The sequence below is a fragment of the Camellia sinensis genome, chromosome 13 (genome assembly GCF_055761805.1).
Source record: "Camellia sinensis isolate YWXY chromosome 13, ASM5576180v1, whole genome shotgun sequence".
Classification (NCBI taxonomy): domain Eukaryota; kingdom Viridiplantae; phylum Streptophyta; class Magnoliopsida; order Ericales; family Theaceae; genus Camellia; species Camellia sinensis.
The window spans coordinates 99684298-99937500 of record NC_138973.1 but is presented as its reverse complement, the minus strand read 5'-3'; the positions used below and the strand labels follow the sequence as shown (position 1 = coordinate 99937500).

Here is a 253203-nt window from a genome sequence, read left to right as displayed (position 1 = left end):
CCAAATGAGAAGGCAAGATGTGCACTCGAGATGGCTTGTGTCTTGAGTTCTGATGGACGAGATTTGTGGACTGGTGCAGAGACGGTATTGATTCAGCTTGGAGATATACCTGATCGAGGTGAAGATGAAATAGCTATCTTATTCTTGTTGCGTTCGTTGGATATCCAAGCAAAAGCTAATGGTGGAGCTGTTTTCCAGGTCAATGGAAACCATGAGACCATGAATGTAGAGGGGGATTTTAGATATGTTGATTCTGGGGGATTTGATGAGTGTTTGGACTTCTTGGAGTACTTAAATGACTGTGAACATAACTGGGAAGAAGCTTTTGTTGGTTGGGTTGGTGTGTCTGAGAGGATAAAAGATCAGAAAATATCCCAAAATTGTTAGGGGCCTTGGAATCTAGTGAAGGACAGCGGCAACAGGGGGTGATTGCCAGATTAACTCTGCTAAGACCTGGGGTCCTCTGGCATGTGAGTTGGCACGACATGTTGTTGTTCTTAAAGTTGATGTTTGGCTCTTCTGTCATGGTGGTCTTCTCCTTCATCATGTTGCCTATGGTATAGAGAGGATGTTTGTGTAGGCAGAGAGCAAAGAAACGATCCACAATCTGTCTTTCCACTCACCCGTGTCTTAACTTGTCTTCTATTTGAGTTGCCATTGACCTCGGTCATCCTTGTCGCCAGTACTTTGTGAAACTCATTACCGTAGTTGGTTGCGCTTGGCTCAACTACATATTGTTCACCGGCGATGTTGTTGCTACTTGAAGGTCGGCGAGATCTACTTGCGCGCAGCAGCGGCTTCCACTAAATTTACTTATATTTGTGGACCCAAACGGTAAACTACTCTCTTCCTCCTATTTCTATATTAAAAAAGAAAAAAAGGGCATGTACAAATAAATTTTAGTAATAAATTGCAAAGTTACTCTGCCGTTTTTCATAACCCCAATAAAAAAATTGAAGTGAGAGACTGCCGTTTTGCGTAAACCCCATCAAATTTTTCTCTTGTTGTTCAATCTGATGATTATACACACTAGGGGTGTACATGGGTCGAGTCGGCTCGGTTTTACCACTGAGCCGTCACTCGAGCCGATCTACTTCGGGTGGAGAAGAGTTCATCCGATTTCGACTCATATGATGATCGAAACCGTGCATGTCGGTTGTTCGATTTGGCGGATGGTTTTCGGTCGAGTGATTTTCTTCACCATTTTAGTTTAATGGCTTTTGTCTCCCTTACAAAATCACAGAACCAAGCACATACACAAAATCACAATAACATACTATACATATCTACTTTCCTCACATACTATATATGAAAGGAACAATGGATAAAATTTGAAAACAGAGAGGAGATATTTGCGATACAGCACCGCCATTCATGTCTTCAACCAACACGCAGTGAACTCCTCTTTCTGATGATTGCCACCTGTGCTCCTTGATTTGCAACAATCAGTGTCCCGTTCATTACTTGAGCCAAGTTTCCGTGAATGCGATTAGATCTGAGAACTCTGTGTATGAGAGTGAAAGACTTTGAGATGAGAGGGGTGATGAGAGTATAAAGGAAGTTAAAGAGATGGAGGAACTTTAGGGTTTCTGAGAGAGAGGGAGAAAGAGGGAGAGAGAGTCGATGGTTTCTAAAAGAGTGAGGGAGAGAGGGTCGGTGGCGTTTGACTGATAGAGAGAGAAAGAGGGACATATGGTGATACTGTTGTATGACACAGAAAAAGAGTGAGAGAAAAAGCTGAAGAGGCGTGAGGCAGATACAGAAAAACAGGGAGAGCGAAGCAGGTGTGAGAGACAAAGGAGAAAAGAGAGAGAGGGGGGGTGAATGCGTGTATGTGAGAGTGAGAGAGCTGAAGAGGCGTGTGAAGGAGGAAGATAAAAATAAAAAATAAAAAGAGAGAGAGAGAGAGAGTCAGAGAACACGTGAAGGGAAGAGACACAAAAAGAAAGAGGGGAGAGAAAAGGACATCAATGTCAGGCACAATTTTTAAGAATCCTTATCACTTGTAACCCACTCCTTGTAGTCTATTACAATCAAGTGTTAAAAGTCAATATCACTCTGTCAGGTTATGATGTTTGGAGATAAAAAACACAATATAAAGAGCCAATAGCCCACGTACACGAGTAAAATTATATAATATAATAAATATCGGTCGGATCGGTTTTTCGGTTATCAAGTGTAGGAAACCGTGGCCCGTTCGAAAAAATTAATTTTTTCATTAAAAACACCCGCCACCGACCGTTGGTTATGGAAAAACCGTCCGTGGGTTGATTTTTCGGTTCGGGTTGGTCGGTTTCGTCGGATGGTTCGGATTTTTGTACAGCCCTAATACACACACACACACAATAAGTAACCATTAAATTTATTTATTTAATCTTCCAATTATATTTGGGAGTTTTGGCTTCTTGTAGAAGTTCTTGTTTTTTTTTTTTTGTGTGTGTGTGTGTGTGTGTGTGTGTGAAGATTAGCATGTAAATTAATTGTGTCCAATTCACTGTACCCTAGTTCCTGAGGACAAAGTGAAGAGCTTGGTGAGAGCAACATTTTGATCGGTGGGGATCAGAATTCGACAAAATCGAAAATTTGGATTTTTTGCTTGTTTCCTCTTCTAGCTTGAGGTACGAATTTTTCCTACACTTCTTTATGCACTTTTACTTGATTATATGGAGTTCAGAGTTGTATATAATTTAATTAGAATTTTTAGTAAATTTGTGATTTATTTGTTTAAAAGGGAAATTTTGAGAAAAATAAAGAGTTGTTGCCCAAATTGCGAAAGTGTAACTTGGAATATGTTCGTAAGGTTATGAAAGAGCTATGTTTTAAATTTCAACAAAAATGGACTTCGACTCAATTGGTTTTGAAATTTTTATCGGTTTGTGACCAAAAGAGTATTTTTAAAGAAAACAAAGGAATTAGATTTAATTTTGGGGGCTTTTGATCAAAATATGATGTCATAGTTGAATAATGCTTGGAGAATGAGTTTGGAAAGAAAATGATTTTTTTTCTTGGCATTAACGATATTATTTTGCTTAATGTATCTGTTGGAATAAAACCGACACGGTTAGAAATGGACCTTGAGAGGTTACCGGACGTGATTGTGATATGAAAACTAGTGTAGTTGTTCATATTTGATGAAATGTGGAATAGATTGTATTTATCGAAATTTTTGGAATTTAATTGTTTAAATATCTGTTTTGGGCTATCGGTGGATGATAGGTATGATTGTTGTAGAAATGCATGAGACTTAGGTAAATTGAACCACATTCCTCATTTGTTGCATTGGACATTGCATTGCATTCAATTGAACCACATTCCTCATTTGTTGCATTGGACATTGCATTGCATTCATTTCATTGGAAATGTATCTGTTTTTGAGAAATGTTTGGAAATGTATTTGTTTGCGAAAGATGAATACTTCGTGAATCTGGGTAGGGGGTGTAGAACCGCGCGGTTAGGTGTCGAGCCTTCTAGTGTACTGGTAAAAATGACAGTGGTAGTGCATTAGGGCCTGCTTGCAGACACTCACCTAGAGATTTACAAAACCTGTATTCATGTAACAGATATGTTTTAAAATAGAAATGGTTTTATATCTGTTGTTGCATCTCAGCATGTAACGCCCTCAAAATAACAACATTAAACCCATCCTTATAGAGACATGCATTGATACATAAAAGTCCACATTCATCTATTCATCAGAGTATTTCATTACAAAAGTATTACATGGTTACAACAAAAGCAAATGCCTTACGGGCTTACAGCTTTCCAAGTTAACACTTGGATACAAAAGAGGGTACTAACTCAATTACACAATAAGCCCTTGGTTTGAATTTACACGTAACACATCCAAAAGGAGAATAAGACAACAAAAGTTTGTCCGTCTCTAGCCTCCCAAGCTATGTGCTTGGAGGTGGCATGCTACCTGTACCTGAAAATGATGTTCCCATATAGGGTGAGCCACAGCCCAGTAGAAATATACTAAACCAACTATGAACAATGCCTAAACGATTAGCAACTGATAGATGGTCAATACTTACACTTCCATTTTCATCTTATTACAATTCCACACTGGCCAAAACATTTGATGAGATTATAGTTCATCACTAGAACACTTTCAAAATTCAAGGTGGATACACATTATGGTGTTGTATCAATAACACATAAAATACTTCCATACTTCGCAAACAATGATGATATACATTTTAGTGCTATATCAAATCAAACAAACTTTTCAATAGATAAGCATATGAGCTATATCACTACCACAATAGATAAGCATATGAGCCATATCAATACTTCAACAGATAAGCATATGAGCTGTATCAACATTCCAAATAGATAAGCATATGAGCTGTATCAACATTCCAATAGATAAGCATATGAGCTGTATCAACATTCCAACAGATAAGCATATGAGCTGTATCAACATTCCAACAGATAAGCATATGAACTGTATCAACACTTCAACAGATAAGCATATGAGCTGTATCAACATTCCAATAGATAAGCATATGAGCTGTATCAACACTTCAACAGATAAGCATATGAGCTGTATCAACATTCCAATAACCGGTTTAGAGGTACATCCCCCATCTTCCCCTAAACCATTAACCGGTTTAGAGGTACATCCCCCATCTTCCCCTAAACCGTGGAGTACATCCCCCATCTCCTCCCATACACAAGTAAGGCATATAAACACAGAATCACATACACAATCAATCAATACATAAAGTTAATGTATTCTATCAATTGTTCACACATAATGCATATAAACACATTGATCATATGCCCAATCAACCAATACATAAAGTTAATGTATTCTATCAACTGTCATACTCTATGACACATCCAATTGATTAGTTTTAGTTTGCCTAATCATCATGCATTGTCTACAACAATCAACACTACCCTCCACCGGTAGCCCAAACAATTATTTCTAAGCAGGAAATAAATGCACAAATGGATAATATATCAACATTTCAACTAGATGAGCAATAAAAGATTCAACTACACTCTTTAGTCCCATACATTCCCAATTTCAACATTTTCAACACAATTCCTCATTTCCAACAATTAATTATACAAATTAATTAACCAATGTAATTAGGGCATATTCCATAATTAACATCACAACCCTTAGGTTCCATTTTCATTAACGTTTTAACATTAATTTCACTTTTCCATGCCAAACATGCATTTAGGTTTCATATGATTAAAACCCCAACTTTTGTAAAACTGCACAAAGGCCCAAACTTTCTCAAAATTACCCAACAACCCCCCCAACATATCAAAATGCTAAAATTCAAAGACAAAGCTCATAAGATGGAGTAGGTTATCCCTACCTCGAATAATGGGACCCAACGAATGAGGTGAAGAAACAGAAATGCTCCAAATCTCGAAATTTTCAGATTAAAAGGTAGCCCTCGACGATCAACACAACTTTTGTAAAGGCCCAAGGTGAGAAAACAACTCCTACTAGATCAATCCCAAGAGAGAAGTTAGGGTTTTAGTGAGAGGAACTCTCAAAATAGCTTTTTGGAAAAGTAGGAGAGAGAAAGGATGTTGAAAAGCGAAACAAAAAGTCGGATCTCGGCTTTATATAAAAGTCGGATCTCGGCTTTATATAAAAGTCGCCCCGCTCGAGCGTCAAACTCCCCGCTCGAGCGTCATTCACAGACTCCCGCTCGAGCGTCAACCATCCCGCTCGAGCGGCGGATGCACACTCCCAGAACTTTTGCAGACAGGTCTCCCGCTCGAGCTTCCAACTCCCCGCTCGAGCGGAACTCACACAATCCCGCTCGAGCGGCCAATCCCACGCTCGAGCGTCGAACACTGCACAGGAAATACTGGATGGGTGAAACTCCCGCTCGAGCGCCAAAACCCCCGCTCGAGCGGACAGGTCAAAATCTGGGCAACTAGTTTTGGTTTCTAATCTCAACCAACCTGTAACAAACCTGCCCAACACATCCTATAACTCAAATACAAGGTAAGAAAGGATGCACACCAGGTAATAATCAACTACTATCATCCATGGACATATGTCCGGATCACTGTACAACAAGGGTAAACCCGGGATCGCTATACAGCATTACATGCATTATAAAAAGAGAGATAAACTGTTTTATCATGTGCATGACATGAGCATACTCCTCTTTAGTCTTGTCATTGTTCATATGTTGTGTAGTATATCTCTACTGGCTGTGGCTCACCCTATAAGGGAAACCATTTCAGGTACATATGCTATGACTCCGCCAAGGCATTGACTTGGGAGGACTCGGAGCTGAGGGTTCATTTTTGTTTTATTGTTATTTGTTGACTATAAGCCCATGACTATATTTGCGTTGAGTTGAAACTCCATTTTGTGTAACCAAGAATGTTCTTGGATAAATTTGTAAGCCTGTAGGGCACTTATTATCTGTTTGGCTTCCATTTCATATTTGTTGTAAAATGTATGCTTGGGATTGGAACTGGGGCATTGAGATATGAATAGCATGTATTTGGCATTTGAAATTTAATGAAAATGGATATATGGAATAGTTAAATTTACATATAAATTATTAGCCATTAAATGATATTAAAATAATTTAGATCGTTAAATCATATTGAATATACACAAATAATACAATATAAAATTTTACTTATATATTTTTTTGCACTCATAACTTGTAAATACCATCATAATGGCATATTTCTTATATTATATAAATTATATGTTTTGATGTTATTAATAATTTTATAAAAACAAAAATATAAATAGTCTAATGTTAACAAATTAATTAACTTAACTGCACTAAAAAGGAAGAAAGAAAGAAAAAAAAAATTGAAATTTATGTGCAATTCTGGCAACTCTAGTAATTCAAGTTTAGCTCGGGTCGGCCTTAGGCAAACAATCTCACAATTCAAGCTTGAGTGAGCCTGGACACTCTCAACACAACTCGAGTTGAACTTAGACAACCTCTTAACCCATCCAAACTAGCCCGAGTTGCACCCTCCAATGTAGGGGTGATCATGAATCCATCCAACCTGATAGAACCGATCCAACCTAGCTAATTGATTTTATACAGATGTGTGTCTTTCAGCTCACAGATGCAGATAAAATATTTCAAAATTCACAGATATGGTTTAGGTGGCGGATCAACCATCTACCACCCGCATGAACCTGATTCGCCTGTAGGTTCAAAAAAAAAACAAAGAAAGAAAGAAAGAAAGAAAGAAAGAAGTAAATAAATAAATTGCTAACAAGTAACAATATAGAGTATAAATAATAAAATCTATATTTTTGTAAAAATAGAAAACAATACCTTAAAAATATCCATGTGTAGTGCCATGGCTTATTATAGACAAATAATACATATTTTTTAAAATATCCATGCAAGGGAGGATGCAAAAATTATGAATTACAATTCAAAAAAATACCTAAAATTTGTAAAGTTCAAACCGTTAGATCGATCGTATCCATCAACCAGCCTGCACGGCTCGTTCAATTTGCATCTGCCAAACCAGTGGAAGGATGCAGATTAACTTTTTACAATCCATCTATTTTTAGACGGATGGTGAGTGGGATGTCACTAGACCCAACCCGAACTTCATTCACCCCCTGCTCCAACGTATTCTCACCTCTAATGTAGATGAGTTACATTACTTTTGTATATTTTATTGAGAAAATTATCATTTAAAGGGGATTTTTAAAATTATTATATATTAGTGAAAATGTTTATCACTTTAATTATTAATAATGTTTATTATTATTTTGTAAATAATTTTTCATACTATCACTGGCGAATAATTTTCCTTGCTTTATAATTAATAAAATATTGACGCATTAAATAATAAACTGACGAACTCAAAATACGTTTCTAAAAATAAATTTTTTTTTTTAGAGATAAATAAGATAAAATAATAACACTACGATTATTAAATTAATTTAATTTTTTTAATAGATGATATAAATGAAAGACCTTACAAAATGAAACTCGGATAATCGAAAAAGAACTTGTGGTTGGCCCTACAAGTCCCTTAAGTATTCTAAAGTCCTAATTTAAACTTGAGAAAAGCCAAACCTTAAACAAAATAAAATTTGAACTTGATGTTAGGTCTAGTTTTGATTTTGATGATCCGAACCATTCATTTGGTATGATTTTCTATATATATCATCCCTTGTAAAAATTAAGTCAATCTAATGATTATAACATTTTAATTTTATTGCGTTTGTCTCCAAAAGAATAAATCATCTATTTTCAAAAGGTTAATGCTATGTGTATTATATACAAGTTATGACATTTGTGAGTTTGATTATTACAAATATTAACTCAATCGTATGGGAGTCATAGTTAAAAACAAAAAGAATTATAATCAAACACCATATAATTGAAGAGTTTTTAGATCATAACCAAAATAATGTTACAATCAACATCGTATTTAGTCATAACTAATATCACAATATGTATAACAAACTCATAATCAGTGGCGTAGCCAGGAATTCAGTGCAGAGGGGGCACAAATTAATGATAATTTGGTTCTATTTTTTCTAAAAGCACTTTTCAAAAAATTCTACCTTTTTGTTTTCTGTGTTTTTTTGTTTTTATTGATTTTTTTTAATATTTTAAGGAACTTTTTTTACTTTTTAGATATACCTACATAAATATACCTAAAAAGTAAAAAGTAAAAAAAAAAAAAAAAAATTGTGAAAAAACCCTTTTAAAAATTCACTAAATAACAAAAATACTAAAAAAATACGAGAATTCATTACATTTTTTGTATTTTTATATATTTATTAATTTTTTAAAATATTTTTTCACAAATTTTTTACTTTTTAGACACATCTAAATAAGGTGCATCTAAAAAAGTAAAAAAAAAATGTTTAAAATTTTAAAAATATTCACTAAAAACAAAAAAATACGAAAATCAAAAAACGCAATTTTCAAAAAACTTAATCCAAAAAACTCAAATCAAACACATTGATTAATTTTTATTTTTTTTTCATAATAAACAACAATGAGATATTACTAAACTTAAATGTTAAGAGTTCATTTGGATAATTGTGAATTTTAAATTAAAGGATTTGAGATTAAATTTTATACAAATTTTGGAGGGTAACTATTTTATAGGTGGATTGGAAAATTAAAAAAGAAGATACGTTGAGACAGAAATGATATATTTTAGTAGAAAAATTTTATAAAACATACCGCAAAAAAAGCGTCTATCATATGTCGTAATTATGATCTTCATGGTCTTTAGTTATAACACATTATAGTGTTAGATATAATTTAGTTATAACTTCTTCTGGTTGTTATTTTAGTTATGACTATATATCAAGTAATAGTTAGTTATGACTCATTCTGATATTAGTTATGACCTATTGTAATTTTTTTTATTTTTTTATTTTTATAATTAAAGATGTGTTGTTTGATTATAATTTATATAGCGGTCATTTTAGTTATGAATGGAAAGAAACAGATGAAGGATAAACTCCACATGTCAAATGTAACTAACAATTCAATAAATTCTATATCTTCATTGAAATTTATTACATTTGCATGTCAATAATGATAGATATCACCAGTATATTAAAATTTATAGATAATAATATGACTTATTATAGCCTCTTTATTTTCAATCAAAATAACCATTATTGTTCTCATAATTTTAAAAATGTCATTGACATTTCACTTTAAATAATATTTTTATAATTTTTTTATTTAATATATTTTCTTTATGTTTTTTTAAAAAAAAAAATTCCCAAAACTCAAGGGTGACCCCCCTGAGCCCAACATGGCCCCGCCCCTGCTCATATTCAAGTCTTAATAACACATCTCATAATCAAGTCTTAACTAACACCTCTATATGTCATAATCAAAGTCATAACTATTATCTTTTGAAAAATAAATTTGTCGTTTATTTTATCAAAAAAAAAAATGAGATAAAAAAAAATTACGATTATCAAATAGACTTAATTTTTTTTTTTTAAATAATATAAAAAAACACACTTTATGAAATCAATTATTCAAATAATCAAAACGGAACAGCTCGCTCTACAAAGTCAGTCAAGTTTTGTCTCTTTAGCCATTGACTCGACTCTGGCTGGTTGACCTGATCACATTATAAAACCAACTAGCACTCAAGTTATGAAACACCTACCACCAGCACTTCCCACGCAACGTTCCACCCAAAAAAGCCCGCGAAACCGGCCTATATAATGTCTAAAATAACCTCAACAACAGCTTTTCAAATCCTTCTCTCCATATTCTCCGTACCACTCCTCATCATGGCCTTGCAAGGAAACTCCCAATCTACTGATTCAGAACAAACAATCCTACTCGGACTCAAACGACACTAGTCCAATCCACCCTCCATCAACCACTGGACACCATCACCACGAAGCTCCAACTCCACCACCCACTGTAATTGGCCTGAGATCACCTGCTTCAATGGCTCCGTCACCGGACTTTCCCTCATTGACAAAACCATCACCGGGCAAATCCCACCGTTCATTTGTGACCTCAAAAACCTCACCGCGATTGATCTCCAGTACAATTACATTCCCGGACCATTCCCTACGGCTCTCTACAACTGTACCAAGCTTGAACATTTAGGTCTTGTTTGATTCACAAAACTAATAGTGAAGTATTAATAATCCTATTAAATTAGTGTGGTATTCACTATCCAATTGAATTAATAACCATTGGATTAATAATCCCACCCCTATCCCATTACTAATAATCCTACAAATTTGTTGGATTAGTTATCCATTGGATTAATTATCCTAAACCAAAATGTTAAAACAAACATAGGATAATTGGGCCCACGGATTAATAATTCCAATCCCATGCTCTGATCCACCCAATCAAACATGCCCTTAGACCTCTCCCAAAACTTGTTCGTGGGCTACATTCCAGGCGATGTTGACCGGTTCTCGACTCATCTCCGGACCTTCAACCTCAGCGGCAACAACTTCACCTGCGATATTCCAGCAGCCATCGGGCGGTTCCCCGAGCTCACAACCCTTTGGCTTTTTCTAAATTTGTTTAACGGCTCTTTCCTGCCAGAAATTGGTAACCTGTCAAGGCTCGAATGGCTGGAGCTGTCGGACAATGAATTTGCACCGATGGCAATACCATCCACCTTTACCCAGTTGAGGAAACTTAAACAACTATTGATCAAACATTCAAGTTTGATTGGTGAAATCCCGGAATCAATTGGGAATTTAGCAGAGCTCGAGGAATTGGACTTGTCAAACAATAACTTGACTGGTACAATTCCGAGTGGTTTGTTTCTGCTGAAGAATTTAAGAATAGTAGATCTCTCCAAAAATCACTTTTTCGGGCCAATTACTCAGCCCATTGAAGCTTTGAAGATGGAGGTAATTGATTTATCCGAAAATAACTTGACAGGAACAATTCCGGATGATTTTGGTGCACTAACAGAGTTGTCGCGTTTGTCTCTATTTTCCAATCAACTCTCGGGGGAGATACTGGAAAGCATTAGTCGCCTTCCGTCGCTGACATATGTAAGATTGTCCAGCAACAATCTCTCTAGAACATTGCCACCGGACTTGGGGCAATATTCCATTCTTCAGGGGTCTGAAGTTGACCAGAACCATTTCACCGGTAAGCTGCCGGAGTACTTGTGCGCTAATGGTGGACTAATAGGAATTGTGGCATTTGATAACAATTTGAGTGGTGAATTGCCTAATTCACTTGGCAATTGTTCGAGTTTGTTGATTGTTCGGGTTAATTGGGAGAATGTATGAATGAATGGTGTAGTTGGATTTGTTTAATCACTCACCTATGGAAATTTGATGAATTATCTGTTATAAAGATTGTATATCTGTTTAGAAGTAATGTGAAATTGGGAGAATGTATGAATGAATTGTGGCATTTGATAACAATTTGAGTGGTGAATTGCCTAATTCACTTGGCAATTGTTCGAGTTTGTTGATTGTTCGGGTTAATGGTAATCGCCTTTCTGGCAGTATTTCAGCTGGTCTGTGGACATCAATCAATCTGATATTGTTGATGCTTAGTGACAACTCCTTTACCGGTCAGCTTCCAAGAACACTAGCACCACATTTATCGCAACTCGAGATCAGTAATAACAAGCTTTCAGGTGAAATCCCAACTGGGTTGTCTTCTTCGAAGACTTATAACAGTGTTGTGTGCAAGTAACAACCTCTTTGTTGGTACAATTCCCCAAGAATTTGTAGGACAATCTTCACTATATTTAAAATATTTAATTCTATTGTGTACAAAACAACAACTAGAATTTAAAGAAATAAAGAAAATGAGAGAATTTGTTTGATTACAAAAATCAAACTCAAAATAATAAATAAATAAATAAAAACAAATTTTATTTTGTTACAAAAACAAAATTAAAATCTGATTTAAATAAATAACAATAACGCAAAAATTAATTAAATAACTTACTTGATTTAATTTCTTCGAATTATAATCTGATCAAGTCCAGTGTTTGACACTGTGTCCTTAAGACAGATTCGTCCTCTCCATGGTGCTTTCAGAATGTGGACGTCTATCTCCCAGGATAAAATGATCTACTACAAACAATAGCAGCACTACAAATTGTTTGTCTAACGAACACACAAAGTGTTTATACTCTCTCTGACAAGAAAATAATGCAGCAAAATGAAGAGGATGTTTGCAGAATGATGAAGGACAAAAATTAGAGTTCTCTCAATCCAAATGAGGGCTGTCCTATTTATAGATGGAATGGTGGCTCTAGGTTTTGAATTGAACAACTATGATACCTGTTGGTTTTGAATTCAAACAGATTTGAATCTGTTAATAATTCAAATAGATAGCAAAAAACGGGAAGGCCCTGTTTGGGTGTGCACTAATTCACAGGCACCCGCGCCCAAGCCCAAGCCCAGCCTAGCCCAGCCTGCCCGGACGGCGGCAGGGCGCGCGCGCGCGTGTGTGGTGATTTTTGGGTCCAATGGGTCTAGCCCATTTTGCCCATAACCTCTCCCTCTAAAACACTTGGGTACCCCTTGGGCACACCCCAAGTACCAAAACCCATGCCTTATAAACCCTTTCAAAACTTCCCATCAAATCAATGTGGGACAAGCCATTTTACAACCTTAAGGAATTTCCACCAAAACTCCATTTCCATGGAGCACACTTTGGCTTCAATTTCCCATTCACTCAGTAATGGTTTTGAGCAACCAAATATACCACGTGAATCACAACGCGGCATAGAACGCGTTACCACTTTGACCCGAGTAAATCGACGCACGGGGCCCACCTAAAAAATAGACCAAACTTGAGACCCAGAATTTTTCTACCATTTCCAACAGAATTGACAACACTTTCTCAATTGAAAACTCTGCTGCTCGATGGGATTCTATGTTCTGGTCATTTTCCATCAGATATTGTCTCATGGAAGTCGCTGACAACTCTGAATCTCAGTCGAAACCAACTCTCAGGTTCAATTTCTGCAAAACTTGGTGTTTTACCAAGCCTCACTGTTTTGGACTTGTCAAGGATGAGTTCTCAGGTCAAATTCCGACTCAGATTGGCCTTTTAAAGCTAATTTCCCTCAATTTGTCTTCCAACTATCTCACTGGAAGAATCCCAGCTGAGTTTGAAAATACTTTTTTCAATGCCAGCTTCTTGAACAACACCAGTCTTTGTGCCAGTAATCCGTCAGTCGGCCTTGAGATCTGCTCTTCTGGATTTGAATACTCGAGCAAAATATCCTCCATCCTCCTCGCTATAATGATAGATATAGCTGTGAGAATTAAAACTGTATAAATTAATATACATGTAACCATAAATATCGGCCGGTAGACTCATACCGGAAAATACCGGTGAGATGTAGCGTCCGATTCCTGATATGTTTCAGCCTAAATCCATAAATGCAGCGATATAGTTCCGATACATCCGTATGCTTTGTTTCTATTTCTGTTTGTTGTTCTGTGGTGACTAGCTTCTCGACAAAGAAAGTGGTGTAGCTTTTCTCCACCACAAGATACAACTAATAGTAGCTCCATTGGGCTTTGAAGATGACCAAATAGATTGGGCTTTATTTATATCCTTTGTTTGGATCTAATGCTAATAGCCCTCCTTTTTTCATTACACATTTTGTGCTCAGCCTATGCATCTCCTACATATATATATATTTTTTTTAAATAATTTTTTTTTTGTTTGTTTGTTTTTTTCTAATCGTAAAACCAACTCTAGCCTATACGCTGTTCATGAATAGATTGATACTATTCTTCTTTTGAGCTCCCCAACCCACCCAACAAAAAAATGAGAGATAAACAGAGACTTATTGAGTTGTGTTGTTTGCCCCAATTTAGACGGATAATACAAGTCAACACCAGCAATTATAGGGTAAATGACATTTGGTCCTTTTATTTTTCATTTAAAATATTAACAATATATGACAAGTAATTGAATGCGTGAGATATAAATTGATGAAATTAAAATTATAGACACAAAGGTAAAATCTATTGAAAAAATAATAATTTTTTGATGACTTTAATACAATATTGAAGTGGGTGTCAATGTTCAATCGAGGTGGAATAAAGTGGGTTTAGATTCTTTGTAATAAAATATTTACACCACAAAAAGAATGACTAAAAACCATTCAGGTTTGAACGAGGAATTGACTCATTAAGTTGGCTTCATAAAAGAGGTGTTGAGAAAAGTGTAAAACCTTATATCCCACATTGATTATAGAGGAGAACATTGATCGATATTTAAATCCCATTTTTTGCACAAGGGTGTAAGCCCTTTGGGGCATCCAAATTTTCCGAAGGAAGGGAATTATGGATGCTTCAAGGATGGACTTCGACCAAGACTATGGTCCAAGCTGGTTATGCAAAAAGTTGCCACACGCGCGCGTACTGCCGGGTCCCGGTCCGTGGACCTTGGGCTTGAGGTTTATTGGAATGGATTGAGTATGGGGGTTGGGCTTCGCCCACCCATCTTAATCTTTTTGGGCCAAGCTAGAATTGTGCTGGAATGGATTGAGTGTGGGGGTTAGGCTTGGCCCACTCATCTTAATATTTTTAGGCCAAGCTAGAATTTTAGGCCACTAACATTTTATATGTGTATGTAGTGGGGGGATTATATTCGAATCCAAAATATGTCTCAATACGTCCAATTTAAATTTAAATTCTTATTATATCCTAATATGAATTTATTAATAAGGACAACACATATTAAATCCTAAAATATTTTTTTTTCCCTCATGGTGCACCATAATCAGTTATTCCTATTCAAATCTTTGTGTCTTCTTCCTCAAGAGATCAAAATTATTTCTTCTTTTTCTTCTTCTTCTTCATCTTCCCTCCAAAACTCCAATCCACCTTATCAAAACTCACCATCATTGTAGCACCTGTATCCTTCAAAGCTTATGGGAAAGTGTACTTAAATCATTTATTTTTATTTTGGAAATCGTTGGTGTTGTTATGGGTTTTTGGAGGAGTACAATCCGATTTAAACTTGTTGGGTTTGGTTGCTCGCACTTATTCTTGTCAAAAGTTCCTTGGAGACTTAGAAATTCTATTCTAGGGTCGACACTAGCCTTCCTAAGGGTCGACCCTTACTTGTTGATGAAGTTTCTAGAAGTGTTGCTGGAAAATAGGGTAGACACCAGACTGGGGAGGGTTGACCCTTTTATGTCTGTGTGTTAGTTGCTGGAAAATAGGGTAGACACCAGATTGGGGAGGGTCGACCCTCTTATGTCTGTGTGTTAGTTGTTGGAAAATATGGTCGACCCCCTTTGCTTGTGCAGATTGTCTTTTCTACCTAAAGGGTCGACCCCCATGCCCAAAGGGTCAACCCCTGTGTGTTTTTTTTTTTTTTTTTTCCAGATTTTTGAGGTCCGAATAGGCCCTATCTAAGGGGGTTTTTGGGCCTATTATTTTATTTGACTTTAGGGCTATTTCTTACTACTATAAATAGTCCCAAACCATTTTTCTTTCATGATTTTCCTCCACTTTTTTCTCTTAAACCGTGATTTCTCTCTTCTCTCTCTAAAACTCAAACTTTTTCACTTAAATCTCTAGATCTACTTACCTAGAGTGATCTTTTCACCTTGCTCCTTTGAGATTAAGTGTAGAGCTTATCTAGGGCTTCATTTTCATCGGAGCAAAACGTGGTTTCATCACCACTGACTCTTGAGCTTTCTCTCTTCTCTCTCATCTAAGCTTAAGGTAGGGATGTTCAACTCTTTAATATGGGTTTTAACCTAGATATGTGTCATTTTTGCATAAATGGTGGAGTTGGGAAGTTTGGGTGAAGTTAGGGTTTGGGTTTGGGTTTGAATTTTGAAAGAGGGGTTTTCTATTTGGGGCTCCATACGTGTACGTGAGGTCTCGAAAATGGTTATTTGTATATAAATGATGAAATTGAGTCTTGGGGGGTTGATGTTTGAAAATGGGGAGATTTGCCCTAATATGAGTTAAATAAATTATTGGTACAAATAATGAAATTGTTATGAGAAATATGAAATTTGAAGAATGCACGAGTGAGTTGTGTAATTGGATTTGATAAATCACTCATCTATGGAAAATATGATAAATTATCTGTTTGTTAGATTTATTTATCTGTTTAGAAATATCTACTTTGGGCTATCAGTGGAGGATAGCTATGATTGTTATAGAAATTGCATGAAGATTAAGTGAATTGAAACTAATCAATTGGATTATGTCATTGAATATGACAGTTGGATTAAGCCATTGAATTTGTGATTTGATTGGTCATTATATATGACAACGTGTTTAAATACATTGTATATGTATCTTTGTTTGGAGGAGATAGGGGATGTACTCCATTGTTTGGGAGGAGATAGAGGATGGACTCCATTGATAATTACGTTGGCCGGAGTGTCCAAGGTGAAAGTCCCGAAATGTTATATATTTGTGGGTGTCGGTTCCCTCAGCCGTGGTTCCGTAAAATGGCAAGAAATAGAAGTATTGGATTTGATGAATGTATCAAATTGTGAACCATTGAGTTGTAGTCTCATATTGGTTGCTTGATAATAATGAATTTGGCTAATTGATTTACCTGAAATGGTAGAATGGAAATGAATTAAGATATTGGTTATCTATATTGAATGACTTTGAAAAGAATATGTGTTGGTTAAGAATGTTGCACATTTATCTGATGCTAATATTTTAGTTAATTCTCATATATGGTTTAGCATATCTCTACTGGGCTTTAACTCACCCTACTTGGGAAACTATTTTCAGGTACAAGTGACATGTCACCTCCAAGGACATAGCTTGGGAGGCTTAGGGGCTGAAGGCTCCACTTTTGTGATTTTGTTTTGAGTTAAATGTTTATTCAAGTCAAGGGCTTTATTTGTATAGAGACTAGACTCTTCTTTTGTTGTAACCAAGCGAAGTCTTGGAAAGATGTAAGCCCTTAGGGCATTTATTTTGTTGTTCTAAACTAGAGTTACATGCTATATTTTCAAGTTGAACATTTATGAAAGTGTAATGCATGTGACATCTTTTGTAATATTAACTCTGATGAATGAAAATATAACATTTCTATTATGTCTCCAGATCTTATGAATGGTTGATTTGTATAATATTTTGAGAGTGTTACAATCATCATCAACATCATTGTTTTTTTATTATTTTGAAACCCTAGACCTTAGAAGAAAGATTTTACAAGAAACTTATATTTTTGTTACCTAGATCTATAAAATAATATTAAAAAAAGACCAATAAAAATAAAACAAAAACATAAAACTGGTGGATTTGAACACACTACCCAAAAATTAAAAAATAAAATAAATCATATCAAACCCACTAAAAATAATAACATAATGGTCCTGAAAATCAGTTAAAAATGGTTTGTTAAGATGATTCATTCATCAATATACAAATAAAAACACCATTTTAGCGTTCTTTCACAAATATTAGTTTAAATATATATATATATATATATATCAAGTTAAAATAAATTAAAAGTAAACTGCTACAAGTATGAAAACAAGAATTAGTAATTTAAAAACTTCTCCACCCCCCCCCCCCCAATGTTGCTTGTTTACATGAGGTTTTTATATAGGAAAAATGTCTAATATGAGTTGGAAAACAAAAATGTGAAAAAGGCAGAGAGAAGAGGAAGCAAAGGAATGCAAAGTTAACAAGTAGGAGGGAAAATCAGAGAGAAGGGGAAGCATTGAAGCATTAACAAACAAGTATGAAAGAAAACGGAGACCATGAAGAATAAAAAGAAGAAGAAGATCATATAGTACATTATTTGAGAATTATTCATTTTTGTTAGTGCTTCATACTTATGTGCTTATAAGCTTGGTTTTTACTTTTCCATGAGCATTCTTGTGGATAATTTATAATTTAAAAGTTTTTTCTTTTTTGTATTGAAAAGTTTTATAATGCTTCTGTAGAAGTTTGATTTTTTTTTTTTGTATTTATAATGCTTATGTGCTTATAAGTTTTTTTCCCCTTGTATTTGAGAATTATTTTTTGTATTGAAAAGTTTTTGAAATAATTTAGCTTTTTTAGTTTGTTTATTATTTATTATTTGGGTTTACCTTGAGGGTAATTTGGAAAAAATAATAGGGTGTAATAAGAGTAAAATAAAATTTTAAATAATTAAATAGGGTGTACTTAGAAATTGGGTGTACTTAATGATTTTTTGGATGTAAATAGAATCCCCCGTATATAGTGTTTCTCATTCAAGGACCACCAACCTTTGGTATCTATTTTAATTTCAATCGGGTCAAACCACACTTATAAACAAATATGGGCTCAAAAGAATATTTGTTGGTCCTTTAGATTGGTCCTAAAAGAACAAAAATAATTTGGGCCTATTTATATTTGTAATATGCTATAATACTTTTCTAAATTTTGGGCCAAATTTTTGGGGCCTAAAGTACAGGCCTTAATGGCCTTAGCCTAGGGCTAGTTGTGATAGAACCTTATAGGATCTTGAATTCAATACATCTTAAAAATAAAACGAATATACCTTTGTCAGCCATTGAATTAGAGAAGTTGAGAAAATACCCCTAATAGTTGAACCTTAAATTCTTGGCTCACCTTTTTCTCTCGGTCTCTCTTAATTAGGATGACTATAAAACTTTGAGTGATGGAAAAATACTCATATTATGAAAGGGTAGTCACTCATCCTTATGTAGAGAAGAGAAGAGGGCCAGATAAACTATATCAGAAGAATTCGTGTCTATCAAGGTTTCCTTCTTATCTTAAAAGAGTAATTATGTCATATTTAAAATTCTAATTACTGAACTTTATCTCAAATATTGGCTTTATCTAATTGTGGAGTCCAAATAAAACAATACATGTCAAAGATATGTAGGCGATTGGGCCACACCAGAGAATAAATTGAACATTCTCCCACTTGGCCCATGAAGCCGATTATGATTCAATTATAAGTTTTTTTTTTTTCAAAAATATGCAATTGATAAAAAATTTGACTCACTGGATTCCACACTAAAAAGTTTGACACGTGATCATGAAATTTTAAAAATAGCCAATAAGTTCAGATATATTAGAGACTATAATACTGTGATTACTTCAGATCACCAATGTGAGTCATAGCGGTTATATAACATTTATGTCATATTTCTTTCTATGCACCACACCATCGATAACCTTCACTAACCCAGTCCATTATCGGGATATGTAATTATTTGCCTGAAAGGCCTCTATAATTTGTCTTGTTAAGACATTTCCTGTTTATCAATATTCAAATTAATGTGTATACACACATTTAGAAACAAGAAAAATAGAAACAAAATTATTATTGCGCAAATAGTGTCAAATAAAAATAAGCACTCAAGATCAACCATACACATCATGGGTTGCTTAAAAGACCCATCCTAATAACATGTTCTTTGTATGTCTTTGGTAGCAATCCCTTTGTGAATGGATTAGCAATCATAAGAGAGGTGCTTAAGTTTTCAATTAACACTTGTTGTTTATGGACTCTTTCTATAACAATTAAGTACTTTACTTCCATGTGTTCAGAACCACTGGAGTACTTTCCATTCTTAGAGAAGAAAACTAATGCGGCATAGTCACAATATATCTTTAGCGGCCTGGCAATTGAGTCAACAACACCAAGTCCTGAGATGAAATTTTGCAACCATAAAGCATGATTTGTAGCCTCAAAGCATGCCACAAACTCAACCTCTATAGTAGATGAAGCAATAGTGGACTGCTTCACACTCTTCCATGAAATTGCACCACTAGCTACAAGAAAAACAAAATCTAATCTAGATTTTCTACTGTCAAGGCAACCAGCAAAATATGAGTCTAAGTATCCGGTCACTTCTAACTATTCTGACCTCCTATAGGTGAGTATATAGTCCTTTGTTCCTTGAAGATATCTCATAACTTTCTTCACTGTTTTCCAATGTTTCATTCCAGGATTACTTTGGAATCTTCCCAACATTCCAACTGCACAACTAATATCTGGTCTGGTACATGCATGGGCATACATCAAGCTCCCTACTGCTGATCCATATGGAATGTCCTTCATTTGTTTTCTTTCCAAGTCATTCCTTGGACACTGTTTTTTACTTAATTTATCACCCTTCATGATAGGTGCATTACTGGCTGAACAAAACTGCATATTGAATCTCTCCAAAACACGATCAATATATCTATAGCGATCCCAGTTTTCCTCTCATTGTTTATTGTATTCCGGACTCGGTTCCGTGGATGATTGTTGTTGTTTGTATTACATTTCCGTCATTTAACTCTTTGAAGTTGAGTTTAGAAATGTCTTGGGCGTGTTCCGAACAGGTTGGGTGAGCTTTGGTCTCTATTCTTGTTGCCCAGATTTTTGATGATCCGCTTGAGCGGGTCCCTTTGCACTCGAGCGGAGTTTACATCCTTTCAGCATTTTGTGCGTCTGCAAAAATACTGTAGGTCTGTTTTTCGCGCTCGAGCGAATTTAATTACGCTCGAGCGGGTCGCGCTCGAGCGGGTATCTGACACTCGAGCGGGTGTTCGAAGTCTGTAAAAGTACTAGAGGAGTGTAATCTACTCTCGAGCGGGTACTGTTTTGCTGTTGTGCCTTGGCGCTTGAGCGGGTTAAGTTTTTGTGTCTGACGCTCGAGCGTCTTATTCTCCACTCGAGCGGGTCATACGTATATCAGATTGCAGCTGGGTCATTTTAAATCACTTTTTTAACTTTCTCTCCCTCTCTAACTTTTCAAAACCCTAATTTCGGCAGTCTCTCTCTCTTCACTCTCTCACTCTCTCTAAGAATCCATCTAGTTCTAGAGTATTTCTACCTTGGTTCCTTTGTATAAAAGGTAGAGTTTGGCTTGGGCTATCTTTGGATCTGAAAAAGTGTTGATTTGGAACATCTTTGGGTTTCTTCATCTTTCCCTGGGGTTTTAAACTTTTAGGTTAACTACTCATATTTATGATCTTTGGCATAAACTTGTAGTCATTTTGATTTAATGTTGTAGTCGGGAAAGTTTGGGAGTTAGGGTTTTGAAACCTTAAAATGTGTAAAGAGGGGTTTTGTTCCATTGTACTATATATGTGTATTTGAGCCTTAAAATGAAGTTATTGAGGTCCATTGATGATATTTGGACCTTTAGGTCAATATTGTGGGAAAAGGGAAAAATACCTTAGTTGGGATTAATTGGGTCATTTGTGAAATTAATGACATTTATTATGAGGTAATGAAATTGATTTTGAAATAACGAAATTGAGAAGTTATGAGAATGAATGGTGGAGTTGGATTGATTAATCACTCGCCTTTGAAATTGTTGATAATTTATCTGTTGACGCATTTATTATCTATTTAGAAATAATTGCTTTGGGCTATCGGTGGAGGATAGTCTTGATTGTTGTAGACACTGCATGATGATTAGGTGAATTAAAACTAATCAATTGGTTATGTCATTGAATATAAGGGATGTAATAACACATTGAATATGTGCTTTGCTTGATCATTGTATATGATAAGTGTTTAAATATATTGTATATGTATATTGTTTGGGAGGAGAATGGGGATGTACTTCATGGTTTGAAAAGAGATAGGGGATGAACTCTCAAACCTGTTTGGGAGGAGATGGGGGATGGACTCCATTAATACAGCAAATATGTGTATTTAATTGAAGTATTGGAAGTGTTTTAATATGAGTTATAGTCTCATTGAATTGTTTGGCCAAGTTTTGAGCCATGATTATGAATTGAACTGTTTGGCCAGGTTCTGAGCCATGACTTTGAATTGAATTGTTTGGCCAGGTTCTGAGCCGTGTTTATGAATTGAATTGGTTAAGTAAAGGAAAGTGGAATGAAACATGGGCATATTTGTCATGGAACTGGAATATGTAATAAGTTGGTTTATACGAGTTAAACATTTATCAAATGCTAATATCTTAGTTATTGCTCATATTATGTTTAGCATATCTCTACTGGGCGTTGGCTCACCCTATATGGGACATCATTTTTAGGTGCAGGTGATATGCCACCTCCAAGGATGTAGCTTGGGAGGTTGTAGAAGCTGAATGCTTACTTTTGTGATTATTTTGTGTATTACATGTATATCAAGCCAAGGGCTTATTTTGTGTAAAGAGTTAGAACTCTATTTTTGTTGAACCCAAGTGTTGACTTGGAAAGTTGTAAGCCTATACGGCATTTACTTTTGTTGTCAACATGTAATATCTCTTGTAAGAATACCTTGATGTTGGGAATATGATATCTCTCTCTTGTATCATGAATGTATGATTATGAGTTTATTTTGAGGGCATTACAACTTGGTATCAAAGCGTACCGGGTTTGAATACTTTGGGTACGTGGGAAGTGGTTAGTACCACAATGGGTTTGTCTCGCTTGTTAGAGGCTTATGTATGATGTTATGTGCTTATGTGATAACATGTTTACTTGACTAAGTGGGTATGGAATTTAGTTTCTAGGATGTTGATTGGATCCTTGGGTTTCTGGGAGTCCTGTTCAAAAAGCACTTGAACAATGCTGTTTCTAACTAGAACTCTAGCAACGCCTTGGGACTGTCATTATCCGAAAACGAAATTCGTAAGTGCTTATGTGATTATGTGCTTACGCGGAATAAATTACTATTGTCCAATGTATTAGGACGCGAGTGAAATAGCTTCGGCACTTTTGTGAATGTGCTAATGTTCTTCGTTACCTTTATTAGGATGTTAGGACGGGGACGTGGTGGTAGGTGAGGTAGGCCTAGGAGGCATGAGATGCCTATACTGGATGAGATTCCGACACAGCAGGAGGGTGTTGGTCAGGCCAATGTGGCCGAGCCAGTAGGTCAGTAGGCCATGGGTGCCTTAGCTTGCGAGATGGCAGGAGCTTTGAGGGAATCTATGGACATTCTCAGAGTTGAGAATCAGGTCCAGGCCCATGTTGCTGAGGCAGGGCCTTCTTTTTTGAAGAGAGAGTTCTTCCGGTCGAATCCGGACGAGTTTGTGGGTGATCCTAAAGAGCCACTGAAGGTTGATGAGTGGCTTGAGCAGATGACAAAGACGTTTGAGATGCTTGGCATCGAAGACGGGGCATTGAAGGTGACCCTGGCGTCTTTCCAGTTGAAGGGAGATGCGGGTCAGTGGTGGAAGTTCATGCGGGGCCGTATTGGAGGGACTTGGGAGGCTTTCGTTGATGCCTTTCAGGAGAAGTTTTTATCTCCCGCTGTCAGGGAGAAGCTGAGGGATCAGTTCTATTAGCTCAAGCAGCTGAGTACACCAGTGGCCGAGTTTGAGGCCGCATTTACTAGCTTATTGAGGTTTGCTCCTGAGCTAGTAGCATCTGAGGAACGTCATTGTCTTGAATTTGAGAAAAAGTTAAGGACCAGGCTCAAGATGAGAGTTGCAGGGTCCATGACCTGGGAGTGTGGATGCCTTGTGGATGCTGCGACCCATATGGAGATTATTATGCAGGAGGAGGAGGAGGAGGAGAGGATGAGGGGCTCCAAGAGGAGTCAGGATGGCCAGGGGGATGGTAGAAGGCAGAGGGGTTCTAACCCTCAGCTGTCCCAGGGTGCTTTTCTGAGATCTACCTTTCCAGTGCCGAGTTCAGGTTCTGGGAGAGGCAGTCAGGGAGACTTTACCTGTTATAAGTGTGGTCAGTTGGGCCACAAGTCTCCAGCTTGCCCGCAGAGGGGAGGAGGTCAAAGAGCAGCTTCATCTTCGGCTAGACCTCAGAGCCAGAGTCAGGGTAGAGGCCAGCTGCTCTCTTATTACCAGTGTGGTCAGGCGGGGCACCTGAAGAGGTTTTGCTCGCAGTTGAGTGGCACATCTGGTGCATCTGGGTCGAGGTAGAGTTATCAGCCAGCTCAGTCTGTTCAGGCCTCGAGGGCCAATCAGGGAGCCTCATCATTTTAATCCTTGCAGCAACCTTTTGCTCCGAGAGGTGAGCAGGTAGATTAGAGACCTTCAGGCGCGTGTATGCTGTTACCACGTAGGATCTTGTACAGGCTCCATCAGTTGTGAGAGGTACCTTTTTGTTTTGCAACTCGGTTGCCAATGTGTTGATTGATACGGATGCATCCCATTCCTTTATATCTGTTGCATTTGCATCTGTTTTGGGGTTGGAGTTGGCACAGTTAGCTTCTCCTATTTGTGTTGTATCACCTGTTGAGAGTGAGTTGATTTTGAAACAAGGGTGTAGAGGTTACGATATTGAGGTCGCCGACCGCCAGCTTCCATTTTCTTTTGTAGTTATGGCTATGTCGGGTTTTGATGTGATTTTGGGTATGGACTGGCTATCGTCATACCGGGCTATTATTGATTGCTACAGCCAGAGGGTTACTGTATGTACCTTGAGCGGGGATTGTTTCCATTTCTTGGGGGATCGGGTTGGTAGAGTGTTGCCACCAGTGTATGATTCGTGAGGGCGGAGTGAGCTTAGTGGTCTCCTCGCTAGCTTTATGAGTAGTGAGTGTGATGAGATCCAGATTGAGTTACCCAGAGTGGTTTGTGAGTACTCAGACGTCTTTCCCCGAGGACCTTGTTAGTTTGCCACCCCAGCGAGAGGTGGAGTTTTCTATTGATTTAGTGCCCGGCACGATGCCAATTTCTATGGCACCGTATCATTTTGCCCTAGCCGAGTTGAGTGAGTTGAAGATTCAGCTCCAAGAGTTGCTAGATAAGGGCTTTATCTGCCCTAGTACTTTGCCGTTGGGAGCATCGACCCTCTTTGCTAAAAAGAAAGATGGTGTCTAGAGACTTTGTATTGATTACCAGAAATTGAATCGGGCTACGGTTAAGAACAAGTACCCTATGCCCCGTATAGATGATCTGTTTGACCAGTTGAAAGGGTCCCGTTGTTTCTCCAAAATAGATTTGAGATTTTTTAGATTGTTTTGTGGTCGTTTTCGTGAACGACATTCTGATTTATTCACCTTCTGAGGAGGAGCACGAGGAACACTTGAAAGTGGTGCTTGAGTTGCTTAGAGCCCATAAACTGTATGCTAAGTTTGGGAAGTGTGAGTTCTGGCTAAGAGAGGTTAAGTTCTTAGGCCATGTAGTCTCCGGGGAAGGATTGGGCACAGCCTAAGAGTATTTTTTAGATTCGCAGTTTTTTGGGATTAGCTGGGCATTACCGCTGGTTTGTGAAAGATTTCTCCAGGCTAGCTTCGCCGTTGACTAAATTGACGCGGAAATGGGTCAAGTTTGTATGGAGTGAGACTTATAACAAGTCGTTCCAAGAGCTTAAAGTTAGACTTACCACCGCTCTAGTGTTGATTATTCCAGAGAGAGGTTTGAGTTATGCGATTTATTGTGATGCCTCACGAGAGGGATTAGGTTGTGTGTTAATGCAAGAGGGGAAAGTGGTAGCCTATGGCTCGCAGCAGTTGAAAATACACGAAAGGAATTACCCTACAAATGATCTAGAGTTAGCAGCTGTGATTTTTTCCTTAAAGATTTGGAGGCACTACCTGTTCGGTAAGAGATTTGTGGTGTTCTCGGATCATAAGAGTCTGAAATATCTGTTTACACAGAAAGACTTGAACTTGAGCCAGAGGAGGTGGATGGAGTTTATTGAGGATTACGACTTCGCGTTGCATTACCACCCAGAGAAGGCCAATGTTGTGACCGATGCCCTTAGTAGGAAATCCTTTAGTGATGTACCTTGTGTAGCCATCCGGGAATGGGAAATGTTGGGTGCACTAGGCGAGTTTGATTTGCTTTTGGGCGAATCTGTTAAGTCTACGGCCTTGTTTTCTGTGGTTGCGTAGCCTACACTTGTGAATCGAGTGGTAGAGGCGCAGGGGAGTGACCTTGAGGTGGAATCCCTCCGGGAGAAGATCTCCAGTGGAAAGGTTGAGAAGGGTTTGATTGTGTATCTCGACTTGAGTGTGAGATACCGAGACCGTTTGTTTGTGTCGGAGTCTTGCAGAGAGGACGTACTCCGAGAGTTTCACCATTCACGCCTTGCGGTGCATCCGGGAGGCACTAAGATGTATCGTGATTTGGGTCACCGATTTTGGTGGCGGGGTATGAAGAAGGATGTGGCAGTTTTCGTATTGAAGTGCCTTACTTGTCAGCAAGTGAAGGCCGAGTATTAGAGGCCAGCGGGTTTGCTACAACCCTTGCCTATAGCCGAGTGGAAGTGGGAGCATGTCACAATGGACTTCGTTGTAGGTCTACCGAGGACTCACCGGGGTAGTGATGCTATTTGGGTGGTTGTAGATCGGTTGACTAAGTCAGCGCACTTCATTCCTATGTGCGTGGGAGATTCAGTAGATCATCTTGCCGACTTGTATATTTGGGACATAGTGAGGTTGCACGGGGTCCCAGTGTCGATCGTCTCAGATAGAGATCCGCGTTTTACCGCTAGGTTATGGCAGAGTTTTGTAGAGTGCCTTGGGCACTAGGTTGACCTTTAGCACGGCTTACCATCCTCAGACTGATTGGCAGTCCGGGCGTACTATTCAGATCCTTGAGGATATGTTTCGAGGTTGTGTCCTTGACTTTAGTGGGTCATGGGAGAGGCACTTGCCCTCAGTAAAGTTTGCCTACAGCAATAGTTTCCAATCGAGTATTGACATGGCACCGTTTGAGGCCTTGTATGGCCGACCGTGTAGGTCTCCAGTGTGTTGGGCCGAGGTGGGTGATGCATCTTTCTTGGGCCCGAAGTTGGTGAGGGAGACGACGGAGAAAGTTGAGCTTATCCGTAGGAGGCTTGTTATAGCCCAAAGTCGCCAAAAGAGTTATGCCGACCGTAGGAGGAGGCCTTTGGCATTTGAGGCGGGTGATCATGTCCTTTTGAAAATATCCCCTAGGTGGGGTTTGATGAGGTTTGGGAAGAGTGGGAAGTTGTCCCCTCGATTTATTGGCCCTTTTGAGATCCTTGAGAGGATTGGCGAAGTTGCCTACCGTTTAGCTTTGCCGCCGTAGTTGTTCGGAGTGCTTGACGTGTTTCATGTTAGTATGCTTCGGAAGTACAAGCCGGATCTGTCGCATGTATTGGATTGGACCGACTTAGAGGTAGATGAGGATGCCTCTGTAGACACCCCATTATTGACCGATCTTGAGACTCAGACATCACCAGTTGAGCGCTCGGTGATACTACATATTGTGCTCGTTCAGAAGTCTCAGAGTCGCGGCCGTGAGCCCTGCCTCCGGACTTCCGAACCCTCTTCTGTGCCTTGCCTCGGTTTGCGAACCAGACTCGATTTTCTATGTTTCTTTTCCCGAGGGGAGGGAGAGGTCCCGTAGACCATCTCTCAGTGGCCGCGGGCTACATTTTGTGGCCGCAGGCCATTTTGCCCATTTCGGAGTCCGGTTTCCGGTTTTTCGGGACCGTTGGCCGTGTGCCTCGATTTGGGACCGCCTAACCATCTCCGTTTGTTCTGATTTTTGGCATACTTCCTTTCTACTCCCTTTTGAGGGACACTGGGGTCTGAGAAACCCACTTCGTGGCCGAATGCCACTTTCGGTGCTTAACAGCCCGTTTTCGGGACCCCAAACTGCGTGTTTTGGCCCCCAAGCATTCGTTCTGCATCAGTTTTCGTTCATTTTTGGCAGGTGCCTCTGTTTCATTACCAGGAAGGTCACTGGAGGGTGGGAGGCCAGCAATTATCTTGGCAACCAGTTATATTCCATTTTCGCCCTCCGACACCCGTTTTTCTCACTTCCGAGCCAATGTTGAACACCTTGGGGCCACTTTCTTCAACCCCAAACCACATATTTGTGTTGTACACACATGGGAGGACCCTAAAAGTCTATGGCCGGCCAGAAATTCCATTTGACCCTTTTGAACCCCTCCTTCCGAGCCAATGTTGAACACCCTCGGGCCACTTTCTTCAACCCCAAACCACATATTTGTGATGTACACACTTGGGAGGATCCTAAAAGTTGGTGGCCGGCCACTAATGTAACCTGACCCTTTTGACCCCCCCTAGAAGTGGCTTGTTCTCTCTCCTGTTTTAGAGTTTCCAAATTCGAACCACAGGGTTGTGCAGAGGAGACCTGGGAGGCCACCCTTTTGTGGTGGCCGGCCACTAAAGCAAGTTGACCCTTTTGACCCCTAGCCGGCCGGCTAGGGGTGGTGGCCGGCCGGCCACCTCAAGTCCAAAAACCAGCCGGCCATGATCCTCACAAATCACACTTTACAGCTGTATAGCTGTATCCCCCAGAAAATATCTGTATCCGGGGGATATTTTTTGAGGGAAAACTTGCCTCCTTTTCCCCCACCTTTTCCCCACCTTTACACTCTCTTTTTGTTCCTTATAACCAGCTGCAAGCCTTTGTATTAGGGGTTAGAAAAATTGGTCTTCAAGCTTGATATTCAAAATCCTCCTCCATCTCTCTCATTTCCTTGAAAACCTCCAAGTCCAACACCACCATTTATTCTACAACACCAACCCCAACCCTTCCATCCTCTATTCCAGAAGTTTGAAGGTGTTCTCCAGAGGCTAAAGGTGCTGCAACTCAAGCCAAAAGGCAACCAAAGTCAAGCCTTCAAGGGTAAGTAGTATTTTTCCTTTTTTGAGCTTATTTTGGTATATTTTCTTAGCCATACATGCTTATTGATTTGAGCTCCGGCCCTAACTAAAAGTGGCCTTATTTTGAGCTCTTTTTTACTTTTTCTTAAGGGCTCAACCCTGTTTGAGCCCCCCATCTTGCACTTGCTTCAAAATCTTCCTTGAATGCTATTTTCTTGCATGCTTTGGCAGCCCATTATGCTTCCGTTTTTGGGTGTTTTACAGAACTAAAAATAGGCTTATTTTGAGTCCCTCTTCAACATTTAATAAGGGCTCAACACTGTTTGGGACCTCCATGTGCCACTTCATGTTATATCCCCTCTTTGGTCCCCATTTTTGCATGTTTTGGAAACCCATTATGCTTTCATTTTTGGTCATTTTACAGAACTTAAAATAGTCTTATTTTGGCCCATTCTTCAAGTTTCATTAAGGGTCTTTGGCCGTTTGTGGAATATTTTGTAGACTTTGTGTTATAGCCACTTTTGAGCCTCCTTTTGCATTGCATTTCTAGCATGTTTTTATACTGTTTTGGTCATTTTACAGTTCTGTAAATATGCATATTTTTGGTCCCTATTCAATGTTGTAGAAGGGAATTTTTCAGTTTGGGCTTTGCATATGCCACTTGCCTCTTTGGCCACCTTTTGGCCCTTTTTCTTGCATAAGAGCTTAGCCATATCCATGTTTGTTTTTAGGGTTTTTACAGTTCTGTAAAGTGGCTTATTTTTGGCCCCTCTTCAATGTTGTTGAAGGGCCCTAACCTGTTTAGAGTTAGCAGCTATGAGTTGCTTCATAATCTCATGTTTAGGGCCATTTTTGCATGCCATTGTTGCCCTATCTTTGCTTGCTGTTTGGCCATGATTTGTACTGTAAAAATTCTTATTTTGAGGCTGCCTTGCTTCTGTCTTTTCATCTCGTGTACCAATTATGCATGCTTTGTATAGCTGTAGTTCATTCTATGCGCCTAATTTGCATTTCGGGAGAGGTTCCATGCATCGGGTGTCATTTCGCCTCGTTTCGGGGCTGTTTTACCCCTCATTTTGCTACTGAAAATTGCGTGTTTGCATATCATTTTCCATGTCTTTGCCATGTCTCATTAGAGTGGCATTTCGGCGCCTGAGGGTCGGTCCTCGGTTTGCATGCACGCGTGCACGCATTTCGAGTTGTCTCATTTTCATCCATCGGCCTCTTATGTGAGTGTGGCTGAGGCTCTCTCATGTTAGTATAAGTCCATGTTGCATTTTATATGCCATTTTAGCCATTTGCATTGCGTATGCCATTGGCTCGGTTTGCGTGCCCGTGTGCACGCATTTCGAGGTACTTCATTTTCATCCATCGGCATCCTATGTGAGTGTGGCTGAGGCTCTCTCATGTTAGTGTAAGCCCATATCATATTTCCATGTCATTTGCATTGCGTATGCCATTGCCTCGGATTGCGTGCCCGTGTGCACGCATTTCGAGGCACTTCATTTTCATCCATCGGCCTCTTATGTGAGTGTGACTGAGGCTCCCTCATGTTAGTGTAAGCCCATATCATATTTCCATGTCATTTGCATTGCGTATGCCATTGCCTCGGTTTGCGTGCCCATGTGCACGCATTTCGAGGCACTTCGTTTTCATCCATCGGCATCCTATGTGAGTGTGGCTGAGGCTCTCTCATGTTGGTATAAGCCCATATCATATTTCCATGTCATTTGCATTGCGAATGCCATTGTCTCAGTTTGCGTGCCCTTGTGCACGCATTTCGAGGCACTTCATTTTCATTCATCGGCCTCTTATGTGAGTGTGGCTGAGCCTCTCTCATGTTAGTGTAAGCCCATATCATATTTCCATGTCATTTGCATTGCGTATGCCATTGCCTCGGTTTGCGTGCCCGTGTGCACGCATTTCGAGGCACTTCATTTTCATCCATCGGCATCCTATGTGAGTGTGGCTGAGGCTCTCTCATGTTGGTATAAGCCCATATCATATTTCCATGTCATTTGCATTGCGTATGCCATTGCCTCAGTTTGCGTGCCCGTGTGCACGCATTTTGAGGCACTTCATTTTCATTCATCGGCATCCTATGTGAGTGTGGCTGAGGCTCTCTAATGTTGGTATAAGCCCATATCATATCTCCATGTCATTTGCATTGCGTATGCCATTGCCTCGGTTTGCGTGCCTGTGTGCACGCATTTCGTGGCACTTCATTTTCATCCATCCGCATCCTATGTGAGTGTCGCTGAGGCTCTCTCATGTTGGTATAAGCCCATATCATATTTCCATGTCATTTGCATTGCGTATGTCATTTTCTTGATTTGCGTGCCCGTGTGCACGCACTTCGAGGCATCTCATTTTGACAGCATAGTGCATACTAGGTTGTATCTTAGATCGCATTTATGCCATTCCTCGGTTTGCGTGCCCGTGTGCACGCATTTCGAGACATCTCATTTTCATAGCATTGTGCATGCTAGGCTGTATCTTAGTTGCATTCCATGCGTGTCATGCATATTGCATCGTGTTCGGGATGGGAGTTAGCCCGGGCACGGGAAACGAGGTACGTTCCGTACTCCGAGTGACGGAACGCGTCTCAATTCCCCAGTCACCGACACTCCGGATTATCCATGATGAAGTTAGGTTCTTGTTATGTTTACACGTGCATTCATTCTATATTAAGTTGCACATTTCGACTCCTCTGCCATCATGCATCGATATGCGTGATTGGTGGCACGAGGATCAAGGCATGCATATATCTGTGAAAATACATTGCCATGCCCCTTTCCTGCTCTCTGTTGCAGCAAAATGAAGAATCAGCAAATTTTTGGAGTTTGGCGCGCATTTCGAGAAAAGGTGTAAACAGAGGCTAATTGGGGCATCCCGGTGGATTTCCGCGCAAGGCAGCCCAGACATGCATCATTAATCTGGAGCAAGGCAGTCCCTGGCTTGCACGCCAGTTTTACAGTTTTTCTTAGTTAATTTGTTAATTAATTAGGAATTTGTATATTATTTGGACTGTATTATTTGGACTGTAATATTCTTTTATTCGGGACTGTATATTTATTCGGACCCTCTGCGCGAGGGCAATGTTGTAATAAGTGTGCGTGAGTGTGATGTATGTCTTCCAACCCCACGTCTTTCTTCCCTTTTATTTACCTGCTTATGATGGTTAGATTAGGGCATATTTCAATTAGCATACAGTATGACAGCATGTTTGCATCATTCATCTGTTTTGCATGCACCGAGCTCGGCGCACCATACTAACTGCATTGTACTTTTAATTCCAAATTGAATACATGTTAGCTGTAGCATTTCATATGCCATGTTTAGAATAGCCGAGCCTGCTATAGTTTACATTTTTGCATGTGTTGCATTAGACATTTCTGTATATTTAGGATCATGCATGATTTCTAATAAACTTCTTGTTTTGGCTTGGAGTACTCAGTGAGTTTTATGCTTTAGCATCCTTGCATGCGTGTGAGTGACTGCCATAAATAGCATGCTTACCATGAGGCTATATGCTTATGTGATATATCTGCCTGAATGCCTGTGGGTGAAGGTTGGGTTATTTGGATTGGAACAATTCATTCACTGTGTGTTTTAAGCCCACTAGATAGTGGCAAAACCATCTTTTCTAAGCCCACCTGCGGGTGGTAAAATCTGCATTTTAAGCCTACTTGCGAGTAGCAAACAATCTTTCAAAAACAAACATGAAATGTTTTGTTCCAATTCAGGCGACCCAGTCTATACTTGTATGTTGTGCGCATCACATAGTAACCTAGGCTAATAAACCGGAATAAGAACGCACAATGTTTTCAAAAATAGATATCATGGTTAGTAGAGGCCGATCTTTGATCGGGCGAGCGGGGGTGCTCACGAAGTGACCTTCCCCAATCGTACCCAAGTTCCCGAGCCGAGGCAACTTTGGTGATGACGGACACGTGGCCTTTGGCACCGAGTCAGGGTTTCCTAAATTTCCCATTAAAAAAATATTTAGGTGGCGACTCTGTATCTGGCAAAGCAGTCCATGTTTGGCACTTCTTTCAAAAATCAGTTTTCTCAAAACGATTTGCCGGATTTGGACTCTTTGGTTCAGACTTAGAACCGTGACACAAATCGAGTCCGAGCTGTAGCAAGGTCCCCCGCGGGCTTGTTACAGTTTCTGGCGACTCTGCTGGGGATTTAGAGAACTTGACTCGAACTCGTGATATCTGTTTTTGACTACACTTTTCTGATTCTTTGCATTGCATTTGCATTGGTGCGCGTAGGACACCGTGTTTGCCATATGCTATTCCTGAACGGTTTGCCGGAGGCTTGTCTTGTCAAGGCATGACCATAAGGCTGACCGGTTGTGGGCTCTGCCAGTATGGGAACACAAACCCCGGTTTTACCGGGGCACCCTCTTTGACCATTCGACCTAGTGCATATTCGGATCCATAGTGACCATTCCAAACTAGGACAAGTTGCTTACCCGTTTATAGGTTGTTTGAAACCGCTGTGTGCGTAGTGAAACCCTACCCCAACATAGGGATGTTTTGGCTCTCACTTATCTGTTATGTGCTTTAGAGTGCGTCTCTACAGGAATGCATGTATCAGTATATGAGTTTGGGCATCAGGCCTGCGGGCATCAGTTCAGTATTGTCAGTACCAGGCCTGCGGGCATCAGTTCAGTATTATGGGTATCAGGCCTGCGGGCATCAGCCAGTCTTCGAGAATTAGTTATCTGCGGGTATCAGATTCTGTTTTAGGGGACAGTGATACAAGGATAATAATCAGTGTTTGAGGACAGTGTGTATTCAGCTTATTGACTGTGTGTTGTTATGCCCGGTTGTGTGTCATGCATTTTATTTTAAGCTGTTATGCTGTCCGTTTATCTGTTTATTTATTTCCTTTTCGCTTTATTTATCTTTTGCTAGGTCAGTTCTAGCACAATTGCTTCCAACCCAGCAGGCATTCCCCAAGCACTTTGGACACGAGGTCGTCGACTCAATCGATCTGAGGATCTAATCGATGGACAACCAGTGTTCCATTCTCTACCCCCCGTTACCAAAAGAAAGCCGAAAAAGCGCAGTGTGTCAGAACAGAGGTTGTCAGAGCAGTGGGTTACTTCATCAGAGGACTATAGGACTGAGGTCTCAATTACTGCTGTAGAAATAGGCATACCAGTTAGATAGATGGATCAACAAAATACATCAGGGATAGAGGCTCTAATGCGCCAGATGTAGGAGAGCATGAGACAGATGCATGATGATGCCGCCCGTCAAACGGAGTTCTCCAAACAGCAGGCCGCGATCATGGCCCAACAGGCCGAACTAATCACCAGACTGCAACAGCAGAATGCAGCATCTACTTCACACCAAATTTCTCCTCCGGCAGGGGCTCCATTACCTGAGCAAACGCCTACTGTTCAGAACGCTCCGCCAAACACCCAGAACACTGTGCCAAATCTCCAAAACTTACAAGAGGACACGAATCTTCCAACGGGGCCAGCTCCGCCCCCGCTTCCGCCACAACTGTCCAAGGTCCATACACCCAATCACCCGGACTCTCCCTTCGAGTTCGAGGTTGATCATACAGCTCTGAAATTGAGCAAGCTTGAGAAGCTCTTCAAGAAATCCCAGGGGGTCAAGGCTATCCCGGATATCGAGGATGGATATACCGACGTGGCCGTAACATTGCCCGATAGGTTCAAAATGCCTCAAATTGACCGCTTTGACGGGTCCGGGGACCCCATGGTCCATCTCCGACTGTTCTCAGACATCTTGCGGCCAATGGGCCTAACGCGACCACAGAAGCTTTCATTATTCGGTCGAACCCTGTCGGGTGTAGCCGCCCACTGGTACGCAAAGTTAGAGGATGAAGTGAAGAAGAATTGGGATGAAATGGCTGAGGCCTTTGTCGCGCAATATTCGTACAACACTCAGATCGAGATTACAACTCGTGATCTCGAAACGACAAGGCAAGAGCCCAAGGAAACTTTCTCGGACTTTGTAATCCGATGGAGGGCAAAGGCATCAATGATGACTCTAAGGCCCACGGATAAGGACCAAATCCGGATGATTGTGTGCAATCTCCACCCAAAGTTGATGCAGAGAATGATTGTAATCCCCTTTCCTACTTTCTCAGATTTACACGAGATGGGGGTACAAATCGAAGATGCAATGAAACAAGGTCTGTTTGACCACGATAGGGAACAATCGAGGAGGGCCTTCAACCGTAACAACAATGCGGGCCCGAGTGGCGCTGCAAATACAAGAGCCTCGGAAGTCAGTATGGTCACCACCACTCCCCCTCCCCCTCCAAGGCCCATGGCTGCACACCCTTCTCCGGCGCGTCCGGAAGCAACACACAAACCACCAGATTCCAACCTCGAGGCCAAAGAACCTTCACCCCATTATATATGCCCCTGTCCAAAGCTCTAGGGGTATTGATCAGGAAAAAGCATTTGAAACCCCTGGAGCCGAAGCCACTACCGAATCCACTCCCTCCCTCTCATGACCCAGCAAAGTACTGCGTGTATCACCAACAACACGGTCACGACACCGACCGTTGTTTCAGATTGCGTCATGAGATCCAAGATCTTATCAACAAATAGGTGATCGCGTCTCCCGATAAACCCAATGTCACAACCAACCCTCTCCCACCACATAACCAAGCTCCCCCTCCCAACAAAATCAATTTTATCCAAACTGGGGTCGCATCTTACGATCCCAGTATCTATATCACCCCATCCCACCTACCCAAGCCAGAGGTGTTCCTCCCCGATTGCACTGACTTCTTGTGCATGGTGGACATCTCCAAAACCCAACTAGAACCGACGGTGGTGACCGTCGAAGATGGGGCAGGGCAGATTTCAGGAGAGAATGAGATTGTTGAATCTGGGACTGGACAAAGTTTTGCTGGGGGAGCCTATGATCCAAGCGAGTACATCCTATCAACGAGCCGAATTGGGCCAGGTATAGAATTGCCAGAGACAGGAGAGCTGTGCATGATCCGGGGAGATGGATCTGGGCTAGGGGCAGATGATCCAACAGCCGTAGAGGAGGACTTTGCCAACCTGCAATTTTTCGATGACCAGGAACCAGGGGATGCGTCAATCAACTGGTTCGACTATGAGGAATCGGCGGAGGCCACTGGATGGCTTGAGGATCAACCAGATGAAGTGGGGGAAGCCCAACCAGAACAGAGCCCGGCAGGGGCAGGAGTATCAGCTGTGGCCAGAATGGCCGGAAGTCAAGTTGTATCGCCGGAGAGCGCCGGTGTTAAGAATTCCGCTCGAGGCTTGGGCATTATGGATACAGGAATTGTTGAACAACTAGTTGTACTGACGCAGCTGGAACAAGAAAATTTTGAGGAGGCTGAGAGAATTAGGAAAGCTAAAGGCCCTGAGGGGACTGAAAGTGCTGTGTGCACGAAGATAGAGAATGTTGCGAGCATGTGGACAGGGAGTATTGCGAGTGCAACTAAACCAGAGCTAGACAGGTGTCTGTTGGCTGCCGACGGAATGTGGTGGGAAGACGATGACTTATGTCTCGCCCACACGGATGAAGACTGGGGAAATAATCAACCGGATGACACTTGGTACCTCGATGAGGTTGACCATATGATGAGAAGTGGGCGGTACTTCAAACCCCCACACCTGGACCAACCTGAGGCATCCGGGGAGGATAGAGAAGCGGAGAAACAGAAGGAAAAGCAGATTGAAGAGGAAGCTGTGCTGAAACAGTTAAAAAAGATACAAGCAGACATCTCCATCTGGGGACTGCTAATGGCATCACGAGTACATAGGGAAGCTGTCCTGTCTGCTATGGACAAGTCCAAACTCTCCATAGACACCACGCCTGAACAGCTGGTTGGGCTGGTTTTTCCGGGAGGAGGTTCCCCGGCATTAACCTTTTCGGACAAGGAACTACCGCCTGAGGGCACAAATCATAACAAACCTCTTTATATTTCTGTGGAATGTAGAGATAAGTGGATACCGGTGGTACTTGTTAATACCGGGTCTGCGATTAATCTATGCCCGACCAGAACGGCATATGCAATCGGGTTGAAGCCCGTGGACTTCGTCCCAACTACTCAAGTGATCAGAGCATACGACAATACCAGCAGAGAAGTGATGGGGACTGTTAAAATTCAAACCAAGGTTGGTCCAAGACAACACAGCATTGAATTTCATATCTTGGACGTTCCCACAACCTTTAACCTACTTTTAGGGCGACCGTGGTTGCACCAGGTCAAGGCTGTCTCTTCCACTCTACATCAGATGCTAAAGTACCCTCACGGGAAAGGGGTAGCGATCGTTTTTGGGAATTCATCAATCCATCCGCCGCCGGAAGTGTCCACACCTGTCTTGGAGATCGAGCACGGCACGGAGGATGTGTTTTTATCGGGGTTCACTTTGGCCGAGGCTCAAGTGGTGCAGAATGTCATGGCTGTGAATGAGGGTATGTACGTCAGTGCTCAATCTATCTACCTCATGAACAAGCTGCAACATATCCCTGGAATGGGATTTGGAAGAAGCGGCCGGAAGGGCGTCGCGGTATCGGCCGAAGTGCCACACAACCCTCACACCTTTGGATTGGGTTATCTGCCCACCAAAGAGGACTGGGTGAGGAAAGGGAAAGAAATGGCCGGAAGGGCCAGAGCAAAGAAGGCTAGGAAGCCATTTGAGTTAATGCATAGGCCCATCTGGGGCACCCTAAACGGACGCTTCGTCCGGGAGGGGGAAGACTTTCCACTCTGCGGCTTCCCAGAACCATGGCTGAACGCGGAGAGGAAGCGCGTGCCTGGTTTCGAAATCTTCTTCGACTTACAATTATCTGGGGATGACGTTGCCGAAGCGCAGACAGACCCACCAACTGAGGTTGAGCAGTGTAAAGTAGTGGATCCTGAGAGCACCGAGCTTGAAATGGGGGTAGCACTGGCTTGTCTACTTTCAGATCCTCCGATCGACCAAGAGTGCTTGGGGGATAACTCTTCGGTTTCTATGATTGGGGATGAAATAGCTGCGGGCTTTCCAGCGCCGATCTTGGATGCATCTATCGCACCTTCTCTCATCTGGCAATATGAAGAAGGCTTTTTATCTAGCAGCTCCGGGTCAGGTAGTGAGCCGGAATCTGATTCCACCGAATCTTGTGCGTCGGAATCAGGTTCCAGCTCGACTGAGTCTGAGTCCGGTATTCCTGGGGGTGATAACCCGGATGCCACAGTCCTATCTAGGTCATCATTTTCATTTTCTTTTGAGTCTGTTGTAACAGAGGAATCCGACGGCTTGGAAATATTTAATGAGAATGATGTGGATGTGGTTTCTGAGTATTTTTCTGTGCCTTAGATTTATTGCTTAAATCAGGATTTTCAAAATTTTGATGAAAACAACGAGGGAGAAATTCCTCCGGTTTTGCAACGGTTAATTGATCAAGAGCAGGAAAGATTTGTTAAACCTTTAATGGATGAAATCACTACTGTGAATGTTGGTACTGAGAAGGACCCGCGGCTGGTCCAGATCGGGTCCACGTTGTCTTCGGAGGAACGCGAGCGCTTAGTCGCTTTATTAAAAGATTTCAAAGATGTTTTCGCGTGGTCCTACGAAGACATGCCTGGAATCGATCCTGAGATTGTACAGCACCGGATCCCTCTTGATCCCAAGGCCCGCCCTGTCAAACAGAAACTCAGAAGGATCCGCCCGGACTGGGCTCTCAAAATTAAGGAAGAAGTCACCAAGCAAATTGATGCAGGGTTCCTGTTGGTATCCGAATACCCAACTTGGTTGTCCAACATTGTTCCGGTGCCAAAGAAGGATGGCAGAATTCGGGTTTGTGTAGACTTCAGAGATTTGAACAGGGCCAGTCTGAAGGACGACTTTCCCTTGCCACACAATGATGAATTGGTGGATTTCACGGCAGGACACGCCTTGCTCACATTTATGGATGGTTTCTCAGGCTATAATCAAATAGTAATGGCACCCGAAGACCGGGAGAAGACTGCATTCACTACCCCGTGGGGTACATATTGTTATAGAGTGATGCCATTCGGGTTGAAAAACGCTGGAGCTACTTATCAACGGGCAGCAACTACAATATTGCATGATATGATCCATAAAGAGGTCGAGGTGTATGTGGACGACATGATTGTCAAGTCCAAAGAAAGAGAGGGCCACTGCACCGCCTTACAAAAATTCTTTCAAAGGATCAGAGAGTTTCGGCTGCAGTTGAATCCCCAGAAGTGCACGTTTGGTGTTACAGCAGGGAAAATGCTAGGGTTTCTGATTACACAAAGGGGCATCGAGGTCGACCCTTCCAAAATCAAGGCCATCTTAGAAATGCCACCACCAAGGACTGAAAAGGAGGTGCGAGGCTTTCTAGGTAAAGTGCAATTCATAAGACGGTTTATTTCTAAATTAACCTTGACTTGTGAACCACTTTTTGGTCTCCTGAAGAAAGGAAAGAAATTCCAATGGGACGGCTGATGTTAAGCAGCTTTTGAACAGATCAAAGAATATCGACAAAACCCGCCCGTGTTGTCACCACCAGAGCCGGGGAGACCGTTGATATTGTATCTTTCGGTAACTGAGACTACGATGGGCTGCATGCTCGCGCAGGAGTCAGAAGACAAAGTGGAAAGGGCCATCTACTATCTGAGCAAAAAGATGCTGGATTACGAGACCCGCTATACACCGCTGGAGAAGGCTTGTTTGGCCTTGGTATGGGCTACCAGGAAGCTGCGGCACTACCTGTTAGCTCACTCTGTAATGTTGGTTTCGTGTTTGGATCCCATCAAATATCTTTTCGAGAAACCAGCACTTACGGGTAGGCTAGCTCGTTGGCTGCTGTTGCTCTCCGAATTTGATTTGAAGTATGTAACGCGCAAGTTAGTAAAAGGAAGAGCGGTAGCAGAGTTCCTTGCCGACCACCCGGTTGAGGGGGATGAAGCGGTTGAGTACCTATTCCCAGATGAAGCCATTCTGCACATCGAAGATGAAACTTGGACGATGTACTTTGACGGAGCGTCAAACCAGTATGGGTATGGGATAGGGGTGTTGCTGATAGCGCCTGACGATTCCCATATCCCTTTAGCATTCAAGCTCCGGTTCAAAGTCTCGAACAATGAAGCAGAGTATGAGGCATGTATTGCTGGCCTGGAAGCAGCCCTAGAACTAGGGGCAAGACGGTTGGACGTCATTGGGGACTCAAACCTTGTTGTGTCTCAAGCAAAAGGAGATTGGAAAGTCAAGGAGGAAAGGATGATAATTTACCACCAAACCTTGGATTTGTTAATTCCTTGGTTTAAGAAGCTAAATTTCACCCACCTCGTAAGAGAGAACAACAGGTTCGCAGATTCACTAGCAACTCTATCTTCCATGATAGACATCCCGTCCGGAGTCCGGATGCGTCCAGTCATTATTGATCAGAAGTTTGTGCCGGCATACGAGTCGATTTCCGCCATAGATGAAGCTCAAGACGACAACCCCTGGTATTACGACATCTAGAACTTCTTGGAAAAGGAGACGTATCCACTAGGGGCAAATGCCAAGGATAAGAGGGCCATCAGAAGAATGGCTGCTCAATTCATCATCTGCGGGGGTAAGCTGTACAAAAGGGGTCATCTGGGAATGCATAAGCTCTGTGTAAAAACTAAAGAGTCGAAGCGCCTAATGGAGGCCATCCATGGAGGGGAGTGCGATGCACACATGAATGGAGTAATGCTGGCCAGAAAGATCCTCAGACAGGGCTACTACTGGTTAACCATGGAGGAGGATTGTATTAGTTTTGTTCGGCGATGCCACAAGTGTCAAATTCATGCAAACCGCATGAACATCCCGCCGTCAAAGCTGTACAACATGACTTCGCCATGGCCTTTTTCAGTTTGGGGAATTGATGTGATCGGAGCTGTTACCCCGAAGGGGTCAAACGGGCATGAGTTTATCCTGGTAGCGATAGATTATTTCACAAAGTGGGTCGAGGCCCAATCATACGCGGTGTTGAAGGCGTCGCACGTCTCAAACTTCATCAGATACAACATCATCTGTCGCTACGGGGTGCCAAACGAGATAATTTCAGATAATGGTTCCCACTTCAAGAAAGAAGTGATAGACTTGTTGGAAAAATACAACGTGGCTTTTCATAAGTCATCTACATACCGACCGCAAACCAACGTAGCGGTCGAGGCCGCCAACAAGAATATCAAGCATATACTGCAGAAGATGGTGGGAACCTACCGGGATTGGCCAGACAAGCTGCCATTTGCTCTGTGGGGCTACAGGACTTCAATAAGAACTTCTACTGGAGCGACTCCGTATTCATTGGTCTATGGAATGGAGGCTATTCTACCCATCGAGATTGAGGTTCCGTCGTTACGAGTATTGGCTGAGTGCCAAATAGCCGAAGCAAATTGGCAGCAGAGCAGATTTGAAGAACTCATGCTCTTTGATGAAAGAAGACTGAAAGCACTGTACCACATCCAAGGCTATCAACGCAGAATTGCCCGGGCTTTCAACAAGAAGGTTAAGTCCAGGAATCTGAAAGAAGGAGATTTGGTGCTCAAAGACAACCGAACTCCCATCCACGACCCAAAGGGCAAGTTCAAACCCAATTGGACTGGTCCTTACATCATCAAAGCTATCTGGTCAGGTGGAGCTGTGGTTCTGATGGATCTAGATGGCTTGGAGTTCTCACAACCGATCCATATGGACAAGTTGAAGAAATATTACCCTTGAGAGGCTCGCTAGGCCGAAAACCCGAAAGGGCGACCTAGGCAAAAGTCAGAGCACAAAAAATTAGAAAATATAAAAACTGAGCTCGTAAGGTTGAAAACCCGCAAAGGGCGGCCTTGGCAAAAGTTAGAGCGCAAAGGGAGAGTGAAAATACTCGAGTGAACCTCGGCCTGAACTACGTAAGGCTTGATTCCCATCTTTGGGATACGTAGGCAACTTCACCTTGAAGTTCAGCCATAAACTTTTCCCCGATCAACTCTGTCCATTTTGATCATCTCAGTCATCTTTATCCATCAGCATTTATCGCGATCTCCGGTACAGTGCCATTCAGACTAGGGGCAACTTTCCGTTGCCGCGACGGTGCAAAGTTACTCAGACTAGGGGCAACTTTCCGTTGCCATGAAGTGCCGCATTGTTCTTCAGACTAGGGGCAACTTTCCAGTTGCAGGGATCTGGGGTTGTGCATCTCAGTGACAGATCTTCGGCGTGTCCAGTTCTGATCCACATCGAAAATAGTTTTGAAAAGTTTTAATAAAAGTCGACTTTGTTCAAATAAATCTTTTTACGACTGGACCATTTCTTGGACCAAAGCGGAAAATTTTCAGTACCACAACCTTCAATTTCATTGATTTCAAAACAGAGTTCTCTTGCTCTTGCATACAATCGAGGTTGCTTTTTTTTATTACACTCATAAAGAAAACTTGAAAATGCTAAATAAGCAATAAATTTGGGGCATAGTTTAGTCAAGTATCTCTGCGTCCCCTCCCAGAGCTGGACGAAGCATCTGATGCCAAGCTAGGCCCAACCTGTGCCTCCTCGTTGAGCCAATCCAAGCACTCGTCAGACAAAGTGCAACTGAAAGTGGGAGCAGGAGCCAGGAGCTCTCTAGTCCTCCATGCTGTGGCATATCGGGCAAGCTGTACACCTCGGACCGGGAAAGCAGCTGGGTACTCAATCCCCTCCGGTGGGCAGATCTGATCGTGACCAAACTGGCGCAGGAACCGGAACGGAAAATAGAATACGCAGTGGGTTAGACCAATCAACTGGATCCCAATCAGCCGGGACATACTATAGCTCATTGCCGGGAGGTTGAGCCAAGGACAACGCCAAGCAATGCGGTCTGCGGACAAATTGCACATCCAATCAAACCACCACCTTTCGTCAAGAGCATTGACTAGGCGCTGCCGAAAGAAGTAGCCTCGAGCTGAATAGGCCGGGCAAGAGTCCACAACCTGCAACTTGTCCATTAACCATACCTGGGGGAGGGATGGAAAATGAGAGAATAAAGAAAAGAGAGATGTACGATGAGAGAAAAGTAAGACAAGGGTTTTGTGAGAAAAACCGAGCCTGAGGGTCGAGTGATGTGAGCAAATATATATGTAAGGTTGGGTGGGAAACATTACCTGCAGCAGCAGTGGACTCCCAGCAAACCTAGTCGTCTCCCGGCGATAGACAGAATCTAAACCCATCAGTGTCTCGGCCAAGGTCATAGCGATGCAGCTCTTTCTCTCTCTCAAGCCTTGGGCAACTTCAATCAGGCGAATGCTAGCCCCGCCGAAGCCCGAGGAAAGCAGAAAGTGAGACAACAAACACAAGCAGAGGGCGTGTTGCCGGAAACCCTTCCAATAATGGTTGCTGCGGTCACCGGCGTCGGAAAAACGATGGATCAAGCCGAGGATGTCCAGTTCCCCACTGCAAATCAGAGATCGAGCATCATGCGCCGTGAGCCCACACATCCGCCCTAAAGCCTGGGCATGACCAAAACGGAGCTGAGGCAAGATCACTTCAGAGCATTCAGACTCCATCAAAACCTGAAAATCTTCGAAAGTGGGACATACCTCTGGGCCACCGAAGCTAAAAACGTGCGTCACTGGGTTCCAGAATCTTGCCGCGGCATGGAGAAAAGGGAGATGTAGCGGGGTACGGCTCAGCGTGAATAGTGCATTCAAACCGAAACCCCGGAAGTTCAGCTTTTCCGAGCCATCTAGAGAAGAGATCCAAGATGTGAGATTTTCCGCGAGAAACGCCTCCATCTTTACGTAAAACTAAGATGAAATGAATGTTCCCGAAGTTGAGGCTTTTATAGAGGGAAAAACACTATTCACGGGGACACGTGTCAAAAACTAGGTGGCTGCAGGAATAAGTGGCCGGCCGGCCACCTTTTCTGGCTGGCCGGCCATTCTCTTTTTACAAAACTGGCCGGCCGACTCCCCCTCTCCATAAAATTGGCCGGCCGGCTCCCAAAGGTGGCCGGCAGTGCTCCAGTGTATCTCCTTGGCCCTGTTTTACCCTTCGAGGGAAAGTTTCAAGCATTTCCATGCAACGGGAGAGTCAAAGGCCTTCATTTCCCTCTGTTTCTGATGCATTCCGGTGCCCAGATCGTCCGAAGTACACTCTGTTGTTGCTGAGTTTTGTTTATCGAGTTGTTGTTTTGATTATCGAGTTGTTGTTTTGCTTACCGAGTTGTTTGTCGAGCGGACGTGTTTCGTGTTTTCGAGTCATTGCTCTCTCTTTAAACAATCTTTGTTTAAGTCTTGTTTATTTACGTTGACAACGCTATTGCATTTTGTTTATCGAGTTGTAAACTTGCTAAAGTTCTGTTATATCTTAGTAAGTTGAGTTGCTTAGTTTGTCGCGTCGGTTCACTACCTGACTTGGTGATTACACAATGCACATTCCCATTCAATTTCATCTTTGTAAAATAAAATGATGCGATACGATGCTAAAAGTTTAAAAATACAAACACGTTTTCAAAAGCTGTTTCATTCCATCATGTTTTACAACGAACAAAGGTACAAGTTTTACAAAAAAATAAAACTACCTAACAATGAGCAAAGTGCTACAAACTACTAGCAAAAAGAAAAATAAAGCAGGAAACAGCAGCATCAATGTCCTCGGGAGCGGGAATGAGAAGCACTCCTCATCCTCTTCTGCGGGACAACCTCTGCACCATCATCAACATCATCCGGGTCGGAGCTTTCATCCTCAGAATCCCCCTCAGCCTCGCCTCTGTTCCCCGAACCAAGACCGGAGCCCCCCTCCTCAGCAGATGTCTCTGACTGGCGGTCGGTAACCTCCTCCTCCTCCTCGGGCTCCGCCTCTACAACGTTTGCCCTACGTCTGCGGGAGGACCCTCCTCGAGCTCCTCGAAAAGGCCTGGATGGCCTAGCTCCTCGGAAAGGCCTGGATGGCCCCGCTCCCTGAGAAGGCCCAGATGGACCAGCTCCGTAAAAAGGCCTGGATGGCCCGCTCCCTGAGAAGGCCCATATGGCCCAGCTCCGTAAAAGGCCCAGATGGCCCGGCTCCCCAAGGAGGCCCAGGTGGCCCAGCCCACGGCTGAGCATATACAGGAGGCATCTGAAAATGAAAAGTTCAATACATTAGTTCAAATATGAAAATCAAATACGAGTACAATATGTGAGTGGGGTGTGTGTCGGATGTGCTCTACAATACAGAAGAATGCTCAAAACCAGTGTGTCATCAGAAGTGTGATAAATACAAGAAAAATGAACGGTAGCTGCACACCCATAACGGATAGGTGTGTCTCTCTCTGAAGGACCATGCCCTCAAGTGCGGCCATCACCCCGAGAATCTCGTCCACATACTCAACCGGAGGCTGCAGATACAAAGGCAAAACTATCAGTAAAGGAATGAATGTCCAAGTACCCGACTGATAAATCAAAGCTATAAATCATACCGGTGGTGAATCTGGATCCCTGACATATCTATGGTCAGGAAGTGGAGGCTCTAGCGGAATCGGGTAAGGAGTCCCAAAACGCCATCCCGTCAACTCGGACGGCATGTCCGGCCATCCAAGATGAGGATAAGTCGGAGGAGCCGAAGGAACCGATCTACCCCCACCTCTCGATGTACCAGCCCTACTAGTAGAAGGGGCGTCTGCAGCCCGAGCCCGGGCCTGGCTCGAAGATGACGTACCAGCAGACCTCGTCATCGGGGTGCGAGCCCCCGCCAGTGGAGGCATCAAATATGTATGACGGTAAGTGGCATAGTCCCCCTCCTTGAGGTGCAGCAGGGCATCACTACCCAGTATACCGCCGACTATCTCCTGGTGAGAGAGCCTATCAGCAATCCGCATACTGACTGGGGGTGCTGCGGGAGGGTCCTGAGAAGTATACCCCCATGCCTGATGCAGAAAGCGTTCCCCCAGAAACCATGCTCTACCAACAGGTCCTTCGAGCAGGAACCTGTACTGGGAGGTGCCCGATCCTCCGGGATACTGAAATCGGAGACCATCGCCCAAGGGTGCCCAAGGCTGCCATGTAATCTGCGGATAACAAGTGAATAAACCAATTAGAAATCAGGAACGTGCAGGGCAAATCAGAGATAAAAATGGGAAGAACTGAGGGTTCTGAAGTACCTCCGATGGGCGCACAGTGTCAAAATACTATCGCAGATAAATGAGAGTCTCTCGGGGTCTCGGCCGGTGCGGGCCCTCGAACACCAGAGAATATGGGGTCATGGAGGGCCCTGCCCCCTCCAACTCTGGGGCTAATGCTAGGAAGTATACGTAGACCCATAGCTGAGAAAAGCAGTGCAGAATGTAAGTACAAAGTGCTTAGAGCAAAATACAGACTGTAAAGTGCGCTGTGTGTGCAATGTACAAGTAATGAAGAGTAGAAATGTAAATCAAGGTGACAGAAAAGTACCTCCCAGGCTCTCCAATAACCGCCAAGTAAGTCTCCCCGCCCGCGGGAGGTCGCGCTCATATAGTAGTAAAGGGTAGCCAGGCCGGCGCCACCCCAGTCATATCGACTGACCTGTGATAGGTCAACCAGAGCGCTCAGCAGGTATAGCCCGACTGTGTTCCCTCTATCGGCGAACAGGGTAGTCCCGAAGAGGAACATAAGGAAACCACGGGCGTACTGCTCCGTCTCCTCAGGAGTCTCGGGCACCATCTCTGCCCGCCGGAAGTGGGAAGAGAACCAAGTGTATTGGACTCTCCCAGAAACCCTGTCAACAGGCGGGCGAGCCCCCGGCAGATATGTCCAAGCGGCCTCCCACTCGCCCATGTCCTCGTCATAGGGGATGGACAAACCTCCTACGTCCAGGCCGGTCAACACAGCGAAGTCTAGAGGGGTCATAGTCATGTCCCCGGTGGCAGAGAAATGAAAAGAGTTGGTGGTGTCCCACCATCTCTCTACCAGTGCCGCCATCAGTGTCCTCCTGGCAGGACAACGTGACAACCCAATGCAGAAGGCCCCGAACCCTGCCAAGTCTACTAAATCCCGGACAGCCTCCGGGAGCTCAACATACCAGTCCCGCGCGGCGGTGGAGCCATACCCCCATACACTGCGAGAACCAACCTGCATTCAGAATGAATACATGTGTCAGTATGAAATGAATATATATGTCAGTATAAAATGAATGAGCTGTGTGCCAATGAAATGAATGAACTGCGTGTTCAACTTTCAATCAATGTGGGTTGCGTGTTCACTATCAATCTGGGCTGCGTGTTCAGGAAATTTAAGTTTGGGCTGCGTGTTCAACTTTCAATCAGTGTGGGTTGCGTGTTCACTATCAATCTGGGCTGCGTGTTCAGGAAATTTAAGTTTGGGCTGCGTGTTCAACTTTCAATCAGTGTGGGTTGCGTGTTCACTATCAATCTGGGCTGCGTGTTCAGGAAATTTAAGTTTGGGCTGCGTGTTCAACTTTCAATCAGTGTGGGCTGCGTGTTCACTATCAATCTGGGCTGCGTGTTCAGGAAATTTAAGTTTGGGCTGCGTGTTCAACTCTCAATCAGTGTGGGCTGCGTGTTCACTATCAATCTGGGCTGCGTGTTCAGGAAATTTAAGTTTGGGCTGCGTGTTCAACTTTCAATCAGTGTGGGCTGCGTGTTCACTATCAATCTGGGCTGCGTGTTCAGGAAATTTAAGTTTGGGCTGCGTGTTCAACTCTCAATCAGTGTGGGCTGCGTGTTCACTATCAATCTGGGCTGCGTGTTCAGGAAATTTAACTTTGGGCTGCGTGTTCAACTTTCAATCAGTGTGGGCTGCGTGTTCACTATCAATCTGGGCTGCGTGTTCAGGAAATTCAAGTTTAGGCTGCGTGTTCACTATCAATCTGGGCTGCGTGTTCAGGAAATTAAAGTTTGGGCTGCGTGTTCAACTTTCAGTCAGTGTGGGCTGTGTGTTCACTATCAATCTGGGCTGCGTGTTCAGAAAATTAAAGTTTGGGCTGCGTGTTCGACTTTCAACTAGTGTGGGCTGCGTGTTCACTATCAATCTGGGCTGCGTGTTCAGAAAATCAGAGTTTGGGCTGTGTGTTCTACTCTAAGTCAGTGAGTGCTATATGTTCACCATTTAATTCGGGCTGTGTGTTCGACAAATCAGAGTGTGAGTCGTGTGTTCGTTTCTTAACTAATGTGTGCCGTGCGTTCGCAATCAATTAATGAGCCGAGTGTTCAGAAATTCAAGTGTTTAAGCTACGTATTCAGGATGCAAATAAAGTACTATGTCATAAAGCTAAACTGTGTGTTCAAGCATGGCAAAGGCACGAAATGTACGAAAAAAATGCAGAAAATGAAGTAAATACCTCTCGGGCCTCATGGGAGAGGTTATGCTCTGGCTCTCGGAGAAGTAGATCCCCAGGTGCTCGCTCATCAAAATCAGTGAAATGACGAAAAACGGCACGAGGAAGGACATGTGCTGGCGGAGCGTACCTCCCGGGAATAAAAGGTCGGACCCTCGGGGGCAAAGTCATGGGATCAAAATCGTCCCCGGCACCCGGAAAGCCTCCACCATGGGGAGAATTACCCTCCATTTTCAGAAAATCTGTAAAAGGAGCAAAAATGAGCGAAAATGAGCCAAAATTGGAAAAAGTCAACAAAAGTCAACTCTCGGGAAATGAAAAAGCCAACAGAAGTCAACTCCCGAGAAAATCTTCCAAATATTGAGACAAACTCACCTCAAGTGGCAAAAATGAGAAAAGAAGCTCCGAAACCAAAATTTAATCAGTACAAGGTGCTTGAAACTGAATATTTTTGCGAAAACAACTTGCGTGGGGCGTTGGAAAACGCGTATGGAACTCAGATCTGGGGAATAAAGTGGTGTAGGAGGCAAGAGAAGAGAAGATCTCGGCTGCATTTATAGGCTCAAACTCTTGGGATGAAGGAGCATAAAGAAAGGAGGTGAAAGGACCAAAATGCCCTCGGATTTGGGCATATGACCGGCCGGCCACCTTTTCCAGCCGGCCAGCCATTTCCTTTTTGGAAAACCGGCCGGCCAGCCATTCTCTTTTTGTAAAACCAGCCGGCCACCTCCCATCCCTCATAAAACTGGCCGGCCATGTCCCCCACATGCCCACCTAGCTCTCTGCAAATTTTGAGGAAGATCGGAGTTCCCGGGACCTGAAAAAGTTCAAGAAAAGTACACTTCCGGTCGTGAAATTGCTCCGCCGGAACTTTAGCTTCAAGTTCTGACATGTGTCTCATCATTATTCATCAAAATCAAGATGTATCCTTTTGAATATGTTGTAGTCTTTCCAGGAAATTGAATCGAAGGCCGTCATCGAAGTCGCCTTGGCCGAAACATGCGTTTCCTTGCTCGTCATTTCGTAACAAACAGGCACCCTGATTTAGGCTCGTTTTGCACTATCATGCACATAACTTGCATTCTCACGAGCATACTTGTATTATTATGCACATTTCTTGATGTTGCCATACCTCTGTGCTTGAGCATGCGTTGTCACGCATGTTCCACTCTTGCATTGCGATGCATTCACTCACCGGCACTGCGTGTGTCAAACTTTCAGAATCACATTAAATATATGTTGGTAGCATATTGTACTTGTTGAAATTTCTCTCTTTTGCAAGCACGATATTGTATGTACGGTTCATTTGAGGCTGGTGCGACCAGACGAATCGTGCAAGTATCGTATCTTCTCCATGTGAGACGTGGCGGGGATTGAATAATCCTCCGCATTCTTAACTGCATGAAATGTAGTTGTTGCTTTGCATTCTTGCTTAAAACTGTTGCATCTATTTGCGAATACTTGCATCATTACAGCTTGCTGCATTTGCATGATCATTGAGTTATGTTCGGCTTCTTGCACATCGCTTTGCATTTTGCCCCCCTGCCTACGGGCACATCTCTATTTATCACGCCTGTTTGTTTAAGTCTTCGGCCTTGTCAAAAATGGGTCGTCTCTGGGCTTTGACATTCACTCCCGTCACTTATGACTTTCGAGTTCTGTCAAAGAGGGGCAACTGTAGACACCCCATTTTTAACCGACCTTGAGACTCAGACATCACCAGTTGAGCGCTCGGTGATACTGCATATTGTGCTCGTTCAGAAGTCTCAGAGTCGCGGCCGTGAGCCCTGCCTCCGGACTTCCGAACCCTCTTCTGTGCCTTGCCTCGGTTTGCCAACCAGACTCGGTTTTCTCTGTTTCTTTTCCCGAGGGGAAAGAGAGGTCCCGTAGACCATCTCTCAGTGGCCGCGGGCCACATTTTGTGGCCGCAGGCCATTTTGCCCATTTCGGAGTCCGGTTTTCGGTTTTTCGGGACCGTTGGCCGTGTGCCTCGGTTCGGGACCGCCTAACCATCTCCGTTTGTTCTGATTTTTAGCATACTTCCTTTCTACTCCCTTTTGAGGGACACTGGGGTCTGAGAAACCCACTTCGTGGCCGAATGCCACTTTCGGTGCTTAACAGCCCGTTTTCGGGACCCCGAACTGCGTGTTTTGGCCCTCGAGCATTCGTTCTGCATCAGTTTTCGTTCATTTTTGGCAGGTGCCTCTATTTCATGACCAGGAAGGTCACTGGAGGGTGGGAGGCCAGCAATTATCTTGGCAACCAGTTATATTCCATTTTTGCCCTCCGACACCCGTTTTTCTCACTTCCGAGCCAATGTTGAACACCTTGGGGCCACTTTCTTCAACCCCAAACCACATATTTGTGTTGTACACACATGGGAGGACCCTAAAAGTCTATGGCCGGCCAGAAATTCCATTTGACCCTTTTGAACCCCTCCTTCCGAGCCAATGTTGAACACCCTTGGGCCACTTTCTTCAACCCCAAACCACATATTTGTGATGTACACACATGGGAGGATCCTAAAAGTTGGTGGCTGGCCACTAATGTCACCTGACCCTTTTGACCCCCCCTAGAAGTGGCTTGTTCTCTCTCTTGTTTTAGAGTTTCCAAATTCGAACCACAGGGTTGTGAAGAGGAGACCTGGGAGGCCACCCTTTTGTGGTGGCCGGCCACTAAAGCAAGTTGACCCTTTTGACCCCTAGCCGGCCGGCTAGGGGTGGTGGCCGGCCGGCCACCTTCAAGTCCAAAAACCAGCCGGCCATGATCCTCACAAATCACACTTTACAGCTGTATAGCTGTATCCCCCAAAAAATATCTGTATCCGTGGGATATTTTTTGGGGGAAAACTTGCCTCCTTTTCCTCCACCTTTTCCCCACCTTTACACTCTCTTTTTGTTCCTTATAACCAGCTGCAAGCCTTTGTATTAGGGGTTAGAAAAATTGGTCTTCAAGCTTGATATACAAAATCCTCCTCCATCTCTCTCATTTCCTTGAAAACCTCCAAGTCGAACACCACCATTTCTTCTACAACACCAACCCCCACCCTTCCATCCTCCATTCCAGAAGTTTGAAGGTGTTCTCCAGAGGCTAAAGGTGCTGCAACTCAAGCCAAGAGGCAACCAAAGTCAAGCCTTCAAGGGTAAGTAGTATTTTTCCTTTTTTGAGCTTATTTTGGTATCTTTTCTTAGCCATACATGCTTATTGATTTGAGCTCCGGCCCTAACTGAAAGTGGCCTTATTTTGAGCTCTTTTTCACTTTTTCTTAAGAGCTCAACCCTGTTTGAGCCCCCCATCTTGCACTTGCTTCAAAATCTTCCTTGAATGCTATTTTCTTGCATGCTTTGGCAGCCCATTATGCTTCCATTTTTGGGTGTTTTACAGAACTAAAAATAGGCTTATTTTGAGCCCCTCTTCAACATTTAAGAAGGGCTCAACACTGTTTGGGACCTCCATGTGCCACTTCTTGTTATATCCCCTCTTTGGTCCCCATTTTTGCATGTTTTGGAAACCCATTATGCTTTCATTTTTGGTCATTTTACAGAACTTAAAATAGTCTTATTTTGGCCCATTCTTCATGTTTCATTAAGGGTCTTTGGCCGTTTGTGGAATATTTTGTAGACTTTGTGTTATAGCCACTTTTGAGCCTCATTTTGCATTGCATTTCTAGCATGTTTTTATACTGTTTTGGTCATTTTACAGTTCTATAAATATGCATATTTTTGGTCCCTATTCAATGTTGTAGAAGGGAATTTTTCATTTTGGGCTTTGCATATACCACTTGCCTCTTTGGCCACCTTTTGGCCCTTTTTCTTGCATAAGAGCTTAGCCATATCCATGTTTGTTTTTAGGGTTTTTACAGTTCTGTAAAGTGGCTTATTTTTTGGCCCCTCTTCAATGTTGTTGAAGGGCCCTAACCTGTTTCGAGTTAGCAGCTATGAGTTGCTTCATAATCTCATGTTTAGGGCCATTTTTGCATGCCATTGTTGCCCTATCTTTGCTTGCTGTTTGGCCATGATTTGTACTGTAAAAATGCTTATTTTGAGGTTGCCTTTCTTCTGTCTTTTCATCTCGTGTACCAATTATGCATGCTTTGTATAGCTGTAGTTCATTCTATGCGCATAATTTGCATTTCGGGAGAGGTTCCATGCATCAGGTGTCATTTCGCCTCGTTTCGGGGCTGTTTTACCCCTCATTTTGCTACTTAAAATTGCGTGTTTGCATATCATTTTCCATGTCTTTGCCATGTCTCATTAGACTGACATTTCGGCGCCTGAGGGTCGGTCCTCGGTTTGCGTGCACGCGTGCACGCATTTCGAGTTGTCTCATTTTCATCCATCGGCCTCTTATGTGAGTGTGGCTGAGGCTCTCTCATGTTAGTATAAGTCCATGTTGCATTTTATATGCCATTTTAGCCATTTGCATTGCGTATGCCATTGGCTCGGTTTGCGTGCCCGTGTGCACGCATTACGAGGTACTTCATTTTCATCCATCGGCATCCTATGTGAGTGTGGCTGAGGCTCTCTCATGTTAGTGTAAGCCCATATCATATTTCCATGTCATTTGCATTGCGTATGCCATTGCCTCGGATTGCGTACCCGTGTGCACGCATTTCGAGGCACTTCATTTTCATCCATCGGCCTCTTATGTGAGTGTGGCTGAGGCTCCCTCATGTTAGTTCAAGCCCATATCATATTTCCATGTCATTTGCATTGCGTATGCCATTGCCTCGGTTTGCGTGCCCGTGTGCACGCATTTCGAGGCACTTCATTTTCATCCATTGGCATCCTATGTGAGTGTGGCTGAGGCTCTCTCATGTTGGTATAAGCCCATATCATATTTCCATGTCATTTGCATTGCGTATGCCATTGTCTCGGTTTGCGTGCCCGTGTGCACGCATTTCAAGGCACTTCATTTTCATTCATCGGCCTCTTATGTGACTGTGGCTGAGGCTCTCTCATGTTACTGTAAGCCCATATCATATTTCCATGTCATTTGCATTGCGTATGCCATTGCCTCGGTTTGCGTGCCCGTGTGCACGCATTTCGAGGCACTTCATTTTCATCCATCGGCATCCTATGTGAGTGTGGCTGAGGCTCTCTCATGTTGGTATAAGCCCATATCATATTTCTATGTCATTTGCATTGCGTATGCCATTGCCTCGGTTTGCGTGCCCATGTGCACACATTTTGAGGCACTTCATTTTCATTCATCGGCATCCTATGTGAGTGTGGCTGAGGCTCTCACATGTTGGTATAAGCCCATATCATATCTCCATGTCATTTGCATTGCGTATGCCATTGCCTCGGTTTGCGTGCCCGTGTGCACGCATTTCGAGACACTTCATTTTCATCCATCCGCATCCTATGTGAGTGTCGCTGAGGCTCTCTCATGTTGGTATAAGCCCATATGATATTTCCATGTCATTTGCATTGCGTATGTCATTTTCTCAGTTTGCGTGCCCGTGTGCACGCACTTCGAGGCATCTCATTTTCACAGCATAGTGCATACTAGGTTGTATCTTAGATCGCATGTATGCCATTCTTCGGTTTGCGTGCCCGTGTGCACGCATTTCGAGACATCTCATTTTCATAGCATTGTGCATGCTAGGTTGTATCTTAGTTGCATTCCATGCGTGTCATGCATATTGCATCGTGTTCGGGATAGTAGTTAGCCCGGGCACGAGAAACGAGGTACGTTCCGTACTCCGAGTGACGGAACGCGTCTCAATTCCCCAGTCACCGACACTCCGGATTATCCATGATGGAGGTAGGTTCTTGTTGTGTTTACACGTGCATTCATTCTATATTAAGTTGCACATTTCGACTCCTCTGCCATCATGCATCGATATGCGTGATTGGTGGCACGAGGATCAAGGCATGCATATATCTGTGAAAATACATTGTCATGCCCCTTTCCTACTCTCTGTTGCAGCAAAATGAAGAATCAGCAACTTTTTGGAGTTTGGCGCGCATTTCGAGAAAAGGTGTAAACAGAGGCTAATTGGGGCATCCCGGTGGATTTCCGCGCAAGGCAGCCCAGACATGCATCATTAATCAGGAGCAAGGCAGTCCCTGGCTTGCACGCCAGTTTTACAGTTTTTCTTAGTTAATTTGTTAATTAGTTAGGAATTTGTATATTATTCGGACTGTATTATTTGGACTGTAATATTCTTTTATTCGGGACTGTATATTTATTCGGACCCTCTGCGCGAGGGCAATGTTGTAATAAGTGTGCGTGAGTGTGATGTATGTCTTCCGACCCCACGTCTTTCTTCCCTTTTATTTACCTGCTTATGATGGTTAGATTAGGGCATAGTTCAATAAGCATACAGTATGACAGCATGTTTGCATCATTCATCTGTTTTGCATACACCGGGCTCGGTGCACCATACTAACTGCATTGTACTTTCAATTCCAAATTGAATACATGCTAGTTGTAACATTTCGTATGCCATGTTTAGAATAGCCGAGCCTGCTATAGTTTGCATTTTTGCATGTGTTGCATTAGGCATTTCTGTATATTTAGGATCATGCATGATTTCTAATAAACTTCTTGTTTTGGCTTGGAGTACTCAGTGTGTTTTATACTTTAGCATCCTTGCATGCGTGTGAGTGACTGCCATAAATAGCATGCTTACCATGAGGCTATATCTTATGTGATATATCTGCCTGAATGCCTGTGGGTGAAGGTTGGGTTATTTGGATTGAAACAATTCATTCACTGTGTGTTTTAAGCCCACTAGATAGTGGCAAAACCATCTTTTCTAAGCCCACCTGCGGGTGGTAAAATCTGCATTTTAAGCCTACTTGCGAGTAGCAAACAATCTTTCAAAAACAAACATGAAATGTTTTGTTCCAATTCAGGCGACCCAGTCTATACTTGTATGCTGTGCGCATCACATAGTAACCTAGGCTAATAAACTGGAATAAGAACGCACAATGTTTTCAAAAATAGATATCATGGTTAGTAGGGGCCGATCTTTGATCGGGCGAGCGGGGGTGCTCACGAAGCGTCCTTCCCCAATCGTACCTAAGTTCCCGAGCCGAGGCAACTTTGGTGATGACGGACACGTGGCCTTTGGCACCGAGTCAGGGTTTCCTAAATTTCCCATTAAAAAAATATTTAGGTGGCGACTCTGTATCTGGCAAAGCAGTCCATGTTTGGCACTTCTTTCAAAAATCAGTTTTCTCAAAACGATTTGCCAGATTTGGACTCTTTGGTTCAGACTTAGAACCGTGACACAAATCGAGTCCGAGCTGTAGCAAGGTCCCCCGCGGGCTTGTTACAGTTTCTGGCGACTCTGCTGGGGATTTAGAGAACTTGACTCGAACTCGTGATATCTGTTTTTGACTACACTTGTGTGATTCTTTGCATTGCATTTGCATTGGTGCGCGTAGGACACCGTGTTTGCCATCTGCTATTCCTGAACGGTTTGCCGGAGGCTTGTCTTGTCAAGGCATGACCATAAGGCTGACCGGTTGTGGGCTCTGCCAGTATGGGAACACAAACCCCGGTTTTACCGGGGCACCCTCTTTGACCATTCGACCTAGTGCATATTCGGATCCATAGTGACCATTCCAAACTAGGACAGGTTGCTTACCCGTTTATAGGTTGTTTGAAACCGCTGTGTGCGTAGTGAAACCCTAGCTCCTGACAAAATGGGACAGGGAAACCCTACCCCAACATAGGGGTGTTTTGGCTCTCACTTATCTGTTATGTGCTTTAGAGTGCGTCTCTACAGGAATGCATGTATCAGTATATGAGTTTGGGCATCAGGCCTGCGGGCATCAGTTCAGTATTGTCAGTACCAGGCCTGCGGGCATCAGTTCAGTATATAAGTTTGGGCATCAGGCCTGCGGGCATCAGTTCAGTATTATGGGTATCAGGCCTGTGGGCATCAGCTAGTCTTCGAGAATTAGTTATCTGCGGGTATCAGATTCTGTTTTAGGGGACAGTGATACAGGGATAATAATCAGTGTTTGAGGACAGTGTGTATTCAGCTTATTGACTGTGTGTTGTTATGCCCGGCTGTGTGTCATGCATTTTATTTTAAGCTGTTATGCTGTCCGTTTATCTGTTTATTTATTTCCTTTTCGCTTTATTTATCTTTTGCTAGGTCAGTTCTAGCACAATTGCTTCCAACCCAGCAGGCATTCCCCAAGCACTTTGGACACGAGGTCGTCGACTCAATCGATCTGAGGATCTAATCGACGGATAGCCAGTGTTCCATTCTCTACCCCCCGTTACCAAAAGAAAGCCGAAAAATCGCAGTGTGTCAGAACAGAGGTTGTCAGAGCAGTGGGTTACTTCATCAGAGGACTATAGGACTGAGGTCTCAATTACTGCTGTAGAAATAGGCATACCAGTTAGACAGATGGATCAACAAAATACATCAGGGATAGAGGCTCTAATGCGCCAGATGTAGGAGAGCATGAGACAGATGCATGATGATGCCGCCCGTCAAACGGAGTTCTCCAAACAGCAGGCCGCGATCATGGCCCAACAGGCCGAACTAATCACCAGACTGCAACAGCAGAATGCGGCATCTACTTCACACCAAATTCCTCCTCCGGCAGGGGCTCCATTACCTGAGCAAACGCCTACTGTTCAGAACGCTCCGCCAAACACCCAGAACACTGTGCCAAATCTCCAAAACTTACAAGAGGACACGAATCTTCCAACGGGGCCAGCTCCGCCCCCGCTTCCGCCACAACTGTCCAAGGTCCATACACCCAATCACCCGGACTCTCCCTTCGAGTTCGAGGTTGATCATACAGCTCTGAAATTGAGCAAGCTTGAGAAGCTCTTCAAGAAATCCCAGGGAGTCAAGGCTATCCCGGATATCAAGGATGGATATACCGACGTGGCCGTAACATTGCCCGATAGGTTCAAAATGCCTCAAATTGACCGCTTTGACGGGTCCGGGGACCCCATGGTCCATCTCCGACTGTTCTCAGACATCTTGCGGCCAATGGGCCTAACGCGACCACAGAAGCTTTCATTATTCGGCCGAACCCTGTCGGGTGTAGCCGCCCACTGGTACGCAAAGTTAGAGGATGAAGTGAAGAAGAATTGGGATGAAATGGCTAAGGCCTTTGTCGCGCAATATTCGTACAACACTCAGATCGAGATTACAACTCGTGATCTCGAAACGACAAGGCAAGAGCCCAAGGAAACTTTCTCGGGCTTTGTAATCCGATGGAGGGCAAAGGCATCAATGATGACTCTAAGGCCCACGGATAAGGACCAAATCCAGATGATTGTGCGCAATCTCCACCCAAAGTTGATGCAGAGAATGATTGTAATCCCCTTTCCTACTTTCTCAGATTTACACGAGATGGGGGTGCAAATCGAAGATGCAATGAAACAAGGTCTGTTTGACCACGATAGGGAACAATCGAGGAGGACCTTCAACCGTAACAACAATGCGGGCCCGAGTGGCACTGCAAATACAAGAGCCTCGGAAGTCAGTATGGTCACCACCACTCCCCCTCCCCCTCCAAGGCCCATGGCTGCCACACCCTTCTCCGGCGCGTCCGGAAGCAACACACAAACCACCAGATTCCAACCTCGAGGCCAAAGAACCTTCACCCCATTATATATGCCCCTGTCCAAAGCTCTAGGGGTATTGATCAGGAAAAAGCATTTGAAACCCCTGGAGCCGAAGCCACTATCGAATCCACTCCCTCCCTCTCATGACCCAGCAAAGTACTGCGCGTATCACCAACAACACGGTCACGACACCGACCGTTGTTTCAGATTGCGTCATGAGATCCAAGATCTTATCGACAAACAGGTGATCGCGCCTCCCGATAAACCCAATGTCACAACCAACCCTCTCCCACCACATAACCAAGCTCCCCCTCCCAACAGAATCAATTTTATCCAAACTGGGGTCACATCTTACGATCCCAGTATCTATATCACCCCATCCCACCTACCCAAGCCAGAGGTGTTCCTCCCCGATTGCACTGACTTCTTGTGCATGGTGGACATCTCCAAAACCCAACCAGAACCGACGGTGGTGACCGTCGAAGATGGGGCAGGGCAGATTTCAGGAGAGAATGAGATTGTTGAATCTGGGACTGGACAGAGTTTTGCTGGGGGAGCCTATGATCCAAGCGAGTACATCCTATCAACGAGCCGAATTGGGCCAGGTATAGAATTGCCAGAGACAGGAGAGCTGTGCATGATCCGGGGGGATGGATCTGGGCTAGGGGCAGATGATCTAACAGCCGTAGAGGAGGACTTTGCCAACCTGCAATTTTTCGATGACCAGGAAGCGGGGGATGCGTCAATCAACTGGTTCGACTATGAGGAATCGGCGGAGGCCACTGGATGGCTCGAGGATCAACCAGATGAAGTGGGGGAAGCCCAACCAGAACAGAGCCCGGCAGGGGTAGGAGTATCAGCTGTGGCCGAAATGGCCGGAAGTCAAGTTGTATCGCCGGAGAGCGCCGGTGTTAAGAATTCTGCTCGAGGCTTGGGCATTATGGATACAGGAATTGTTGAACAACCAGTTGTACTGACGCAGCTGGAACAAGAAAAGTTTAAGGAGGCTGAGAGAATTAGGAAAGCTAAAGGCCTTGAGGGGACTGAAAGTGATGTGTGCACGAAGATAGAGAATGCTGCGAGCATATGGACAGGGAGTACTGCGAGTGCAACTAAACCGGAGCTAGACAGGTGTCTGTTGGCTGCCGACGGAATGTGATGGGAAGACGATGACTTATGTCTCGCCCACACGGATGAAGATTGGGGAAATAATCAACCGGATGACACTTGGTACCTCGATGAGGTTGACCATATGACGAGAAGTGGGCGGTACTTCAAACCCCCACACCTGGACCAACCCGAGGCATCCGGGAAGGATAGAGAAGCGGAGAAACAGAAGGAAAAGCAGATTGAAGAGGAAGCTGTGCTGAAACAGTTAGAAAAGATACAAGCAGATGTAACAAGCCCGCGGGGGACCTCGCTACAGCTCGGACTCGACTTTGTAGTCACGGTTCTAAGTCTGAACCAAAGAGTCCAAATCCGGCAAATCGTTTTGAGAAAACAGATTTTGAAAGAAGTGCCAAACATGGACTGCTTTGCCAGATACAGAGTCGCCACCTAAATGTTTTTTTTTAATGGGAAATTTAGGAAACCTTGACTCGGTGCCAAAGGCCACGTGTCCGTCATCACCAAAGTTGCCTCGGCTCGGGAACTTGGGTACGATTGGGGAAGGTCACTTCGTGAGCACCCCCGCTCGCCCGATCAAAGATCGGCCTCTACTAACCATGATATCTATTTTTGAAAACATTGTGAGTTCTTATTTCGGTTATTAGCCTAGGTTACTATGTGATGCACACAGCATATAAGTATAGACTGAGTTGCTTGAATTGGAACAAAACATTTCATGTTTGTTTATTTGAAAGTGGTTTGATGGTGCTACCCGCAAGTAGGCTAAGACGTGGATTTGCCACCCTCGGGTGGGCTTAGAAAATATGATTTTGCCACTATCTAGTGGGCTTAAAACACACATTTGATGAATTATTCCAATTCAAATAACCCAACCTTCACCCACAGGCATTCAGGCAGTTATATCACATTAGCAATTAGCCTCATGGTAAGCATGCTATTCATGGCAGTCACTCACACGCATGCAAGGATGCTAAAGCATAAAACTCACCGAGTACTCCAAGCTAAAAAAAGAAGTTTATCAAAAATCATGCATGATCCTAAATATACAGAAATGCCTAATGCAACACATGCAAAAATGCAACTATAGCAGGCTCGGCTATTCTAAACATGGCATATGAAATGCTACAACTAACACGTATTCAATTTGGAATTGAAAGCACGATGCAGTTAGTATGGTGCGCCGAGCCCGGTGCATGCAAAACAGATGAATGATGCAAACATGCTATCATATTGTATGCTAATTGAAATATGCCCTAATCTAACCATCATAAGCGGATAAATAAAAGGGAGAAAGACGTGGGGTTGGAAGACATACAATACACACACGCACACTTATTACAGTTGTGCCCTCGCGCGGAGGGTCCGAATAATACAGTCCCGAATAAAAGAATATTACAGTCCAAATATTACAGTTCAAATAATATACAAATTCCTAATTAATTAACACACTAACTAAGAAAGCTGTAAAACTGGCATGCAAGCCAGGGACTGCCTTGCTTCTGATGGATGATGCATGTCCGGGTTGTCTTGCGCGGAAATCCACCAGGATGCCCCAATTAGCCTCTGTTTAGCAGTTATTCTTGAAACACGTGCCAAGTCCCGAAAAGTTACTGATTCTTCATTTTGCTGCAACAGAGAGCAGGAAAGGGACATAACAATGTATTTTCATAGATATATGCATGTCTCGATCCTCGTGCCACCAATCACGCATATCGATGCATGATGGCCGAGGAATCGAAATGTGCAACTCAATATAGAATGAATGCACATGAAAATACAACAAGACCTAACTCCATCATGGATGGTCCGGAGTGTCGGTGACTGGGGAATTGAGACGCATTCCGTCACTCGGAGTACGAAATGCACCTCGTTTCCCGTGCCCGGGCTAACTCCTATTCCGAACACAATGCAATATGCATGATATGCATGAATGTAACTAAGATACAGCTTAGTATGCACAATGCTGTGAAAATGAGATGCCTCGAAATGCGTGCACACGGGCACGCAAACCGAGACAATGGCATATGCAATGCAATGGCATGGAAAATGGCATATAGAATGCAACATGGACTTATACTAATCATGAGAGAGCCTCAGCCACACTCACATAAGAGGCTGGTAGATGAAAATGGAGTGCCTCAAAATGCGTGCACACGGGCACGCAAACCGAGGCAATGGCATACTCAATGCAAATGACATGAAAATGGCATATAGAATGCAACATGGACTTATACTAACATGAGAGAGCCTCAGCCACACTCACATAAGAGGCCGGTGGATGAAAATGGAGTGCCTCGAAATGCGTGCACACGGGCACGCAAACCGAGGTAATGGCATACACAATGCAAATGACATGAAAATGTGATATGGGCTTATACCAACATGAGTGAGCCTCAGCCACACTCACATAAGATGCCGGCAGATGAAAAATGAAGTGCCTCAAAATGCCTGCACACGGGCACGCAAACCGAGGCGATGATAGAATGCGATGCAATGACATGAAAATGTGATATGGGCTTATACCAACATGAGTGAGCCTCAGCCACACTCACATAAGAGGCCGATAGATGAAAAATGAAGTGCCTCGAAATGCGTGCACACGGGCACGCAAACCGAGGCAATGGTAGAATGCGATGCAATGACATGAAAACATGATATGGGCTTACACCAACATGAGTGAGCCTCAGCCACACTCACATAGGATGCCGGCAGATGAAAAATGAAGTGCCTCGAAATGCGTGCACACGGGCACGCAAACCGAGGCGATGATAGAATGCGATGCAATGACATGAAAATGTGATATGGGCTTATACCAACATGAGTGAGCCTCAGCCACACTCACATAAGAGGCCGATAGATGAAAAATGAAGTGCCTCGAAATGCGTGCACACGGGCACGCAAATCGAGGCAATGGTAGAATGCGATGCAATGACATGAAAACATGATATGGGCTTACACCAACATGAGTGAGCCTCAGCCACACTCACATAAGATGCCGGTAGATGAAAACGAAGTGCCTCGAAATGCGTGCACACGGGCACGCAAACCGAGGCAATGGTAGAATGCGATGCAATGACATAGAAATGGAAAGCAATCATTCTAATAGAATTTCAGCACTAAAATATGGGGGAAAACAGTCCCGAAATGAGGCGAAATGACACCAAATGCATGGAATTGTCCCGAAATGCGAATTTAGGCACTCGAAATGGCCTATAGCTATGCAATGCGTGCACAATATGGACATGTAATGTAAAGACAGAAGCTAGGCAGTCCCAAAAAAGGCACTTTCACAGTTATAAACATGGCCAAACAGCAAGCATAGGTATGGCAAAAAAAGGCATGCAAGAGTAGGGGCCAAGAGAGGGGTAATGAAGCAAGTGATATAAGAAAAATCCAAACTGAAAAATTTCCTTCTACAACATTGAAGAGGGACCAAAAATATGAATGTTTACAGTATATGGCAAGCCTCAAATCAATATACAAACATGCTAAAAAAATGGCACAAGATTGAGGCTCAAAAGGTGCTATAACATGAAGTATGCAAAATAATCACCAAACAGAAAAAAAAATGTTAATGAAACATGAAGTATAGGCCAAAATAAGGCCACTTTCAGTTCTGTGGAAAAGCCAAAAACAGAAGCAAAGGGGGCTGCCAATTTATGCAAAAATGGGGCCAAATAAGGGATATAACTACAAGTAGCACATGGAGGCATCAAATGGTGAGGGGCCCTTCAACAATGTTGAAGAAGGGCCAAAAATAAGCACATTCTCAGATTACATCATGCTCAAAAACAGATTACTCATGGGCCAAAAATAGCATGCAAGATTATGACATATAAGAGGATCAATGAAGCAAGTGCATCATGGAGGGCTCAAACAGGGTTGAGCCCTTAATGAAAAGTGAAAATGAGCTCAAAAAAAAGATACTTTCAGTTTTGGTCGGAGCTCAAATGTATAAGAAGGGGAGGCTAAGAAATATTGCAAAGAAAAGCTCAAAAAAAAGAAAATGGTAACTCACCCTTGGAGACAAGTCTTTTGTTGCTTCTTGGACCAATTTGCAGCTCCTTTATCCTTTGAGAAGCCCTCCTTGTTGCTGGAAATGAAGTGGTGATGGTAGAGCTTGGTGGTGATGAAGAAAACAAGGTGTAGGACTTAAGGTTTTTTAGGAAAATGAGAAGGATGGAGGGAGATATGGATCTTGAGGCTTGAAGAACAATTTTTCCAACCCCTAAATGTGATGCCACCAGCTGGTTATATGGACAAGAAGAGGGTGTAAAGGTGGGGGAAAAAGGAGGCAAGCTTTCCCCCACAAAATATCCCCCGGATTGGGATATTTTTTGGGGGAAATAGCTGCACAGCTGTAAAGTACCAAGCATGAGGAACATGGCCGGCCCCTTACTTTTGCTGCAGGTGGCCGGCCGGCCACCCCCCCTAGCCGGCCAGCTAGGGGTCAAAAGGGTCAACTTGAAATAGTGGCCGGCCACCACATATTTGTGGTCTCCTAGGTCTCCTCTTCACAACCCTGTGGTTCGAATTTGGAAACTCTAAAACAGGAGAGAGAACAAGCCATTTTGAGGAGGGGTTCAAAAGGTTCAAATGGAATTAATGGCCGGCCATATGATATTAGGATCCTCCCATGTGTGTACAACACAAATATGTGATTCAAAGTTCAAGAAAAAAGGCCCAGGTTGTTCAACATTGGTTCGGAAGGAGGGGCTCAAAAGGGTCAAGCAACATTAGTGGCCAGCCATGAACTTTTAGGGTCCTCCCATGTGTGTACATCACAAATATGTGGTGTGGGTTTGAAGAAAATGGCTCCAAGGTGTTCAACATTGGCCTGGAAGTGCGAAAAACGGGCGTCGGACGGCGCCGGAGGAGTAAAAAACTGGTTGTTGAAACAATTGCTGGCCTCCCACCCTTCCATGACCTTCCTAGTGATGAAACAGAGGTACCTGCCAAAAACGAATGAAAACCGATGCAAAATGAATGTTCGGGGGCCAAAACACGCAGTTCGGGGCCCCGGAAACTGCCCGTTAAACACCGAAAGTGGCGTTCGGCCACGAAGTGGGTTTCTCAGACCCCAGTGTCCCTCAAAAGGGAGAAAATAAGATGTATGCCAAAAATCAGAGAAAATGGAGATGGTTAAGCGGTCCCGAACCGAGGCACACGGCCAACGGTCCCGAAAAACCAGAAACCGGACTCCGAAATGGGCAAAATGGCGTGCGGCCACAAAATGTAGCCCACGGCCACTGAGAGATGGTCTACGGGACCTCTCCCTCCCCTCGAGAAAAGAAACAGAGAAAATCGAGTCTGGTTCGCAAACCGAGACAAGGCACAGAAGAGGGTTCGGAAATCCGGAGGCGGGGCTCGCAGCCAAGACTTTGAAACTTCTGAACGAGCACATTATGCAATATCACCAAGTGCTCAACTGGTGACGTCTGAGTCTCAAGGTCGGTCAAAAATGGGGTGTCTACAGCAGACATCTCCATCTGGGGACTGCTAATGGCATCACGAGTACATAGGGAAGCTGTCCTGTCTGCTATGGACAAGTCCAAACTCTCCATAGACACCACGCCTAAACAGCTGGTTGGGCTGGTTTTTCCGAGAGGAGGTTCCCCGACATTAACCTTTTCGGACAAGGAACTACCGCCTGTGGGCACAAATCATAACAAACCTCTCTATATTTCTGTGGAATGTAGAGATAAGTGGATACCGGTGGTACTTGTTGATACCAGGTCTGCGATTAATGTCTGCCCGACCAGAACGGCATATACAATCGGGTTGAAGCCCGTGGACTTCGTCCCAACTACTCAAGTGATCAGAGCATACGACAATACCAACAGAGAAGTGATGGGGACTGTTAAAATTCAAACCAAGGTTGGTCCAGGACAACACAGCATTGAATTTCATATCTTGGACGTTCCCGCAACCTTTAACCTACTTTTAGGGCGACCGTGGTTGCACCAGGTCAAGGCTGTCTCTTCCACTCTACATCAGATGCTAAAGTACCCTTACGGGAAAGGGGTAGCGATCGTTTTGGGGAATTCATCAATCCATCCGCCGCCGGAAGTGTCCACATCTGTCTTGGAGATCGAGCACGGCACGGAGGATGTGTTTTTATCGGGGTTCACTTTGGCCGAGGCTCAAGTGGTGCAGAATGTCATGGCTGTGAATGAGGGTATGTACGTCAGTGCTCAATCTGTCTACCTCATGAACAAGCTGCAACATATCCCCGGAATAGGATTTGGAAGAAGCGGCCGGAAGGGCGTCGCGGTATCGGCCGAAGTGCCACACAACCCTCACACATTTGGATTGGGTTATCTGCCCACCAAAGAGGACTGGGTGAGGAAAGGGAAAGAAATTGCCGGAAGGGCCAGAGCAAAGAAGGCTGGGAAGCCATTTGAGTTAATGCATAGGCCCATCTGGGGCACCCTAAACGGACGCTTCGTCCGGGAGGGGGAAGACTTTCCATTCTGCGGCTTCCCAGAACCATGGCTGAACGCGGAGAGGAAGCGCGTGCCTGGTTTCGAAATCTTCTTCGACTTACAATTATCTGGGGATGACGTTGCCGAAGCGCAGACAGACCCACCAACTGAGGTTGAGCAGTGTAAAGCAGTGGATCTTGAGAGCACCGAGCTTGAAATGGGGGTAGCACTGGCTTGTCTACTTTCAGATCCTCCGATCGACCAAGAGTGCTTGGGGGATAACTCTTCGGTTTCTATGATTGGGGATGAAATAGCTGCGGGCTTTCCAGCGCCGATCTTGGATGCATCTATCGCACCTTCTCTCATCTGGCAATATGAAGAAGGCTTTTTATCTAGCAGCTCCGGGTCAGGTAGTGAGCCGGAATCTGATTCCACCGAATCTTGTGCGTCAGAATCAGGTTCCAGCTCGACTGAGTCTGAGTCCGGTATTCCTGGGGGTGATAACCCGGATGCCACAGTCCTGTCTAGGTCATCATTTTCATTTTCTTTTGAGTCTGTTGTAACAGAGGAATCCGACGGCTTGGAAATATTTAATGAGGATGATGTGGATGCGGTTTCTGAGTATTTTTCTATGCCTTTGATTTATTGCTTAAATCAGGATTTTCAAAATTTTGATGAAAACAACGAGGGAGAAATTCCTCCGGTTTTGCAACGGTTAATTGATCAAGAGCAGGAAAGATTTGTTAAACCTTTAATGGATGAAATCACTACTGTGAATGTTGGTACTGAGAAGGAACCGCGGCTGGTCCAGATCGGGTCCACGTTGTCTTCGGAGGAACGCGAGCGCTTAGTCGCTTTATTAAAAGATTTCAAAGATGTTTTCGCGTGGTCCTACGAAGACATGCCTGGAATCGATCCTGAGATTGTACAGCACCGGATCCCTCTTGATCCCGAGGCCCGCCCTGTCAAACAGAAACTCAGAAGGATCCGCCCGGACTGGGCTCTCAAAATTAAGGAAGAAGTCACCAAGCAAATTGACGCAGGGTTCCTGCTGGTATCCGAATACCCAACTTGGTTGTCCAACATTGTTCCGGTGCCAAAGAAGGATGGCAGAATTCGGGTCTGTGTAGACTTCAGAGATTTGAATAGGGCCAGTCCGAAGGATGACTTTCCCTTACCACACATTGATGAATTGGTGGATTTCACGGCAGGACACGCCTTGCTTTCATTTATGGATGGTTTCTCAGGCTATAATCAGATAGTAATGGCACCCAAAGACCGGGAGAAGACTGCATTCACTACCCCGTGGGGTACATATTGTTATAGAGTGATGCCATTCGGGTTGAAAAACACTGGAGCTACTTATCAACGGGCAGCAACTACAATATTGCATGATGTGATCCATAAAGAGGTCGAGGTGTATGTGGACGACATGATTGTCAAGTCCAAAGAAAGAGAGGGCCACTACACTGCCTTACAAAAATTCTTTCAAAGGATTAGAGAGTTTCGGCTGCGGTTGAATCCCCAGAAGTGCACGTTTGGTGTTACAGCAGGGAAAATGCTAGGGTTTCTGATTACACAAAGGGGCATCGAGGTCGACCCTTCCAAAATCAAGGCCATCTTAGAAATGCCACCACCAAGGACTGAAAAGGAGGTGCGAGGCTTTCTAGGTAAAGTGCAATTCATAAGACGGTTTATTTCTAAATTAACCTTGACTTGTGAACCACTTTTTGGTCTCCTGAAGAAAGGAAAGAAATTCCAATGGGATGGCCGATGTCAAACAGCTTTTGAACAGATCAAAGAATATCTACAGAACCCGCCCGTGTTGTCACCACCGGAGCCGGGGAGACCGTTGATATTGTATCTTTCGGTAACTGAGACTACCATGGGCTGCATGCTCGCGCAGGAGTCAGAAGACAAAGCGGAAAGGGCCATCTACTATCTGAGCAAAAAGATGCTGGATTACGAGACCCGCTATACACCGCTGGAGAAGGCTTGTTTGGCCTTGGTATGGGCTACCAGAAAGCTGCGGCAATACTTGTTAGCTCACTCTGTAATGTTGGTTTCGCGTTTGGATCCCATCAAATATCTTTTCGAGAAACCAGCACTTACGGGTAGGCTAGCTCGTTGGCTGCTGTTGCTCTCCGAATTTGATTTGAAGTATGTAACGCGCAAGTCAGTAAAAGGAAGAGTGGTAGCAGAGTTCCTTGCCGACCACGCGGTTGAGGGGGATGAAGCGGTTGAGTACCTATTCCCAGATGAAGCCATTCTGCACATCGAAGATGAAACTTGGACGATGTACTTTGACGGAGCGTCAAACCAGTATGGGTATGGGATAGGGGTGTTGCTGATAGCGCCTGACGATTCCCGTATCCCTTTAGCATTCAAGCTCCGGTTCAAAGTCTCGAACAATGAAGCAGAGTATGAGGCATGTATTGCTGGCCTGGAAGCAGTCCTAGAACTAGGGGCAAGACGGTTGGACGTCATTGGGGACTCAAACCTTGTTGTGTCTCAAGCAAAAGGAGATTGGAAAGTCAAGGAGGAAAGGATGATAATTTACCACCAAACCTTGGATTTGTTAATTCCTCGGTTTGAGAAGCTAAATTTCACCCACCTCGTAAGAGAGAACAACAGGTTCACAGATTCACTAGCAACTCTATCTTCCATGATAGACATCCCGTCCGGAGTCCGGATGCGTCCAGTCATTATTGATCAGAAGTTTGTGCCGGCATACGAGTCGATTTCCGCCATAGATGAAGCTCAAGACGACAACCCCTGGTATTACGACATCTGGAACTTCTTGGAAAAGGAGACGTATCCACTAGGGGCAAATGCCAAGGATAAGAGGGCCATCAGAAGAATGGCTGCTCAATTCATCATCTGCGGGGGTAAGCTGTACAAAAGGGGTCATCTGGGAATGCATAAGCTCTGTGTAGAAACTAAAGAGTCGAAGCGCCTGATGGAGGCCATCCACGGAGGGGAGTGCGATGCACACATGAATGGGGTAATGCTGGCCAGAAAGATCCTCAGACAGGGCTACTACTGGTCAACCATGGAGGAGGATTGTATTAGTTTTGTTCGGCGATGCCACAAGTGTCAAATTCATGCAAACCGCATGAACATCCCGCCGTCAAAGCTGTACAACATGACTTCGCCATGGCCTTTTTCAGTTTAGGGAATTGATGTGATCGGAGTTGTTACCCCGAAGGGGTCAAACGGGCATGAGTTTATCCTGGTAGTGATAGATTATTTCACAAAGTGGGTCGAGGCCCAATCATACGCGGTGTTGAAGGCGTCGCACGTCGTAAAGTTCATCAGAAACAACATCATCTGTCGCTACGGGGTGCCAAACGAGATAATTTCAGATAATGGTTCCCACTTCAAGAAAGAAGTGATAGACTTGTTGGAAAAATACAACGTGGCTTTCCATAAGTCATCTACATACCGACCGCAAACCAACGGAGTGGTCAAGGCCGCCAACAAGAATATCAAGCATATACTGCAGAAGATGGTGGGAACCTACCGGGATTGGCCAGACAAGCTGCCATTTGCTCTGTGGGGCTACAGGACTTCAATCAGAACTTCTACTGGAGCGACTCCGCATTCATTGGTCTATGGAATAGAGGCTGTTCTACCCATCGAGATTGAGGTTCGGTCGTTACGAGTATTGGCTGAGTGCCAAATAGCCGAAGCAAATTGGCAGCAGAGCAGATTTGAAGAACTCATGCTCTTTGATGAAAGAAGACTGAAAGCACTGTACCACATCCAAGGCTATCAACGCAGAATTGCCCGGGCTTTCAACAAGAAGGTTAAGTCCAGGAATCTGAAAGAAGGAGATTTGGTGCTCAAAGACAACCGAGCTCCCATCCACGACCCAAGGGGCAAGTTCAAATCCAATTGGACTGGTCCTTACATCATCAAAGCTATCTGGTCAGGTGGAGCTGTGGTTCTGATGGATCTAGATGGCTTGGAGTTCTCACAACCGATCAATATGGACAAGTTGAAGAAATATTACCCTTGAGAGGCTCGCTAGGCCGAAAACTTGAAAGGGCGACCTAGGCAAAAGTTAGAGCACAAAAAATTAGAAAATATAAAAACTGAGCTCGCAAGGTTGAAAACCCGCAAAGGGCGGCCTTGGCAAAAGTTAGAGTGCAAAAGGAGAGTGAAAATACTCGAGTGAACCTCGGCCTGAACTACGTAAGGCTTGATTCCCATCTTTGGGATACGTAGGCAACTTCACCTTGAAGTTCAGCCATAAACTTTTCCCCGATCAACTCTGTCCATTTTGATCATCTCAGTCATCTTTATCCATCAGCATTTATCGCGATCTCCGGTACAGTGCCATTCAGACTAGAGGCAACTTTCCGTTGCCGCGACGGTGCAAAGTTACTCAGACTAGGGGCAACTTTCCGTTGCCATGAAGTGCCGCATTGTTCTTCAGACTAGGGGCAACTTTCCAGTTGCAGGGATCTGGGGTTGTGCATCTCAGTGACAGATCTTCGGCGTGTCCAGTTTTGATCCACATCGAAAATAGTTTTGAAAAGTTTTAATAAAAGTCGACTTTGTTCAAATTAATCTTTTTACGACTGGACCATTTCTTGGACCAAAGCGGAAAATTTTCAGTACCACAACCTTCAATTTCATTGATTTCAAAACAGAGTTCTCTTGCTCTTGCATACAATCGAGGTTGCTTTTTTTTATTACACTCATAAAGAAAACTTGAAAATGCTAAATAAGCAATAAATTTGGGGCATAGTTGAGTAAAGTATCTCTGCGTCCCCTCCCAGAGCTGGACGAAGCATCTGATGCCAAGCTAGGCCCAACCTGTGCCTCCTCGTTGAGCCAATCCAAGCACTCGTCAGACAAAGTGCAACTGAAAGTGGGAGCAGGAGCCAGGAGCTCTCTAGTCCTCCATGCTGTGGCATATTGGGCAAGCTGTACACCTCGGACCGGGAAAGCAGCTGGGTACTCAATCCCCTCCGGTGGGCAGATCTGATCGTGACCAAACTGGCGCAGGAACCGGAACGGAAAATAGAATACGCAGTGGGTTAGACCAATCAACTGGATCCCAATCAGCCGGGACATACTATAGCTCATTGTCGGGAGGTTGAGCCAAGGACAACGCCAAGCAATGCGGTCTGCGGACAAATTGCACATCCAATCGAACCACCACCTTTCGTCAAGAGCATTGACTAGGCGCTGCCAAAAGAAGTAGCCTCGAGCTGAATAGGCCGGGCAAGAGTCCACAACCTGCAACTTGTCCATTAACCATACCTGGGGGAGGGATGGAAAATGAGAGAATAAAGAAAAGAGAGATGTACGATGAGAGAAAAGTAAGACAAGGGTTTTGTGAGAAAAACCGAGCCTGAGGGTCGAGTGATGTGAGCAAATATATATGTAAGGTTGGGTGGGAAACATTACCTGCAGCAGCAGTGGACTCCCAGCAAACCTAGTCGCCTCCCGGCGATAGACAGAATCTAAACCCATCAGCGCCTCGGCCAAGGTCATAGCGATGCAGCTCTTTCCCTCTCTCAAGCCGTGGGCAACTTCAATCAGGCGAATGCTAGCCCCGCCGAAGCCCGAGGAAAGCAGAAAGTGAGACAACAAACACAAGCAGAGGGCGTGTTGCCGGAAACCCTGCCAATAATGGTTGCTGCGGTCACCGGCGTCGGAAAAACGATGGATCAAGCCGAGGATGTCCAGTTCCCCACTGCAGATCAGAGATCGAGCATCATGCGCCGTGAGCCCACACATCCGCCCTAAAGCCTGGGCATGACCAAAACGGAGCTGGGGCAAGATCACTTCAGAGAATTCAGACTCCATCAAAACCTGAAAATCTTCGAAAGTGGGACATACCTCTGGACCACCGAAGCTAAAAACGTGCGTCACTGGGTTCCAGAATCTTGCAGCGGCATGGAGAAAAGGGAGATGTAGCGGGGTACGGCTCAGCGTGAATAGTGCATTCAAACCGAAACCCCGGAAGTTCAGCTTTTCCGAGCCATCTAGAGAAGAGATCCAAGATGTGAGATTTTCCACGAGAAACGCCTCCATCTTTGCGTAAAACTAAGATGAAATGAATGTTCCCGAAGTTGAGGCTTTTATAGAGGGAGAAACACTATTCACGGGGACACGTGTCAAAAACTAGGTGGCTGCAGGAATAAGTGGCCGGCCGGCCACCTTTTCTGGCTGGCCGGCCATTCTCTTTTTACAAAACTGGCCGGCCGGCTCCCCCTCTCCATAAAATTGGCCGGCCGGCTCCCAAAGGTGGCCGGCAGTGCTCCAGTGTATCTCTTTGGCCCTGTTTTACCCTTCGAGGGAAAGTTTCAAGCATTTCCATGCAACGGGAGAGTCAAAGGCCTTCATTTCCCTCTGTTTCGGATGCGTTCCGGTGCCCAGATCGTCCGAAGTACACTCTGTTGTTGCTGAGTTTTGTTTATCGAGTTGTTGTTTTGATTATCGAGTTGTTGTTTTGCTTACCGAGTTGTTTGTCGAGCGGATATGTTTCGTGTTTTCGAGTCATTGCTCTCTCTTTAAACAATCTTTGTTTAAGTCTTGTTTATTTACATTGACAACACTATTGCATTTTGTTTATCGAGTTGTAAACTTGCTAAAGTTCTGTTATATCTTAGTAAGTTGAGTTGCTTAGTTTGTCGCGTCGGTTCACTACCTGACTTGGTGATTACACAATGCACATTCCCATTCAATTTCATCTTTGTAAAATAAAATGATGCGATACGATGCTAAAAGTTTAAAAATACAAACACGTTTTCAAAAGCTATTTCATTCCATCATGTTTTACAACGAACAAAGGTACAAGTTTTACAAAAAAATAAAACTACCTAACAATGAGCAAAGTGCTACAAACTACTAGCAAAAAGAAAAATAAAGCAGGAAACAGCAGCATCAATGTCCTCGGGAGCGGGAATGAGAAGCACTCCTCATCCTCTTCTGCGGGACAACCTCTGCACCATCATCATCATCCGGGTCGGAGCTGTCATCCTCAGAATCCCCCTCAGCCTCGCCGTTGTTCCCCGAACCAAGACCGGAGCCCCCCTCCTCAGCAGATGTCTTTGACTGGCGGTCGGTAACCTCCTCCTCCTCCTCGGGCTCCGCCTCTACAACGTGTGCCCTACGTCTGCGGGAGGACCCTCCTCGAGCTCCTCGAAAAGGCCTGGATGGCCTAGCTCCTCGGAAAGGCCTGGATGGCCCCGCTCCCTGAGAAGGCCCAGATGGCCCAGCTCCGTAAAAAGGCCTGGATGGCCCTGCTCCCTGAGAAGGCCCAGATGGCCCAGCTCCCCAAGGAGGCCCAGGTGGCCCGGCCCACGGCTGAGCATATACAGGAGGCATCTGAAAATGAAAAGTTCAATACATTAGTTCAAATATGAAAATGAGATACGAGTACAGTATGTGAGTGGGGTGTGTGTCGGATGTGCTCTACAATACAGAAGAATGCTCAAAACCAGCGTGTCATCAGAAGTGTGATAAATACAAGAAAAATGAACGGTACCTGCACACCCATAACGGATAGGTGTGTCTCTCTCCGAAGGACCATGCCCTCAAGTGCGGCCATCACCCCGAGAATCTCGTCCACATACTCAACCGGAGGCTGCAGATACAAAGGCAAAACTATCAGTAAAGGAATGAATGTCCAAGTACCCGACTGATAAATCAAAGCTATAAATCATACCGGTGGTGAATCAGGATCCCTGACATATCTATGGTCAGGAAGTGGAGGCTCTAGCGGAATCGGGTAAGGAGTCCCAAAACGCCATCCCGTCAACTCGGACGGCATGTCCGGCCATCCAGGATGAGGATAAGTCGGAGGAGCCGGGGGAACCGATCTACCCCCACCTTTCGATGTACCAGCCCTACTAGTAGAAGGGGCGTCTGCAGCCCGAGCCCGTGCCTGGCTCGAAGATGACGTACCAGCAGACCTCGTCATCGGGGTGCGAGCCCCCGCCAGTGGAGGCATCAAATATGTATGACGGTAAGTGGCATAGTCCCCCTCCTCGAGGTGCAACAGGGCATCACTACCCAGCATACCGCCGACTATCTCCTGGTGAGAGAGCCTATCAGCAATCCGCATACTGACTGGGGGTGCTGCGGGAGGGTCCTGAGAAGTATACCCCCATGCCTGACGCAGAAAGCGTTCCCCCAGAAACCATGCTCTACCAACAGGTCCTTCGAGCAGAAACCTGTACTGGGAGGTGCCTGATCCTCCGGGATACTGAAATCGGAGACCATCGCCCAAGGGTGCCCAAGGCTGCCATGTAATATGCGGATAACAAGTGAATAAACCAATCAGAAATCAGGAACGTGCAGGGCAAATCAGAGATAAAAATGGGAAGAACTGAGGGTTCTGAAGTACCTCTGATGGGCGCACAGTGTCAAAATACTGTCGCAGATAAATGAGAGTCTCTCGGGGTCTCGGCCGGTGCGGGCCCTCGAACACCAGAGAATATGGGGTCATGGGGGGCCCTGCCACCTCCAACTCTGGGCTAATGCTGGGAAGTATACGTAGACCCATAGCTGAGAAAAGCAGTGCAGAATGTAAGTACAAAGTGCTGAGAGCAAAATAGAGACTGTAAAGTGCGCTGTATGTGCAATGTACTGTAGACAAGCCCGCGGGGGGACCTCGCTACAGCTCGGACTCGACTTTCGCAGTCACGGTTCTAAATCTGAACCAAAGAGTCCAAATCTGGCAAATCGTTTTAGGAAAACTGATTTTTGAAAGAAGTGCCAAACATGGACTGCTTTGCCAGATACAGAGTCGCCACCTAAATATTTTATTTTGGGAAATTTAGGAAACCCTGACTCGGTGCCAAAAGGCCACGTGTCCGTCATCACCAAAGTTGCCTCGGCTCGGGAACTTGGGTACGATTGGGGAAGGTCACTTCGTGAGCACCCCCGCTCGCCCGGTCATAGACCGGCCTCTACTAACCATGATATCAATTTTTGAAAACATTGTGAGTTCTTATACCGGTTATTAGCCTAGGTTACTATGTGATGCTCGCAGCATATAAGTATAGACCGAGTCGCCTGAATTGGAACGAAACATTTCATGCTTGTTTTTGAAAATGGTTTGCTACCCGCAGGTAGGCTTGAAACATTTAACGATTTATTCCAATTTAGATAACTCAACCTTCACCCACAGGCATTCAGGCAGTTATATCATATAATCACATAGCCTCATGGTAAGTATACTATTCATGGCAGTCGCTCACACGCATGCAAGGATGCTAAAGCATAAAGCTTACCGAGTACTCCAAGCCAAAATAGAAACTTCATTAGAAATCATGCGTGATCCTAATTATACAGAAATGCCTAATGCAACACATGCAAAATGCAATTATAGCAGGCTCGGCTATTCTAAGATGGTATATGAAATGCTACAGCTATCATGTATTCATCTTTGAAATTGAAAGTACGATGCAGTTAGTATGATGCGCCGAGCCCGGTGCATGCAATACAGATGAATGAATGCAAACATGCTGTCATACTGTATGCTAATTTAAATATGCCCTAATCTAACCATCATAAGCGGATAAATAAAAGGGAGAAAGACGTGGGGTTGGAAGACATACATCACACTCACGCACACTTATTACAGTTGTGCCTTCACTCGGAGGGTCCGAATAAATAATACAGTCCAAATATTACAGTCCCCAAATAAAAGAATATTACAGTCCAAAATATTACAGAATTCTAATTAATTAATGAATTAACTAGAAAGCAAATAAACTGGCGTGCAAGCCGGGGACTGCCTTGCTTCTGGTGGATGATGCATGTCCGGACTGTCTTGCGCGGAAATCCACCGGAATGCCCCAATTAGCCTCTGTTTACACCTGTTATTCTTGAAAAGCGTGCCAAGTCCCGGAAAGTTGCTGATTCCTGGTTTTGCTGCAACAGAGAGCAGGAAAGGGGCATAGCAATGTATTTGCACAAATATACGCATGTCTCGATCCTCGTGCCACCAATCACGCATACCGAGGCATGATGGCCGAGGAGTCGAAATGCACAACTCAATATAGGATGAATGCACATGAGACTACAGCTAAAACCTAACTCCATCATGGATAATCCGGAGTGTCGGTGACTGGGGAATTGAGACACATTCCGTCACTCGGAGTACGAAATGTACCTCGTTTCCCGTGCCCGGGCTAACTCCTATTCCGGACACGATGCAATATGCATGATATGCATGAAATTCAACTAAGATACAATCCTAACGTACACAATGCTATGAAATGAGATGCCTCGAAATGCGTGCACGCGGGCACGCAAACCGAGGCGATGATATGTGTCTCGAAGTACGTGCACGCGGGCACGCAAACCGAGGCAATGATATGTGTCTCGAAGTACGTGCACGCGGGCACGCAAACCGAGAAAATGATATGTGTCTCGAAGTACGTGCACGCGGGCACGCAAACCGAGGCGATGATATGTGTCTCGAAGTATGTGCACGCGGGCACGCAAACCGAGGCAATGATATGTGTCTCGAAGTACGTGCACGCGGGCACGCAAACCGAGCCGATGATATGATGTTATGAAATACGTGCACGCGAGCACGCAAACCGAGCCGATGATATGATGTTATGAAATACGTGCACGCGAGCACGCAAACCGAGCCGATGATACGTGTCTCGAAATGCGTGCACACGGGCACGCAAAATGAGGCGATGATATGTGTCTCGAAATGCGTGCACACGGGCACGCAAGCCGAGGCGATGATATGATGTTATGTAATGAAAATGAGATGCCTCGAAATGCGTGCACACGGGCACGCAAACCGAGGCGATGCAAAAATATGATGAAATGACATGGAAATGACAAATGGGCTTATACCAACATGAGTGAGCCTCAGCCACACTCACATAGGATGCCGTCGGATAAAAAAAAAGTGCCTCGAAATGCGTGCACACGGGCACGCAAACCGATGCAATGATGAAATGCAATGAAATGGCATGGAAATGACAAATGGGCTTATACCAACATGAGTGAGCCTCAGCCACACTCACATCGGATGCCGTCGGATAAAAAAGAAGTGCCTCGAAATGCGTGCACACGGGCACGCAAACCGAGGCAATGATGAAATGCAATGAAATATGGCAAAAATGATATGCAAGCATGCTAATGGAATTTCAGCAACAAAATACGGGGGAAAACAGTCCCGAAATGAAGCGAAATGACATGAAATGCAAGGAAATGCCCCGAAATGCAACATAAGGCACCCGAAATGGCCTATAGCTATGCCAAACATGCACAATATGGACATGCAATGCAAAGACAGAAGCTAGACAGTCCCAAAAGATTCACTTTCACAGTTATGAACATGGCCAAACAGCAAGTATAGGTATGGCAAAAATAGCATGCAAGAATAGGGGCCAAAAGAGGGGTAATGAAGCAAGTGGTATAAGAAAAACCCAAACTGAAAAATTTCCTTCTACAACACTGAAGATGGACCAAAAATATGAACATTCACAGTATATGGCAGCCTCAAAATCAGTATACAAACATGATAGAAATGTGATGCAAAATAAGGCTCAACAATGGCTATAACATGAAGTATACAAAATATTCACCAAACAGAAAAAAAGTGTGAATGAAACATGAAGTATAGGCCAAAATAAGACCACTTTCAGTTCGGACCAAGGTCCAAAAACAGAAGCAAAGAGGGTTGCCGATTTATGCAAAAATGGGGCCAAATAAGGGATATAACTACAAGTGACACATGGAGACACCAAACAATGTTGAGCCCTTCTCCAATGTTGAAGAGGGGCTCAAAATAAGCCTCATATCAGTTTATAACATGCTCAAAAACAGATTGCTCATGGGCCAAAGATAGCATGCAAAATCATGACATACAAGATGATCAATGAAGCAAGTATATTATGGAGGGCTCAAACAAGGTTGAGCCCTTAATGAGAAGTGAAGATGAGCTCAAAATATGGCCCTTTTCAGTTAGGGCCGGAGCTTGAAACCAAAAATAAATGGGGCTTAGAAATAGATCAAGGAAAAGGGTCAAAAGGTTAAAAGAGTAACTTACCCTTGAAGATTCAAGCTTTTGTTGCTTCTTGGATGGATTTGCAGCTTCTTTTGCCTTCTAGAAACCTTCCTTGCTGCTGGAGGTGAGGTGGTGGTGGTAGAGCTTGGTGGTGTAGAAGGAATGAAGGTTAGGGACTTAGGGTTTTTTTGAAGAATTGAGAGGGAAGAAGATGGAGTTGGCTATGGAGCTTTGAAGGATAATTTTTCTAACCCTTACAAAGAAGGCCACCAGCTGGTTATAAGGGTTCAAAATGGAGTGTAAAGGTGGGGGAGAAGGAGGGCAAAACTCCCCCACAAAATATCCCCCAGATACAGAAAATATCTGGGGGACATTGCCCCACAGCTGTAAAGGGCACAGTGCAAGGAAGCAGGCCGGCCTCACACTTTTGCTGGAGGTGGCCGGCCGGCCACAACCCCTAGCCGGCCGGCTAGGGGTCAAAAGGGTCAAGGTGATTTTCTGGCCGGCCAGCTACTGGGGAGGTACCTCTATGTGTGTACAACACAACCATGTAGTTGAAATTCCAAGAAAGTGGGCCCAAGGGGTTCAACAATGGCTCGGAAAGAGGGGGTCAAAAGGGTCAAGTTGACTTACTGGCCGGCCATGAACTTTTAGGGGCCTCTCAGATGTGTAGATCACAGATATGTGGTTCAAAGTTCAAGAAAAAAGGTCCAAGGGGTTCAACATTAGCCTGGAAGAAAGGGGTCAAAAGGGTCAGGTGACCTTAATGGCCGGCCATGAACTTTTAGGGGCCTCTCAGATGTGTAGATCACAGATATGTGGTTGAAAGTTGGCAACACTAGCTCCAAGGTATTCAACATTAGCCCGGAAGTGCGAAAAACGGGCGCCGGGAGGCTCCGGAAGAGAGATAACTGGTTGCTGCAACAATTGCTGGCCTCCCACCCTTCAGTGACCTTCCCTGTGATAAAACAGAGGTACCTGCCAAAAATGAACGAAAACCGTTGTAAAACGAACGTTCCGGGGCCAAAACACGCAGTTCGGGGTCCCGAAAATGGGCTGTTAAGCACCGAAAATGGTATTCGACCTCGAAGTGGGTTTCTTAGCCCCCAGTGTCCCTCAAAAGGGATGAAATAAGATGTATGCCAAAAATTAGAGCAAACGGAGATGGTTAGGCGGTCCCGAACCGAGGCACACGGCCTGACGGCTCCGAAAACCGGGAACCGGACTCCGAAATGGGCAAAATGGCCTACGGCCACCAAATGTAGCCTACGGACATTGAGAGATGGTCTACAGGACCTCTCCCTCCCCTCAGGAAAAGAAACAGAGAAAACCGAGTCTGGTTCGCAAACCGAGACAAGGCACAGAAAAGGGTTCGGGAGTCCGGAGGCAGGGCTCACGACCGCAACTCCGAAACTTCTGAACGAGCACATCATGCAACATCACCAAGCGCTCAATTGGTGACGTCTGAGTCTTAAGGTCGGTCAAAAATGGGGTGTCTACATGTACAAGTAATGAAGAGCAGAAATGTAAATCAAGGTGACAGAAAAGTACCTCCCAGGCTCTCCAATAACCGCCAAGTAAGTCTCCCCGCCCGCGGGAGGTCGCGCTCATATAGTAGTAAAGGGTAGCCAGGCCGGCGCCACCCCAGTCATATCGACTGACCTGTGATAGGTCAACCAAAGCGCTCAGCAGGTATAGCCCGACTGTGTTCCCTTTATCAGCGAATAGGGTAGTCCCGAAGAGGAACATAAGGAAACCACGGGCGTACTGCTCCGTCTCCTCAGGAGTCTCGGGCACCATCTCCGCCCGCCGGAAGTGGAAAGAGAACCAAGTGTATCGGACTCTCCCAGAAACCCTGTCAACAGGCGGGCGAGCCCCCGGCAGATATGTCAAGCGGCCTCCCACTCACCCATGTCCTCGTCATAGGGGATGGACAAACCTCCTATGTCCAGACCGGTCAACACAGCGAAGTCCAGAGGGGTCATAGTCATGTCCCCGGTGGCAGAGAAATGAAAGGAGTTGGTGGTGTCCCACTATCTCTCTACCAGTGCCGCCATCAGTGTCCTCCTGGCAGGACAATGTGACAACCCAATGCAGAAGGCCCCGAACCCTGCCAAGTCTACTGAATCCCAGACAGCCTCCGGGAGCTCAACATACCAGTCTCGCGCGGTGGTGGAGCCATACCCCCGTACACTGCCAGAACCAACCTGCATTCAGAATGAATACATGTGTCAGTATGAAATGAATATATATGTCAGTATAAAATGAATGAGCTGTGTGCCAATGAAATGAATGAACTGCGTGTTCAACTTTCAATCAGTGTGGGTTGCGTGTTCACTATCAATCTGGGCTCCGTGTTCATAAAATTTAAGTTTGGGCAGGATGTTCAACTTTCAATCAGTGTGGGCTGCGTGTTCACTATCAATCTAGGCTGCGTGTTCAGGAAATTTAAGTTGGGGCTGCGTGTTCAACTTTCAATCAGTGGGGGCTGCGTGTTCACTATCAATCTGGGCTGCGTGTTCAGGAAATTTAAGTTTGGGCTGCGTGTTCAACTCTCAATCAGTGCGGGCTGCGTGTTCACTATCAATCTGGGCTGCGTGTTCAGGAAATTTAAGTTTGGGCTGCGTGTTCAACTCTCAATCAGTGTGGGCTGCGTGTTCACTATCAATCTGGGCTGCGTGTTCAGGAAATTTAAGTTTGGGCTGCGTGTTCAACTTTCAATTAGTGTGGGCTGCGTGTTCACTATCAATCTGGGCTGTGTGTTCAGGAAATTAAAGTTTGGGCTGCGTGTTCACTATCAATCTGGGCCGCGTGTTCAGGAAATTAAAGTTTGGGCTGCGTGTTCAACTTTCAATCAGTGTGGGCTGCGTGTTCACTATCAATCTGGGCTGCGTGTTCAGGAAATTAAAGTTTGGGCTGCGTGTTCGACTTTCAACTAGTGTGGGCTGTGTGTTCACTATCAATCTGGGCTGCGTGTTCAGGAAATTAAAGTTTGGGCTGTGTGTTCAACTCTCAACTAGTGTGGGCTGCGTGTTCACTATCAATCTGGGCTGCGTGTTCAGAAAATCGGAGTTTGGGCTGTGTGTTCTACTCTAAGTCAGTGAGTGCTATATGTTCACCATTTAATTCGGGCTGTGTGTTCGACAAATCAAAGTGTGAGCCGTGTGTTCATTTCTTAACTAATGTGTGCCGTGCGTTCGCAATCAATTAATGAGCCGAGTGTTCAGAAATTCAAGTGTTTAAGCTACGTATTCAGGATGCAAATAAAGTACTATGTCATAAAGCTAAACTGTGTGTTCAAGCATGGCAAAGGCACGAAATGTACGAAAAAAATGCAGAAAATGAAGTAAATACCTCTCGGGCCTCATGGGAGAGGTGATGCTCTGGCTCTCGGAGAAGTAGATCCCCAGGTGCTCGCTCATCAAAATCAGTGAAATGACGAAAAACGGCACGAGGAAGGACATGTGCTGGCGGAGCGTACCTCCCGGGAATAAAAGGTCGGACCCTCGGGGGCAAAGTCATGAGATCAAAATTGTCCCCGGCACCCGGAAAGCCTCCACCATGGGGAGAATTACCCGCCATTTTCAGAAAATCTGCAAAAATGAGCGAAAATGAGCCAAAATTGGAAAAAGTCAACAAAAGTCAACTCTCGGGAAATGAAAAAGTCAACAAAAGTCAACTCCCGAGAAAATCTTCCAAATATTGAGACAAACTCACCTCAAGTGGCGAAAATGAGAAAAGAAGCTCCGAAACCAAAATTTAATCAGTACAAGGTGCTTGAAACTGAATATTTTTGCGAAAACAACTTTCGTGGGGCGTTGGAAAACGCGTATGGAACTCAGATCTGGAGAATAAAGTGGTGTAGGAGGCAAGAGAAGAGAAGATCTCGGCTGCATTTATAGGCTCAAACTCTTGGGATGAAGGAGCATAAAGAAAGGAGGTGAAAGGACCAAAATGCCCTCGGATTTGGGCATATGGCCGGCCGGCCACCTTTTCCAGCCGGCCAGCCATTTCCTTTTTGGAAAACCGGCCGGCCAGCCATTCTCTTTTTGTAAAACCAGCCGGCCACCTCCCATCCCTCATAAAACTGGCCGGCCATGTCCCCCACATGCCCACCTAGCTCTTTGCAAATTTTGAGGAAGATCGGAGTTCCCGGGACCTGAAAAAGTTCAAGAAAAGTACACTTCCGGTCGCGAAATTGCTCCGCCGAAACTTTAGCTTCAAGTTCTGACATGTGTCTCATCATTATTCATCAAAATCAAGATGTATCCTTTTGAATATGTTGTAGTCTTTCCAGGAAATTGAATCGAAGGCCGTCAACGAAGTCGCCTTCGCCGAAACACGCGTTTCCTTGCTCGTCATTTCGTAACAAACGGGCACCCTGATTTAGGCTCGTTTTGCACTATCATGCACATAACTTGCATTCTCACGAGCATACTTGTATTATTATGCACATTTCTTGATGTTGCCATACCTCTGTGCTTGAGCATGCGTTGTCACGCATGTTCCACTCTTGCATTGCGATGCATTCACTCACCGGCACTACGTGTGTCAAACTTTCAGAATCACATTAAATATATGTTGGTAGCATATTGTACTTGTTGAAATTTCTCTCTTTTGCAGGCACGATATTGTATGTACGGTTCATTTGAGGCTGGTGCGACCAGACGAATCGCGCAGGTATCGTATCTTCTCCATGTGAGACGTGGCGGGGATTGAATAATCCTCCGCATTCTTAACTGCATGAAATGTAGTTGTTGCTTTGCATTCTTGCTTAAAACTGTTGCATCTATTTGCGAATACTTGCTTCATTACAGCTTGCTGCATTTGCATGATCATTGAGTTATGTTCGGCTTCTTGCACATCGCTTTGCATTTTGCCCCCCTGCCTGCGGGCACATCTCTATTTATCACGCCTGTTTGTCTAAGTCTTCGGCCTTGTCAAAAATGGGTCGTCTCTGGGCTTTGACATTCACTCCCGTCACTTATGACTTTCGAGTTCTGTCAAAGAGGGGCAACTGTAGACTCCCCATTTTTGACCGACCTTGAGACTCAGACATCACCAGTTGAGCACTCGGTGATACTGCATATTGTGCTCGTTCAGAAGTCTTAGAGTCGCGGCCGTGAGCCCTGCCTCCGGACTTTCGAACCCTCTTCTGTGCCTTGCCTCGGTTTGCGAACCAGACTCGGTTTTCTCTGTTTCTTTTCCCGAGGGGAGGGAGAGGTCCCGTAGACCATCTCTCAGTGGCCGCGGGCTACATTTTGTGGCCGCAGGCCATTTTGCCCATTTCGGAGTCCGGTTTTCGGTTTTTCGGGACCGTTGGCCGTGTGCCTCGGTTCGGGACCGCCTAACCATCTCTGTTTGTTCTGATTTTTGGCATACTTCCTTTCTACTCCCTTTTGAGGGACACTGGGGTCTGAGAAACCCACTTCGTGGCCGAATGCCACTTTCGGTGCTTAACAGCCCGTTTTCGGGACCCCGAACTGCGTGTTTTGGCCCCCGAGCATTCGTTCTGCATCAGTTTTCGTTCATTTTTGGCAGGTGCCTCTGTTTCATTACCAGGAAGGTCACTGGAGGGTGGGAGGCCAGCAATTATCTTGGCAACCAGTTGTATTCCATTTTCGCCCTCCGACACCCGTTTTTCTCACTTCCGAGCCAATGTTGAACACCTTGGGGCCACTTTCTTCAACCCCAAACCACATATTTGTGTTGTACACACATGGGAGGACCCTAAAAGTCTATGGCCGGCCAGAAATTCCATTTGACCCTTTTGAACCCCTCCTTCCGAGCCAATGTTGAACACCCTTGGGCCACTTTCTTCAACCCCAAACCACATATTTGTGATGTACACACTTGGGAGGATCCTAAAAGTTGGTGGCCGGCCACTAATGTCACCTGACCCTTTTGACCCCCCCTAGAAGTGGCTTGTTCTCTCTCCTATTTTAGAGTTTCCAATTTCGAACCACAGGGTTGTGAAGAGGAGACCTGGGAGGCCACCCTTTTGTGGTGGCCGGCCACTAAAGCAAGTTGACCCTTTTGACCCCTAGCCGGCCGGCTAGGGGTGGTGGCCGGCCGGCCACCTTCAAGTCCAAAAACCAGCCGGCCATGATCCTGTTTGAGCCCCCCATCTTGCACTTGCTTCAAAATCTTCCTTGAATGCTATTTTCTTGCATGCTTTCGCAGCCCATTATGCTTCCGTTTTTGGGTGTTTTACAGAACTAAAAATAGGATTATTTTGAGCCCCTCTTCAACATTTAAGAAGGGCTCAACACTGTTTGGGACCTCCATGTGCCACTTCTTGTTATATCCCCTCTTTGGTCCCCATTTTTGCATGTTTTGGAAACCCATTATGCTTTCATTTTTGGTCATTTTATAGAACTTAAAATAGTCTTATTTTGGCCCATTCTTCATGTTTCATTAAGGGTCTTTGGCCGTTTGTGGAATATTTTGTAGACTTTGTGTTATAGCCACTTTTGAGCCTCATTTTGCATTGCATTTCTAGCATGTTTGTATACTGTTTTGGTCATTTTACAGTTATGTAAATATGCATATTTTTGGTCCCTCTTCAATGTTGTAGAAGGGAATTTTTCAGTTTGGGCTTTGCATATACCACTTGCTTCTTTGGCCACCTTTTGGCCCATTTTCTTGCATAAGAGCTTAACCATATCTATGTTTGTTTTTGAGGTTTTTACAGTTCTGTAAAGTAGCTTATTTCTGGCCCCTATTCAATGTTGTTGAAGGGCCCTAACCTGTTTGGAGTCAGCAGCTGTGAGTTGCTTCATAATCTCATGTTTAGGGCCATTTTTGCATGCCATTGTTGCCCTATCTTTGCTTGCTGTTTGGCCATGATTTGTACTGTAAAAATGCTTATTTTGAGGCCGCCTTGCTTCTGTCTTTTCATCTCGTGTACCAATTATGCATGCTTTGTAAAGCTGTAGTTCATTCTATGCGCCTAATTTGCATTTCGGGAGAGGTTCCATGCATTGGGTGTCATTTCGCCTCGTTTCGGGGCTGTTTTACCCCTCATTTTGCTACTGAAAATTGCGTGTTTGCATATCATTTTCCATGTCTTTGCCATGTCTCATTAGAGTGGCATTTCGGCGCCTGAGGGTCGGTCCTCGGTTTGCGTGCACGCGTGCACGCATTTCGAGTTGTCTCATTTTCATCCATCGGCCTCTTATGTGAGTGTGGCTGAGGCTCCCTCATGTTAGTATAAGTCCATGTTGCATTTTATATGCCATTTTAGCCATTTGCATTGCGTATGCCATTGCCTCGGTTTGCGTGCCCGTGTGCACGCATTTCGAGGCACTTCATTTTCATCCATCGGCATCCTATGTGAGTGTGGCTGAGGCTCTCTCATGTTAGTGTAAGCCCATATCATATTTCCATGTCATTTGCATTGCGTATGCCATTGCCTCGGTTTGCGTACCCATGTGCACGCATTTCGAGGCACTTCATTTTCATCCATCGGCCTCTTATGTGAGTGTGGCTGAGGCTCCCTCATGTTAGTGTAAGCCCATATCATATTTCTATGTCATTTGCATTGCGTATGCCATTGCCTCGGTTTGCGTGCCCGTGTGCACGCATTTTGAGGCACTGTATTTTCATCCATCGGCATCCTATGTGAGTGTGGCTGAGGCTCTCTCATGTTGGTATAAGCCCATATCATATTTCTATGTCATTTGCATTGCGTATGCCATTGTCTCGGTTTGCGTGCCCGTGTGCACGCATTTCGAGGCACTTCATTTTCATCCATCGGCATCCTATGTGAGTGTGGCTGAGGCTCTCTCATGTTGGTATAAGCCCATATCATATTTCCATGTCATTTGCATTGCGTATGCCATTGCCTCGGTTTGCGTGCCCGTGTGCACGCATTTCGAGGCACTTCATTTTCATCCATCGGCATCCTATGTGAGTGTGGCTGAGGCTCTCTCATGTTGGTATAAGCCCATATCATATTTTCATGTCATTTGCATTGCGTATGCCATTGTCTCGATTTGCGTGCCCGTGTGCACGCATTTCGAGGCACTTCATTTTCATTCATCGGCCTCTTATGTGAGTGTGGCTGAGGCTCTCTCATGTTAGTGTAAGCCCATATCATATTTCCATGTCATTTGCATTGCGTTTGCCATTGTCTCGGTTTGCGTGCCCGTGTACACGCATTTCGAGGCACTTCATTTTCATCCATCAGCATCCTATGTGAGTGTGGCTGAGGCTCTCTCATGTTGGTATAAGCCCATATCATATTTCCATGTCATTTGCATTGCGTATGCCATTGCCTCGGTTTGCGTGCCTGTGTGCACGCATTTTGAGGCACTTCATTTTCATTCATTGGCATCCTATGTGAGTGTGGCTAAGGCTCTCTCATGTTGGTATAAGCCCATATCATATCTCCATGTCATTTGCATTGCGTATGCCATTGCCTCGGGTTGTGTGCCCGTGTGCACGCATTTCGAGGCACTTCATTTTCATCCATCCGCATCCTATGTGAGTGTGGCTGAGGCTCTCTCATGTTGGTATAAGCCCATATCATATTTCCATGTCATTTGCATTGCGTATGTCATTTTCTCGGTTTGCGTGCCCGTGTGCACGCACTTCGAGGCATCTCATTTTCACAGCATAGTGTATACAAGGTTGTATCTTAGATCGCATTTATGCCATTCCTCGGTTTGCGTGCCCGTGTGCATGCATTTCGAGACATCTCATTTTCATAGCATCGTGCATGCTAGGCTGTATCTTAGTTGCATTCCATGCGTGTCATGCATATTGCATCGTGTTCGGGATAGGAGTTAGCCCGGGCACGGGAAACGAGGTACGTTCCGTACTCCGAGTGACGGAACGCGTCTCAATTCCCCAGTCACCGACACTCCGGATTATCCATGATGGAGTTAGGTTCTTGTTGTGTTTACACGTGCATTCATTCTATATTAAGTTGCACATTTCGACTCCTCTGCCATCATGCATCGATATGCGTGATTGGTGGCACGAGGATCAAGGCATGCATATATCTGTGAAAATACATTGCCATGCCCCTTTCCTGCTCTCTGTTGCAGCAAAATGAAGAATCAGCAACTTTTTGGAGTTTGGCGCGCATTTCGAGAAAAGGTGTAAACAGAGGCTAATTGGGGCATCCCGGTGGATTTCCGCGCAAGGCAGCCCAGACATGCATCATTAATCAGGAGCAAGGCAGTCCCTGGCTTGCACGCCAGTTTTACAGTTTTTCTTAGTTAATTTGTTAATTAATTAGGAATTTGTATATTATTCGGACTGTATTATTTGGACTGTAATATTCTTTTATTTGGGACTGTATATTTATTCGGACCCTCTGCGCGAGGGCAATGTTATAATAAGTGTGCGTGAGTGTGATGTATGTCTTCCAACCCCACGTCTTTCTTCCCTTTTATTTACCTACTTATGATGGTTAGATTAGGGCATATTTCAATTAGCATACAGTATGACAGCATGTTTGCATCATTCATCTGTTTTGCATGCACCGGGCTCGGTGCACCATACTAACTGCATTGAACTTTCAATTCCAAATTGAATACATGTTAGTTGTAGCATTTCATATGCCATGTTTAGAATAGTTGAGCCTGCTATAGTTTGCATTTTTGCATGTGTTGCATTAGGCATTTCTGTATATTTAGGATCATGCATGATTTCTTATAAACTTCTTGTTTTGGCTTGGAGTACTCAGTGAGTTTTATGCTTTAGCATCCTTGCATGCGTGTGAGTGACTGCCATAAATAGCATGCTTACCATGAGGCTATATGCTTATGTGATATATCTGCCTGAATGCCTGTGGGTGAAGGTTGGGTTATTTGGATTGGAACAATTCATTCACTGTGTGTTTTAAGCCCACTAGATAGTGGCAAAACCATCTTTTCTAAGCCCACCTGCGGGTGGTAAAATCTGCATTTTAAGCCTACTTGCGAGTAGTAAACAATCTTTCAAAAACAAACATGAAATGTTTTGTTCCAATTCAGGCGACCCAGTCTATACTTGTATGCTGTGCACATCACATAGTAACCTAGGCTAATAAACCGGAATAAGAACGCACAATATTTTCAAAAATAGATATCATGGTTAGTAGGGGCCGATCTTTGATCGGGCGAGCGGGGGTGCTCACGAAGTGACCTTCCCCAATCGTACCCAAGTTCCCGAGCCGAGGCAACTTTGGTGATGACGGACACGTGGCCTTTGGCACCGAGTCAGGGTTTCCTAAATTTCCCAATAAAAAAATATTTAGGTGGCGACTCTGTATCTGGCAAAGCAGTCCATGTTTGGCACTTCTTTCAAAAATCAGTTTTCTCAAAACGATTTGCCGGATTTGGACTCTTTGGTTCAGACTTAGAACCGTGACACAAATCGAGTCCAAGCTGTAGCAAGGTCCCCCGCGGGCTTGTTACAGCCTCGTATGTGGATAGACCGGTGCGGGTCTTGGATAGGCGGGATCAAGTCTTGCGAGGCAAGACGATACCCTTGGTAAAAGTTTTGTGGAAACATCACGGAATGGAAGAAGCCACTTGGGAACGCGAGTTGGAAGTCCGTGAGAAATATCCGGACTTGTTTGTTAATGTGTAACCATGTATTGGGAATTTTGTTATATTGATAAACTTTAAGAGCATTGAATATGTCTTAAGTTGTAAAACATTGTATATGTTTTGGTTATTGGAAGCATGGTAATTGTCGAATATGCCTTGAAAATGGGAGTTTATCTTAACATTGTATATGTTAATAACGTTATAGAAATGTAGATATATCATTAACATTGAATATGTTATGAAATGGTGGAATATGGTATTGGAGTTCGCTGGATTTCAAAGAAAATCATGTTGTTAATGCATATTGAATTATATTGTGAATTGCCTCATGATAAGAGAAGGGATGACCGGTAGTGGGTCAGGATGTGAAATATGGAATTGTAATATTGTTGATAATTGGAAAATCACAATTTTGAAACTTATAACTAATTTCGGGGACGAAATCCTTTAAGAAGGGGAGGTTATAGCGATCCCGGTTTTCCTCTCATTGTTTATTATATTCCGGACTTGGTTCCGTGGATGATTGTTGTTGTTTGTATTACATATTCGTCCTTTAACTCTTTGAAGTTGAGTTTAGAAATGTCTTGGGCGTGTTCCGAACAGGCTGGGTGAGCTTTGGTCTCTATTCTTGTTGCCCAGTTTTTGATGATCCGCTCGAGCGGGTCCCTTTGCGCTCGAGCGGATTTTGCATCCTTTCAGCATTTTGTGCATCTGTAAAAATACTGCAGGTATGTTTTTCGCGCTCAAGTGAATTTAATTACACTCGAACGGGTCGCGCTCGAGCGGGTATCTGACGCTTGAGCGGGTATTCGAAGTCTGTAAAAGTACTGGAGGAGTGTAATCTACGTTTGAACGGGTAGTGTTTTGCTGTTGTGCCTTGGCGCTCAAGCGGGTCTTTTGCACTCGAGCGGGTTAAGTTTTTGTGTCTGACGCTCGAGCATCTTATTCTCCTATTGAGCTGGTCATACATATATCATATTGCAGCTGGGTCATTTTAAATCACTTTTTTAACTTTCTCTCTCTCTAACTTTTCAAAACCCTAATTTCGGTAGTCTCTCTCTCTTCACTCTCTCTCTCTAAGAATCCATCTAGTTCTAGAGTGTTTCTACCATGGTTCCTTTGTATAAAAGGTAGAGTTTGGCTTGGGCTATCTTTGGATCCGAAAAAGTGTTGATTTGGAACATTTTTGGGTTTCTTTATCTTTCCCTTGGGCTTCAAACTTTCAGGTAGGGATAACTACTCATATTTATGATCTTTGACATAAACTTGTAGTCATTTTGATTTAATGTTGTAGTTGGGAAAGTTTGGAAGTTAGGGTTTTCAAACCTTAAAATGTGTAAAGAGGGGTTTTTGTTCCATTGAACTATATATGTGTATTTGACCCTTAAAATGAAGTTATTGAGGTCCATTGATGATATTTGGACCTTTGGGTCAATATTGTGGAAAAAGGGAAAAATACCTTAGTTGGGATTAATTGGGTCATTTGTGAAATTAATGACATTTATTATGAGGTAATGAAATTGATTTGGAAATAATGAAATTGAGAAGTTATGAGAATGAATGGTGGAGTTGGATTGATTAATCACTCGCCTTTGAAATTGTTGATAATTTATCTGTTGACGCATTTATTATCTATTTAGAAATAATTGCTTTGGGCTATCGGTGGAGGATAGTCTTGATTGTTGTAGACACTGCATGATGATTAGGTGAATTAAAACTAATCAATTGGTTATGTCATTGAATATGAGGGATGGAATAACACATTGAATATGTGTTTTGCTTGATCATTGTATATGATAAGTGTTTAAATATATTGTATATGTATATTGTTTGGGAGGAGATAGGGGATGTACATCATGGTTTGAAAGGAGATAGGGGATGGACTCTCAAACCTGTTTGGGAGGAGATGGGGGATGGACTCCATTAATACAGCAAATATGTGTATTTAATTGAAGTATTGGAAGTGTTTTAATATGAGTTATAGTCTCATTGAATTGTTTGGCCAGGTTCTGAGCCATGATTATGAATTGAACTGTTTGGCCAGGTTCTGAGCCATGACTTTGAATTGAATTGTTTGGCCAGGTTCTGAGCCATGTTTATGAATTGAATTGGTTAAGTAAAGGAAAGTGGAATGAAACATGGGCATATTTGTCATGGAACTGGAATATGTTATAAGTTGGTTTATACGAGTTAAACATTTATCAAATGCTAATGTGTTAGTTATTGCTCATATTATGTTTAGCATATCTCTACTGGGCGTTGGCTCACCCTATATGGGACATCATTTTCAGGTGCAGGTGATATGCCACCTCCAAGGATGTAGCTTGGGAGGTTGTAGAAGCTGAAGGCTTACTTTTGTGATTATTTTGTATATTACATATATATCAAGCCAAGGGCTTATTTTGTTTAAAGAGTTAGAACTCTATTTTTGTTGAACCCAAGTGTTGACTTGGAAAGTTGTAAGCCTATACGGCATTTACTTTTGTTGTCAACATGTAATATCTCTTGTAAGAATACCCTGATGTTGGGAATATGATATCTCTCTCTTGTATCATGAATGTATGATTATGAGTTTATTTTGAGGACGTTACAATATCCTTTCTGAGATAATCCTAGCAATCCTCGTGATCGATCCCTAAAGATCTCTATGCCAATAACATAGTTTACCTCACCCATATCGATCAATTTAAAGTTCTTGGAGAGATATTCTTTGGTTTCATGCAACAAGCCAAGGTCATTACTAGCTAACAAAATGTCATCCACATATAGCACAAAAATAATGGACTTACTCCCACTAACCTTCAGATATATGCACTGATCAACTACATTTTCCTTAAATCCGAAGGAGGTAATGGTATCATTAAACCTTAAATACCATTGTCTGGAAGCTTGTTTAAGGCCATATATGGATTTCTTTAATTTGCAAGCTAAATGTTCTTTACTTTTCTCTGCAAATCCTTTTCGCTGCTCCATATAAATTTCTTCATCCAAATTCCCATTTAGAAAAGCAGTTTTCACATCCATTTGATGCAACCTACGTCATAATGAACTACCAATGCTAGGATGATTCTAAGTGAGTCCTTCTTAGATATTGGAGAGAAGGTCTCTTTATAGTCTATGTCTTCTTTTTGAGTAAAACCCTTGGTAACAAGTCTGGCTTTAAATCGTTCATTATTACTTTTTGCGTTGCGCTTGGTCTTGAAGACCCATTTACACCCGACCTTTTTACAATTATTAGGCAATTCGATGAGATCCCAAACACCATTCTGTTCCATGGATTTTAACTCTTCATTTATAACACTAACCCATTTAGTAGAATCATCACTATTCATGGCTTGTGAAAATGAGACTGGATTTTTGTTAATCCCAATATCAAATAAGATTCCTGCAGATACACCATGTAATCATCTGGAATGGCAGGTTTTTTTCCCTCTGAGATCTTCTTAGAACTTCCAGTTGTGGTGGTTCTACAGTATTTTCAATGGTGGAATCTTCATCAAGTGGTGAAACATGAGGTGGTGAAGGATTTTCATTGTGTTGTTTGTTTCCCTCAACCTGTGGAATAGTTTGAGGAACAGCAACTTTTCGATAAAGGCCAAATGTTGGCACATCCACCCTAATTTCCTCAAAATTCACCACTCGTGTTTTCTCACTCTTACTAATTTCACCATTCTCTAGGAATTTAGCATTACCAGCCTCCACTATCCACGTACTGTGATTAGGACAATAAAATTTGTACCCTTTAGACTTGTCTGGATAACCAATGAAATATCCATATATTGTTCTTGAGTCTAACTTTTTTCTCTTGTGCGTTGAAGATTCTTGCCTCTACTGAATAACCCCAAATGTGTAAGTGTCTTAAACTAGGTTTCCTACCAATCCACAACTCAAAAGGAGTTGTTGGGACCGCCTTACTAGGAACCCAATTTAAGACATGCATTGCAGTCTTTAAAGCTTCACCCCACAGTGAAATGGGTATCATTGAGTAACTCAACATACTCCTATAACCATATCTTTAAGTGTACGATTACACCTTTCAACAACTCCATTCTGCGGTGGCATTCCAGGCATTGTGTATTGAGAACGAATGTTTTTCTTCTCTAAGAATTTGGCAAATGGGCCAAGATTTTGGCCTGACTCATCATATTTACTATAATACTCACCATCCCTGTTTGATCTTACTATTTTAACCTTTCTATCTAATTGTCTCTTGACGTCAGTTATGTACACCTCAAGGATGTCAACAGCCTGAGACTTTTCATGAATTAGATACACATATCCATAACATGAGAAATCATCTATAAATGTGATGAAATATTTTTCACCACTAAGACATGGGATGTTAAGTGGCTCGCAAATATCTGTATGAATTATCTCAAGAAGCTCATTACTTCTTGTGGCACCTTTCTTGGTGGGTTTGGTTTGCTTTCCTTTAATACAATCCACACATATCTCAAAATCAGTGAAGTCTAGGTTTTTCAAAATTTCATTCTTCACCAATTTTTCAATTCTATTTCTAGAGATATGCCCTAACCGTCTATGCCACAAGATTGAGGATTTTTCATTAATTAGACCACGTTTTAAACCAATATTTGAATGCAGAGTTACTAATGATTGTGTAAACTCATGATTTAAGGCAATTTTATATGAACCATCACATAAATTACCAGAACCAATCATTATTGAATTAAACATTAAATTGAGTTTACCACAACTAAATAAAACTGAATATCCAACACGATCTAATTTGGATAACGAAACTAAATTCCTAGAAATTGAAGAAACATAAAAAGTGTCTTCTAGATCCATCTGATGACCCGTCTCTAAGATCAGTCGATAGGTTCCTACAGCTACGACTTCAGCTTTGAGACGGTTCCCCATATAAACAAATCTTTCAATTTCCTTTGATTTTCTAGTTGAGAGGTATCCCTGCCTGGAATTTGTAATGTGGGTCGTGGCCCTAAAGTCAATCCACCAAGTGTTAGAAGGTACTTTATTAAGATTTGATTCATAACAAACAAAAGAAAATTTGTTATATTTCTTTTCAAACCAAGCCTTTCGCTTGGTGCAGTCTTTCTTCACATGCCCCTTCTTGCCACAAAAGTAGCACTTGACAGTGAAACCATTCTGAGCCTGATTTTCTTCCCCAGACCCATTCTTTTTTTAGGTGGATTTTTCTTTGATTTTACAAAATTACCCTTCTTTTTCTTTATAGCTCTATGAGTTACAGCCAATGCAATTTGACGTCCTTCCTCCCTCAACCTTATTTCCTCCTGAACACACATATTAGTCAGCTCATTCAAACTCCAATTGTCTTTATTAGTGTTATAGTGAATTTTGAATGCGCCGAACTGTAATGGAAGTGAGTTGAGAATAAACTGCACTAGGAAAGTTTCATCAACTAGTATCCCTAAAGTTTTAAGCTTTATAGCTTTACAGCCATATTGAGGATGTGATCCTGAACTCCTCGGTTGCCATCATATTTTATACATAATTTAATCCAACTCTAAATTTTATATGCATTAAGTACTGAAAATTTTACATATATATTATATAAGGAAATGAGTGTTTTTAGTGAGGAGCCTTGTGAGAGTTTCAATATTTCATACTAATTTTCTTGATTTTCTTAATTCTAAATAATTAAGAAAATCTTTTTTGGTTAGCTTTTATTTGATAATCCCATTGGTTAGCCTTGTTTGATCTAATTAAAGATTGAAAGATAGAGATTGCTAGATTAGAAATAAACTTTCTGTCCAAATAATTGTTAACTTTTATTTTATAATCCCACATCAGAAAAAAAAAAAAAAAAGTCAGTTGTTTCACTTATATAAAGTCAATCTTAATAGTATAGTATTGTGTATACTTCAATTCAAGACAATTTAAATTTTAAAATTAAAATAACATTTAAAAGTTTTAATTAATTAATTTTTGTATAAATTGGTTGGTCATTTGACCTAGCTGATTGGGTTGAACCATTTTGGGTTTGACCGATTTGCCTGTTCAATCGCGATTTTTCATACTGGTTTTATTATTTTTAAACAATTAAAAAAATTTCCATTGGCTAACTTCCATTTAACCATATAAAAATAAAATTCTAATTAGTTTATGATTTATTTTATAATCCCACATCGGGAGAAGAAGAAAAAGCAAAGTGTGTTTCACTATCTATCTATCTATCGATCTATCTATCTACCTATCTATCTATCTATCTATTATATAAGGAAAAGAGTGTTTTTAGTGAGGAGCCTTGTGAGAGTTTCAATATTTCATACTAATTTTCTTGATTTTCTTAATTTTAAACAATTAAGAAAATCTCCATTGGTTTGATTTTATTTCATAATCCTACATCAGGAAAAAAAGGAAAAAAATGAGTTATTTTACTCATATAAAGGGAATCTTATGCTCTCATCTCATTTAGTGAGGAGCCTTGCGAGAGTTTCAATATCTCATACTAGTTTTCTTGATTTTCTTATTTTTAAACAATTAAGAAAATATCCATTGACTAGCTTTTATTTGATAATCCCACATCAAAAAAAGAAGGGAAAAAAATGAGTTATTTCATATAAAGTGAATCTTGTACTCCATCCCATTTAATATTGTAGTTTTGTCTATAACGCCCCGAAATAATTCAACATGAACTACCCACAAATAATCAACATTTACCCAACAATAACAATAATCTGCCCATCTTTACATAATTACTAATGACTCTTTACAAAAGTTTTACATGCGGGTATACATTCATCAATACAAACAAATGAATATAGAGCATGTAAAGCAATACAATGCCCTTAAGGGCTTACATCTTCCAAGGCATAAGTCTGGTTACACAAAAATGATTTCTGCAACCCATACACATTAGCCCTTGGCTCAAAAAGAATTACACAAAATAAAAGAGCTATGTACTCTTCTCAAAAACATCCACGCCCTTAGTTCGGTGGGATCACCACATCTTTACCTGCACCAAATCCCATAGGGGTGAGCACAAAGACCAGTAGAGAATTCTTACAAAGTATATACAGTTATGCATACTCTTTAAAGCCATGCAATTGTTAATGCCATGCCATGCATCCTTATAAGAAAGTCTATTTCATGCACATTTAAAAGTTTCTATCTTTCCAACAATCATTTGCAATCTCAACATTTTCCCCAAAATTTCCAATCAGTAAATACGACACTGGTAATCCATAGGCTGGTGTCTGCAAGTAGACTCTACGAGTACTACCAAACTGTCATTTTTACCGGTATTAACCGGAAGGCTCGACATCTATCCGCGCGGTTTTCTGGTCTTTCACCAAGGACACTCAGGCCAACTTATCAAATTCAACTACACCCCCTATCTAGACTTACCACGTATTTACCCCATTCACATTTCCATAATTCTTATTACAATATGATCTTTCTCAAAATAAATGTCTTTTCAAAACATGTCAAGGTGCACAATAATAATAACTCAATTGAAATATGATGCAATAATTACTATTCTCAAAGTATCTCTACAACAATATCAATCAATCCATTTCTCATTTCTTTCTTTCAAGTCATTTCACAAAATACCCAAATGTCTTCAACACACAATAACAATTTCCCCATCATACACAAGTATTTTATGCACAACAATTTGGTCATCACAAAATTATATCATCATGCATTCAACTAAAGTCTTTGAAACAAAAACTCTCCATGTCAATGTGCATATCACAAGATGGTCATTTTTCAAAATGCCCATGAAGTCTACGCTCATTTACTCTTTTTATCACAAGAAGAATAAAAGTAGCATAGATGTTTCCTTCCCTTCCCAAAATCCCCAATTTCTAGGGCTTTTATAAAAAATCTAACATTTGTTCACTTCAAGGTGAAAACCAACCCAAATCACATCTTATGAGTCAAATGAAAGGAGAGCCCCTTAGGGAGAAAAAAAGAGTTGAGATTTTAGAAACCCATATTTGAAAACTCTCTTTCTCTTTCTTCATTTAGTGCAAAATTTAAAACCAACACAACTACTTCATAGTAACTTTAAAATCAACATTTTGTAGCAAAACATATATATATAACTCAAAAATTCCCTACCTCAAAGATTGATGAAGAAGGAGATGGAAACCCTAGCCTTGAGATGGAGGATTCTTCAATGTTCCACAACCCCCAGAGAAGCCCCAACTAGATCTTCAAGATTTGAGAGTGTTATTGATGATCTAAACCCCAAGAATTACAAGGATCAAGGAGTTTCAATGTTTGGGAAGGTTTTCTAGAGAGAAGGAGGAGAGAAAATAGGTTTTAGAGTGAGAGAATGAGCCCCAAAATGTGTTATAACTTTGGCAAAAAATGTAAGAAAAATAGGGTTTTCAGACTGCCAGGTCCTGCACGTACGACGCCCATCCCCGCACATGCGGCGCGTCCCCCCTGCACATGCGGCACTCCCACCCCGCACGTGCGGCGCTTCCCGCACCTCCCTCACGCACGTTCCTTTTAGGCAGTGTGCAAACTCCATTAGCTCCATCCTCACCGCACGTGCGGCCCCCACCCCGCACGTGTGGCCCTTGCCAGCAGCCCATAATTTTTTTTTTTTTGATTTGGTTCCCGAACACTCCGGACTCGCCCTAGCGCTCACTGGAACAAGTGAGATTCAACACCGAGAACAAAACACGAACGAGAGCTTTTATTTGAAATAACTTCCAAATGTTTTAAACCCAACGGAAATAAGAAAGGGCGAAGCCAAAGGGAAAGAAAAGAAAATAAAGGAAACTCGGCCATTACATTGTCCATGTTTTAATTCAATATAGTTTCAATTTCAAAAGTTTAAATTAATTAATTATGACCTAGCCGATTATGCTAAATCATTTTTGATTTGATTGATTTGTTAGTTTAACCACGATTTTAGCGGTTTTATCAAAATATATTGATTAGATTTGTTTAATTCGAAATAAACTAAAGATTGATCAGATTAAAGATTGAAAGATTAAGATTTCTTGATTAGAAATAAACTTTCCGTCCAAATAATTGATAATTTTTATTTTATAATCCCACATTAGAAAAAGAAAAAGAAAAAGAAAAGAGTTGTTTCACTTATATAAAGTGAATCTTAATAGTGTAGTATTGTGTATACTTTAATTCAAGACAGTTTAAATTTTAAAATTAAATAACATTTAAAAGTTTTAATTAATTAATTTTTGTATAAGTTGGTTGGTCATTTGACTTAATCGATTAGGCTCAACCATTTTGGGTTTGACCGATTTGCCTGTTTAATCGCAATTTCTCATACTGATTTTATTAATTTTAAACAATTAAAATATTTCCATTGACTAACTTCCATTTTACCATATAAAAATAAAGCTCTAATTAGTTTGTGATTTATTTTATAATCTCACATTGGGAGAAGAAGAAAAAGCAAAGTTTGTTTCACCATCTATCTATCTATATATTATATGAGAAAAATGAGATTTTTAGGGGTGAAGCCTTCTAGGAGCTCCAAACTCTTATTTTAAAATTATTGAATTTTCTTAATTTTAAACAATTAAGAAAATCCCGATTGACTAGCTTCCATTTAACTTTTATTTTACGATCTCACATAGTGGTTTTTATTTAAAAAAACATTTTGTATGAGATTTTGAAACTCTCATAATATTTCTTCTTAAAAGTATTATTTTGTAAAATATATAGATATATCGATAATCTCAATATCACTCTTACTGTTTCTTAACATAAAAATTATGAGATAATTATGATAATTTTAAATTTGTATTTAAAATTTATAAATTATGAGATAGTTTATTATAATTTTAAATTTGTATTGTGTCGATTTTAAATTTAAATTAATGAATTGCTTTCCATATTCAATGACAGTTTAAATTTTAATAAAATAAAATTTAAAAATTTTAATTAATTAATTTTTTTGTAATCTAGTTAGTCTTTTGACTTAACTGATTAAGCTAAATCATTCTTGGTTTGAATGATTTACGGCGATTCTTTCTTACCCATTAAGTTTTCAAAATTTCTTTAATTATTTCCCTTTCCAAAACCAATATGATAATTTTTTAAAATTCATATATTTTTATTCTAAAATTGTGAAGTATTAGAATTATGTCATTTTTTTTATAACAAAGTGTAATTTTAATTATTAATTGTCAGTACAATAATTTTAATTTATCTATACTATTTATTATAGTAAAGGAACATTTGAAAGAAAATTTTTAAACTTATATATAAAATTTTATTTACAAGAGACAAAATATAAAAAAATCAAATATAATTATCATATTTTTGATAAATAATATATTATTTTATCCCGTACATAGTATGGATGATATGCTAGTTTTATATGTATTTTTATCTTTCAAGAAATCTTATTTTTGTAATTTAAAGATATTTATATTTTCTATAACCACACATTTATTTACACTTACTTTTAATAATATTAAAATATCTTACGATATATAGTAGGATACCATAAGTAATTAAAAAAAAAAAAATTGATATTCGAATCGTATTCTTATATTTCATCCATAGTTGAGTGTTAGATGGCCATCTTTGTCAATTGCATCATTATGTTTTTAAATTTTTTTTTTTTGTTTTTGTTTTTGTGATTGGATGACTGTTTGAGTGTTTGACGAGCCAATTTGAATACTTTCTATCAAATTACAAATTTATTTTTTGTCTGCCTCACATTTTCAATGGATTCCTGCGGGCTTCCATGAACAATGGACACACTTTCCTCGAAAGATTCCTTTTGATTTTGACTACACAAGCAAGCAAATCCGTTTCTCACGGTTGTTACTGTTGCGGATCGGGGGCACACCAGGGAACTCAAACAAGCAATAACACACAAGATTTAACGTGGTTCGGCAAGTCGCCTACGTCCACGGGCAACGAATTCACTATATTGAACAAAATGGTAAGAATTACAATTCTCTCTGTAATTCTCTCTCTCTCTTTGCTCTCTAAGCTCACACTTCTCAGCTGTACTTCTCAACTCTCCTTAGCTTCTCTATATATAGAGATTACAATGCAAGATTAATTGAGCTGGCTGCCAGCCCATTTCGGCGGCTTTCCAGATTGAGGCTTCATGGCCTCATGGCCAACTCACATGGCCTCATGGCTTCCCCACCATGTAGCTGGCTGCTACTTTCCTTCACATGGCCAGAATCTGTAGCCAACTCAACAAATCTCCACCTTGGCGAGGATTCTCTTATCTAACATAGTGATCGATCAACACTGCCATGCACCCGAAGGTGCTCAGTTCCGAGAGATGTTGACCAAGTCCAAACAATGTTGGAACTTGATCCCAGAAACTACCTTTGTGAGCATATCGGCCGGATTATCTGCAGTACCAATCTTTTGAAGCAGAATATCCCCTTCATTCACAATTTCTCGGATGAAATGGAAACGGACATCAATGTGCTTGGTGTGGGCATGATGGACCTGGTTCTTTGCCAAACAAATGGCACTCTGACTGTCACAAAACACCTTAACGTGCTTCTGAACAATTCCCAAGTCTTCAATCAACCCATGTAGCCCAATAGCTTCCTTAAAGGCTTCCGTCACTGCCATGTACTCTGCCTCTGTAGTAGACAAAGCCACCGTTGACTGAAGCGTTGACCTCCAACTTACCGGCCCCTTAGCAAGCGTAAATAAATACCCTGTTGTTGACCGGCGTTTGTCTAAGTCACCAGCATAATCTGAGTCCACATATCCTTCCAAATTCTGCCCGAGTCGGTTATCTCTCTCGAACTTCAATCCCAGATTGACCGTGCCATGTATGTACCTTAGGATCCATTTCACTGCCTGCCAGTGATTTTTTCCTGGATCATGCATATACCTGCTTACCATACTCACAGCATGCGAGATGTCAGGCCGTGTACAAACCATAGCATACATTAATGCACCAACTGCATTTGCATATGGAACCTGTGCCATATGCTTCCGTTCTTCTTCTGTGCGTGGAGACAACGAAGCACTAAGCTTGAAATGAGGGGCCAATGGTGTACTTACAGCTTTGGTTTTTCCATTGATGCCAAATCTGTCTAACACCTTTTTCAGATACTGGGTTTGTGTCAGACAAACCGTGCCCTTCTTCCTGTCTCTCTTGATCTCCATGCCAAGAACTTTCTTTGCTTCTCCCAAATCCTTCATTTCAAACTCCCTTGCTAACTGTGCCTTGAGTTTGTCAATCTCCACCTTGCTCGTAGATGCAATCAGCATATCATCTACATATAAGAGCAAATAGATGAAGGAACCGTCGGGAAGCTTACGGAAATATACACAATGATCAAATTGACTTCTTGTGTATTCTGTCTCCATCATGAACCGATCAAATCGCTTGTACCACTGTCTCGGGGATTGCTTCAATCCGTACAACGATTTGTTCAGCTTACAGGCCCAATTCTCTTTTCCAGCAATTTTGAAACCATCTGGCTGGGACATTTATATCTCCTCTTCAAGATCTCCATGTAAGAAGGCAGTTTTGACGTCGAATTGGGCGAGCTCGAGATCAAACTGTGCAACCAAAGCTAACAAGATACGAATAGACGTGTGCTTCACAACAGGTGAGAATACCTCATTGTAGTCTATTCCTTCCTTCTGAGCATAGCCTTTAGCTACCAATCTAGCTTTGAATCTGATGTTGTCTCTGCCTGGAATGCCTTCCTTCTTGGTGTAAACCCACTTACACCCAATTGCTTTCTTGCCTTTTGAAAGTTGCACCAACTCCCAAGTCTGGTTCTTGTGAAGTGACCCGATCTCTTCATCCATAGCCTCCTTCCATTTGACACTTTCTGCATTATGCACGGCTTCTTTGAAAGTGCAAGGAACATTGTCTTCAATGATTGGAAGTGCATAGGCTACCATATCGGTCATCCAACTGGGTTGCTTAGTAACCCTTTTTCCTTTCCTAATTGCAATGGGTTCTGATTGTTGCGGAGCCTCTGGATCTTCATTTTCATCTGAACTCTCTTCAGAGCTATCCTCTGAGACTTCTTCAGGATGGTTGATTGGCTGACTAGTCTTTGCTGGAGTCTCAAACTCCACCTGCACTGACTTCTTCAATGCTTCCTCATTCTGTTGAGGATCTGGTTGCTTCAGCATTGCAGACTCATCAAAGGTAACGTCTCTTCTGATGAGAACTTTCTTTGATTCAGGGCACCACAGTCTGTATCCCTTGACACCGTCACCGAAGCCCAAGAAGATGGCTTTCTTGGCTCTTGGATCCAACTTAGATTCTGTAACATGAAAATATGCTGGACATCCAAAGACACGTAACTGATGATAATCAGTAACTGGGACTCCTGACCATACCTCCATGGGAGTCTTCCCATCTAATGCTGCAGTAGGTAGTCTGTTGACAAGATGACGAGCATAGTTCAATGCCTCGCCCCAAAATGCCTTGCTCAATCCAGACTGTCATAGCATACACCGGACTTTCTCCACCAAAGTGCGGTTCATGCGTTCTGCAACTCCATTCTGCTACGGTGTTCCAGGAACTGTGAAATGTCTCACTATCCCTGCATTCTGGCAAACCTCAAAGAAGGGATCTGATGTATATTCTCCACCATTGTCAGATCTGAGCTTCTTGATCCGTTTGCTTGTCTGGGTCTCAATCATCTTCTTCCACGTAAGAAAGATGTCTAAGACTTCATCTTTGTGTTTCATAGTATAAATCCAAACTCTTCTAGAGAAATCATCAATGAACGACACAAAGTAGTGTTTACCTCCCAACGAAGCATTCTTGGAAGGACCCCATACGTCGGTGTGGACGTAGTCTAGAATCCCTTTGGTACGGTGAATTGCAGTACCAAACTTGATTCTTGTTTGTTTGCCAAATACACAATGCTCGCAGAACTCAAGCTTCCCCGTCTTGGCGCCTTTCAACAGGCCTTGCTTTACCAACCCTTGTAAAGCCTTCTCACCGACATGCCCTAGGCGCATGTGCCAAAGTTTGGAAGTGTCTGATGCATCATCTTCTGAGCTGGTGGAGACAGCCACTCTCCCTGTGATTGTAGAGCCATCTAGGAAATATAAATTTCCTTGTCGAGTACCTTCATTGCAACCAATGCTCCTCGAACAACTTTAAGGACTCCACCTTCCATGGTTACTCCGTAACCTTTGGAGTCTAAAACTCCCACTGAGATGAGATTCTTGGTTAGATCTGGTACATATCGTACATCTTCAAGAATTCTGATTGTTCCATCATGGATCTTCAGTTTAATTGTTCCAATCCCCTTTGTCTGGCAAGCTTGGTCATTGCCCATCAGCACAACTCCTCCATCGAACTCTCGTAAGCTCGAGAACCACTGCTTGTTAGGACACATATGGAATGAACATCCGGAATCTATTATCCATTCATCAGACTGGCCATATGATGAAACTGTGAAGGCTCCTCCTTCATCATTATCTCCATCTCGTGCAATATTCACCTTCTCTTCTGTCTTGTCTTTATCTGGACAATCTTTTGCCCAATGCCCCTTCTGGCGACAAGCTGCACACTCGTCTTTTGCAAGACGTCTTTTGTCTGAAGGTTTCCCCCTAGATTTTGAGCGAGACTTTCCTCGCCCTGTATTTCTTCTGTTATTTGTTTTGCCTCTGACTGTTAATGCCTCGAATGTTGAGTCCCTGTTTGCAGACTTATCTTTCCTTCTGAACTCATTGTTCACCAAGGCGTTTGCAACATCAATATACTTGATCTTCTCTTTACCGTACAGTAAAGTAGTAGTGAGATGATCATACGAGTCAGGCAAGGAATTTAACAATAACAGTGCTTTGTCTTCATCACCAACGTCATCATCCAAATTCTTCAAATCCGTAATAATTTTGTTGAAATTATTTAGGTGTTCGTTCATCGAAATACCTTTAATGTAGTCGAAACGAAACAACCTCTTCCTCAAGTAGAGCCGGTTCTCAATGCTCTTTGTCATGAACTTATCTTCCAGCGCCTTCCAAAGCTTCTTCGCAATATCATATTCTGTAAAGGCATACTTCTCCTCTTTTGCAAGGCAAAGTCGGATGGAACTGCAGGCCAGGAGATTCACCCTCTCCCATTCTATCTCGTCCAGGTCATCTGGTTTGTCTCCCAGAGTGAAGTGCAGGTTCATTTGGACAAGCATATCCTTAACTTCGCATCTCCATATGCCGAAGTTGCTGCTTCCATCGAACTTCTCTATCTCGAACTTGGCATGGGACACCGGGGTCCAATGCCTAGAAGTGCTTGTACTGGCTGGATTACTTACGGACTCGGTTGATCTAGATTCTGCCATTTTTTAGAAACTTCAATTCAAAAAACTGACCGTATAGATGTGTCCAGAATACTCCAAATAGTTGGGAAGCACTATTGGATCGTCAAAAACGGACTCCGAATGGCTCCGATCTGGCAAAAACACTTTGGACGGGTCAGATCTGAAGAATCTGGTGCACTGAGATGCACCGGATACTTTCTTCGGTCAACGACTGGTCAACAGCTCGGTCAACGGCTTGGTCAACGGCGCAGGCGGCGCGGTCAACGCGGCTTGACGGCTGGTCAACGCGGCTTGGTTAGCGGCTCAGGCTGACTGGGCTGACACGTGGCTGCCACGTGTCTGACACGTGGCGCTGACGTGGCGGATGACGTGGCGCTGACACGGTGCTGACGTGGCGCTGACGTGGCGCCACATGGCTCGTCTTCTTCCTGGAGACGCGCGTGTGGCGCGTGGGTGAGACTGGGACCACGCACCGGGTGCCTGAACGGCGCGTGTAGGTGCGTGCCGCGACTGTGGTTGACGCGCTTTTTTCAGAGGGCGCGTGAGGGCGCGTTTGGAGGTTTCTTGGCTCTATTTTTGCTTTTCTGGACTCCTCTCAGGGAGTTCTTCCTCCTGGTATGGTCAAAAGTGGATTTTGAGCACTTCAAAATCTGGGCACTTTCGGGAAAAATTCGATTTTTCGCAACCCGAGCTCTGATACCAATTGTTGCGGATCGGGGGCACACCAGGGAACTCAAACAAGCAATAACACACAAGATTTAACGTGGTTCGGCAAGTCGCCTACGTCCACGGGCAACGAATTCACTATATTGAACAAAATGGTAAGAATTACAATTCTCTCTGTAATTCTCTCTCTCTCTTTGCTCTCTAAGCTCACACCTCTCAGCTGTACTTCTCAACTCTCCTTAGCTTCTCTATATATAGAGATTACAATGCAAGATTAATTGAGCTGGCTGCCAGCCCATTTCGGTGGCTTTCCAGATTGAGGCTTCATAGCCAACTCACATGGCCTCATGGCCAACTCACATGGCCTCATGGCTTCCCCACTATGTAGCTGGCTGCTACTTTCCTTCACATGGCCAGAATCTGTAGCCAACTCAACAGTTACCAATCTCCAACACACTGTTTTTCATCCACTAGTTTTTGATAAGCAAATCTGGAAGATTCCTTTTCATTAGACAATCAATCGCATTTCTCACGGCTGTTACAATTAAGCACTTGATCCAAATATTGCAAAATATAATAAGGGTTATTTTTTGATAAATTTTATTTTTAAGTGTTTGATTTTATTTAACACTTTTTTTTTGAATATTTTATTAAGTCTAATGTAATATGACCAAATTATTCTTTTTAATTTTTTGCACATGTTTCTATTTTGAAATTAATACATAACAATAATCACTCATTTTATGGAGAAAATCTCTCCCTTATTCTAAAATTTTTTTTTCCCTTATTCCATGGAGAAAATCTCTCCCTTATCCTAAGGAGAAAATATTTCCCGCATTCCATGGAGAAAATTTCAAATTATGAATTTTGAATCTTTTTATAATTTAAATTTTTTAAAAATAACTCAACAAAAAATCTAAATGAAAATCTAAATATAATGTAAACGTTCATAGTAAACAACAAACAAACAACTAAATTTAAAAAAAAACAAAACACATACTAAAGTACAATATGAATGTTCACAATAAATAACAAACATATAACTAACCTTCAAAAAAATAAAATTTATACCAAAATACAATGTGAATGTTCACAATTTACAATTATACAACTAGCCTTAAAAAAATAACTCGTACCAATGTAAACATTCACACTGTAACGTGAAAGCATAAAACAAAATTGAAAAAAGTGAAAATTGACTATTTCAATTGTTCAACGATAATAAAAATGATTGTTTAACTAACAAGTATAGTAACAAAAACAACAAACATACAATTAACTTTTGAAAAAATAAAACTTATACCAAAATACAATGTGAATGTTCACAACTTACAATTAATATACAACTAGTTTTTTTTTTAAAAAAATAAAATCATACCAATGTGAACATTCACATTGCAATGTGAAAAATAAAACAAAATAAAAATAAGTGAAAATCGACTATTTCGATTGTTTAGTAGTAACAAAAATGATTGTCCAACCAACAAGCATAGTAAAAAAAACAACAAAATATAACTAACTTTCGAAAAAAATTTCAAAAAAAAAAAAAAAGAAACTCATATCAAAATACAATGTGAATGTTCACAATTTATAATTAACATGCAACTAACCCTAGAAAAACTAAATTCATACCAATGTGAACATTCGCACTGCAACATGAAACAAAATTGAAAGAAAAAAATTCTCAACCAATTTAGTGATAATTTTCCTTAAAAAATACTAACGATATTGTCAATTGAACCAAATCGATACAAAATTTAACATTAAGGGTCAAAACTGAGCCAATTGAAAGTGTAAGGACCAAAATGACACAAGGAGTAAAATATAGGGACTACCGGTGTAATTTGTCCATTTGTGTTTAATAAAATTTATATTTCTGGAACCTATCTAACGAGATCAATGTACAATATTGAATATAAAATTTGTAAAACTAAAATATTACTTTTTTAACGGTATGAAATTGAGATTTTTCTAAATTTTTCTCAGTTTTAAAATTTTATCAATTTTGTTTCATTAAAAAATTATTTTATATTTAATATTGATCTTGTTTGATATATCCTAAATAATAAATTTTAAAAATATATATTTTTTTTAAAAAATCAAACATGTAATATACAAAATTATGATATTTTAAAATTTAAAATATAAAAATAATAAAATTTTGCCATATTAGCAAAGTTGATATCCTCTGCCATGTTTTCCTATAGTGCACTTTGTAGTGTTTTCAAAATATCATTATCTAGGGGAATTTTTTTGGGATAAATTATGTAAATGGTCCCTATAGTTTAAACGGTGTGTCAATTTAGTCCATATTATTTTAATTTGCTCGATTTTTGCCTCTTAATTTAATTGATTGTGTCATATTGGTCTAATAAATAACAGCAATTACGTTTGGTGGACAGAAACTCAAACGATGTGTCAATTTAGTCATTGTAGTTTACACGATGTATCAATTTGGTCCTGTAAAAATTGAGCAAATTAAAACAAAAAGGACCAAATTGACACATCATTTGAGCACGTGACAACTTTTTGTCCACCAAACCTAACGGCCGTTATTTATTTGACCAATATGACACAATCCATCAAATTAAGGGACAGAATCGAGCACAATTAAAGAAAATAAACTAAATTAACACATCGTGTAAATTACGGGGACCATTTACATGATTTACCCATTTTTTTCCCTTCCGTTATGCATTTGTCTTGTTTCTCACAACTTGCACATCTCCATCATGAAAAGTTATTTCATAGATAAAGGTGTAGTTTGGGCGAGCTTAATCCGAGCAACTTAAGTTCAGCCTAACATTTTTTAAGGCTTGAGAAAAATATTTTCAAATTCAATACAAGTTTGAGCAAAACCAGAATAAAATTTGAGCAGCCTTGAGCAAAAATATCAAACAATTCGAGCAGCCTATAACCTGAATTATATATGTAAATATATAAAAATATTGAATATACATATAAATTATTAACTATTAAATGATAGTAAAGTTTTGAATATATATTATATACACAAGTAACATGTCATGACCCAATCCCCGCCCTAAGGGATTAGAGAAGTGACTAGCCAGTAATCCGAGATTACCATAGATTTGCTTAACAGTAGTATAATAATAAGGGCTGGTGAAAGCCTTAAATAATAAATTATAGCGTCCAATAAGCTGTGAAGACTTAAATCAACAAAACAAACCTTTATATTTACATATACACATAAGTCTACGTAAAGCTTAAGTATTAAAAAAAATAAAATAAACATAACTTAGGAATTAAATCCTAATAACAAAACCAGTCTTAACAAAAGCCTTAGCAACATTCATAACACTTGTTCACAAATAAGAAAGGGTGAATTCTAAACCACCCATGAAGCTTAGAAGCTTGACACGGTTGGGACCTCGTAGTGAGACATAGAAGTTAGCTTCATAAACTGAGTTCAGGTCGACGCCACTAGGTTCGGTCTTGCACTTGATCACCTACATGCATATATAAAACGGTGAGCTAGAGGCCAATGAATAACAACTGTGTAAAGGGGTAATGAGTGATGTCCTTTCAGTAATTTAAAACAATCAATTTCATCAGTGAATCAATTTCTCAAATCAGTATCTCATAACATGTCAAATCATATCGAAATCGTAGCAGTCATACGTGGTACATCTATTAGCAGAATAGTATAGTAGGTCCTAGAAGACCGAAACAGTCATATATGATGGTCATCAATTCAGTAAATAGTAGTTCCAAAAATTGGAACTGACAGAGATCTTTGTAACAGTAGCAGTTACAGTAACAGTAATAGATACTATGGATGCAACGAAAACATTTCATAAATACGACAATCATTCAATCAGTCAGAAAGCATCATTTAAGAAACAAAGCATTTTATAATTTAGAAAATACTTATAATTCAAATATATCTTTACTAGGTTGTTACTTAAAATTGGCTCCTTAAATCACGTGATTAGAATGTAGTGTCTGACCTACACAAACACATTCAAGCGCAACATCTCAAAACATGTTCAATTCATTCAGTCGGTTCTTAAACCTATTTGGTTCATTCGTTACTTGTTCATTCGGTTATTTCTATTCGTTCTTTAATTTATTCGTGTTCATGATATGCATATGAATTCAAAGTACATGTGAAAACCATGCAAATGGAGGCCCGAAAGTCGGAAAAATGAAGAGAAAATGAAATGGGGATTGGCTTGAAAACCGCACATGCAGAGGGCTTACCCCGTACGTGCGGAATTGAAATAGTGATGAAGACTTGCTATGCTCTGTTTTCCGCACGTACGGGGCCCCTTGCAGCACGTGCGGTTCTAGATTGAATTGTGTTTGAAAATCTGCTCTTGATTTGGAACTCATTCTTTGCAAAATCCAACTTCAATTTCATGCATATCAAGGCCCAAAACCCTTAAAAACAACTTGAATTTCATATATCTAACTTCAATTGAAGATTATAACTTCATAGACAAAACCCAATTTCCACTTAAAAGATCAAAATTTAGAATAGAAATGTAGAATCATAAAACATGTAAGTTTGAGTTCCATTCTTCAAAATTCATGAAGTATCTTCCTCAAATTTCAAGAATCATGCAAGAAATTATATGTATAAACAAGAATTCCATGAAAACATGCCATGCATGTGAAGATTATGAGCTCATTATTTAAATTCATGTCTTAGATTGTCATATAGGGTCATTATATCTTCATGCATTATAACATTTCTCAATTATGCATGATTTCATCCTAATTCAACTCAAATTCTAAGGGATTATGAGTATAACACTTCAATTTCAAAAAAAATGGAAAAGCAATACTACCTTGAATGGTTGAATCATGAAGATTTTCCTTCAATTTCATGTTGTTCTTATTCTTCCTCTTATTTCTTTTTCTTCTAGAGCTCTTTGGAGTTTTCTCTCTTTCTCTCAAGTGTATGACTCCAACAATATGCAGTAACTCTCTCTCTTTTCTCTAGTTAAGTTGATGAATAGATTAAGGAGTGTATAATCATTAATCATTCCTAGGCCTTGATTTATTCTAAGTTTAAATTAATAAATTACATTGGCTCTAATTACATCAAATTCACTTAAATTAAATCAAGTCTCATCATAATCTAACTCAAATTAAACTAAAATTAATCACACTAATGTGAATTAGGCTCTAATTACCTATTCCAAATATTTAATTTAAACTTGTATAATTTACTGAATCAGACACGTTCAATTCATATCCTATATACATATATTCACAATATCACATTTCATTTCACACATGGCACATAATAGCACATAAACATATAATCAATGCAAATCATATGATTAACATAATTAATCAAGGATGTGGTTGTCACATAACACAATATAAAATTTTACTTATTTATTTTTTCTCACTCATAAATTGTAAATACCATCATAACGACATATTTCTTACATTATATAAATTATTTCATTTGATTTTATTAATGATTTTATAATTTTTTTTTTATTTATAAATAGTCTAATGTTAACAAATTAATTAACTTAGCAGCACTAAAAAGAAAGAAAGAAAAAAAAATTGAAATTTATGTGTAATTCGGGCAACTCTGGCAATTCGAGTTTAGCTCAGGTCGGGCTTAGGCAGACAATCTTGAATTACAATTCGGGCTTGAGCGGGCCTGGACAACTTTCATCACAACTTGAGTTGGACTTAGATAACCTCTCAACTCGTCCATACCCACCCGAGTTGCACCTTCCAACATAAAAATATCCGTGCATGGTGCTATGGCCTATTATAAACAAATAATACATATTTTTTCAGATTACTAGTTATTGGAGATTGTAAAAATTATGAATTATAATTTTAAAAAAATGTCTAAATTTTGTAAAGTCCAAACCGCCAGATCGATCGCATCCATTCGCCAACCCGCATAGCCCGCTCAATCAGCATCCACCAAACTGGTGAACGGATGCGGATTAACTTTTTTCAATCTACCTAATTTTGGGAAAATGGTGAACGGAATGTCACCCGACCCAACCCAATCCACTTTCACCCCTACTCCAACGTATTCTCATCTCTGATGTAGATGAGTTACATTACTTTTGTGTATTTTATTGAGAAAATTATAATTCAAAGGACATTTTTAAAAATTATTATATATTAGTGAAAATGTTTATCATTTTAATTATTAATATTTATAATGTTTATTATTATTTTGTAAATAATTTTTCTAACTATCACTGGTGAGTAATTTTCGTTATTTTATTACTAATAAAATATTGACACATTAAATAATAAACGGGATTTTTATTGATAAATCTCATTTAGAAATGTTTTAACCCAAGAAATCCATGAAGGAATTTTTTAACCCATTTAGTCCCATGTATGTATAATTTTATTTCATAAAGTGCTTTTTCTTGATTTACACTATTTTCTTGGACACTTATGCCCTTATATTTAATTTTAATACTCTTACAAATATTTTTTGAACAGTTACCAATTTTATGATGTGAACATTCATATTTTAAAATTCACATTGGTAGGAATGTAAAATTGGCTCGTGGGCGGCCCGAAACTTGCTCGCGAGTCGGGGCGGGCCCAGCCCGTTGACAATGTGAATATTCATATTGACATGTTAACATTCACATTAATAGGAGTGTAAAATTGGTGGCGCGAAACCCACCAGCGGCCCATGCGCGGCCCGGGGCGGGCCCGGTCCGGCCCGTTGACAATGTGAATATTCACATTGACATGTTGACAATCACATTAATAAGAGTACAAAATTGGCCTGCGGCCCATGGGCGGCCAAAAGCCCGCCCACGGCTCGGGACGATCCCGTCCCGGCCCGGCCCGGCCCGGCCTGTTTACAATGTGAATATTCACATTGACATGTTAACATTCACATTGATAAGAGTATAAAATTGGCCAGCGGCCCAGGGCGGGCCCGACCTGGCCCGTTGACAATGTGAATATTCACATTGACATGTTAACATTCACATTGATAAGAGTGTAAAATTGGCCCGCAGCCCGTGGGTGGCCCGAAGCCCGACCGCAGCCCGAGGCGGGCTTGGCCAGACCCATGACAATGTGAATATTCACATTAACATATTAACATTAACATTGATAGAAGTGTAAAATTTGCCCGCTGCTCGAAGCTTGCCCGTGGCTCGGGGTAGGCCCGGTCCGTTGACAATGTGAATATTCACATTGACATGTTAACATGCACATTGATAGGAATGTAGAATTGGCCCGCGGCCCGTGGGCTGCCCGAAGCCCGCCCACGGCCCGGGGCAGGCTCGTTTGGGTCCGGGCACGAGCATGTCCGAGACCCTAGGTTAGGGCCTAGGCCATCACTTTGAAGCCTGGCCCAGCCCATCGGCCTACTTAAAGCCTATTCAAGGCTCGGTTAGAGGCCCAGCCCGCCCGAGACGCAATGTATTTTTTTGTGAAAAATAATAAAATTTTGGTAGAAAAAATTAAAAAGAATTAAAAAAAAATGGCCAGGCCTGCCCAAGCCCGACCTAAGCTCGAGGCTAGGCCCAAGCCCACCGGCTCGACCTGAGGCTTGATCCATCGGCCCGTCTAAAGCTCGAATACCCTTGTGCCAGGGCTATGGCCTAGGCCTAATTTTTTGGCCCGTGGGCCAGCCCCGGAAAGGCTCGTTTGGGCCCAGGCTCGAGCCTAGTCCGAGACCCTAGGCTAGGGCCTGGGCCATCACTTTGAAGCTCGACTCGGCCCATCGGCCCGGTTAAGGCCCATTCAAGGCTCGGTCCGAGGCCCAGCTCGCGCCGAGGCCTAGTGTTTTTTTTTTTGTGGAAAATAATAAAATTTTGGTAGAAAAAATTATAAAGAATTAAAAAAAAATGGCCAGGCCCGCCCACGGGCCGTGGGCGGGTTTCAGGCAGCCACGAGGCACGGGCTAATTTTATACTCCTATCAATGTGAGTGTTAACATGTCAATGTGAATATTCACATTGTCAACGGGCCGGGCCGGGCCCGCCTCGGACTGCGGGCGAGGTTTTGGCCGCCCATGGGCCGCGGACCAATTTTATACTCTTATCAATGTGAATGTTAGCATGTTAATGTGAATATTTACATTGTCAACGGGCCGAGTCGGGCCCGCCTCTGGGCCGCTGGCCAATTTTATACTCTTATCAATGTAAATGTTAATATGTCAATGTGAATATTCACATTGTCAACTGGCTAGGCCGGGCCCGCACCGGGCCGCCCACGGGCTGTGGGCGGGTTTTGGGCAGCCACGAGGCACGGGCTAATTTTACACTCCTATCAATGTGAATGTTAATATGTCAATGTGAATATTCATATTGTCAATCGGCCGCCCCGGGCCCGCCCCGGGCCGCGGGCCAATTTTATACTCTTATCAATGTGAATGTTAACATGTCAATGTGAATATTGACATTGTCAACGGGCCGGACCGAGCCCGCCCCGGGCCGCGCATAGGCCACGGGCGGGTTTCGCGCTGCCATGGGACGCGGGCCAATTTTATACTCCTATTAATGTGAATGTTAACATGTCAATGTGAATATTCACATTGTCAACGGGCCGGGCCCGTCCCGACTCGTCTCGAATTTTTTCGGGCACCTACAAGGATCGACATTGGCCGGGCCCCTACACATTGACGATATGAATGTTCACATTGACGGTGTGAACATTCACATTAGGGGTATTTTAGTAATTATGTCACCCATAGGACTTATTGAAACATAAGAAAATAATGTGAACTAAGTAGAACATAAGTAGATGAAAAGGGTATTTTGGTTTTCTTATCTCAAATAGGACCTAATGGAATTGTCAAAAAGAATATGGGTTGGATGGAATAAAGCTCTTAGAAAGTGGATTTATCAAAAAAGCTCCCATAATAAACTAATGAACTAAAAATATGTTTCTGAAAATAAATTATTTATTGTTTTAGAGATAAATAAGATAAAATAATAATATTACGATTATTAAATCAATTTAATTTTTTTAATAGATGATATAAACGAAAGTCCTTACAAGATGAAGCTCGGATCACCGAAAAAGAACTCATAGTTGGCCCTACAATTCCCTTAAGTTTTCTCAAGTTCTAATTTGAACTTGAGAAAAACCAAACCTTAAACAAAATATGTAAATAATTTGAACTTGACAGTCATGTTAGGTCTAGTATTGATTTTGATGATCTGAACCATTCATTTGGTATGGTTTTTCTGTAACGCCCCGAAATAATTCAACATAAACTACCATACTAATGAACATTGACTAATCTATAACAATAATCCTTCCCTCATCTCATACATAATAAATGGATTAAATACAAAAGTTCCACTTGCGATATACATTCCAACGAATTAAAAGAACACATGAATTTATAGCATATGAAACATTTAAATCTCAAAACAATGCCCTTATGGGCTTACATCTTCCAAGGTAATAGCCCGGTTACACAAAATGGTCTCTCGGACCGAAACACATTAGCCCTTGGCTCATAGAAGATCGCAACAAAATAAGAGCTATGTACTCTTTACAATTATCTGCGCCCTCAACTTGGCGGGATCACCTCGTCTTTACCTGCACCAAATTCCCATAGGGGTGAGCATAAAGCCTAGTAGAGAATTCTAACAAAGTATATACAGTTATGCAATTCTCGATAAAATGCAAGTATCAATGTTATGCCATGCTTCTTTAAAGAAATTCCCTTTCATGCTTTTCTTAAAGATTTCCATTTTTCAATGAAAGCTTGCAATCTCAATACATTTCAAAACTTCCAATTTTAATCAACAGAGGGGTGGTAAATACGACACTAGTAATCCCTAGGCTGGTGTCTACAAGTAGACTCTGCGAGTACTACCAAACTGTCATTTTTACTGGTATTAACCGGAAGGCTCGACACTTATCCGCGCGGTTTTCTGGTCTTTCACCATGGACACTCAGGCCAATGTAACAAAATTTATCTACACCCCCTAATCAGACTTACCACCGTATTTACCCCTTACACATTTCCATAATTCATATCACAACGTTATTTTCTTTCATGAAATAAATATCTTCCATCAAAATTTACAATGCAAAAATAATAATATGCAATGCAATGATTTTCATAACTCATAACATTTCCCCATGTTCAAAGTCTCTACAACAATGCCAACAATCACATTTCCCATTACCTCTTTTCATTACTCTTTTTCAAGATAACCATGTGTCTTCAACACACAACATCAATCTCTCATCGATTTAATCCTTTCGAAGACATGTGAGGTTTTCAAATACTAACCTCCACCATTCATAATTCTCACAATCCATTATGCAAAACAATTACCATTTCACAATTAAATATTTTTCATGCATCTAACAACAACTTAAAAATAAGTCCTCCATTTTCTTATATCAAGGGGATTATCACTTCTCTTACCAAGATGTGAATTCTATACTCACTCACCCATTTTGGCACAAGAAAATAAGTTTATTCCATGGATTTTCCATATTTTCAAAAAGCCCCAATTTTCTAGGTTTTTCACAAAAACCCTAACATTGTTCATCTCTTTTATAAAATCTCATCATACACTTCAATCTCAACTCATGTTGTCCAAAATTTCAAGAAAATCTCTAAATGAACCCAAGATAGAGTTTGTTTTACAAAAAAAATCATCAATCTCTTGAGCCACCAGACCCATTTTCGAAGTTTCCAAGGAGAGTTACAAAATCAACCAAAAACTTACCTAAACACACACACACACACACACACACACACACACACACACACACACACACATATATATATATATATATAATTCAAAGGAAAACCCCTCTAGGATTTATAAAAGAGTTGAGATACAACCCACATTTAAAACTCTTTACATTTTTGAAACACAAGATTGAAATCAACAAGGAACTAGAAGAAAACTCTTAAAACTATCATCAAATAGCAAAACTTGTATATATAACTCAAGAATGTCCCTACCTCAAGCTTGATGAAGAGAGAGAGAAGATGAAACCCTAGCTTTGATGAAAGATTCCTCCACTTTCCACAACACCAAGAGAAGCTCTAGTTCTTGATCTTCAAGATTTAGAGGAAGATGATGAGGATCTTGGCCCAAAGATTGCAAGGATCAAAGAGTTTTGGTGTTTGATGATGTTTTCTAGAGAGAAGGAGAGAAATAGGGTTTAGAGTGAGAGAGAGAGATATAATAAAATGCGATACAAATAGCCCAAAAGAGGAGAAAAAACAGAGCCACGGATTTGCCCAGACTGCCGCACGTGTGGCACCCATCTCCGCACGTGCGGAGCGCCCTCCCCGCACGTGCGGCCCTCACCCCCGCACGTGCGGTGGTCCTGCCGCACCTCAGCCCGCACCTGCCTTTTAGGCAGTGTGCAACTCACCCAACTCCCCTCTTCCTGCACGTGCGGCCCAACCCCGCACGTGCGGTCCTGGCCCAACAACCCAGAAAAATCCCACTTCGCTCCCGGTCACTCTGGACCTGACCCCGCACTCTCCGGAACAAGTGAAATTCAATCACCGAACGAAAACAAGAATAAGAACTTTATTTGGAGCATATTTTCCGACGTCTTCAAACTCAACGAGAGCAGAAGAACGGAGTGAAGAAGAAGAAGGAAAAGAGAGAGGAAACAAGGACCCGATCGTCACATTTTCTATATATATCATCCTTAGAAAAAATTAAGTCAATCTAATGATCATAACATTTTTATTTTATTGTGTTTGTCTTCAAAAGAATAAATCGTTTATTTTCAAAAGGTTAATGTTATGTGTATATGCAAAACATTTGTGAGTCTGATTATTACAAATATCGTAACTCAATTCTATGAGAGTTATAGCTAAAAACAAAAAGAGTTATAATCAAACACCATATAATCAAAGTGCCTTTGGATCATAACTAAAATAACGCTTTTGGATCACAATATGTATAACTAACTCATAATCAAGTCTTAACTAACATCTCTATATGTCATAATCAAATACTATAAAAGTCATAACTATTCCCTTCTGAAAAATATATTGGTCGTTTATTTTATCAAAGAGAAATGAGATAAAATGAAAAAAAAAAATTACAATTATTAGATAGACTTAATTTCTTTTATGAATAATATATAAAAAAAAAAAACACTTTATAAAAGGGCAAATTACAAACACATCCCTCGAGGTTTGGTGAAAACACAGATTCTCCCCTGAGGTTTGAGAAATTACATCCCGCCTCCTGAGGTTCATATTTCCATAACAAATTGCCCCTTAAGGTTTTTATTTTCATACAGATTCTCCCCTAATTTCCCTAATTTGTTATAAAAATTTGACGCTCAGGGGGTAATTTGTAATTTCTCAAACCTCAGGGAGGAATTTGTATTTTTACCAAACCTCGAGGGGTGTTTATAATTTGCCCTTTATAAAATCAATGATTCGAATAATTAAAATGGAACAGCTCTAACACAGACAGTCAAGTTTTGTGTCTTTAGCCATTGACAAAACTTGACTCTGGTTCACCTGATCACATTATAGAACCAACCACCAGCACTTCCCAAGCTAAGTTCCACCCGAAAAAACGCACGAAACCCACCTCTAAAATGTCCAAAATAACCCCCAACAACATATTTCCAAATCCTTCTTCCCATATTCGCCCTCCCACTCCTCATCCTGCCATTGCATGGAAACTCCCAATCTACAGATTCAGAACAAACAATCCTACTCAGACTCAAGCGACACTGGTCCAATCCACCCTCCATCAACCACTGGACACCATCACCACCAAACTCCAACTCCTCCATCCACTGTAATTGGCCTGAGATCACCTGCTCTAATGGCTCCGTCACCGGACTTTCCCTCATCGACAAAACCATCACCGGACCAATCCCACCGTTCATTTGTGACCTCAAAAACCTCACCGCTATTGATCTCCAGAACAATTACATCCCCGGACCCTTCCCTACGGCTCTCTACAACTGTACCAAGCTTGAACATTTGGACCTCTCCTGTAACGCCCTCAAAATAATGACATTGAACCCATCAATTAAGACATTCATTGACAAATGAAATAACCACATTCTTCTATCATCAGAGTTTCATTACAAAAGTATCACATGTTAACAACAAAAGCAAAATGCCCTATGGGCTTACAGCTTTCCAAGTTAACACTTGGTTACAACAAAAGAGTACTAACTCATTTACACATTAAGCCCTTGGCTTGAATTTACATGTAATACATCAAAAATAAAACGACAAAAGTATGTTCGCCTCTAGCCTCCCAAGCTATGTCCTTGGAGGTGGCATGCTACCTGTACCTGAAAATGATATTCCCATATAGGGTGAGCCACAGCCCAGTAGAAATACACTAAACCAACCATGAACAATGACTAAAAGATTAGCAATTGATAGATGGCCAACACTGATACATTCACATAAATCACATATTTATGTCATACGACTTATGAGTCCAAGTTACTTTTCATTTTCCCTTTTTCAACAGATAAGCATGTCAGCTCTATCATCATTTCAACAGATATGTATAAAAACTATATCCCACATTCACAGATAAGCATATAAGCTGTATCCACATTCTCAACAGATATGTATAACGACAATATCCCACATTCACAGATAAGCATATAAGCTGTATCCACACTTCACAAAGATAAGCATATGAGCTCTATCTTCACTTCTCTAGACAAGCATATGAGCTGTATCTACGGAGTTCATCCCCTATCTTCTCCCAACACTATCCGGTTTAGAGGTACATCCCCTATCTTCCCCTAAACCGCGGAGTACATCCCCCATCTCCTCCTCTACTATAGCGATCCCGGGTTTACCCTTGTTGTACAGTGATCCGGATATGTGTCCGTGGATGTTGGTAGTTGTTTATTTTCTAGTTTGCATCCTCTTTACTTTGTATATTGAGTTATAAGATGCGTTGGGCAGGTTTGTTTCAGGTTGGTTGCGTTTGGGAGCCTAGTGTTGCTGCCCAGATTTTTGGTCCTTCGCTCGAGCGAGGAGTATGTCGCTCGAGCGAGAGTGGTGTTGCGTCTGGTTCTGGACCTGAGAGTTGCATTTCCTGGCTCGAGCGAGCTTTTCGTGGCTCGAGCGGTCTGGGTTTTTCTTCGCTCGATCGAGAACTTCTTGGCTCGAGCGAGAGTTTTCTGTGTCTGGTCGCTCGAGCGACCAATCCTTCGCTCGAGCGAGCGTGTTTTATATTAGCGCACAGCAGCGTCTAAAACATCACTTTTTCACTTCTTTTCTTTGAGCAAACCCTTAATCCGACACTCTCTCTCTCTAAACTTGCACTCTCTCTAAGGTTTGATCTCCCTAGGGTGTGAATCTAGCCTAGGGCCTTTGTTAAAAAGGTAGAGGGTGTTGAGAGCTTCGATTTAATCTGAAAAAGTTTGGATTTGGAGCAAGTTGATCTTGGAGTCTTCATCTCCTTTTGGGCTAAAACTTCAAGGTAGGGATATCCTACTCCTCTCTATGGGTTTTGTCTTTAAATTTTGGTATTTTGAGATGTTGGGCTTGGTTTGGTAATTTTGTGAAAGTTTGGGGCTTTTGTGTAATTTTACAAAAGTTGGGGTTTTATTCATAATAAACCTAGATGCATGTTTGGCATAGAAAAAATGGAATGATTGTTGAATCATTGATGAAAATGGGACCTAAGGGTTGAAATAGTAATTATGGAAAATGGCCTAATTACATTGTTTAATTAATTGGGATAATTAATTGGTGAGAAATGAGGAAATGAAATGTTGATTGAATATCCATTTGTGCATTTATTTTCTGTTTTAGAAATAACTGCTTTGGGCTATCGGTGGAGGATAGTCGAGATTGTTGTAGACAATGCATGATGATTAGGTAAACGGAAACTAATCAATGGAATGTGTCATGGAACTTGACGGTTGATAGAATACATTAATTGAGTGTATTGTGTGATTGTATATAGAACCAATGTGTTTATATACGTTATGTGTAGAAGAGGAGATAGGGGATGTACTCCGAGGTTTAGGGGAAGATAGGGGATGTACCTCTAAACCGGATAAGTATTGGGAGGAGATAGGGGATGAACTCCGTAGACACAGCTCATATGCTTGTCTAGAGAAGTGAAGATAGAGCTCATATGCTTATCTTTGTGAAGTGTGGATACAGCTTGTATGCTTATCTATGGATATTGTTGTTATACATATCTGTTGAGAATGTGGATATAGTTTTTATGCTTATCTGAATGTGAGATATAGTATTTATACGTATCTGTGGAAATGATGATAGAGCTAGTATGCTTATCTGTTGGAAAAGGGAAAATGAAATGTAATTGGGACTTGTAAGTCGTTGACATAAATATGTAATTTATGTGATTGTATCAGTGTTGACCAACTATCAATTGCTAATGTTTTAGTCATTGTCCATGGTTGGTTTAGTGTATTTCTACTGGGCTGTGGCTCACCCTATATGGGAATATCATTTTCAGGTGCAGGAAGCATGCCACCTCCAAGGACATAGCTTGGGAGGCTAGAGGCGGACATAGTGTAGTTGTTTTACTTTTGATGTATTACATGTAACTTCAAGCCAAGGGCTTAATGTGTAAACGAGTTAGTACTCTTTTGTTGAAACCAAGTGTTAACTTGGAAAGCTGTAAGCCCGTAGGGCATTTTGTTTTGATGTTAACATGTAATACTTATGTAATGAAACTCAATGAAATAAAGGAATGTGGTTAGTTTATATGTAAATGCATGTCTTATCTGATGGGTTTAATGTTATTATTTTGAGGGCGTTACAACTTGGTATCAGAGCGTACCGGGTTCGAATACTTTGGGTACGTGGGAAGTGATTAGGATCACAATGGGTTTGTCTCGCTTGATAGAGACGTAGATGTAGTACCATATGCTATGTGTTTATTTGATAACATGCTTATGTGACTATGTGGGTATGGGATTTAATTTCTAGGATATTGATTGGATCCTTGAGTTTCTGGGAGTCTTGTTGGAAAAGCACTTGATCAATGCTGTTTCTAACCGGAACTCTTGTAACGCCTCGGGACTATTATTATCCGGAAATGAAATTCGTAAGTGCTTATGTGTTTATGTGCTTATGTGGAGTGAATTACAGTTGTCCATGCATTAGGACGTGAGTGTTTAGTTTCGGCACATTTATGAATGTGCTAACGTTCTGTGTTGCCTTTATTAGGATGTCAGGACGAGGAAGAGGTGCTAGGCATGGTAGACCTGCGAGGCAGGAAGTACCGTTACAGGGTGAGATTCCGGCAGTGCAGGAGGGAGTTGGGCAGGCCAATGTGGCCGAGCCAGTAGGTCAGCAGGCTATGGGTGCCTTGGCCAGAGAGATAGCAGGAGCTTTGGGTATTCTTAGAGCTGGGAATCAGGCAGTTGAGACAGGGCCTTCCTTCTTGAAGAGGGAGTTCTTCCGGTGTAATCCGGACGAGTTTATCGGGGATCCTAAAGAGCCGCTTAAGGCAGATGAATGGCTCGAACAGACAACGAAGACGTTTGAGATGCTTGGCATCGAGGACGGAGCACTGAAAGTGACCTTGGCATCCTTCCAACTGAAGGGAGATGCGGGTCAATGGTGGAAGTACGAGAAAGCTCGTGTTGGTGGTACTTGGGAGGCGTTTGTGAATGCTTTTCAGGAGAGGTTTTTATCAGCAGCAGCTAGGGAGAAGCTGAGGGATCAGTTTAGCCGGCTTAATCAGCAGGGCTTGTCAGTGGCCGAGTTTGAGGCTACTTTTACCAGTCTGTCTAGGTTTGCACCTGAACTGGTGGCGTCTGAGGAACGCCGTTGCTATGAGTTTGAGCGGAAGTTGAGGCGGGGCCTCAAGTTGAGAATTGGTGGGTCTTATATTCGAGAGTATAGACACCTAGTGGACGCTGCAGCTCATATGGAGCTTATGATGCAGGAGGAGGATGAGGGTCAGAGAGGCTCCAAGAGGAGCCAGGATAGTCAGAGTGATGGCAGGAGACAGAAGGGTTATAACCCTCAGCAGTCGCAGGGTGGTGTTGCTAGATCGACCTTCCCAGTGCCGAGTGCAGGCTCCGGGAGAGGTGGTCAGGGGGATTTCACCTGTTACAAGTGTGGCCAGCTGGGTCACAAGGTATCTGTTTGCCCGCAGAAGGGTGGGGGTCAGAAAGCTGCTTCTTCTTCAGCTAGACCGCAGAGTCAGAGTTTGGGCAGGGGGCAGCTCTTGACTTGTTATCAGTGTGGACAACCTGGGCACATGAAGAGGTTTTGCCCACAGTTGAGTGCCACTTCGGGAGCGTCTGGTTCTAGGCAGACGCAGGGTTTTCAGCCAGCTCAGTCTGTGCAGGCCTCGAGGGCCAATCCGGGAGCTTCGTCATCCCAGTCTGTGCAGCAGTCTTTTGCTCCGAGAGATGAGCAGGTAGACCAGGGGCCTACGGGGCGCGTGTATGCTGTTACCGCGCAGGATTTAGTACCGGCTCCATCAGTAGTGAGAGGTACTTTTCTGTTTTGCAACTCAGTTGCTAATGTGTTGATAGACACGGGTGCATCTCATTCTTTTGTATCTGCTGCATTTGCATCTGTTTTGGAATTGGAGTTAGCACAGTTAGCATCTCCTATTTGTGTGGTATCGCCTTTGGGTGGTGAGTTGATTCTGAAACAGGGTGTTAGAGGATGTGATATAGAGGTCGCCGACTATAGGCTTCCTTTTCCGTTTGTTGTCATGCCCATGAAGGGTTTTGATGTTATTTTGGGTATGGACTGGTTATCGTCATACCGGGCTGTTATTGATTGCTACCGCCAGAGGGTTACATTATGTACCTTGAGCGGGGAGTGGTTCCATTTCTTGGGAGACCGGGTTGGTAGTGTTTTGCCACCGGGGTATGATTCGCGAGGGCGAAGTGAGCTTAGTAGTCTACTTGCCAGCTTTGAGAGTGGTGAGAGTGGTGAGACCCAGGTTGTGTTACCGAGGGTGGTTTGTGAGTATTCGGATGTCTTTCCCGAAGATCTTGTTAGTTTGCCACCTCACTGAGAGATAGAGTTCTCTATTGATTTAGTGCTTGGTACGGCGCCGATTTCTATGGCACCTTACCGTTTTGCTCCAGCAGAGTTGGTTGAGTTGAAAGTTCAGCTCCAGGAATTGCTCGATAAGGGCTTTGTTCGCCCTAGTGTTTCACCGTGGGGAGCACCGGCCCTCTTTGTTAAAAAGAAAGATGGTGCCTTGAGATTGTGTATAGACTACCGGAAGTTGAATCGGACTACGGTTAAAAATAAGTACCCTATGCCCCGTATAGATGATTTGTTTGACCAGTTGAAGGGTTCCCGTTGTTTCTCTAAGATAGACTTGAGATCGGGTTACCATCAGTTGAGGGTCAGGGAGGAAGATATTCCTAAGACGGCATTCCGTACGCGGTATGGCCATTATGAGTTTTTGGTGATGCCATTCGGACTTACCAATGCACCGGCAGTCTTTATGGACTTGATGAACCGGATTTTCCGGGAGTTCTTAGACCGATTTGTGGTTGTTTTCGTGGACGATATCCTTATCTATTCGTCTTCTGAGGAGGAGCACGAGGCACACTTGAGAGTGGTGCTTGAGTTACTTAGAGCCCATAGGCTGTATGCCAAGTTTGGGAAGTGTGAGTTCTGGCTGAGGAAGTCAAATTCTTAGGCCACGTGGTATCCGGGGAAGGGGTGTCTGTTGATACATCCAAGGTTGAGGCAGTGCAAGATTGGGCACAGCCTAAGAGTGTGTTTGAGATCCGCAGTTTTCTGGGATTGGCTGGGTATTACCGTCGGTTTGTGAAAGATTTCTCCAGGTTAGCGTCACCGTTGACTAGACTGACTCGGAAGGGAGTCAAGTTTGTGTGGAGTGAGACTTGTGAAAAGTCGTTCCAAGAGCTGAAAGTTAGATTGACCACCGCTCCGGTATTGATTATTCCGGAGAGAGGGTTGGGTTATGCGGTTTATTGTGATGCCTCACGAGAGGGTTTGGGTTGTGTGTTGATGCAAGAGGGGAAAGTGGTAGCTTATGGCTCACGTCAGTTGAAAATACACGAGAAGAATTACCCTACTCACGACCTAGAGTTAGCAGCAGTGATCTTTGCCTTGAAAGTCTGGAGGCACTACCTTTATGGTGAGAAGTTCGAGGTATTCTCGGATCATAAGAGTTTGAAGTATCTGTTTACACAGAGAGACTTGAATTTGAGGCAGAGGATATGGATGGAGTTCATCGAGGATTATGATTTTGAGTTGCATTATCATCCGGGAAAGGCCAATGTTGTGGCCGATGCCCTTAGTAGGAAAACCATTAGTGATGTAGCTTGTATAGCCATCCGGGAATGGGAGATGTTGGGAGCACTGGGCGAGTTTGATTTGCTATTGGGCGAATCTGTCGAGGCTGCGGCCTTGTTTTCTGTTGTTGCGCAGCCTACACTTGTGATTAGAGTGTTAGAGGCACAGAGAGGTGACCTTGAGGTAGAATCCCTCCGAGAGAAGATCTCCAGTGGAAAAGTTGAGAAGGGTTTGACGGTGTATCCCGACCTGAGTGTGAGATACCGAGACCGTTTGTTTGTACCGGAGGCTTGCCGAGAGGAGGTACTCCGAGAGTTTCACCATTCGCGCCTTGCGGTGCATCCGGGAGGTACTAAGATGTATCAGTATTTGGGTCGCCAGTTTTGGTGGCGGGGTATGAAAAGAGATGTGGCTGTTTTCGTATCGAAGTGCCTTACTTGCCAGCAAGTGAAGGCCGAGCATCAGAGGCCAGCGGGTTTGTTGCAATCCTTGCCTATTGCCGAGTGGAAGTGGGAGCATGTCACTATGGACTTCGTTGTAGGTCTTCCGAGGACTCAGCGGGGTAGTGATGCTATTTGGGTGGTTGTAGACCGGTTGACTAAGTCGGCGCACTTTATTCCTATGCGCGTGAGAGATTCGGTAGATCATCTTGCCGATTTGTATATTCGGGATGTAGTGAGATTGCACGGGGTCCCAGTGACGATCGTCTCAGATAGAGATCCTCGTTTTACTGCTAGGTTGTGGCAGAGTTTGCAGAGTGCACTGGGCACTAAGTTGACCTTTAGTACGGCTTATCATCCTCAGACTGACGGACAGTCCGAGTGTACTATTCAGATCCTCGAGGATATGCTTCGGGGTTGTGTCCTGGACTTCAGTGGGACGTGGGAGAGGCACTTGCCATTGGTAGAGTTTGCCTACAACAATAGTTTTCAGTCAAGCATCGGTATGGCACCGTTTGAGGCCTTGTATGGCCGACCGTGTAGGTCTCCAGTTTGTTGGGCCGAGGTGGGTGATGCACCTTTGTTGGGTCCGGAGTTGGTTAGGGAGACGACGGAGAAAGTTGAGCTTATCCGTAGGAGGCTTGTTACAGCCCAGAGTCGACAAAAGAGTTATGCCGACCGTAGGAGGAGGCCTTTGGCGTTTGAGGTAGGTGATCATGTCTTTCTGAAAATATCACCTAGGCGAGGCCTGATGAGGTTTGGGAAGAGTGGGAAGTTATCCCCTCGGTTTATTGGTCCTTTTGAGATCCTTGAGAAGATAGGTGAGGTTGCTTATCGGTTAGCCTTACCGCCGCAGTTGTCCGGAGTGCATGACGTGTTTCATGTGAGTATGCTTCGGAAGTATGAGCCAGATCCATCACATGTGCTGGATTGGAGCGATTTAGAGGTAGATGAGGATGCCTCGTATGAGGAGAGACCGGTTCGGGTCTTGGATAGGCGGGATCAGGTCCTGCGTGGCAAGACCATTCCTTTGGTGAAAGTCTTGTGGAAACATCACGGAGTGGAGGAAGCCACTTGGGAACGTGAGTTGGAAGTCCGTGAGAAATATCCGGACTTGTTTGTTGATGTGTGATCTTGTATTTAAATTTTACATTATGTTGAACTTAAGAGCTTTTATATATGTCTTAAGTTGTAAAACATTGAGAATGTTTTGATTATTGGAAGCATGTTTTGGAACTTGCCTCATATGGTAGTTGGATGTAACACTATATATGTTGAATATATTGTTGACATTGGAAAGTTAGTGCATAATGTTGGTGCATGTTAATAATACATATGTTGTTTACATATTGTGATATGTCTCTTGTTAAAGGGATGGGATGACCGGTAATGGGTCAAATTGTTGAATGTTCAAGTGTAACATTGTTTAAAATGAAAAAAAAAAAACTTGTTTTTGAAAACCTGTACTTAATTTCGGGGACGAAATTCTTTAAGGGGGGGAGGTTATAGCGATCCCGGGTTTACCCTTGTTGTACAGTGATCCGGACATGTGTCCGTGGATGTTGGTAGTTGTTTATTTTCTAGTTTGCATCCTCTTTACTTTGTATATTGAGTTATAAGATGCGTTGGGCAGGTTTGTTTCAGGTTGGTTGCGTTTGGGAGCCTAGTGTTGCTGCCCAGATTTTTGGTCCTTCGCTCGAGCGAGGAGTATGTCGCTCGAGCGAGAGTGGTGTTGCGTCTGGTTCTGGACCTGAGAGTTGCATTTCCTGGCTCGAGCGAGCTTTTCGTGGCCCGAGCGGTCTGGGTTTTTCTTCGCTCGATCGAGAACTTCTTGGCTCGAGCAAGAGTTTTCTGTGTCTGGTCGCTCGAGCGACCAATCCTTCGCTCGAGCGAGCGTGTTTTATATTAGCGCACAGCAGCGTCTAAAACATCACTTTTTCACTTCTTTTCTTTGAGCAAACCCTTAATCCGACACTCTCTCTCTCTAAACTTGCACTCTCTCTAAGGTTTGATCTCCCTAGGGTGTGAATCTAGCCTAGGGCCTTTGTTAAAAAGGTAGAGGGTGTTGAGAGCTTCGATTTAATCTGAAAAAGTTTGGATTTGGAGCAAGTTGATCTTGGAGTCTTCATCTCCTTTTGGGCTAAAACTTCAAGGTAGGGATATCCTACTCCTCTCTATGGGTTTTGTCTTTAAATTTTGGTATTTTGAGATGTTGGGCTTGGTTTGGTAATTTTGTGAAAGTTTGGGGCTTTTGTGTAATTTTACAAAAGTTGGGGTTTTATTCATAATAAACCTAGATGCATGTTTGGCATAGAAAAAATGGAATGATTGTTGAATCATTGATGAAAATGGGACCTAAGGGTTGAAATAGTAATTATGGAAAATGACCAAATTACATTGTTTAATTAATTGGGATAATTAATTGGTGAGAAATGAGGAAATGAAATGTTGATTGAATATCCATTTGTGCATTTATTTTCTGTTTTAGAAATAACTGCTTTGGGCTATCGGTGGAGGATAATCGAGATTGTTGTAGACAATGCATGATGATTAGGTAAACGGAAACTAATCAATGGAATGTGTCATGGAACTTGACGGTTGATAGAATACATTAATTGAGTGTATTGTGTGATTGTATATAGAACCAATGTGTTTATATACGTTATGTGTAGAGGAGGAGATAGGGGATGTACTCCGCGGTTTAGGGGAAGATAGGGGATGTACCTCTAAACCGGATAAGTATTGGGAGGAGATAGGGGATGAACTCCGTAGACACAGCTCATATGCTTGTCTAGAGAAGTGAAGATAGAGCTCATATGCTTATCTTTGTGAAGTGTGGATACAGCTTGTATGCTTATCTGTGGATATTGTTGTTATACATATCTGTTGAGAATGTGGATATAGTTTTTATGCTTATCTGAATGTGAGATATAGTATTTATACGTATCTGTGGAAATGATGATAGAGCTAGTATGCTTATCTGTTGGAAAAGGGAAAATGAAATGTAATTGGGACTTGTAAGTCGTTGACATAAATATGTAATTTATGTGATTGTATCAGTGTTGACCAACTATCAATTGCTAATGTTTTAGTCATTGTCCATGGTTGGTTTAGTGTATTTCTACTGGGCTGTGGCTCACCCTATATGGGAATATCATTTTCAGGTGCAGGAAGCATGCCACCTCCAAGGACATAGCTTGGGAGGCTAGAGGCGGACATAGTGTAGTTGTTTTACTTTTGATGTATTACATGTAACTTCAAGCCAAGGGCTTAATGTGTAAACGAGTTAGTACTCTTTTGTTGAAACCAAGTGTTAACTTGGAAAGCTGTAAGCCAGTAGGGCATTTTGTTTTGATGTTAACATGTAATACTTATGTAATGAAACTCAATGAAATAAAGGAATGTGGTTAGTTTATATGTAAATGCATGTCTTATCTGATGGGTTTAATGTTATTATTTTGAGGGCGTTACATCTACACATAACGTATACAAACACATTGGTTCTATAGACAATCACTCAATACATACAGTTAATGTATTCTATCAACCGTCAAATTCCATGACACATTCCATTGATTAGTTTTCGTTTGCCTAATCATCATGCATTTTCTACAACAATCACGACTATCCTCCACCATAGCCCAAAGCAGTTATTTCTAAACAGAAAATAAATGCACAAATGGATGTTCAATCAACATTTTAGTTTGGTGAGTGATAAATAATTCAACTACACCCTTTAACCCCATACATTCCCAATCTCGACAATTCCATTTCATTTTCTCATTTCTCACAATTAATTATCCCAATTAATCAAATAATGTAATTAGGTCATTTTCTATAATTACCATTTCAACCCTTAGGTCCCATTTTCATCAATGATTCAACATTTATTCCATTTCTCCATACCAAACATGCATCTAGGTTTATTATAAATAAAACCCCAACTTTTGTAAAATAACACAAAAGCCCCAAACTTTCACAAAATTTCCAAACCAACCCCAACATCTCAAAATACCAAAATTTAAAGACAAAATCCATAGAGAGGAGTAGGATATCCCTACCTCAAATTCGGAGCCCCAAGGGAGAAGATGACAAAACCCAACATGCTCCAAATCCCGAAAATTTCAGATTAAAATGTAGCCCTCGACGATCAACAACTTTTTTGTAAAGGCCAAAGATGAGCAAATCACTCATACTAGATCAAAACCTAGAGAGAAGGTAGAGTTCTAGAGTGAGAGGCTCGACAATGGTGTTTTTGGAAAAGTAGGAGAGAGAAGAGAAAGTGAAAAAGTGATTTGAAAAGTCAAAACACGGAACTTAAACCCAGTCGACCCGCTCGAGCGTCAAACACCCCGCTCGAGCGTCACTCACAGACTCCCGCTCGAGCGTCAACAATCCCGCTCGAGCGGCGGATACACACTCCCAGAACTTTTACAGAACCAGGTCTCCGCTTGAGCTTCCAACTCCCCGCTCGAGCGTCACTCACACAACCCCGCTCGAGCGGCCAACTCCACGCTCGAGCGTCCAACACTGCACAGGAAATACTAGATGGGTGCAATTCCTGCTCGAGCGCCAGAACCCCCGCTCGAGCGGACAGGTCAAAATCTGGGCAGCTAGTTTTGGTTTCTAAACTCAACCAACCTGTAACAAACCTGCCCAACACATCCTACAACTCAAATACAAAGTAAAAAGGACGTAAACAAAATAATAATCAACTACCAACATCCACGGACACATGTCCGGATCACTATACAACAAGGGTAAATCCGGGATCGCTATATCTCCCAAAACTTGTTCGTGGGCTGCATTCCAGGCAATGTCGACCGGTTGTCGACTCATCTCCAGACCTTCAATCTCAGCACCAACAACTTCACCTGTGAAATCCCAACTGGGTTGTCTTCTTGGAAGAATTTAACAGTGTTCAGTGCAAGTAACAACCTCTTTGTTGGTACAATTCCCCAAGAATTGACAACATTTTCTCAATTGACAGCTCTGCTACCCGATGGGAATCTATTTTCCGGTCATCTTCCATCAGATATTGTCTCGTGGAAGTCGCTAACCACTCTGAATCTCAGTCGAAACCAACTCTGGGGTTCAGTTTCTGCCAAACTTGGTTCTTTACCAAGCCTCACTGTTTTGGACTTGTCAAGGAATGAGTTCTCAGGTCAAATTCCAACTCAGATTGGCCAGTTGAAGCTAACTTCCCTCAATTTGTCTTCCAACTGTTTCACTGGAAGAATCCCAGCTGAGTTTGAAAATACTTTTTTCGATGGCAGCTTCTTAAACAACACCGGTCTTTGTGCAAGCAATCCATCACTCGGCCTTGAGATCTGCTCTTCTAGATTTGAAAACTCGAGCAAATATCCTCCGGGCTCCTCGCTATAATCATAGTTATAGCAACAGTCTTACTCGCATCAGCTACACTACTCACATTCTTCCTAATTAAAACTTGCAGGAAAAAGGAACACGAATCGGATTCCAAGTGGGAGCACACTTACTATTAGAAATTGAATTTGAGTTTCAAAGAGTCAGACATTTTGTCAAATTTGACTGAAAATAATGTGATCGGAAGGGGTGGGTCAGGAAAAGTATATCGTGTTGAGTTGACCTGTCCAAGTGAACTTGTAGCAGTTAAGAAGATTTAGAATATCAAGTTGGACCAAAACCTCGAGAAGCAATTCCTAGCAGAAGTTGAGATATTGGGCACAATTCGCCATTCCGACATAGTCAATTTATTGAGTTGCATTTCTAGTGAGACTACAAAACTTATTGTTTATGAGTATTTGGGAAACCATAGCTTGGATAGTTGGCTCCATGGAAAAAAGAGGCAAAGCATATCGGATTCAGACCACGGTGTTGTCTTGGATTGGCCTAAGCGGTTGAAAATTGCCGTGGGAGCTGTCCGAGGGCTATGCTACATGCACCATGATTGCAAACCTTCAGTAATTCACCGAGATGTGAAATCGAGCAATATTATGTAGGATTCTCGCTTCAATGCAAAAGTTGGAGATTTCGGCCTAGCCAAGATATTGGTGAAGCATGGCGGGCCTAATACGATGTCAGCTGTGGTTGGCACTTATGGGTACATTGCTCCAGGTAATTAACATATAAATTGATTTATTTTTAACTTATTTTTGTCTTTAATGGATTATTTAAAAATAAATAAATAAAGTTAGATTTTTTTTAACGTTTTTTTAATTCATTTTTAAAATGGTTTATTTTTGTCATTAATAACTTTTTTCAAATAATTAAAAAAAATAAACCTCTTAGTTGCAAATTGCAATCGGAGCTGGTAGGGGCCAAGTATAAAAATTTTAAAATGTAGAAGTTGTTACGAAAATATGTTAAATCTTGTCAAAAAAAATTTGAAAAGGTTTGTTTTTTTCTTTAAATAGATGTTTGGAAAATTTTCAAAATTTTAAAGATTGTCTAGTCAAGATGGACGGAAATTTTTCTAAGAAAAAATTAAAAAAAAAAAATCTAGAATTTGATCCTTGTAACAAAAAATGCCTGAATTTTTAATTTTGTCAATTTAAACAATAATATTTTGATTTATTATCAATGTAAACTATCAACCTATTTCCGTTAAGCAAAACCTATGGTAATTTGTATTTTAATCATTAAACTCAATGTAAGTGTACATAAAATATCTAAAATACATTTTTTCATTAAGTTTAATGATTAAAATACTTATTTTTTTCTTCATCAATTTTCCTTAACGAAAATAGGCAAATGATTTAGATTGAAACAATCAAAAGATTGCGGTTTCAATTGACAAAATTAAAAATTCGATTTATTTTGTTACAAAAGTCAAATTCTGATTTTTTCCCCAAAAAAATTTAAAATCTTAGTTCCAAATCACGGTAAGAGTTAGCTAGGAGATGAGTTAAAAATTAAGGAAATGTGGAAAAATTTTGAAACAATCTACTATAGATGAAAATAAGTAAAATTTTGTTGAAAAACTCCTAAAAAGTTTACTTATTTTTGCCTTTAATGAGTTTTTTTTTTTTTTTTGAAAATTTAAAACTTTTTAGATCGGTCTAGTCTAGATTGATGTAAAAAAAGAAAAAAAGAACCCTCAAAGTCGTGAAAAGTTTACTAAAAATAAAAAATATAAGACAAAAAAATAAGTCAACTTATAAGCTGTAACTAAAAAAATCCTAAAATTTATTTTGCATTATAGCGATCCCGGTTCTTTCTCCTTTGGTTGTAGTATCCGGACTTAGTTCCGTGGATTCCGGTTGTTGTTTTGAACTTGTTTCTGTCCTTCAATTCTTTAAATGTGAGTTATAGAATGTTTTGGACTTGCTCGTTCCAGGTTGGGTGTGATTGGGAGCAGGTGGTTGCTGCCCAGGTTTTTAGTCCTTCGCTCGAGCGAGCTGTTTGTCGCTCGAGCGAGCGTGGAGTTTTGTGTCTGGTGGGTCGAGCCAGGGTGGCTTCGCTCGAGTGAGCGTTGCATCTGGTACTAGGACCTGAACACTGGAATTCTTGGCTCGAGCGAGCTTCTGGTTTGTTTGCCCGCGCGTGAGTTTTCTGTGTCTGGTCGCTCGAGCGACCAGGTCTTCGCTCGAGCAAGTCTATCGTATTTCAGTAGGCAGCAGCGGGGAAAAAGATCATTTTTCTCCCTCTTTCATTCTTGAAACCCTAGCAGCCGAGAGTCTCTCTCTCTAAACTTATTATCTCTCTAGATTTCATCTCCTTCTAGTATGAATCCATCCTAGGTCCTTTGTTAAAAAGGTAGAGGGTGTCGAGGGCTTCGTCTTAATCGAAAAAATTGTGGATTTGGAGCACTGTGATTTCGGGTCATCATCTCCTTTTGAGTTCTCCTTTGAGGTAGGGATTCTCCTTGTTCTTTTTCAATACTACGTCTATAGATAGACATGTGGTAATTTTTGTATTGCATGAAAACCATTTTATGTTGGATTTTTGTATAAATTCATGAGGTTGAACTTTGGGTTAGTTGTTGGATTTAGATCTATTATCATTAGATGTGTTTTGGGGCTGATTGGGTGTTAATTAGCATGTTGTTGTTGTAAGGAGAGGAAACCCTAATATTTATTTGGTTTAATAACTCAATAGAGAGGTTTTGATCATTGGGTAAATACTTGGGTATTTTGGGTTTTGAATGAAGCCATTGTTGTTTGTTGTAGATGATTGAACCTTTTTATTAATATTGGGAGAAGGGGAGGGAAATCCTATTTTAGTGATTATGATTTAATTTGTATAATTAAATTGGAATGGCTTGGAGATGAATGTAGTAGATTAAAATGAGCTTTGGCTTTATTGTCCTTGGATTTGATTTTGTGAAAAACAAAAGGAATAAAACCGGTTTTGAAAAATAAAGAGAGTTGGTTTTGTGAAATGGGAAAGGTACTTTGAAATGAGTATGAATGTTGGATTGTTGTATCTTATACTACTATGTTAGTATTAGTGATAAGTTGATGATCTCATGATATTTGAGTCTGTTAATAGATGTACAGTATACATGCATCTAGAGGTTTTGTCCTTGGTCATCGGTGGAGGATGACATGGTTGCGTTGAATTATTGTGTATACATTACACCTATGTGTTAATCTACTTTAACTCGTTGTTAGATTCTTGTTGGTTATGTATATGCATTATACATGTTGGATATGCCTTGTTGCATGGTTGTTGTTGGCGTTATATGCCGCGCTTATAATCAAAGGTACCGTTACCTTCCAGCTAGCGCCTGGAGAACTGTATGCGCTAATAATAGAAGGCACCATACCCTTCCAGCTAGCGCCTGGTAAACTGGTATTTTGGCTTACTACGCACATAGCTAGTAGAGCGAAGTTGGTTGTAGTTATTTCAGTATATCTTTGGCTTACTAAGCGCATAGCTAGTTGAGCAGGGTGGAATTGTTGTTGTTTAGTTGTAACTGAAAATATCATAGATTTGATTGATTCCAGTTCGGAGAACTGAGTTACTCCATTAATTGATTGTATACATGTGGGTGGGTTGTAAATTTATATTTTTACAAGGTTATGCATGTATAGGTATGACAGTAGTGGAAATGAACCAAAATGTTTTTTTTTGTCTTTTGGAAAGTGTGAAGGAGAATGAATGTTTTAACGGTAAACATGTTTTGAAAAGGTACATCTGTGTATGTATAGGAAGTGGAAGAGAGTATCGGGCTTAGTGAGATTATTTTCCTAAGTAATTGTTAATGTTATGAAAGAATGGGAATGGGGATTAATGAAAGGAATAAGGAAAGATGAATCGCTTATAGCGTTGAATGAAACGGTTGTTTTCAAGAAAAGTTTATATATATATATATATATATTTTGTATAAACTGTCATATTACTATTCTAGTACGAGAATGAGTGTGCATGATCATAGCTATCTGTAAGTTGTTATTGTTGAGGATCATGTTGAGATCCCTACTGGACTTTATGTTCATCCCACGTTGTTGAATCTTTTTCAGGTGTTTAGCAGGTTGTGTTACAGGATTTGGATCTTCTTATTTGTTGGCCACGGGGCCTCTTTGTTGTTGGCGGAATACCATATGTGTAAAAGGGTTACACCCCTTCATTTGTTTATTTAAAGGTTGTAAGCCCAAGGGCAATTTATTGAGTATGTTCATGTAACATTTACTTTGCATACGAATGAGAGTATTTATATTCATTTCTATGGATTAAATGTATGAGTTTATTTCCGCATGTTATCTCTGAAATTGAATTAAGTTAATGAATTTGGTAATGGCTTCGAGTAATAAAAAGTGGGGTGTTTTTTGGCATTCATAATTTAAATTATATATGACTTTCAGAGTATGCTAGGACAATGAAAGCGAATAGCTTTGGTGTTGTCCTTCTAGAACTAGTTACTGGTAAGAAAGCCAATGAAGAAAATGAAAATATGTGCCTTGCCGATTGGGCATCTCAATATTGCAATCAAGAAGGAAACAACTTCGTTGATGCCTTGGATGAGAAGATTAAAGAACCTCATTACTTGCATGAAATGACTTGTGTTTTCAAGCTTGGGATCAATTGCATTCGCCAACTTCCCTCCAATAGGCCTAGCATGCAGGAGGTTTTACAAATCTTGCTCAATTGCAGCCATCAATCGGGATTTGGAGGGGGTAATGTTGAGAGAGAATGACTACAATTCTGATTTCTGATGATTTTAGGCAGGGGAGCATTTTTGAAGGCGATGATGGAAGTTTATTGTTCAATGTTTAGTTACTCTTTTCATTCTTGACTATTACATAAGCATTCACAATTACTACCACAAGAAAACCGCCCCCTATCTGTAAAGGGGCTTGTCATTTCGTTCGTCTGTAGAATCTGCCATAATGTCTCTCCACCCAAAGCCAAATGATGGACCATTTTAATATCTTTTATTTATTTATTTATATTGTTCATGAATCTTCTTTTGTCTTATTCATGAATCTCATCTTGTTCATGAATGGAGTTTAATTAGAATTCATGAACTTGGTGGTGAGTTAATGTTTGGTGCATTCTCCATTTTTCTCTAAGTTTATGATCGTTATTGTTTTTTGATGTATTTTGTAATGTCTTAGTGGCCTATAAATAGTTCTTCTCTTCTACTCTTTTCTACATCAACTCACCAACTATTTTTCTATACTTGAGAGATTACTAGCAAAGAATGGTGTTTTTTTTTTGTGGAGCTTTGGGTTCACCATCTTGTGCAGAGTTGGCTTGAACCATACGACAAGTGGTCGGGCTGTTGTATCCTAGAGGGGACAAGTCATAATTTTGTGACTGTTGCATCGGTATTTGGGTTCTTCTTACCGTAATGGGTTTGATCTCCTTAAAGAAAACGAGATATCCGTGCCTCAGCCTGCTCTATTTGTATCTCATTTTCTTTGCATTATTTATCAATAAAATATTTTTTCTGGTATTTTCCCTAACAATTTTAAGGAGATCAATCATGGATCAAGTTCCAAAAAAAACCAATGATGGAATTGGAGATCTCAACAAGCCTTTCAAGTTCAAGGGAGTTCATTTTAAGAGGTGAAAAGGAAAAGTTTTTTTTACCTTAGCCTTTTGAAAGTTGCATATGTTCTTATCGAGAAGAACCCAAACAAAATCCCAATCGAGGAGATGAATGATGAAGACTAAAAGGCACATGAAGCAAAAGTGGCTTCCTATAATATAGATGAGTATAAATGTCACTTTTATCTCTTAAATTGCCTTGCTGATCAATTTTATGATTACTATGACACCACTTACACTTCCGCAAAGAAAATTTGGAAAGCTTTATAGACTAAGTATGATACTGAAGAGGCAGGAGCAAAAAAACATGCAGCTAGCCGCCTTTTTCGATTCCAAATGGTGGATAGAAAATCTGTTGTGGAGCAAGCACAAGATTTCCAAATGATAGTTGCAGAAGTAAGATCTAATGGCATCAAGATTGGTGACAACTTGGTAGTTGCAGGACTTGTTGACAAGCTACCGCCATCTTGGAGAGAATTCCAAAAAAGCATGCGTCATAAACAAAAGGAGACTTCCTTAGAGGCGTTGATCACTCGCATTCGAGTCGAAGAGAAGGCTAGAGGCCAAGATGCATTAATAACACAAGCGGGTAATGACAATTCTACCACAAAGGTAAACTTTGTTTCTGCAAATAATAACTTACCCAAAGGTCACAATTCTAAGAATGCTTATTTGAAGCCTTATAAAAAGAATATGAAGAATTATGGTAAACCTCACAATAAATGGATGAATCCAAATAAGAACCAAGGTCCATCACCTCCACAAAATTTTACATGCTTTGTCTGTGGCAAAAGTGGGCATATTGCTCGAACTTACAAATTTCAAAAACGTGCACCTGCCCCAAAGGCTAATATTATCGAGGAGCCATTTGTGGCAATGATTACAGACATTTTCATGGTTAATTATGTAGACGGTTGGTGGACAGATTCTGGTGCTAATAGACATGTCTGTTATGATCAAGCTTGGTTCAAGGTGTATACTTCCTTTGATGATGGGAAAACAATTATGCTTTGTGACTCTAGTCTAACCTAGATACTTGGGAGTGGTGAGGTTAGCCTGAAGTTCACCTCTGGACGTGTGCTTACTTTAAAAGATGTGCTTTATAAACTGTCCATGAGGAAGAATTTGATGTCAAGTTATTTGTTGAATAAGGCTGGTTTTAAGAAAACTATAGAATCTGATCAATATGTGATTACCAAGAAGGATATTTTTGTGGGTAAGGGTTATGCTTGTGATGGGATGTTCAAATTGAATGTTGAGATTAATAAACCATCTACTAATTCGGTTTACATGTTGTCTTCTATTAATTTTTGGCATGCTCATTTGTGTCATATTAACAATAAATATGTGAGAATCATGAGTAGTTTAGGATTAATTCCTAAAGTGACAAGAAATTTTTGAGAAATGTGAAGTTTGCAATAAAGCCAAAATTACCAAGAGGTCTCATAAAAGTGTTGAAAAAAATACCGAATTGCTAGAATTATTTCATACTGATTTGTGTGAGTTTGAAGGAATTTTAACTCGGGGTGGTAACCAATATTTTATCACTTTTATTGATGATTTTTCAAAATACACAAACGTATATTTATTAAAAAATAAAAGTGATGCTTTTGAGAAATTTAAAGAATTCCTTCTTGAAGTGGAAAATCAATTTGATAAAAAGATTAAGAGAATTAGAAGTGATAGAGGCCGGGAGTATGAATCTCTTGGATTCAACTCTTTTGTTCTGTCATTGAGAATTATTCATGAGACTACTCCACTATATTCACCTTCATCTAATGGCGTAGCTGAAAGAAAAAAATAGAACGTTAATTGACTTGGCAAATGCTATGCTTATCGATTCAGGTGCTCCCTCAAATCTTTGGGGTGAGGCTATTTTGACAGCTTGCCATGTGATAAATAGAGTGCCACATAAAAAGACTAAAATTGTACCTTATGAGTTGTGGCGAGGCCATAAACCAAATCTAGGTTATTTGAGAGTTTGGGGTTGTTTAGCTTTTATGAGGCTTGCAGATCTTAAATGACCTAAATTGGGTGAACGAGCTACCACCTGTGCTTTTCTTGGGTATGTGTTGCATAGTACAGCTTATAGATTTTTTGACGTGAAAAATAATATTATTTTTGAATCAGGTGATGCTATTTTTCATGAAAATAAATTTCCTTTCAAATCTAGAAATAGTGGGGGTCAAATAATTTCTGAAAATATTTTATCCGTGCCTAGCTCTTCTATTCCTTCTCAAGTTTTTCAAGAACAAGAAAATTTTTAAATCCAACCAAGAAGAAGTAAACGAGCTAGAGTTGAAAAAGATTTTGGCCCAGATTATTATCTTTACAATGTGGAAGAAATTCCTCTTGCAGTGCAAGAAGCTTTATCATCACTTGATGCTATTTTCTGGAAAGAGGCTGTAAATGATGAGATAAATTCACTACTTTCAAATAAAACATAGAAGCTAGTGGATTTACCTCCAGGTTGTAAAACTATTGGGTGTAAATGGATCCTTCGTAAAAAACTTAAACCGGATAGAACTATAGATAAATATAAAGCGAGGCTTGTCGCTAAAGGTTTTAAGCAACAAGTTGATCTTGATTTCTTTGATACTTTTTCTCCGGTTACTAGAGTTACATCCATTAGACTGTTGATAGCAGTGGCTGCAATTCATGATTTAAAAATTCATCAAATGGATGTGAAAACAACATTTTTATATGGAGATCTAGAAGAGGAGATTTACATGGACCAACCCGAAGGCTTTGTGGAGCCTGGCCAAGAAAGCAAAGTGTGTAAGCTAACTAAATCCCTTTATGGTTTAAAACAAGCTCCTAAACAATGACATAAGAAATTTGATTCCTGCATGATTGAGAATAGCAATAAGACTAATGAATGTGATAAGTGCATATATTATAAAACTTGTGAGAATGCACATGTAATTATTAGCTTATATGTGGATGATCTACTTATCTTTGGCTCTAATTTGCATATTATAAATGAGACTAAAAATATGTTTAATAGCCACTTTGATATGAAGGATCTTGGTGAAGCCAATTTTATTTTGGAAATTAAAATTACCAAGACTAATGATGGCATTTTTCTTGTTCAGTCGCATTATGTTGAGAAAATTTTAAAGAAATATAATTTTCTAGATTGCAAACATGTTGCTACTCCTTTTGATGCAAGCATACATTTATCTGTTGTAACAAATGAAAAAGAAGTGATTAATCAAAAGGAATATGCCAGCTGTAACAGCGCCCGCGTGGGACCTCGCTACAGCTCGGACTCGATTTGTGCCACGGTTCTTAATCTGAACCAAAGAGTCCAAATCTGGCAAATCGTTTTGAGAAACAGATTTTTGAAAAAGTAGTGCCAAACATGGACTGCTTTGCCAGATACAGAGTCGCCACCTAAATATTTTAAAATGGGAGAATTTAGGAAACCCTGACTCGGTGCCGAAGGCCACGTGTCCGTCATCACCGGAGTTGTCTCGGCTCGGGAGCTTGGGTACGATCGGGGAAGGTCAGCTATGAGCACCCCCTTTCGCCCGGTCCGAAGATCGGCCTCTACTAACCGTGATATCCAATTTTGAAAACGCTATGTGTTCTTAAACCAATTATTAGCCTAGAATTACTATGTTATGCGCGCAGCAAACAAGTATAGACCAAATTGCCCAAATTGGAACAAAACATTTCATGTTTGTTTTGAAAATGGTTTGCTACTCGTAAGTAGGCTAAAATGCCGATTTTGCCACCCTCAAGTGGGCTTTTAGAAAAGATGATTTTGCCACTATCTAGTGGGCTTAAAACAAATATAGTTTTAACGCATTATCCCAATTTAAGCAGTTTGACCTCCACCCACAGGCATTCAAGCAATTTATCTCATGTAAACACTTAGCCGCATGGCAAGCATACTTTTATGGTAACATTCACACGCATGTTGGATGCTAAAGCATAACCACTTACATTGTACTCCGTGCCAAAACAATAAACTAGTTAGCAAATGTGCGTGTCCTAGTTCATGTTATTTTGCCTAATGCAACACATACAAGATGCAATTTTTTAGTTAGGCTCGGTTGACCTAAATATGGCATATGATATGTAACCAACTGTTTCATGTATTCAATTTTGGAACTTGAAAATACGAATGCGGTTAGTATGATGTACCGAGCCCGGTGCATGCCAACAGATGCATGAATGCACGCATGCATATCATAAGGTATGCTGATCTCAAAAATGCCCTAATCTACCATTATAAGCAGATAAATAAAAGGGAAGAAAGAAATGGGGATTGGAAGACATACACACACTCACCCACACTTATTACATGTTTCCCCTCACTCAGAGGGTTCGAATTAATATTACAGTCCCAAAATAATGAACAAATAAAATTATTACAAAATTTCTCTAATTAATTAAAAGAAAGGAAGCAAAAGGAAAGAAGAGGGTGGCCACAGCCTCTGCCTCGGGATGCGCGGATGATGCATGCTCGAGTCCGTCCTGCCCGGAAAACCCGTACTGTACTCTTGTCGCCTCTGTTTGTACTGCCTTGTCTCTCTGAAAATTGCCAAAGTACTGGAACAAGCTCCTTGCATCCTGCAGAGCACCACCGGCCAGACAGAATTGCCACCGGCACTTCAAAATTCTCATCGGCACTTTATCGGATTCATCGGCACTCCAGATAGTGCCGGTCGGCACTAAATTCTGCCGGTCGGCAGAAGCTTCCTGCAGAAGACAATCTGACAGCAAACAGAGAACAGACAGTGCATAGCATGGAGTTTTTGGACACATGTAAGCATGGTCCTACTTCTTATCATATTTTGAACTCAAAGAAGCATGACTTTCGATCCTTGAACCATCAATGGTACATGGTGAGTCAAAGGATCGAATTTGCCATTTGATATGAAAATGCATGCAACAAATAACATGAAAACCGGGGCCTTATCAAGGTGGAGTCAAAGGTCCCGATGACCGGGGATCGAGGCACATTGCATCACTTGAAGTATGAATGGTCCTTGATTCCCACACTTAGTTTGACACCCCAAACCAAGTAAATGCAATGCATGTAATGCTCAACAAGGCTCAAATGGATCATGCCATCAAGATGTAAAGCACACCAAGCATTATGCAACCAACATGATAAATGTACAAACATGATATAAACATGGACCAAATTGACTATGGGATTGATGTGCTACAAAGCTTAATGGAACAACTATGCAACAAACATGGAGCAAGCATGCAAGAGGGCTTAAAAAATGGCAAAGGGGCAGGCCCTCACCCTTCTCAAAACAGTGGCCAAAAGTGCTTAAAATGATAGACAATCAACTCATGTTAACAAGCAAACTCATGGTCCCAAAGCTAAGGCACTAAAGGAGACAACTTACCCCCACCAACATGGCCATTCATGGCATGATTAAAACAAGTAAAAACAGAATTTATGCATGCAAGATAGGACCCCAAAAACTCCTAATATGGCAACTAAAATAAACCCCATGAGACAAATACACCAAGGCTCATTCTTAGGCATAGGAAGACACACCCTTAGGATATGAAAAAGACCATGCATGCACACATGTAGGCATGATTCTTGGACTAAAACGAAAGTCCTTAGATGATATTAAACCAAGAGGGTAATCACAAACATATATGCTAGAGGCCATCATGCTCAAAGCTTTTAAGCTAAAATACAAAGTAACCCTAACAAACATGTCAAGCATGGCTAAATGGATAACCAATAAACCTTAAGCATGGAAAAACAACACCAAGAACTTCATGGAACTAAGCCAACTCTCACAAGAATCATGGCCTAACCATGATGTGCACTTTTAAGCAAAGTAGAACAATACAAAACAAGTATTACAAGCATGCAAGGAGGCACAAGTTTGACCAAAAAAAGAGATTATATATGACCTAAGATGCCTAAAAAAACGCTGGAATGAAGCCAAGAAACAACAAGCACACATGCTATCCTTTTGAGCCCAAAAAGCAAAGAAACAAAACCATAAAGGGAGAGGAGTGTCCCTCCCCTATGCAAGACTTCAAACCAATTTTTTTGACACTAAAATACACTGATTTTTGGTGATGAAAAGATCAAAATGCTGAAGTGAACAAAACCTTATCAAAGAGGCACCAAAATAGGCCAAACAAGGCCTATGAGGGTGAGTTTGCAATCTAACCACAAAGTGACCTCAATGAAAGTGTTAGAGCAGGAAAATATGAGCCTTTTTTATGTTATACACAAGAGCCAAAACAATAAACAAAATAGGTAGAAAACCAATGCAAGTTTGGGGAATAAAAGGGAAGATGCTCACCCTTGAAGAACTCTTGAAGAACAAATGGTCTAACCTCCTTCTTTGGATCAAAACTAGTCCAAAACTCAAGAAACAACTCCCCCAAGTCCCTCAATCTCGGACTAAGGTGTAATGGTGTGTGTAATGGTGCAAAAGTAAGGTAAAACACACCTTTTGGGCCAAGAAACACACACAAGAAGGGAGAGGGAGAGAGGTATAGAGATAATATGTATCTATATCTCTCAAGACTGATTTTTGCTTCTGTTTTTCTAACCTAGAACCAAGAGGAAAACCTCCCTCTTATAAGGATCCCTCTTGCAAAGCTTATTCAACAAGCTTGGCTAGAGGGAAATCCCTCCATACACGTGTATGGAGGGGAAAGGAGTTGGTTCCAGCTATCACAGCTGGCACAAAATATCTCCATAAAGTGGAGGAACAGTGGTCGGCTGCCCAAAAAAGCTATTCCGGCAAAAAACAGTGCCGACCGGCAACATATTATGCCGACCGGCAATAAAGTGTGCCGACCGGCAAACAAAATTGCCGATGGAAGAAAAAGACCAGCCGGTGGCCTCCAGCCACTGCCGGTGGTGTATGGGGATGTCTCACATGGCATTCCCTACCCCTCTAAGGCAAAACAAAAGTGTTCGGTGCAAAACCAGACACTAAACAGTCGAGTTCGGGGATCCTGAGGTAAGGCGCGCGAGCCGAGACCTCCGGGAACTCCAAACGAACACAATCATGGAAGATCACCGTGTGTTCAAACAGTGACGTCCAAGTCTTGAGGACAGTCAAAAATGGGTTGTCTACAGTTGCCCCTCTTTGACAGAACTCGAAAGTCATAACAATGACGGGAGTGAATGTCAAAGCCCAGAGACGACCCATTTTCGACAAGGCCGAAGACTTAGACAAACAAACAAGACAAATAAGATATGTGCCCGGAGGCAAGGGCAAAATGCAAGATAATGCACGAAGCCGAGCATACTTATGATCATGCAAAGAAAGCTGTAATGAAGCAAACATGCGACAGTTTTAAGCTATCATACCAAACTACACTACAATGCAGAAAGGATGTAAGAGAATTATGGAATTCTCAATATGTCTCACTCGGGAGATACAATACCTGTCCGGTTCGTCTGGTTGCACCAGCCTCAAATGAACCGTACATACAATATCGTGCCTGAAAAGAAAACAAACTTAACAGGTACAATATGGTTAGCAAAATGCAGGACAATGCAGGACTGGTGGCGTACTCGAAATGCGTGACAGCGCAAAGTAAGTGGGGAGCATAACAATGCTGTGGAAATACAAACATGTAAGTGGAGCATGCGGTCTACGCACTCAACAAAATTGATCATGAACATGCGGTCTACGCAGGTAACGAAACTTAATAAGCGGTCTACGCAATTTAAAACATGCGGTCTACGCAGGTATTAGAATTAACAAGCATGCGGCCTACGCAAGCAAAACATGCGGTCTACGCAGGTAATGGGATTTGAATAAGCATGCGGTCTACGTAAATCAAAACATGCGGTCTACGCAGGTAATGAAAATTTAAACATGCGGTCTACGCAATCAAAACATGCGGTCTACGCAGGTAATGGAATTAAGAATGCGGTCTACGCAAATCAAGACATGCGGTCTGCGCAAGTAATGGAATTAAGCATGCGGTCTACGCAATCAAAACATGCGGTCTACGCAGGTAATGAAAATTTAAACATGCGGTCTACGCAGGTAAAACATGCGGTCTACGCAGGTAATGAACTTGAACGTGCGGTCTACGCAATCAAAACATGCGGTCTACGCAGGTAATGGAATTAAGCATGCGGTCTACGCAATCAAAACATGCGGTCTACGCAGGTAATGAAATTAAACATGCGGTCTACGCAGGTAAAACATGCGGTCTACGCCGGTAATGAACTTGAACATGCGGTCTACGCAGGTAAAACATGCGGTCTACACAGGTAATGAACTTGAACGTGCGGTCTACGCAATCAAAACATGCGGTCTACGCAGGTAATGGAATTAAGCATGCGGTCTACGTAATCAAGACATGCGGTCTACGCAATCAAAACATGCAGTCTACGCAGGTAATGAAAATTAAACATGCGGTCTACGCAGGTAAAACATGCGGTCTACGCAGGTAATGAACTTGAACATGCGGTCTACGCAGGTAAAACATGCGGTCTACGCAGGTAATGAACTTGAACGTGCGGTCTACGCAATCAAAACATGCGGTCTACGCAGGTAATGGAATTAAGCATGCGGTCTACGCAAGTAAAGGAACGTACTATTACACAGCATAATCGAAACAATTCGCGGGGCTCACAAAGCACGAAAAGGATACGGGGCGGGACATTCTTCGTACGCATCGAGCGTTGCTTGCAGAAGTTGTGGCCTGAGGTCAACTCAAAGGTTCACGTTTCGAAAGGTGTGATTTCTGTATTGTGAGGGCGTCCCACAACGCGGCTGACCCGAACAAAGACGCGGAAGGTGCGTTAACCGCAAGGGGAGTTTCACCGGTATCAGTTCTGATACTTGGCTACCCTGCCGTCCTACGTTTTATTTCCCTTTTTTACTAGTAGTTTAAGCACATTGCACTGCCTCAGGCAGGTTTATTTTCGTTCTCAAAATTCGCACACTTTGCAAAACATGCGATGGGGAACGAAACGAATTGTTTTATTCAAAAGATGTTGCATTTGTGGATCTTCTGTGCATCGCATCGCAGGGTTTCACACCACAATGTGAACGAAATTGAACTCATTTTGGAAAGTTGCCATCGTAATAATCAGGTAGTGAACCGACTTACAACTCGATAAGCAAAACAAAGCTATGACACAACCAAACAAGTGTGAATACAACTCGATAAACGAACCGAGAGCTACAAGAGAGCGAAATACAACTCGATAAGCAAATGTTCAAAACTCGATAAGCAGACGGGCGTGACTTCGCAAGAGTTTATCGCCGGGGGGGATTTGGAGGTGGTGAAGTTCCCCAATTCTTAGCATAAACAGCTCAGGAAACCAGGGAGGAAGCCCACCGGCATGGTGTAGGAACCACCGGCTGCAAGGAGTGGCTACCGGCCGTATGTCTGTTTTGTCGGCAAACTGAAATGGCCGGTCGGCATATTTTTATGCCGGTCGGCATATATTTCTGGCCGGTCGGCACTAAACGAGGGGAACCACCAGAATGTTGACACCTGTCCCCCCACTCAACCTTATCTCCTACAAAAGATCCCAGCTTCGTAGTTTTCCTCATTTTCACACTGATTTGCTCCAATGGAAGAGTTTCTTGCTCAAAATCTCACAGCTTGGATTGCTAGCTTGGATGGCTCGGAAAAGGTGAATTTCCGGGGTTTCGGCATAAATGCACTATTCACTCTGGGTCGTACCCCGTTGCATCTCCCGTTTCTTCACGCCGCGGCAAGATTTTGGAATCCGGTGACACATGTCTTTAGCTTCGCCGGGCAAGAGATGTGTCCTACCTTCGAAGATTTTCGAGCCTTAATGGAGTCCGAGCGCGACGAGGAGCTCCTACCCCAACTTAATTTTGGCCATGTCCAATCCTTAGGGCGCATGTGTGGACTCAGCATGCGCGATGCTCGGTCTTTGATGGGCGATGGGATGTTAGACATTCCGAGTTTGGCCAATCGATTTTCTGATGCTGGTAATTGCAGCAACCATCACTGGCAAGGCTTCCGGCGACATGCCCTCTGCTTGTGCATGCTGTCTCATTTCCTGTTCATTTCGGGCTCTGGAGGGGCTAGTGTCCGGCTGATTGAGGTTGCCCAAGGCTTGAGAGAGGGCAAGAGCTGTATCGCCATGGTTCTGGCCGAGACACTAATGGGCTTAGACGCCTTTTACCATCATGAGACGACTAGGTTGGCAGGGAGTCCACTACTGCTACAGGTAATATTTCCCACCCAATCTCGCATTTCTGTATTGCTCACATCACTCGGCCCTCGAGCTCAGTCTTTTCTCACAAAACCCCATTCTCACTTTTCTCTCCTCGTACATCTCTCTATTCTTTAATCTCTCATTTTTCAATCCCTCCCCAGGTGTGGTTGATGGATAAATTGCAGGTTGTGGACTCCTGCCCAGCATATTCAGCTCGCGGCTACTTCTTCCGGCATCGTCTAGTTAATGCCTTGGATGAGGAATGGTGGTTCGCTTGGATGTGCCACTTGTCCGCAGACCGTATTGCTTGGCGGTGCCCTTGGTTGAACCTTCCGGCAATGAGTTACAATATGCCTCGGCAGACTGGGATTCAACTGGTCGGTCTCACTCATTGTGTATTCTATTTCCCATTTCGGATTCGACGCCAATTTGGCCATAATCAGACCTGCCCGCCAGAGGGGATAGAGTATCCTGCTGCATTCCCAGCCCGGGGTGCGCAACTTGCTTGGCAGGCCACTGCGTGGAGGATGAGAGAACTCCTGGCCCCCGCTCCTACTTTTAGTTGCACTTTGTCTGACGAGTGCATAGATTGGCTCAATGAAGAAGCACAGATCGGGCCCAGCTTGGCATCAGAGGCTTCGACCAGCTCTGGGAGGGGGCACAGGAACACCTAATTTGACCATGCCCTAGATTTATTGCTTTATTAGTACTTTCAAGTTTTCTTTCCTGAATGTAATAAAAAGCAACTTCAATTGTTTGTAAGAGCAAGAGAACTCTGTTTTGAAATCAATGAAATTGAAAGTTCTGGTACTAAGAATTTTCCACTTTGGTCCGAAAATGGTCGAAGTTGTAAAAAGATTATTTGAACAAAGCCAGCTTATATTAAAACTTTTCAAAAACATTTTTGATGTGGATCAGAACTGGACATGCCTGAGATCTGTCGCTTGAGATGCACAACCCCAGATTCCTGCAACTGGAAAGTTGCCCCTAGTCTGAAGAGCCTCGTAGCACCGCATAGCAACGGAAAGTTGCCCCTAGTCTGAGTGGCACTGCACCGGAGATTCCAACGAATGCTGATGGACAAAGATGGCTGAGATGATCAAATGGACAAAGTTGATCGGGGAAGTGTTATGGCTGAACTTCAGGATGAAGCTGCCTACGTATCCCAAACATGGGAATCAAGCCTTACGTAGTTCCGGCTTAGGTTCGCTCGAGTATTTTCACTCTCCTTTTGCGCTCTAACTTTTGCCAAGGCCGCCCTTTGCGGGTTTTCAACCTTGCGAGCTCAGTTTTTATATTTTCTAATTTTTTGTGCTCTAACTTTTGCCTAGGTCGCCCTTTCGGGTTTTCGGCCTAGCGAGCCTCTCAAGGGTAGTATTTCTTCAACTTGTCCATATTGATCGGTTGAGAGAATTCTAAGCCATCTAAGTCCATCAGAACCACAGCTCCGCCTGACCAGATAGCTTTGATGATGTAGGGACCAGTCCAATTGGGTCTGAACTTGCCCCTCGGGTCGTGGATGGGAGCTTGGTTGTCTTTGAGTACCAAATCCCCTTCCTTTAGATTTCTGGACTTAACCTTCTTGTTAAAAGCCCGAGCAATCCTGCGCTGATAACTCTGAACGTGGTACAGTGCTTTCAGTCTTCTTTCATCAAAGAGCATTAGTTCCTCGAACCTGCTCTGCTGCCAATCTGCCTCAGCTATCTGACACTCGGCCAATACTCGTAAAGACGGAACTTCAATTTCAATAGGTAGAACAGCCTCCATTCCATAAACTAACGAATACGGAGTTGCCCCGGTGGAGGTTCTAATCGAAGTCCTGTAGCCCCACAGAGCAAACGGCAACTTATCTGGCCAATCTCGATAGGTCTCCACCATTTTCCGCAGTATATGTTTGATGTTCTTGTTGGCGGCCTCAACTGCTCCATTGGTTTGCGGCCGATACGTAGATGACTTATGAAAAGCCACGTTATACTTTTCCAACAAGTCGACCACTTCTTTCTTAAAGTGGGATCCATTATCCGAGATGATCTCATTTGGCACCCCGTAGCGACAAATGATGTTGTTCCTGATGAACTTTGCGACGTGCGACGCTTTCAACACCGCGTATGATTGGGCCTCGACCCACTTTGTGAAATAATCTATTGCTACCAGGATATACTCATGTCCGTTCGATCCCTTCGGGGTAACAGCTCCGATTACATCGATTCCCCACACGGAAAACGGCCACGGGGAAGTCATGTTGTACAACTTGGATGGTGGTATATTCATACGGTTTGCATGGATCTGGCATTTGTGGCATCGCCGAACAAAGCCGATACAATCCTCTTCCATGGTTGACCAGTAATAGCCCTGTCTAAGGATCTTTCTGGCCAACATTACTCCATTCATGTGTGCACCGCACTCTCCTCCATGGATGGCCTCCATTAGGCGCTTCGACTCTTCAGCTTCTACACAGAGCTTATGCATTCCCAGATGACCTCTTTTGTACAGCTTACCTCCGCAGATGATGAACTGAATAGCCATTCTTCTAATGGCCCTTTTATCCTTGGCGCTTGCCCCTATCGGATACGTCTCCTTTTCCAAGAAGTTCCAAATATCGTAATACCAGGGGTTGTCGTCTTGGGCCTCATCTATGGCGGAAACTGACTCGTATGCTGGCGCAAACTTCTGATCAATGATGACTGGACGCATCCGGACTCCCGACGGGATGTCTATCATGGAAGATAGAGTCGCTAACGAATCTGCAAACCTGTTGTTCTCTCTTACGAGGTGGGTGAAATTTAGTTTCTCGAACCGAGGAATTAACAAATCCAAGGTTTGGTGGTAAATTATCATCCTTTCCTCCTTGACCTTCCAGTCTCCTTTTGCTTGAGATACAACAAGATTCGAGTCCCCAATGACGTCCAGCCGTCTTACCCCTAGCTCTAGGGCTGCTTCCAGACCAGCAATACATGCCTCATACTCTGCCTCATTGTTCGAGACTCTGAACTGGAGCTTGAATGCCAAAGGGATACGGGAATCGTCAGGCGCTATCAGCAACACCCCTATCCCATACCCATACTGGTTTGACGCTCCGTCAAAGTACATCGTCCAAGTTTCATCCTCGATATGCAGAATCGCTTCATCTGGGAATAGGTACTCAACCGCTTCATCCCCCTCAACCGGGTGGTCGGCAAGGAACTCCGCTACCGCTCTCCCTTTCACCGACTTGCGTGTTACATACTTCAAGTCAAATTCGGAAAGCAATAGCAACCAACGAGCTAGCCTACCTGTAAGTGCTGGTTTCTCGAAAAGATATTTGATGGGATCCAAACGTGAAGCCAACATTACAGAGTGAGCTAACAGGTAGTGCCGCAGCTTCCGGGTAGCCCATACCAAGGCCAAACAAGCCTTCTCCAGTGGTGTATAGCGGGTCTCGTAATCCAGCATCTTCTTGCTCAGATAGTAGATAGCCCTTTCCGCTTTGTCTTCTGACTCCTGTGCGAGCATGCAGCCCATGGTGGTCTCAGTTACCGAAAGATACAGTATCAACGGTCTCCCCGGTTCTGGCGGTGACAATACAGGCGGGTTCTGTAAATATTTTTTGATCTGCTCAAAAGCTGCTTGACATCGGCCGTCCCATTGGAATTTCTTTCCTTTCTTCAGGAGGCCAAAAAGTGGTTCACAAGTCAAGGTTAGTTTAGAGATAAACCGCCTTATGAATTGCACTTTACCTAGAAAGCCTCGCACCTCCTTTTCAGTCCTTGGTGGTGGCATTTCTAAGATGGCCTTGATTTTGGAAGGGTCGACCTCGATGCCCCTTTGCGTTATCAGAAACCCTAGCATCTTTCCTGCTGTAACACCAAAAGTACACTTCTGGGGATTTAGCCGCAGCCGAAATTCTCTGATCCTTTGAAAAAACTTTTGTAAGGTGGTGTAGTGGCCCTCTCTTTCTTTGGACTTGACAATCATGTCGTCCACATACACCTCGACCTCTTTATGGATCATATCATGCAATATCGTAGTTGCTGCCCGCTGATAGGTAGCTCCCGCGTTTTTCAGCCCAAATGGCATCACTCGATAACAATATGTACCCCACGGGGTAGTGAATGCAGTCTTCTCCCGGTCCTCGGGCGCCATTACTATCTGATTATAGCCTGAGAAACCATCCATAAACAAAAGCAAGGCATGTCCTGCCGTGAAATCTACCAGTTCATCAATGTGTGGCAAGGGAAAGTCGTCCTTCGGACTGGCCTTGTTCAAATCTCTGAAGTCTACACAGACCCGAATTCTGCCGTCTTTCTTCGGCACCGGAACAATGTTGGCCAACCAAGTCGGATACTCAGACACCAACAGGAAGCCTGCATCAATCTGCTTGGTGACCTCTTCCTTGATCTTAATGGCCCAATCAGGGCGGATCCTCCTGAGCTTCTGTTTGACAGGTTGGGCCTCGGGATCAAGAGGGATCCGGTGCTGTACAATCTCAGGATCGATTCCAGGCATGTCTTCGTAGGACCACGCGAAAACATCTTTGAAATCTTTTAACAAAGCGACTAAGCGCTCGCGTTCCTCAGAGGACAACGTGGACCCGATCTGGACCAGCCGCGGGTCCTTCTCAGTACCAACATTCACAGTAGTGATTTCATCCATTAAAGGTTTAACAAATCTTTCCTGCTCTTAATCAATTAACCGTTGCAAAACCGGAGGAATTTCTTCCTCGTCGTTTTCATCAAAATTTTGAAAATCCTGATTTAAGCAATAAATCAAAGGCACAGAAAAATACTCCGAAACCACATCCACGTCGTTCTCATTAAATACTTCCGAGCCGTCGGATTCTTCCGTTACAACAAACTCAAAAGAAAATGAAAAAGACGATCTAGACAGGACTGTGGTATCCGGGTTATCACCCCCGGGAATACCGGACTCAGACTCAGTTGAGCTGGAATCTGATTCCGACGTACAAGATTCGGTAGAATCAGATTCCGGCTCACTACCTGACCCGGTGCTGCTTGATAAAAAGCCTTCTTCATATTGCCAGATGAGAGAAGGTGTGATGGATGCATCCAAAATAGCTGATGGTAGGCCCGCAGCCGCTTCATTCCCAATCACACATACCGAGGAGCTATCCCCCAAGCACCTCTGTTCGATCGGAGGATCTGACAGCAGACACGCCAGCGCTGCCCCCATTTCATTTTCAGCGTCCTCGGACTGTACCTCCTTACTTTGCTCGGCCTCAGCCGATAGATCTGCCTGCCCTTCGGCGATGTCATCCTCAGGTAACTGTAAATCAAAGAAAATTTCAAATCCCAGTACGCGCTTCTTCTCCGCATTGAGCCACGGCTCCGGGAAGCCACAGAACGGAAAGTCCTCCCCCTCCCGGACGAAACGTCCGTTCAGGGTCCCCCGAATGGGCTGGTGCATCAAGTCAAAGGGCTTCCCCATCTGTTTCGCCCTGGCCCTTCCGGCCATTTCCTTTCCTTTCCTTATCCAATCCTCTTTGGTGGGTAGGTAGCCCAAACCAAAGGTATGGGGGTTATGTGGCACTTCGGTCGATGCTGCGGCACCTTTCCTACCGTTCTTGCCTAATCCCATCCCGGGGATGTGCTGGAGTTTGTTCATGAGATAAACTGCTTGGGCACTGACATACACCCCTTCGTTAGCTGCCATGATGTTCTGTACAACCCGAGCCTCGGCCAAGGTAAAACCTGATATGAACACATCTTCTATACCATGCTCAATTTCTATAACAGGCGTAGACACCTCTGGTGGTGGATGAATTGATGAGTTTCCAAAAACAATGGCTACTCCCTTCCCATAGGGGTATTTCACCATTTGATATAAGGTAGAGGAGACCGCATTTACCTGATGCAGCCACGGCCGTCCCAAAAGCAAGTTGAACGTTGCAGGAACCTCCAAGACATGGAAATCCATCTCGTGCTGTCCTGGCCCAACCTTTGTTTGAATCTTAACTGTCCCCATTACCTCCCGGCTTGTGTTATCATACGCCCGAATCACCTGGGCCGTTGGTATAAAATCCGCGACTTTCAAACCAATCGCATAAGCTGTCCTTGCCGGGCAGACATTGATAGCGGATCCCGTGTCGACAAGTACCACAGGTATCCATTTATCTCTGCACTCGACAGAGATGTAGAGCGGCTTGTTATGGTTCGCACCCTCGGGTGGCAGCTCTTTGTCAGAAAAACTCAATGCTGGGGAATTTCCTCCTGAAAAGACTAATCCCACCAGCTGCTCGGGCGTGGTGTCTATGGACAGCTTGGCCTTGTCCATGGCTGTAAGGACAGCTTGTCTATGTTCTCGAGAAGCCATAAGCAGTCCCCAGATGGACATGTCTGCTTGTATCTTTTTCAATTGTCTCAATACGGCCTCATCTTCGAGTTGCTTCTCCTTTTGTTTCTCTGCTTCATTATCTTTCCCAGACGCCTCCGGCTGATCTAGGTGTGGAGGCTTGAAATACCGTCCACTCCTAGTCATGTGACCGACTTCGCCGATATACCAGGTATCATCTGGTTGGTTACCTTTCCAATCCTCGTCCGTGTGGGCAAGACATAGATCGTCGTCTTCCCACCACATACCATCTGCGACTGACAAGCATCTGTCTGGTTCTGGCACAACTGTCCCGATACTCACAGTACCTTTTATCCCTATGTTCACAGCATCCTCCATTTCCGTACTTGCGGCGGTTTCGACCCCTACGTGGCCTTTTGCTTTTCTGATCCTCTCAGAATCCTCGAATCTTTCTTGTTCTGACTGTGTCAATGCAATAGATTGCTCACTGATCCCTGTACTTAAAATGCTCCATTCCCGAGCGAAACTCTCGACGCCGGCGCTCTTCGGCGATGTATTCTGCTTTTCGACACTCCCGGGCGTTGTTGACATTCCTGCCCCTGCCGGGCCTTGTTCTGACTGGAACTCCCCTATTACATCCGGCTGATCGTCTAACCACCCCGTGGCCTCTGCTGATTCTTCATTATCATACCAGTTGATGGCTGAGTCTTGGTCATCATGAAATTGGGACTTGACAACATCCTTTTCCACGGCTGTCAAATCATCCATTCCCTGCCCTGAATTGTCCCCTCGGATTACACACAGCTCTCCCCCGACTGGAAATTCGACATTTGGTCTATTCTGGCCCACCGGTGAAATGTAGTCATTCGGACTGTAAGCATTCCCAACATCATTCTCAGGCTCCACGGACCCTGGTTTGACAACCCCTTTCCTGTTCTCGATGGTCACCACCACTGGCTTGGGTTGGGTTATGGAGATGTCCGTCATGCACAAATCGGTGCAATCGGGGAGGAAAACTTTAGGTTTAGGCAGGTAGGAGGGTGTGATGTAGATACTGGGATCGTAGGATGCGACCCCAGTGTAGATGAAGTTGACTCTTTTGGGTGGTGGAACTTGGTTATGTGCGGGGAGAGGATTTGTGGTAACATTAGGTTTCTCAGGGGGGAGAATCACCCCATTATCAATGAGATCTTGAATCTCATGACGTAAACGAAAGCATAGGTCAGTGTCATGACCATGCTGCTGGTGGAACGCACAATATTTGGTTGGGTTGTGGGTGGCGGGTAGTCTTTCAGGTAAGGGTCGCGGCTCTAGGGGCTTCAGATGCCCTTTTCTGATCAAAACCCCCAAAGCTTTGGACAGGGGCATATAAAGTGGAGCGAAGGTTCTGGTGTTTCTGGGAGGGTATTTGGCTGTTTGCGAGTTGCTTCCGGACGCGCCGGAGAATGGTGTGGCTGCTGTATTTCTCGGGGAAGGGTTAGTGGTGACCATACTCACTTCGGAGGTCCTGGCAGTCGTAGCGCCACTCGGGCCTGTATTAGTACTATGATTGAAATTTCTGCGGGGTTGATCCCGATCATTATCAATCCAACCTTGTCTCAAGGCGTCCTCGATCTGCACCCCCATTTCATGCAAATCAGCAAAGGTGGGAAAGGGGACTACAATCATCTTTTGCATTAGCTTCGGCTGAAGATTGCGCACAATCATCCGAATCTGGTCTTTGTCTGTGGGTCTCAAGGTCATCATTGAAGCCTTAGCCCGCCATCTAGTTACAAACTCTGAGAAGCTTTCCTTGGGTTCTTGCCTCGTTGTCTCGAGATCCCGGGTCGTGATCTCGATTTGTGTGTTATACGAGTACTGCAGGATGAAGGCCTCAGCCATCTCGTCCCAGTTTCTCTTGACGTCGTCCCCCAACTTGGCATACCATGCGGACGCCACACCTGACAAGGTCCGGCCGAATAAAGATAGTTTCTGCAATCTGGTGAGGCCCATTGCCCTTAGGACGTCTGAAAACAGTCGCAGGTGTACCATGGGATCCTCAGACCCGTCAAAACGATCAATTTGGGGCATCTTAAATCGATCTGGCAGCGTCACGGCTGTGTCGATGTACCCATCTCCAATGTCCGGAATGGACTTCGCACCTTGAGATTTCTTGAACAGCTTTTCAAGCTTGTGCATTTTTAACGTCATGGGGTCTATCTCAGACTCAAAGGGAGAATCCGATACATTAATGGGAGTGGTTGCCTTGGATTGTTGAGGCGGAATCGGGGGTGGAGCCGGCCCCGTCGGGATGTCTGTATCTTCTTGGACATTCCGGGCGTTTGGTGTCTCTTCGGGTATTGGAACCCTTAATGGAGGAGGGATTTGCTACGAAGGTGATGCCCCAGTTTGCTGTTGCAATCTCCCAATTAAATCCGCTTGCTCACTCATAACTGTAGCTTGTTGCCTGGCAAATTCTGCCTGTCGGGCAGCATCTTGCTGCATCATTTTCATGCTTTCCTGAAGTTGGCGCACCATTTCCTCTAAGCTAGCCATACTGTTCTGCTCTGGTTGAATTGCTGGTATGCGTTCCCTCTCTGTGGGTGAAACGGGATCCTGATCCCTACTGTACACAGGTGGGGTAGACGAAGCCCTTTGTACCGACTGTTGAACCGATATCCTCTGCCTAGTTGCTTTTCGTTTAGTAACCGGGGGTAGAGAATGGTACACTGGTTGTCCTTCTATCAGATCCTCAGATCGATGGAGCCGGCGACCTCTGATCCAGAGTGCTTGGGGAATGTCTACTGGGTTAGACGCAATGATGCTAAACTACCTAGCAAAAAGATAAATAAAGCAATAAATAAACCAACAACCGGACAGCACAACAGCATAAAATAAACAAATAATATACAGTTGGATTTTCAAAACACATAGTCGATAAGCCGAGCACACGGTTCCCCGATACTGATCACTGTCCTCAAAAATCTCTATTCCCAATACTGAACCCTGATACCCGCAGATAACCGATTCTCTTAAAACTGATACTGATGCCCTCAGGCCTGATGCCCAAACTTACAAACTGATGTGTTCATTTCCCTGCAGAAATACATTTTGAAAGCACATAGCAAGTAAAGAGAGCCAAAACACCCCTATGTTGGGGTAGGGTTTCCCTGTCCTATTTTGTCAGGAGCTAGGGTTTCACTACGCACACAGCGGTTTCAAACAACTTAGCATCGGGTAAGCAACCTGTCCTAGCTTGGAATGGTCACTATGGTTCCGAATATGCACTAGGTCGAATGGTCGAAAAGGGGTGCCCCGGTAAAACCGGGGTTTGTGTTCCCATACTGTCAGAGCCCATAGCCGGTCAGCCTTATGGACATGCCTTGACAAGGCAAGCCTCCGGCAAACCGTTCAGGAATGGCAGATGGCAAACACTGTGTTCCTAGGCGCACCAATGCACATGCAATGCAAAGAAACGCTTCGCCTGCACTCAGTTTGGTACCATTTTTGCTGAATTCTGGATTTGATATCGATCTGATGAAACCGTTGGAGCTTAAAAAAGTGACTTTTTCACCAAATTTTAAATTTGATGCCAAGTTTGGTTCACCGTTGGAGATGGTCTTAAATATGATCTATATTAGAGAGTTACAGCTATTCTATGATGTTCCTGTGATGCCACAAAAAAAATAAAAAATTAATGATAAATTACATAAGTAGATTTTAAAGTTTATATCGTACATCAATTTGATTATATAATTTTAATTGTATCACATTTACTTAGCATTCCTCTAGTTGAATTGACGACGCCCCTTTACAAATTGGATTGAAATCAAATGGTAAATAATCTATTCAATCTTTTCAAAATAATTAAGGGGTAGGCATCTAATTTAGGGATGGTTTAGGATGTTCTAAATAAGTGTACTTTTTGACTTTTTATGAAATATGAGTTGAGAATGGGTTGGATTTAAAGTGGTGTGGTAGAAAGGTGATGTGACTTAAATAAAATGATGTGACTTAAATAAGATAATAACTTTTTAACTTTTTGAGTATATGCCAAACAATGCCTTAAAATGATTCATTTTCTTTTAAATGGATTAATTTACTCTTAATTTCTATTAGAAAGTAAGATCGATATAATTAAAAATATAGGGATCAAATTGGCAAATGAGACAAATTATAGAGACCTTGTGTATAATTAGCTCAAAAATAAATAAATAAATAAATAAATAAATAAATAAATAAACAAAAAACCAAAATACAATTGAACCCTAAGGGCTTGTTTGGTAACGTTTACGTTTTCAGTTTATATTTACAAAAATTTTATAAACTGCTTTTTGTTTATTTTTAAAAAAACATAAATTACAAACACGTTTGGTTTAGACAAAATATTTAAAAAAATTTAAAAATATAAAAAAGAGTGAGAAATGGCAAGTGGTGGCGGGTGGTGGGTGGTGACGAGTGGTGGCGACGGAAGATGGTGGTGGAAAAAGATGGCGGGTGGTAGTGGCGGAAGATAGTAGTGGAAAATGGTGGCGGTTGGTAGTGGCGGAAGATGGTGGTGGAAAATGGTGGCAGGTGGTAGGTGATGGTGGCAGAAGAGAGTGGTGGAAAGTGGTGGCAAGTGGCAGGTGGGTGGGTGGTGGTGGCGACGAAAGACGGTGGTGGAAAGTGGTGGCAAGTGGTGGGTGGTGGCGGTAGCGGAAGACAAAACAGTGCAGACAGAGGCAATAGTGGCATGGCAATGGATTTCCGGGCAAAACCAATCCGAGCTTGCATGCATCCCTCTTCCTGAGGCCATTTTACTGCTCTAAATAGTTTAATTAATTTTTTAATTAGTTAAGGGTTTGTAATATTTAATTAGCTAGAGTAGTTAATTATTTATTCGGTTTGTATTATTTATTCGGACCCTCCGAAAGAGGGCAAATTATGTAATAAGCGTGCGTGTGTGTGATGCATGTCTTCCAACCCCACGTCTTTCTCCCTTTTATTTACCAGCTTACGATGGTTAGATTAGGGCATGTTTCAATTAGCATACTTATGCTTGCATGTTTGCATCATTCACCTGTATTGCATGCACCGGGCTCGGCGCATCATACTAATTGCATTTGTATTTCAATTCTAAGTTGAATACGTGTTAGCTGTAGCATCGTCATATGCCATCTTAGAATAGCCTAGCCTATTGTAGTTGCATCTTGCATGTGTTGCATTAGCCATCTTAACATGAACTAGGATCATGCATTTGATTACTAACTAGTTTCTGTTTTGGCTTGGAGTACTCAGTAAGCATTTACGCTTTAGCATCCTTGCATGTGTGTGAGTGTTGTCATGATAGTATGCTTACCATGAGGCTGTGTGCTTATGTGATATATCTGCCTGAATGCCTGTGGGTGAAGGTTGGATTATCTGAATTGGACAAATGCATTGACTGTGAGTTTTAAGCTCACTAAATAGTGGCAAAACCATGTTTTTCTAAGCCCACCCGAGGGTGAAAAAATCTGCATTTTAGCCTACTTACAAGTAGCAAACCATTTTGAAAACAAACATGAAATGTTTTGTTCCAATCCAGCCGACCCAGTCTATACTTGTATGCTGTGTGCATCACATAGTAAATCTAGGCTAATAACCAGAATAAGACCACATAACGTTTTCAAAACTCGATATCATGGTTAGTAGAGGCCGATCTTTGATCGGGTGAGCGGGGGTGCTCATAGCTGACCTTTCCCAATTGTACCCAAGTTCCCGAGCCAAGGCAACTTTGGTGATGACGGACATGTGGCCTTAGGCAACGAGTCAGGGTTTCCTAAATTCCTCAAAAATAAATATTTAGGTGGCGACTCTGTATCTGGCAAAACAGTCCATGTTTGGCACTTCTTTACAAAAATCTATTTTCCAAAACGATTTGTCGGATTTGGACTCTTTTGTGATTTATCAATCTCACATTGCACATTGTGAGATCAGATTAAGAACTGTGACAATTTGAGTCCGAACTATAGTGAGCCCAATGAACAAAACGGGAGATTCCCTCCCGGGACGTTTGGGGACGTCTACAGTTTCTGGCGACTCTGCTGGGGAGTTAGAGAACTTGACTCGAACTCGTGATATCTTGTTTTGACTACACTTATGTGTTTCTTTGCATTGCATTTGCATTGGTGCGCCTATGACACCGTGTTTGCCATCTGCTATTCCTGAGCTGTTAGCCTGAGGCCGCGTGCCATAAGGTTGACCGGTTACGGGCTCTGCCAGTATGGGAACACAAACCCCAGTTTTACCGGGGCACCCTTTTGGACCATTCGACCTAGTGCATATTCGAAATCCGTAGTGACCATTCCAAGCTAGGACAGGTTTCTTACCCGATTATAGGTTGTTTGAAACTGCTGCGTGTGTAGTGAAACCGTAGCTCCTGACAAAATAGGACAGGGAAACCCTACTCCAACATAGGGGTGTTTTGGCTCTCACTTGTTTGCTATGTGCTCTAGAATGTATCTCTAAAGGGAATGCATGTAACAGTTTAGAAGTCTGGGTATCAAGCCTATGGGCATCAGTATTTGGGGAATCAGTTTTACCTGAGGGTATCGGTTTACAGGCAGAATTTTGGGTAGAATTCAGTAGAGAGCACAGTCGTTCAGCTATGTGTATACCTGTTCTGGTGAAATCAAGCTGAGATACTGTCTATTTTCTCTTTTGTAGGGTAGTCCTGGAACTATAGCTTCAGAAGGCTTCGACATCCCCTAGGTACATTGAACATGTTTTGATAGACTTTCTCAGGTCGGAGATTCAGTTCAAGGGCAAATCAGTGTTCCTTCGCCAGAGGCAGGGTAAAAGGGCCAGTCAGGCACAGATCACCAGTTCAGCAGTTACCAGATCAGTGGTCCTTATCCACCCCACCAGTGAATAGTCAGGCTGAGGTCTCAGTTTTCACCACAGAGATAGAAATACCAGTCAGTCAGCTGGAACAGCAGAACATGGCAGGGATGGAGGAAATGATGTGTCGACTCCAAGAAAGTATGAAACTCATGCAGCAGGACGCTATCCGCCAAGCGAAATTTTCCAAACAGCAGGCTGCGATCATGGCCCAGCAGGCAGAGCTAATTACCAGGTTATAACAGCAAAACGGAGCATCTGCTTCGCATCAAGCTCCTCCACTACCAGGGGTTCCGACACCCGGGGAAACACCAAATGTCCAGGAAGGGCCTGCTCCGGCCCCAATCTTACCCCAGCTGTCTAAAGCACCAATCAACCTACCGGACTCTCCCTTTGAGTTTGAGGTAGACCATACCGTGTTGAAGTGGAGCAAGCTTGAAAAGTTGTTCAAGAAATCCCAGGGGGTAAAGTCCCTCCCGGACATTGAGGACGGGTACATCGACGCAGCTGTGACACTGTCAGGTAGGTTCAAGATGCCATAAATTGCCGCTTTGAAGGATCCGGGGATCCCATGGTACATCTACGGTTGTTCTCAGACATACTACGGCCGATGGGCCTCACCAGACTACAAAAGATTTCGTTATTTGGCCGGACCTTATCGAGGGTGGCGGCCATCTGGTACGCAAAATTGAAAGATGATGTCAAGAGGAATTGGGATGAGATGGCCGAGGCCTTCGTTCCACAATACTCGTATAACACGCAAATCGAGATTACGACCCGTGATCTTGAGATAACGAGGCAGAAGCCTAAGGAGAGCTTCTCAGAATTCGTGGCCCGCGGGAGGGCCAAAGCCTCAATGATGACCATTAGGCCAACGGATAAGGATCAAATACGGATGGTTGTGCGCAACCTCCAGCCCAAACTAATGTAGAAAATGATTGTTCTCCCCTTCCCTACATTTTTAGATTTGCATGAGATGGGGGTATAGATCGAGGATGCCATGAAGCAGGGCCTTATTGACCAGGAGAAGGAGCAGCCTAGGCGGCCATTTTCCGGCAGTTCGAATGCGACCACCAGCAGTGATGCAGCTACAAGATTTTTTGAAGTGGGCATGGTTACCGCCACCACATCAAAAAAAGCTACCCCATTCACCGGTGCGTCCGGAAGTAGCTCACAGAAAACCAAATATCCACCTCAAGTCAAGAGGGTTTTCACCCCACTTTAGATGCCTTTGTCAAAGGCTCCAGAGGTCTTAATCCGGAAAGGACATCTGAAACCATTGGAACAACGGCCTTTACCTGATCCTCTCCCTCCAAAGCATGACCAGACTAAGTACTGTGCATACCATCAACAAACCAGTCATGAGACCAATAGCTGCTTTCGTCTGCGCCATGATGTACAAGATTTGTTTGACAACAAGGTCATTGCCGCACCAGTCTAGCAAAGTCTATCGTCATTGGATCAGTGAACTTGTGGGGGATAATGTGATTATGTGATCAGGGGATGAACCACCTGCGGATGGCGCTCAGTTTACTCCGGATGTAGCGTTTGGCACGCATTGTTTTGAGCATTTGCGAATGTTAGTTTTGTAGTTTCTGACTTGGGTGTTGAGTCAATTCTGTTGTTTTGTTTTGAGTCTGTCTCTTTGTCCTGAGTCAGTTGGGTCTGTCTAGTTGTACTGAGTCAGTCATGTTTTGTTGAAGTCGGGTGATTTCAGGGGTGTTACCTCGGACATCACTTGTTTTTTTTGTGTTTGACTTTTCATTTTCTTTTGAGTCTGTTTCTTCCTTGGAGCCAGTTACACCAGAAGATTTGAATGAACAGTAGTGATTTTCACACTCTTGTGTTTGCTTCTGCCTTTTGCTAGTTGTACCAGAAGTTCTGAATGAGACGGCAGTATCTGACCAAAAATTGTGTCTTTTCTGTGCTTTGAAATCATTACATTGACGTGAGTTTTTCAAAACTTTTTTGAACACTGTGGTAAAAACGAAGAGGAAGGAATTCCTCGAGTTTTGCAAAACTTGATCAATTGAGAGAAAGACAGGCGTGCTAAGCGCTTAATGAATGAGATCATGCTTGTTAATGTGAGTACTGAGAAGGATCCTAGCTTGATCCAGATTGGTTCTACACTGTCTTCAGCGCGAGTGATTTGTCGCTTTCTTAAAAAATTTCAAAAAAATATTTTGCGCGGTCCTATGAAGACTTGTGCGGAATCGCTCTTGAGATTGTGCAGCCTAGGATCGCTCTCAGCCTCAAGATTCAACCCCTTTGCTCTCAAAACCTTGAACTTGGGATCAGAATGATCAATGGTCAACCATCAATGTAAGGCCTGTGTGGCCAGATTTAAAGCAGCCCTCGAACAAGAGGCACCAAAGTCAGATCAAGAAGATCAGTTGTGATCAAAGGAAGCTTGCAAAGCTCAATCAAAAGCACCCCTCGAACTAGGGGCAAAAGAATTTCAAATGTGCTCGAAGAGTCAAAGATGAAGAACGGCAAGAATGCCAAATCCCAGAAGGGAGGAAAGAAGAAAGCATTGCTGAAGAACAACTGAGTTCCTATCCACAACACTAGGGGCAAATTCACCCCCCAGATGGACGTCTACATCATCAGCGAACAGCGGCCACTCTCCTGGATTCAGATGGCTTTGAGATCTCAAAACCATTTGACATGGACAAAGCTACACTTTTACCCTTGAGAGGCTCGCTGGGCCGAAAACCCGGAAGGGCGACCCAGGCAAATGTTAGAGCAAGAAAAAAAAAAAAAAAAGAAAAGAAAAAATACAAAGAATGAAAAAGAAAAGATAAAAAAAATGAAAAAAATGAAAATGAAAAGGAATTGAAAAGAAAAGAAAAACATAGGTCGCAAGGTTGAAAACCCAGAAGGGCGGCCTTGGCAAAAGTTAGAGCGCAAAAGGAGAGGTTAAATACCCGAGTGTACCTAAACCTGAACTACGTAAGGCTTGATTCCCATCTTTGGGATACGTAGGCAACTTCACTCTGAAGTCCAGCCGTAAAACACTTCAAATCTGACTGTGTCCATGTGATGGTTCTGGTCATCTTTGTCTTCTCTGTATCCGAGAATTTGGTTGTAAATGTCACTGTCAGGACTGGTTGCCATGTGCTGTGGCGCTATTCAGACTAGGGGCAACTTTCTGTTGCCATACAGTGTGCTGCAGTGCTATTCAAACAAGGGGCAACTTTCCGCTGCCATGCAGTGTCCTTTAAGCAAGGGGCAATTATCCTTCGGATCTAAGGTTGTTCATCTCGAGAGTAAGTTCTGTGCTCGTTAAGCACTGGCTGTTTGCCAAAACGGTTTTTGAGAATTTTTACTAAGGTTGACTAATTTCTCGAAAAGTATTCCATTTTTCAAAACTGAACCATTTTCTTGGACCCAAAAAAGGAAAATTTTCAGTGCTCATAGCCTGACTTGCATGATTTTAAATCAAAAAATTGAACAAGCATGTTAATCCAACTCTCATTTTGGTCAAAATTGTTTTAGTAGAAAGCCAAAAAACAAAAAATGGTCAAAATGATGAACTAGGGGCACAGTTGAGTCAAGTGTCCTGTCTTTTCCCCGTTGTCAACGCACTTACCAGAAAGGGCATCATACCTGCCGAAAAAGGGCACCACTGAAGCTAACCGCAAAAGGGAAGAAAGCTTTCACACCCTCCGAGCAATGAGGTATCAAGTCAAGTGCGAAGCACGAACTGGAATGGATCAAGATATTCCACTCTCTCATCTGGACAGATCGGATCATGTCCAAACTCCCCAGCAGAGCATTGTCAACCGATGTCAGCTGCAGATTTGCTACACACCCAGTTGTAGCGCAGCCCCTCTGTAGGAGAAACTCACTGTTGTGAACAAGAAGAAAAATCTAGCGTACCCACAACTTTCTGTTTATCCATCAACTACTTAGGGGAGGGATAAAAAATGAGAGATTGAAGAATAGAGAGATGTGCGCTGAGAGAAAAAGTGAGAAAAAGGGGCTTCTTTTTCAGAAAAACAGAGCCTGAGGGCCGAGTGATGTGAGAATCACAAATGAGGAAGGGCGGGAAACAATACCCGGAGAAACTGGCTCCTCGTGCACCGAGAGGTCTCTTGCCTTTGTAACACATCCGAGTGTTGTGTTTGTGTCTTTGTTTGTCTCGATTCTTGTTTTGAGTCGTTTTGAGTGTCAACGGATGTGTTTAGGTTGTTTTATTTTTTGCTTTCCGTTGTTGAGTCGTTTTTGCTATGGTCAGTCATAGGCTCAATACCCGGTCGAGAACTCATCTCTCAATTTCAAAAAATAAAATCATTTTGCGCTCCGAGTGCCGTGCCGTTCTCCACATCTGTGCAAAACAAGATTCGTTCTTTCGTAAAACCGTAGGGTTCAACCCAGGTCATGTCAGAATAGTAAAACCAGGACCTATTTGAAACTTTATGGGTTCCAGACTACAAAGCAAAAGAAAAGAGGGAAAATGTCGGGTATCTGAGTTTGTTTCAACTTCAGTAAGTTCCAAGACTACATTCTGTGTGTACCTCTTCAGGTCTTGCCAATGCTCCGAAGTATGAGTGTACCCCTACCTCAAGCTCAAGATCAAGTCTGCTTCAAGCCAGAATGGCGATCAGAAGTGCTCTCCTCAAGTACCGTTTCGTGCTAGGGACATCATGGCCATGTTTGCAATGAGTTCCTAGGAGACCAACTGCGACGGTGAAAACTAGAGTTCGAATAGCTGATGCCTAGAACGTAAAGGTTCGGGATTTCCAGGACTAAAGTCTGGTTTAAATACCCAGGGGTGTATCCCCGGCTTGAAATCTGTATGGAAGCCCCATAGGTTGAGATAGCATGTATGCACCTCAATTCTGGATACTGAACCAACCTAGTCTGTCACCCCGTTGGAGAATAGGGAGAGTTGTGAATATGATCAGGAAGAAAGGCAGCATCCAAAGTGTTCTACGTGAAGAACCCTTGTCAGTATTTCAGAGCCTTTGTACTGTAAGTTGAAGGTAAGTGTTCGAAGAGCAGAAGGGGAGATCCCCGTCGGAGAAAAGCGGTTCACCGCCACTCACCTCATGAGTTGCTTTCTAAAGCGCCGCTTTGTCCATTTATTGTTTTCCTTAAGCATCATGCATTGTAATGCATTGTACCTGTCAAATTTCTTTCTCAGTCATGCACGATATTGTATGTACGCTTCATTCAAAGAAGCTCCGTTTAAGATCATTTATCTAGTGTATCAATCACACTTCATTCAGTGTATCAATTACACTCTCATTTATTTAGTGTATCAATCACACTTCATTCACTTTGTGTATCTATTACACTCTCACGCATTTAGTGTATCAATCACACTTCATTCATTTAGTGTATCAATCACACTTTATTTATTTAGTATATCCATCATACTTGTTCACTAAGTGCATCTATCATGCTTCGTGTTCACCTTTAGTATATCCATCATACTTGTTCACTAAGTGCATCTATCACGCTTCGTGTTCACCTTTAGTATATCCATCATACTTGTTCACTAAGTGCATCTATCACGCTTCGTGTTCACCTTTAGTATATCCATCATACTTGTTCACTAAGTGCATCTATCACGCTTCGTGTTCACCTTTAGTATATCCATTATACTTGTTCACTAAGTGCATCCATCACACTTCGTGTTCACCTTTAGTATATCCATCATACTTGTTCACTAAATGCATCTATCACAATTCGTGTTCACCTTTAGTATATCCATCATACTTCTTCACTAAGTGCATCTATCACACTTTGTGTTCACCTTTAGTATATCAATCATACTTTGTTCACTAAGTGCATCTATCACACTTTGTGTTCACCTTTAGTGTATCTATCATACTTGTTCACTTAGTGCATCTATCACACTTTGTGTTCACCTTTAGTGTATCTATCATACTTGTTCACTTAGTGCATCTATCAAACTTTGTGTTCACCTTTGTGTATCCACCACACCTTGTTCACTAAGTGCATCTATCACACTCTATGTTCACCTTTAGTGTATCTATCATACTTGTTCACTAAGTGCATCTATCACACTTTGTGTTCACCCTTTGTGTATCTATCACACTGTGCTCACCACACTTGCTTAGTGTATCCATCACGCGCTCAGCTACTGTATCTATCACATTTTGCTTCATATAGTGTATCTATCACATGCTCACTTTGTGTATCTATCACACATTCGCTTTTTGTGTCCATCACACTATGGTCACCATGCTCGCTTTGTGTATCAATCACACACGTTCGCTTTGTGTATCAATCACACACTCTCGCTTTGTGTATCTATCACACATGCACACTGTATTCGCAGTGAGAATTGCAGTAATTCTTTTACACCCTTTCTGCATTGTAATGTAGCTTGGTTTCTACTTGCTTAAAAATGTTATATTGCTATGCTTCATTCTAGCTTTCTTTGCATGATTATAAGTTATGCTCGGCTTTGTGCATTGTCTTGCATTTTGCCCCCGTCCTCGGGCACATATCTTTTATCTATAGCTTGTATGCTTTGTCTAAGTCTTCGGCCTTGTCAAAAATGGGTCGTCTCTGGGCTTTGACATTCACTCCCGTCATTGTTATGGCTTTCGAGTTCTGTCAAAAAGGGGCAACTGTAGACACCTCATTTTTGACCGTCCTCAAGACTTAGACGTCATCGTTTGAACATTCGATGATTATCCATGTTCGTGTTCGTCTTGAGTTCCCGAAGGTTTCGGCCACGCGCCTTGCCTCAAGACCTCTCGACCTATCTGTTTTGTGCTTGGTTGTGGACCAGGCACTTGAGTTTTTGCCTCTGAGGGTAGGAAATGGCTTGTTGGCCATCTCCACACCTCACCGACCATGGCTTGATGCCACTAACCCTGTTTTATTGCCATCGGCTATTAGTGATGGCCGACCGGCACTATTTTTGGACGACTGGCCATTTGTTTTGGTTGATCGGCCACCTTTTCTAGCCGAGCCCTTTTCTTGAGGAGGTTTAATCCTTTTAAACCCCTCATTTTAGCTTCTTGAGGAAGCTTGAACCTTTTGAACCCTTGCTCTAGCTTCTCCAAGAAGCTTGAACCCTTGTCTAGCTTCTCTAAGAAGCTTGACCCTTGCTCTAGCTTCTCCAAGAAGCTTGAACCCTTGTCTAGCTTCTCCAAGAAGATTGACCCCTTTGCTCTAGCTTTCTCAAGAACCTTGAACCCTTCTAAGCTTCCAAGAGAAACTTGCACCTTTTGCTCTAGCTTCTTCAAGAAGCTTGCACCTTTTGCTCTAGCTTCTCTAAGAAGCTTGAACCTTTTACTCTAGCTTCTTGGAGAAGCTTGAACCCCCTTTGTTCTTCTATAAAAGGGAGCCTCTCCCTCGTTGGCAAGGGTTGAAGAAAATTCCTAAGGCAAGAGACATACATATCTTCCTATATCTCTCTACTTTGAGCTCCAAATTGCTTGGTTCTTGGCCCCTTTGCACACCAACTCTTAGCCTAACACCTCCATCATCAACCTAAGGATCTTGGAGGCCATTTTTAGAGGTTGAAGGTCTGGTTTTTGGGTCTCAAAGCCGCTGGTTTTGCTGAAGCTACAAGGGTAACACACTTTACCCTCTTTTGGTCTTTATCTTGCTTCATCTTTTAGCCATACTTTCAAACATTTTCAAGCTTTGTCATAAACTGAAAAAAGTCTTATTTTGAGCTCCTTTTGAAGTTTGTTTAGAACACTTTTGTGTTTGGGGTTGTTTACCCCCTCTTAGGCCTTGTTTGGCCTCATTTTTGTGCCTTTTTTGTGAGCTTCGGGACCACCTTGTATTGGCCTTCCCACCACTGAATTCCAGAGGGATTTCAGTGGTGGGAATGGTGTTTTGAGGTCCTAATAATGAGAGGGGTGATCGTCTCCTTTGTTGTCTTGTTTACTAGCCTTTTTGGCCCTTCAAAGGAGCCCTTATTTGCACACTTCTTGAGCTCGGTTCAGGCATTTTCCAATGAGTTTTAGGGCCTGCTTGAACCTTTTCCAGAGCTGTTTTTGTCATTTAAGGCTTGCCTCTTGCATGTGTAGAGCAACCCCTTGCATGGCCTTCCAAAGGAGCACGTCATTCTAACATGTGTTGACCATGTTTCAGTGGGTTTTTGGGCTTTATTTGGCATGTTATAGCTCTGAATTTTACTGGTTTAGTTGGCTCTTACATGCTTCATGTACTTGCTTTGCAAATCCTCTCATTTGCCTTAACATTCACCTTGTGTTTAGACCACCATGCTTACATGTTTTGGCTTAACCTCATGAAGATTTTAGCTTTGTTTTGCCATGCTTGAGGTCTGGTTTTGGTTGTTTTGATCATGTTTGCCATGATTTGTATAGCCATCATGCATTTTAACTTGCTAGCTTTGGGTGTATGGGTCATTAGCATGCTTTACTTGGCTTATTCTCGTGATTTGGCATCATTGGAGATCACATTTCAGTCCATGTTTCATTCTTTTATGCTTGCATTTTCCATCCTTTCAATGCTTTGAAAAGTTGATGTCTTATGCTCCATGTTTAGGCCCTTGTGTATGCATGCTTGTGTGTGTGTTTTCATGCCTTTGTCGCATCATTTTGGCCGCTGATTTGGGCCTATTTGAGAGCTGCCCATATTGGTTTAAGACCATCCCTTGCATGTTGTTGCATGCTTGCCTTGCATGTTGTTACATACTTGGCTCATTAACATGTTGTTGCATGTTTAATTGCATTTGGCATGCTTGAATGATTGCATATCTTGTCCCTTTACATGTTGTCACATGTTTGCCTTGCATGCTTGAATGTCCATGTTGCATGCTTGAGCTATATTGCATGGTTTGGCATGCTTGTTGCATTGCATTTTGCATACATGCCTTGCCTCTTGATCAACCATGATAGAGGTTGGGTCCTTTATGTGTTTTGTGTGCATTCCATTTGACATTGAAATTGCATACTTCGGCTCCCTTGGCCATCATGCATCGAAATGCGTGATTGGTGGCCCAAGGACCGAGGGCCACACTCCCTTGAGTCCATAACATGACAGAGAGGGTGGTCGTGCAACATTTTGCTTTGAAAATCCTATGCCATGCACTGTCTGTCCTCTGTTGTAGCAAAACCAGTGTTCTACAGGAAGAAATGGCCAGTCGGCTACTTGCAGTGCCGACCGACCACCAAAATCCAGTCAGTGGCTTCATTAATGGTTGATGACCAGTTACAGATGGTCGGTGGCCTTTCCATTTGGTCGATGACCTCTCAGCATGTCTCTAAGGCAGTTCAGAAGTGTCATAAAGGTTGACACTATTTTCAGAGATGCAAAACAGTGCAGACAGTGGCAATAGTGGCATGGCAATGAATTTCTGAGCGAAACCAATCCGAGCTTGCATGCATCCCTCTTCCTGAGGCCATTTTACTGCTCTAAATAGTTTAATTAATTTGTTAATTAGTTAAGGGTTTGTAATATTTAATTAACTAGAGTAGTTAATTATTTATTCGGTTTGTATTATTTATTCGGACCCTCCGAGAGAGGGCAAATTATGTAATAAGCGTGCGTGTGTGTGATGCATGTCTTCCAACCCCACGTCTTTCTCCCTTTTATTTACCAACTTACGATGGTTAGATTAGGGCATGTTTCAATTAACATACTTATGCTTGCATGTTTGCATCATTCACCTGTATTGCATGCGCCGGGCTCGGCGCATCATACTAACTGCATTTGTATTTCAATTCTAAGTTGAATACGTGTTAGCTGTAGCATCATCATATGCCATCTTAGAATAGCCGAGCCTATTGTAGTTGCATCTTGCATGTGTTGCATTAGCCATCTTAACATGAACTAGGATCATGCATTTGATTACTAACTAGTTTCTGTTTTGGCTTGGAGTACTCAGTAAGCATTTACGCTTTAGCATCCTTGCATGTGTGTGAGTGTTGCCATGATAGTTTGCTTACCATGAGGCTATTTGCTTATGTGATATATCTGCCTGAATGCCTGTGGGTGAAGGTTGGATTATCTGAATTGGAAAAATGCATTGACTGTGAGTTTTAAACCCACTAAATAGTGGCAAAACCATGCTTTTCTAAGCCCACCCGAGGGTGGAAAAATCTTCATTTTAGCCTACTTACGAGTAACAAACCATTTTCAAAACAAACATGAAATGTTTTGTTCCAATTCAGGCGACCCAGTCTATACTTGTATGCTGTGTGCATCACATAGTAAATCTAGGCTAATAACCGGAATAAGACCACATAACGTTTTCAAAACTCGATATCATGGTTAGTAGAGGCCGATCTTTGATCGGGCGAGCGGGCGTGCTCATAGCTGACCTTCCCCAATCGTACCCAAGTTCCCGAGCCGAGGCAACTTTGGTGATGACGGACACGTGGCCTTAAGCAAAGAGTCAAGGTTTCCTAAATTCCCCCAAAATAAATATTTAGGTGGCGACTCTGTATCAGGCAAAGCAGTCCATATTTGGCACTTCTTTACAAAAATCTGTTTTCCAAAACGATTTGCCGGATTTGGACTCTTTTGTGATCTATCAATCTCACATTGCACATTGTGAGATCAGATTAAGAACCGTGACAATTTGAGTCCGAACTGTAGTGAGCCCAACGAACAAAATGGGGGATTCCCTCCCGGGACGTTCGGGGACGTCTACAGTTTCTGGCGACTCTGCTGGAGAGTTAGAAAACTTGACTCGGACTCGTGATATCTTGTTTTGACTACACTTATGTGTTTCTTTGAATTGCATATGCATTGCGGCGCCTAGGACACCGTGTTTGCCATATGCTATTCTTGAGCAGTTAGCCTGAGGCTGCGTGCCATAAGGTTGACCGGTTACGGGCTCTGCCAGTATGGGAACACAAACTCCGGTTTTACTGGGGCACCCTTTTTGACCATTCGACCTAGTGCATATTCGAAATCCGTAGTGACCATTCCAAGCTAGGATAGGTTGCTTACCCGATTATAGGTTGTTTGAAACCGCTGCATGCATAGTGAAACCGTAGCTCCTGACAAAATAGGACAGGGAAACCCTACCCCAATATAGGGGTGTTTTGGCTCTCACTTGTTTGCTATGTGCTCTAGAGTGTATCTCTATAGGGAATGCATGTAACAGTTTACAAGTCTGGGTATTAAGCCTGTGGGCATCAGTATTTGGGGAATCAGTTTTACCTGAGGGTATCGGTTTACAGGCAGAATTTTGGGCAGAATTCACTAGAGAGCACAGTCGTTCAGCTATGTGTATACCTATTCTGGTGAAATCAAGCTGAGATACTGTCTGTTTTCTCTTTTGCAGGGTAGTCCTGGAACTATAGCTTCAGAAGGCTCCGACATCCCCCGGGTACATTGAACATGTGTTGATAGACTTTGTCAGGTCAGAGATTCAGTTCAAGGGAAAATCAGTGTTCCTTCGCCAGAGGTAGGGTAAAAGGGCCAGTCAGGCACAGATCACCAGTTCAGCAGTTACCAGATCAGTGGTCCTTATCCACCCCACCAGTGAACAGTCAGGCTGAGGTCTTAGTTTTTACCACAGAGATAGAAATACCGGTCAGTCAGCCGGAATAGCAGAACATGGCAGGGATGGAGGAAATGATGCGCCAACTCCAAGAAAGTATGAAACTTATGCAATTGGACGCTGTCCGCCAAGCAGAATTTTCCAAACAGCAGGCTGCGATCATGGCCCAGCAAGCAGAGCTAATCACCAGGTTGCAACAGCAAAACAGAGTATCTGCTTCGCATCAAGCTCCTCCACTACCAGGGGTTCCGACACCCGGGGAAACACCAAATGTCCAGGAAGGTACGGACATTCCGACAGGGCTGGCTCTGCCCCCAATCTTACCCCAGCTGTCTAAAGCACCAATCAGCCTACCGAACTCTCCCTTTGAGTTTGAGGTAGACCATACAGTGTTGAAGTTGAGCAAGCTTGAAAAGTTGTTCAAGAAATCCCAGGGGTTAAAGTCCATCCCGGACATTGAGTACGGGTACACCGACGCAGCTGTGACACTGCCAGATAGGTTCAAGATGCCACAAATTGACCGCTTTGACATATTCGGGGACCCCATGGTACATCTACGGTTATTCTCAGACATACTACGACCGATGGGCCTCACCAAACTACAGAAGATTTCATTATTTGGCTGGACCCTGTCGGGTGTGGCGGCCATCTGGTATGCAAAATTGGAAGATGATGCCAAGAGGAATTGGGACGAGATGGTCGAGGCCTTCATTGCACAATACTCGTATAACACGTAAATCGAGATTACGACCCGTGATCTTAAGACAACGAGGCAGGAGCCTAAGGAGAGCTTCTCAAAATTCATGGCCCGCTGGAGGGCTAAAGCCTCAATGATGACCATTAGGCCAACGGATAAGGATCAAATACGGATGGTTGTGTGCAACCTCCAGCCCAAACTAATGCAGAAAATGATCGTGCTCCCCTTCCCTACCTTTTTAGATTTGCATGAGATGGGGGTACAGATCGAGGATGCCATGAAGCAGGGCCTTATTGACCAGGAGAAGGAGCAGCCTAGGCAGGCATTTTCTCGCAGTTCGAATGTGACCACCAGCGGTGATGTAGCTGCAAGATCTTCTGAAGTGGGAATGGTTACCACCACCACATCAAAAAAAGCTACCCCATTCACCGGTGCGTCCGAAAGTAGCTCACAGAAAACCAAATATCCACCTCGAGTCAAGAGGGTTTTTACCCCACTTTATATGCCTTTGTCAAAGGCCCTAGAGGTCTTAATCCGGAAAGGACATCTGAAACCATTGGAACAACGGCCTTTACCTGATCCTCTCCCTCCAAAGCATGACCAGACTAAGTACTGTGCGTACCATCAATAAACCGGTCATGAGACCGATAGCTGCTTTCGTCTGCGCTATGATGTACAAGATTTGTTTGACAACAAGGTCATTGCCGCACCAGTCTAGCAAAGTCTATCGTCATTGGATCAGTGAACTTGTGGGGGATAATGTGATTATATGAGCAGGGGATGAACCACCTACGGATGGCGCTCAGTTTACTCCGGATGTAGCGTTTGGCACGCACTGTTTTGAGCATTTGCGAATGTTAGTTTTGTAGTTTCTGACTTGGGTGTTGAGTCAGTTCTGTTGTTTTGTTTTGAGTCTGTCTCTTTGTCCCGAGTCAGTTGGGTTTGTCTTGTTGTACTGAGTCAGTCCTATTTTGTTGGAGTCGGGTAATTTCGAGGGTGTTACCTCGGACATCACTTGCTTTGTTTTGTGTTTGTCTTTTCGTTTTCTTTTGAGTCTGTTTCTGCCTTGGAGCCAGTTACACCAGAAGATTTGAATGAACAGCAGTGATTTTCACAGTCTTGTGTTTGCTTCTGCCTTGTGCTAGTTGTACCAGAAGTTCTGAATAAGATGGCAGTATCTAACTAAAAATTATGTTTTCTTTGTGCTTTGAAATCATTACATTGACCTGAGTTTTTCAAAACTTTTTTGAACACTGTGGTAAAAACGAAGAGGAAGGAATTCCTTAGGTTTTGCAAAACTTGATCAATTAAGAGAAAGACAGGCGTGCTAAGCGCTTAATGAATGAGATCATGCTTGTTAATGTGAGTACTGAAAAGGATCCTAGCTTGATCCAGATTGGTTCTACACTGTCTTCAGCGCGAGTGATTTGTCGCTTTCTTAAAAAATTTCAAAAAAATATTTTGCGCGGTCCTGTGAAGACTTGTGCGGAATCGCTCTTGAGATTGTGCAGCCTAGGATCGCTCTCAGCCTCAAGATTCAACCCCTTTGCTCTCAAAACCTTGAACTTGGGATCAGAATGATCAATGGTCAACCATCAATGTAAGGCCTGTGTGGCCAGATTTAAAGCAGCCCTCGAACAAAAGGCACCAAAGTCAGATCAAGAAGATCAGTTGTAATCAAAGGAAGCTTACAAAGCTCAATCAAAAGCACCCCTCGAACTAGGGGCAAAAGAATTTCAAATGTGCTCGAAGAGTCAAAGATGAAGAACGGCAAGAATGCTGAATCCCAGAAGGGAGGAAAAAAGAAAGCATTGCTGAAGAACAACCGAGTTCTTATCCACAACACTAGGGGCAAATTCACCCCCCAGATGGACATCTACATCATCAGCGAACACCGGCCACTGTACTGGATTCAGATGGCTTCAAGATCTCAAAACCATTTGACATGAACAAAGCTACACTTTTACCAATTAAATAACCTAGGACAACCCTAAAATATTCCCTAATAGGTGAAAAATGGTGGCTCAAAGTGCAGGAAAACAGCCCAAAAAGGTAGACAACAAGCAAAGAAAATAAGGATAGTAAGCAAGAACAAGGAAGGGTGGCTAACCCCTCCACTTTTGAAACCTCAAAGCATGATTTTTAGCCTCTTTTAAACTCTGAAAATCAAGTTGGAAAGCAAAGAAAAGGGTGTAAGACAAGGGTTTGAGCTATAGGTGAAGGTGCAAGAAAGAGTGTTAACTCTCTCTACCCTTTGCTAGCTATCCAAACCCAAGTTTAAACACTTAAAATGGATTCAAGACAGCATAAAAACACAATAAGTAGATAGCAAGAGATAGCAAAGAGAGCAAGAGAAGAGGGAGTAAGCTTATACCTCTCAAAGAAGCAAGCTTTTGTTCATAACCCAAACTTGGTTCAAGCACACTCTCAAGCTTGAATTGTGATTCACAAATCTCAACCAAGGCTCTAAGGTTATGATCTAAGGTGGTAGATGATGTATGGATATTGATCAAGAGAGTTAGGTTGGCTCAAAGATGACTTGTATAGGAAGAATGAGCTCTCTCTTGTGTTTATAGGTTCTTTAGAAATTTTCTAGCCCTCAAAACAGAGGTATAACCTCGTTTTTATAGAATTTGAGCAAAACAAGTCGAAAATATCCTTAAAAAAAAACAGCTGGCGGGCTCTCACCCAAAATAGTGTGTATCGCCATCGAGGCATGGCCGGCTCCCAATTTGGCACAGCCAGGCCCTAATGTGCTGCCCTGTTTCTCTGTTTCAAACTCAGTGCAAGTTGACTCAGGGTGCAAAAATGAATTTCTAAGGTATAATCAATGCAAATATGAAAGGTTTGGGATCGGTTGCAAAGCTGAAACCTAAATTCCTTCGTTGAGAACTCGAATCACACAATGCAATTTTCATCATCGAGTGCATTGGACCAAGCACCTAAGTCTTACGGGTGGTCAAAAATTGGGTGTCTACACCAACGCCTCGCTGTTTCTAGAGTCGGCAAATGCAAGATTATTTTCTACATATATATATATATATATATATGTTGATGATGCAGTTATTGATGGTAGGACAGGTTGGACTGATCCACGCTCCTCAAGCCTACCAGAGAACCTGCACAAGAGTTCAATGGGGAACGAGGAGTCCCCCAGCAAACCCTCCGACGAGCAAGTTAGAGAGAGAGAGAGTGAAATATGTAGAAAGATTAGAGATTGAAAAGCTTAACCTTCTTCTTGTCTTCAACGTTTGCTTATATCCTTTGGTAATCATTTTGTTGTCCCTTCCGACCTGTCACCTTGGCCAAAAGTTTATGTTGTAGCTTACCTTGTTCAGGGTGAGGGTGTGCTGTCCTGACGGAGAGGTGTTGTCGTAATAAATGTAGGGAGGGGCTGCATTAATGGCGATGTGCAGTGGCAATAACTTTGCAGATCTTTGTCTGCTGATGTGGCTTGCCCTTTACCTGCCACGTGTCTTAATATCATTGGTCCTTCATGCCATGTTGACTTCCAAATGGTGCTGAGCCTTATCAGTTGGGTTATGTATTGGGCCCTAAGTGGTAGGCTTGAGTTGTTCATAGTGGGTTATGGCCTTTGTGGGCCTACCCATGTCATATGTAATTGTGGTGTACAACCCTTGTATTGAGAAGTCATAGCTTACTTATACTCCATGTTTTGGATGAGAATTTGTTATTGACATGACTTAGTTTGGCATCATGGTTTTACAAAGGAACGGGGCATGAGTTTTTCTCATCTCTTGCATGGCATGATCATATGTATCTCGATTAATTATATAAGTTGTTAATGGTATTTCCTACTGGGCGATTGATCAACCCAAAACTAACAACCTTTTAGGGGATGATGTTGACGTGCTACCTAAGTGATTGGCATCAAGATGTATTTTTGGATGGGACCACGGAGGCTCTTTTGTGTGTAATGTGTTGAAGCCTCGGGCTAGGGCTATTCTTTTATGATGGAAACTATATTCCTTTTTTTTTTTTTTTTTTTGTGTGTGTGTATGTATCCAATGACACTCCTTGAGAAAATGTTGCCTTAGGGCATTTTTATTTTGTATTATCTCTTATCCATTGAACTATTATTATTATTTAAAGAATATAATTATACAATGATGTAAACACATGAATAATTCAAGGGGGAAGAGATGATTTTTGAGCCATGTAATAGATATTTAATGCTTTAACTTGATGCCATTAGTTATAATGTTCTTAAATTAACACTATGAATTGATGATGAAATGCCGGAGTGTTACAAAAATACAATTAATCCTTCATTTTTGACATAATAAGGTTAAAGCATTGAAACTAATTCAGATGATAGATAGACATTGAAATAATAAAGATAAATATACATTTGAGTATAATAGAGATGGAAATATTTTTTTTAATTCATATGGCTAACAAATTATTGATGAAAAATGATCTAATTATTATGTAAATTAAAATCTCAAGAAAGATTAGCATAGTTATGTTAAAAAAGTAGGGTTAATTGTATTTTTTTAAAAAAAAATTAGGAGATATGTGAGGGAAATTCTATTTCCACACACTTAATTAACTCAGGACACACACTTAATGAAATATTAATTTAATGACAATTATATCCTAAACAAAAATAACCATAATAGACATCCACTAACACCCATAATATTATGTAGAAAAAAATCTATGTACACATCTTTTAAGAATAAAAAAAAAAAATCTTAATATACACCTTTTGAGCTTAAAAAAAAAAAAAAAAAAAAAGTCATAGTTTTTCCACTGTTTGCTTTACTCTCTAAGTTTACACTCCATTGATTATATCGTTTTGTCATTAGAATCTACCATAATTCTTGATTTTTGTGATGGAAGAGTTGCAAATCAATGCAAATTCAAATTCAAATAACAATATGCCTAGTTACAACAAAAGCAGTTATGAAAATGTAAGTTTTTTTGTGCAAAAAATTTTTCACGATTTTAATTTAGTAAACCAGTGCCGAAACATGTTACTTTTTTTTGGATATCAACTGTCAAAATTATTAATTCTATTCAAAAATCAAGTTCTGAATTTGGATTCGGAACTCAACTTTCGAATTTAAGAATTTATTTTGGAAACCAAGTTCCGAATTTTTGATACAAAACGATGCTGTTTCAAGATCTATGTTGATACAAATCGATGCCAATTAATGACTTTTTTGATGTTGACTAGATTGTTGATTGAAGGAATCAATTTGATGATTTAAATGAAAATCAAATAAGGTAGTTTGTTGCATAATCTGAAGATTCATGGAACGATTTGCTGAAGGATTTCTTATGAAAAATGTTGCTGTGTTTTCAAGGTAGGTGGAATAGAAAAATAGGTCTACACCATTAATTATTTGTGAAACAAATGGTTTAAGTGGTGTGTGTACAAGGATGTTAGTTTAGGGTATAATTGGAACATGTGAGGTTGTGGACTGAGAACAAAAATATAAAATGAATTTCATAAGGGTGTACATTGAGAAATTATGTACACAGAGATAAAAGAATGTGTGAAAATAAAATTTCCCGATATATGAGTGTAATTCATTTTGTTGAAAAGTCATAAAGGCAACTAAATAATCACTTCCCAAATACCTAAATGATTAGTTAAAGAAGTATTTTTGCTAACCAAAAAGTTAAGGCAGCACTACGATTAATTTAATTCGACTCTACATTTTATATGCATTAAATATTGAAGATTATACATTTTATATGTATTTATGTCTTTCAAGAAATCTTATTTTTGTAATTTAAAGATATTTATATTTTCTATAACTATACATTTATTTATACTTATTTTTTATGTTGGCTCCATCCACTACCCACATGGTAATGAGCCCACCATTCACATAGTGTAGGTAGCACCATGTTGTAAAAGAAGGTGGTGGAGGGCTACACCAACCCACTAAAGGAAGATAATGAGGGTGGCACTACCTTGGCCAATTATGGCTAGCACTTCACCTACTCCTCCTCTCTTGGTTATAAATTGAGATGAGTGAGGAGAGGTTTGTATCATCAGAAATTGGAGAGTGAGAGCTGTGAGTTGAGTGAGTTTCATCTCCTCCTCTGTAATTGTATTTTTGCTCCATTTTAGTGATAATTCTCATTTCTGTCCGTGGATGTAGGCATTGGGCCGAACCACGTAAATATTGTGTTCTCTGTGTGTGTGAGATAATTCTCTGGGTGTCTTTGATCCTAACAAGTGGTATCAGAGCCTCGTTGGTGGCGTTTCGGAACAAAAACAGCGTGTTGTTCGAAACTGCCCAGAAATCGTATTGCTCGAAATCAGTTTTTGAGCATACTAGGAGCAAGGGCTCGACGAGAGGAGTCCAGAAATATAAAGCAGACACCCAACGGAGGCCGGACGCACCCTCGCGCGCCCCTGGAAGTTGGCGCGTGAATCCCAGTCGTGACACGCGCCTCCACGCGCCGTTCAGGCACCCGGCGCATGATCCCAGTCTCACCCACGCGCTCCACGCGCGGACAGAGGAAGACGGCGCGTGATTGCACGCGCGACACGCGCGCGCACCAAGCCGCCCGAGCCGGAGCCGCATTGACCGAGCTGGAGCCGCTGACCAAGCCGCTGACTGAGCCGATGACGTCAGCCTGACGTCAGCAGAACCGGAGGAGTAATCTGGTGCTTCGCAGGCGCGCCAGATTCTGCCGATCTGAACCGTTAAAATTGTTTTGGCTTCATCTAAGCCATTTGAGGTCCGATTTGGGTGATCCAATGGTGCTTTCCAACTATTTAGAATATTTCGGACACATCCGTACGGTCAGATTTTTCAAATAAGCTTTCAAAAATTTGCAGTTTTTATTTTGGCAATCCGAAGTGCTTTTCCGGCTAATTTGAGCTGTCCGGACTTCACAGCAAAGCCTGTTTTTCAAACAGAGATTACTTTCTGGATGATGGAGGAATCCACATCAGTTTCAGGGCCGATGATACGGTTGAACGCTTCTAATTATGCGATATGGAAGCCGCGGATGGAGGACGTCCTGTATTGTAGAGATTTGTTTGACCCTATAGCGCTAAAGGGGGTCAAACCAGATGGAGACAAGGATGGGGACTGGATAAAAACCAACCGGAAGACTTTCGGTCAAATCAGACAGTGGATTGACCACAGTGTGTTCCACCATGTTGCCCAAGAGACAGACGCCTATGCCCTATGGATGAAATTGGAGGGCATGTACCAGTCCAAGACCGCACGGAACAAAGCCTTGATAATGAGAAGGCTTATAAACCTGAAGCTGAAGAATGGTGTGTCTGTTGCTAAACACACCAGTGAATTCCACAGCCTTGTGAACCAGCTTGCATCAATCAAAATGGAGTTGGAGGATGAGATGCAAGCATTATTATTACTCAGTTCCTTACCAGACAGCTGGGAGACGTTGGTGGTTTCTCTCAGTAATTCTGCACCCGAAGGGAAGCTGACCATGGGGATGGTCACAGACGCCTTATTCAACGAGGAGGCAAGGAAGAAAGAGATGGAAGGAGAGCAGTCACATGCCCTTGCCACAGAAAGTAGAGGCAGAGATAGAGAAAGGGGCAGAGGTAGAGGAAGAAGTAAAAGCAGAGGGCGTTCACAGTCCAGACAGGACAACACGAGGAGGTGTTTTTACTGTGATCAAGAGGATCACGTAATAAGAGATTGCCCAGAGAAGAAGGCGGACAGACAAGCCAAAGAGAAGGCTAAGGGACACGGAGGTCCCTCAACTACAGCAGTTGCAGTGCATTCCTCTGACGATGAAGAGGTGATGCTTACAATCTCGTCAGAGTTGGAAACACCCGGCTGGATTTTGGATTCAGGGTGTACGTTCCACATATGTGCGGATAGGAAGCTTTTCTCCACTTACCGAAGAGTCAGCAGTAGCATTATCCGGATGGCCAACAACACAGTGAACAGAGTTGTCGTCATAGGGACAGTGCGATTCCTTACTAAGGATGAAAGAAAAGTAATTTTATCTGAGGTCCGACATGTGCCAGGAGTACGGAGGAATCTAATCTCCCTGAGTATGCTAGATCTAAAAGGAAATTGTTTCTCATCTAGTGGCGGGGTTCTTCATGTACACAGAGGTGATAAAGAATTGTTGCAAGGCAAATTGTGCAACAAATTGTACAGACTGGAAGGAGAAGTTTTGACAAAGATGAGTGTTGTCAAATGCCAGTCGAAGGGTACAAAGAGAGAACATACGCAACCAAAGCGTATGATTGAGCAAGGCTTTCATCAGGAATGGCGAAAACGGTACACGGGAACGCAAGGAGGCAGTTCAAAGGTGCACAGAGCTGAGCCAGTGAAGCCAATCTTGAAGAAAGTTCAGAGCAAAGAAACCAAGTCTGTAGAGACTATGCCAGTGAAGAAGAGAGTTTCTTTTGCTTCCGTGTTAGAGACATTTTGCAACCTCTCAAAAGATGCATGGAAATGAGGGATGCAATCTCGAGTCGCAAAGTGAGCGTTGCAATGCACTCCAATAAGGGGGTGCGAGCACTATGCACGGAGTTGCATAGTGATAACTTGTACAGACCGATGGAAGTTGTCTTGGCAGAAGGGCTAACTGTCAAACATCAGTACGGACGTACAAGTGAGACTGAACCGAACATCAGGGATTGCAGCACAGACAACGGGCGTATGAGATCGCTGGGAAGTTGTTCTAAAGTGCAGAAAGCAAAGGCTGGTTGTTCAGAAATAAGCTCCGAGCAAGGAAAATTGAGGATGTTGATGTGTCACACTCTGAAGTTTTCTAGTTGCTCCCGTGTTCATCATGCAAGGAGTTGCACGGTAATGCAAGGGTATCCCGAGCAGGGGGTACAGGGCATCCAATCAGGGGGAGCTGTGTCTTGGCAGTCCAAGCTGAGAAGTCAGTTGTCCATGTGGGCGTGGTGGGGGAGAATTGTTGGCTCCATCCACTACCCACATGGTAATGAGCCCACCATTCACATAGTGTAGGTAGCACCATGTTGTAAAAGAAGGTGGTGGAGGCTACACCAACTCACTAAAGGAAGATAGTGATGGTGGCACTACCTTGGCCAATTATGGCTAGCACTTCACCTACTCCTCCTCTCTTGGTTATAAATTGAGATGAGTGAGGAGAGGTTTGTATCATCAGAAATTGGAGAGTGAGAGCTGTGAGTTGAGTGAGTTTCATCTCCTCCTCTGTAATTGTATTTTTGCTCCATTTTAGTGATAATTCTCATTTCTGTCCGTGGATATAGGCATTGGGCCGAACCACGTAAATATTGTGTTCTCTGTGTGTGAGAGATAATTCTCTGGGTGTCTTTGATCCTAACATTTTACAATATTAAAACATCTTACAATATATAATACGATATGATATGTAATTAAAAAAAAAAATTTTTGATATATTTCATCCATAGTTGAGTGTTAGATGGCCATCTTTGTCAATTGAATCATTATTTTTTTTATTTTTTTTATTTTTTATTTTTTGTTTGTTTGTTTGTTTGTTTTGTGATTGGATGAGTGTTTGAGTGTTTGATGAGTCAATTTGAATACTTTCTATGAAATTACAAATTTATTTTTTGTCTGCCTCCCAAAGTGCCAACACTGTCAATGGATTCTTGTGGAATTCCATGAACAATGGACGCACTTTCCTTAAAAGATTCCTTTCGGTTTTGACAACACAAGCAAGCAACCTGTTTCTCGCGGTTGTTACCATTCTGTTTTTCAGTCACCATTCCGTATCTGATAATAATGACTAATTATTAAATTGTTATCTTTAGATGAAGTGTTGGACAATAATTGAAAGAAAAAAGTGTTAAAGAAGATTTGGATCTATATGGGATAGTCATTACCAAACGTCCCCATTGGTAGTCAACTCTGTAAGTCATTATTGTCGTGGAAACCCCTTTCGACCACACAATCAAACGCATTTCTCACGGTTACCATTATTGTTGTGGAAAAAAATTTCTCTTTCTCATCATTCAACATTTGATTAAAGATCGCAAAATATAATAATGACTAACTGTTAAATTGTGACATTTAAATAAAGTGTTCAATAATAATTGAAAACAAAAAATGTTAGAGAGAAACCAGATTGGTTTGGAATAATCACAACCTGATGTCTTCATTGAAAGTGAACACTGTGAGTCATCCACTAGTTTTTGATTAGCAAATCAGTCAACACTGTAAGTCATCCAGTAGTTTGTGATAAGCAGGTCTAGAAGATTCCTTTTGATTAGACAATCAAACGCATTTCTCACGGCTGTTACCATTAAGCACTTTATCCAAATATTGCAAAATATAATAAAGGTTATTTTTTGGTAAATTCTCTTTTTAAGTGTTTGATTTCATCTAACACATTTTTTTTATTTTTTCAATATTTCATTAAGTCTGGTTTAATGTAATATGACCAAATCATCCTTTCTAATTTTTTGCACATGTTTCTATTTTGAAACTAATACATAATAGAATAATGCTTGGGACCCCCTTTTGGGGGTCACCCCCTCACCCCCCTTTGCCACGTGGCGGGTGGTGATTGGAGGAGCAGGAAAAAAAAGAAAAAAAAAAAAAGAAAATGTAACCAATGAGAGAGAGAGAGGGGGTCAAAGGGGGTGGGAGAAAAATGGGGGATGAATCATTGTTGTACATAATAATAGTCAATTGTTTTATGGAGAAAATCTCTCTCTCTCATTCTAGAAAGAAAATCTTTCCTTTATTCCATGGAGAAAATCTCTCAAGAAAATATCTCCTGCATTCCATGGCGAAAATTTCAAATTATGAATTTTGAACCTTTTTATAATTTGAAAATTTTAAAAATAACACAACAAAAAATCTGAATGAAAATCAAAATACAATGTAAATGTTCACAGTAAAAAACAAACATACAACTAACTTTTGAAAAGGAGCGAATTACACTAATAGTCACCATAGTTTGGGACTCGTTTGACTTTGGTCCCTGACTTTTCAATTGTGACATATTTGATCCTGAATTTTGAATCTTGTTCCAAATAAACACAATTAAGGTACCATTACTCAATTTCAAAGGCAAAGTCATCAATTTGATAAAATATAAACTAATGTGACAAAAATAAATGTCAAAAAATATTTTTGAATTTTTAAAAATTATTTTTACCCACCAAAAATAAAATTATGTAAAATTAATAAATGTTTTAAGCATTTATTTATTTTTTTATTTTACTAAATTAATTTTTATTATTTGTTTGGATAGTAATCATGTAATAGGTGGTTGTTAGGCTTTTTAATGTGTAATCGATATATTTAATATATGAAATGTTTTTAGTTTAGATTTTTTGATTTAATAGATTGGTTTAATAATGATATCACATATTTGACTTTTGAAAAAATAGAAACTAATTTAATGAAAATAAAAATAACCACACATTACATGATCATCATCCAAACACATAATAAAAATTAATTTGATAAAATAAATAAATAAATAAATAAATAAAAGATTTATCAAATTTATATAATTTTATCTTTAATGGGTAGAAATAATTTTTAAATATTCAAAAATATTTTGCTGACATTTATTTTTGTCAATTTAGTTTATATTTTAATAAATTGACGAGTTGGTCCTTGAAATTAAGAAATGGTATATTTAATTGTCTTTATTTGAAATAAAATTCAAAATTGAAGGTCAAATGTGTCACAATTGAAAAATCAGGGACCAAAGTGACACAAGCCCCTAACTATAGGAACTGTCAGTGTAATTTGCTCTTTCAAAAAATAAAACACATACTAAAGTATAATGTAAATGTTCACAATAAACAACAAACATACAACTAACCTTCAAAAAAAGATAAAATTCATACCAAAATACAATGTGAATGTTCACAATTTATAATTAACATACAACTAGCCTTAAAAAAATAACTCCTACCAATGTAAACATTTACACTGTAACATTAAAACATAAAACAAAATTGAAAAAAGTAAAAATTGACTATTTTAATTGTTCAATGGCAACAAAAACGATTGTTCAACTAACAAGCATAGTAACAAAAATAACAAATATACAATTAACTTTTGAAAAAATAAAACTTATATCAAAATACAATGTGAATGTTCACAATTTACAATTAATATATAACTAGTTTTTTTTTTAAAAAAAAAACCCATACACTACAACGTGAAAACATAAAATAAAATTGAAAAAAAAAAAGAAGTGAAAATCGGCTATTTTGATTATTCAATCGTAATAAAAATGATTGTTCAACTAACAAATATAGTTTTAAAAAAAAAAAAACAAAATACAACTAACTAACTTTTGAAAAAAAAAAAAAAAAAAAAAAACTCTCATACCAAAATACAATATGAATGTTCACAATTTATAATTAACATACAAGTAACGTTAAAAAAACTAACTTCATACCAATGTGAACATTCACACTACAACATGAAACAAAATTGAAAGGGAAAAAAATGAATATTTCAATTGTTTAATGATAACAAAAAATGATTGTTCAAACAAGTATAATAATAAATAACCAATAATATGTGAACATTCACATTTGCAAAATATATAATTATGTCCATATCTATATTTCAACACTTATTTCTTAGACTTTCAAACAATGTGAAATGTGAACATGCACACTAATTGACAAAAATCTAAAAATAATGACAGTAATAGAATTAGAAATACAAAAAAAAAAAAAAAAAAAAAAAAATCAATCACTCTAAAAATAAAAAATAAAAATATCACCCACCTCCTCATCTTCATCATCATCTTTATCATTATCACTATCATTAACAATCTATGCAATTTCACCTTTCCACCAATCCAAATCAGACCAAACCCACTTTTGAAGAATATGTTTGTAACAAAATTGACTGGACATAAACATAGTTTCGACTTGCTACAATGGAAAAACATAGAGTTTTGAACACAGAGCAATAATGGACGAACACAGAACTTCAAATACACAGTGACAACGGCGGAACACAAAGCTTCACCGCAACAATGAAGGAACATAATATTATTTCTCCAACATGCGTAAATTAGAGTTTCTAAATCTTACCAAATAGAGAGTTTCAAAATCCTAGCATAATGAAACAATATCACAAATGTGAATGAAACTAATCAAAAAGAAAAATGTGAATAATGGTAACTACCAAAATAAAGGTAGCAACGAAAAAGAAATGCGTATATCCTTTTTCTATGTAATACATATCAACAATAGATATAAGGGTATAATAGTCCAACAAACAATATAAATCAAAAAAAGAAAAAGAAAAAAGAGAGGACCTCATAGAATAAAAGTATAAATATACGACACTAACTAAATTATAAATTTTCTTAGTGGACTTATTGGGTTAGAACACCTCTAACTAAGATTTATCAATAATAAAAATATATAAAAAAAAAACCATATAATAATGATTTTTGTTGAATTGTGACATTTGAATAAAGTAATGGATGATGATTGGAGAAAAAAAGTGCTAGAAAAAATTTAAATGCGTTTGTGGCAGTCACAACTGTTAGGTTTTTGTATTTGGTAATTCCGTTGGACAAAATTATATTCAGTTGTATTTTTATTCGCTTTATTGTATCTGTGAGTTATGAGAATTTAGATGCGAATCCAACTTGAGTTGTGCCTGTGTAGAGAAGTATGTGTTGATATTCCGATCTTGACTTGAGCATTCCTTATTTGTCACTTCGTTGATTAAGCACTGGGATTGAGCTGCCTGGTCAGCTCACGGGGTCCAGGTGGCAACGCTCCTAGCAAGTCCGGGGCAGCACCCAAGCAGGGTCGAGGGATAGCACCCGCGGGCCGCGAAGCCAAGAAGAAGTCAAAGTTGGTTGACCACTCAAGCAGTCATTTGTGTGCTTGAGCAGTGAAGTGGTTTATCTAATATCTCTGCCTGTGTCTGAACTTCTAAGGGCTTGAGCGGTTGGCCTATATGTCAGCACCGCCTTTACTCACACTACTCGAACAGTAAAGTGTGCATTCAAGCGGTCTTCGTGGCTCTGTTTAGTATAAAATCGCGCCGCTTGCTGTTTTTAAGGTAAAACCCCTACATATTCTCACAGAGGAGTAAAATACAAAGTGTTCTATACTGGAAGGTGGTTTATATGAGTTTTCTTGATATATACAAGGTGATCGATTGATCAACGATTTCATATTGACAGGCACCGAGGGTTGATTTAGTTTTTTTCACTCACAAAAGAGAGGTGCTCATTGATGGATTTCAGGGAACTTGGGCCTGAAGTTTTGGTGAATTGCAAAGTGGCTCATCGTCGTGGATTCGACATTGGGATTGTGGATTCAACGTTGTGCAAAACAATTTTGGGGTGAAGATGGTGGTGGAAGAGGCACATCAGGTTCGGTTCAATTGAGTGTTCTCATATGTAATTCTTTTTGTCTTCTTAGTGGATTGTTCTGTGACTTTGGCCTATGATTTTTTTTAATCACAATTGAAGGAGTCCAATTATGGTTGTTTTTTTTTTTTAAATCGTTGTGCCGATTTGTTGTTGATTATTCGATTGAGATTTCTATTCATTGTTTAAATTGAATCGTAATTACAAATCAATATCTCGAAAGTTTTTAAATTTTTCAACAACCAAATGTCCTCATTGGAAGTCAAATACTGCTTCAAGCAGTAGCGACACAACAACGCCTTCAACGGTCAACATCTATGGAGATAGGTTGAAACTGAACTTTTTTTTCTTCTAATTATCGATTCTTCCTTCTTCTTCTCCTTTTTGTTTCTAAAATAAGTGACTTACAAAATATATGAGTGTGTATATATATCCTATCAAACATTGAAAGTCAAAAAAATTTCTAAATATCTATTTCTTCCTCATTCTTTTTTCTAAAATAAGTAAACTTTCATAATATATTACAACTTACTATTTTCAGTAATCCAAGAATTAATGGATTTTTTGTTTTTTAATATTTATTATTATTATTATTATTATTATTATTATTATTATTATTATTATTTGTGTTTAAAAAAAATGTTTAAGAACATCTTCATTCTTTTTTTTTTTTTTTTTTTTTGAAAAGTTAGGAATACAAATTTTTTTGGAAACAATTTACAGTTTCCCTACGTTTTAAAGAAAGATAGAACAAAGAAAAAAAAGAAAAAAAGAATTGAAAGCACAATGAATAAAAATTTCTTTTTTTCTTCTTCTTCTTTCTTTTTTTTTTTTTTTAACCTGTTAAATCAATGTGCAAAAAGACACAAAGAACTTTTCTTTTGAAGAACACAAAGTCGTAAAAATATTTTTTTAATATATATTTAAAATGTACACAAAACAATTATATAAAAAAAATATATTTATAATCAGAATGACCTATATAATTTAAATTCAAGTTTGTACTGTAAAATCCACATCTATCTATGATATGTATGAAGCATCTAACATATACGTGCACAAAATCTGTAAACGAAGAAAATAAAAAAAAAAATACTCACGATGATAATATACACAAAATTTGTACAATTATTTTTATTTTTTTCAATCAACGAAATGAAGAAAATGAAAATGGGTTTTTATTTTTTGCAATGAACGTAATGAAGAAATAAGAACTATTAAAAAATTACAGAATTTACACACACACACAAAACCAAACAAATAAACAAACAAAAGCCTTAGTCATTGTAACGCCCTAAAAAGGGATATAAATAAACCACCCACAAGATCTATGAATATACTGAAAAGGTTATGCATTCATATCCATCAGAGTTTATATTAGAAAAGGTGTTACATGCATTACACTTTCATAAATGCTCATTCTGAAACTACAACATGTAACACTAATTGTTAACAACAAAATAAATGCCCTATGGACTTACACCTTTCCAAGATATCTCTTGGTTACAACAAAAGAGTCCTAAGCTCTATACAAGTAAAGCACTCGGCTTGAATAAACACTTAATATGAAAAGAAGAACAACAAAAATAGAGCCTTCAGCCCCAAGTCCTCCCATGCTATGCCCTTGGAGGTGACATGTCACTTGTACCTGAAAATGGTTTCCCAAGTAGGGTGAGCAAAGCCCAATAGAGATATACTAACGCAATGTATGAAATTTAACTAAGATATGAGCATTAGATAAATGTTCAATACTTAAAACCAACCGACCCCTTTTCATAACCAATCAATAATGACATTAATATCTCATTCCATTTCAATTCATTTATTCTAATCAACTGACATATATAGTTCCTTGTTGTCTAAACAACCCCAAACGAGACTACAACTCATTTGTTAACACTTCAATAGAAACCATTATTCAAACACTTCGATTTTCTTGCTATTTTAGGGAATTCTCATCCGAGGGAATCGGCACACATATATATATGATTTCGAGACTTTCACCCGAGGCACTCCGGCCAACTTAATTTGTAATGGAGTCCATCCCCTATCTCCTCCCACGCAATAGAGTACATCCCATATCTTCTCCCTAACAATAATACATATACAATGTATTTAAGTACGTGTCATACATAATGACTACCAAATTCACATATTCAACAATTTAGTCAAATCGTCATATTCAATGACATAATTCATATGATTAGTTTTAATTTACCTAATCCCCATGCAGTTTCTACAACAATCATAGCTATCCTCTACTGATAGCCCAAAACAGATATTTCTAAACAGATATACAATCTATTAAACAGATAATTTATCAAATTTCCATAGGTGAGTGATTTAACAAACCCAACTACACCATTCATCTATATACCCATCCAATTTCATATTTTTCCATATCAATTTCTTTATATGTACGATATGAATTATTTAACCCAAATTAGGACAAATTTCCCTTTTTCTCAAATGTCAACCCCAAGGCCAAATTTCCTATTTAATTAGAAGAGAGCTACATATTCAAAGCCCTAAAGTCATTTTACAACCCAACATGGAAAACCCCTCTTTTAATTTGTACCCAAACCCTAGTTTACCCAAATCACTCCCAAATCCCACCATTTATATATAACATCAAATACCTAGGTTAAAAACCATACTAAAGTGTAGAATATCCCTACCTCAAGTGTAGAAGCTCAAAGGAAATGAAAAAGAAACTCAAAAGTGCCCAAACTTGATTTTGCCCGGATCAAGAGGAAGCCCACAAGATGCTCTAACTCTTTATCAAATGGAGTAGGGCGGAGAGACCCTTAGATCATTGAGTATTTGAAGAGAGAGAGAGAGTATTTTAGAGAGAGAGAGAGACAGTCGATCTAGGGTTTTTAGCAAAAAGAGATTCAAAAAGTGATGTAAAACTCCTTTACTGCGAACTGATATACGCGACCCTCGCTCGAACAAAGGAGTTGTCGCTCGAGCGACCAGACGCAACAAGTGACCTCGCTCGAGCGCAAGAAGCATTGCCCGAGCGTAAAATGCAAAGCTTCAGAAGTATAACAGACGAACACGCTCGCTCGAGCGTAGAATACATACCTTCAGGTGCAACACAGACGCACACCCTCTGTCATGACCCGAACCCGCCCCTATGGGTTAAGGACATAACCGGCCAGTAATCTTGAGATTACCTACGGCCTCATATTCAGAACAGACATACCTTGTCAGAGTAAAGGGGCCAAACGGAAGCAAAAATTAAAAACTTTGTCCATAGAGCCGTGCTTATATGCACATCAAAAAGACCATATTCAGTTACGTTAATAACCCACATCAAAAGTACAGTTTCACAAAATTCATTACAGACAGGATCATCCAACACGAGTCAACCTATGACGGGCTATTTACAGATATACACTAGGCCCTTGCCAACAAGACAAAACATAAGTACATAGCAAAAAGGCAAGGTAGGTCTCAAGAGTGAGACACAAGGCTGACTTCCTCAAAACTCGGATTTCTCCTAGCAGACTTCACTGGGGCTGGGTTTGGACTTCCCTTGGCTCACCTACAAACACATGAATGAGCGTGAGCAATAGCCCAGTGAATAATATCAAACATGACAGTTACATAACAATATGTTGAACAACATGCTCCGAACGGCCTTGGGCCCGATTCATTTCTGTCAAAATGGCCTTCGGCCCATTCCTTTATGTCAAAACGGCCTTTGGCCCGCTCGTTCATGTCAAAACGGCCTTCGGCCCACTCACATGTGTCAAAACGACCTTTGGTCCATTCATTCATCAGGACGACCTTTGGTCCATTCATTTATATCAGGACGACCTTTGGTCCATTCGTTCACATCAAAACGACCTTCGGTCTATTCATTTATATCAAAACGACCTTCGGTCCATTCATTTATATCAAAACGACCTTCGGTCCATTCATTCATTCCTGTCAGACTTTTGTCCACAATCCCAATTAACAACTCATAAAGTTTATAAGGGAATAAACAATTGGACATTGACAAGCTTTCGAATATTGATATTACTCACAGTGATCGGCTTGTGGATTCGCCTTGGAACTTGACCCTACACATTCCATGCACACAAAAGGGTCATTAACAATTCAATCCGTCCCTTAATTCACATATTCCTCTTTAGGCTTTATTCTTATCTCATTAACTCCTTTATAATGTTTAACACACACCTAAGAGTGATTACAAGTGAAAAAGAACGGAAAACGAAACACAGAACGCATGAACAAAATTCCAGAAATTAGGGTCCCCGCTCCAACGTGTACTTAGCCGCTCGAGCGGACCCTTAAGGCCTGCAAAAGTACTGGTTGCCTGAAAAATGCGCTCGAGCGTGTAATAGAGCGCTCGAGCTGAAGGCCTGTCTACAAAACTCCACGCTCGAGCGTGAGGTTTCCCGATCGAGCGGACGTCCAACTCCGCAAAAGTGCTGGGAGCACGACTTTCCCGCTCGAGCGGCCATTACCCCGCTCGAGCGGACATCAAAATTTTGGGTTTCCAAGATTGTTTTCTTGAGCTCCAAATCGGTTTTCCAGCTACATTACTTGCATGCAATGGCTCAAATTACACATTTACACATGCTAACATGATACTAATACAAGATTACAACATCAGGAAGCTCAATTTCATGATTTATCTACATGCATGTCCCAAAATATCTCAAACCCATCATCAACATGCTCAAATTCAAACATCCAAGACTTATACTCCCATGATTTGTACATGCATGTGGGAGATGCTCATCATTCTCAACTTAGATGGTACAAATGGTGATTACCACATGAGCTTTAACCAAAACTCTACATGAATCATGTGTTTCAAGCTCAAATATGCAGATTCAAAGTAACTTCTTACATGCATGAGTTCCAAGACTTCAAACTCAACAAAAATCAACTTATTACATGCCCTTGATCACAAACAACTCTTGAACTCACAAGGTTACAAGTTCAATTCATAATTTCAAGAGTCAATGGCTTACCTAGAAGTCCAATTCTTCAATCTATGGTCCAATTTGAGTTGGACTTCAAGATTCCAAGCCCTCAAGATCAAACACAGATTCCTCTCTCTTCTCTCTCTTTAATGGGCCGGCCCTCTCCTCTCCTTAGAGTGTATATCAGCCAAGTGAGAATTAGAGAGGGAGTTTAATTGAGTAGTGCTCATATACAACAAGCCCCACTAAGTCAATATAATAATATAAAATAAAGGGGGTACTTAATTTATCATTTTAATCAGTTTAAATTGACCAGAATCAATTTTCAATTAAATTTCACCGTAGGCTCTAAAAATTATGCCAATCGCAATGGCGTATTCAGTTTCAGGTTCTATGGCCGATAAGGCCCTCAATTTAATTTCCAAAGCGGATTATTCAAACAGATATTCCTACGGTGAACAGATAAAACTTTCAAAATCACATATATTCACATAATGGCACATAAAATCATGGTAAACACATAATCACACTCAATTTAAGGACCAATTAGCATATTACAGAACATGGGTATTACAGTCTTCCCCCTTTTAGGAAGTTTGGTCCTCCAAACTTAATTTACCTTCGTCGGGAAACAAATGTGGATAGCGTAGACGCATTTCCTCCTCTTTTTCCCATGTAGCATCTGTCCCATAGTGTTCCTTCCATTCCACTTTCACCATTGGAATGGATCTGTTTCTTAATTCTTTCACTTGTCGGTCAACAATTCTTTCCGGCCATTCAGCATATTCCATATTTTCATCAATAGCAACCCGGTGATAATCAATCACATGCAACGGGTCTCGGAGGTAACCCCTTAACATCGACACATGAAATACGTTATGGATTTGCTCGAATCCCGGTGGCAAAGCAACTCTATAAGCAACTGGACCAAGCCTCTCCAAAATCTGAAACGGCCTAATGTAACGGGGCGACAACTTGCCCTTTTTTCAAAACCTGACTTGGCCTTTCATCGGAGAAACTCGAATGAACACATGGTCGCCGACCTCATACTCAAGAGGTCTTCTCCGAACGTCTGCATAATTCTTCTGTCGGTCTTGAGCTGTTTTGAGCCTTTGCCGAATAGTTTGGATCTTTTTAGAGGTGTCCTGTACAGTTTCAGGCCCAAGCAAAGCTCTGTCTCCGACCTCTGTCCAACAAATAGGTGATCTACACCTCCTTCCATACAAAGCCTCGTATGGTGCCATACCGATGCTGGAGTGGAAGCTATTATTATAGGCAAATTCTGCAAGTGGCAAGTAGTCTTCCCAACTCCCCTGAAAATCCAAAGCACACATGCGAAGCATATCTTCCAAAGTCTGTATTGTTCGTTCTGACTGCCCATCTGTCTGTGGGTGGAATGCAGTGCTGAACCTTAGTTCTGTTCCCATAGCTTCCTGCAAACTCTTCCACAATCGAGATACAAACTTCGGATCTCTATCCGACACAATGGATACTGGAACTCCATGTAAGCAGACAATTTCAACAACATAAATAGTAGGCAACCTGTAAGCAGTAAATGTAGTTTTGACAGGCAGAAAATGTGCAGATTTAGTCAGCCTATCAACTACAACCCAAACAGAATCCATACCTCGGGAAGTCCGAGGTAGGCCAACAACGAAATCCATAGTCACATGTTTCCACTTCCACTCAGGAATAGGGAGGGGTTGAAGTAGACCGCCTGGTTTCTGATGTTCAGCCTTAATTTGCTGACACTGAAGGCACTTGGACACGTATTCTGCAATCTCTTTCTTCATTTTAGGCCACCAATAGGTTTGTTTCAAATCCCGATACATTTTATTGTTACCCGGATGCATAGCAAATACGGATCTGTGGGCATCATCTAAGACCCTCTTCTTTAGTTCCGTGATATCTGGGACACATATTCGGTTTCGAAATTTCAACATTCCATTCTCGACACCGAACTCCGCTTTTGGGCTTACTTCAAATTCATCAATTACCTTTCTAAGGAACTCATCTTCTTTTTGTTTCTGCTTGATTTCATCAACAATTGCCGGTTCGGCTGTAATAGCGGCTATCAATCCGCCCTGTTCACATACCACCCCTTCAATTTCAGACTTTTCAAAGTCTTGCAAAATCTCCCTTTGTTCAGTAAGCAAACAAGCTATACTCCCTGTTGATTTTCTGCTCAAGGCATCGGCCACTGTATTAGCTTTCCCGGGGTGGTACTGAATCTCTAGGTCGTAGTCTTTTATCAGTTCTAGCCATCTTCTCTGACGCATATTCAACTCCTTCTGCGTGAAGAAGTATTTCAGGCTCTTATGATCCGTGTAGACTTCACACTTTGCTCCATACAGATAATGCCGCCAAATTTTCAAGGCAAAACAACTGCGGCCAATTCTAAGTCATGTGTTGGATAGTTCTTCTCATGTGGCCTCAACTGTCAGGAAGCGTAAGCAATAACCTTTCCGTTCTGCATTAACACACAACCCAAACCCTTATAAGATGCGTCACTGAAAATCACGAAATTTTCCGTACCTGAAGGCAGTGTCAAAATTGGTGCAGTGGTCAATCTTGTCTTTAATTCATGAAAGGCTGATTCTCTTTCATTATTCCACTCAAATGGTTGTCCCTTACGTGTCAATTGGGTAAGAGGCACAGCTAGTTTCGAAAAATCCTTTACAAACCTCCTGTAGTACCCAGCCAAGCCCATAAAACTGCGAACTTCTGTCACATTAGTTGGTGTAGGCCAATTCACAATTGCTTCTATTTTTTGCGGGTCCACTGAAATTCCTTCCTTGTTGATCACATGCCCTAAGAAAACAACCTCATCCAACCAAAACTCACATTTCTTTAGTTTAGCAAATAATTTCCTTTCCCGAAGTATTTGTAAAACAGTCCTCAAATGATGTTCATGTTCAAGTCTATCTTTAGAGTATATCAAAATATCATCGATGAAGACTACAACAAACTCATCAAGGTAGGTTTTAAAAATTCTATTCATTAGGTCCATAAATGCTGCCGGAGCATTAGTCACTCCAAATGGCATAACAAGAAATTCAAAATGACCATACCTCGTTCTGAATGCGGTTTTCTCAACATCCTCTGCTTTAACCTTCAGCTGATGATACCCAGATCTCAAATCAATCTTAGAAAACACTTGTGATCCCTGCAACTGGTCAAATAAGTCATCAATACGGGGCAAAGGATATTTGTTCTTTATCGTTACCTTGTTCAATTCCCGGTAATCAATGCACAGGCGTAAGGTACCATCATTTTTCTTTACAAATAACACTGGTGCGCCCCAAGGCGAAGTGCTAGGCCGGATAAACCCTTTATCAAGAAGGTCTTGCAACTGTTCTTTTAATTCTTTCATTTCGACGGTAGCCATCCTGTAGGGAGTTTTAGAAATAGGCTGGGTGCCTGGCACAGTCTCGATAGTGAACTCTATCTCCCTGTCTACCAATTCTCCTGGTAATTCATTGGGAAACACATCTGGGAATTCTCTAACAATGGGAATATCATTCAATTCAACATTCACGGATTGTTCAGTCAATACATAACACAAATAACCCTGGCATCCCTTCTTGATCAATTTACATGCTTTCATTGCAGATATCAAATATGGTGGAGGCACTACCCCATTTCCCACAAACACAATTTCTTTCTGTTCTGGTGGTTTAAACATAACCCTCTTTGTCACACAATCTATAGTGGCACAATATTTGGTCAACCAATCCATGCCCAAAATTACATCGAAGTGTCTAAAGTTTAAGGGCAACAAATCTACATATAGGGTAGTATTCTCAATATGCATGTCACAAAACCGATATATATAGTCACATAACACAGATTCCCCCGATGGAGCAGACACACATAACAAATATGGCAACAATTCTAGGGGTCTTTTCAGTCTAGATGCAAATACATATGTCACAAATGAGTGCGTTGATCCAGAATCAATTAATACAAAGGCATCCTGATTACATATTGAGATAGTGCCTGAGACAACGGCATTGGCATTCCGTGTATCACCCGGAGCGAGGGCAAAAACTCTCCCCTGTCTCACTGTATCTCCAGTAGTAGTAGATCTCAAAGTATTTCCCGACTTTGGAACCGATGCAGTTGAACTAGCTGCTAGTTTCCCACCGTTCTGATTGCACTCTCGGGCTATGTGCCCTTGTTTCCCACATTTAAAACAGGCTCCCGATGCACGGTAACAGACTCCACGGTGCCTTTTGCTACAAATGCTGCACATGGGAGCTGTGTCTCGGGAAGAACTTGAAGTAGTTGAGGAGCCCGTGTTTTGCTTTTTCAGAAATTTCTTCTTCGAAAAGAAGCCTTGTCTTTTGTTACCTTTCCATTCGGTTGTTGGCTTAGCTTGTCTAGCTATGTTAGCCTCTGATATGATGGCCCGGTCAAGCACCCCGATGTAGGTCTCCAATTTCAGGACATTCACTCGCTCTAGGATGTCACTTCGGAGCCCTCATTCAAAATGCCTTGCCTTCTTATAATCAGTATCAATTACGTGTGGTGCAAACCTGGCCAACTCAGTAAATTTGGCCTCGTACTCAGCTACAGTCATGCTGTCTTGCTTGAGTTCCATGAACTCTGCCACTTTCCTATCCCGGACACACTGCGGGAAGTACTTGTCATAGAAGATTTCCAAAAATTTCGCCCAATCAACATCTCTGTGGTTTTCCCTCATCAACATCCACCATCTTCTCGCTTCATCTTCTAGCATAAAGGTGGCTAGAAGCACTTTCTGTGTATCCGAGCACGGAAACACCTCAAACGGTTTTTCGATCCCAAGAACCCAAGCCTCAGCTTTCAAAGGATCCAGTCCGCCATGGAACTGTGGTGGTTTCATTTTTTTGAATTCCTTGGTGAGAGCGATTATCCGATCATCATTTTGATTATCTGGCACAGGTGGTGCCGGAGGTGGAGGTGGCGGGTGTGGTTGCTGCCACTGTTGTTGCCACTCCTGCTGCTGTCTCAAAGCTTCTGCCATTTCTTGGATCAGTCTTTACATTCTGTCCAGTCTGGCAGTAGAGGATTCCTATAACTCATCACCTCTGGTTCTCACCATCTGATTAAACTTGCATTACATTTTATAAAAAAAAGGTACACAAGTATGCATACACTAGGGAGCACATATTTCTAGATAATTTGCAATGCAAGTAGTTCACAACTTACACATATAATTATTCATAACAAAACACTTAAGCACATAACCAATGCTTCCAAACTTGTACTTATCACATGAATGCATCCTAGATCTTATCAAGACGCTTATTGCTCTTTTTGGACAAGTGTGTGAGTTATTAACTCATGCTCTGATACCACTCTGTCATGACCCGAACCCGCCCCTATGGGTTAAGGACATAACCGGCCAGTAATCTTGAGATTACCTACGGCCTCATATTCAGAACAGACATACCTTGTCAGAGTAAAGGGGCCAAACGGAAGCAAAAATTAAAAACTTTGTCCATAGAGCCGTGCTTATATGCACATCAAAAAGACCATATTCAGTTACGTTAATAACCCACATCAAAAGTACAGTTTCACAAAATTCATTACAGACAGGATCATCCAAAACGAGTCAACCTATGACGGGCTATTTACAGATATACACTAGGCCCTTGCCAACAAGACAAAACATAAGTACATAGCAAAAAGGCAAGGTAGGTCTCAAGAGTGAGACACAAGGCTGACTTCCTCAAAACTCGGATTTCTCCTAGCAGACTTCACTGGGGCTGGGTTTGGACTTCCCTTGGCTCACCTACAAACACATGAATGAGCGTGAGCGATAGCCCAGTGAATAATATCAAACATGACAGTTACATAACAATATGTAGAACAACATGCTCCGAACGGCCTTGGGCCCGATTCATTTCTGTCAAAATGGCCTTCGGCCCATTCCTTTATGTCAAAACGGCCTTTGGCCCGCTCGTTCATGTCAAAACGGCCTTCGGCCCACTCACATGTGTCAAAATGACCTTTGGTCCATTCATTCATCAGGACGACCTTTGGTCCATTCATTTATATCAGGACGACCTTTGGTCCATTCGTTCACATCAAAACGACCTTCGGTCCATTCATTCACATCAAAACGACCTTCGGTCCATTCATTTATATCAAAACGACCTTCGGTCCATTCATTCATTCCTGTCAGACTTTTGTCCACAATCCTAATTAAAAACTCATAAAGTTTATAAGGGAATAAACAATTGGACATTGACAAGCTTTCGAATATTGATATTACTCACAGTGATCGGCTTGTGGATTCGCCCTGGAGCTTGACCCTACACATTCCATGCACACAAAAGGGTCATTAACAATTCAATCCGTCCCTTAATTCACATATTCCTCTTTAGGCTTTATTCTTATCTCATTAACTCCTATATAATGTTTAACACACGCCTAAGAGTGATTACAAGTGAAAAAGAACGGAAAACGAAACACAGAACGCATGAACAAAATTCCAGAAATTAGGGTCCCCGCTCGAGCATGTACTTAGCCGCTCGAGCGGACCCTTAAGGCCTGCAAAAGTACTGGTTGCCTGAAAAATGCGCTCGAGCGTGTAATAGAGCGCTCGAGTTGAAGGCCTGTCTACAAAACTCCACGCTCGAGCGTGAGGTTTCCCGCTCGAGCGGACGTCCAACTCCGCAAAAGTGCTGGGAGCACGATTTTCCCGCTCGAGCGGCCATTACCCCGCTCGAGCGGACATCAAAATTCTGGGTTTCCCAGATTGTTTTCTTGAGCTCCAAATCGGTTTTCCAGCTACATTACTTGCATGCAATGGCTCAAATTACACATTTACACATGCTAACATGATACTAATACAAGATTACAACATCAGGAAGCTCAATTTCATGATTTATCTACATGCATGTCCCAAAATATCTCAAACCCATCATCAACATGCTCAAATTCAAACATCCAAGACTTATACTCCCATGATTTGTACATGCATGTGGGAGATGCTCATCATTCTCAACTTAGATGGTACAAATGGTGATTACCACATGAGCTTTAACCAAAACTCTACATGAATCATGTGTTTCAAGCTCAAATATGCAGATTCAGAGTAACTTCTTACATGCATGAGTTCCAAGACTTCAAACTCAACAAAAATCAACTTATTACATGCCCTTGATCACAAACAACTCTTGAACTCACAAGGTTACAAGTTCAATTCATAATTTCAAGAGTCAATGGCTTACCTAGAAGTCCAATTCTTCAATCTATGGTCCAATTTGAGTTGGACTTCAAGATTCCAAGCCCTCAAGATCAAACACAGATTCCTCTCTCTTCTCTCTCTTTAATGGCCGGCCCCCTCCTCTCCTTAGAGTGTATATCAGCCAAGTGAGAATTAGAGAGGGAGTTTAATTGAGTAGTGCTCATATACAACAAGCCCCACTAAGTCAATATAATAATATAAAATAAAGGGGGTACTTAATTTATCATTTTAATCAGTTTAAATTGACCAGAATCAATTTTCAATTAAATTTCACCGTAGGCTCTAAAAATTATTCCAATCGCAATGGCGTATTCAGTTTCAGGTTCTGTGGCCGATAAGGCCCTCAATTTAATTTTCAAAGCGGATTATTCAAACAGATATTCCTACGGTGAACAGATAAAACTTTCAAAATCACATATATTCACATAATGGCACATAAAATCATGGTAAACACATAATCACACTCAATTTAAGGACCAATTAGCATATTACAGAACAAGGGTATTACACCCTCGCTTGAGCGCAAGAAGCCTCGCTCAAGCGAAGAACTTCATCTTTCCAGAAATGCTGCGTTTGGGAAGGAAGCCTGAGAACCCTCAAAGCTCGCTCGAGAGCAAGAAACTTCGCTCAAGCGAAGAAGCAAATTACACAAGGCTCGCTTGAGCGCAAGAAGCCTCACTCGAGCGAAGAAGCCAAAATCTGGGCAACAACAATCTAGACCAACTAACAACCAACCTGTTCCAAACTCGCCCAACAAGTTCCAGAACTCAAATGCAAAGAGTCAAAGGGGTAAAACAAGACATGGATACAATATTCAACCATGGATCCCGAGTCCGGAACACAATGAAGGCCGGGGCAAAACCGGGGTCGCTATAACCTCCCCTCCTTAAATAATTTCGCCCCCGAAATTTTAGTATAAGTTTCAAAACCATGTTTACCAAATTTTCAAATTGGTCATAATTCAATTCTCGTTACCATGACCCACCTACCGGTCATTCCATCTCCTCACAAGGGAACAAATCCACAATATATATATAGCCCAACATGTTTTACCAATATGCCTTTTTCTGAAATTTAACTAATTTCAATACATATATTCCATATCTCCAAAACATATTTAATGTTTATGATATATTTGCATTTCCAAAACTCAAACAACATATACAATGTTCAAATTAAACTTGCACTTCCGAAACACATTCAACATATACAATGCTTTCGTAATTCAAAACATATACAATGTTTTTATAGTTTATAAACAAAACTAAAATCTCAACATATACTCAAACATCAACAAATAAGTCCGGATATTTCCCTCGGACTTCCAATTCACACTCCCAAGTTGCTTCCTCAACCCCGTGATGTTTCCACAATACTTTGACCAAGGGAATTGTCTTGTCTCGCAAGACTTGGTCCCGTCTATCCAAGACTCTCACCGGTCTCTCCTCATACAAGACATCCTCGTCTACTTCCAAGTCAGTCCAATCCAACCCATGCGATGGATCCAACTTATACTTCCGGAGCATACTAATATGAAACACATCATGTACTCCAAAAAGTTGTGGCAGCAACGCCAAACGATAGGCAACCTCCCCAATCCGCTCAAGCATCCCAAAAGGGCCAATAAACCGATGGGATGACTTCTCACTCTTCCCAAATCTCATCAAACCCTGCCTAGGTGATATTTTCAAAAAGATGTGATCACCCACCTCAAATGACAAAGGTCTCTTCCTACGGTCGACATACTCTTTTGACGACTCTGAGCTGTAACTAACCTCTTACGGATAAGTGCCACATTTTCTGTCATTTCCCGAACCAACTCTAGACCCAACAAAGGTGCATCACCCACCTCGGCCCAACACACTGGATATCTACACGGTCGGCCATACAAGGCCTCAAACAATGCCATGCCAATACTCGATTGGAAACTATTATTGTAGGCAAACTCCACTAAGGGTTAATGTCTCTTCCATGACCCCTTAAAGTCAAGGACACAGCCTCGAAGCATATCCTCAAGGATTTGAATAGTACACTCGGACTACCCGTCAGTCTGAGGATGGTAAGCAGTACTAAAGGTCAATCTAGTACCCAAGGCACTCTGCAAACTCTGTCACAACCGAGCAGTGAAATGCGAATCTCTATCCGAAACAATTGCCACAAGGACTCCGTGCAATTTCATTATGTACCAAATATACAAGTCAGCAAGGTAATCTACCAAATCTCTTACGCATATAGGAATAAAGTGCACCGACTTGGTCAACCGGCCAACTACTACCCAAATAACATCATTGCTCCATTGAGTCCTTGGAAGGCCCACAACAAAATCTATCGTGACATGCTCTCACTTCCACTTAGCTATAGGCAAGGGTTGTAACAAACCCACTGGCCTCTGATGTTCGGCCTTCACTTGCTGACAAGTAAGGCATCTCAATACAAACACGACCACATCCTTCTTCATTCTTCACCAAAATTGGAGACTCAGATCATGATACATGTTCGTGCCTCCTAGATGCACCACAAGGCGTTAATGATGAAACTCTCGGAGTACTTCCTCTCGGCAAGACTCCGGCACAAACAAATGGTCACGGTATCTCACACTCTGGTCGGGGAACACAATTAAACCCTTCTCTACCTTCCCACTAGAGATCTTTTCCCAGAGGGAGTCTACCTCAAAGTTACCCTTCTGCGCTTCTAACACTCAGTTCACAAGTGTAGGTTGTGCAACTACAAAAAACAAGGCTGCAGACTCAATAGACTCGCCCAGATACAAGTCAAATTCACCAAGGGCACCCAACATCTCCCATTCCTGGATAGCAATACAGGCTACACTACTAATGGATTTCCTACTTAGGGCATCGCCCACAGCATTGGGTTTCCCCGAATGGTAATGTAACTCGAAGTCATAATCCTTTATGAACTCCATCCACCTTTTCTGCCTCAAATTCAAGTCCTTCTGTGTAAACAGATATTTCAGACTCTTATGATTATAAAACACCTCAAATCTCTCGCCATACAGATAGTGCCTCCAAATCTTCAAGGCAAATATCACCGTTGCTAACTCTAGGTCGTGAGTAGAGTAGTTCCTCTCGTGGGTTTTCAACTGCCATAAGCCATAGGCTACTACCTTCCCTTCTTGCATCAACACACAACCCAAACCTTCTCGTGAGGCATCATAATAAACCGAATAGCCCAAACCCCTCTCTTTGATAACCAAGACTAGAGCAGTGGTAAGTCTAACCTTAAACTCTTGGAACGACTTTTCACAAGTCTCACTCCACACAAATTTGACTCATTTCCTCGTCAATTTAGTCAAAGGTGAAGCTAATCTGGAATAATCTTTTACAAACTGATGGTAATACTCGGCCAACCCCAAGAAACTACGGATCTCGAAAGCATTCTTAGGCTGCGCCTAATCTTGCACTGCCTCGATTTTAGATGAATCTACAGTCACCCCTTCCCCGGATATCACATGGTCTAAGAACCTAACGTCTCTTAGCCAAAACTCACACTTCCCAAACTTAGCATACAGTTTATGGGCTCTAAGCAACTCAAGCACCACTCGCAAGTGTTCCTCGTGCTCCTCCTCAGAGGGTGAGTAAATCAAGATGTCATCCATGAAAAGGACCACAAAATGATCCAAGAACTCTTGGAAGATTCGGTTCATCAAGTCCATAAGCACAGCTGGTGCATTGGTTAGCCCGAAAGGCATCATCAGAAACTCATAATGGCTATACCACGTACGAAATGCCGTCTTAGGAATATCCTCCTCCCTTACCCTCAACTGATGGTAACCCGATCTCAAGTCTATCTTAGAGAAACAACGGGATCCTTTCAACTAATCAAACAGATCATCTATATGAGGCATAAGATACTTGTCCTTAATCGTAACCTGGTTTAACTTTCGATAGTTAGTACAAAATGGAAGGCTCCATCTTTATTTTTAGCAAAGAAGGCCGATGCTCCCTAAGGTGAAGTACTGGGGAAAATAAAGCCCTTATCTAGTAATTCCTAGAGCTGAACCTTCAACTCACTCAACTCAGCTGGTGCAAAACGGTACGGTGCCATGGAAATCGGTGTTGTGCCAGGAACTAAATCAATAGAGAATTCGATCTCTCGGTGAGGTGGTAAACTAATAAGATCCTCGAGAAAGACATCCGAGTACTCATAAACCACTCTTGGCAACTCAACTCGTACTTCATCATAGTCACTATTCAAAAAGCTAGCAAGAAGACAACTAAGTTCACTCCGTCTATGCGAACCATATACCGGTGATAAGACTCTATCCACCTGGTCTCCTAAGAAATAAAAATAATCACCGCTCAAGGTACATATAGTAACCCTCTGACGGTAGCATTCTATAACAACCAGGTATGACGATAACCTGTCCATATCCAAAATAACATCAAAACCAGACATGTCTATCAATACAAAAGAAAAAGGAAGTCGACGATCGGCGACCTCTATATCATAGCCCCGACACCCTTGTTTCAAAACCATCTCACCCCTAACAGGTGACACGATACATATAGGAGACACTAACTGTGCCAACTTTAATCCCAAAATAGATGCAAAATGTAGACGAAATAAATGAATAGGATGCACTTGTATCAATCAATACATTAGCAACCGAGTTGCAAAACAAAAAGGTATCTCTCACAACAGATGGAGTCGGTACAAGATCTGGCATGGTAACAGCATACACGCATCCTGTTGGTCTTTGATCTACCTGCTCACCCCTAGGAGCATAAGACTGCTGCACTGATTGAGTCGAGGAAGCTCCCTGATTAGCTTTGGAGGCCTGTACTGACTGCGCTAGCTAGTGACTCTGTGTTTGTCTCAAACCAGACGCACCAGGTGTGCCACCCAACTCCGAGAAAAACCTCTTAAAGTGCCCCGCCTTCCCATACTGATAGCAACTGAGCGGCTGGCCTCTGCCCTGACTCTAGCCCTGAGAACGAGTTGAAGAAAATGCTGCCCACTACCCTCATCCTCTTTGCGGGCAAGCTGGAGACTTGTGACCCAATTGACCACATTTGAAACAGGTAATGTCTCCCTGACCACCTCTCCCTGAACCTGAACTCGGTACTGGAAAGGTAGACCTCGAGTGTGCCCCATGGAACTGCTGGGAGTTAGAACCCCTCTGCCTCTTACTATCTTATTGGCCATCTTGACTCCTCTTAGAGCCCCCTATCCTCTCCTCCTCCGCATGCATTATGGTCTCGAGATGGGCTGCAGCCTCCACAAGGCAGCCATAGTCCCTAATCATGGATCCAGTCACTCTAAACATGAGTCCGGTCCGCAACCTTTTCTCAAACTCCAAACATCGACGCTTCTCGGTCACCACCAACTCCGGTGCAAACCTCAACAAACTAGTGAATGTGGCCTCAAACTCAGTCACTGGTGTATTCAACTGCACCAACCTAGAGAATTGATCCATAAACTTCTCCCTTACCATAGCAGGTAAATACTTGTCCGGGAAAGCATTAACAAAGGCTTCCCAAGTCCCACCAATGCGCCCTCGCGTATATTTCCACCACTGACCCGCGTCTCCTTTCAGCTGGAAGGATGCCAAGGTCACTCTCAAAACCCCGTCTTTGATGCCGAGCATCTCAAACGTCTTTGTCATCTGCTACAACCACTCATCAGCCTTCAATGGCTCCTTGGGATCACTCAAAAACTCGTCCGGATTCGAGAAGCTAATTCACTCACGTCCTAATATGATGAACAATTGTAATTCACTCCACATAAGCACATAATCACATAGGCACATACGAATTTCATTTTCCAGATGATGACCGTCCCGCAGTGCTGCTAGAGTTCCTGTTAGAAACGGTAGTGATCAAGTGCCTTTCCAACAGGACACCCAGAAACCCATGGACTCGGTCAACATCCTAGAAATTAAATTCCATACCCATATAATCACATTAGCATGTTATCATATAAGCACATATCATCCATACTTAAGTCTCTAACAAGCGAGACAAACCCATTGTGGTACTAACCACTTCCCACGTACCCAAAGTATTCAAACCCGGTACGCTCTGATACTAAGTTGTAAAGCCCTAAAAAGGGATATAAATAAACTACACACAAGATCTATGAATATATAGAAAAGGTTACACATTCATCTATCAGAGTTTATATTACAAAATGTGTTACATGCATTACACTTTCATAAATGTTCATTCTGAAATTACAGCATGTAACACTAATTGTTAATAACAAAATAAATGCCCTACGGGCTTACACCTTTCCAAGATATCTCTTGGTTACAACAAAAGAGTCCTAAGCTCTATACAAGTAAAGCCCTCGGCTTGAATAAGCACTTAATACGAAAAGAAGAACAACAAAAATAGAGCCGTCAGCCCCACGTCCTCCCCAGCTATGCCCTTGGAGGTGGCATGTCACCTATACCTGAAAATGGTTTCCTAAGTAGGGTGAGCCAAAGCCCAATAAAGATATACTAACGCAATGTATGAAATTTAACTAAGATGTGAGCATTAGATAAATGTTCAATACTTAAAACCATCCAACCCATTTTCATAACCAATCAATAATGACATTAATATCTCATTCCATTTCCATTCATTTATTCTAATCAACTCACAGATATAGTCCCTTGTTGTCTAAACAACCCCAAACGAGACTACAACTCATTTGTTAACACTTCAATAGCAACCATTATTCAAACACTTCGATTTTCTTGCTATTTTACGGAATTCTCATCCGAGGGAATCAGCACATATATATATATATATATATATATGATTTCGAGACTTTCACCCTAGGCACCCCGGCCAACTTAATTTGCAATGGAGTACATCCCCTATCTTCTCCCTAACAATAATACATATACAATGTATTTAAGTACGTGTCATACATAATGACTACCAAATTCACATATTCAACAATTTAGTCAAACCGTCATATTCAATGACATAATTCATATGATTAGTTTTAATTTACCTAATCCTCATGCAGTTTCTACAACAATCATAGCTATCCTCTACTAATAGCCCAAAACAGATATTTCTAAACAGATATACAATCTATTAAACAGATAATTTATCAAATTTCCATAGGTGAGTGATTTAACAAACCCAACTACACCATTCATCTAGATACCCATCCAATTTCATATTTTTCCATATCAATTTCTTTATATGTACAAGATGAATTATTTAACCCAAATTAGGACAAATTTCCCTTTTTCTCAAATGTCAACCCCAAGGCCAAATTTCCTATTTAATTAGAAGAGAGCTACATATTCAAAGCCCTAAAGTCATTTTACAACCCAACATGGAAAACCCCTCTTTTAATTTGTACCCAAACCCTAGTTTACCCAAATCACTCCCAAATCCCGCCATTTATACATAACATCAAATACCTAGGTTAAAAACCATACTGAAGTGTAGAATATCCCTACCTCAAGTGTAGAAGCTCAAAGGAGATAAAGAAGAAACTCAAAAGTGACCAAATTTGATTTTGCCCGGACCAAGAGGAAGCCCACAACATGCTCTAACTCTTTATCAAAGGGAGTAGGGTGGAGAGACCCTTAGATCATGGAGTATTTGTCGAGAGAGAGTACTTTAGAGAGAGAGAGACAGCCGATCTAGGGTTTTTAGCAAAAAGAGATTCAAAAAGTGATGTAAAACTCCTCTGCTGCGAATTGATATACGCGACCCTCGCTCGAGCGAAAGAGTTCTCACTCGAGCAACCAAACTCTACAAGTGACCTCACTCGAGCGCAAGAAGCGTCGCTTGAGCATAAAATGCAAAGCTTCAAAAGTATAACAGACGCACACCCTCGCTCGAGTGCAAGAAGCCTCTCTCGAGTGAAAAACTTCATCTTCCCATAAATGCTGCGTTTGGGAAGGAAACCTGAGAACCCTCAAAGCTTGCTTGAGCGCAAGAAACCTCGCTCGAGCGAAGAAGAAAATTACACAAGGCTCGCTCGAGCGCTAGAAGCCTCGCTCGAGCGAAGTAGCCAAAATCTAGGCAACAACAATCTAGACCAACTAACAACCAACCTGTTCCAAACTCGTCCAACAAGTTCCAAAACTCAAATGCAAAGAGTCAAAGGGAAAAAACAAGACATGGATACAATATTCAACCACAGATCCCGAGTCCGGAACACAATGAAGGCCGGGGCAAAACCGGGGTCACTATAGTCATTGAGAATTTTTTTTTAACAAAAAAAAAAGAAAAAAAGAAAAAAAAAAATCCAACAGTCTTAGATCACTTACAATTAAGAGAAACAAAAGATAAATATTGATAAGTAACTACTTGAAAAGTTATTTCTTTTGAATAACACAAAGTTGTAAAACAATCTAGAAAAAAAAAATAAATTATGTATATAAGTTGTAAGACAACATTTGGAAGAAGAAAAAAGAAAAAGAAAAAATTGTATAAATTTGTGTAAAACAACCTCGAAAAAAAAAAGAAAAAAAAAGGAATACGAATACGAATACTTTTGTTCTTCCTCTGCAAACCCAATCAAAACTTTGGAATTTTGGCCCCAAAAAACCTCTTTTTTAGTCTCTAAACCTAATATCTGTTCTTCTTTTATTACATCTCTTTCTTCCTCAATTTCTCGTTTTTCTTCGATCCATTTAGGCATCTTTAGCAAACTTAATCGCCTTCTCTGAAAAATCAAAATATTAAAAAAAAATGATGTAATAGAATTATAGTAAAAGGAGAGGAAGAAAAAAATAAACAAAATTTAGGAGGACTTACGTGTAGGCCCTAATAGATGTACTTATTGTCTAATAAGTCTTGTGAGAATTAATGACATTTTTCATCAAACACTATCAAAAAAGTTACAAATTGTTAATTTTTAGCAACAGTTCAAAAATTGTCACAAAAAATGTCCCTAATTATAAGTTTTAGTGATAGTTAAAAAAAAATCATCACAAAAAAGTCACTAACTTTCAACTTTTAGCGACAATTGAAAAAATTCATCACAGAAAGATATTACTAATAGTAAGTTTTAGCGACAATTTATAAAAATCGTGACAAGAAAAAGTCACTAATTGTCAATTCTTAGCGATATATGCAAAAAATCGTGACAAAAATTTATTTTTAACGATGATTTAGTAGGACTTATTCTTAATAAGACTCGATGAGAATTAATTCTAACGGTTAGGACCTATTAGTAGTTTATTCTAAAATTTATACCAATAAATAAATAAATAATTTAGTCGTTGATAATATAAAAATTGAAAACTATTCGATCACTTATCATGAAAATAAAAAAATAGAAAAACAAAAACAAAAAAAAACAAAACAAAACAAAACAAAAGATAGTCTTCTAATGGTTTGTACTTCCTTTGCCATAATTGAATCAAACAGTTTTATACTTTCTTTAAAAGAGAAAACCATTGTAGAAAGAGATGAAGAAATAAAAAAAAAAATAGTAAAATAGAAAAATGATAAAAGTAAATTATTGGAGAAGAGAAAAAGTTATTGTAGAGTAGTTATTTGGAGAATGTGGTGGAGTGGAAATTTATTATAGAGTAGTTATTTATTTATTTATTATCTAAATGTCACATAGTAAAAGTTTCAAAAAATCAAAAAATGAGTTTACTTAATATAATAATATAGATAGATTATTAAATAGTCTACATTATTGTTGATGTGATGTTTTCAGTTAATAAACAATTGTAATAAACACAAAGTGAGTTATTATTGTCTTATATAATTAAATTACTATGTGCTACTCATAAATTCTGTCACAATGCGGTTGATTTAGATCATTACATAGACAATGTGATACGATCTTTAAAAATGATAATAATTAGCCATTTTAGTAGATTTGAGGTGAATGTTGTGATAGCACCGTGCTGTCATACTTTGTAAGGCTTGTTTCGATTATATTTTGATAATTTGATCTGTTCATATTCTAAGTTCATTGATTATATCTTTCACATAAAAATAAAATTAATTGGACAAATATAATCTCATCATCAAGCCGAATAATTGCACTAAGAAATTATCAAAATCATACTAATCGTTTATTTTTCCTAAATATAAACGTGGTCTTATTATGAGTTATAGATGTCTAAATAACTTGAATTTTTTTTACGAATAATCTATTCAACAAATCCTACACTATAAACAATAATAAATTCGAAACGCACCCTCACAAACTTACAACAAAATAATATGTCTACAAGGCACATCAACAGCCATTTTAGTGGGTTAAATTATCAAACATCTAGTGGGTGCCCACGCATGGGCACTTGCTTAGGTCTTTGTGGTATACTCGAATTCAATTAACTATGATGGAATATTGGATGAGTTTACACGATATGGGCTATCGCTACTATAGAAACTTTTTAAAGCATAAGACAAAAATATCCAACATTTTAATGACCAGTCCTATTTTATAAAACTATTGGAGGTTAGGTCTCAATAGATTTTATCCCAATAAAGGTAGTTAGTTCATTTTTTTTCAAGAATTATCCACATATGCAAATATATGTTAATAGCAAAAAATTATTGGGCTCTCTAAGGGCATTATGTGGCAATGTTATTCATCAATCACCAAACATCATGTCTTAACAAAAAATTATGGGTAGAGATGGTCATTTTCTCCTGTCGCGTCTGGCCTCACATAGGTTTTTCCCGCCCTGATGAGGAATTGAGACGCGGATGGGTTTTACTTCCCTTGTACCATTCTACTCGACTTCCACCCCCTATTATATTTATTCAATATATTTATATACTATATATAATTTAACTTTTTCTTTATAATAAAATTAAAACACTAAAATATTATACTTGATATTAATTTTTACTCATTTAATTTTTTATCTTATATCTTATAATTCTCATTAACTATAGACCATTAACTTTAATATACTATGTTATTTATAATTTGTATTAATATTTTCAATCTACGATTTATAAAATTAACCCGTCTACTATCGCGCGCTCGTTCCTACCATCGCCACTGCCATCTCTCAATTTGCCCCACCCCCGATATGATATGACGCGGGGATGGATTACTACGAACTCCATCAGTGACCATCCCTAGCCCCACTCTCTTACCAATCACAACTCTCCTATGACACCATCTAATTATTCCCAATAGGATGAAATAGTTAAAAAGTCACTACAAGTTGTTACATCATTCTTTTTACTTTTTTGCTTATTTTTTTTTTGGGTAAAAATCAAAAGGTCAACTAGGATAGCCAATTCCCAAATGAGGCCTAAATAGCTTCTTCTAGCAAAGTGACCATACTTCAAGAAGCTGATGTGATATTTACTTTTATTTTTGTTGTTTCAAAGTTTTTAGGATAAATTACACTGCTAATCCTTATATTAGGGCCTTATCTCATTTTGGTCCCTGTAATTTTAATTGGCTCAATTTTTTACTATGAATTTTTGATTTTGTCTCAAATTAGTCCAATTGATTCTAATTGTTAGTATTTTTGTTTTGAAAATACGCACATGAGCGGGATGCGTCATGGTTTTAGCAAAAATTGTAAATTTAATTAATTCAATGACTTAAACCCAACAAATTCAATAATAATTTTCCATTAAGAATCCTAACGATATTATCTATTGGATCAAATTAATGCAAAATCTAAAATTAATGATCAAAATTGGGTCAATTGAAATTATAGGGACTAAAATGATACAAGCAACAAAATTCAGGGACTACTATTATCATTTGTCCAAACTTTTATTATATACATGTGGGCAAGTTATGATGATAGTCCTAGTACTTTGATCATTGTGTCATTTTGGTTCTTGTAATTTCATTTAGCTTGATTTTGACCATGAATTTGTGAATTTTTTTTAATTTGGTCCAATTGATTGCAATTTTTAACATTTTTTTATGAAAAATACGCAAACAAGTGTCACATGTCACTTCAACCAATTTAGTGATAATTTTTCTTAAAAAAGCTAATGATATTATCAATTGGACCAAATCGATACAAAATTTAAAATTAAGGGTTAAAAGTGAGCCAATTGAAAGTGTAGAGATCAAAATGACACAAAGAGCAAAACATAAGGATTACCGGTATAATTTTTCCATTTGTGTTTAATAAAATTTATATTTCTGGAACCTATCTAATGAGATCAATGAACAATATAGAATATAAAATTTGTAAAACTAAAATATTACTTTTTTTAACTGTACGAAACTGAGGTTTTTCTAAATTTTTCCTAGTTTTAATTAATATTTTATCAATTTCGCATAACAGTGTTATACACAGTTGTTTCACTAAAAAATTATTTTGTATTTAATATTGATCTTGATATATCTTAAATAATAAATTTTTAAAAATCAAATGAGTAATATAAAAATAATAAAATTTCACCACATTAGCAAAGTTGTTATCCTCTGTCATGTTTTCCTATAGCGCCCTTTGTAGTGTTTTGGGGAATTTTGTTTTGGATAAATTATGTAAATGGTCCATATAGTTTACATAATGTGTCAATTTGATCCATGTTATTTTAATTTGTTCGATTTTATCCTTTAATTTAACAGATTGTGTCATATTGGTCCAATAAATGATAGCCGTTATGCTTGGTGGACGGAAACTCAAACGATGTATCAATTTGGTCCATGTAGTTTACACGATATGTCAGTTTGGTCCTTGTAAAAATTGAACAAATTAAAACAATAGGTACTAAATTGTTACATTGTGTAAACTACAGGGGCCAAATTGGCAAGTCATTTGAGCACGTGACAACTTTCAGTTCATCAAACTTAACAGCCGTTATTTATTGGACCAATATAACACAATCCATTAAATTAAGGGGTAAAATCAAGTAAATTAAACAATATAAACTAAATTAGCATATCGTATAAACTATAGGGACCATTTACATAATTTACGTTTTTTTGTCCTTCCGTTATGCATTTTTCTTGTTTCTCACAACTTGCACATCTCCATCACAAAAAGTTATTTCATAGATCTGAGGTGTAATTTGGGCGAGGTTAATCCAAATAACTTAAGTTCAGCTTGAAATTTTTTAAGTCTTGGGAAAAATATTTTTAAATTCGTTATAAGTTTGAGCAAAAATCCGAATTAAATTTGAGCGGGCTTGAGTAAAAATATCAAACAATCCAAGTAGCCTGTAACCCGAATTATATATGTAAATGTAAAGGGCAAATTACCAACACCCCCTCGAGGTTTGACTAAAATACAGATTCCCTCTGAGGTTTGAAAAATTACAAATTGCCCCCTAAGGTTTATATTTGCATAACAAATGAGGGAGCAATTTGTTATGCAAATATAAACCTCAGGGGGAGAGATGCAATGTCTCAACCTCAAGGGGGAATCTGTATTTTAGTCAAACATCGATGGGGGTGTTGGTAATTTTCCCATATATAAAATATTAAATTTACATGTAAATTATTAACCATTAAATGATATTAAAGTAATTTAGATTGTTAGGTCATATTGCATATATATTACATACACAAGTAATACAATATAAAATTTTACTTATTTATTTTTTCGCACTCATAAATTGTAAATATCATCATAACGAAAGATTTCTTACATTATATAAATTAATTGTTTTGATGTTATTAATGATTTTAGAAAAAGAAAAATTATAAATAGTCTAATGTTAACAAATTAATTAACTTAGCTGAGCTTTAAAAAAAAATAAAAGAAAGAAAGAAAGAAACTACTAACAAGTAACAATAGAGTATAAATAATAAAATCTATATTTTTGTGAAAATAGATAGCAATATCTTAAAAATATCCATGTGTAGTGCCATGGCCTATTATAGACAAATAATGCATATTTTTTAAAATATTCATGCAAGGGCAGGATGTAAAAATTATGAATTACAATTCAAAAAAATGCCTAAAATTTGTAAAGTCCAAACCACTAGATCAATCGTATCCATCCCCCAATCCACACGGCTTGCTCAATAGGCATCTGCCAAACCAGTAAAAGGATACAGATTGAATTTTTACAATCCACCTAATTTTAGACGAATGGCGAATGGAATATCACTCCCAACCCAAACTTCATTCACCCCTACTCCAACGTGTGCTCACCTCTGATGTGGATGAGTTACATTACTTTTGTGTATTTTATTGAGAAAATTATCATTCAAAGGAGAGATTTTTAAAAATTATTATATATTAGTGAAAATGTTTATCATTTTAATTATTAATATTTATAATGTTTATTATTATTTTGTAAATAATTTTTCATACTATCAGTGGTGAGTAATTTTCCTAATTTTATAATTAATAAAATATTGACACATTAAATAATAAACTAATGAACTAAAAATATGTTTCTAAAAATAAATTTTTTTTAAGAGATAAATAAGATAAAATAATAACACTACAATTATTAAATCAGTTTAATTTTTTTAATAGATGATATAAACAAAAGACCTTACAAATTGAAGCTCGGATAATCCAAAAAGAACTCGTGGCTGGCCCTACAAATCCCTTAAGTTTTCTAAAGTTCTAATTTGAACTTGAGAAAAGCCAAACCTTAAACAAAATATGTATAAAATTTGAACTTGGCCGTCATGTTAGGTCTAGTCTTGATTTCGATAATCCGAACCATTCATTATGATTTTTCTATATATCTCATTCCTAGTAAAAATTAAGTCAATTTAATGATCATAACATTTTAATTTTATTGTGTTTGTCTCCAAAAGAATAAATCGTCTATTTTCAAAAAGTTAATGCTATGTGTACGATACACAAATTATGACATTTGTAAGTTTGATTATTACAAATATCGTAACTCAATTCTATGAGAGTCATAGCTAAAAACAAAAAGAGTTACAATATAATCAAAGAGTTTTTAGATCATGACCAAAATAATGTCACAATCAACATCGCATTGAGTCATAATTAGGCCAAGTTTGGCATATGATAAATAATCCATATTTTTATCTTTTTATCTTTTTTTCATCACATCACTTCTCTACTTTTCTGCACATCTTTTCGTAAAAAGATAAAAAGTACACTTATTTAGGTCATTCCAAACAACCCCTTAATATGACAATATGTATAATCAACTCATAATCAAGTCTTCACTAATACCTCTATAGGTTATAATCAAAGTCATAACTATTCCCTATTGCAAAACATATTTGTCGTTTATTTTATCAGAAAAAATGAGATAAAAAAAATAAAATTATGATTATCAAATAGATTTAATTTTTTCATAAATAATATATAAAAAAATACTTTATAAAATCAACTATTCAAATAATCAAAGTGGAACTACAAGCCCTAACACAGACGGGCAAGTTTTATCTCTTTAGCCATTGACATAACTTGACTCTGGCTCACCTGATCACATTATAAAACCAACCAGCAGCTTCAAGTTATGAAACACCTATCACCAGCACTTCCCAAGCTAAGTTTCACCCATAAAAACCCGCGAAACCCACCTCTAAAATGTCCAAAATAACCCCAACAACATCTTTTCAAATCCTTCTCTCCATGTTCGCCCTCCCACTCCTCATCCTGCCCTTGCATGGAAACTCCCAATCTACTGATTCAGAACAAACAATCCTACTCAGACTCAAGCGACACTGGTCCAATCCACCCTCCATCAACCACTGGACACCATCACCACCAAACTCCAACTCCTCCACCCACTGTAATTGGCCTGAGATCACCTGCTCCAATGGCTCCGTCACTGGACTTTCCCTCATCGACAAAACCATCACCGGGCCAATCCCACCGTTCATTTGTGACCTCAAAAACCTCACCGCCATTGATCTCCAGTACAATTACATCCCCGGACCCTTCCCTACGGCTCTCTACAACTGTACCAAGCTTGAACATTTAGACCTCTCCCAAAACTTGTTCGTGGGCTGCATTCCAGGCGATGTTGACCGGTTGTCAACTCATCTCCGGACCTTCAACCTCAGCGGCAACAACTTCACCTGCGATATCCCAGCAGCCATCGGGCGGTTTCCGGAGCTCACAACCCTTCGGCTTTATCTAAATGAGTTTAACGGCTCTTTCCCGCCAGAAATTGGCAATCTGTCAAGGCTCGAAATGCTGGAGCTGTCGGACAATGAATTTGCACCGATGGCGATATCATCCACCTTTACCCAGTTGAGGAAACTTAAACAACTATTGATCAAAGATTCAAGTTTGATCGGTGAAATCCCGGAAACAATTGGGAATTTAGCAGAGCTCGAGGAATTGGACTTGTCAAACAATAACTTGACTGGTACAATTCCGAATGGTTTGCTTCTGCTGAAGAATTTAACAATAGTATATCTCTTCAAAAATCACTTGTCCGGACCAATTCCTCAGCCCATTGAAGCTTTGAAGATGGAGGAATTCGATTTATCCGAAAACAACTTAACAGGAACAATTCCGGATGATTTTGGTACACTAACAGAGTTGTCAGTTTTGTCTCTATTTTCCAATCAACTCTCGGGGGAGATACCGGAAAGCATTAGTCACCTTCCATCACTGAGATATGCAACATTGTCCAGCAACAATCTCTCTGGAACATTGCCACCGGACTTGGGGCAATATTCCATTCTTCAGGGGTTTGATGTCGCCCAGAACCATTTCACCGGTAAGGTGCCAGAGTACTTGTGCGCTAATGGTGGACTAATAGGAATTGCGGCATATGATAACAATTTGAGTGGTGAATTGCCTAACTCACTTGGCAATTGTTCGAGTTTGTTGATTGTTCGGGTTAATGGTAATCGCCTTTCTGGCAGTATTTCAGCTGGTCTCTGGACATCAACCAATCTGACATTGTTGATGCTTAGCGATAACTCCTTTACCGGTCACCTTCCAAGAACACTTGCACCAAGTTTATTCCGACTCGAGATCAGTAATAACAAGTTTTCCGGTGAAATCTCAACTGGGTTGTCTTCTTGGAAGCATTTAACAGTGTTCAGTGCAAGTAACAACCTCTTTGTTGGTACGATTCCCCAAGAATTGACAACACTTTCTCAATTGACAACTCTGCTGCTCGATGGGAATCTATTTTCCGGTCATCTTCCATCAGATATTGTCTCATGGAAGTGGCTGACCACTCTGAATCTCAGTCGAAACCAACTCTCGGGTTCAATTCCTGCCAAACTTGGTTCTTTACCAAGCCTCACTGTTTTGGACTTGTCAAGGAATGCGTTCTCAGGTCAAATTCCAACTCAGATTGGCCTTTTAAAGCTAACTTCCCTCAATTTGTCTTCCAACTGTCTCACTGGAAGAATCCCATCTGAGTTTGAAAATACTTTTTTCAATGCCAGCTTCTTGAACAACACCGGTCTTTGTGCAAGTAATCCATCACTCGGCCTTGAGATCTGCTCTTCTAGATTTGAAAACTCGAGCAAAATATCCTCCAGGCTTCTCGCTATAATCGTAGTTATAGCAACAGTCTTACTTGCCTCAGCTACACTACTCACATTCTTTCTAATTAAAACTTGCTGGAAAAAGGAACACAAATCAGTTTCCAAGTGGGAGCTCACTTACTATCACAAATTGAATTTGCGTTTCAAAGAGTCAGACATTTTGTCAAATTTGACTGAAAATAATGTGATCGGAAGTGGTGGGTCGGGCAAAGTATATCGTGTTGAGTTGAACTGTTCAAGTGAAATTGTAGCAGTTAAGAGGATTCAGAATATCAAGAAGTTGGATCAAAATGTCGAGAAGCAATTCCTAGCAGAAGTTGAGATATTGGGCACGATTCGCCATTCCAACATAGTGAAAATGTTGAGTTGCATTTTTAGTGAGACTACAAAACTTCTTGTTTATGAGTATTTGGGAAACCATAGCTTGGATAGTTGGCTCCATGGAAAAAAGAGGCAAAGCATATCGGATTCAGACCACGGTGTTGTCTTGGATTGGCCTAAGCGGTTGAAAATTGCTGTGGGAGCTGCCCGAGGGCTATGCTACATGCACCATGACTGCAAACCTTCAGTAATTCATCGAGATGTGAAATCGAGCAATATTCTGTTGGATTCTCAATTCAATGCAAAAGTTGCAGATTTCGGCCTAGCCAAGATATTGGCAAACCACGGAGGGCCTAATACGATGTCAACTGTGGTTGGCTCTTTTGGGTACATTGCTCCAGGTAATTAACATATAAATTGATTTATTTTTAACTTATTTTTGTCTTTAATGGATTATTTTAAAAAAATAAGAATAAAGTTAAATGTTTTTTTTTTTTTTTTACATTTTTTAATTCATTTTTAAAATGGTTTATTTTTATCATTAATAACTTTGTTCAAATAACTAAAAATTAAATCACTTAGCTGCAAATTGCAGTTGGATTTGGCGGGGGCTAAGTTAAAAAAAAAAATTTAAATGTAAAAGTTGTTTTGAAATTGGTGTATCAAAGACGAAAATATGTTATATCTTGTAAAAAGAAATTGAAAAAGTTTGACCTTTTTAACAAAATATGTCATGAGTTTTTAATTTTGTTAATTTAAACAATAATCTTTTGATTTATTTTTTAAATGTAAACTATCAACCTATTTCCGTTAAGCAAAACTTATAGAAAAATAATATTTTAGACATTAAACTCAATGTAAATGTACATAAATATCTAAAATATATTTCTTTCATTGAATTTAATAAGTAAAATACTTATTTTTTTCTTCATCAATTTACCTTAACAAAAAATCGGCAAATGATTTAGATTCAAACAATCAAAAGATTATAGTCTAAATTTATAAATTTAAAAACTCGGTTTATTTTGTTACAAAAGTCAAACTCTGATTTATTTATTTATATTTTTTTGTAATGTTTCTAAAAATTTAAATCTTGGTTCCAAATCACAGTAAAAGTTAACTGGGAGCTGAGTTAAAAATTAAGAAAATGTGGCAAAATTTTGAAACAATCTACTATAGATGAAAATAAGTTAATTTTTTTCGAAAAACTCCTAAAGGGTTTACTTATTTTTGTCATTGATTTTTTTTTTTTTTAATTTAAAATTTTGTAGCTTTGTCTAGTCTAGATTGATGTAAAATCTAAAAACGAAAAAAATTACCTCAAAGTTGTAAAAAGTTCACTAAAACAAAAAAATATAAGACAAAAAAATAAGTCAACTTATAAGCTATGACTAAAAGAATCCTAAATTTTATTTTGCATTACTTTTTTTGGCATTCATATTTTAAATTATATATGACTTTCAGAGTATGCTGGGACAAGCAGAGTGAATGAAAAGATTGATGTCTATAGCTTCGGTGTTGTCCTTCTAGAACTAGTTACTGGTAGGAAAGCCAGCGATGAAAATGAAGATAGGTGCCTCGCCGATTGGGCATTTCAATATTACAATCGAAAAGGAAACCGCTTAGTTGATGCCCTGGATGAGAAGATTAAAGAACCTCATTATTTGAATGTAATGACTTGTGTTTTCGAGCTTGGGATCTTTTGCACTGGCCCACTTCCGACAAATAGGCCTAGCATGAAGGAGGTTTTACAAATCTTGCTCAAATGCAGCCATCAATCAGGATTTGGAGGGGGTAATGTTGGGAGTGATACTTCTGACTTCTCTAATGATTTTAGGCAGGGGAGCATTTTTGAAGGAGAGGATGGTAGTTTGTTCTCCATTGTTTAGTTACTCTTTTCATTCTTCACTATTGCATAAGCATTCGCAATTACTACCTTAAGAAATCACTTCGTCTGGTGCCCTTCGCCGGTTTATTCCTTCCTCGAGCAGAGCAGCAATATGGCAGGATCGCCCTTGTAAAACAAATCAAATTGCTCATTCTAGGCTTGTGAAAAACTATTTCAAGATCAACTCACCAGATAAATAAGCTAAACTCAAACTCATTTTAAAGTTTGGTTAAGTGTTTTTTTTTTTTTTTTTCCTTCTAAAGATTGATCAATCTACTACTGAATCTAAGCTTACATGCTATAAAAATCAAACTTTTAAAGTTTGATTCATTATTAATTCGATCAAAACTCATTTAAGATTGACTTGAAGAAATATAAATTTGTCAAGTTTGTCATCAAATTTAAATAATCTATTATTCGACTCATTTACACCTTACATAAGCAACTATTTAACATGGTAGTTGATGAGAAATAGTTAGATTTAGCAAGCTATGTGGCTAATCACCATCAACTGTAACTTGGGTGGTATCTTTTGCTTCATTAATGCTGTATTTGGTTGAGAGATTTGAGGAGAGATTTGGAAAGGGAAAGGAAAAAGGTATGTGAAATTAGGTGAAATGTAAGTATATTTTATTCATATTTCACCTAACTTTTCCCTTTTCCTTTCCAAATCTCCTAACCAAACATAGCGTAATAGAACTTCAGGGCCCGAATTAGCCGAAGTACACGTAGGTTAACCCAAATAATCGATTAAAAAAAAAATACACTTATTTTTCTTGTGAAAGGAAGGCATACACACGCATCAAATGAGAGATGAGAGTTGTGCTTTTTTTTTTCTTAATTTTATTTTATTTTGTTTTTTTTTTAAAGATGCTTGAAACTAGCAAGTGGATAACATCTCCACAAAGAAATCAGAACTCTCATCTCCCAAGAGTACACATACGACCTCTATTAATACCTACAAATTTTTGAAGAAATTATAAAAGAATTTCAGAATTGGAGTCTTACAACAAAATAAATTTTGAATTTTAATTTTGTCAATTTAAACCTTAATATTGTAATTTTTGTCCATCTAAATTATTTGCATATTTTTTGATAAGTAAAAGTGATTAAAAATGACATTTTTAGTTATTAAACTCAATGAAAAATAATATTTAAGACATTTTCAATATACCTATATTGAGTATAATGACTAAAATATTATTTTTCCATCACTTTTATTTAATGAACATATGCAAATGATTTAAATTGAAAGCAAATCAAAAAATTAGAATTTAAATTGACAAAATAAAAAATTTAAGATTTATTTTAGAGATTGTTAGGTTTTTGTAATTGGCAATCCCATTTGATGAAACTTCTTTCATTTATAATTTTATTTGCCTTTTTGTTTCAATGAAGCTATGAGTGCTTATATACCAATCTAACCCAAGTTGTGCCCGTGTAGAGGAATTTGTGCTAACATTCAGTATTTTTTGTTTGTCACGTCGCTGACTATAATGACTAAAGTTGTTTGACCGCTTGAGCGGTCATTTGTTGCACTCAAGTGGTAGAGTGGTTCATCCAGTATTTTAGTCTGCATTCAGAAATTAGTGAAAGGTCCATCCTTTGTGAAATAATTTGGTGAGAATCTTTTTGTTAGTTTTTGAGGACATTTTGTTTCTAATTTTACCCCTTAATTTATGTGTTGACCTTTTTTTATTTGTTGACTTTTGTTGACTATCTGTTCAATTTTTTTTCTATCTGTTCAAAATGTTTCCCTATCTATTCAATTTTTTCTCCTTATCTGTTCAAATCCATCTGTCCAAATATTATTATTTGTTTAAAACTTTGTTACTGAAATACAGCAAAGCCATTATCTGTTCAAAATAGCAAAACCAAACACACCTCTCCTCTAGAATTTTCTTTCCCAGGAACCAAACAACATGAAATACATACTTAGAGAAATGTAACAGATACTGTTGAAATTCACAAACTTATTTTTCTATCTGTTGAAATTTTCCACCACCAATACTCAAATATAACACAGATATACATAGAGAGAGGGTAGAGATGGAGGTGATATCTGTCAACCTCAACACCATATTCGAGGGTTAAAAAAAATTCAAAATCAGATGAAACTAGACCAAACAGAGCTAAAGCACTCTAAATAACTAATCAACAGCAGCCTGGTAACCCCCACCCCTACCCCTACCCCTATCCTCACCCCCAAATCAACCATCCGTCATCATCTCCTCCATTACAATCAAGCAATTCCACAGCTTCTCCTACAAAATCAATACTCAATTTGCAATCACATCAAAGATAAATAAAAATAAATATATATGTATGTGTATGTGTGTTTATGCTTCTTACTTCATTTACATATTCACAAGAAGCAATCGTAGCTCTGAAACAGGGAAATTGCAGAGGAAACAACTCTTGAGAAGCATAAAGAAGTGCTGATGTAGCTATTATCGGTGGTTTATACTCTAAAAGCTTGATTTCTATGGTTAAAACAAGCATTAAAATTAGATTTCAAGCTATTTTGTGTATATAGCGAGAATTGAGAATATAATTGATTACGGTAATGCGATTTGAAGATAATTTTTAAAGCTTGGTCTTTGAGTGATTGAGCCGATGTTGGATCTTCGACCAAAAAAATAATAAAGAACAAAAAGAATACTTGACCAGATTTGTTATGTGATGGGAACCAATAGTTAACAAAAGTGAAAATTAAAATTGAAATAGAAAAACCAAACCACTAGAAAAAACCATTTAACTATAAAACTTTAAGCACTAAAAAATTAACTAGTGAGGTGTGTAGACACCCCATTTTTTACCGACCTTAAGACTTAAACGTCACCAGTTGAGCGCTTGGTGATATTGCATATCGTGCTCGTTCAGAAGTCTCAGAGTCGCGGCCATGAGCCCTGCCTCTGGACTTCCGAACCCTCTCCTGTGCCTTGTCTCGGTTTGCGAACCAGACTCGATTTTCTCTGTTTCTTTTCCTGAGGGGAGGGAGAGGTCCTGTAGACCATCTCTCAGTGGCCGTAGGCTACGTTTTGTGGCCGTAGGCCATTTTTCCCATTTCGGAGCCCAGTTTCCGGTTTTTCGGGACCGTTGGCCGTGTGCCTCGGTTCGGGACTGCGTAACCGTCTCCGTTTGCTCTGATTTTTGGCATACTTCCTATTTTCTCCCTTTCAAGGGACACTGGGGTCTGAGAAACCCACTACGTGGCCGAACGCCACTTTCGGTGCGTAGCAGCTCATTTTCGGGACCCCGAACTGCGTGTTTTGGCCCCCGAGGGTTCATTTTGCATCGGTTTTCGTTCATTTTTGGCAGGTGGCTCTATTTCATCACCAGGAAGGTCACTGGAGGGTGGGAGGCCAGCAATTATCTTGGCAACCAGTTATATTCCATTTTCGCCCTCCGACACCCGTTTTTCGCACTTCCGAGCCAATGTTGAACACCTTGGAGCCACTTTCTTCACCCCCAAACCACATATTTGTGATGTACAAACATGGGAGGACCCTAAAAGTTCATGGCCGGCCACTAATGCTCCTTGACCCTTTTGAACCCCTCCTTCCGGGCCAATGTTGAACACCCTTGGGCCACTTTCTTGAACTTTGAACCACATATTTGTGTTGTACACACATGGGAGGACCCTAAAAGTTTATGGCCGGCCATTAATTCCTTTTGACCCTTTTGAACCCCTCCTAAAATTGGCTTGTTCTCTCTCCTGTTTTACAATTCCCAAATTCGAACCACAGGGTTGTGAAGAGGAGACCTGGGAGGCCACCAATATGTGGTGGCCGGCCACTATTTCAAGTTGACCCTTTTGACCCCTAGCTGGCCGGCTAGGGGGGGTGGCCGGCCAGCCACTTTCAAGCCCAAAAACCAGCCGGCCATTTTCCTTGTGCCAGGAACTTTACAGCTGTGTAGCCCTTTCCCCCAGAAAATATACCAATCCGGGGGATATTTTGTGGGGGAAAGCTTGCCTCCTTTTCCCCCACCTTTACACCCTCCTTTTGGTCCTTATAACCAGCTGCCATTGTTTGTTATGAGGGTTAGAAAAAATTGTCTTCAAGCTTCCATAGACAAATCCCTCTCTATCCCTCTCATTTCCTAAAAAACTTCAAAGTCCCTAATCACCATTTCTTCTACACCACCAAGCTCTACCATCACCACGTCATTTCCAGCAACAAGGAGGGCTTCTCAAAGGCTAAAGGAGCTGCAAATTGGTCCAAGAAGCAATAAAAGCTTTAGTCTTCAAGGGTGAGTAACATTTCTCCTCTTTGACCCTTTTTCTTGATCCATTTGTAAGCCCCATATGCTTTTTGTTTCAAGCTCCGGCCCTAACTGAAAGTGGCCCTCTTTTGAGCTCATCTTCACTTTTCATTAAGGGCTGAACCCTGTTTGAGCCCTCCATGATGCACTTGCTTCATTGATCCTCTTATATGTCATAATCTTGCATGCTATTTTTGGCCCATGAGTAATCTGTTTTTGAGCATGATGTAATCTGTGAATGTACTTATTTTGGGCCCTTCTTCAACATTGTTGAAGGGCCCTCATCATTTGGTGCCTCCATGTGCCACTTGTAGTTATATCCCTTATTTGGCCCCATTTTTGCATAAATCGGCAGCCCCCTTTACTTTTGTTTTTGGCCATTTTACAGTTCTAGAAATAGTCTTGTTTTGGCCTATACTTCATGTTTCATTAACATTTTTTTTCTGTTTGGTGATTATTTTGTATACTTCATGTTATAGCACCTTTTGAGCCTCAATCTTGTGCCTTTTTTTTAGCATGTTTGTATATTGATTTGAGGTTTTCCATATACTGTAAAAATTCATATTTTTGGTCCCTCTTCAATGTTGTAGAAGGAAATTTTTCATTTTGGATTTTGCTTATATCACTTGCTTCATTACCCCTCTCTTGGCCCCTATTCTTGCATGCCATTTTTGCCCTACCTATGCTTGCTGTTTGGCCATGTTCATAACTGTGAAAATGCCTTTCTTGGGACTGTCTAGCTTCTGTCTTTGCATTGCATGTCCATATTGTGCATGTTTGGCATAGCTATAGGCCATTCCGGGTGCCTAATTCGCATTTCGGGACTATTTCATGCATTTGGTGTCATTTCGCCTCATTTTGGGGCTGCTTTCCCCCCACTTTTCAGTGCTGAAATCCCATTACCATGTTTGCATATCATTTCCCATGTCATTACATCGCATTCTGCCATCGCCTCGGTTTGCATGCCCGTGTGCACGCATTTCGAGGCACTTCGTTTTCATCTGTCGACCTCTTATGTGAGTGTGGCTGAGGCTCTCTCATGTTAGTGTAAGCCCATATCATATTTCCACGACATTTGCATTGCGTATGTCATTTTCTCGGTTTGCATGCCCGTGTGCACGCATTTCGAGGCATCTCTTTTTTACAGCATAGTGCATACTAGGTTGTATCTTAGATCGCATTCATGCATTTTCTTGGTTTGCGTGCCCGTGCGCACGCACTTCGAGGCATCTCATTTTCATAGCATTGTGCATGCTAGGCTGTATCTTAGTTGCATTCATGCATGTCATGCATATCGCATTGTGTTCGGAATAGGAGTTAGCCCGGGCACGGGAAACGAGGTGCATTTCGTACTCCGAGTGACGGAATGTATCTCAATTCCCTAGTCACCGACACTCCGAATTAACCATGATGGAGTTAGGTTTTGTTGTGTTTTCGTGTGCATTCATTCCATATTGAGTTGCACATTTCGACCCCTCTGCCATCATGCATCGATATGCGTGATTGGTGGCACGAGGATCGAGGCATGCATATATCTGTGAAAATACATTGCTATGCCCCTTTCCTGCTCTCTGTTGCAGCAAAATGAAGAATCAGCAAACTTCCGGAGCTCGGCACGTTTTCCAAGAATAACTGCTAAACAGAGGCTAATTGGGGCATCCCAGTGGATTTCCGCGCAAGGCAGCCCAGGCATACATCATCCATCAGAAGCAAGGCAGTCCCTGGCTTGCATGCCAGTTTATTTATTTTCTTAGTTAATTTGTTAATTAATTAGAAATTTGTACATATTCTGACTGTAATATTTGGACTGTAATATTCTTTTATTCGGGACTGTATATTTATTTGGACCCTCTGCGCGAGGGCATAATTGTAATAAGTGTGCGTGAGTGTGATGTATGTCTTCCAACCCCACGTCTTTCTTCCCTTTTATTTACCAGCTTACGATGGTTAGATTAGGGCATGTTTCAATTAGCATACAGTATGATAGCATGTTTGCATTCATTCATCTGTTTTGCATGCACTGGGCTCGGCGCACCATACTAACTGCATCGTACTTTCAATTCCAAATTGAATACATGTTAGTTGTAGCATTTCATATGTCATGTTTAGAATAGCCGAGCCTGCTATAGTTGCATTTTTGCATGTGTTGCATGTGTTGTATTAGGCATTTCTGTATATTTAGGATCATGCATGATTTCTAATAAACTTCTTTTTTTAGCTTGGAGTACTCAGTGAGTTTTATGCTTTAGCATCCTTGCATGCGTGTGAGTGACTGCCATGAATAGCATGCTTACCATGTGGCTAATTGCTAATGTGATATAACTGCCTGAATGTCTGTGGGTGAAGGTTGGGTTATTTGAATTGGAATAATTCATCAAATGTGTGTTTTAAGCCCACTAGATAGTGGCAAAACCATCTTTTCTAAGCCCACCTGAGAGTGGCAAAATCTGCATTTTAAGCCTACTTGCGGGTAGCACCATCAAACCATTTTCAGATAAACAAGCATGAAATGTTTTGTTCCAATTCGGGCGACCCAGTCTATACTTATATGCTGTGTGCATCACATAGTAACCTAGGCTAATAACCGGAATAAGAACACACAATGTTTTCAAAAATAGATATCATGGTTAGTAGAGGCCGGTCTCTGACCGGGCGAGCGGGGGTGCTCACGAAGTGACCTTCCCCAATCGTACCCAAGTTCCCGAGCCGAGGCAACTTTGGTGATGACGGACACGTGGCCTTTGGCACCGAGTTAGGGTTTCTTAAATTTCCCAAAACAAAATATTTAGGTGGCGACTCTGTATCTGGCAAAGCAGTCCATGTTTGGCACTTCTTTCAAAAATCTGTTTTCTCAAAACGATTTGCCGGATTTAGACTCTTTGGTTCAGACTTAGAACCGTGACAAATTTGAGAGTCTTAAGCTGTAGTGACCCCAAAATGAACGGAACGGGAGCTCGTTCCTCCCGGGGCGTTCGGGGACGTCTACAAGGTGCTGAGGTATATGCCTATATATATAATTACAAAACTATTAATAGTCCCAACATAGTGACTAGCAACTGATGTCTGATGCATAAATTATTGGACACTGACCCTCTTTTGTGAAGCCTTTTTTTTAAAAAAAAAAAAAATTGAAAATTGATAATTAGAAAATAAAAGTTAAAGATATACAGCTACAAAATTATTCGTTTTTTCAACTTATTTAAGTTATTTTCTCTCAAAAACTACAAGAAGCAAAAAAAAATAAAAAATAAAAAAGATAATTGCAACAAACAGTATAACACAAATTTCCTAAATAAATAAATTATAAGCAGGCGCCAAACATAATAGGGTCGTGATCAATAGCTAAATTGAGTCATAAGCTACTGATAAGAATATACATATTGTAGCGATCCCAGTTTTGCCACTTCGCTGAGTATGTCGGAGATCGAGCTGCCCGGTCAGCTCGCGGGGGTCCAGGGGGCAACCCCCCTTGGCGGGGTCGAGGTTGCTTGTCCGTTTAAGCGGCCGTTTATGCGCTCAAGCGGAGAATGTTTAGTTCTAGAAGTTTGACCTATCTGCAAAAGTACTAGAAAGGTGTATTCGACGCTTGAGCAGGACTTTCCACGCTCGAGCGGGCCATGTTATATCAGTTCATGAATCTGATATTTCAGATCACTTTTGTATATCTCTCTCTCTAAAAACATTTCCTCTCTCTTCTCTCTACATTTCCCTATGCCAAATTGGATCAAAACCTTGATTTCTTAAGATCCGTTGGGAGTTAGTCTGAAGTTCTTCATCAAAGTTGTGTAACTTCTCTAGGGCTTCATTGTGTGTGGTGGAGATCAAGTTTCGACACTGTAAGTTTTGGGGTTTCGTCTCATTTCTTCTTCAAAACTTGAGGTAGGGATTTTTTTAGAGTTATATATATATTTTTACAAGATCTATATGATTTTCGAAATCATCTTTCGATAGCTTTGAAAATTGATTGTTGATTCCAGAAGTTGAGCGATTTTAAAAGTGGATTTGTCACTTGTTCTTTTAAAATAATCTTATGGGTTTTGATCTTCGTTGATTGAAGAAAACATGATTTTGAAAAAATTTCTTTCAAAGTATTTGAGTTGTATAGTTTTGGTGAGAAAACCTAGAATTTGGGAATTTTTTTAAAAGAGACTGAAAATCCATGAATGATATTGTTGTATTTTTTTTGTGTGTCAAAATAAATAGATGTTTGGAAAATTTCTTATTTATATTTATATAAATGATGAATTTCAGGGAATATGAGAATTGCTGTTCATTTTGGAAATTATTGTTCAAAACGTTGAAATAGTCTTGAAATGACTAATTGTTGAGGATGCTTGAGAAGAGGGAATTGTGTTATTCCTTGGATGATGAATTGGAATAAAAGTATTTATATTCATCTTGTGTTATTGGCATAGCAATTCATTTGATTACATTAAACTTTGAAAGTTGATTTGAAAACTTGCATTGAGAAAAGAATGTTGAGAAACAAGTTTTCATGAAATGGTTTTGGGGTAAATACGTTGGTAAGTCCTGATAGGTGGTGTAGATGATATTAAATAAGTTGGCCTGAGAGTTCAGGGTGAAAGACCGAAAACCCGGGCGGATAGGTGTCGAGCCTTCCGGTTAATACCGGTAAAAATAACAATTTGGTAGTACTTGTATAGTCTACTTGTAGACACCGACCTAGGGATTACCAGAGTCATATTTATCGCCCTTGAAATAAATTGTTAAGTTTTGAACAATTGAAATTGCATGACATCATTGAGCATGATCGTTTTTCAAAAGATGAAAATGTGATTTATCTTCAAAAAGGGGCATAGCATGGCATGTGCATTTCATCTCTTGAGACTTGTATAAAATGTATATACTTTGTTAAGGATTTCCTACTGGGTTTTATGCTCACCCTTCGGGATTTTTGTGTAGGAAAAGATATGGTGATGCCGCCTCACTAAAGGCGAGGAAATGATGTGCTTCCAAGTAGATGAATTTCTACAAAACGATTTCATACATGATGGGCATGGCCCACACGGCCCAGGAAGACCCAACCCACGGCTGTCTTGGGTAGCCCAAATTGTTATTTAGCTACAGCCCAATAGGTAAGGCTCAATAGCAAACCCACCTGAGAGCCTACATTGGTCCAGGCCTTATGGCATTTAGACATCTGTCAGATAGGGAGTTAGCCACGTGGCAGACAAAGATCCTGCAAAGTTACTGAACCCACACATCAGGCATTAAATGAGGTTGTCATGGCATTAAATGCAACAAGACCTCTCACACCGGGTAGGAAAAGAACCACCATGACCAACGACAAGTAGACTATAGACTTTTGGCTATTGAGACAGCTTGAATGGACAGGGAAATGATTAAGTAAGGGATATAATGAAGCTTCTGAAGTACATTTAAAAACAAGTAGTCTTCTCTCTCTCTCTCTCTCTCTCTCTCTCTCTACTTTTCTCTCTACTTACTCTCTATCTCTCTCTCTAAGTGATCATCTAGTATGTGTTCTCATCTAACTTGATCATTGGAGGATCTACAGGAAAGAAATTCCTCCATCTCCCAGTGGACTTGTTGCAGGTTTAGCTTGGAGGACTTCACACTGTCGACCTGAGAAATACTTGGATCAGTTCAACCCATTCCTCATCGACCAAATCGCATCATCAGCTGGTGCCGTCTGTGGGAACTTACTTTGGTTGATAGTTGTGTTCATTGTCCTCGAAAATGGTTCCACCCTCACTCAACTTTTTACGTCATAGTGAATGGTTAAGACGAGATCCACGGCTTCGTGACATAATATCGACAACGTCCAAGCTGAGTCCTCCAACCCAAGCAACCCACCTCCATATTTCATAGAGCTTAGTAATAGCATCAACTGCTTGGCTGAACAAAACGAGACCTTAATTAACTCTTTGCTTCAGTGTGATCTACCTATTCCTCCTCTTCCACCACCACAAGACATTCCTCCAAACCAGGAAAAAGCCCACAACCATCATTCCTTCTAACAACATATGTCCCAAGGGCCGTTTTTCCCGCCCTTCACCCTGTAAGCTTAACCGCCAAATCAAGAGGGCCAACATCTCCCTCAGGAGGGCTAGCATCCCCTTCCTCCATGTTTGCAGCTCTATCATAAGGGTTTTTGGCCCTTCCATAATCACGATCCCCCATATCACGCTGCCGTCCATGAAAGAGAAGCTAGTAGTGTTCAACTCCCACTTCATGCAAGATAAGACAGTGTTCCATTTAGGACACAAAACTACGAGCCATGAAACTCTCGCTTCAGAGGGTTATGCAGAACATACAGAACTGACCTTCCTCCATCGCCAACTCCTCCTTTTCCACTTCCATAAGAGACAAACCTCTATTTTTCAAGTTCAAAATACAATCGATTGATACCTTCGACAGTACAACTGATCCGGTCGACCACTTGGAGGTGTATAGAACGCTCATGATCCTCTACGCCTTTCTTGATGAGATCATGTATCGTGCCTTCCTCGTCATGCTAAAGGGGTCGGCACAACTTTAGTTTAGTAAGTTTGAGTCAGACTCTGTCACTTCTTTTAACTAGCTGAGTGAGTCTTCCCTGAGCCATTTCATTGGCGCTCAGCGTTAACGACACCTAGCGACTTAGCTACTAAACATTCGACAAATAGAAGGGGAGTCACTGCGTAGCTTTGTCACTCGCTTCAATACAAAAGCCTTACAGGTTGAGGAGAATGATGACAAGGTCATTTTAATAGCCTTCATGATCAGTTTATGCCCGTTTGATTTCCTCGTTTCCCTCTTCAAAAATCATTCGACCACCATGCCCATCCTCCTTGGCAAAGCCCAAAAATACATGAATGCCAAAGATTCTTTGGCAGCTCGCCCGGATTCTACATCTAAGCCCTCACAATCCAAAGACAAGAGAAAATAACCTGAGGACACTCTCAATACACTCACCGATCTCCACAATATTCTGATCAACCCTTATGCTCCGACCGACCAACCCCTTCTAGTCTGCCAGGCTGGTTCGAGCGGTATACCCATTTTAACTCACCCATAGAGCAAGTCTTACACCAAATCCAACATGACTATAACCTAAAATGGCCCCAACCTTCAAAGTTCCCTTCCATCCAACGAGACCAGTCCAAATATTGTCGCTTTCACCGTGACCATGGCTATAACACCGAGAAGTGCATCAATCTTAAGGATTAGGTTAAGGAATTGATCCACCAAGGGCATTTGAATCGGTTCATCATAACCCAACCACACCAAAGGGATAGAACTGATCCCCCAAGATAAAATGGCCAATGCACTTCCCCATGGCAAGCTGATCAACCTAGGTGGAATGATGATTGAGCCCAACCTAAGACCTGGGCTCAAGGAGGACCTGCTCCCCTATTGGGCGAAATAAGGGTCATTACTGAAGGACTCGCATGCGGTGGACCATTTTGGGTGACACTGGGAGTCGAGCTCCGAAGGATCAGACAAGGGTTAGACAAAGAAGTGACGATGGTTGACTGACCTGACAAATAGCCCAAAGAGTGGTCGGAGCCAATCACCTCCATGGATGCTGACTGCACTAGAGTTCGATACCCTCATGACGATCCTTTGGTTATTTCTGCTCTCTTATCAAACTACAAAGTTAGGCGTGTACTCATCGACAATGGCAATTCATCCGATATCATCTTCCTCAATGCTTTCAAGCAGTTCAAGATTGGAAAGGAAAAGTTGTCACCCCTGCAAAACCCCTTGGCAGGCTTCAAGGGAGATTGAGTGACCCCTATCGGATCTATCAATTTTCCAATCACTATTGGAGAATATCCAAGGCAGACCATGAAGATCCTCACCTTCCTAGTCGTTGATTGTCCCTCTACTTACAATATTCTACTTGGGCGTACGTCTCTCAACGCCTTTCAAGCTGTGACATCCACGTACCACTTGGCAATAAAATTTTCGACTGACCATGGAGTTGGCATTGTGAGGGGCGAACAAACCATAGCCAGAGAATGTTACGTTGCCTCATAAAAGAGGTGAAGGTGAAAAAGAGAATGATCATTGAGGGCCTGGATGTTAGAGATAAAGAGGAACTAATTCGGGGGAAACCAGTGGAAGAATTAGTTGAGGTACCCATTTACCCCTCAAACCCAACAAAGACAGCTAAAATTGGCAGCCAACTAGGCCCTCAGGACAAGGTCGACCTTACAACTCTTCTCACTGAGCACAAGGATGTCTTCGCTTGGACTCATGCAGACATGATAAGCATTGATCCTTCTATTATTTCTTATCGTCTTAGCACTGAGCCTCAATTCTTACTAGTCCGCCAGAAACAACGCATTTTCCACCTAGAGCGCAACAACCTCTTCGCTAAGGAAGTGGATAAATTATTGAAGGCCAAGTTCATCCAAAATGTGGATTATCCCAAATGGTTATCCAATGTGGTCCTTGTTCACAAAAATAATGGCAAATGGAGACTCTGTATCGACGATCTAAACCGAGCATGTCCAACGAACAATTATCCACTTCCCATAACAGATCTACTGGTTGATGCAACGGTAGGCCAGCAAATGCTCAGTTTTATGGATGCTTGCTTGGGATATAACCAAATCCTTATGCACCCTACAGACCAGGAATATACTTCTTTCATTACCCATAGTGGGACTTACCATTACTGTGTAATGTTGTTCGGCCTGAAGTACGCAAGGGCCACCTACTAACGACTGGTTAATGCCATGTTCAAATTTCAAATAAGTAGGAATATGGAGGTCTGTGTTGATAATATGTTCGTTAAAAGCAAGCTTGCTTTAGATCACTTATCAGACCTGCGAGAGACTTTCCAGACCATGTGCAAATACAAAATAAAGCTCAACCTAGAGAAATGTGCCTTCGACGTTGGGTCTAGCAAGTTCTTGGGTTTCATGGTCAGAGCTACCGGGTTTGAATACTTGGGGCTCGTGGGAAGTGGTTTTTATCACAATGGGTTCATTTTGCTAGTTAGAAATGTTGCATACTTTATGTGCTATGTGATAACATGTTTATGTGACTATGTGGGTATAGGGTTAAACTTCTAAGATGTGATTTACGTTCATGAAATTCTTTGAAGTCCTTTTAGAAAGGCACCTGATCAATGCTATTTCTATTTGGAAGTCTTTGAATGTTTGTGGGATGAACCAATATCTTGGAGTGGTAACTCGTATGTGCTCTATGTGACTATGTGCTTATGTGCTTATGTGGTTTGCCTTATGTGATGTAGATACATATGTAGGTTTATGTTTAATCCGTATGCGGCGTATGAGAACTAGTGTGGAGTACATATTTATGAGCTAAATTCTATATCTTATATAAGATGTCATAAAGCGGGGGAGGCCATCGGGGTGCCCAGGGTGTTTCCATTCAGGAGGGTACCTTTTCCCAAGAAGAAGGGGTAAGTTAGACTAATATGACCGGGATGATTGGTCAAGAAGTTGTAGAATTAGCATTGAAGCATGGATTAAGTGTCAACTCAAAATGGTAGAGATTTTGTTACATGGTGAATGGTTTGTTGTTATGAGGAGTTATTTATTTTTCAATTTTATATCAAGTTTGTAGAAGTGGACTAGTTGAAAAATCTTAGAAGTAGAGTGAGTTAGAGATTAACCTTACTATAATAGTTTGGTTTGGTTGTGACTTTAATGATGATTAAAGTAATCTAAGATAATATGCTTTGGATTGTTGAAATTGGAATACGTAAAACTAGTTCTAAATTTTCTTGGGATAGACGAAGTTAGTTATGGTTAGGTTGTTTCACTTGCTTGATGGACTACTTGTGAGGTTAGTGATGGGCCTTAGGCCAATTATTTTGTATGTGTTTGGGAATAAACGTAGTCTTAGCATGATAGAAATTATAGTGTGTCGTAAGAGATGTGTTTTTAGAGAGTTTGTTTTCTTTATAATTTGCTACAAATCCTAAGAGGGCAAACAAGATAAATAATTTTGAGATAGATTGGAATGAGATTAAATTTGATTTGGGTTACGCCATTTGATGGGATTATTAGTAGTAACAACATTGACTCGTGAGTCGATATTTTAGAACTTGTAGGCGAGTTCCGAATGCCTTCGAGATTGGTGGAGTCCATTGTCTCAATAAATGAGTGTTGAAGGACATGATGTGATGGATGTTGTGGAGTTGTGTTAGCAACCAATGTTCTTAGACGAAATTTTTAAGATTTCTTGGTGAGGATATTATAATTCTAAAGTAGGTGCTCTATGATAATTAGTATGGTGGTAATTTGAGTATTTCTATGGGAATGTATGCTTGACCCATCGAGAGTGATTGATATTAACTTTTACATTTACTTTTATGTATGAGTTAGAAATTGTGAAGATGGAAGGCATAGAAGAGTATTTTGGGTTAAATTTGGTGTGTGTCCTGATGGTGTGGTTCATGTAAGGGAATGGAGATTATTTTTGTAGCCCTTGTCCTTTTGCTATAAGTTTGTTTTATATCATTGATGTAAGAGTTATGAATCCCTTATATTGATCCTTCGTTTTGCTATAAGTGTGGTAAGAATTCGTGCTGTTGGTATGTTGGTCTAATATTACCATTGAGTTCAATTTGAGTGCATTTGACCTTAAGTGGTAATTATTTTCTTAATTAAAATGTATTTAGTTTTACCTAATAGAGGATGATTCCTTATTTTAATTTTGTTTCATTGTGTTTTGTGGTGATATTACCTTAGAAGAAGTTATTTGGCAGGCCCCGTATCGGAGAATAAATTGGTATGAAGTACTTTCGTTATTTGGTTAGTCTTAGAAACTGTTATGGAATGACTATTGTTGACATAGAAATTTATTATTATTATTATTATTATTTTTTCAGGTAGAGCCGATTTCGTAGTGATTGGATTGAAGTGTAAAATTATTTCTTTTGGTGAAGGATGTACATTGAATTTCCTTTGGATAGATTTTATTGTAATTTGAGGTTAATCAATTTATTAACGATTGGGGAATTTTAGAGTCGTTTCAGTGTTAATCTTTATAAGTGTCTCATTGTGATTGATTTTGTATACTTCTAGGGTGAGAGGCAGAATATTCAGTTAACTGGCCTCAAGAGCAGTATTAGTACTTTTCAATAAGTGCGTTAGTATAGTAAGAGTTGTTCAATTTGGGTTTGAACTCGTGGGTTATCGTAATATTAGTGTGATGTAGAATTGTGTTGTAACTTTGAAGTTAGTGTCATGGCTTGGGTTTTAAAGGATGAGAGTGGCTTTGAGTTAACTTTTGTTGGGAGTACCTTAGTATTGTTAAAATGTGTATCTAGTCTAGATGAATTCTATGTGGACTCAAAAGTGCATTGTGTGAGTGTTTGGGTAAATTCTATGTTGGTGTGGGATTGTTCGGGTGGACGTTGGCAAGTCTATCGAAACTGTTAGTCGTTTCGTCGAGTGAAAGAAATAGAGTGGATGGGTAAAAATAATACAAAAATTGCTTGGTTGGGCAATTAAAGTTGTGGCTGAGAATTTTCGAGTAGTGTGTTTGGCATGATTGCATTATGTTTCGTAAGGGTTGGTGTTTCTTGTTATCCAAGTGAAGCAGTTGAGGCTAAGGTGATTCGTGAATTTTGTGTTTGGAATAATTCAGGGAAGAATATAATTGTACTAAGGAATGAATGGAGGTTCTCATGGGATGAAATATTTGAAGTCATTGTTTGTGATAAATTGGGTAATCGAGTATGAATTCGTTTTAATATTGAGATGAGTTAGTTGTCGTGTGACGGTTGCGATTACAAAATATGTCATTGAATTGCATCTTTAAACGGAGGGTGTTCTCAATGGTTAAGAATCTTGAGATAATTACTTTGGGTGGATATTAAGTAAGTGGTTGCACTAGATTATGGAAAAGATTGTTTGTGGTGAGTCATCTTTAATGGTGTGTAATATTTGAATGCTTTTTTTTAGTGTTCTTCAAAATAGTGGGATTCTTTTATTGCTGTGACCTGTTGAGTTAAGTTGTGTAGAGTAAGCAAATTTCGTGAGTATGTTTGAACGTGTTCAAGTGAGATTGTGGGTTTGGTTGTATTTCAATTTCGAGTTTGATGGATTTTAAATTGTTTGTCCCTTCTATTATAAATTGTTTGTTGAAATTCTAGTACGAGTGGTTTTAAGTTGAGGGGTGGCTTCTATGGAACAATTTATCTTAATATCATGGATAGTTGGTGGGTGTAGAAATTTTGTTTTTGAGTTTATTGAAAAAATTTGTTACTTCATATTGGTAAAAATATTTTACAAATGTAATTAGAATGAGATGTTATCACGATTGTAGGGCAGATTGGACTAGACCATTCGTCATTCTCGTATGATTCAAGCTATAAGAAATAGTAGTACCATCATTGAGGAGTTATTGTTGTGTTTACAGCTATCACTACAAGAAAACCTGGCAAATAACACAGAGGTTTTTGCGACGGGGTAACTGCCGTCGCAAAAAGTGGTGTTTTTGCGACGCAGTGTAGTTGCCGTCTCCAAAAAGTCTTTTGCGACGACGTTTATTTACCGTCGATAAAAATGGACTTTTGCGACGGGTATGACTTCCGTCGCTAATGATTGTAAAAGAAAAATGTAGGAACAGTTGCGACGCACGGAATACCGTCGCAAAAAGTATTCTTTAGCGACGGTAAAAAGTTACTGTTGCAAATAGTGGACCATCTGTGACGGCAGAAGCCCATCGCAAAAACTATGGATAAAACGGCGTCGTTTTCATTTGTTAATGATGTACCATTTGCGACGGTTAAAATATGCTGTCGCAAAAAAAAAAATTTCATATCCTGCTCATTTCTATAGCCCATTTGCGGTCATGTGTCCCAAAATCCCTAAAATCCCAAATCAAAATCCATTGATCCCAAAATCCCCATTCTCCGACGGCGACGGCCTTCGCAGAGTGACGAGGGTGAATGACGGCATTTGCTAGAGTGACGAGCAGCAGCGACGAGTGACGAGTGACGAGGTAAGACAGAGCATCAACGTTTCAGAATTATTATCCGGTTTGTCCTCTTCAACAACTTCAGAATTATTATTTAGCAAAACTTTTTTTTTTCCAGCTTATTTCTGTTTCTCATTCTTTGTTTTCATTGTGAAATAGACTAACTCAAGCTCACCAATAACTTCTGCTAGTGTTATTCCTATTCCTATCCGTAAAAGAACCTTCTAAATATGTTAGAAGGTGGTAATAACTTTATTTGGTAAAGACTTTTGATTGGGATATAAATGGTTCACTTGGATAACAGTTTTTTAAACTATCTAGATTTTGAAATATGTTAATGGGATCTATTTTATGTTTTTAAATATTTTTGTATCCTGCCTTTTGTCTATTTTAGGGGAGGGTTCTCCTTGTCTTACCCATAACTATTGTTGGGGAAAAAATAAATTAATTAATTAAAGGAAGAATAAGAAGCACAACAATTTGATACTTATTTTGGTACTAAAATTCAGAAGTTTCTCATTTTTGTCAATTTCAAGAACTATATTTTGTAACAAGTTGCGAATATTGTTTGGTGAAGTTGTTTTGTGTGTAAGAACCCAATCAAAATCAACAATTTTTTCTCAAATGGATAAAGCATCTGTCCATGAGAAGGAAAATAAAGATGAGAAAATTATGATACATTTAGTTGAGTTGATTAAAAAATTTCCTCTGATATGTAATGTTTTCTGCTTGAAGGCCGAAGTGATTTTTCTTGGACAACTTAAGCACCAAAACTTGGTTAAATTGATCGACTATTGTTGTGAAGATGAAGAGCGGCTTCTTGTGTATGAGTTCATGCCTCGGGGCAGCCTGGAAAATCATTTGTTCAAGAGTAAGTTATTGGTGAAAAAATTAGATTGATTTGATAATTTTGATCTCTCACATAATTGAATCACCTGAAACTTTTATTTTTTAATTTCGCGTCACAATAACAGGGATATCAGTTTCCTTGCCATGGGGCACAAGATTGAAGATTGCTAACAATTGGTTTGATCTGCAGGGGACACTACAACTGCTTTGAGGTTTACCTCTTATTGAGCTGCATTTTGTGGATGGTCCGAAATCATTCTCTATGAAGAATTTTTGAAATGTGATCAACCTGCATATGAGCTGATTATTTTTCAGGGAACTAGAGTATAGAATTTGCAAGCTTGATTTTCCTCCTTCCTTGCAGGTATGCTCTCTACCTAGATTTTTTTTTTTTGGCTTCTCATCCTTAATTACCTGATAAATTTACCTTATATATAATTTGTAAGCTCAGTTCGTATGCTTTTGCTCAAGGCATTTCTTTCTCTTTCTCTCTCTTTCTCTTTTCTTTTCTTTTATTTAGAAAAATGTCACGGAGGCTGTTTTTGTGTATATTGTTTATTTATGTAAGCCATTCGTTTTACTAATTTTGTTCATCTGATCAATAATCAGTCACCCAGTTTAATTTTTGTTCCATAGTCAAGATATGTAGATTGCTCTCTATTTCATGCTTGGTGTGGTATATGTGACTCTAATCTTCAAAGACATTTCCATTTCACCTGAGTGTACGTATATAGAGAAATATTCCTCTATTCTTTTTTTATTTTTTATTTTTTTATTTTTATATATGTTTGTGATGCACATATTCTTTAATTGAAAGGGATATGGTGAAAATAGCCTATCGAGAAATAAAATAAGGCGTACATCTTGCCCTCCGCAAGTCCCCATTTTACCAGAAGTCTTGTGTTTTTGTTTTTTGATACTTAGATATGGTAGAGCTAAATTGTTGTTATTTCACCATCTTGAAGTAGGAGTATTAGCTTTTGCCAATCTACCATTTGTGTGGAGTTTAAACAGGCAAAATATAAATACTGGTATAGTATTAATAAAGTTGTAAAATGAATTGTGCTTATCCAAACTTAACTCGTGCTTATCCTTTTGACGCTAGCAAGAGATTCATGTTATCGAATGCAGTATCAAAGTTTGCAGTTTTTTCCTTAGTTATTGTAGGTGTAGACTCCATTTATCATCCCCATGTCTTGAGCTTTGTCTTATGCCATTAGATAACTGGTTTGGTAGCAAATTTGTTGTTGAATTGAATGTTTTATTGATCTAATTAGCACTTCTAATTGATGATTTGGATTTGACAATGCAAAATTGATAAAATTTTGGAGTTCTATAACAAGCAAGTCACCCAACATCTATTAAAGCATTTTTATAACAAGCACTTCTAATTGTGTGGTAAACTCGCAAATTAGTATTTTTATATTAAAGCATTTTATAGGGATGGCTCACTCCTGATGGTTCCTCAATTTTATCTTCTTCTTTGGTATTCATTCCTTGATAGCCAATGAGATCATAATTCGGCACAAACAAAAAGGTTCCCAAAAGAAGATTACATATTGTTGAGAAGATTACAAAAGAAGTGAAGTGTACATTTGAGGCAAATACAGATGATGGATAAGAGTTGGATTGATTTTCCAAATAGGATGTCGAGGGAATACATTAATGGGATTGATCAATTCCTTGTGTTTGCCTACACCAATAGGGTTGAAGGTTCGATGATTAGTTGTCCGTGCAGAAAATGTGAGAATCGATACCATCTTATACGAGAGGGTGTACGGGAGCATCTGATTTTGAATGGTTTTTTAAAAAAGTACAAATATTGGATTAATCATGGGGAATCTTACGTATCTCTGCATGGTAATCGAGATAATGAAACATTGGCTCATTTAGACATTGGGGACGATATGGTTGGAATAATACAAGGGGCTATGGGAAATCCACATGCCAGTACAAGTGTTGAGGGTAATGAACTACAGCGGCCTGATCCCCATGCATCTGAACCCCAGCTCGGTCCAAATGCAGAGACTGCAAAGTATTTCAAACTTTTTCAAGATGCACAAAGTGAATTGTATCCGGGTTGTCAGAAGTTCACATCTTTGTCATTCATTGTTCGGCTTCTACATTTGAAGGTGCTTAATTAGTGGACAGACAAGTCTGTTGACATGTTGCTTCAGTTATTGAATGAGGCGTTCCCGTTGGGTGTGAAACTCCTGGACTCATATTATAAAGCTCAAAAGGTCACAACAGATTTGGGCTTCACGCATGAGACGTGGGATGCATGTCCCAACAGTTGCATGTTGTTTTGAAACGAGGACGCCAATCTTGACAAATGTGTCATATGCAACTGTTCAAGATGGAAATTAAATGGTGATGGTGGTTCAAATGGTCCTCACAACGGTGGCAAGCGAATAGCTGCAAAACAAATGAGATATTTTCCTTTAAAGCCAAGGTTGCAGAGGTTGTTTATGTCATCCAAGACGGCTAAGTTAATGAGATGGCATGAGAGGAACGAACTAATGACGGTGTCTTTAGGAATCCTGCAGACTCCCTTAAATCGGATTGGCATGAAACTTGGCACACACGACCGCCTAGGCACGAGAGACTTGTGGGAGAAGACGGGACTCCAATCGGGTTCCCGGTTTGGGAGTTAGAGCCGTATTTCGGTCTAGGCAAGCTAGTTCCTTAAGAAACTTGAATTCGAGGTGTTGACGCCCCAAAATCACCAAACGGGGTCGGATTGGCACGAAACTTGGTACACACGACCGCCTAGGCACGAGAGACTTGTAGGAGAAGACGAGACTCCAATCGGGTTCCCGGTTTGAGAGTTAGCGCCATATTTCGGTCTAGGCAAACTAGTTCCTTAAGAAACTTGAATTCGAGGTGTTGACGCCCCAAAATCACCGAACAGGGTCGGATTGGCACGAAACTTGGCACACACGACCGCCTAGGCATGAGAGACTTGTGGGAGAAGACGGGACTCCAGTCGGGTTCCCGGTTTGGGAGTTAGAGCCATATTTCGGTCTAGGCAAACTAGTTCCTTAAGAAACTTGTATTCGAGGTGTTGATGCCCCAAAATCACCAAACGGGGTCGGATTGGCACGAAACTTGGTACACATGACCGCCTAGGCACGAGAGACTTGTGGGACAAGACGGGACTCCAATCGGGTTCCCGGTTTTGGAGTTAGAGCCGTATTTCGTTCTATGCAAACTAGCTCCTTAAGAAACTTGAATTCGAGGTGTTGACGCCCCAAAATCACCAAACGGGGTCGGATTGGCATGAAACTTGGCACACACAACCGCCTAGGCACGAGATACTAGTGGGAGAAGATGAGACTCCAATCAGGTTGCCGGTTTGGGAGTTAGAGTCGGATATCACTCTAGGCGAACTAGTTTCTTAAGAAACTTGAATTCGAGGTGTTGACCCCCCAAAATCATCAAACGACATTGGTTTAGCACGAAACTTTGCACACACGACCGCCTAGGCAAGAGAGACTTGTGGGAGAAGACAGGGCTCGAATCAAGTTCCCGGTTTGAAAGTTAGGGTCGGATTTCTGTCTAGCCAAAATTATTTACTTAACTATCTTTGTAATTATATAGTAGTTAATTTTTTATGTTTTTTTATAATTAAAATATTAACACATAATTTTATTGTCATTAATTATTTTTATTTTTTATTTTCAAATATTTCCTGAGTAACAGTTTGCTTCTTGTGAAATGCATGCGTATGAAGATTGCCACAAACTTTTGTTTTTGTAACCCACGGAAGAATCATGACGAAAACTTTTATTTTTGATTTATGTTATTTAGATTTGTGAACAACATTATGTATGTATTATGCAACATTATGTGGGGGGATAATTTTGATGATGTGTTGTTATGAATGGAAGAATACTTTAATTATGGATGAATTTTTATTTATATACAGGAATTTTTATATTATTATATAATTATCGATTTTTTTTTAGTTATTTTCATTTAATATAGGAAATTTTCATATTTTTAATAATTTTATTGCAGTTTTTTTTTTTTTTTTTTTTTTTTTGAGACGGCACCACACTGTCTCAAAAAAAATTAAAATCAGGTTTTTTGTGACGGTAGTATAGCTGTCGCCAAAGATATTGGCATTGTTAATTAGTTGAAACAAAAGGCCTTTAGCGACGGTATTCTTCACCATCGCAAATAATATTTTTAGAGACGGGATGTTTGTCGTCGCAAATAACCATTTTACCGACGGTATTCATACCGTCGCAAATAACCAACATTTTAGCGACGGTATTGTTGCCGTCACAAATAACCATTTTAGCGACAGTATTTTAGTGCCGTCTCAAAAACTTCAAATTTCTACACATTAATGGCGACAGTATTTTTCCATCGCTAAAAGGCATTTTTGCCGTCACCTATATTTTGCGACACCGTCACCTATATTTTGCGACGGCGTCTTACTGTCGCTGAAGGCCTTTAGCAACCCCCTTTGTTACGACCTCCCTCTTACTGTCGCTAAAAGCTATATGCCGTCGCAAAAATGCTTTGAGACGGCGTTTTGGGTATTGGCGATGGTATTTTACCGTCGCAAAAAAGCAAATTTTTTGTAGTGTATGATTAAAGTGAGTTTGAGAGTTTCGATTTTGGTTACAGTGTCCTTTACAATGGTAGGTAAGAGAGCGTTAAATCCTTGAGAGTGAGCTTAGTATGTGTTTGGAGTATTGAAAGAATGTCTCAATGTGAAAATGGTTATTGAGAGTTTAAGACTCAAGTGATTATGTTAAAAGCAGATTTCATTATTCTTTTATCTGGGTGAATTTGGGGGACGAAATTCCTTAAGGAGGAAAGATTGTAATGAGTTGAGTCAAATTGAATTTTAACCTTATTATTATTGTTGTGGTATCGTGGACCATTCTATTTAAATTGGTGAAAACAAATTATATTACTTTTTGATTTCGATTTCGTAAGGCCTGTTAGGCAAATATTTTTTTGAGTTTTAATTATTCTTGAGTCTTGAGTAATAAATATAAATTTAAATTTTGGGACTTATTTGATTAGTCCATACTTAATCATTTTGGTTCATATTTAATTATGTGAATGGTGGAGACCACCTTAAGTCTTTTAAAATTTATTTATATTTTAATCTCAATTGGAGATTTATTTTAAATTATTAAATTCCATTCATTTTGGACCTAATTGATTGAATCATGACCTGTTTGTAACCATGTATTGTTGTTGTTGTTATTATTATTATTTATTTTATAATCACGAGAGAGTTACTAATATTTATGGTGTGTACCATCAAACAAAATATATTTTTGTTGTGAGAAAATATTATGTCCTTTTTATCATTTATGTTACTAAATATTATAATGATATTGAAACATACTTTTAATTGATATATATATATATATATAGGTGTATATGTATAGATAGATGTTCGAAATAAAATAAAAATAAAATATATTTAATCAAGAGAGGCAGCATATGGGCCGCCCTCCTCCTCTCTTTTTCCCTTTACTTCGATTTCCTTTCTCTCTGTTTTGGAAAAGCAGACTTCGTCCTCTCTCTCCCTTGCTCTCTCAAATTTCTTTTAGGTTTATCACAAGACCTCTCTGATCTACCAAAATCTATTAGGTTTTAGACCATAGTCTTTAAGATCAAAGTGAAGAGCTTGGTGAGAGCAACGTTTTGACTGGTGGAGATCGAAATCCAACAAAGTCGAAAATTGGGGTTTTTGCTTGTTTCCTCTTCTAGCTTCAGGTAGGGATTTTTCCTACACTTCTTTATGCACTTTTACTTGATTATATGGAGTTTAGAATTGTATATAATTTAATTAGAATTTTTACAAAATTTGTGATTTATTTGCTTAAAAGAGAAATTTTGAGAAAAATAAAGAGTTGATGCCCAAATTGCGGAAGTGTAAACTTGGAATATGTTTGTAAGGTTATGAAAGAGCTATGTTTTAAATTTCAACAAAAACGGACTTCGACTTGATCGGTTTTGAAATTTTTACTAGTTTGCAACCAAAAGAGTATTTTTAAAGAAAACAAAGGAATTATGTTTAACTTTTGGAGTTTTTGATCAAAATAGGATGTCATAGTTGAATAATGCTTGGAGAATGAGTTTGAAAAGAAAATGATGTTTTCTTGGACATTAACGGTATTATTTTACTTAATATATCTATTGGAATAAAACTGACACGGTTAGAAATGGTCCTTGAGAGGTTACCGGACATGATTGTGATATGAAAACAAGTGTAATTGTTCATATTTGATGAGATGTGGAATAGATTGTATTTATTGGAATTTTTGGAATTTAATTGTTTAAATATTTGTTTAGAAATATCTGTTTTGGACTATCGGTGGAGGATAGTCATGATTGTTGTAGAAATACATGAGACTTAGGTAAATTAACCACATTCCTCATTTGTTGCATTGGACATTGCATTACATTCATTTTATTGGAAATGAATCTGTTTGTAAAAAGATAAATACTTGGTGAATCTGGATAGGGGTTGTAGAACCGCGCGGTTAGGTGTCGAGCCTTCCAGTTTACTGGTAAAAATGACAGTGGTAGTGCATTAGGGCTTACTTACAGACACTCACCCAGAGATTTACAAAGCCTGTATTCATGTAACAGATATGGTTTAAAATGGAAATGATTTTATATTTGTTGTTGCATCTCAACATTGCATGCTTTGTAAAAAGAGAGATAAATTGTTTTATCATGAGCATGGCTTGCGCATACTCCTCTTTAGTCTTGTCATGGTTCATATGTTGTGTAGTATATCTCTATTGGGCTGTGGCTCACCCTATAAAGGAAACCATTTCAGGTACAGGTGTTATACCTCTGCTAAGGCATTGACTTGGGAGGACTCGGAGCAGAGGCTTCATTTTTGTTTTATTGTTATTTGTTGAATGTAAGCCCAGGGCTGTATTTACGTTGAGTTCAAACTCCATTTTGTGTAACCAAGAATGTTCTTGGATAAATTTGTAAGCCTGTAGGCACTTATTATCTGGTTGGCTTCCATTTCATACTTGTTGTAAAATGTATGCTTGGGATTGGAACTGGGGCATTGAGATGTGAATAGCATGTATTTGGCATTTGGGATTTAATGAAAATGGATGTATGAAATAGTTAGCTATACATATGTATTTGTCTATCCGGTGTGTTTTGTAGCATAAATAGATATACCCTGCCCAATTTTCGGGGCGTTACATTGTTAGTATTTTTGTTTTGAAAAATGCGCACATGAGCAGCATGCCTCATGGTTTTAGCAAAAAAATTGTAAATTTAATTAATTCAATGACTTGACTTAACAAATTCAGTAATAACTTTCCATTAAGAATCCTAACGACATTATCAATTAAATCAAATTAATGCAAAATTTAAAATTAAGGATCAAAATTGAGCCAATTGAAATTGAAGGGACTAAAATAAAATTAATTGCAATTTTTAACAATTTTTTTTTTTTTTTTTTTTTTTTTATGAAAAGTACGCAAACAAGTCTCACGTGCCATATTTTTAAAGGCAAAATTATAAACTTATTCAACCTAGTGAGTTCACATCAACCAATTTGGTGATAATTTTTCTTAAAAAATACTAACGATATCAATTGGACCAAATCGTTACAAAATTTAAAATTAAGGGTTAAAATTGAGTCAATTGAAAGTGTAGGGACCAAAATGACACAAGGAGCAAAGCATAGGGATTACTAGTGTAATTTGTCCATTTGTGTTTAATAAAATTTATATTTCTGGAACCTATCTAACAAGATTAATGAACAATATTGAATATAAAATTTGTAAAACTAAAATCTATACTTTTTTAACTGTACGAAATTGAGATTTTTCTAAATTTTTCCTAGTTTTAAAATTTAATATTTTATCAATTTTGCATAACAATGTTATATACAATTGTTTCACTACAAAATTATTTTATATTTAATATTGATCTTGATATATGTTAAATAATAAATTTTAAAAATATAAGTTTTAAAAAATCAAATCTGTAATATAAAAATTATGACATTTTAAAATTTAAAATACAAAATAATAAAATTCGCCATACTAGCAAAGTTGATATCCTGTGTCATGCTTTCCTATAGTGCCCTTTGTAGTGTTTTCAAAATTTCATTGATTTGGGGAATTTATTTTGGGATAAATTATGTAAATGGTCCATGTAGTTTATATAATATGTCAATTTAATCCATATTATTTTAATTTGTTCGATTTTGCCCCTTAATTTAACATATTGTGTCATATTGATCCAATAAATAATAGCCGTTAGGTTTGATAGACGGAAACTCAATTTGGTCCACGTAGTTTACACAATGTGTCAGTTTGGTCTCTGTAAAAATTGAGCAAATTAAAACAATAGGGACCAAATTGATATATCGTGTAAATTACAGGGACCAAATTGGCAAATCATTTGAGCACGTGACAACTTTTTGTCCATCAAACCTGACAGCTATTATTTGTTGGACCAACATAACACAATCTATTAAATTAAGTGGTAAAATCAAATAAATTAAAACCACATGAACTAAATTAACATATCGTATAAACTACGGGGACCATTTACATAATTTACATTTTTTTGTCCTTCCGTTACGCATTTGTCTTGTTTCTCACAACTTGCTCATCTCCATCACGAAAAGTTATTTCATAGATGTGAGGTGTAATATGGGCGAGGTTAATCCGAGCAACTTAAATTCAGTTTGAAATTTTTTAAGGCTTGGGAAAAATATTTTTAAATTTGATACAAGTTCGAGCAAAAATCCAAATTAAATTTGAGTGGGTTTGAACAAAAACATCACACAATCCAAGTAGCCTCTGACCTAAATTATATATGTAAATTGTGATGACCATGGTTAGGGAATTTTCGGGGGGGAAGAGAAAGCAAAGAGAGTGTGGAATATGCATGATGATGTTTCGGTAGTGCAGAGAGACAAGTGCTCGTCAGAAATTATGATGTGGGAAAAACAGTTGCTTTTGACCAAAAAAAAATATTGAATTTGAAGGAAGTTTACACGTCGGAGGGATATAGAATGTTTTCCCGTCGTTCAGCCCAGACCATTCTCCCTTCAAATGAGAAGGCAAGATGTGCACTCGAGATGGCTGGTGTCCTGAGTTCTGATGGATGAGATTTGTGGACTGGTGGAGAGACGGTATTGATTCAGCTTGGAGATATACTTGATTGAGGTGAAGATGAAATAGCTATCTTATTCTTGTTGCGTTCGTTGGATATCCAAGCAAAAGCTAATGGTGGAGCTGTTTTCTAGGTCAATGGAAACCATGAGACCATGAATGTAGAGGGGGATTTTAGATATGCTGATTCTGGGGGATTTGATGAGTGTATGGACTTCTTGGAGTACTTAAATGACTCTGAACATAACTGGGATGAAGCTTTTGTTGGTTGGGTTGGTGTGTCTGAGAGGATGAAAGATCAGAAAATATCCCAAAATTGTTAGGGGCCTTGGAATCTAGTGAAGGACAGTGGCAACAGGGGGTGATTGCCAGATTAACTCTGCTAAGACCTGCGATCCTCTGGCATTTGAGTTGGCACGACTTGCTGTTGTTCTTGAAGTTGATGTTTGGCTCTTCTGTCATGGTGGTCTTCTCCTTCATCATGTTGCATGTGGTATAGAGTTAAAATTCAATGTATAAAGAGAAATAGAGAATTGTATTATTGATTGATGTAATGTTACAAATGGTGAGGGGCTCCTTATATAGGAGATGTAGGTGTAGTGGAGTAGGTGGTGGTAGGTGTAGTAGGTGGAGTAGGTGATGGTAGGTTTGGTGGTAGGTGTAGTAGGTTTTAACAGCCCCCCGCAAACTCAAGGGGGATAGGAACTAACCAACTTGAGTTTGGAGAGAGTAACAAAACAAGAAAATAGACTAATACATAAAATAAAAGAGGATAGGAGACACTGTATGGTCGTGTCAGACCATTGGTGAAGACACTGTATGGTGGTGTCATAACGTTGTAGAGGACACTGTATGGTGGTGTCATAACGTTGTAGAGGACACTGTATGGTTGTGGCGGACCGTTGTAGCAGATAAAGTCTGGACAGTTGACGAGGTCACACCGGACCGATGGAGATGCTAACCGGAATCAATGTCGGGACAGTTTTATGTGGTCATGTCGGACCGTTGGAAAAGCTAACCGGAATCAAATGTCGGGACAGTTTATGGGGTCATGTCGGACCGTTGTAAAAGCTAACCGGAATCAATGTCGGGACAGTTTATGGGGTCATGTCGGACCGTGGGAAAAGCTAATCGGAATCAAATGTCGGGACAGTTTAGGGGGTCATGTCGGACCGTTGTAAAAGCTAACCGTATGATGGTGTAGATAGGCTGCCCAAATATATATACATAGATATATATATCGAGCCCTCAAAAGTCGCGCCCTCAAAAGGTGCGCCCACTGCATCAAAAGTCGTGCCCGACAGAAGCATCGAACGGCGAGCCATCAAAAGGTGCGCCAGACACGCGGCGATGCACGTGATCGACAGAGCGCGTGTGGTCCTCTTCGTCATTGTCAATATAAACTGATGCGGAGGCTGTGTAAACCAAACCAGTCTGAAACCTCTGAACATTTTCATTCTGAAACATCTGAACATTTACATTCTAAAACACTCTGTAATCCATAACATGGCCTCTTCTTCCCGTTCAACTACTCAGAATATGGCCTCTTCGTCCCGTGGTCTGCTCCCTCTCTTTCCCGACCTCAACGAGTCCACAAGAGAGATAACTAGTACGGTGGCCCTTGAATCTCAACCAAGTGCCCCAGGGTTTGCTCCGTTGAACTTTCCTATGCGGTCTGTGGAGCAAAAAATGGCAGTGCAAACGGATATTGAAGCCAATCAGTATACATTGAAGTCATGTGTGGAAACCATGATTGCGGTCACAAACTTGTCGCACCGGCTGCAGAGTAGGACAAATGAGGTGCAGCAGTTAAACGCCCAACTGGCGTTGCTCCAACGCATGTATAAGGATGCGCGAGCAGAGATATGTGTGCTAAAAGAGGAAAATAAGGAGCTGAAGCGGAAGGCCACCGTTATGTTCCGATTTGGAGGGCCGCCATATGCTGCAGTGGAGGAGCAGAGAGGAGTGATCGTGCCCTGCGGCGTGGGAAACACGGAGGCAGCACCGTCAAGGGCCGCCCAGGACGGAGGCAAGAAGAAGAGACCGGCGGCAGAGTAGAGAAGAAAAAATCCCGCCTGTGGATGTGGTTGTTTTGGTTTTGTTTGGTTGTTGTTTTTTTTTTTTTTTTTGTGGTGTAAAATTGTGATCGGGGTTGATCCCCAGCATGAAGAAATGACAAGTTTGTGGAATGTTGTGGTTTTGTTTAAGAATAAAATAAAATAAAATAAAACAATGGATAAAGAAAATAGATAAAAATATGTGTGGATGGGTCATATGAAAAACAGTTGGGTGATTTTTTATTTTTTATTTTTTTGGAAATATATATATATATATAGATGAAAAACGAAAATGATAAATACAGGGATAAGAAGAAGAAAAAAAAAAAAAACTGGTCAAAAGGCTGAGGGACATGTCATGTGGGTGTCATGATAAGAAAAGGCAAAAGAAAGAAAAAAAAAAGGAAAAAGTCAGACAGGAGTGGAGACAAGGTGGGTGGTATTTGGTGGAAAGAATGACACAAGGGGGAATGTGGGTTGGTATTATAATAAACAAAATATGTATGTATATATAAAAAAGAAAAGAAAGTTGAAGAGAGTGTGAACATGCTGATGAGGAAAAGTAAAAAACATAACATAAATTAAAAATGAAAAGGGATAGTGGGGAACCGAGTGGTGCACGGGCAGGAAAGAGAGCATTTTGTGAGTCAAAGACCCAGCACACAGATAACACACTACACACGGCATCAACCTCTCGGCACCTCTTGCTCTGCAACTCCCTCTCTCTAGCTCTATCTCTCTCTCGACAGGTTGGAGTCCAATGTACCGAGACGAGTCTCTCTCTCTCTCTCTAAGCTTTAGATCCAGCTTCCATGGCGGCACCAGACCTGTTGTGAGGGGTTATTTTTGCTGGAGATTGAGATGGACCGCCGGAGTTGGCTCTGGTGGAGGAAGTCTTCCGAGAAAAGTCCTGGTGAAACTGAGAGCTCGGGATCGGTGTCGTCTCATTCTGAAAGATTCTCTGATGATCAGACATGGTTGAACCATCATACTCAATCTCCAGAAGTCACATCTAAAGCTGCGCCCAGTGATGAACTTAATGATAGTGTGAAGACTCTATCAGAGAAGCTCTTAGAAGCTCTTCTCAACATCAGGGCCAAAGAAGATTTGGTAAAGCAGCATGCAAAAGTTGCAGAGGAAGCTGTCTCAGGATGGGAAAAGGTTGAAAGTGAAGTGTTGGCTTTAAAGCAACAACTTGAGGTTGCAACTCAAAAGAATTCATCCCTTGAAGATCGAGTTAACAATCTTGATGGAGCTCTCAAGGAGTGTGTTAGACAGCTTCGACAAGCTAAAGAGAGAGAGTAAAGAATTGTGTGAAGAGAAATTGGGAAGTGTCGAAAGTTTTTAACTTGTGTTGTGTGAAATGCAAAGACTGGGATGGGACGAGAACAGAGGAAGCTTCAAGGAAGAAAATTGGTGGTGATAGGTTGACTGGGTGAGTCGAGGACAGCAACTCGAAGGAGTTGGGCGTGAAGGTGGTGGACTAGAAGAAATTTCAAGGTATGTGTAGAAAATTCTAGCGGACTAGGTTGAGGTCCGGCGGGCGGCCAAGGCGAGGATGCCGCCCGCCGGTGAAGCGAAAAATACTAAGTTCTTAACCTTGCTCTGATACCAAGTTAAAATTCAATGTATAAAGAGAAATAGAGAATTGTATTATTGATTGATATAATGTTACAAATGGTGAGGGGCTCCTTATATAGGAGATGTAGGTGTAGTGGAGTAGGTGGTGGTAGGTGTAGTAGGTGGAGTAGGTGATGGTAGGTTTGGTGGTAGGTGTAGTAGGTTTTAACATATAGAGAGGATGTTCGTGTAGGCAGAGAGCAAAGAAACTATCCTCAATCTGTCTTCCCACTCACCCATGTCTTAACTTGTCTTCCATTCTAGTTGCCATCAACCTCGGTCATCCTTGTCGCCGGTACTTTGTGAAACTCATTACCGCAGTTAGTTGCGCTTGGCTCAACTACATATTGTTCACCGGCGACGCTATTGCTACTTGAAGGTCGGCGAGATCTACTTGCGCGCAGCAGCTGCTTCCACCAGATTTATTTATATTTGTGGACCCAAACGGTAAACCACTCTCTTCCTCCTATTTCTATATTAAAAAAGAAAAAAAGGGCATGTACAAATAAATTTCAGTAATAAATTGCAGAGTTTACTCTGTCGTTTTTCATAACCCCAATAAAAAAATTGAAGTGAGAGACTGCCGTTTTGCATAAACCCCATCAAAGTTTTCTCTTCTTGTTCAATCTGATGATTATACACACACACACAATAAGTAACCATTACATTTATTTATTTAATCTTACGATTATATTTGGAAGTTTTGGCTTCTTGTAGAAGTTCTTGGCGCTTTTTTTTTTTTTTTTTTTTGGTGAAGATTAGCATGTAAATTAGTTGTGTCCAATCCACTGTTCTCTAGTTCTTGAGGACAAAGTGAAAAGCTTGGTGAGAGCGACATTTTGATCGGTGGGGATCAAAATCCGACAAAATCGAAATTTTGGATTTTTGCTTGTTTCCTCTACTAGCTTGAGGTATGGATTTTTCCTACACTTCTTTATGCACTTTTACTTGATTATATAGAGTTTAGAGTTGTATATAATTTAATTACAATTTTTGAAAAATTTGTGATTCATTTGTTTAAAAGGAAAATTTGGAGAAAAATAAAGAGTTGATGCCCAAATTGCGAAAGTGTAAACTTGGAATATGTTCGTAAGGTTTTGAAAGTGCTATGTTTTAAATTTCAACAAAAACGGACTTCGACTCGATTGGTTTTGAAATTTTTACCGGTTTGTGACCAAAAGAGTATTTTTAAAGAAAACAAAGGAATTACATTTAATTTTGGGGGCTTTTAATCAAAATAGGATGTCATAATTGAATAATGCTTGGAGAATGAGTTTGGAAATAAAATGATTTTTTTTCTTAGGCATTAACGATATTATTTTGCTTAATGTATCTGTTGGAATAAAACCGACAAGGTTAGAAATGGACCTTGAGAGGTTACTGGACGTGATTGTGATATGAAAAATAGTGTAGTTGTTCATATTTGATGAGATGTGGAATAGATTGTATTTATCGAAATTTTTGAAATTTAATTATTTAAATATCTGTTTAGAAATATCTGTTTTGGCTATCGGTGGAGAATAGGTATGATTGTTGTAGAAATGCATGAGACTTAGGTAAATTGAACCACATTCCTTATTTGTTGCATTGGACATTGCATTGCATTCATTTCATTGGAAATGTATTTGTTTTTTAGAAATGTTTAGAAATGTATTTGTTTGCGAAAAGATGAATATTTGGTGAATCTGGGTAGGGGGTGTAGAACCGCGCAGTTAGGTTTCGAGCCTTCTAGTTTACTGGTAAAAATGACAGTGGTGGTGCATTAGGGCCTAGTTGCAGACACTCACCTAGAGATTCACAGAACTTGTATTCATATAACAAATATGTTTTAAAATGGAAATGGTTTTATATCTGTTGTTGCATCTCAGCATTACATGCTTTATAAAAAGAGAGATAAACTGTTTTATCATGAGCATGGCATGAGCATACTCCTCTTTAGTCTTGTCATTGTTCATATGTTGTGTAGTATATCTCTATTGGCTGTGGCTCACCTATAAGGGAAACCATTCTAGGCACAGGTGCTATGCCTCCGCCAAGGCATTGACTTGGGAGGACTCGAAGTTGATGCTTCATTTTTGTTTTATTGTTATTTGTTGAGTGTAAGCCCAGGACGGTATTTGCGTTGAGTTGAAACTTCATTTTGTGTAACCAAGAATGTTCTTGGATAAATTTGTAAGTCTGTAAGGCACTTATTATCTGTTTGGCTTCCATTTCATACTTGTTGTAAAACGTATGCTTGGGATTGGAACTGGGGCATTGAGATGTGAATAGCATGTATTTGGCATTTGGGATTTAATGAAAATGGATGTATGGAATAGTTAGCTAGATATATGTGTGTGTCTATCAGGTGGGTTTGTTGTATAAATAGATATACCCTGCCCAATTTTTGGCATGTTACAACTTGGTATCAGAGTGTACCAGGTTCGAATACTTTTGGTGCATGAGGAGTGGTTCGTACCACAGTGGGTTTTTCTCGCTTGATAGAGATATCGATATGATAAGGTGCTATGTGATAACATGCTTATGTAACTGTATGGGTATGGAATTTGATTTCTGGGATGTTGATTGTGTCTGTGAGTTTCTGGAAGTCCAGTCAGAAGAGCACTTGATCACTGCTATTTCTGATTGGAATTGTAGCAACGTCATGGGACAATCATTATCTAGAAAGAAAATCTATAGGTGCTTATGTGACTATGTGCTTATGTGGAATGAATTAATTGTTGTCCATTGCCTTAGGACGTGAGTGAGTTAGTTTCAACACAATTGTGACTGTGCCAATCTCGAGTGTTACCTTTATTAGGATGTTAGGACGTGGAAGGGGGAGTGGTAGGCATGGTAGGCCCATGAGGCACAATATGCCAATACCAAATGAGATTTCGGCGCAGGAGAAGGGGAACAGGTGGATCAGAGATCTACTGGGTGTGTGTATGTTGTTACCACGCTAGAATTAGTGCCAGCACCTTCGGTTGTGAGAAGTACCTTATTGTTCAGTAATTCTATTACCAATGTATTGATTTACACAGTTTTTCTTTCGTTAATACCAGTCAGTGTATATAAGTGTGTTTGGATTGTTTTGCTTCGTTTTTCTTTCGTTAAGCCATGATTTGATTTAGGTCAGTATGGAATCAATGTCCAGTTCAGAGTTCAAAATTTAATCATTCTCGAATTTAGTCAAACAAAATTGTTTTCAAGCTCAAAGTGTTATGCCAGTTACGCCATTGATGTGCAAGAAAAAAAAAATGCAACTGATTTTATTGAAATCAGGGGATGACATCCTCGATTGCAGAGACCAAAAAAAAAAAAAAAATAGAGGGATCTTGTTTTTGATAACAGTCACATGCTGACTTTACTTACTCGACTCTCCTGCCGAGCTCTTCCTTTCTTTGTCATCTTGAGTGACCCTTGAAGGCCCTGCCTCAGTGCGTACAGGACAGCCGAGAGAGTTGACTCCCTGCTGGCTGTCAAAGGCGAAATACGAAGGTGCTTCGAATCGGGTCATGATGGTGGTCTTCCGTTTCAACTCCTTATTCTCTGCCTTTAGTGTGCAAATCTCTGCTCGCGCATCCTTGTACATGCGCTGGAGCAGAGAAAGTTGGGCATTTAATTATTGTACTTCACTGGTTCTATTCTGCAGCCAGTGAGATAATTTGGTAACCGTAGTCACTGTCTCCATACAAGATCTCAGTGTGAAGTGGTTGGCCTCAATGTTAGATTGAGCAGCCATGATTTGCTCAACTGACATCATGGGAAGTTAAGAAGGGTAGGAGCAGAGGCACTCGATCCAGGAAGGTTTGGAAGAGTAGGAGCAGGGACACTCGGTCCAGGAGAACTTGGATCATTAAGGTCCGGAAAGAGAGTGAGGGGACGAGATGAGGCCATGTGTGGTGAGAGATGTAAAAACAAAGAAAGGAGAGTAAGAGAAATAACAGAGAATAGACTGTGTTTTGGGGCAGCTTTTCTCCTTCTCTCAGTCTCGATGTTTTGTCTCTTTCAAGGGGAATAAGGAAGAAGAAGGAGAAAAGAGCGATTAAGTAGACGAAAGAAAGTGATGAAGAAGAAGAAGACGGAAGAGAAGAAAACAAAGTGGGAGAGAGAGAGCCGAGGCGAGCTTACAAATCGAGGAGGTCTGCTTTTGTCAGCCAACTGACGCAAAAGCAAGGCCGCGTGTCAGACACAGTTTTCGAAGGAAGAGAGAGAAGAGGGAAAGTAGTATACATATAAGTATCTATATTGTATATTTACGCATTATATATATTTATTCGACTATTTTTGTGACAAGAGTGGCTTGGGTTCAGTGGTTTGGCTCAGTGGTTGAGGGACCAAGGGACGAAGCCTGAGGTTAGGGGTTTGAAACCCCGTATCCCTGCATTTGTGTTTTCTTTCCTTTTTGCGTGTTTTGCTTATGTGCGATGACGTCAGCTAACGGAATATTCTGTCGCAGTAACGGCATATGCTCGCTGATGTCCATAGACAGAATATTCCTTGTCAGTAATGGCATATTCCGCAAATGTGTCTGTGTATATGTACGTATTTGTGTATTATCTCTGTATTTGTCCGTATGTGTCTGTGTATCTATTGTTCGTATTTGTCCCTTGGTGAAAATGTTGTGGAGACACCACGAGGTTGAGAAGGCGACTTGGAAACGTGAGACTGAAGTCCGTGAAAAATATCCATACCTTTTTATTGATGTTTGAGAGTTGTGATAGAAAAGTTATTTTGATATTAGGATGTACATTGAATTTCCTTTGGGAAGATTTCATTATAATTTAAGGTTAATCTATTTATTAACTATTTGGGAATTTTAGAACTGTTTCAGTGTTTATCTTTATATGTGTCTTATTGTGATTGGTTTTGTATACTTCTAGAGTGAGAGGTAGACTATTATGTTAACTGGCCTAAAGAGCAGTATTAATACTTGTCAATAAGCGAGTTAGTATAGTAAGAGTTGTTTAGTTTGGGTTTGATCTTGTGGGTTATCGTAATATTAGTGTGATGTAGAATAGTATTGGTAAGGTATTGTCTGTCTTGTGACGGTTGACGGTCACGATTTGAGTTGATGGTTAGTGCTTTTGAAGAATTATTATTTCGTTTTGTTAAGGTCTCAGAGTAGTGATAGTTATTTTGGCCTTGGGATGCATTGTGCATTAAGTGATGGAGATAGTTCGTTGAAGTTGGGTTATCACTAATAAGGTATGGTGTCTTGGTATTTTGAGGAGTCCTTTGGTCAAAATTTGTGTTATGCTTAAGGGATTAGATCCTATTTTGGTTGCTTTAGGTTATCGATGTGGATAGAAGAATCACTTAATGGTTTATACTAGTAAGGTTTTTTATAATAAATTATTGTGCAAAAGTAATGGTTTGGTTTGTTACCGGTGTGACTCGTTGAGGCTCATGTAGTAGTCAAAGAATTTTTGTTGATGCATTGATAAGTACTTGAGGGAGTTTGTGGATGACAGTAAGATGCATTACATTACTTGTTTAAATTTTGAGAATGAAATTTCTTTAAGGAGGGTAGGTTGTGATGACCATGGTTAGGGAATTTTGGGGGGGGGGGGGGGGGAAGAGAAAGCAAAGAGAGGGTGGAATATGCATGATGATGTTTCGGTAGTGCAGAGAGACAAGTGCTCGGCAGAAATTATGATGTGGGAAAAACAGTTGCTTTTGACAAAAAAAAAAAAAAAATATTGAATTTAAAGGAAGTTTACACGTCAGAGGGATATAGAATGTTTTCCCGTGGTTCAGCCCAGACCATTCTCCCTCCAAATGAGAAGGCAAGGTGTGCACTCGAGATGGCTTGTGTCTTGAGTTCTGATGGACGAGATTTGTGGACTGGTGCAGAGACGGTATTGATTCAGCTTGGAGATATACCTGATCGAGGTGAAGATGAAATAGCTATCTTATTCTTGTTGCGTTCGTTGGATATCCAAGCAAAAGCTAATGGTGGAGCTGTTTTCCAGGTCAATGGAAACCATGAGACCATGAATGTAGAGGGGGATTTTAGATATGTTGATTCTGGCGGATTTGATGAGTGTTTGGACTTCTTGGAGTACTTAAATGACTGTGAACATAACTGGGAAGAAGCTTTTGTTGGTTGGGTTGGTGTGTCTGAGAGGATGAAAGATCAGAAAATATCCCAAAATTGTTAGGGGCCTTGGAATCTAGTGAAGGACAGCGGCAACAGGGGGTGATTGCCAGATTAACTCTGCTAAGACCTGGGGTCCTCTGGCATGTGAGTTGGCACGACATGCTGTTGTTCTTAAAGTTGATGTTTGGCTCTTCTGTCATGGTGGTCTTCTCCTTCATCATGTTGCCTATGGTATAGAGATGATGTTTGTGTAGGCAGAGAGCAAGAAACGATCCACAATCTGTCTTCCCACTCACCCGTGTCTTAACTTATCTTCTATTCTAGTTGCCATTGACCTCGGTCATCCTTGTCGCCAGTACTTTGTGAAACTCATTACCCTAGTTGGTTGCGCTTGGCTCAACTACATATTG

The 253203-nt window shown here is 40.9% G+C and overlaps 1 protein-coding gene, 1 long non-coding RNA gene and 1 pseudogene across 2 annotated transcripts; 2 read left to right on the top strand and 1 right to left on the bottom strand.

The window, feature by feature from the left end:
• Positions 1–10192: 10192 nt before the first annotated feature.
• LOC145805589 (uncharacterized) lies at positions 10193–133542 on the top strand (annotated as a pseudogene).
• On the bottom strand, positions 45311–46937 carry LOC145805919 (uncharacterized). The gene is made up of 3 exons (XR_014348222.1): positions 46281–46937; positions 45992–46153; positions 45311–45898 (listed from the first exon to the last, which is right to left on the bottom strand). It is a non-coding gene; the product is annotated as an uncharacterized LOC145805919 (long non-coding RNA).
• A 78091-nt stretch (positions 133543–211633) lies between the features above and the next one.
• LOC145806338 (uncharacterized) lies at positions 211634–216249 on the top strand. The gene is made up of 2 exons (XM_082902976.1): positions 211634–214362; positions 215426–216249. The coding sequence occupies exons 1-2, from the start codon at positions 211713–211715 to the stop codon at positions 215848–215850; spliced, it is 3075 nt and encodes a 1024-aa protein (XP_082759102.1). The 5' UTR covers positions 211634–211712; the 3' UTR covers positions 215851–216249.
• The last annotated feature ends 36954 nt before the right edge of the window (positions 216250–253203 follow it).

Coding starts and splice junctions, on each gene's coding strand:
- LOC145806338 (XM_082902976.1), top strand. CDS start 211,713: ATGTCCAAAATAACCCCAACAACATCTTTTCAAATCCTTCTCTCCATG. Junction 214,363..215,425: donor TTTTGGGTACATTGCTCCAG/GTAATTAACATA, acceptor TATGACTTTCAG/AGTATGCTGGGACAAGCAGA.